Genomic DNA, 281,128 nt, shown 5'->3' with positions numbered 1-281,128 from the left:
CCATGAATTTACCAAGCTGGTTGAACATCAAAATCAATCCTTGCTGCTGAACTCTGCTTTCACTGCTCGCTCTAACAGTCTACAATTTGGGGGCCATTGTAATCACAACTGGGAGCTTTACTCCTATCTTCCTGCCACCACACTTCTCTAAGACCTGTCAAGCATTTTAAATAGCATGCACTTTCCCACACTTCTCAATGAATGCTGACATACCTAACTTAAAAGGATTACTTTCTGCTGAGAGGAATTGTAATCTTCTTTTCCTGCTCTGCAAATCCTCTAGTAAGTGAAAAAGAAAGGCCAAGATCTGTTCTGCTGTGCAGGGCAAATCACCATCGCAGAAGGCATAGAATAAAACAACAACTCTAAGATTTACTTGTGGTCACGCTTGTCCAGGAGCTGTGTCCCTGACTATTAACTCATTGGCATCTTCCATCACTATTTCTGGTGCTTTGATATTTTCTGGGTTAGTTTCTAACAGCTGTATGAATACACACACAATTGCTACCATGAATGGTGTTCATGACAAAACACTCTTCTCAAAGATGTCTACAAAAAGGTAGAGACACAGAATTGCCTTAACTTGAACCCAATTTTTAATATTATGTATTCCATTACCAAAACCCAGAAACATACTTTACCTTATATACAAAAAACTACTGTTCTTTCAACCTGGCTAAGGTAAATTTTCAGAGTATTTTCAAAAGCTGGCATGGAGGACTATGTTGGTGGTGAAGGTTTGTGCTCCAACAGTGGGTTGTGGGTGGTATTTGACAGAACAACAAAAGCACAAATGTTCCTGCTACCTTGATTTCCACCCACTCATCTCAAAACCTTTCCTTACACATGGTGATTGTTGCAACAAATTGGCTTGTGGGTGAGGTTGAGGGCTTGGGTGATCTTACACTGCCAACTGAAAATGAAGCCACAGGTTATTCTTTTGCAGTAGTCACCTGAATGCTGTCTAAGACAGCTTTCCCCATGCTCTCCCATCATTCCCTTAAAATTCCTGCAAAAAGGGGGGGGGGGGGGGGGGGGCGGGGGGGCAGTGTGCCAATAAAGCTTGTATTGCTGAAAATTCATTTTTGACGTTTTATATTGAAAACAGTATTTTGTTGCTAGTCAGTCACAAAGGAGATGAGCCAGGATTAGAGTCCACTTCCCTTTTCCATTCTCTAATTTGGCAGCCAGCTATACTCACAAGGTAGATGAACATCAGCTTCAGGCTTCCTCCCATGCATTTTCCTTTCCATCACTATACTGCTGCAGCAAAAAATTCAGACTCTAAATTTATGAGATCTTCAACATACTTTTCTTGATCTAATCCTGAAAATCATTGGTCCACGTGAACAGACATGTCCTTTGCTAATTCATCCTAAAATTCTTCGTTGATATTTGGAGAAGTCTGTCATGTGTTTTTATTAAATCTTAGTTATATTTCAGCCCACTCTGATGGATGGCTGCTTCCAAACTGCCAGTGAGGGTGCTGTGTCAGTTGTAGCTTATTTCTCCTTGGGTAAATTCTGCAGCGTCAGCAGGGCTGGAACATTTCAGTTGGACATGGGAAATGCCCTGCTCTCCCCTACATTCCCAGCCATTTACATGGGACAAATTAGTCTTATTGTTTCAGAGAAATGAGCTTTAGATTTTTCCTTCAGAGGAAATGGGGTTTTTTGTATCCTGTGAGCTAGGATTATCTGACCTTTCTCCTCTTGCTTTTTATGCTTTAAAAAAAAGGCTAGGAACATATGACAAAGCCCCATTTAATCCACATTCTCTAGTTATTAGCTTCCCAATTTTTTCTCCCTGGTCATCCTTTTAATTTCTTTCTGATGCTTATTTGTCAGTTCCATAACCCTGTTGAAGATCACCATCATTAAGAAATTCCAGTCTCACTGAAGTTTGCCTAGCATAAAATTCCTCAAAAAATTATCCAAATGCCAATTCATTCTGATATCACAGGCTGGGAGAGCAATCTACTCTGACTTCTCACACCCAACAAAGTCTTTGCATCAAAGCTATTCTTTTGCATGAAAGGCCATTCTTTATTGCTTTATTGCTGCTATTTTCATTGCCTCTGCAAAGTTCAGTTTCAATTTCAAATATATTAGTCAGTATTTTAGTACTGACTCAATATATTGAGTCAGTATTAATATTGAATTTTGCAAGTATTGCTATCACCTTATGTGTTGCCCTGATTCTTAAGATTTTCTAAAGCCTTCTGAGTTTACATTCTTGTAGAGAACTTTCTCACACAGCTTTCTGTAAACAATCTATTGTTTTGCATTCCTCCACTGAGGTGGAGAAACTTGATGTACTAGTAGTTTGTCCAATGTCATTGGAGAGATGGCACATTCACCCTCCAATCCACAGTCACCTTTGGAAAAGTATAAATGCTAGAGTCAGAAAATAAACTTCCTCTTTTTCACCTTTGCACTAGCAGCAGCTCGCGTCGTGCCTTCATGTGTCCTATAGCGACACTTACGTAAGAATTTCTTCAAATTATGTACATCCTGACTCAATGGGTTTTTCTCCTGGACTTCTGGATCTCCCTTAGAAGTCACCTGCATGGTTCAAAATGTGAGTTGAAAGCACATAAAAATACAGCTTGGATAATTTAGAAGCATAAAATGCAAATAGTGGGCTATGCATTTCTTTGGTTCAGTCCAGTTTACTCACAATGCACTTAAACACCCTTTTCTGCAATAAAACAGGAAAAAGAGAAACCAGACTATTTGATTCTGTGTGGTTGCTCTTCATACACTCCATCTATTTCTTTATCAGAGTTCACTTTCTTTTAGCTTGCATTCAGGCCATGTGTCCTCACTGCCTCCTGCCTATGAAACCACTCAAGTCCTATGTTTGTGTTCAAATTCCTGGGAAAGCCTTCCCTTTTTTCCTCTAAGATAATTTTTGCACTGGTGTTTCATATGGCAAACACTTTGGCAGGTGGCCTCTATTGTGTTAGCTCATTTAATCCATAAAAGGCTTAATCAATTATTTTGCATAGCATGCCCAGAATCTTGCTAGTGCACCCAGCAGCTTCAACCTGTATTAGACACACTTCTTAGCAGCAAACAGTGTGTTTCAGCATCACATATGGTGTCACTTGCCATGTGACTATGAATACCCCATCTCTACTCTAGTACTGAAAATATAGTGAAAGGAGAAAGGAAGAATTTATTTTCTGTCTATGTAGTTTCAATTTCAGGTGAAGGGAGAGGTGTCTCCATTCTGTAATCTACCCCTTTCTTTCGCTTGAGAGCTCACAGGAAAAATATATAAAGTTTGCAAGGAGTAATATACTATTATTAATGGCACTGCACATTAAATAACATCATGAACAGGTGTATCATTCATGTGTGGAGCCATAACAGTAGAGGATGTGAAATAAAGCATAATGAGGTAAAAGTATCAGGATTTGCCTTTCTGTGACCCAGAGTGTTGTGTCACCTGGGCTCCCCCCATCAAATTCTGTGTCTTCTTTCCACAGCTATTAAACTGAAAGTGGAATTAACTTATGACCAGGACTTGCTAAAAGTACAAAATCTTTACAATGGAATGAGAAGGAGCCAAGACATGCCAGAATGGACTGGATAAAATGCAAACAGAAGCCAGCAACTGAACCAAAGCAAAATGGATCTGAAGGTGGGGAGACCAGGAAGACAAAAACACAGAATCAGAGAAAAAGCTCCTTCTGCTTTTGCCTGTTTTCCTCTCTGGTAGCCAAAACAAAACATCTCTTGGGATAGCTAAATAGGATTCAAGCCTAGTCCTGACCATGCTACCACCATTCTGCCTTGCCTTGCAGAAACTCACATTAGAGGCTGCGCTACCCTGTCCCAGAAAGAGGTTCCCAGGACCCACAGCTCCCCTGCCAGTGGGAGAAAAGTGACCCTACTGACAGCCTGCAAAATGCAGGCTCTACTGTCACAGGTCTCTAGTGCACACTCTACTGTCTCAGGTCTCAGATGATTTAGGTTTTGCATTTGCTCTTGCCCATTTCCCTGTGCTTTATTTTCTGGTAGCTGGGCTATGCCTCGACAAATGCCTCTGTGTGTGTCTCTTAGAGAAATTGTTTTATTTCTGGCTCACCTTCAATTCTAGTATCTGAGAATAAGATGGAAGTATTAAGGACTTCTGTCCCTCACCCCACTTTTCTAAAAGCTCCTGAATTAATTTACACAGAACACAAAGTGGTACTTATGCTGAAGCACCTTCTCCTCGAAGCTCAGTCTTGTGGTAACAGCCTTGTTTCTCCAGTTCTTTTGGACACAGTCTAATATCTTGAGGTGCACTCACAGCCTGCTGGCATTGGTCTAGAAGAAAGCAGTATCACTAACACTTTCCCCTTTTTGCCTTATAGATTGGACAGAATTGCCAAATGATAATCTGCCATCACCCTACAACTGCTGAGGCCCTCATAAAACCTTCAGCCATATGTGGCTTCACTTCCAAACTGAATAGCCAAGGACCTGTAGCAATCAGTCTAGGCATCTTTTATTTCTGTCCCTTTCCAGCTGAGTCTGTTAGAACTGTGTGTGCCAGAACAACCTCCTCACACAGCTCCAGCAGTCCCACATATTTATGCAAAATGTCTAAGGTCATTGCCAGGCATCCTGTGTCTAGCTGAGGGTGCAGGTTTGTGACTATGGTGTGATGGGTTTTCCCATCAATAAGGAGTGTTCCAGTGTTCCCAATGTCTCCAGCTCAGCAAGAAACTGTACACCCTTCCTCAGAAGAGCTATCTGGAGCCACACCCCTGAAAAAGTATTTGCCACCATCTCTTGTGTTTTATCACTGGACAGAATAAGACTTGTGCCACTGTTCAGTGGCTGGTAGACAGGACTGCCTGTGTTGGATCTGTCTATGTTTTGTCACCTGTTGGAGCACAGATTGCAAATACAGACATTGCCCCAGTGGAGTTAGGTTATTTGAATTAATTTTTTCTCCTGGGCTAAAGATCTGTCCTTCATCTTCTAAAGGAGCAGATAACCCTTCTCACAATGGATGGGAGAAGTTATCAAGAAATAGTGTATTTCATTAGAAATGCAGTGTTTGGGAAGTAGGTGTTCTGTTCCCTGTTTTATAGTCAACTGTGTCATACTCCTTCTTGTATTATGCTGAATGAACTCTACCATAAAAGGATTTTCAACATTGTCTTCCTAGAATAGTTTTAAAATCTCATAGCTTTCTTGAGAAGGACTGTCTGCCTCCCAGAAGCATGCTAGAGAATTTTATCCTTTGCACAAGTTAAGTTGTGCAGAAGTTGCACAAATTAAGAGAATTTATATTCTACTACAAAAAACATGGAAAATATTGTCTATTTTGCAAATTAATTTAAATGCAGCTTAAATGCAGTTCACAGGACTGCTGATGGTTCCAGTGATCACTTCAAATCTATTTAAAGTGAAATCAAAATTTCTTTTAAAAACACATCAAAGTTTTTGTGATTCTAACAATGTTTCAGGATTAAGTTTTAAAAGGTACTAACAGCACTGAGTGCAATAAGCTCAAACCCTTGCAAAAACCCACCTGGTGCTGGATTCCAGGGGAATATGTATATGCAATACTCACTAAGTGGGAAACCTAGAAAGAGTCACAGTTTCAAGAGATGTCCTGATTGCATCTGTGCTCCCAACCCACCATGATTTCCTTTTTGGGGCAAGGAGAGGATATGTGACACAAAGGGAATAATTTGACTAGTCCATCATGCTGCATCTGACTTTCAGTCTTGAGCCCTAGGTACCTAACCTGAGACACAGCTGCTGTTCATGCTATTTACTGTCAGCCAGAAACACTGAAAAATTTGTGCATGCATTCTTTGACCAAATCAACAGAGCACAGTAGAACTCTCCACCTGATCTCACAAAGCACAAAACTGAACCCACTGTAATTAGTTCTGTTGTAAAAACATTTTCCTAGTCAGTTGTGTTGCACTGTGGCTCGAGGAAGTCAAGAATGTAAAACTAGAGTCTAGTGTAGGAATAGTCCCTCTTCTTTCCTTCTATTTTTTGGTATTGATAACTAGAGCTATCCTCTTCATTGTATCAGTACAAAGACTCTCCAGATCAGACCCTACCTTTAATAAAGGTAATCTATTACGCCAAAGACTTATGGGCATTTCCATAAGAGAGAGTTAGGTTTATGCTACCATACAATTAGGAAAGTATTCTATATTTAAGGTCCTTCTGTCAATTGTTAAGATAGATCTCCTTTTTTTCTGTTGCTGTTGTTGTTGCAAGAGTGAACTCATTACAAATAAAGCTTGCTTGATGCTTCCAAGGAGGGCAGGGTAGTAATTAAGTAAATTGCACACACCTCTGCCTGCCCTTACCAAAAGTAGAGCTCTAAAGAATTGGTAAGGAAAAGACCATATTTCCCACAAACATACAGAAGCTTCTGCATACTCCTGAGGAACAAAATCTCAGTGCTAGGATTCCCTTTGCATGTTCTAGCCTCCTTCCTTGTAGCTCCTGCTAAGTAGCTGTCACTCAGTTTTCAAAAAGAACACATTCCCTTCTCCAGAACTGATGCAGTAAGAGCTGCAATCTGCAAGATTTGCAGGTTCATGACAGGTCATGACCTCTGTTACACTCCTAAAGTTGCCCCCCATAGGAACAAAGGCTGGTTGGTCAGAACAGGAAAAGCCTTTTGATCCTGCCTATCCTTTTGCAACATTAATAATGCTCAGCTGTCCCCAGTAATCACTCTCCTGTATGCACACACTTTAAACTGACTGTATTTCTGAGCAAATCATAAGGCAGCAGGTACTGGTGGAATCTGGTATAGAGAGGAAGGACTGGAAGTTCAAATGGTCAGTTTGAGAGAGGTTAAAACACAAGAAAAAACCTGAAGAGAACAGTTATGTACCCTTGGTGGATGGTATGTTCTATCATTACATATTTCAGATTAGTTACAGAGCTTTGCCTGATGGTGACAAAACCTCCTACATGTTTAAACAGAGATTCACAAAACAAGGTCTCAGGGCAACTGGCAACACTGTTAAAAGCCATATATCCAGGTTAAATGACAGAACGTGGAGAGATGGATCACTGTGCTTGGATTTCTTTCGGGAAGCTCCTGTTACGAAGTGGCAAGTCAGTCACCAAATCCACTAAATCCCTCAAGACGGCAGAGGAGCCCTTTGTTCACATGCCACAGCAAACAGCAAGGAGAGCCTGAAATTTTTCCATGGGGAAGCATGCCACAGAAAAGGTGGTAATGCCTAGCTTGGCTGATCTCCAGGACAGGCTCTGTACCTACTCTGCTCCAAGAAAGCAAGGACCCAGACTGAGGAATAAACTCTTAACTGCCTCTGCGGTACTCAAACTCTTGGCTGATATTAAATATTTATTCTCAAATACTACTTCCCTTGGAAACAGGCAGGAACATAAAGAAAGACAATTTCCCTGTAGCCACATAGAGAATGCAATTATAGGGACAGGTCTGCACGGGCACTAGCTCTTTGCCTTACCCTTCTTTCCTTAGTTTTGGTCTGATTCCAGATTGGCTTGCTTTCTTTGCACAGCTGGCAGGACACTAACTCTCCCTTGGTAGAATGCGGAGGAAGTGGTGGCTGGCTGTTTTTACCTTCCTCTCTTCACTGATCACCTTCTTTCCTGCAGTAACTCATCAGCCCAGTGCCCCTTTCCCTCCTCCCATGGGTTCTTGGCAGCAATTCTCCTTCCATCATCTGAAATGTAACAGCTGGACTGGAAGGTAGGACTTTGTGAGATGTGTTCTCACATCCCAGCAAAGAAAAGGTGGTGACAGCCATAGCAGAAGTCCTATATCTCCTCAAAATGCATTGGCATCAGCAAAACTGTGATTTGAGGTTGTCAGTGCTCACAGGAGAGCCAGTCAGAAAGGAAGATTTCTTCAAGATAACTCAGGTGCTGGAGCAACATCACTACTGCATACATTTCCCCTCTGGCCTTTGCAGAGCTAAGGTTTACTGCTACTAAACCTGCTAATTTTTTACAGCAAAACTTGTTGAGCAGTGAGGGCACAAGGTGGTCTAAAATGGCAAAGAATATAATGGCTGCCTAAGATGTCTGGCACAGTCCAAAGTAGCATGGGTTCCAGCTCTGCCAGAGCAGAGAAACTGGGCTGTGTCGTGCACCTGGCAAATGAAGAGAATCAAAATATTATTTGTAGCAGGATGTTGAACAGACTAGGAGGAATTAAGATTTGAATTGGCCTAAACAAACCTGTGTTGCCAAAAGTGAAGTTTCACATGTATTTTGACAGAGACCCTTCAAAAGGCTGACTCATTGTCTCTTGAGTTTCTACGTTCTAGCCACTATCTTTCTCCTCCTGCACATTTCTCACTAATTTTCACTAGTTTGTTGAAGAGTACAACTTCATTCCAGGAATCATGATTTTTTATATGGTTCTGAGACCCAGAATCAGGGATGGTGCATTGCAGTCACAGCCACCAGTTGTTTTTTGTCTCAAGAGTTAAACATTTTGTAAGCTGTTTCCCTGACTGGAGGCTAGGTAGGAAGAATACCTTCAGGGCACTTATTAGCATGCTGTATCTCCAGCACTATTAACCACACAAATGTTGTACTGTGAAAAAAACAGACCAGTCCTGTACCTGCACCTTAATGCCTGTACTTTGTACGGAAACAGGCCTTATAGAGAAATATGAATAAAATGTATTTGCTTGTTCAGTCTAGCAGGCAACCTTCAGCCAAGCCAATAAACTACGTTTTTTAAAAAAGCCTTTTGCTTCCTGTAGAATGCTGCTTTGTTTGCCATCATTGTTTGGCAAATAGGAAAGGGCTTATCGCTTCTTCCCAGAAACTAGTGTGGCTATAGAAGAGCTCCAGAAACTTGTCAGTTTTACTACGAAAAAAAAATTGGTTTAACAGCCCTTGTCAGGAAATTATCTGAACCTGTGGAAAGAGAGAAGGTGTAAAAATTAGCTCACTGGGCTATGCCATTCTTTTTTGATTATTAGTTCAATTCCAATTCAAGGCTCTTATCAGGTATAGTTTCAAAGGCAAAGTACAGTAACCTTTAACATTACAGCCTTCCAATATTAGATATTTCATGGTTAGCTGCAAAATTAGCATTTAACCCTCCACTGCAAAATGTACCATATTTTTGTTTTATTAATTTGTAATTAAAATTTAAGCAACCATGCCTGGTTTCTAGGAGATGGAGGCAAAGGCATAGCTTTGACCCTAGTTACAGTTTTGTTTAACCCCCTCCAGAGAAACATAGTTACTGTGCATTAATATACAGCCTTTCACCACCAGACCTGTTAGTGTACATTATGGACTAATAATAATAATTATATTGTCAAACAATTCAAACTGTGTAACAATACAAGCTCCTCTGAAATGTGAAGCGCTATAGGTAACGAAACCTACTTTTCTTTATACAGTCAGCTCAAACCTCTTTTTGAGCAATCTGGTGTTAAATAAATAATGGGCCTCGTTGCCCCCTCCTCCAGGAGGAACCATAGGAGGGAGCAGAGTGGGAGGAAATCTCCAGGAGATTTTGCCTTGTGCATAAGCTTTTGTTGAGGATGGAGTTGCTCATGCCCTCTCCTCCCACGCATTTGAATGGGGGTTTAAAAAGATAACTTCACCTAGAGGAGATTTTGGTGAGCATCTCAGGCTGGCCTGGACCTCACCTCTTTTTGGCATGCCAAGTTTGTGGTTCACTGGGTGTCCAAAAAGGACAGTCCTGTAGCAGAGCATCAGTACCACAGCAATATCTGTTCCTCTTTAGGGGGGCTATGGAGATTGATGGCTGTACAGTACATTCTTTTGAGCCATGGCCAAAGCTCTGCGGTAGGACAAGGACCTATTTTGACTTCACTGTTATTAACTGCCCATTCCTAGAGCATAGTTTTGCAGTTCTGTATGCCACTGATTGACTAAGAGCATCTAGGTGACTTTTCCTGACAAGCACCTTTTGTTTTGTAAACTAGAGCTGTGAGAGCATTTAAAGCTCAAAGTCTCCTGCAATTCCAGTGTGGTAGAAACGGAAGGAATCTGGCAGACGTTTTCCTAAATCCGACCACAAGCTTGTGCAGAGGTAGTGCTAGGAGCAGAAGCCACACGGTGCAGTGCAGCACTGGCATGCAGGTGGGCGCTTTGAGAGGCTTTGTTGGTGGCTCCTCATGTCCCACCTTTGGCCCAGAAGTTGTCTCCCCACAGAGACGCTGCAGTAAGTACAGCTCCTTACAGCTGCTGTGAGTCACCAGAGCCGATGGGACGGGCCTGCCCTGGCCCTGGGCAGAATCACTCAGGCTCTGAGGCAGTGGCAGAGGGATGACAACCCCAGCAGCGAAGCCGCTCCAAGCAGGCAGGGACAGCTCAGCAGCAGCTGCTGCCTCGGCCACCACCACGGGATTCAGGATGCTGCGGAAAGTAGGCACCGGCAGCAGATAGAGCTGGGGAGTATCTGGAAGATATAACAGAGCTGCAGATAATCCTCCTCACACCTTTTCAAGTGACCTATATCAGAGGCAAACCCGCTCTTTCATTTGTGCCACGTGGCACAAATCTCAACTATTTTTTCTTATAAACTCTCCTCTCCGGTATACCCAAATAGTGTCCTCACCCATTTCTTGGCTCCTGCCGCTGGTTTATGCTTCACCGCTTATGTCCTCAGCCTCACCTGGACAAAGCGTCCCGGGAGCAGAGACGAGCCCAGGCGGCTCCGGCCCTCAGCCGCGGCGGCCGGGCCGGGCCGGGGCAATGGCGCCGCCTGATGGAGGCGGCGCGCCGCAGGAGCGCCATGGCCGCGCCCGGCCTGCCGCACCGGCCCGCCAGCGGCCCGGCCGCGGCCCCGCCCGGGGCACGGGGCGAGCGTCGGCCGCGGCGGATCCTCGGGGTGGGAACCCAGCCCGGATCGTCACTGGGATTTCCACGGGGCAGTCCGAGGTGCCCAGGTGAAAGGCACACGGACCGGGACGCCCGTGCAGCGTGCTGGTGCAGCTCCCTGCGCTCTGCTGGAGCGGGTGTGTGAGGCCGAGGGCACAGCGAGCCGCTGGAGCCCGGCTCGTCACCTGGAAACCTGGCCGAACCACCCCGTGGGACCGAGCGCTGGGGCTCCCGGCAGGAGAGGCCCTTGTACCTGGGCTCCGGCCTCTGAACCGCTTCTCCCCCGTCTCCGAGTTACCTGCTGCCATAGCAATGCTGCTCGGAAGGGATGGGAAACCTTCCCGGAGTGCTCAAACTAGGCAAACTTTCACTCTGCTCTTCCTTGCGCTAGCCAGATGGAACAATGATTAACGCCAAGGCAAGAAAATAACCGCGATCGAAAACATTCCTAAAGAAAAAAAAAATAAAAAAAATAAAAAAAAAACAACCTGAAGAGGCCAATTAGTTCATTCTTTTTGCCCCCCAGCAGTCAGAAAAACAACAGTGAAAAACAATTTGTCCTGTAGCACACTGCACTGTACTGTGTGCATCCAGATTCTCCTCCTACTTAGACTGACATAAAACAAGAAGCCGGTGGAGTTACACAGGTATAAAAGTGGCATTATCAGTTCCTGGGTCTCTTTAAATATTACCGAACCCTACTGCTGAGTCTTTTTTGTTTCTCTGTTAGAAATGATTGTTTAAAAGGCACATGCATTTATCCATAGCGCACTGTATCATGCAAAGGGGTTCTTTTATTGGTTCTGATCTTTCTTTTTACTTTTATTATTTCTTTGAAGAAAAGGTGGGATTATTACCTCAATCTAGGCAGCTGGCCTGCTGAGGCTCCCTTTGCTACATCAGGGGTTTCTCATTTTACTAATCCTCTCTTTATGGATAATCTTTCTCTACCTTCTAATGACTCTCAGCTAAGGAATGTATTTTGTTATTACTACCTGTTGTTTAGAAATTCCTTTTATTTGGTGTGGGTGTTGATAATTGTTTGCTAATGAAAACCTTACTGCAATCAATATGGTCAGGATTGTGCTAGTCTTCATGTCAATTAACCCTTTCTTCCTATCTGTTCTGATTTAGATTTTCCTCATGCACTTTTCAGATTTTAAATATCAAGATTGATTTTATTTTTTGAGGTCCAAGTGCACAGCTTTGTGCACTGATAGGTAGCACAGGATACTTTTATTTCCCATGAGAGATTTTTAAAAGCCAGATGTCACTTTGTAATTTGCGAAAAGTTTGTACATGCAAATGCAGGGATGTCTAAGGTGAATGCTGGAAAAAAATGTGTAGTACAGTTCAAGACAAGGAATGGAGATCATCCTGTTTTACATAAATGTGGATAATGTCAAGACTGTACACTCTTAAAGACTCTTCATGTTCCTCTATCATACATGCTATTTAGATATGATATGTATCCCTTTTGCACACAGAGAATGAAAATAAATTCTGCCTATTAAAGAATCTACCATTTAAAAAGATCAACAGCATTAGGAAGACAAAGAGAACAGCTATGTAACACAACAAAAATATAAAGCTTGTTGGTTACCATTCCCTGCTTTCCCTTCATTTTATTCTGTCAGCCTGATCTTTCTTTTATCTCACTACATGCCTTACAGCCATCTTATCAAGAGGAATAATGGATTCAGGGAGGTGATGTCCTAGCCAATACACTGCCAAAACCATAAGGTCTCTGAATCTAAGGTGTATATCAAGACTGGGGCCTTTAGGAAGAAAGTGCAGTGCAGGATTTATCTCCTTGGGCAGAGGTGCCAGAGAAGTTCACACCCACACACACACCCATACACGCTTGGGGAAAAAGATGAAATTTCAGTGGCATAAAGTTAAACCCACCAGTGTCACCATCCTTCTCTTCCCTAGGAAGGGAGAAGTGAGGTAACCAACAGCTAACATGGGTTCAGATGCAAAGCAGTGTCCTGTTTGGGGAAAACAGCAGCTGAAGTTCCAACTCTTCAGCCTGGAAAATCCAGGGGACTCTTTCTGATGAGAGATTCATAAATCTGACTCTTGACTCTGCTGAGGGTAGTTGTAGCTCATCCGAGACTACACATCATTCCACTCCAACAAGCCTTGGAGTGGCTTTTTGAATTAATTTTACCTAAAATGAGAATTTAAAAAAAAAAAAAAATTCAGAATGCTCTGAATGCCTCCAGTTAGAATACCATGGCTCAGAACAGTCCTTAGCTTTGTGCTTTGTGTGTCATATAATGCATTAGATATTGGAATGTGATGAATAATTCAGCACTGTAAGTGACCAAAGGAAAACCATGAACTCTACTCTATTGCTGCAGGTAGCATCTGGGACAAGAAAGAAATATTGAAAAAGGAGAGGGAGAGAAAGAGCCATATCATAAAGGTATAGACAGTTTCTGTTTCCTTGCTTCAGTATATGTGCTTTAATTATTTTTCATCAGAGTCTAGACCTTTCTGAGTTTCTCTGACAGTCAAGGCATTGTGTTATATCACCAGGATGTTATTAAGCTGATCTTTCCTTAATAAAAATATAAATGTCTTTATTATTTTTTCCAGTCACCATTGCCAGTTCTGCAGGGTGCCAGAGAATCATGCTGCTGTGTGTGACTAATGGCACCCAGCCAGTCTTAAGTAATTATATTATACATTTGTTCATTAATGCTCAAAGCAAAAACAGGTTGGCACTAACTTTTCAAACCTGGCTTCAGCAAAGACTCAGTTGTTTGAGCAACCAATGAGCAGAAGGAGGAAAAAGAATAGTAGGGGGACTGGGGCTAATCAGGAGTCAGTCTAAGCATCCCAGAGAGCAGCATGTCAGCTTGCTTGGGTATAGATACTGCTGCCTCTTTGGAAAAGTGTGGCAGCTTGGGTGGTGCCATCCTTTCCTATACAGCTCATGCTTTTTGACTCAGGTAGAGGTACAGCATGAGCTCTCCAGGACCTGCTGAGGTGCATACCTCTGCACTGACCCCAGGCTTAAGGCCCTTCTCAGAAGCAGGACTGAAGAGTGGTGACAAACATGGGGCTTCAGCCCAACTGGTGTTGAGGTTGCATTGAGCTGCCCTGCCAGGCTCAGGCACTGCCAAAGCTTCTTACTGTGGGCTTGATGCCACACAGCTGCAGGTGACTATTGGCTTCAGCAGTAGCACCGTGGCATTTGCACAGCAGTTTCAGACATAAGATGATGGGTCTGGTTGGATCTAGGCTGGATTTCCCTAAAGTTATCATAAACATTTCTGCACCCATGAGTAAGCTATTGTCAACTAAAAGGAATAAAAAGTGTAGATCAGGCCTGCACTAGTTAGCTTGAATAAAAATCATTTGGAGTCAGAAGGGCTTTTCAAGTCAGGGTAGAACTTTTCTTTCATCCTTCTCTCCTCAGCATGGAAAGCATATCTCTCACTTCTCTGCCATTTAGCTCTTCATTACTGGGGACAGTCTTCTACTGCCTTTGGCTCAGCATATCAGCACAGTTTTAGGGTATACTTTGAAAACCAGACAGCAATCAGTACTCCTGGCATGCTCTGAGACCAGACATCCTGTTTCAGTTGAACTGATTCTAAGAGCAGAGGGCTTCAAAGGACTCCTGGTTTTTTTTTTTTTTCGTAAGCTTGGGCCTCTTTACTCTGCTCAGCTGCAGCAGAGCATGTCTGACAGACACCTGGAGCTACGAAAACTCAGTGAAGGGTAATCAGCTCATCTTTCTGATGCATAGTGGTGTTGTGGTACAAGGGAAAGGCAGCTCAGGGTAATGGCAGGAGAAAACAATAGTGTAAAGAGCCAGAGGCAAAAGGCCAGCTAAAGGTTTGGGGTTTGGCTTTGTCCAGCAAAATCATTAGTTCAGTTAGTTCAGGATTGGCTTGCACATACTCATGTATTACCAAAACTGCTCGGATGGGAATTCTGGCATGTAAAACTTTTCTCCTTACACCAGAAAAGCTGTGGACATTTATGGTTACCTCACCTCACCAGCTATAGTTATGTGCATACATCAGTGTTCTTGCATTAGAAATGAGTCGTTAATTTTTACCAAGGCAGGATATTTCTGGCAAAAGCTTACCTAGTTTATAGGTATGGTATATTCTCCTCAAATCACATTATATTATATATATTACAACAAATTGCATAACTTCTCAAACACAGACTCCTCAGATCACATCACATTACCACAAATTTTCTTTTAGCTTAAGACAGTTCTGCTTTAGCAGAAGATGGTTTGATATCCTTCTAGCTCAGAGAATATGACCAAAGTATTTTCTTTGGATGCTCTCACAGTGCAGTCGCCTGGATTTAACTTACATTCTTTTTCTTGACTGATGGTGCAGAGCAGATTGTACCATACTGTACCTTATTTTACCAGGCCTGAATTCTCATCTGAAGTTTCTACAAGTCAACAAATGACCAGAAAGTATAATCCGTTTCTCTAAGCATGAGTTACATGAGACATGATCAGTGAACTTCATGATGCTTTAACCCATGCAAGAGCCCAAAGTCTGTGCTTTGCAGGATACATTTACCCCTTACTCAAGGACATTTCTATGAAGTTTGAAAATTCAGTGTGACAAATGACTGTTATATGCCTTTACTTGTTATTTTTAAACTTCACTCAACAACTTTACAGTCCAACATTTTGTATTGGTCCTTAGGAGGTCTATACATGGTTTTACACCTGTGACTGAGAAAGATTTATCACACTCGCTATTCTGCAAACCTCACCCTTATAGAAAAACTGTCATTTGGCTCTCAAGAGTTGCCAAGGAGAGCCCTGAACTTTGGAGTGACATCAGAGATCCAGCCTTAGAAGTAGGAGGTGTGGTTTAAGCTCCAGTTTTACCTAATGGAAATCAGTCCTGATATTGAAAACAGGGACCATGTTACTACCCCCCTGCCTTGTCTATTAAACCTGAAAACACTATAGGGCAAGTCCTGCTGTACTGGGCATCTCTGTGTCCCAAGGCTAGCTGGAACAGCAAGCACCGTTGTGGAAGTAATAGTCAGCCTAAGCAACCATTTCAGTAAACCTGTTAGAAGATTGATACACACAGCATTAAGCTTTTATATGCATCCACAACAAAAAGGTGACATTAGCTACAGATCTCAGTGTATTTTTCAAGCAGTAACAGAATGAAGGTGGAAATACATCCATAAAATGGGATTTCCAGCAACTTTGGCTACATATATGGAGACAAAAAAGCTGACATTGGAGGTGCAGAAGATAAAATGTATCTAATTTAAAATATCTTTTTAATAGCATTGCTGGCTCTCATACATTAACACAAGGGCATCTGAATGAGAAAATTGTGTTTCCCATAATAGTATTTTTTCTGTCATAAAATGCTGGTTTTATCCTTCTCCACTCCTGGAATAAATGAGTGATGTGGAGACACATGACTGGCTGGTTGAAATCAGCCACTTAGCAATACTAGGACCAGATGCCCATGCAATAGAGTGCCAAAGCAGAGTGCTGGCGTCCTTCACAGCTTGGACAAATGTCCAGGTGTAATAACTCCATGGCAGCCCTGTCTGCAGAGAGTTCAGAGGCACAGTCATAGTAGACAGAGAGTAGACAGAAAGTTGCACCCAGCAGTAAAGTCTCGGGTGGCAAATTTGTGTGGCTGCTCTATATCATGCAACCATTTTTCTGGTAAAAGTGTTGGAAACTTTGTAAGCATCCTGGCAAAAAGCAGAATTTGGGTGTGCTTAACCCTTTCATTAATGGTGAAAATTACCCTGCAAAAGGAAAAAAAATCTAAAGTAGCCGTATGCCTGCAGTTGTAGTGGTGACAGCAAAGAAGTTATAATATGTGACTTGTGCATGTTCCATTAATTTGTATGTTGTCTTTGGGGCATTTCAGTGTTAACTCCATAACAGAAAACTGCTTCATATGGTATCGCAATAGCTTGATGTTACTGCACTGCAAAACACTTATTCAAGCAAAAAAGGAAACCTTCTGCCTTACTTTCTGTGTAGAAAAGATTGAAGCTGTAAATTAAACACACCTTTTTCAATAAGAAAGAAAATACAAAAGCTCAAAAGATACTTTGTTTCTAAATCCATGGCTTTTAAGACAAGTACATTATGTTTGGTAGCTGAGAAGTATTTTTTGAAAATTTGATGACAAAACTTGTATTCTGAGTCAAGAAGAGACAAAGTTTAAAATATGTGTTGATAAGAGGAAAACTGCCAGCAAACCCTCAGCTCTGGACATGAGGAGAGCTGACTTCAGATTGCTCAGGGAATTAGTAAGTTCCCCTGGAGGTGCTGGGGTCCATCAGTGCTGGTCATTTTATAAATATTACCTCCTAAAGGTACAAAAGCAGGCAATTCCAAATGTCAGAAGTCAACCAGGTGAGACAAAGGGCCGGCTGGGCTGAACAGGAATCTTCTCTTGGAAGAAGGTAAGAAAGGAAGGTGTATGCCCAGTGGAAGCAAGGTCAGGTGACATGAAAAGAATAGAGAAATGCTGCTTGCCATTGTATGTAGAAAATTCATATGGCCAAAGTTCAACTGGAGTTGAAGTTGGACAGAATTGTGTGGGACAATAAAATTTATTTTCAAATATATTAATGGCAATAGGCAGTATAAATATAGCAGGACAGGATGAAGATGGTCACCTCACAAACAGGGACAAGGCAGAGATGCTTAACGCATTCTGTGCCTCTGTCTTCAACATTCTTGGTTTCTCAACTCTATGAGAAGATATACCTGGGTGGCTAAACTGTGGAGGACCATAGCGGCTAAGGAAAACAAGGACTCGGTTGCAGCAGGCAGAAAAAAACAGGGAAAGATGTGAAAGCAGCAACTCCATCTTTCTAATGTATTGAAAAGACCTGTATGCTGAAGGTCAGGACTCAGACAGGTAGGAAAGGCTATGAAGATGAACATTGTTGGAAGGCCTCTTTGGCACAAACACTTGTCTGTCACCTATACATTGTGAGAAGAAAGCTAAATTGCAGCTCATATCAGTTACAATGACTGATTATAATACAGAGCAAACTATTTCTAGCAACAAAAGCCCTAGGCATATTAATTCATTCAGCTCATTGCATTGTGTGTAATTCTTGCTTATACTTGCTGTCATGAAATAGAGTTAAAATTTACAATCTTATTGATGTGAGAAGATGTTTTTATATATGCTATTTTGTTAGCCATTTTACTTCCTAATAATTAATCAACTCCCCAAAGAAGTATGATGTTGGGGAGTGTGGATTTATTTGTGTTATTAAGCTATTCTAGCCGAGTATTTCTGTGTGGTAGCAGCTCTGTTATAATATGGCCCACTTGTTTTATGACAAGTTACAATTTTCTTGTAATGTTAGCTGCAATTCATCTCAATAATTATGCCAAATTAAGTACTCATGCACATATAGAAATAAACATTAAATACATTAAAATAAAGTGAGAAACATAATTAAATCTCTCTCAAGTTAGAGTGGGGATTGATTAGCAGTTCTTAACTCAGCCATCTAGACTTGGCTGAAGAGTCCCAGGGCTTTTAGCATTCTGGGATGGGATATGGGAGGGGGTACATTCTGAGGGTCACTGACTTGGTGGTCACTGATTTCTGCCACCTTCTAGCAAACCTGCAGCCCTTCTAGCCTTTTGGTGGGTTCAAGCTCTGCCCTTATCCAGGCCTGGCTGTGCAGCACCACAGCCCCTCCAGGGGCAGCCCTGGAGCATCACTGCTCACATGGCTGAAGGTCTCCTTGATCTTCAAATCCAGAAGTCAGGAGGTGTTATGATCGTGCTTCTGCCTGGGGATGCTGCCTCTCCATTGCTGATGAGGCAGGTCTGGGAAGAGCCTTGTGCTGAAGCCCAGGATTTGCTACAATTCCTGTCCTGCTGAGCTGAGCTGAGCACTTGAACTAGAACTTGTGAAAAATAGTCAGAAAAGTAGTGGCATTGCTAGGGACTGACCTCGGATTCTTTGTGGACTCCACTTTCTCGGCCACAAGTCCATCCTCATCTACTGTTTACTGTAGCAAAAGCTCCTAAGGAAGGCTGCTGGTAGCATGTGGACAGGAGGAAATGTTACAGGGAAATGTTACATTTATTTGCCCCACATATAAGCTACATCACTGCTACAAAAAAATGATTGCAGAGGGAAGACAATGCTCTGCTTACTTAGAGCCAGCAGAGTTTTGGACAGAGTCCTTTTGCCTTCCCTTGATGACAGTGATGCACATGAAAGCTATTTGACTGGGGAAAAGGGTGGTGATTAACCTGGGAAGGAAGCAGGAGGGAAAAATGTTGTCCTATTGCTTTGAAAAGTTGCTCTCCCTTCCAAATAAGAACTAATAAAAAAGTCTGGAGTTAGTTATTGAATCTACTGTCAAAAGCTTTGTAAATGGGGTGCATATGCTATCTGGTTTTCTCACTATTTCATAACTGCTGAAAAGAACTGCATTTAAAAAAAACTTTCAGAGAGAATTATGTTCATGATGTCATCTCTTTAAACATCCATCACAAAGCTTGACTCTGCTGAGGGTTAGATCCTCAAACCATGCACAGTCTTTGGAAAGACTTCCTCTTACCCCCAGGTGGAGGAAGCTGGTAAGGGAAATGCACAGGAGACCCTCACCTTCTGCAGGTATACTGTGAACCTTTCTAATGAGCTGCATGTTTTTCTTCTCTCCTTTGAACAGACATTTCCCTAGAAACCATTTTTCTAGTCATTAAAGTCACTGATCATAGGTAGATTTACCTAGTACTGCTGAAAATGCTTTAATGGCCTCAAAACATAATGACAGGTTGTGTGCCTCTGACTGTTACTGGAACTCTGTTCTGTTACTGGAACGAAAACTGTGACAGAAAGGAAATAAGATAAAGACCACTGGAAAAGCAAACTACTTGGAGATAGAGATTTTCAAAGATGTCTTGCTTTATGCAGGCCTCCATTGTAAGAATTATCTAGCTGGCCAGTGCTGCCACTGTCCCCAGCATTAGCTGGAGTCACAAAGCCAAGTGTACACATGGTCACCAGTCACAGCAAAGCTGCACTGTTCCATAGGTATGACTGGGGCCACACTATTGTCTCAAAAACTGCAGAGCAGAGTGCATGGCACAATGCTCTTTCTATGATACAACAGTTTCTTTCACCTGTAACTACAAACTATCATTCCAAATAAAGTAGGGACTTCAGGATAAAAAGTAATATTTTATAGTCACTCACTTTTCCAGAAAAAAAAAATCCAGCCAAGTGTTTTTCTGCAGTATCTTTTTGTCATTGCCCACCCAGTTAAACAAGTGTTGGCTTCCTCTATTTCCTTGCTTGGAAACCAAACCACCTGCTCAGATACAAAGTAGCCTATACTGCACCATTAATTATATAAAAATATTTGCTTGCTCATGTACTAGGTATTTTCTTTTTTTTTTTTTTTTCCCTGTTGTGGAAGAGCTGAGGCTATAAAACACCTATCCTCTTTTTCTTTTTAAGCAATCATATAATTTGGATATATTTTATCATTTAAGAACACAAACACCATTCAAGATAAAGCCTTGGTTGACTTTAGTGCCATGAACGAGTGTGGCATTTGATATTGCTCTGGTTTGTCAGTCCAAATCTCTACTTGATTTACTTTACTTGATTTGCTTTACTTGATTTATTCATTTTCACCTACCAGGAAGAGATCAGCAGGTATGTTCAATGTCTGTGAATTCTTCTTCACTGCCTGATTTTTTTTCTGTAAATCCATTTTCTGTATGATCTGAAAAATGAGTAGTAGCATCTTTAAGAAATAGCCAATTGCTTGGAGTGACACTTGGTCATAAGACATGGAGAGGTCCATGCACTCACACCTTTGCCTACCCATGCTCTGTTGTCATGACCATTAGTTTAATTAAGCTGAGAGTCAGACTGATTCAACACTATAGCCAGAGGAAACTCCTACTAAATTCAATTATCTATCACTGCCATTCAAAAGTTTTAGATGCACAGAGGAGTTTGACTGATACTAATTGAAGCAATGGCTTCATGTACTTCATTATTTATTCCACCCACCCTTCTCAACTTTTTTGGCTGTTTACTGAGATAAAGGCATAATCTTAATTAAGACTGAATTAGGGGCAGAATTAATTCCTGCGGGCTATTACACAGTGTGTGATATAAAGCAGCAAATAAACAAGCTTTTTGCACACCATGTCTGTAATTACTGTGCTCAGCTGTACAGTGTAGGTGAATTGGCACTGACTTCCCCATGTCTGTTCTTTGCAGCATCCTGACTTCCTCTGCTGCCCTGTAGGATCTGGAAATCCTTCCTGAGATGAGTGACTCATTTCAGGGGACTTTGGTGAACATCACTTCAGCTGAAAGATCTTTCTCCCTCATGACTACAGGGTGAGAGCTGGGCAATGTGTTGGAGCCAACCACCAGCCAGCTGGGAGGACAGCCTGGCCTGGCCAGCAGGGACAGCAGTTGACAGGAGAACTGTGGCACTGGTACATCTCTGAACCCCGTATCAGTGCTCTTAGTGTCTCTTAGGAGTGCAGGTTCACCTGCAGAGGCTACTGGTGTAACTGGTTTTGTTCCTGACAGATGGCAACTGCTTCACTTCTGTAGTTTGTGCATTCATCCAGAAATGCTGTGAGACCAATAACACCCTCCTGGGAGAGAATATTTTTCCATTTCACATTACTGTAGGAAGCAATGCAATTGCTCATTTGGTTTTGACCTGTTTTCGGTGCAGCACGTGCAGCACACATTTCAGTTGTAGAAGTTTCTTGTGTCAAATTTCATATACTGCATAGGTGAAAGGAACTTGGGGATGTGTTGCTATACAAATACTGAAATATGTAATTATAGCATCTTGTTGTCTTTGAGCAAGTAGTCAAGTGGTTTAGGGCCCTGAATTCTATTTTCAAGATTAACCCTATTAACTGCTGTATCTCCAAATTTAAGAATTCCTAACCAAGTTCTCAGATCCCTCATTTTTATTACTGAATTTGATAATTTTGTTTGCCAAACTGAATTTGACTTAAAATTGAACATATCTATATCTTGTAGGTATTCAGTAGAAAGGAGCTCCAAAATGTTTTTAATCAATTGTATTTAGATTTGCAAAAAGATAGATTATTCGCTTTCAAAAATAATTAAATATATTGCAAAAGCTGAGTTAAAGAATCTACTATAGTTTGAATTTTTTCTTTAATGATAGCACTGTCCTGAAATATTCTGTGCTTCTTAAATGCAGTTGGGTATTGGAAAGTACATCTGTACCCAGAAATTCATCTTTCCTCAAGAAATTCAGAATGTGCTTCAAATGCAAACCAAATTAAACAAAACCATTAGGTCACAAGCCTTTGCCATGAGTCAGTTGTGAATTATTCTGGTTGTTGAAGGCCATGTGCAAACTCTCCTTCTCCAAACAATAGATAACAAATCAAGCTGCCCACCAGTAGCTAAAGAGCTATATATTGTTACGCTTCACCAATCAGAATAAATTGATTATTTCCAACATATTTGGAAATTGTGATTGCTCAGTGCTCATGAGATATTGAAGTTTACTGGTTTTGTTGCAATTTTATAATTTTTTCAAGCTTTGCTCAATTATTTCCATGCTTGGTGTTTGTTGATGCCCATCATATTAAAATATCAAAAAATGGGTGTACAAATGCTTTTGCAAATACTGTAATTAACCCTACATTCACATCAAATACAGTTGGCGAGCCATCTGTTACAAGACATAGAGGGTTTGATGTAACAATATCAATTTCAAATTATCACTTGCACTATTATTTCACAGGCATTTTCTTCCTTTGCTGTCCTCAGAAGTTTTAGCAGCTTTACTAATCCTTCTTTCAGTTCAGTACAATTTTCAGGTGTTCCCATCTAGTCAAATGGAAGACAACTCACTTTTTTCAGGGATTTAATTCATCAGTCACGTCTCATTCTTTATGTTTCTGCTGTATTTGTTTTTGAAACCAAAGTCTCTGGGTAAGGACTCTGCACGTTATTTCTTTCATGTAATTATTGTCAGATTTGTTTTTCCATAGTAAGCCACACAGGCTGCCTGTTGACAGCAAGCTGAAACAGCACTGATTTTTGCAGAGCTCCACCAGGTAGTATAGTGGTAGGTATAAAAGTACAGTATAGATAGATAGATGATGATAGATAGATAGATAGATAGATAGATAGATAGATAGATAGATAGATAGATAGATAGATAGACAGACAGACTCACCAACAGATAAAATAATATGGTTATAAGGGATAGATATGTAATTATAACTAAACAAGGAGGTAATTAGTTTTTTTTTTTTTCCACTTTGGCATCTGATGTGAAAGTCAAAAACAGAGAAAATCAGAATTTACACTGAATTTCTCACTAACAAAATTTACATTATCCACCTAATTTCAAATATTTTAGCACCACCTGCATAATATGCTTTCTGAATCAATATCAGTATTGACATTGCACAAGCCAGCTACATGACAGCAGAATAAAAGTTTTTTCTCTGATATTTGGTGACTTTAAAATGATCTTGGTGAGGAAGAGGGAGAAACATTTTCTTTCAATAAAGTCTTAAAGGTGAGAATTTAGACAGCTACAGAAAAAAGTCTTGTTAAATCAAAATAGTTCTGAATTATGAGTGAGAGTTAAGGAGTTTAATGACTGCTTGCCTCCTTGCAAGGCTTGCTTTCCTGCTAGGCTGACTCACAACAGCAATCCACCAGGAAGACTGCTGCCTTGGGGATGACTACAATGAAACCATGGGACTCCTACAAACAATTTACTCGGTTGGAAAATCCCCTCTTGGAACTACTATTCTTTCCTGGAGACTCGCTTGACTTTTCATTGCCACAGCAGGAGCAAGCCTTTTCCTCTCAATTCCTTCCCTGAAAATCTGCCTGTGAAAATGGAGAGGCTGGCTGCAGAAGAGGCTGTGGATGCTCTCACTCCCTAGCACAGAGAGGATTGCCATCCTTACTTTCCTGCCACTATGCCAGTTTAGTTTTCACCATGGTGGATATATAGAGGAATTCCTGGAGACATTGTAGAGAGAAGAAAGGGAAACTAATTCAGCTGAAAAAATGCAGGATTTGTACTGTGAAAATAGATTACGTTTGCTTGGATCAAACATTTTATTTTCCTCTCATTTAAATAAACTAAAAATTCGCCTGACTCTAAACATTCTTTTTAGCTCTTGACAAAATTCCTTGTGTGCTCCTAAAAGAAAAGAAAGACTGAATTCACAAAAGAAATGAGTGAGTGACCTCTACACTGATGTGGTCAAAGGAAAAACATCAATGATGAGTGTTTTATCAGACTCAGAGAGCTTCCTTCAAGTATCTGAAGGAGTATTCCAGTGTCCCAGACAAATCTGGCATTTCTTCCTGTTTTGGTTCCAGCCATATGGAACCATAGCTTCCTGAGATAGTAAGAGACACAATTAATGGCCACTATGGCCTTGTTGACCACCTCAGTCCCCTGGACAGTACCGGATGGACATCTGGGCTCCAAGAGCAGGGTCACTCTGTTGCCTCCCAGCATCTTGATCACAAACAGTTTGTGCCGTGCAAATTCTCTAGTGATCTGCTGACTGCACCATTCTACAGAATCATAGAATTGTTTGGGTTGGGAGAGATCTTAAGGATCATTTGTCCCAATCCCTTGCCCCCTTCCACTAGACCAGGTTGCTCAGAGCCCCATCCAGCCTGGCCTGGTACTCTGCCAGGAATGGGGCCCCCTAAACTTCTCTGGGCAATCTTATGGAGTTGTGGAGGGAATAGCTTTGGTGATGCTTACATTCATCCAGTGTCTGGTGGACTCCCCAAGTTACCCACAATAGGAAATATCCATGTAGCTATAAAATTGTGCTAGGTATAGAAATAATGTCTGTAATGATTTTATATTGTATAGTACTTTCAATGGTCAAGAGGTTTATTAAAATACATTATTTTTTTCAAAATATTTGAATTACAAGAGTACAGAATATGGAATAGCAGCAAAGTACTCTAATGATTTTAGCTGAAGGCAAAAGTGGCTTATAAAAAATCAAAATGTGGCAGGAAGCACTGACAGCCTTGCAATTTGAGCATTATATAGGAATGCCAGCAGCAGCATAATTGCTTTTTTTCTAGTTTTTTTTGGTCCCCATGCTGGCTCATAGTGTTAATCTCCATATGACTTTTCTGTTTCTGAAATCAAGTAAACAAAAGAAAAACAAGGTTCTGAAGGTACATACTGGTTTTACTTGTGTAAATGCAAGAGGGGATGGATTATGGAGTGATATGTAATATACTTAAATTTGGTCTGAAGCTATTTTGCTTCTATTTGGTGTTACAGGGAAGTAATGTCTTTCATAGTTCCTTGGTTAGAAAAATAAGTTAAACAGAAATATTTTGAAATTTGTCGAGAATTTAATACCATTAGACTTGAAAGATGGGGATGGGGCACTGACTTATTTTGAATTAAATTCAGATTTTTTTGTGAATAAAGTTTATAAAAATAGTTTTCTTTGAACTTTTTTTTTCTCCATGCCTTCTTTCTCCCCCACTTTTTTTTTCCCCTAAAGGGTGATTTGCAGGTATCTTTGGTTGATTCCTATATGAATTTTGGTGACCAGAAAAAGGGATGGAGCAAGCCAGACAGATCTCTCATGAGGATTTAAATGATTCTCTGTAAATTCTCTAATGTTTCTTTTGCTTTACTTTTTAAAATAAACTTTTCTTTTTAAAGGAACTCTGATACTAAAGATATTCTCATTTCAATGAGTAAATAAATCAACTATGAACACATTTCTTAAATATGAGTCATTATACACAGGCAGCTGTCAATGTGAGGCTGTTGCCATCAATTAGGATGCAGAGACTACGCTTCACCATCTGAATGCATGGAACTCACAAACTCAATATGAGCCAGCATCTATCAAATATTTTATAACTTCCACAATTTTAACATTTGGGTTAAACAACTGTTCAGTTACCCAGACTTTATTATAGAGTTCACCTTGCAGTACATATGAATGACTGTCTCACAGATAGCCTTTCAGCACTATTGTAAATTCTTCATTAAAATTGGATAGCTGAACTTTTCTTGTCTCAGTGCTGTTCTGGTGAGATGCTGCTCCACTGCCATTTGGAGACCAAACCAATCATGAGCACATGTGAAAGGTTATACAGAAATTCTTAAAGCAACAAGCTGAAATTGTCCAGGCCTCAATTACCCACATCCTTAATGTTCTCCAAATCCAAATGCACAGATGAGAACAAAAGAATCTCCTTTTTCACTAATATTCATGTTTTGAATTCCACAGCAACTACTGCAGAGGAATTCCATGTGCCAGGTGAAAACGTACTCTTACCTTTTATTTGTTTCAAAAGTGCTGTCTGACATTGCTCCTGTATGGTGAGAAATTTAGAGTGATTGGAGTTTATGCTCATATATGACTTTCTTGTTTTCCACCCTGGTGTTGCTTTTCCATTTGGAAATCCTAGTCTCTGGTATTTCTACTGCCCTTCTTTACACCTCCTGTTGCCCAGTTTATAGTGTACCAATTAGAAAGGAAAAGGGTGCCCAAGATATGATCACATCTAAAGTTTAAAGAGGAGCAAAATGATGGTTTCTGTCTTGTTTATATCTCCTTTCCTAATTGCCAACTTTCTGTTTACCTTCTGAGTGCTCAGCTGTTGAGAGATAGGTGATCTCTTTTCAGCTTCAGCAAGTCTTTTGATATTGTCTCTCACAGGATCCTTCTGGACAGAATGTCCAGCACACAGCTGGATAAACACATCAGGAGATGGGTGAGCAACTGGCTCATGGGTAAGGCAGAAAGGACTGGGGTGACATCAGACGGGGGACCTGTCACTAGTGGGGTTCCACAGGGCTCCACCCTCAGCTCTCAGCTTTTCAACATCTTCATAAGTGACTTGGACACAGAACTGGAAGGTGTACTCAGCAAGCTCACAGCTGATACAAAAAATAGAGGAGCTGTTCACTCCCTTGAAGGCAGCGAGGCCCTGCAGAGAGACCTCAAAAAATGAGAGGCCTGGGCAGTCACTAACCACATTAAGTTCAACAAGGGAAGTTCCAGATTCTGCACCTGGGATGAGGCAACCCTGGATGTATGTATAGACTGGAGAATGATAGGCTGGAGAGCAGTGTCATGGAGAGGGACCTGGGAGACTTAGGCAATGGCAAGGGGAACATGACTCAGCAGTGCCCTGGCAGCCAGGAGGGCCAGCCCCGTCCTGGGGAGAGTCAGAATCCTCTCTCTTGCCACCAGCCAGGCAAGGGAGGGGATTGTCCTGCTCTGCTCTGAATTGTGGTTGCCTCACCTCAAGTTCTGTCTGCAGTTTTGAGTACCACAATATAAAAAAGACATGACGCTGTTAGAGAGCATCCAAAGGAGGATCCACAAGGATAGTGAAGGGTCTGGAGGCTTTTGTGAGGTGTAGCTGAGGGCACTTGGTCTGTTCAGTCTGGAGCAGACTGAGAGGAGACCTCACTGCAGTTAAAACTTTCTTGTTGGGTGAAGCAGAGGGGCAAGTACTGATATCTGCACTTTGTGACCAGTGAAGGACTGAAGGAAATTACATGAAGCTGAGTCAGAAGAGGTTTAGGTTGGATATCAGGAAAAGGAGGGAGGGAGGGCAATAGAACAGACTCCACAGGGAAGTGGTCACAGCACCAAGCTCAACAGAGTTCAAGAAGTGTTTGGACAACACTCTCAGGTACATAGTGCGACTCTTGGGGATGTTGCTGTGCAGAGCCAGGAGTTGATCTTGATGATCCTTGTGGGTCCTTTCCAACTCAGCTAATTCCATGATTCTGTGTTTCTGCGAACTAGTGACTGTAGCCATCTTTCACATGAGGTCACTTGGCTTCAGGCTGCAGCACCTTCCCACTGAAGATCAGATTGGTGGATTGCCAGAAAACAGAGCAATTCAGAGCATATAGGCCTAGTGAATTTGAACTGACTAGAACAGAGAAATACTTTAAGTCTTCAAACAGGGGTTATACAATACCCAGTGAAAATTTTTCACTCGGAGTTGATAATGCCATTATCAATTGCTGTGAAATTAACTGTCTCAGATATAAAGGTTTTCACTTTAGGGTGAACAGAGTCCTACTAGAAAAACAGTTCAGCCTCATCTCCTTCCATGTAAGTACAACATAGCAAATCCTGCAGCTCTGGTACTCTGGGGTTAGTGAACTTGGACCATTTCTACCCCAACATCATAAAGAATTCTTCATTTCTGAGAAACCAGAGGATATGCTTAATGAAGTAGAGGACACAAACTGACAAGAATGTTGGAAATGGGTGGAGAGGAATCAGCGGATCGCAAGCAGAGTTGGCAGGCAAGGTGGCTGGCCAATAGCCAGAGGGAAATAGAGTGGAGCTGAATGTTGACTGTGGCCAGCTGGTAAAAACAAAAATGGAGCACAAGGAAGTACTAAAATCACAAGCTCAGGCAAGACAGAATTTGATGTAGAAACTCAAGTTACTCTTGAAGCAATAAACCTTAAAAAAATAATCAACCCTGCCAGCACCATACGTTATGGTAAGTGGGTGAGACATAGAAAATCCCTTGGCCTCTGAGATCTGTAAGCAGCTCCAGAGAAGTGAAAGGTTTTCCAGGAACAAAGACCTGCCATAAAATAGGACAGGAAAAACAAAATGCTTTTACAGAAGGACTCAGGGCCTGAATTTTCCCTGGTTTGCCTTTCATCATCAATTAGAAAAAGTAAATTTTAAGTTCTTCTCAACAAATAGCACTGTACATTGGTATAAACAGCCATGCATTTAAGAAATTATTGCATTTTCTTTTTTAATTCCAAGTTCCAGTCCCTCCCACCCTACAATGTTTTCTCTCAGTAGCCTACTACCAAAATCACTAAAAATGGCATACATAAAAATTTGAGATTTTTCCAGTATTTTTGTGCAATGTGAAGCTCTGCTAATCCTGGCAGAAGCCTTGCCTAGCTAAGAATGAGAATATTTCAGATCCATGAATACTTCCGTAGTTTTCCTTTGGAGATCTTATTCTCCTGACTAGTAGAAATCCATTATTTAACTTTATAAAAACTCGCCTCTTGTTGATTCCTGATATTTCCACATGCTCCAGTCATGCTTTTTTACTGGTTTGCAGAAAGGGGACGGCAGGATGTGTGTATGTGTCTGTGTGTGCATGTGTATATGCATGAAACAAAATGGATTATGAATTTTAAAATTGCCAATTATGTTGCATCACACAGCTCAGAGCACTGGCACAATGATGAACCCAAATCCAGATTTTTCAGCTTAAATGGCTTTACATTCAAGCAAGCAAATTAAGCATAAAATAAAGGGGGGGTTTTACAAAATATCCCAAGAAAGAATAAACTGCAGATAATAAGCACCAATCTGGTGTTGAATGCTGCCCAAGATACCAATTGTTTTAAGTCACGACAAAGACAGCTGAATGCTCATCTTGTGGGTATAGAGCATGGATGATTGCTTGCCATGAGTATCTTCTCTCACAAATAACAGTTTTTTCGCTCTTAATTTTCTGCTAAATTGGAAGCTAACTGCTTCCCACATTGTCGTCAGAGCACCTGCAGCTGTGCTGGATTTCTGCGCACCATTTCTTTTAGGTAAAACAGCACTCCACTTCCTTGAGCTCATCATTATGTTTATGTCTTCCTTTCATTGCACTGCCGCACTAATGATTCAGGCAGGCTGGTCAGTCATTAAGTGACAAGCAAATGATACCATATGCAACGTGTGACTAATCGGTCTGAACAAATGAAATCACAGACTTGCTTTTCCCATCATTCATTTCACAAACAGTAGCAATGTGGTGCACAGCAGGTAGTTCTGTTAAAACCAGCCTTGTAAAACAAATTTCCCGCAGCCGTTTAAGTGCACAGTGATGGATTCAATGCTTTAGCAACCAGATGATGCCCAGGGGAACGAGGGATGGTTTGGGCGAAGGGAAGTAGGGAGGAGGAGAAATGCTCTGTACATACATTACAGTAATTGAAGGTTTAGTTACGTTATTGGTTTGGGTACTTTGTTTGTATGGATCACAGAAATGACTACTGGATTACCAAACCCAAAACATACATAATATACCCAGTGCTTATCAAGACAGAATACACAGCTCTTTAACTAAAAGTTCCCTAAAGACACATATTTTATGCAGATCTAAGCAAAATTATCTCTGTTATATATACTAGGAAGACATACATATGCAAAAGTAGAACTTACATATTTTTCCTCTGTGCCCAAAATGCCTTTCACTAATTTTAATGAGATATTTTTTCCAGCAACATCACCATTAAAATATTTAATATTGAATGTATTTAATACTTACAGTAAAAATAAAATATAAAAATTAACCCCAGTAAGGTCAAAGGTACACAAATAATGCCATCTGCTATCATTAAAATTTTGCTAATATTAAATTAAGGCCCTGAGTAGCTGGTGGTTTTTTTTTTTGTTGGTGGTGGTGGTTTTGTTGTTTTTTTTTTTTTTGTGGTTATATGCTAGTTCAGAGTTACATGCTGTCCATATTGCACTAAGAAGATAACGAAAAATAATTTTGAGCTTAATATATTAACATCTTCCACATGAACATGACGAGCTGTCTGTTCTAAGTATGCTCCTCCCATCCTTTACTCAGAACTACTTTTCAGATCTGAAAAACTCCCAAGAATAAAAATAACTCAAACCAATCTCTTTTTTTAAGGTAAATACACTGAGAAAATCCAAGAACACAATAAAAGGTAGAATATAGATACATTCACTTAACCTAAATCAAGGCTTTGAGAGATGACAATCATAGTTAATGAGAGGACACAAGACTAATTTCTTAAGTTGCTCGTGTACCATTGACAGGAGCCTAGATAAGAAAGAACAGGACTCATTCATCTTCCAGCATATATGTCAGTCCACAGGTATTTCTCAAACCTCATGGAAATATTTGCATAATTAGAATGCAAAGCCAATTCTTAAAGAGGATCGAACAGTCAAAGGGTATCCCCTTTTTGACCTTCTTTGTCAAAACAGTTTTGTGGGTTTCTGAGTCACTGACAGTTCAGAGGCTGAAGAGGAGGAAGGCTCACAGATCCATCCTCCAACAGTAAAAACACACAGTGGGAGCAGGTGGCAGATTTGCACTTCACAGTGGATGACCACCTTCCACAATGTTGTTCTGAGACAAAAAAAGTATGAAGTTGAGCTCATGGAGACAGAGCACTTTGAGTGATTTGCAAAACAGGGACAAGCAAGGAATATAGGCATTGGTATTTATAAATCTGGAAATTAAATATGTTGCCTGTCTTTATGAATAAGGATGTGGTCCAGCAAAACACTAACTTATAGTAAAACCCTGGAGTTCTGGTGGATAGTGAATATGTACATGTCTTTGCAGCACACTACCATTGGCAAAAGGCTAATGTGACCTGTGCATATTCCAAGAAAGAGCTGTCACATAGCTGTAGAGAAGTAAGATTTTTTTTTTCTTACTGACACACTACCTACAACTCTTTTACAATTTAAAATCCGGGTAGATGAAATGATCAAACAAGTGCCCTACAGTCGAATCTGCCAGAGAGCACAATTCATATATTCACAGAGCAGAAAAAACCCAAGGTGTTACTTAATAAACTGTGTACATATCTATAGGAGAACTATAAGAACAGCCAGAACAGATGAAAACAAACATCAGTTCAGAAAAATATCACCTCTCCAAAAGTAACAGACATGAACAAGAGGTTATGAGGACAGAGCAAATTTATACTTCTTTTATACTTCTCTCTATAGTCTCCTACTCCAAACCCATTTTTAGTTCAGGGATTTTTTTAGTGCCTCATGTTTCTGTGCATTTAACAATCAGACATGGATTTCTTTCTCATGAATATATTCAATATCCTGTAGAGTAGTAGCAAAAAAGTAGCAAAGACAATAATAGATCTAAAAACTGGAAATGGAAGCTCAACATATTTAGGGTATGGATTTTGCAGTTGGAATAAATAAAAATTGCAATGTTTTAATGAGCTTTGTGGACCACTAATGAATCTTAAATAAATTTGACAAATACCTGCAAACCTTACTCTACTATAAAGGGCTGTTTTGGCAACCAGCCTTTATAACCTCAGAAATCTACATATAGGCCTTGTTTTTATTTATTGATGTCACTCTAGTTCTACAGTTTTCACATGGTATCTAGTTAGTGCTACAGTTTGTAAAGATGCCTTTCAGGAATCAAACATTTCTGCAATAGTTGTTTATGGGTTTTGTTTGTTTGTTTTCCCAGAGTTTCTGTTCATTGTTTAAGTCATTGCAAGAGGGAGAAATAATACCTATTGCCTCTTTCTAATGCATTTTTTCTTTATCATGCCCAGAAGCTTCTGACACAGTATGTCTCATTCAGATCCTTTTTCTTCGGAGAAAATAAAGGCATGATGAAAATAATTGCATGATGCATGCAATTGGCATCCCAGTTGCAACAAATATGAGATTTCATAAAGGTCCACATGCCATTCAGTATAATTTAGTGCTTATCTGCATATATGTTTATCCACTTATTTATTTTTATCTAGTACAGATAGAAAGTTGTAGGACACAATTATGTACCTTTTACACATCCTGCATCTCTGAAGAACCCTTAAAATCTTTTATAGAATAGAGAATGATGAAGTGGGAAAACACAAGGTAAAAATAATTTTAAAAAACCTTTAAAAACAGCATTGCAAACTACAAATCAATGCTCAGATATTTCCTAGTGACTTTTGTTTCTTTCTCTATTTTCTCTTAAATACCACCATTAAAAATAACAATTACAATGGAAGATGCCCCCCATGGCTTTCTGTCAGATGCTGTCCTATTTGTAAATACTTTTTGTGGTTTAATTATTCCCTTTGTTGTTATTATTTCCCTTGGTTAAAGAACAAGCCTCCAAATTGTTCTGTGATCTTTGTATCTATGCAGATGAGATTTGAAAATTAAGGAAACTTGCATTAACTACGTAATTAAGTGCATAAAGAGGTCTGCCACATTTTTCTGGATGTTTTTATTACTTCAAAACATATATATATGAAACATTTGGGGGGTTTAGGATTTAAAGAAATATATTTAGCAAAAGCCCTACTAACATCAAGTTGTATAAGCAAGTGATAAATTGCTGCTTTAGTAGAAAAGCTTTTAGCTTTTTAGTCCCACTGCTCCTGTCCATTTGCCATTACACCTTCAGCCCTTTCATCTACTTTAATGAAATATACAGCTGTCTTTACTTATGGCTGGTTTTGTACAAGCATCCCTGGAGTGGGCTGTACAGAACTGAGGTTGTGAGCAAGAAGACTGTAAAAGGAACAAATCAGACTGTACACCCAGGACTGGGAATGTCACATTGCTTGTTCCTAACTGTTATGAAACCTTTCAGTCCCCACAGAGGTTTTTAGGAGTGTTTGAATGCAGAGCTGCTATGGTACAGTTTGTCACAGAGTTACTAGTGCACTAATCCTGTAAACAGATAAGAGAGGAAGTAAGAGGTTATTCGATTCTCCTCTCAGGGTGTGCTGTCTACATGTGTCTCAAGGTTCAAGGATGAAAGTTAGCCCATTAACACAGAGGATATCCTCCTCTTAGAGTGTGTCCTCAGAGTGTGAACAGGGCGTGTTCTTCCTCCAGATAGCCAAAAAATCGCTGGATGAAAAGGTGTCTTCCCCAAAATCTTTAGAGACAGGACTTGTAAGCATTGCTAAGAAGGCTTTTACAAAAATGCCCTCAAATTGTCAGTGGAAACAGAGATGAAAACCTAATTTATTTTTACCTGATTGCCCACTTTGATCACAGGCTGCATAGGAAACAGCCTGGGTTCCTACAAAGAAAACTGGTTTCAAGGCAAGTGGCACTTCATGTGTCTGTCAATATCTAACACAGCCCATCTTCATTTATTTACTTTTCCCACCATGAAAGCACCATGAATTCTGCTCTGCTCACACATTTGGGGCTGTATCACCAAAAAAATACAGAAATGATGCAGAAACATTTTTATATCCCAGAACTCAGAAGGGCCAGATGTTCGTTTGAACATAGCTCAGCCAGTCATCATGACCCAAATTCCCAACCAAGGAGTGTCCCCTGAGCTCAAGTACTTCACAGGGGAGAAAACAAAAAGGAAAGTAGAAATGAGACCCTGTCCCTATTTGATGTGCAGCACACACAATTTTTCCACTCTCTTGCTGTGCCAGGTGTCATATTTTCAAACTACTAGCAAAATGTTCAATGCTATCCCCAGAGAAATGCTTTCATCAGGGCTGCCATTTGAGGAGTATAATACAGCTCCCAAAATGCACATGCAGAATCATAGAATTCTATGACTGTTTGGGTTGGAAGAGACCTTATAATGATTGTCTAGTTCCAAACCCCCAGGCTGCTCTAAGTTCCATCCAGCCTGGCCTTGAACATTGCCAGGGATGGGCCATACACAATGTCTCTGAGCAATCTGTGTCAGTGCCCCCACCACCCTCATGGTGAAGAACTTCTTCCTAATATCTAAACCTTCCCTGTTTCACTTTGAAGCCATTACCCCTTGTATGATCATTCCACACCCTTGTAAAAAAATCCCTCTCCGCCTTTCTATGGGTAATGAAAAACTTCTATAAAGTCTCACCAGACCTTCTTTTCTTCAGACTTACTACTCCAACTTCCCTGAAGGTTATGTGGAGTTATATCAATTCAGTTTGCTTGCACAGGACTACATGAAAATTGAAAGGTTCCAAAAGCTTTTAGAAATGTGCAAAAATTAATTTGCAAATACCTGTGTATTTATTAGCTCTCCTAGAAACTGCCTCCTTGTTTGTACTACCATTGGGAAAGTACTAAAACTTAAAGTGTGTGTGGGGTCATTTCAATCTTAAACACAATTTCAAATGCATATAGAAAAGATGTGCATTTCTGGACAGATGAATGTAGACTTTCTCTCCCATTCCTTATGATGCTACTTTACATTCTTCTCTGACTTTTTTTAGGAAACTTGTTTTCCTTAAGTTTTCCTTATTACCAATGTCTTATATTGGCAACCCCTCCCAGCTTACTCATCTATTTTCTTCAGTCATTATGGCACCAGCAGATCTCAAAATGCTCTTCTTGTGCTCAGGTATCTGTGGGGCTCAGGTTTCTGAAGTCATTTTAGCCTAGTTTTCTAAAGAAGGAAGACTGATGCAATTGAAACATTCAGTTACTGCTCAATTCCCCAATTTTATCTCAGGAGTTCTACAGCCAACAGCAATTAAATTTGAAAAATATATACATATATAAAAAAATTATCATACATTTTCTGAAAAGTTGCAGCTGGAGAGAAGGAACAATCCCAGGTTATCATCTCTTTCCCTGAAAATCTGTTGAGTGAAATCTGCCTGTTTTCCTTTGGGCTTTTCCTAGCCAGAGTCAAACCAGACAACCTGGCCAGCCTGTGCCCACCTAGGGATGAGCCATGATGGACACAGCCTGATGATCTGAGGGTGCTGAGCCCTGGGAAAAGCTGGCATGGGGAAAATCAGGGCCAAGGACAGAGGAGAGGGTAGTTAAGAATAAAATGGGACATGGGGGAAAGATGCAGTCTCTGTTGTAGTGGACATGAAAGGATTGAAGATAGAGAAATTAACATGGAAATTGCCAATTTAATTAACTGAAAACCAGCTTTCAGTAATTTCACTGTTCACAGAACAAAATGTTTAACAAAGAAATTAGTATTCAGCAACTCAGTGGCTTTATAATGGTAGTCTGAGGAGAAATGGAAAAAGGGAAATTTACTTTAAAAAATTGAATTTTTCTAATAGAAACCTAACCTTAGCTGTATTGGTATCACTGGCATTTGCAGCCACATTTATTAAGGAAACCATGTCTTTATGCAGAAACTGCAGGCAAAAAAAGGCAAAAAGAAACCTTCTCTCTAGCTGTAACCCCAGCAGTCAGCACTGCAGGCCTTTTGTTAAAATGAACATCTTGGAAGCAGGAACAAGAAACTAATCTGAAAAGTTTTGAAAAGAATGCAGAACTGGTTGTGATCCTGATGCGCTCCCACAGAACATCTTGAAATCACTTTGCAAAAACCTGCTGCTTCAGGGAGGTGTGAGAGGCACAAAGATGGGGAAGGAAAAGAATAACCTCTAAGAGGAAAACAAGCCTTCACTGCTACCCTCCTTCCCCAAATGCAGGGGAAGGGCATCCAGAGGGCTGCCCTTACAGCTTCCTCAGATGAGATGAGCACAGCCCCAATTAAGTAATTTTGTGCAGTGAGTGCTTGTATTTGTCACTGTTCAGAGGGGTCATTAATCCCAGTAGTTTTGACTTTCTGATTTACTAGTAGATAATCTAATTTACAGAATTGACAGTAGTCTTTAGCAAACTTGCTGTGCTGTGCAGTTCCTGGCCTTTCACAAAAAGAAAGCACTTGTTTAGTTTGATTCTTTTTTTTTCTCCTAAATGTGCATATATATAGCACATTTATACAGGTCTCGCATTATAGTATCTAATTAATAAAAATCCATTAATTTTACTGAAAACTGACATAATTTTACCTAAATACTGCAGAATTTCCTTACTGCTGATGTGTGACATTTTTAGAGAGCAGCAGGTTGGATCTGAAAGCACATAGCAGGGTTTGTGCTGCATTAAGTACGGAAAATAAATCAAAAGAAGCAGTTCAATTTCCAGTGTTGTCTGCAAACATTGCCCTGCCAAATTACATGGAAATGAGCAGAAGGTTTGATATGCAATACCAGAAGGAAAATTCCCTCCAAAAATTAGAGATGGCAATAATATATCTCTTTACTTTTGCCTCTTTAAAGAAATTATATTGTTCTTGCTTTCCTCCTCCCCACAAAAATACCCTTTCTTTTTCTTCTCTATTGACACCCTTTAATTAATGCTCTTTTTTAGGTGACATAGTGCTCTGTGGTTTTGTGGCTGAGTGGATGCCTACCCTGGTGAGGGATGAGGCACCCTGTGGAGCAGCAACAAAAAGCCCCAGCACCCACCCACCCACGGAGCTGGGCTCCTCTGAATAGCTCAGCCTTCCTCTGTAAGAGATGTGTGAGTGCCTCTGTGTGTGCCAGATTAGGAGAGGGAGGAGATATTCATGTCTAGATGTAAATGCAGTGCATCTCCAGCAAAATTCAGAATGTTATAGGTGTTGCTAACCTCAAATGGGATGTTAGCCTTGCCAGCAAACCACCATGCAAATATTGTCAAGGTTTCTCAACCACACCAAAACAAAATGAACAAACAGATGTGGGACCTGCTGCCCAGGCCCTTGCCTATCCTTAGGGCTGGCTGGACATCCACCACCCACTGTGGGAGACCAGTAACCTTGGAGGAGGGGATGGGCCAGCATGGTGTGGGCTGTGTAGCCAGGGAGTGGGAAGAGTCTTGAGTTTCGAAAACTAAATTTCAGCAGTGAAAGCATGAAATCCAAAAGGCACTGAAATACAGATGTGTCACTGATGCCAACTCACACAAATTTATACAGATTGGTACTTAAAGCTAACACCATATAAAATTTCAGGGAGCAGCCACAGCAGTAACTTGCTCCTGACACTGCATCTGATACATTAACGTGAAAAATACCGTTCAAACAATGCTTTCTTGTCAGCTTTCTTTCAGCTGAATTCTCATCATACTCAAGAAGGTGCAGGTCACTGAAACAGAGGTAAAACCCAACTAATGCTGCTTGATGTGCAAGGGGACACCTGTTTACCTGGGGCATAATGGTGCAAAGTCTTCAGAATTCTAATACATATGAATAAAATTGTGACATAATCTACATTTTAATTGTGCAGTCTGACACTTGCAGGAGTATTATCTGAAAAATAAACACAAAAAAAGATCTGAACTAACACTGCTGTAGTCAGTCAAATTACACAGGGAAAAAGTATTCCTGAGGATATATTATATGAAGCAGAGCCCAAGTTCTTTGTTTTGTTCTCTTAAAAATAAGGAAGCACTTACTTATTGAGGCAGTGTGACCTCCCAGTGTGGGGAATAACACGCTCTGACTCCATGTTGCAGAAGGCTGAATAAATTGCTTTTATTAAGCTGAATTATATTACACTAATATTATACTATACTAGAACTATATCATACTAAAAAGATACTAAAGAAAAATCTGTGGCTGACTCCAGACAGCTTTGACCCAATTGGCCAATCAATCCAAACAACCTTTGCTGGTGTCCAATTAACAAATCACTCTTTGGTAACCAATCTCCATAACACATTCCACATGTGCCAAACAACAGGTGCAGTGAATAGAGATAAGAATTGTTTACTTCTTTCTCTGAGCTTTCTCACTGCATCTCACAGCTTCCCAGGAAAAATCCTGGGAGGGAGAATCATGTATCTCTCTGTTCAGAGAATGTGAATACCACATTTACTGACTGGCAAGAAGTTTTAGGGGCTCTAATCTAAATCTTTTGACAAGTTTCAGATAGAAGAAATTGTGCTACTAGAGCAGAGCTGCCCTTGATGACAGCTGCCCTTGCACTCTGATGCCTTTGTGCTGAAAGAGCTGCATGATAGGGGTTGTGTTCACTGAATTATACAGGCCATATTCCCATCATACCCTGTACTGTATTCTGGTGGGTGTTCACCCTGTAACAACCTGTATGTAGCTGTTCCAACATTGAAACCTTGGGTTAACCTCATGATATCTGATAATTATTGCACCAAACGTGAAGGAATCTGAATGACTTTCCACTCTTAAACAGAGTTTAAACAGAGCTCCATGCCATTTTCAGTAACCCAGCAAAATGGTAGATAAAGATTTTGCATTATGCCTCTACAGAAAGCAGAAATGCAGAGAATTATTTCAGGATGTATGTGGCAATTGAAGGGCTGATCTGTGCTAAAGACCCTGATCTGAGGTTCAGGGGGCAGAAATTAAGCTCCCAACTCCGCCAGACCCTGCAAGAGTGATTTTCAGCTAAAATCAGAGCCAGCAAAAGTCCCAGATGCTTTAAAGTTAGGGCTTGCTTCCAAAGTCAGTGCTACAGACACTGGGGAGGGCATCTCCCGAGCAGTGGGTGCTGAGCACGCATGCTGACAGAAAGCTGAGGGCTCAGGCTCCTGCCTGCCATGCCCCGCAGCAGCTGCTCTCAGGCAGCCTGCTGAAGAGCGAGTGCTACTGCCCCCACTGCGCCCACTGCCCCCCACTGCCCCCCACTGCCCCCACTGCACCCCACTGCCCCCACTGCCCCCACTGCCCCCACTGCCCCCCACTGCCCCCACTGCCCCCACTGCCCCCACTGCCCCCCACTGCCCCCCACTGCGCCCACTGCCCCCACTGCCCCCCACAGCCCCCACTGCCCCCCACTGCCCCCCACAGCCCCCACTGCCCCCCACTGCCCCCACTGCGCCCACTGCCCCCCACTGCCCCCACTGCCCCCCACTGCCCCCACTGCCCCCCACTGCCCCCCACTGCCCCCCCTGCCCCCCACTGCCCCCCACTGCGCCCACTGTGCCCACTGCCCCCACTGCCCCCACTGCCCCCCACTGCCCCCACTGCCCCCACTGCCCCCCACTGCCCCCCACTGCGCCCACTGCCCCCCACTGCCCCCACTGCCCCCACTGCCCCCCACTGCCCCCACTGCCCCCCACTGCCCCCACTGCCCCCACTGCCCCCACTGCCCCCCACTGCCCCCACTGCCCCCCACTGCCCCCCACTGCCCCCACTGCCCCCACTGCGCCCACTGCCCCCCACTGCCCCCACTGCCCCCCACTGCCCCCCACTGCCCCCACTGCCCCCCACTGCCCCCCACTGCCCCCCCTGCCCCCCACTGCCCCCACTGCGCCCACTGCCCCCACTGCCCACCACTGCCCCCACTGCCCCCCACTGCACCCACTGCCCCCACTGCCCCCACTGCGCCCACTGCCCCCACTGCCCCCACTGCCCCCCACTGCCCCCCACTGCGCCCACTGCCCCCACTGCCCCCCACTGCCCCCACTGCGCCCACTGCACCCACTGCCCCCACTGCCCCCACTGCCCCCACTGCCCCCCACTGCCCCCCACTGCCCCCACTGCCCCCCACTGCCCCCACTGCACCCCACTGCCCCCACTGCCCCCCACTGCCCCCCACTGCGCCCACTGCCCCCCACTGCCCCCCACTGCCCCCACTGCCCCCCACTGCCCCCCACTGCGCCCACTGCCCCCCACTGCCCCCACTGGCCCCCACTGCCCCCCACTGCCCCCCACTGCCCCCACTGCCCCCCACTGCCCCCCACTGCCCCCACTGCCCCCCACTGCCCCCACTGCCCCCACTGGCCCCCACTGCCCCCCACTGCCCCCCACTGCCCCCACTGCTGCTCCAAGCACACCCCACACGCCCCACAGCAGCTGTGCCCCTGTAGAGTCACCAAACCTGCTCCAGCAGTGCCAGTGCTCTTCACCCAGCACCTGCACCATGAGAATGTAGCAGCTGGAGAGATGAAACAGGAGGTTTGTGTTGTGTTTCCGCCTCACTGGAAAGGAAATCAAAACCATATCTTACACCTCTTCACATCCTGCCTGGCCTCAATGGGCTCTTCTACTTCCTTTGATGTCAGAGGGAAAGACATGATTTGACTTTGTGGTCCAAGTCCTTGGACATCACCTGGGGAGTCCTGCAAGTTTGACCTGGTGTCCACAGGACCAAGTACAAGAGCCACTGAACAAATATGGACAGAACTCGGAGCACAGGGACCAAGCTCCAGGCTCCCCTTACTGCTTCCCAACACACAGCCAAAAGCCTTTAGCAGGATGCAGAGTCTGGCTCCCTCTTGTGCTCTCTCCTTTTAACAAATTCATTTAGGAAATACAATGCAGTGGAATATTTTTAATATGTGGCGTAGAGATACTTAAAACCTTGGGCTGGGCTCCCCATTCATGCTGCCATGATCTCAAAGACATTCAGGTGAGGAATATAACTTCTCACTCATTTGGGCAAGCATGCGTTTGGACAGGAAAACAACCCCAAACAAACATGGAATAGGATTGCCAAAATGGTTTTCACAGCTTGAGACATGACAGTCCGGGATGCATGTGCACAGCCTGGTAGGAAAAGGACTTCTCTGTAGAGATGCCAGTTGCAGCCCTCTGCCAGGTGTAGGTTAGGAATTTCCAAGGGAAGAAGCTGAAGCACTAACACATGACATTTCTACAGTTTTACAGAAGGTGTCATTGTTGTGCTGTTCCATTTGACAAATTTCTCTCTAGTGTCCAGGATGCTGCAAGTCACTGCAGAAGATTAATCTTTCTCATTTTCTTTCAGCTACAATCTATCCCATATTAAGCTCAAGGTTAAATATTTCCTGAAAGAGAATTTAACTATACATATAGGCAAATATCACAGGCTAGTCCTCCACTTCTTTTCCTTTTAAGGAAAATGTGTGTGTGTAATCTCACAGAGTCTAACCTTAAATCACTGGCAATAAAGGAAAATCTCTGGTTTAACCAAGTGTCAATAAACAGCAGGTTGGAGAGGGTGTGACAGTGCTTATAGAATGTTACCTGCACTCTTTTGCCACATCCAACATGCCTGTGCTTGGTAATGCTTTGGTTATGACACAGGCACTGGGACCAAACGTGGTCCCAGGAAGGGGCCCAGCAGCCATCAGGAACCTGCTGGTTGCACCCATTCAGCAGTGCCACAGGGGTTATCACTAATTACCCAGGTACTGTGCCTTTCTGAAGGCTGCTTGACAACTTACTGACAGAATTAAAGCAGAGGAAGTCACTACTGGATAAAAATAAAGAAAGTCTAAAATAGCTTCAGCTATGGGTGCTGAGGAATGACCCAGGATGCCAAATGCCTGTGTCTTACTGTGATGCTACTCACTTGTAGCTTAACCACCACAACCCACATCATCCCTGATACTAGTACTGCTGAGGCTGTATTTGATAATTTTGGTCCAGCCCTTTTGCTTCATTTTGCTTCAATTTTCCCAAAGCAAATTCTGCCAAAGATAGTTAGCTTGCTCACAAAGGATTTTTCACTCCACACAGGCTTTCAGCGAAACAAATGTGAAGCCATACCATAGAAAAAAAGAGTAGAATGAGGTCAAGACCACCTTTACTGGAGAGAAATGGGTCACTCAAGACTCTGCTACTGAGTGAAGTAAAAAAAGTCTCATCCAGTCCCCTGCCAGATCTAAAATAAGTCTTTCCTTGTCTGCAGCCAAATTTTTGAAATAGTGAATATTGATCCATGTGGTTTTCAAATGCAGGATTTACCTGACATCTCCCACAGATTGGACATAAGTGCTAAAAACTTATGACAGCATATCTTCATAATACTGTAAGGTTCTCTCCCATATTAGATATCATCTATATTTGGAACTGCTCTTGCCCAGGTAAGAGCAGTTGAAATGCATTGCCAGCTCCCAGCTAGTGGGACTTAAGCAAAAGTTGTCCTCTCTCAAGCAAAGGAGCCCCTAGATGGCATTGTGAGACTCCTCTTCCACTCAGCAACACTGAGCTGGGATATTTCCTGCCCTTTTGTTCCTTTTAATAAAAAAAAAAAAATCCCCTAAACCCCCCCCCCCCCCCCAACACTAAAACACCCAACTAAACAGAACAAAATAATTAACAACAACAAACAAATTAAAAACCCTACAACAAACTCCACTTTATATTACTTAAGCTCACTTGCATGTTATATATTTGAAATCATGACAGGAAACTTGATCTGATGCCTTCCCAGCTTGCTCCAGCTAGAAATATCTCTTTGTAGATTAAAAGACAAGCCAATATGTTTTCATTATAAAGTAAACTTGTACTACTTTCTGCTTTGTGCAGCTGCAGTTCTGCCTCAGGCTGGTGCCATTATGGCATATTCAAATTGTCTTGCTTGGCCAAACAACATCTAGGACCACCACAGCTCCTTTTTCCTAAAGCACTTTGTTACACTCCTTAAGTGAGCTCTAAAAGAGATGCTGTAAGGTAGTCAAAGATTAGTCTTTCCACCACAAAATATTTAGGATAGGAATAGGACTGATACTCAGTTTATGTTGCCCTGAACTACTCTCTTCTCCATACTGGGGCTGAGTACTTAAAAAACATAGGAAAAGAAAGCAAAAATTACTCCTGCTCTCTTTTAAATATATATAAAAAAAATAATAGTGCTGTTTTAGTGGTAGTAATCAGTTAAGAATTGGGTAGCAGGAACATTAGGACATTATTGTTATATACAGAGATCACAAATAGTCACTCCTGCCTGAGACGCTTCACCCTCTTTGCAGGGTGTACAAAAAGGCAGGACTGGAGAAAAAAGCAGGAGGAAAGGACAATGATGTGAACCAAAAGAACATCAGAAGACTTGCCTAGAGTGGTAAAAGCAGGAACTGGATTATGGCCTTGGATCAGTGCTTGCTAGCACCTCCAGACACTAAACTTCCAGGGCTGATAAACAAGGTTCACCAATGGTACCTTGCTCAAATGTACTCACACATTGATTCCTATGACCAGCAAAATTTCCACTGGGCAAGAACTGACATCAATCAGGGAAGAGTTGGCTTCTTGCTGGCCACAGAGCACCACAGGGATGAGGAGCAGTGCTGCCCCTGTTTTACCTCCCCTCATCTCCTTCAGCTGTGTTTCGAGTTCCCTCACAGACATACATTGATTTCTGAGCTTTTCCTGACTCTTCCAGATTTGGTCAAATATGTCCCAAATACCTAGAAATCTGTAAGGGATAAGAAAGGGCAAAAAAAAAAAATCCATAATTTTTCTTTACAAACTAGGTTAAGACCAGTTCTTTCCCCTCAATTGTATCACTTGTAAGTTCTTTCTTCCACAAGTACTCTATGACTCCAGAAGTGACTGCTGGTGTAAAAGAGAACACAGCTCAAAAGCAAAATTTAGTTACATAGTTCCCTAATCTGTCAATCAACTAATGGTGCAGCCTGTGCACAAGACAGGACACAATTTTCTAGGTCAGGTTACCTGATTTTTGGCCATGCATTTGTTGGCATTCAGTCTAAGATTCTACAAACTAGGAATAAAAAGTAGCCCCCTCTTCTTTTAATTAAGTTATTAACAGACAAACTAAACCAACAAACTAAATGCTACTAGAGCCCGAACTATTAAGAGTTGGTTGGTATTTTGGCAAAATAAAAGACAGGGGATAAACCATTGTCAATGGCAAGCCATTTGAGGAAGATGCAAAGGATCAGATTGGAAATGTGCCTGCCTGTGGCCAGTGAGGAGGCCCCACAGTGGGAACAGCCTCCAGGAAGAGGAGGGTCTGTGGCTACTGAAGTAGGTTGCTCCAAGGAGCCTAGGAAAGGTGCAGCACCTTTCTCCAGCTTCTGAAATGCCTCCTCCACACTTGCAGTTGTGGACTGCATTATCTATCTCCAAGCAAGTCACCTTCCCTACCCAAAAAACCACCTCATTTCCCCAGAGTAGGCTTATCCAGCCAGTCAGCCAGCACAGGGAACAGACAAGGCAGCAGAGGAGAAGTAGCTGTAGAAAGTTCACCATCTGGGATGGGGACCCTGCTAAAGAAGAGGAAGATTTTGGAAGTCACACTGATTTCCTCAAAACAAAGTAGTAAATGCCTCAAAGTCCATAGAACAGAGAGGCTGCATAAGCACGGCTGCTCCACCAAGCAGAAAATTGTGCAGTTGTCTGGAGACAGAGAGGCTGTGGGCAGCCATCCAGGAGGAGGCTGTGCCCTGCCACCCTTCAGCTTCTCCATCAGGCCCTTGCCTCTTTCATCTTCACAGGCTCTTTGACAGTGTCCAGCTGGTTTACTGAGCAGCTGCAGGGGAACCACCAGTGGTTTGGAAGTGCCCAAGGAGGGGTGAGGCTCAGTCTGGATGGTGCTCTAGTGCCATTTGACCTTGGCCATGCCTCTCTTGCCTCTCTCTTTGTGAAGTTTCTTCTCCTTAAAAGAGCAACTCCTCTCTGTGTCCTGGTGCCTTAAAATGGTGACCATTTTCTATTTGCCTTCAAAGCCCTCTGAATTATTGTAAATGCAGGTGAACCCAATGGGAAGAAATGATGATATCTGACTCAATTCAGAAGGCTGAATTATTTCTTTATTATAACTATGCTAAAATACATTAATATACTATATAAAATGAGGATACTAAAACTACATCCTACTTTCTCTAACACAACTCGTGACCCTCTCCCAAGAGTCCAGGCACAGGTGGATTGGATTGGCCATCAGGCTCAAACAATCCTCACCCGAATCCAATCAAGCACTCACTCCAGGTAAACAATTCTCCAAACACATTCCACATAGGAAAAACAAGGAGCAGAAATAGAAATTATTTTCTCTTTAATTTCTCTCTGTGCACCTCTGTGAAAAATCCTGAGAGGGAGAGAAATATGCTTACACAGACTGAGTCACACTAAATGAGTAAGTCCTATTAACAGTACTTTTTGCTGCTGTCCAGGAGCACTCTTCTTCCCCAGTCCACAAAAGAACAAGTGTCAGCAATCCCTGTTATGGACCCCAGGCTGTCACTGTGCCATTGCTGCAGTATCACAGCAGGTCTGGGGAAACCCTCAGTGAGCTGCACCAATGGTAGGGTAAAACACAAATACACATGCTGCATGTGTAGCTGAAAACATGAGATTTTCTATGCAAAGGAGGCTTGCCTTGTATATGACAACAAAACGCTCCTGTCTTATCTTTTTACAGCTTCCCTGTGACACCAAGTGGCAGCTGCAGTTGGGCTCCTTGGGGGTACCACTGATACAGAGAAAATAGCCACACTCTATCACCAGCCTGCCAGGAGCACCTGTACAACAGCACCTTCAGAAGAAAACCCACTCTTTGGGCTCACAAAACCCATCCTTTGGCTAAACGCTGAATTCAGCATCACACCATTAACCCAGCCAGATGGGGATTTGCTTGCTTTTGTCAAACACACTCAGACAACTTTGCAGCATGTTTGGAGAAGCTGCCCCAGACCAAATGCTCTCACTACAGCCAACAGCTTTGGATGAGATGCTAACTCCAGGGACTACTGATACATGAGAAGGCAGCAGTCTTTATTCCCATTAGCATCTGTCCTTACTGAATGTGCATGCTCATCATAAAGCCTGACAGTTAAATCCAGGGTAGAACATGCACAAAAAAACCTGAGCAGATAATCCCATCAGTCCACTTAAACGAGAATCTGAGTCAACAAATCTAATAAAATGGGGTCAGAGGACCACAGAGATGACAGAGGAGCCTCTCACTGCTGCATTATGTCCTGCAGTCCCTCAAGGTCATGCCAGCAGTTTTGATGCAATAAACTGACTCTCTGGGCTCAGGATTTCACCACTAGATGTCAATGGTATTCTGAGTTTTTGAAAGGGAAGATCCTGTTCAAAGGAGGTTAACTGCAGGAAAAGTTTGTTCTGGCTGACACCAGCCAACCACAAGTCAACCAAACTCTTTGCATGGTCAGGATGCTGATGTACTCCTTTCAGAGATGCCTCCAATAAGAGCCCTGTCTGTCTTACAGTAACATGTGGCTCCAGTAGTTTCTAGTTTCTTGTCTGGTTACTTCTGGGAAATTATACCAGCCTTCACCACACTACTATCTCTCAATGTCCTCCAAAAATCTTAACATTAAGCTGAAGTCTTTCCTCATATGCATGTGTACAAAGCTGGACCAAGTTCCCTGGAGTCACATAAATTGCTCTGAGGAATCAATCAAGTTTGCAAAATGCACAGAATTAAATTTGATTGACTAAACTACTTTATACTCTTCAGCAGAAACTCCAATTTAAAAGCAAAGTGAATTACATTACTTAAAATGAGGTAAACCTTATCAACTAAGCAGCAAACAAGGGTCTAAATGAATTTCAGACATGTGTGAGTTTTCTTGAGATTTGCATGTTATTTTCCCTTAACAATACTCCCCTCTTCTACCTCTGCTGTGCTGGACTTGTTCAGTTCCTCTACATCCTCTCATGCCCCTCTTCTAGTTCCTACTATTACACCATCACTTATTTGGACTTAAAAAGTGGCCTCCAACCAACAGTGTGCCCTGAAGCTGGAGCATGTAGCTGTAGACTTGAGCCAAATTCAGTGCTGGCAGCTGGTGTCAGCCACAACAATTTTCATCACTGTGAGTGTGACAGGGCACCCAGCAGCCCTGCCTGGTCCTCTTCTGGCACTGCACCATGATGAGGGGGATTGGCCGTGTATGAAGCTCAGCATCAGTAGCAGATAAAGTTGTTCAGGGTTATTTGCTACTTTAAAGTATTTCAGATTGGATAGAGACCATGTTCTATTTTGTAGTGTTGTCAGAGACTCCGTCTGACAGCAGACATTTGGGTATCCTGAGTTTTTAAAAGCCAGTAGAAATGAATAGAAGTTCAACTTGATTTCACACAGTCTTTCTGAATGAGAGGGAGATAGACAGTAGCTAGCTTTGTTTTGATTAAAGTTTTGCCAAGTTGCTTGACATAACTTGAAGACTTTAAACTTTTGAGGGCTTTGTGGCCTCAGCATTGTCACCTGGAGCTGCCGAGCTGACTTTCTCAGCAGACACTTGAGTGTACCACAGTCACCCCCACCAACAGCCACGCTTGGCTGGGGGCAAGCCCAGTGGCCTCAGTAACAGCTTCATTGCTCATGAAGCAACAAAACCTCTGACTAGCGTTCCAGAGAGCTCTCACAAACATTTGACAGGAGTCTCCAGAACTTACCAAAGAGGTGCTTGATTTGGGGCTTGATCCTCATATTCCTTTCTCATTTCTAGGTCTGAAAGATCCCTGTTTACATTTGCTAGTAAATTCCCTTCCAGCAATCTGCAGCCCTTGGCTTTCAAGACATCTGTCACAGCTGGCAGTACCTGTCTCAAGGGACACTTCACCACTTAGGTTAAACAGACAAGTTCTGCCAGTGCCATTTTTCCCTGCTAAGTAGCACTCACGTTATTTCCTACAGAGGTAGCCCCACACTCAGCTGGGACAAAGGCAAGCCTTCTCTTTTCCTTTATTTTTCTTCATAACCTTATCTCAAGCAATAGCAGTCACTCTATCTCTGCTGCAGACAGGAAAGGTCTTGAATTTGTGTTAGCAACAGCAGAAGAACAGAAAAAAAATGCTGCAAGTTTTAGAAGACCTGACAACTTTCTGCAAGAAAATCTATTTGAAAGGCCAAAAAATTTATAGCCCATCTCCTTGCACAAACCATCTTTTAAGACCTATCTACTCAAGACAGGCTGCCCACCCCAGTTACTGTCCTTCAGTGTGGTTTAGCTCGTATGATTCTGCTTAAAGGCACGTCTTGCCTGTGTACATCTATAAACTTATACAACTGAATCACATTTTCAGCTTAAAGGGTAAAGATTGGTTTTCCAATCAAATTTTATTCTCAACTATGTTGATTCACTATTCCTTAGCGCCCCCAGGTCTACTCTGACTCCTCACCACAGTGATGAAAGATGAAACCTTAGGCATAGGAACTAGTGGTACTAGGATGGCAAAGAGCACTAAAGGCAGTCCACACAAGACCTCTTATTAGGAATCAGCTCTGCTTGCAAGCAAACCCAGCACTATCCACCTCTCCCTGCAAAGTAATAACTTCACCAGCCAAAAATCCCAGAGCAATCAATCAGACCCATGCAGAGAATAAAAACAGATTTTTTATTATTATTATTTCCTTCTCATCTGCTGCATCTGGGTGACTTCCCAAATGGCTCTGCTCTTTCCTAACCCTAAAATGAGTTTTTCCCTTGGTTTTGGCTGCCTGTGTTCTCTAGGATGGTTGTGTTTCTCTTAATGGGGAGGGTTGCCTCAACCCTGATATTTCCCCTGGTGAAACTGAACTTGGAAAAGGTCAGCAGCAGTGTTCAGCATAAAGGAAGTTCTCCAAGGTTTTCCAGATCATGCTGAGAGGAGAGGTAATGTCTTTACAAACAATTTGAGGGGTGAAGGTGTGGGTGTTGGCGTCTTTGAAAAGGGTCTTAATGTCTCTACTAACTTAGGGCAGCAGGTCTATGGGAGAGCCCAGAAGGCACAAGGGTCTGCACAAGCCCGAGTTTCTGAACTTAGGGGTAAAATAGATTCAAGGGAGGATATGTGGTAGGTGGTTTGGGAAGGCTGTATCTTCCTGGTAGCCCAGCCAGTGGAGAAAGGAAGAGGGCAACGTGTGGTCAGGCGTTTAGGATAAAAGGAGGCTGTGCCCTCCAAAACCCTGAAAAAAAGCCCCGTAGACATGTGCCTCTCTGGACTCCCTCCCTTTATTTGAATAAAGCTGCAGGACTCCTCTGTCTCCTTTTTGGACATAAACCTCTGGTGTTGTGGATTTTCCTGCCAATGCCACTTTCGCTCCCTGGCATAAGAAACACATGAAAAAGCCATGCTGAAGTCCAGACAGCTCCCTAAATGCATGGATTTGCATCTCTGTGTGTAAGTGGTAGCACAAACCTCCTGGAGAGACCACCAGCTGCAACTGCTTACCACTGCAATGGGCAATGAAAATTAAAATTATGCAGACTGTAATGCTGTCATACTTTTCTGCAGCAGATGCTGCTCAAGGGTGTTAACTGGGGTCTTATGAAATCACAGAATATTCCGAGTTAAAAGGGATCCAGAAGGATGATCAAAGTTTAACTCTTAGGTGAATGGCCCCTACTGGGATCAAACCCACAGCCTCAGCATTGTTAGCACCATGCTCTAACTAACTTAGGTCATCTCAGGGCCATCAGCAGACCTTCTTGCAGACAAGAGGGAATGCAGGAGAACCCTTCTCTTTCAACAATTTTTTGTTTGGCCCATCTTTACAGGCTTCCTCAGTCCTCCAGACTTTAACTACACTGCTCAATTCTTTTAACTCTGATACAACTACAAGCATTTCACAGTATTACTGTACCCATGAGTGTAAGGTGCCATCCCACAAGTCTCCAGTGTGAAATGGTGGACATTGTAGAGCTGGAAGACTTACCTTCTTTGAGTTTTGCTGTTGTATCTCAGTTGCCATCCCACGGCAGAAGACAGCAGGACTCCAGGGCAGAGGCTCTGGTTGGCATGAAAGTCTGCTGGGATGTGAAACAGCAAATATTCCTACAGCTCCTGTAGGAATGGCTCTTCACAGACCCCTCTGATTACTCCAGTTAACATTCACAAAGTCCCTTAAGCAGCTTAAACTGCAGGCTTTCACCAGTCAAGCTCTTTTTGTTGGAGAGGGATAGAAAAGCCCTTATTTGAACAGTTTAGCAAGATGTTCTCAAGAGGCCGTGTCTGCAGCCCAGCAGCCTCTTCTCGCGGCTCTTCCAGCACAACTGGAGCTGTAAGGCAGCTTCCTCAGCTCCACACCCTGCCATTTGCAAATCATCTAAAAGATATCATCACTCTTCTTGTGAAAGTCTCCCAGCAATGGAGTGGAGGGAAGGAAAGCCCTTTCTGCAAAGTCAGCTGCTTGTATGCAGCCAGTGTGGCTTAATTACTGCAACAAGTTTGGAGGTTCTCTGCCAGTCTTCTGGGCTACACCGTGGAGAGCAGTGATAGCCAATGAAGGGACAGTGATAAACCACTGAGACCACAAATTCTTCAAACTGTGCAACTGGATCTGGAAAAGTTTGTCTGTCTGTAATGTATCTTTAAACATTATTATGGCATAGTATCAACAATTCAGGCTTCTTTTAAATATTAAGGTTAGAATTCACCCTATCTGTATACTAACAGTAGCACAAACACTTTCAAGGTCAGGCTTAAGATTACTTAAGGTGCAGACACTCAGAGTCTTACGTATTAATTAATTAAGTATTGCCTATTTGTAAAGCACTCTGAACAGACATCATGTTGTAAGTACCAAGTGTTATTTCTGCCTGAAATAGCCAGGTTTGGCTTGCTGGTTCCCGAGGTTTGCAAGTGGAAAGCCTCAGCTGCTTTACAGGGCACTTGCAGCTCATCCTGAGCTCTGCCTTCCTGCTGCAGACCAGCCCAGAGGAAGGAAACAGCAGCATCAGGGATGATTGATGACAGGGAAAAGCATTTGCTGTCCTCAGTAAGAGGATCAAGTGCCAATAAGTAGACTCCAGAGGATATGAAGATAGATTTACTCCTCCCCTCTCCCACAGGGACTTCTCATGGTGGCTCGAGGCCCCTCTTTGACTGTGCTGTGATGACAGGGCACAGCTGAGACCCCATTAACATCATTCCTGCTTTGAAACATTGCTACCAGCAAGTACCACTGACCAGAAGATGAACAGCTCTGAAAGGGGTCAGGCTCCCAAGCCTCTGTGCGAGTCTGCATCCATGTCATAAATGCAGTGAGGGTTTGTGGAACTGAAGGACTGGAAGTAAAATATTCCACATAGGAACAAGAAGTATGTATGGCAGGCATAAAGGCACAGACTCCAGACTTCATTAAGGTAGTTTTTATATTTTGAAAAGCAATATTAAAAAACACTGGAAAATGCAAGATAAACATAACAGTTGCTTCTACAAGTTTTAACCTTGTATTGCTTGGCCATTTTGACATATAAATTATTGCTTACTAGCGCTCATAAATACACGACACACAAATATGTACAGAGGCAAACAAGCATGAAATATGCAAAGGAAAACATTGGCAACATTGATTCTGGTAAATCAGATTATCTCATACATACCAGGTCTCATGATGGTGGATAACTACTAGCTGTAGTCCCTGAGAAGTTAGGTAAATACCTTGATTTGGGGGTTTCTATTTTATTACTTTTAATGCAAGCTGACACTGTTATGGCACTCAAGAGAGAACAGGCAGGTGTTCTTACCTCAGCTCACTGACTTCATCCCAGTGTTTAACAGCGTATAAGATGACAATAAATAGGCTAGGCAAATAAATATTACTCTGCTAAAATGTTTAGTATTTACATCTTTCTTTGTAATTTTACAGCAGCACAGGTCTTATTTCTGATAATACCCTTTCTATTGCCACTGCTGTGCGAAAGAAATTTATTGCTATTCAAGATGATGTTGGAATCAAAAAGCTGTGTTAGAGAAACATCGAAATTTGTTGCCATAAAATCCCACATCAAAGAGGCTAAAGTGACACAGCTCTTTCCTTTCTTCTATTTTACACCTCTTAGGTACTAAAAAAAGTATGCAGAGTATTTAACCCCAGATGTGATTGTGATAAATGGAATTTACAAAATTTATAGATTTTATACCACATAACCTAATTGCACTATTGAAGGATGTAAAAACTCACACAATATCACCAGTGCTGGCTCTGGGAGAGGCTGTATAGTATTGCCCTTCCCTAATACAGGGTTCACTTCTAGTTTTCTCCTAACTTCCACATCTTCAAACTGCTTGCCAGTCTACAGTAAAGCTCTGCAATTCCTACCTGTGGAATGAAGACATAGAAGGGCCTTTTTAAAATTGGGCATTTTAACTACAGGTTTGGGCTATTTACTTTTCCTTTATAGTAACAGTTCTAAGGCCCAGTTCTCAAGATTAAATTGATGCAGCTGTGTTGGATCCTCACACCTGAAACTTAAATCCAAGTTATACAGGCCACTATAAAAACTAGTTTGCAAAGCTGTGACTAGTTGTCTAATTAGTCACAGCACAGATAACAAGGTTAATACTGGCTGTGTGCCTTCAGACTGCGAGTGGTAGGCAACACCTGATTTAATGTGAAATTACAGAGGTGCAGGAAGCCAACACCTCTGCTGGCTCAAAGCCTATTGGTATGAGTTAACCCATCACTTGACTTCATTTTGAGTTGGCAGAGTGAGGAGCGTTCCAGGTAGGTCTATCAGGCTTTCAAATCAAACCCTGGGCACACAGTAATCTTTCTTGTTTTTCTTTTTTTTTTTTTTCCCCTTTCCATGTCCTTTATTCTTCCCCAACACAGCTGCTGCTTCAACCACGGTAGCCACCAAAACTATCAGAGTTAAATGCAGTGAACTGAGAAACAGCCCCACCTTCTCACCCTGAATACCTCTGAATGCTCCCTCTCCCACAGATTTCCAGAACAACTTTGTGGACTAGAGTGTTACACCACACAAGCTGAAGCATGCAGGCTGATCTACATACAGGTTCCTAAAAATAATGCCACAGTAAAAAAAGAATAATTCACAAGAGGGAGCTCAAAACCCATGAAAGCATCCAGGTAATGCAGCTATGTTGAGAATTCTAAGTGCTGTAGCCCTAGGAAGAACTGCAAAAACACAAGCAACAAATTGCATCTGGTTTTTGTTCTTACACTGCAGAAAGGAGTCCACCACAGCTAGTATATTCATTTGAACAGTTTTGGTCTGTTTGCACAAAAGAGTTATTTACAATATGTGCAGTCACATCTACAGAAGAACATAGGAAATTTTTACTCCATGGCCAGCAAGAGTTTATTTTTTTCTTTTTACTGGGTAAAAAGAATTTTTTTTCATAAAAAAAATCATATAGTATTTAATAATAACAAAGTACAAGCAAATACATTTCCGAAACATCTGTTTCCTTTACAATAGAGCTATACAATATTTCACAGATGGGAAAACTGAATGCATTCTACAGATTCCCCCACAGACTACTTGTTAAAGCTGTGTTTTTTTTTTAATCCCTTTAGACCAGAGATAACACAATTATGAAGAGCATGCTACTTCAGTATTCCCATATTTTAGTAAAGAAGCATTTTCTTGGAAGTCTTCCTCACATGGAAAACATACAACAGAGATGGCCAAGCAATGCAATGTATCCTCCCTGCTCTGTGAAAGGACCATCACTGTGAGTCAGTGCACAAACACATGCCAAGAGCACCCTCTGCACATCACCTGTGGCATTCACTAGATCATCTCAGGGCAACTTAGCACTGGAAACCAGCTGATGGTGGTGCTCAAGATGCAGGTCAGCTGTAGACATTACTTTAGAAATGCTGCCTCAGCACAGGCCTAGATGCAGTACTTTTAACTACATGAGAATCGTCATGGGGAGGGCTGTGAAGGGGACAAAAGCAGTAAAGGGACCCTGATGCCGAGAGCCTGGTGTGTATGCAGGTAATTAATTACACTGGAACCCTGTAAGGGGCACCTTTCTGCTCTTTAAAAACTAGAAGCATGTGCAAGTTAGGTGAAGTTTTACTTCTTGAAATGGTATTTCCAGTGAAGGGAATTAGAAATGTAGATGGATCTAGGCATTTGCCTCTGAATAGATACCAGAGGCAGTTATTCAAGCAGAAAACAAAGTTCCTGCTATAATAATTTATAACACATTAACTGCAGGAGCCAGTGCTAAATCTGAGATAACTGAAAAGGAAGAAAACAACATGTTTTCAGTATATAAACAATTGTGTCCATAAATTGCAGCAGAAGTGGACTGGCTCTTAGAGTGTGTTTTATAAAGCATATTCTTAAAGGAGCCATAACAGAGTGAACTGTTTACTGCTGACCTTCACATCACAACACACTCTTGAGCTTCATCTGGTTGCACTGCCTTGTTATATTCCTCTTCTAGGTTGCTCACACATTTCAAATACTGTGCTCCAGTGGACTCATGGGAGCTGCACAGATTGCACGTTATTTTTGGCAACAATACTTTGGCAGCCTTGAATTAGTGAGGTACATACTGTGGTGAACTGGGAATCAACTCCCTTGCGGCATGTTGCTTGCTGAAATGTTTTGCTGCTGTGACATGATGATTCCTTTCTTTCTAATACTGGCAGAATCTGCATTGAAAGCTACACTGGACCAAACAATATTTTCACAGAAACCAAGCTCCTGAGCTCAAAGGACACTGCTCCACTGCCTCAGGTCTCAGGAGCAGTGGGAACGGTGCCAAGCTTGCCCTGCAGATCTGCGAGCAGCTCCTTTGCTGGCTCTTGCCTGATTTTCCTGCGCATGTTGTGTGAGCTACTGATAAAACTCAGTAAACCGTTCTCATACAGGGAAGCAACATGCTTGGCATAAACATTCACTTAATTCAAAGTGCTGCAGTTACAAGGTGATAGGAAGCTGTGGACGCTCACACTCGCGGCTCTATCCTGTGAGAGAGCTCAAAGAGAGCCTGCTGGTTGTCGATGACATGCAGGTGGTGCACGTATGGCTTCAGCTCATGATGCTCTTTCGAAGGAACTTCATTGCCTGCAAGACAGGAGAAAGGGGATGGATCAGGTAGCTGTGCCTTGCCTGCTGCTTCTCGGTCCTGTGTCACAAAGTCACTGCTGTGCCACCTGCCAGGTGCTAGACAGCCACGGGAAAGACAGCCAGTAATCCAAAGGACTTGCTGTTTGAGTGCAATGAATGAGGTAGCAGCTAGATAGAGAAAAGGGGAGAAGAAAAAAAGAAATAGGCAATTCCGGGCAGCCAGCATGCATAAACAAGGGGGACATGAGGACGGCAAGCAGCTGACTCTTCCCAAGAGGAAGATTTAGTTCTGCTGGCAGTACAGGCAGTCCATCTCCTGTAAGGGTGGCTCAAGGTTTCCTTTGTGCTGCTCTGGCAGCACAATGGGACCTTGAGCAGGGGTGGGCAACCCAGCCTGCAACTTTTTAAAAATTTTAACACAGTCCACAAGACAGCAGGCCCTGGATTATTTTCTTCAGAGCTGGTGAAAGGTGACAGCAGAGCATATGGATACAAAAGCTCTTCAAAGCTGCTCTGACAGACCCCTGTGTTTTGATGTGTTAGGCTTTTGATTTCTGATCTAGTAACAGAGACAAAAGTCATGCTGTCATTTCATGGGAGTTTATGCAGCAAGAGGAATTATATGTGTAACAGGCAAACTGAAGGGTGGCCTGAATAGCAGTTGTTCTCTGTTACAAGCTTTATGCTCAGAATTGGCTTGTGGAACTCCCTGCCCGTGAAACCATCCAGCATGACTGGTACTAGCAGAGACAGAAAAAATAAAGAAGCCAAGCCCAAGATCCATCAAGACAGGCAGAGAAAGCAACATTGCTGACTTCTGAGAGACAAGCAAAGTTGGAAAGCTCCATTCATGTCCATGTCCTTGATATTACCATAAACTGAAAAAAAAAACCCTTCAAAATTCCCTGAACCTATCAGCTTAACTCACACACTTCTTCCTCTCCTTTGTTTCATTATCATCCTTTTCTGCCCACTCTCCAGCTGTATAAGCAAGTTTCCACTAATCACCAATCCCACTTGTTTCTGAAGACATCTCTGTGATGCTGAGTGGGTAACACGGGATGTGAATGCAGCCAGTTCTGCATGGGGCTGCTAATGTGACTCCTGGGCAGCTGTTTCAAAGAGCTCTTGCAGAGCAGCTATCTAACTTGAGCAGCGTTGGAGAGAACAGGATAATGTGATAAATTTGTGTCAGGATACAGAGCTGACCTTTTTGTTCTGAGGGAACAGGATCCCAGCAGCTGTGCTGAGCATAATGAAAAACATTTGTATTTCTCATTAACACCTCAAATGACAAAAGCTTGAATTATGTTGTTTTCTCAGGCTGCTCTTCCTCATTTTGGAAATGCCATTATTTGTTTTCAAGATTTAGGATATAAATGTTATTTCCTTTAAAAACGCACTTCAGTTTTACTTGGAACCTAACCAGTTTCTAATCCAGAAACACTTTGGCTTGCAAGCTTAATATACATTATACAGTTCATAAACAATAATAATATTTCTTGCTTAGTTTTGTTTGAATTTCTTCTTACAGTGAGATGCCTGCTGCTCTTAGGCCAATCTGGGAATTGATGCAGTAGAAAGATTCACATTCCTGAGAGCAAAATAAGCCCACTAGAAAATGAAACTGTCCATAAAGTCTCAATAAATATTCAGTGAATTCATTTCATGCCTAAACGAATTTTAGGGGAAAAAAAAGTGCCTACAGGGATGTCTGTATAAACTGCTTTTTAACTACTACCTTCACAATAAATCAAGTCTGTGCTAAAATGAAATAACAATTGCCTACTTCAAACTACCAGATTATATGTTAAATCTCAGGTATTAACCTTGGATTTATGCTGCAAGACTTACAAAATCACTTGGAAAAATAAAAAGGGCAAAAACGAGATGAAAGATATGCAGGGAAAGTGCAAAAACCCCTCACATCACTGAAAGGAAACAATGTTACTTTTCATAATGCCAAACATTTTAGTTTACAGAGGAGAGGTGTGGTTTGGATTAATCAATATTTCCTTCAGCATCTGAATTAAAAGAAGGCACATCTTGCTCCTTCCCCCCCACCCCTTCTTCTCTTACATATGTTTATATATATATATATATATATATATATATATATTTTTTTTTTTTTAGAAAAATTACTCAAGAGCCATAATACTGAGCAGCCTTTGTTTAAAGGTAATGCTGTGTATATATATATGGTAATCCTATGGAGGAAATGTTTAACAAAACTCTTAAAAGTACCTATTATTCCCCAAGGTAACGTATTTATAATTAAAATTATGATTGTTATTCTTTTTGTTGGAGTCAAGGCTGACAGCTGCTGAAAAGTCAATGGAAAAAAGTTATTATTCAACTCTATTTTCCCCAAGGCTGCAGCACAGGTCTGAACTTCTCTTTGAAAAAGAGGTTTTTGTGGCCTCAATAAATGACATGTTTAGTGGGTTTGGCTTAAAAACTAACTGCTTCCTAAAGTAATTCTTCTATCCCCTTCCTGTATTTAACATCTTTGCAGAGAATAAGAACACTGAGAAGGAGAAAAGCAAGGTTTCTCCTCTGTAAGCAGCAGAACACAGAGAGCTGAAGTTTTCTGGCATTGTCCCTTAGGGTTGGATTCTCTAGTGGCTAATAAGGCGGAAATAACAACAAAAAAATTTTTAAAAAAGCAAGCAAAAACAAGTCCTCTGTGCAGCTGAGGCACTCGCAATCCTTGCCTCCAGCATAGATCCTCCAGTGTCTAAAGCAGGCACAGCTATATTTGCAGCTTCCCCTAGAAGAGGAAACGACCCCCTCATTTCTCCCTACTCAACCATTTTCAGGAAACCCACAGGATCCTCATACCTTCAAGATTTCTACAGTTTTGTGAAATGTCCTTAGGAAGCCCAGATAAACAAACAATTGCTCTTGGTGAAGAGCTGAGTGAAAAGCTGCGGGGATGAGCACCATCTTTTAGCTGCTGGAAGCCAAGGCAGCTGTGAATTCCTTACCAAAACACTCAGACTGGCAGGAGACTGAGCTAACTCATTTATAGCTGGGAAAGGCAGAAACAGCAGCATACACCAGAGGCCTCCATTACTAAGTGTAGCTGGCACAGATCTTACACAAGGTTTTGAAGAAATGGCAATTTTTGCAGGAAAGTAATTTACTACAATTTGGAAGCTGTTCCTAGAAACATTTTGTAAACTAACGCTTCCTTCAACTGTGGTTTTTGCTGTGTTGATCTTTCAAAAATGATGCGTTCTCTTGCCCATTAGTTGAACAGTTTTTGACCACATTCTGTAGTAAATCTGAGCAATTGGAAAGAAAACGGGTGGGAAAAAAACCAAACCAAAAACTCAACAAACCCTCGAAGATGTACAAAGGCAAAATAAGTAGGAAATTTTGTCTACTCACCAAACTGGTTATTTCTGCAATGTCTCAATGACCGAACAGTATCTGCAATCATGTGCTGCAAAGACAAAATAATAATCAGTGCAAAGACCTGGGACAGATTCTGTCATTAGAAAAGCCTGGAAAATCTCCTTGTCCTACACTGAACAACAACAAGCAAATGTACTAAGGTAGAAAATGAAGACAGCAGGAGAAACTTTGCTCTTTATCTTAGTGATACCATTTGATGAAACAGGGTTAGTCTAATGTTGTGGTGCGTTTGGGTAAAATTCAACACCACAGTCTATATGTTTTATTGATATCACACAGATTAAATGAGAACAACTCCCTAAGAACCCATGGAAAGTGAAAAATAACCAAACAATTGCTCATTTTTCTTCCAGTGACTTTAATTAAACTGAAAGCCTATAGCAAGGAAGGCCCTGTGGACTGGGTGAGTGCTTTGGGGTTCAACCCCAGCTTTAGTGCATTATCTAAGGTACTGTGTAGCCTGCAGCCTCTCCTTCTGTCTCCACATTTGCATAATTGGACTGTAAGCCTCTCTGTGGCACAAACTACACCCCTAAGTGCACACTTGTGTAATGCCTCCCACACTCAGGCACCACTATCATGATGCCAGGCAGCTCTCTGCAGCCTAACCAGCACAAAACAAAAGAGCCCATAGCCCAGATGCTGCAGAGCAAGCACCCTGACATCTCCACACGTAGGTACCAAGTAAAGCTCTCCTGTAGGTATCCTTACAGAGATATTGGGTGTTCACTTCCATTAAGCGAAGGAAACAAAAGGTTTAAATTCAGTTTCTCATTCAGGCTCAGGTCATCAATTTATACAACAACTGGGATTATTCACTACAAATCAGTAGAGGGAGCTTATTTTCACTAGATACTACACATAAAGTTCTTAAGCCATTACTTTTAAAAAATTTTACTCTTTCTGAGGCAATTTCTCACCAAATCTAGTAAGTAAAAAAAGCAAACTGCAGCTAGCAGGAATGATCTGAAAGCTCATGAAAACAGCTGATGCTCATTTTATATCTCCCTCAAAAATTATTAGAGGTGGAAAGGATTAGCTGTCTCGAGCAGAGTATGTTTAAGACCAGAATGATACAGAAAAGCTCATCTCTCAACATCCTGGGAGTGGCTTACAAGGCTCCTCCACAGAAAAGCTTATCACGAGAGCACATTTAATGGAAACTTCATATTTCTTTCATCAGTAAATCAAAATAATTTTTCTTGTTACCCGCTGTGCTTCATTTGCCATGAAATTACACAATCTCTTGTGCTGATGTCCTTGCACTGATTAAAATGAAGTTCTAATGAGATGATCTAGATTTCACGACCAATAATGTGAGTACTGGCAGTACTAAAACTTCCACCAGTGCTGCTACTGTGATGTTTCCCAGCCAACACTCTCTGCATTTGGATTTTAGAAGTCAGAGAGCCATACATTATACACTGTAACTCTTTGCTGTCTCTCCTTTGCAGTCAGTCACTGTGAGGGTTCATCCCAAGACTGACTTCCCTAGGTGATGCTCTGGTAAGGTAAGAACCTCTTTGTGCAACATTTAAAGCAGAATTGCAAATCCTCTGGCTTTAGTATCCCAATTACTAATTGCTCTCTGGTTTCAATTCTCTGGGACCCAAAAGCAATGCAAAAAGTCAGCAAATGTATCTGCAAAGCAAATGCTATCTTCCCACTTCTTAAAGGAAGTGCTTGCATACTTGTTAGTCTGATAAGTAACACACATTTCTTGTGGCTTTTCAGCCTACCAACTACCCAGGATCATTAGTACTCCTTTCACTGAGGACAGCAGAGCCTCAGGCTTGGGGTTGTACAGATATTTGGGGATGTAGGTTAACCCACAGCTGCACGTACACAGTCCTCAAAGCTGAAGGCTCTAGGTAAGCAGGTGTTATTGGAAATGGAAATGGCCATTGACCTGTAATAGCGTTTGCTGGAGTGTGGCTAAGACATATCATTGCTAGGACATAGCTGAAGGCTGGAGAGAAAAAACTGAAGTAGCCACATTTTAGTGAAATAGCTAAGAAAATACCACAGAAATTCTTTGAGATGAGACCATGTAAGGCTGTATTTCCATTTATTCCTTCAGATTCAATTGAAAAAGTGGGTATGATACTAAATATTGCTCTAACACTATAATAGACTAGATTTTACCAAAAATGCAGTTAAATAAACCACTGCAACCCCTTCACCTTTGGTAAAGCTAGGTAAAATTCCTGAGACAAAAGATCACTTATTTTACTTCTCTTTGCAAATTTCTTTCTTTACATTTTGAATTAACTTTGTATCCACTGCTATAATTTCATGTCAAATCAAATCCAGTCATGGTAGGATTGCTGAGTTCTAAGAATATAAAAGAATCATGGATTGTATGGAGAAAGATCTTAAATAAAAGAAACTAATATAGTTGGGAAAAATAATGGTTCAGACTGACAAGTCCTCCTTCAGGTGAGATGTTTAATGCAGAAATGAAATATTTCCAAATAGCGATCCAAATGGAGACACAAGAAACCATCTTTGCTTTGAAATTCATAAGTGGAAATCCTAGTCATTTATGACAGTAAGTTCCTTCCCCAAAGCAGTAATCTGCTATGGTAGAATAATTCTTTTCTTCTTTTTCTGCAACAGCAAATTTGCAGGTGAGGTTCAGTGGCTTGATCCAAATCGAGCAGGAGTCAATGTCAATCCTAATTTTCCTCAGCAAAGGCCAGAAAGTGCTCAGCACTTCAGCGTTCAGCTCAGAACACCAAGGAGGACATTGCTATTCAGGACAAAGCCCTTATAATTAGAAAAGAAACAGGGACTGATGAATACGTGATCATGTGTAATGCATCTTGTGAGTTCATGGCCATTGACTAAATCCAACTGAGCCAGGGTAATACCAGTGTGCAGCCTGAGTTTCCACTACAGAGATATTTAAATCTCTCTTAAGCTCCCACTTCCTAAGCTTGCACTATTGCCTGCATTCATATGCACAGGGCTGCATGAGACAGCATGTTTCCGAGAGCTGTGATCTGAATGATAATTTGGAGGAAGTGTCAATCTGAACAACCCTCACCCCACAACCATCACCTCAGCCTCTCCCCCCTTGCCATTTAAAATGCCCATTATCCATTTGAATGGAAAAGGTGAGATCCTGGCTCACTGAAGTCAATTAGTAAAGCTCCCACTGTCTCTGGAGACACAATGGAGACAGAAGAAAGGGATTCTTACCCAGGAAGCCCAGCATGCATTAAGCATTTACACGATTACACAACAAACAAACAAATGAACACAGCCTGCTAAGACTGGACAAGACTTAGATCCTACATATTCACTAAATAAATATATGGGCCAGAGGAGGGATTTTAATAACAATTATGGTGCATCGAGGGCTAGTTTAATTTACATGTTAATTGGATGTACTTCCAAGATGCAATGAAGAAGAACATGCTAATGAGTTTTATGAAAACACCTAAAGGTCAAACAGTTAATGGACTTGGAACAAGAAAACCTTTCATTACATGCAAATCAGTATTCTTGCAAACTCTGCAACAAGAAAAGGTACAGAAATCAAATAGAAAACACAAAAAAAAAGGAGCTCAGGTTCAAAAGTCAGAGTCTACATCTGCTTGCAAGTTAAAAGACAACGTGTATTATGATAGATTGTGAAAATAAGTTCAACATCTGGTTCATTAATAACTCCACGATTGTGCATTCATTTCCAAACAATTGTATACACATGGAGAAAATAGTTGGGCACAATTCACCAACCACAGCCATGTGGAACAAGAGTTCCATGGCACACCTGGACAATGGACAATTGCAAAGAACATTTTGGTTTCTTGGTCAAATACTACAGGCCAACAAAAAACAAATATTCAAGCTTCTCTACTCCACCATAGACTTTGGCTTTTAGTGCCATAGAATCACAGAATAATTGGAAGGAATCCACACGGATCACTGAGTCCAGTTCCTGACCCTGCACAGCACCATCCCCGTGAATCACACCACATGCCTGAGAGCATTGTCCAAACTCTTCTTGAACTCTGTCAGGCTTAGTGCTGTGACCACTTCTGTGTGGGAACCCATCCCAGTGCCCAACCACCCAGTCACCCACTGGGTGAAGAACCTTTCCCTGATATCCAACCTAAACCTCTCCTGACACAACTTCAGGCTGTTCCCTCAAGTCCTGTCACTGGTCACCACAGAGAAGACATCAGAGCCTGCCCCTCCTCTTCCCCTCACAAGGAGGTTTTAGACTGCAATGAGCTCTTCTCTAGGTTGAACAAACCAAGTGACCTCATGAAAATGTTACCAAAGAAAACCCCCCAAACTGAACAAAACCAACCAAAAAGCAACAACAAAAACCAAACAAACCACCAAAAACCAACACAAATTAGGCAACTCAAACCTCTCTCAGTAATACCATGCCAGAGTAGATGTCATATGATGCCTAGAGTGAATGTGACCAAAAACACATCATCAAGTGCCCTTATGCATAAAAGCTACAATAGTGATATTTACAGTCAGTTTAATTCATATTTCAGGCATTATTTTCTTCCTTATTTAACATAGATCAAAAAGTTGACCTTTCATTTAAGATCACTAAAATTACAGTACTATTGCCAGGTGATAAACTAGAGAAATCTTTCCTTAAGTGAAAACCTAAATAAAACTTGAGAAAAAAAAAAAAAAAAAAAAAAAAAAAAAAGGAAACATAATTCAGAGAAGGCTAAAGCAGGAGAACTTTACTCATACAAGCAGCCCATGAGGTGGTGCAAAGCGACTGATCTCACTGAGTATAACTGAAGAGTGGACTGTGTAGCAGTGATGATGGTCGTTATTGGTTTAGCCATTTAACACAGAAGTAGAGGAGGAAGGAATGAGAAAAGAGAGAAGCAGAGGAAAAGGATAAAATTAGCTTACCAGCTTTTCAAAATTAACAAGGTTATCCAGAAACGTTTTATTTCCTTCATGGATGAATGTTACATCTGGAAAAAAAACCCAAAAACAATTATTATTAACAACCTCTTTGTTAATGTAAATAAATAATATTAGTAAACACCAACAAAAACTACATACAAACAAAAAAAACCCAGAAAAACAAGGGAAATATCCCATTACGGATTGACACAATATCTTTTAACAGTGAAATAAAAGCCTGGCCTAATGATGGCATGCAGAGATTATTAGATAACAACATTTACATTTACACATTGTTAAGGAGAGTATTTTTAAGTGGGGACAAGGATTTCTTATTAAACCTGATCTTCTGGGATACACAATATAGAAAAGATGGCTGGGAGCAGAGGAGGGCATCCAGAGGGGTGGCCCTGCATGGCCCAGGCTGGGACAGGTCTGTCCCTGAGCCCAGAGATACCAGATGCTGGAGCTGGCTCTGACACCCCTTCATCTCCCTGTGTGGGACAAAGGACAAAGTCCTCCCCAAAGACAAGGGCTACAGCCCTCTCTGGACAACCAGAGACACCAAAGTACAAAGCCTTGAAATAAGCATCATGTCTAGGGAAAAACATTTTTATGTAGTGCTGTTGAAGGGAATTTGCAAAGGTAACAAAAAGGTCAGAGGAAAAGGAAAAGGTCTATATTTGGCTCCAGGAAGAGAGCTGAACATAGTGTAATGAACTGGAGGGAGGGAATCTCAAGCAAAATAAATGTTGCCAAGTTAAGATTACAATTAAAATTGTAGCTCAAGGCCATTTTCTCTGTTTTTCTAATATGTATTAGGTCAGAAGTGAGACCTATCTTGAACATAAAGTACTAAGAATATGAATAGATTCCCTGTGGGAGTGCACTTCAACAGTGCACCCTCCAGGGTACAGAATGCACTGGCAGGAGCACCACAGCCATGGCCTCTTCAGCTCTCTCCTGCATGTGAGGGGACCCAAGAGATCCACGAGGAGAAAATACTGAAGGAGATGGCACTCTAATACCATTACTGCTGAAAAGTCACAGCTGCGTGTGCCCGTGGGAGAACAGCACACAGTAAATGGGACAAGTGTCCCTCTCAGCAGAGGGGTCAGCCTCCAGCCCAGCAGCCCACCTGTGTCCCTCAGCATTTCTCCTGTCCTCACCTCTAGGACTCCCTCTGATACCCACATGGACCCCATAGTTTTGGGGGATTTTAGGAGTGGAAACCTGCAGAGAAGCTTTGTCACACACCACTCCCCACCCATCTCTACCTTCACCCCCCCTGGAAACAGCCAACCTGATTTATTTCCTTGGGTTTCAATGGCTCACTCTGTGCCTGAGGGGCATTCTGTAATTGCTTGGAATTGAAATGCTAAACGGCTTCAAATGCTGCTGGAAACCCGGGGCTGGGACTCTCGTGGGGGTGATGGAGAGCTCCTGTGCCCCTAGGGTGGCTGGGCTGGGACAGGCAGGATGCCAGCATGGACGTGCAGAAAGCACAGCACATGCTGCCAAAACCTCCAGCACCTCTCCTGCCTCTGGGCTGCATCCTAAAAATCAGAGGGAAAGGAAGGAGCACGACCCTCTGCACCTCCTCTGCTGGGCTGCTTGGGGCGCCCAGGGAAAGGGACTCAGAAAGGACACGACTTCAGGACACAGGCAGTACTTGTGTCTCTATCAATGCAGTTAAAAACTGTCCATCACTTCTAATGAAAAACCTATACTGGAAGCACAAATTTCCACACAGCTTTTTAAGTCATTGACAGCAATGTGTGTATCTCTGAGGGCAGAAGGAACAGAAATTTGCTTTGCAGCCAACAACCAAGAGTCTAGATAAATTCAGTGGAGCAGAAAATTGCATCTGAACTAGGTTATAAGGGTATATCACAGTATTTTATTACACATTTGAAAAATCTGCCTGATTTTCAAAAGCTGTGTCTGTGCGCCGTGAGAGCTCTGCATTTAAATTTAATTAACTTTTAACAGGACACTCTGAAGTTATTTTTCATAATTTAAGATTTTTCATTTTTTTAATTGAAACTACTTTTGTTCCTACTGTGATGAAATACAGCAATTTGCTGAGTTATTAATGATTTCTATGTTACCCATTCCTATTTTTTCCTGTCTTGGAAATGACCTTAATACAAATATGCTTGATATGCAATAAATTCCATTGCACTGTGCAATACTTTGGGAATTACCAACCTTGGCAACATCTCCTTATGGACCACTTTATTGAAGGACGTTACTGCATTAATTTCAAAGTCTTCTTGCTATCTCCAACACAAGTTAAAGATACAAATGCTGTCTAGGTACATGTTCTTATACACCATATTGTAATGCAGTGCAAACAACATTGCTACAAGTGACTTATGTCTGCTGCCTTTGTTTACAGGAAGACATACTCCAGAACACGTTAATTTTGAAGCTTTGATAATTGTATCCATCTGAATTAATGCAAACTCCTTTGATGTGTGCAAAGAGGGGAAATGTGTCTGGTGGCTCCCAAACTATCACCAACTTTTCTGGAGAACTGCTTTCAAACATTTCACAGCAGCAGGTTGGAATAAACAGCCTAAAGAGAACACTTTCAGAATAGAGGAATAAACAAATGAATTTGCCATGTTCAAAGACCAGGCAATGAATAATTAATGACCCCAAGACAATAGAATATTTTAAATACTTGCCACTTTATTAGCTGCCCAGCTCACTGCATTAGCAAGTACATGTACTTTATTTTACGATGCTTTTTTAAAAAATTATTTTAGATAGTAAGATTTTATTTATCTCTTTCAGACCTATAAGAGACTTGGAAATCCCCTCCTCTAAGGACAGACAGACAGGGCAGGTTCTGCTTTCAGGTGGCACCAGGGCAGGCTCATCCCAGCAGAGCAGGGAGGCATCTCCCCCAGGCATCTCAGAGCAGCAGTGTGACCATGACCACTGGTTCAGGGCCCTGCAGGGTCACACTTCTCTGCTGAAGAGGATGTGGCCAAAGCAAAAGCACACAGCTCTATCAACACTTAACAGGACAGTATGCAGTTTTAAGACCTGTGTGAAAATTGGGATCTTCCCACTGTCTTAAAAGAAGTTGTTTATTAACCAGACCAAGTGCTATGTTGTCAATACCACTATATCTGTCAAATACACATCTTAAGAGCATCTGAAGGAAAAATCACCTTACGCTTATTTTAATTAACAGTGAAGAGCAGCCAAGATTTAACATTACCTTTCAGAAGTAAGGGCATGAAGGGGATTTTTGGAGATTTCATTTTCTTGAATGCATCTCTGTAAGCTTTGTGATTCAGAGAAGGATCCTACAAAACCATTTGAGTAATAGACAGAAAAATCAATAGGCTATAAAAAAGAGCAATTCTAAATCCATTACAGGCATATGATCTGAACATGGTTTAGATATAAAAGGTTTCTTTGGGATGCAAGGTAGCTAAAGGTTTTCTAAGCTAGCTGACATGCTAAACTGAACAGGAACATAAACAGTGAAAGGAACAAAAGCAATTATGTTCCTTTAGATGAAGCAGTGCTAAATTGAGAGGAAACTGCAGAATAGATTCACTTGGACTGCTCTATAATTTCCCCACAAATTTCTATTAGCAAAATCTCTTATTATACAGCACAAAACATATCCTGAATGTATTGCTGATCAACTTCTTTAAAAAAATCAAAACAAACATCACCAAACAGCAACAAAAAATCCCAACAAAAACTGCTTTAAGATCCATGGAGCACGCTGGAGACTTTCAAAGAAAATAAAGTAGTATGTTTCAGTGGCATTATGTAGGCAGTTCAAAAAGTCATCTCAATTTCCAAGGTAAACCAGCTCACACAGAATCTTTAAAAAACATCCATTTATAAAGAACCCCAAGTACAGAAGCATGACAGCTGGTAAAGGCTGTATCTCCTGTTCCCTGTGTCAGGCACTGATGTTACCATGCACCCACTTCCATGACAGCAAGAGGAAGCATTTGTTTATTCTGCTTTGATAATGCTGACAAAGATCCTCAAGCCTCAGATTTTGACATTTGTTTTTTTACAATTTGAGCTGGTCTTTTTTAATCCTGATCTGTAGCATATTGCTTCAGATAAAGGTTGATTAGCTACCAGGAAAAAAGAACAGCTCCCAGACTGATGCTGGTGAAACTACATTTGCCTCTCTCTGTCCTTCCTCCCTCTGTAAGGAGCAGAGCCTCTTTCCATTTCATGTTTGCAGACCACCTCAGAGCTCTGGAGAGCCACGTGGCCTTCAGCAAATCATGGATTTGACATGAAACGTCCAACCCCAGACAATAACAGGCCGACTCCAAATAAATAAGGAAGAAGGAATGCAGGTAAAGCTAGCAATGTTCTTCTGCTGTCAACACCATACTTACCGTCAAACTTTCAAGTTCAGTGAAAAGTTTCTTGAACTTCCCAGGAATTTTCTGAAGCGTGGAAAACAGAGAGGGAAAGAAAAAAAAAAAAGAGAATTTGATTTAGGCAGAAAAATGCTGAAGAATTTCTTTCCTCGAGACTGCTCTGGGTGAAGTGCTGAAAGCACCAACACACACACTTAACCCCGGCTCCTCAGCTCCCAGGGCTCTAATTACAGACCACGTTCAGTGCAGTGCCAGCAAGGAACTGGCCCTGCAGCCTCCTCTTGGGGACCTGCATCCTTCTTTTATGGAAACTGCTTGTCAGCAGCTGGTTTTACTTTCTTCCCCAGCTTCTATGACTAAACATCCATATCAAGCTAGACGCAGTAACACAGGCTGAGAATTCAGAAACTGATTATATCCATGTTAAATCATTTGTTGTAATCAATCTGCCCCAGGATAGGGGTTCTAGAAATTAACAGATGTCCCACTCAGTGCTGTTTTATACATGATGCCAGTGCTGATAACGTTAACACTGCCACATACTGGCGCCAAAGTGAGACATTTCCTTAATAAACTGATTCCTCTGTCTCTGGTATCTGCTCCTAGCCACAGAGAGGTGCATAAAACACTTTCTAATGGAGCCCAGGCACAAACTACTGTCTTGCCCCTCCTGTCAACACCCCAAGCATCCACTTTCTTTGTCTCTAAAATGCTTTAATGGATTCACATCACTATACTCAAAGCAATGGTTTGCAATTTAAATTTTCATGCTGGTATTTCAGACTTGAAGAATGCTGTGTGGACCTTAAAGCCTGCCTATTTTTTCCAGCTATAGTGGCTAGTCTAGTAAAAGAGATCCCCTCTTAGCACAAATCCGGTCTTGTCTTTGTCCTTAGAACCTGACAGCCAGTGACATCACCAAGAGAAAAGAGATTTAGAACAATTAGATTAAGTGGATGTGCACTATTAAAATGCTAAAATGATTGAACATGGAACTGCAATTGCATGTTTTTTTCTATCTTAAATCAGGGAAAGTGAGGCTCATTAAAACACGGGATACTGTAGGAAAAAAATGTAGAATATGCTTGAGAGCATACTACTTGTTTAAGAAATCAAGTGCAGAGCCAATATGATTTAGTCTAAAGGGCTGCTTAAATTCAGGTTGTTTCATTTACATGTGTAAGTAATTATAATTAATTTAAAAACATTGCTCTACTTTCTAGAAGTCACATTACTAATGCAAATAACCTTCTGCTTTTGAACCTTCCAGTGCAATAATGTTTTACAAAAAAAAAAAAAAAAAAGAAAGTATGTGACTTGATAAATATTTTACACACAGAAACGTGACATATTTACAGTGGTACATATGCAGATGCACTCTTTGTTCCGACAAGCAACATATTCTGCTCTTCCTGAGAGAAGTCCACCAGCAGCACATGATCTCCAGAGGCCTCAGCACAGAGCAGAGTCCTCTGTGTCTCTGTGCAGGAGAGATCTGTATCATTGCCTTTGAGACCACACTTTGTCTCTTCCACTCTGCTACCAAAGCCCAGAGAAATGGAATGAAAGCAGCTTAGGAAGAGGCCACAGCAAATGTTCCCCAGAGAGGTGTTTTAGAGAGATCAGAGGCAAGGGGTTTCTGTATCATCATCCTCAGGTATGTAGTTTCTCTAAAACTTTATATCTTATTTAAGTCAGCTCTTCCTTGCCTGAGTCCCTGTAAACAGTCACTGTCCTTGTTCCTCTGTGTGTCAAAGCCCCAGACGTACAAGTGATGTTTCCATATGCATGGCTTTCAGCAAAGGGGGGAGACTTTGCTCTGGACAGTGTCAGACAGGTTTGTAAGTCTCTAATGGCCCTTTGGTCCCAGCTGCTGGTGCTCGAGCATATCTCCAAGGCAGGAGATCACAGCCCTTCTCTGTCACTCTGTATTACAGATTGGTATTTCTGGAGTACTGCACACCTGTGGTGTTGATGGCGTGAAGGAGGGAGAAAGCTTCAACCCACCCTACTCAATTACTCCTTCCCCAGTATTTGGTTCATCAGGAGATACAACAGTAAACTTGCAGATACTGTAACTCAATATGGATGAGCTTTGGATGGGAACAAAAAATGCACAACATAAATACAGATCCCAGTGGGACCCTCCTTTAAATGCACTCATGCTCTATGTAGCAACCAGTAGCTTTTTAAGCAAATAAGCTCTGTTCTCCAGTATCTTCCTTATTCATGGCTCATTTCCTATCTTTGTTGTTAAAGATGAGCAGCTGCAAAAAAAAAACCCGATGAAAGACAACTAGAGAAGGTTTATTTCTACTTTGTTGTTTTGGCCTTTTAATTAAATTATTCCATAATAAGGTATTGCTTGTTTGGAGCCACCTTTGTAAGACTTTCCATTTTGACATCTACTTAAAATGCTAGAACAATTTATTTTGTTTTAAGGGGATAAGATCTCCATGCTTTGTTCTTATTTAAAACTCTGGAAGGACACATTAGGGTTTTTTTTTTTAATACCTGCGTATCTAAGGTTTCAGGTAACAAAGAATTTTCTTCACCAGCACTCCCTCCATGTTTGATTTGAGCATGAAAAAATAATAATCAAAAAGAAAAAAGTAATTCACCAGTACACAGCCTTTGTGCAAAACAGTTTTGACAGTGTGTGAAAGATATAAAGATGTGTCTTACCTCCCAGGTCTGAGACAGCCGGCTGACAGATGCAGTGTTGAGACCCATAACAATTGCAAAGAATGAATTCAGATTTCTTTGGGCTTTACAGCTGAGGAATAAAAATATGATTTTTTTGTACTCAGAATCAGTGATAAATGGAATGCACACGTATCCTAGGTTACTGAGTCTCATTTCAACCCTCAGCACTAACATACAATCATCTTCCACATAATGAACTCATTAAATGTCCCCTCATAACCACCTGCAGTCTAGGTGATGGGGTCTCTAAGAAGTTTTTTAGAAAACGTTCTACTGTCTCATCAACCCTGTTGTTGGCAGGTTAATTTTTTCCCTTTGCTGTCAAAAGTAATTTTCCCTTTTCAATGTTCAAGTTACTCCCAGCTGTCCTTTACCACACAGAATAATTCCTTGACCTCTATTCTGTTGTATAATAAATATTTTCATCCTCTTTTTCATCTTTTCTATATATTGTACGACATAGGTTACTTCAATTTCTCTTTGTAGCTGAGGCCTGCAATTTGCTTTTCCATACTGTTATTATTTTTCATTGAATTCTTTGTAATTTATTTTAACTCATATTTAACTCTTATTTCCTTCACTACTTTCTCATGTAGTGAGACAGTGGGGAGGGAAGAAGAAATATAATTACTGTTCTATGTTCTTATGCAAGCATAAAACAAACAGCAAATTATTTATTTGGAACAACATCACATTTTGTCCTTTCTTTTAATTTGTCATCTATTATCACCCAAGGACCTCTGTCACAGTGCTGTTCTTTACAATCATGCATTTATTTCTTCAGCTCAGTATTAGTATTCTGTAGCTGAATTACTTGGCATCTATCTAAATTAAATCTTATCCTACTGTTGTTTGCACATGCCACTAGACTCCTTAGATAATTTTTTTTCCTATCTATCCTCCAATGCATTGGCAATCCCTCATCATTTTTGTTGTCTGTAAATCTGGCTAGTGTTCAATTTACATATGCCTATAAATCAGTTGCAGCTTTCCAGTACAGGTTCCAATGGAATTTGCTCGATACCTCTATTTTTTGACATTTTACTGTATACAATCAGTATATATACAATTTTACTGTATACAATTAGACGATTTCTAATCCATCTTCTAATTCATTAGGAAACTTGAAATCCTGAAATACTGAGTCATTTTAAAACAAAAATATTGCCCTGTCTTTTACAGATTTTTGCAGACCATACAAATACATGGGTGCATTTGTGTGCCAGAGTGTGAATCCTCTTTTAAGGCAATTTAAAGTATGAATGAATCCACTGGGTTCACTGGGATTTATCATCAGGGAAAAGTACATGCCAAGGCCTTAGCCTGGAAAATGGCCAGAACTTGTTACAAGTTTTATAAAGCCTGCCTTTATCACTGTGTACTATCTTGAGACTGGGTATTTCTCATTTCACTTCAGCTGTCTTCAAGTTAATCCTAACTTTGTTGCTTAGATTCTTTTTATCATTAAAGCCAGGCAGCTCCCAAAGGAAGGTGCCCAGTGCAGCCTGCAGAAGTGGTCTGTTGGGTGAGCCCACTCCTCACAGCAAGCTGTGGAGAGAAGGGATGTCTCTCACAGCCAGCCTCTGCTTGCCTGGGGAGCCAAAAGGCTGCTGTTGTAATCTGTTTCTTCTAACCTTACATTGACTTGTCTCTTTAGCTCCCCAGGATGTTTTTTTCTAATAACATACCAATTAATTTTGTTTATTGAACCACTTGTCTTCTCTTTTAGACTACACATCAACAGAAGCTTATGGATTTGTTTTTCAAAAACTCTGTCTCCCTTTTTTGTATTGACACACTTGCATAAAATGTGTTCCTCAACACCAAAGCACACAGATGATGAACATGAAATCTGAGTCCTGGTGGCTTCCTGACCAGACAGATTCCTGGCTGAATCTGTGAGCAGAAAACAGGGAGCAGCAGAGCTGTTCATAGTTCCCTACCTCTCTGCCTAAGTCATAAACAAAACAGGAGGGCTGCTTGGTTTGTCTCATGATGTGTTTAGCACACCACCCTTCCACCCTAATTGTTCTTCTCTCATCAACTCTTCCAGAACCGATGAGATACAGTGGTTGTTCATTTAGAAAGCAGCTTTTATGATGAAAATAAAAATGTCATGAAAGCTACACACTCTCTTATTTAATCACCGACATTCTCCAGTAATGGATGCTTCTGCAATACACGGGGAAAGCCTATCTACTGTTTACTGACAGCTGTATTTAGTCTCCATAACTTTGGCTTTTCACTTAACAGAATGGGATCAATGAAAATAGAGCAAAACTTTAGTCTGGTAACGAATATATTCTTATTCATGTAGGACTGACAGAAAACGTTTCTGGGATGCAAATTAATGCGGCAATGGTGCACAAGGCACATGGAACTAAACATTTTTTGGTCATTGATATGGCAGAAAATGAACATATTACTGGATACCACACAACTTGCAAACTAAATTGGATCACATTTATGAGTTACACTAGATTAGATTAGAAGAATTAATTTCTCTAAAGGCACTGCTTCAGCAAAGAACAGTCCTTTGTATGTAAGTGCCTTGCAAATTAAATCAGCCCAGCCGATGAAGGGAACAATTTATACATTTTCCACAAACATGCATATTCAAATATTGCAGAAGACCAACAAGTGGAGAGAGAGGTGAGGAGCATGACTGCACATATTTAAATTGCTCCATTTCCTTGGTTACTAAGAGAAAGAGTGATTACAGAGAAATCTCTGTGTATAGTATATATTTGTATTCTGTTGCAAGAAATAGAATAAATGCCAGTAATGTTTTGACCAGGCTCTGCTGTTTTTATCTATGGACTGTTTTATTTAGGTACACTTACTACACTATCAAAGCACAGGATAACAAATTCATTTTCTTTCCTTGCTTCTCTACATATTTCTTGCCAAACAAACCATGTGAATTCAAGGATTTCTGTTGTAATGCCAGCAACTTACTGGGCAGCAATCTTGATGAACTTTTTCACTAGCTGCACACGTTTGCAGAGCTGGCTACAGAGGAGTATCTCGGTGGCAACCCAAAGCTGGACCTCATTGCATCTCTGAAGCAGAAGACTGAGATTTTCAGTATTTTCAGCACTTCCCTGTCTGCTGAACGTGAAGTATATCAGCTCTTGCTGGAAGACATTGACAACACCATTACGGATATAAAAACAATTTAAATATAAATGAACTGTAAATTATTTAAAACTATGTTTTTGAAATAAGGTCTGGTCACAAATGGTTATTTTTTCATTATCCATGAGCCAATCACAATTGGTTCAGGTTAAGCTTAGCAAAATCCAGAGACTTATTACAGAAGGCAGGTGGACTGGAAATCCTGCAAGATATGGTCTTCTTATTAGAATTCCCAAGGTTCCATTTCTGGCTATAGCCAGGTATGAGACATAAACAATCTATTTCTGCATTTTATCACTTCTGTTCCAGTATGAAAAATCAATCATATCAAACTACTGCAGAATCTGAAAAATTTCTATTCAAATTTGTTTCTGTATTAGCCAATTTTTAACCAATAGACATATGGGTCTTGATTTCTGTTAAAAAAAATCCCAAATGTGGCCAGTTTCAAATGTAAAGTGTCTAAACTGAATAAAACAACCAAAAATGAAAGAAAATGAAAGTATCTGGTGAAAAGCAAGGTAATTTTGCATTCATTTTCTCAAAAAGCCAAGATACTTTTCAGTAAATGGTATTTTCAAGAGAGCTTTTCTACTGTTATCTGTGTGTTTTACTGAGCAACCCAAACCAGAATCTATCAAAGTCATTGAAACAACCCAATGGGCCCTGAAGTGCACCATTATCTCATTTAATAAAGCCTGACCAGTACTTTTTATCTCACTGAAGCCTAACAAGAACAGTAATGTGACCATCTAAATTGCTGAAGCTGTGAATTTTTTAGTGGCTAAAGTGATATGAAAGACAACTGTTTCTGGAATCCCATATTTACTGGGATGCTATCAAGTGCATAGGACATTTTGCATATGTAATACATTCGCAGAGAGGGTTTTTAGAATACAATCATGGTCTTTTACTCTTTTGAGGCTAATCTCAATAAACACATCAGGTATACAGGGAACATATGAGATGCCTGAACAAAGGAAAGTTACAGACCTCTGACAATTCTTTTCAGTCTCAAAGATTTATCGCAAGATAACTCTTGGACCTGTGACCACTACTGGGGAGCTGCCAAATCATGTTGTTATGCAAGTGAAGCAAGCACCCAGGAATACCAACGCTCCAAAATGCATCACGATGATGCAATGCTGCATGACAGTAATATACCTGGAAGTGGATGTGGTGCTTCTTACCTCGTGAATTGCATTGAAAAGGCTCCAGTCAAAGTTTGTTAGCTCTAAGGCAAGATCCCAGGTGTTAATTCCCAGAATCCTCACAGATCTCTGCTGCAATTCTTCATTTTCAGAAAATGGGCTCTAAATGAATAGACGAGCAAAACAATTCCTCAAGAAATGCCAAAGGTTTTGCAATGAAACAGTTACTGGACTAAGGTACCAAACAGAGCTGAGTGGGTAATCTTCTCTAAGTGCACTCTGAGGGCTTTTTTCCCCACTAATCAAAATGAAGGAGCTATAACCTATTTAATAAATCACTTGAAATGGGAAATGGGTCAATAGGATCAATGATTTGCTTTGGAGAGTAAAGCCTTCTCCCTTTTTCCTTCTCTCTCCCTCTCCCAACCTGGAATATAAAACACTGGCCAAGCAGACAGCATAAGGAAAATAAAATCCCTCAAACTATCAGAAAATAAAATCTAAATTAATACATCAGTAAATTTTCTGATATAAAACAATCATTCTGAAAACACATTGGATTAAGAATAAATACACATAACTTGATCTTCAGTCCACTTTTACAAATAACATAAATCCATATATTTTATGATTAATCTACCCCAAATGTAATCAACGAAGAGTAAAACGCTGTGGGTTCTGATTCATAGAAGTTATTTAGTATATTGCTGCGGAGTGTGGTGGTACTGCTGGTATTCAGAGTCATTTGACATTTCCATTATTAGCTGGGATTTTCAAAGTTTTGCACTTCTTTTGGCTTTTTTAACCTCATCGGTCTGAAACTTGGCGCATGAACCATCTGCCAAGATGAAAGATTATTCTTACCAGTTAAACCATTACTTTGATGCTATATTTCAGACAGTTACAGCAAGTTTTGCAATTTTTATTATGTAACTAATGAAACTAGGTTGGCTGTCACCTGTCTACACTGGAAACCTTCCCTTAATATTCACATTTTTAGAAATGGCTGGAACGCCAGAGATAATGGGGATGACAGATTACAATCATGGCATGTCAGCTCTTCAGGGCACATTGATCCAACAAAATGCAAATAGACGTTTCTCATCCTGAGGATGGATGCACAGATCCTAGAGGTACTGACAACATGTAGAAGTCAGCTGCAATGCAACCCCTACTCTTTCCTGGAAACATCTGCATAATTAGGAGAAAACTACTGGAACACCAAAGTGCCTGAGTGTGCCTGCCTCACTGAGGTTTTGGGAAAGTGTGGAGGGAAGGAGGCTGCAATCCTGGTTTCTGGAGACAGAGGGAAGGATGAGAGAGATCTGCTGCCTCTCGATGCACTGACCTTCCCAGCGCCAGCGAGAGGATGGAGAGACAGACAGGCAGAAGGAAAGGAGGAAGACACACCCCCAGTGGTACACACCAGCTGGCCTCAACACAGGGGTAACACTGATGGGTCTTCTGGACATCTATTTCAACATGGAAATTCCAGGGAATTCATCCATCACTTTGTATGGTTATGCACCAGCCAAAATGCTACCGAGTCACAAGGCAGGGCAGGGAGGAAAGAGTCACAAGAGCCCTGAATAATCCTTATCCCATCCATTCTGGTACAAACACAAGTCAGCTTTTCCAGGCTGAAGTAGATTGCAAGATTTAAACTGCAGAGAAGCTTTGGTTTATTTAAAACTGACGAACAAATTCCATTACTGTTCAGTCAAATAACTGCTGTTAATGAAAGATTTTTTTTCTTTTAAGGAATAGAGCAGCTCAGTAAGCTTTATTAAGGAAGCAAAAAAAAAATCTGCATTGGAAAAGCCCTCTGAGAGGAATACTAAGATTTTGATTTGGAGTCAGACAAACAAAAAATGGGAAATATACAATACCAATCCTTACCAAAGAATCAGTCAGATCTTTTCGGTATACAAACATACGACTGGATGACTCCAAAGATTTTGAGATAGCCAAATCATTTGGTTGTAGCTCATGTTTTTCTGTAAAAACAGAAAAAAACCAGAAGTTTCAGAACAGGAGTATAAGCTGTATATGAGAAATAAAGGCACAATTGTATTTGTGAAGCCACATCAACTTCTTAGAAGGTAACTAAGCATCAAATTCAGTCTCCATGGGGACCAATCATCTCCACCCTGCTCAGGCAAGATAAAGACAAGATATCTCTGATGGACTAGAGCACAAAAGTTTCCTGCTTCTGCTTTCAAACTGCACTTCACATAGAACAGAAAGAAACCCTGAAATATTCTGGTCTAGCCTCCTCTGCCTTACAGAACACTTAATTTCAACCCAGTATATCTAGTATAAATGTAGTGAATTTTGTTAGAGCAGAGTGTCTCAGCCTCCAGAGACTGAGCTGTTGTGTGTCACTGGAGACAAAACCAGGGGTGAAGATTAAATCAGTAGCCACAGCCACTGAACAGGAAAAGAAGTTTAAAGGATCCCATCACCATGAAATTCACCCCACAGAGCAGTAACACAGTATTTATGGTAATTCTTCTAGACTTAGAGCAAACTTAAGAAATATCTGAGTAAATGAGCAGGACACTGGTAGCAAAGGACTGTTTTTCCTTCAGTCCAGAGTACTGGTTCAGCTCTGCAGAATCTTGAATGAACTAGAGAAAGGTGGGGACAAAAATAAAGCAAAACTCCAAACACAGCTTAAAAACTGCCCTGCAAGAACTGTCACTTCTTGTGGGCTCCAAGTAATCCTCTGGAGACCTGATACATAGTAGACCCAAAACTGCCAATAACACTGACAGCTACCCTGTACTCTGCATTGCTCATGAGGAGTAGGACCAGGAGGAGCCTGAGAACCAAACATAATTTCAGACAGTTTTCCCTTTTATCCATGCTCACTTATCTATTGATACACAGATACATTATTTAAAACTGAACTAAAATTATGTTTTTTCAAGGTCATTTTGAATAAAGAGCTTGCTTATCCATTATTGGAATACAATAAAAACAGGTTCTCTAATGCTCATACTGGTGCCCTCCAAGTGGATTAAAGACAAGAGTTTTAAGTCACAAAAATAGCAAAAACACAAAGCAGAAAAAAAAGCATAGCTGTTTGGTGTTTATTACTTGCAGTACAGGATGCATAAGAAAAAAGCTATTGAGATTGTTGTATTTCAAATTAACTCAGGCAATGTAACTAAATAGCATTTTAGGGATTATAAAGGTCATGTACAAAAGGCTTTCCTACTATACCTGCATTTTATTTACTATTTCTCATTGAACAACCGAGTGACAACCACACTTCCATTTTGTGGCTTTATTGGGAACCAATATAGTATATTTCATTATTTATGAATGCTTGGTTTTCTTTAGCTAAACAGGCAGTTAGAACCAGATTTATTGCTATCAGAGCAAAACTTGACCTGCTCTTGAACAGGAGAGAAAGATCTGAAAAACAACAGCAGCAGAGTGATTTTGCAGTGCTGTAAAATGCACTGGAGGTCAGTTTGGGCACACACAGGGGTAAAAAGAGTATGCCTGAAGATGATGTAGCCTGGATGGCCAGGACACCCATGTGTAATTCTCCTAATGGCTGCTCTGTGCCCAGGCTCTCAACAACCAGAGCAGGGCACCATCTCCGTGACACCCACACCAGTGCACTCAAAACCACGTTTATTAAATTGAGCTTAGCGTGGAGGAAAAAAGATGTGACCCTCCAGGTCTGAATCAAAGATATAAACAGAACAAACCACCACTTGTTTGTATTTAATTTAACTAGACTGACAAAGAAGTAGCAATGAGTGCTGTAACTTAAGACTGATCCTTTGTCTTAGGGGGTCAACACCAACTAATGCTATCTGAGAATATTGCCAAGATAGTCCACACTCTTAGTCCTTTTGTAGATACAGCTTCACGGTTCTATGCACCTACTTAAATTGCTTCCAAAAAACACCACAACGATCAAAACAATCTGACCAAGGAGCTTGAGATCTGCCAAAGACCAAAGATCATCTTGGGACTTCGGCTGGTCCCTAGTAACACTCCACGATCACTCTAGTCTTTCTTAAAAAAGAAAAGAAGCCGTTCTATTTAATGACTAACACTAAAACAATAGGAAAAATATGTCAGTTGCTGCTTACAAAATACTGCTGACATTGCTCCTAGTATCTCAATTGTGCAAATACATCTTCCTCCTTTCAGCTCAAGAATATTTGTTACCTATGCCATAAATGAGGAAACAGCTATGCATATTTTATTTGCTATTCCCGTCTCTATTTTCAAGGCAAACCACGCCTCATTGCCTTCAAAATTAATTTAAATTCTAAAATAGGAGATTCATCTGTGAAAAAGAAATAAAACCTTGCAATACTGCTGGAGACTGAGAGTTCTTTACACTCCCTTCCCAGCCAGGAGATGCTACATCCCACAGTACCCAAGAAAGAGCTGTTGCCATGGAAACAAGTCTCTGGGAAGCAGCTCCTCATTGTTCCCCTGGTCATCCAGCTGTGGGCCCACAGAGGAACAGCTGTATCCTTGCATCAGAAAATGCCAGCCCTCCTTTACCTGATGTACTAAAAGTTACTTACCACCAGAGAATGACACTGTCACCAGTGCCAGCTCCTCCTCTGGGTACTGGATCTTTTCAGCCACAATCTTCAGAATCTCCTGAGCTGAAGTCGACACTTGAGCTTTCACACTGACATAGGAGTGCTCCGTTATATACACACGGCAGAAAACTGCACAAAGGAACAAAGATATGCTCAGCTGTGGGCAGAGATACCTGAACAGAGCAAAGAACAAACTTGCAGACCCCACCACAGCAATGCCTCAGCTGCCTGGCTGCTGCAGGAAGGGCAGTCACTGTGCCCTGACACAAAGGACATGAAACTAAGCATAAATATCACCGTTTTTCCCCTCCCCACCTCCTGTCCCTGGGAAATGAGAGAGGCAAGCAAATGGAAACAGACTCCCACAGCAATATCTATTTAAGACTTCCTACCCTGAGGATTTGTCACAGACACCTTCCTTCACAGCCTATCTTTTCTGAAACTCAGCTGTTGCCATCTTTTCTCCCTTCATTTTAGGTTCAGAAAAATCACTGCCCTTTCGGTATACTTAATGTCTGCTGCAGAAGTTATTTTGGACCTCCATTTCTACCTGGAACAGGAAAATTTGCAGGAACAGTGCTCCCAGGTTTTCAGCCACTCCTGATAGCTTACCTATCTAGACATCTAAACTACTTGCATTGCCAGAGTATTTCAGCACCAGCAGAGACTGCCCAAACTGCCACACAATCAGTTCTGACAACTCATTTCCTGAATCACAAGCAGCACATATAAATGGAACTGGTTTGGAGAAACTCCCCAGGCTCACTACTTCCACTGACGTCCATGAGTTGGTTCAGCTCTGGGAATGCTGCGGTCAGCTCAGCGATTACTTTTTTCTGCTACGAAAAGGGATGCACACTCTTTCTGCCTGCCAGAATTTTAGGTTTACATCTTTTGCAGAGTTTGCCCTAGCTAGTTCTTTGAAATATGGCTGCCACACTTAAGCAGAAGAAACTGAGCTGCAGACTTGCATAAATATTTTGAAAATTACATCTGCTAATCACAATTGTCACAGCTCTTAGTTTCACACTCACTTCAGTGCTCAATTAAACTTTCAATTTCCTTCTCCTCTAGCACTTCTTACTCGACAGGCTGCTACCATGCCAACACAGGACAACTCTTCTTCTCCAGAACTGCTGTATTTTTTAATTCTCTTTATTGACAGATGTATGTAGCAATAGCTCTTTGCTTGTCCTACAGATTTCATGGCTTCAGGGCACTTTCATTAGCGAAGACTATGCCAGAAGCAGTTAAGAACTCTATCAAGAAAAGGGATTTTTTCCTGCCGTAGTAAAGAAAAAAAACTGAATATGAGAATGAAGGGGGAACTTAACTGAGTATTGGGGAAAAAAAAGCCATTTTATTTTTAATTCCTTTTTAACCTGTCTCTGCTGACAGAGAGTAAATGAGATGCTCATTCTATGGCAGAATCTTTTATCAGAATTGATACACATCATGAAGATAGAGACATCCAACTGCACTTTAAATTGCAAGGTAGAAAAATAACTTTCAAAAAATCTGACAGGAATATTTGGACTCCATATGCAGATTGACACACCTTGCTTACAGCAGATTTGTTTGAAATGTCCTCTCTGTCATTTACAAATGGACAAGGACAGTGATGTCATTTTATAAATGGGCTATTGATTTATCCTTCTTTTAGCACTAAACTAAATCAACCCACAGGTCAGATGCTCATGCACAACCACCATAGTGATTCTCCCCCTCACACCTTTCCAACGTTCTATCTGTGGTATCTCTTGGGATGGACCACATCATCTCTTCCAGGAGCCTGTGCTGCTCCTCTGTCAGAAGGAGGAAATGCCAGAGGGAGGAAGTGGCCATGGGCTGAAAGCTGCCCTGGTGATGATTGCAACAGAGGAGCTGCCCTGGTGATGATTGCAATAGAGGATAAAACACCTCTGGTCAAGTGGCATAGTGCAGCTTGGACAGACCCAATCTCCACAAGCACCATCAGTCAGACAGCATTCCACCACACAGGGTTAGATGTCCACCCTCTGCATCTGTCTCTCTCCTCCCCAGCTTCACTCTGGCTATTTCGTTACTTCAACCCCATCATAGTCCATGTCTCCTACTCTCAAGGAGTGAGACAAAAGCAATTTAACTCAGTCAGGAGTGGTTTTGCTGGTCCTGTCCTATCACAGTCTGTTCCCACTCTTGCACCAGGACACTGTCCTTTCCAGTCACCCACAATCTGTGTCCAGCTTTGAAAGAATAATGAATGTGGGGGGTCTCATCCACAAATAACATTTTTAGAAGCCTTAGTAACATAAACCCAAAACCCCCTACATTTGAAGCACAAAAAGAGGATTATCTATCAGCAGCACATACTGTGCAAGCCTTTCGGCTTGCTGTAGAACAAGCTCAATTTTTATTCTGTCACAAATGAACACTAAAAATACACTGACTTCCAGTTTTGCTCTCAGTAAGAAATGAAGATCTACTGTCAAAGAGCAAGACTGCCAGGCAGGAGTTCCTTCTTCCGTTTCCTCCTTGTGTACACAGTGTTCTCCTCTCTGCCTCCTTCCTTGCTCAGGCATTGCAGGAGGGTGACAGCCTTACAGTGCTAGCAGTGATGGAGGGAAATTGCCTTTTGAAATGACTGGCATTAAAGTGAAGTGGCACCTCGCACTCCACGCAGAGATGATTTAGAGCAGAGAAGGAACTAAGGCACATTCCCAGAGTTAGCAGATCCTGGCCCATTTCATGTGACAGGCTTATTCATTCACCTTTCACAACTGAGATGTAGGTCAAGAGACCAAGAGCATGAACTGGAGCAGAAGTAAAGCACGGTGGATGGGCTGCCAGCACACCTGGGATGTGACAGGACTGTGAAAAGGGTGTTGGAGGAACTGGACAGGGCAAAAAACCCTTGAGATACCATGGCACTATCGAGCCCTGCAAACCAGGAGCAAGGAAGGTAAACTTGCCAAATTTTCTTCTTTTGCGCCCCTAAGGTCTTGTTCAAAAGTTATATGTCAGTTAAAGAATATTTACATTGAAGTCCTTGAGAAACAATTGTATAGCTTTTAGGTTTTTCCTCTACTCTTTCATTTATACTCACTTTCTTCTGTTTCATTCACAGTTCCTCTGTGTTGCAGCCAGTTCTCCTTTACACTGAACTGCTGGAAAAAGGTTTTGTTCTGTGAAGGAGTGGAAAAGAAACAAAGGGGAAAAAAAACCACTGAGTTTTCATATCCTTGCTGTTTACAAAGCAGTAATTCACAGAATACAGCATTCAACCCATATGTCTGGCCAAAAGGTTTCTGTATAGGAAGTACACCCACCCATTCTTGGAGCAGTAAACTGGGAGTTGCCTTACTAAATAATGGCCAAGGTGGGGATTTTGGAGGAAGCAAGACATGCCAAGGCTAAGCAGACTGCACAATTCAAGGTTTTCAGTATTCATGTTCAGAGCCCATTTCTTACACACTTCTTAGATACATTTCCTATGTACCAATCAGCCTATTTAGTAATTTCACTACAATCTCATGTTCTGCCTTCCACATTTTGCAGGAACATTTTAAGCTTATTACACACTTCAGCTTCAGCCCAGTAAAACTGACAAGCACAGCAATTCACCTCTGAGGAGTTTGTACACCAACTTTCTCTGGCTGCAACTTCTCCCTCCAGTGAAACAGATAGATTCATGATCCTCTCTTTTTGTCTGTCACTGTCACAATAAATCCGCCCTATGCTCTGTTTACTTGCCATCCACATCAATGCCTGTGTTCAGCCCAGTTTGCCCAGCTTGCTACATCCCTCTAGCTCAGTGAGGACACCCTCCCAGGCCTCTCCTGAATTTTGACATCTCAAAGCATATTGTTAACATGCTAATACTGTCATAACCACTGCAGGTTAGCTCATATTGTCAACCTGCAGGATGCACTCAAAGAAAAATAAATTATTCCTTAAGCAGCACTGCAGGTCTAACCTCACTGATGTGTCTTGTCATGTTTTTGGTCACTAGTCATGTTCAGTTAAGAAGCCAAGAAAAGAGAGAGAAGTGGCCAGAGAAGGAAAAAAAAAGTGGTATGTTATCTAGCTGTCAGCAACAATCAGGTTGGCATTACCTTTCGATGAGGTGAATACTCATCTACAGTGCTGAAACAAAAAGGAAAATTACAATTATTCTTTCCAGCCAAAGCTTAGGAAAAGGAAGTTTTAGCTATAACAAACTTTACAACATCAGAAAGTTTTAACAGCAAATGGTCACAGCAGAAAGGCTGCAGAGGTTCTTCAGGAAAAACTAAAGGCATCTGACTCAGCCAGAGAACTTTCCTTGGACTTGCATAATCAAGGTAGTAAAAAGCAATGCTGCCAGCTGTTGGAGTAGGCAAACACAGCATTCAGTGTCACCCTCAAGGGCACAGCTCCTTCCATTTCCCCAGTGGCCAAACCATGGAAACAACCTCCATTTCTTGGAAAAACATGCCAATTAAATATCTTTTATAGATGACATAATTATTAGTAACATAATAACTCTGAGATGACTATGCCAAGTTATTTGCTTTTCAGTACTACAGAGAGAATGAAGGTACCATCTGAAGTCACAGACTGTAGCTTCTGAGGAAATTTTTGCCAGCTTCTCCACAAACCATTGCTTTGTCTGTAAGTAATTCCAAATGAAACTGATGGGAGCCAATGTTGAATCACAAACATATCCCAACAAGCATCAAAAAAACCTGAATAATCTAGCTTTAGTTTTAAGATGAGATGATTTGTAAAACTGAATATGCCACTTGTATCACTTATCACTGTACTGAATTATAGAGAGTTAGCAACAAAAACAAATTACACTCTGAATAAAAGACTTGATCACTAACATAATCAATACTTACTGACGGCGATGCATCCCAAGTATCTTCTGAAATTCTTTCAGGTCCTTCTCAAGAACAGGATACTCATACACATCATCTAACACATTTCTGTATATTGTCTACAAAACAAAGCAGTATCTTAGAACACCTGACAACTCAAACATTAATCTAAGGCATCACATCAGTCTAAGTCAATTCAGGCACTATCCTACTAAAACAGGATATCATTATACTTATGCAAAAACTGTAAGGAGAGAATGTGCCTGTTCAAATTTCCAGACAGGTCAATACTTAATATTCTTTGGAGAAACACTCTTACTTAGTACTGTGTACCAAGTGAAAAGGCAAAATGCTTGTACTATTTTGTCTGTAAACAGGAAAATTTAAAACACCACTTGAAGCTATTGCATGAAACCTGGGTTAGGTCAGCATAACACATTCTGAAGCATAACAGCACATCACACCATCACCACGTATCCAAAATGATAACAGACCATCAGATAAGGACTTTTAAAATTGCAAATATTCTACTTTACCTTTCCTCACATTTGCATGTATTTTAAACTGAGTTGATATCTCCCACAAACTCTCCCTAGCTGCAAACTACTACATAAATAAACCTTACTTTTAATTTTGGAGGAAGACGTTGTCATGACTGAAATTCTAGGAAATATTTTCTCTACACTTTTTCTACATCTGCACGTAGATCCTTCCCTTTCTCTTCTAAGGAAATGAGGATCACATGCATGAGCTGAGTCACCAAGTTTGCTTTAGCCCCCACATTCAAAGATTTCTGCATGAATGTTTTCAGCCTATGACCCTGTATGCTGGTTTTGCACATGTAACTACAACCATCATTAACATTATTATTGTTTAATACTGCACACAAGCTTCCAGAAGAGGAATTGTGAGACAGTGAACAGTCACATGCCTCCATGGCCAGAAAGCCCTGCATCCAGACAGGTGCAACTCAGTGTGACATCACTGATGCCTGAAATGATGTCCCCTTTCCAATACAGCAATACACATCTAGTACCAAAAAGCAAAAATTCTAAGGTTTCTGCTTCCCTATGCAGTGTGTCCTACCTAAAAAACAAAACAGAACAAACAAAAAAAAAAGGAATCTCCAGATTTTCACTCTGTGAGTGTTTTTTCTTTTGAATTATTAAATGTTTTTTTTTTTTTTTCTTTTCCTAATAAATTTCCTAATGTATTTCTGACTTGGAGTATCTCACTGGTTTTGCTTTCTAACCAGAACAGGCATTTAAAGGAAACACATATAAATCATTTTATATTATAGATTTCATGGAGAAAATCTAAGTATTAAAAAATATGTTTTATAGATTTTGCTGTGGGGGCTTTTTAAACACAATATATAATTAAGCAGTGCTGAAACACATCACAGAAATTGTTTCAATACCTTTAAAAATTGTTTTAAATGCTCATCTTCATGTAACCAGTCTTTGTAGAGAGAAGTCCACTGAGACACCAAATGCAAGACTTTTCTTTTCCTACAGGACACATCAGAGTCGTCTTCTTTGCCTTGGTGGTTCTTAGCACAATAGGTGCAGTAGGTTAAGGAACATATAATAAGATCTCAAAGAAACTTTAAAATTAACTGCTGGCAAAGACTTTTCAATATTCTCATTTGCTAATGAAAGGGTTTTTTTCACTGCATTGCTCCGTTTTAAATGTTTTATCCTGTCTGGAGCTTTAGGAGTTTCATAACTTTGGGAATGAAACTCTCAGTAATAGGAATTTCAATTCATCCTCTGTGGCAACAGGATTTTTTTCCTCTTACAGATTAGAGAGATGAGTCTATAAAAATAAAATCAATTCCAAAGAAATTACATAATGTTCAGTCGTATCTTTTCTGCAGAACTGAGAATGAATCTTTGCCCTACACACCGATACCAATGTGAATGTCTATGGGAAGAATGGAAAAGCATAACAATAACACAAAAAATAGGCAAAGGAAGTCAGTTTCTTTTTGTCTGCACAAATTGTACTATCTGCAGAAGTGACTCTATTAAATTTTTTTAAAATTTAAAATTTTTTTTAGAAGTGCATTTTATTTCTACCATTGCTTTCTATTAATGAGGCAGAAGCACCAAATGTCAGATGATACCCACTTTAGACACTTGCTCCAAGGGAAAAAAATTGATGGTTTCACCACAAAATTTAAAGATGGGGAAAAGATTTAAAAAAAATAAGCAAACAAAAAAACCAAAAGGTTCATTTTATAGCCCCAAGTTTATTCAAACATTGATCCATAGCTTCATAGCTTATCCAAGTCATTAGAAATACATGAAAATAATTATTTTATCTCAGAATGAGTTAAGACTTACATCCTGTACCACATGATAAAAGGAGCGGAGACTGTAAAATTGTTTACATTTTCTGCTTGTGTATTCTGTAATATATTATGCACATACAGGTATTCTATGAATTAACATAATCTGGGGAGGTTTTAAATTCTACCTTGTTACAGTTATAGAAGTTTATTTATCTTCAAACAAAGCTGACTAAAATTGCATTGTTGCTATGAGTTAGACACCTGTCTCAAAACCAGGCATGTAGCTTTGATATAAGGCACAACAATAGATAAAAGTATGAATAAATGTGTGACCCCCATGAATACAACCTTCAGTAAAAGGATATTGCCTTAGAAGGGCCTGGCACAAGTCATCAGTCGTCATGAAAACCGTGTATGTGAGAAGGAAATCATCCAGGAGAGTTTCTGCAGAGGAAGACAAAAAGCCCCAGGTACAATACATTAGCAAGAGCAAGAAGAAAGTATCTACTCCTGTTACTGTGCATGGCAGGAACAGGACACTTGCCCTTAAAAAAACAGCCCAAAGAATACAGAATACATAAACTTTTAAGTTTCAAAAAGTTCACAATATGTTGCTGCTGCAGAGATCAGTCCCTTTACTTATCAAGTACATTCTCAGCTCTCAAAGCACCAACAGGCACAAGTATGCACAAAATAATTCATCATAGTTCAGAAACCAGCCAGAAAGAGTCCTTATAACAAACACTGCCATCCTAGTTAGCTCAGCTGCACACAAAGCAGCCTTTCCACACATTCATTTGTTCTGGAAATTCAGAAGAATAGCATTTAGTAATAAAAGAAAAAAACTAGGATTGCCATGAACTGTGATTAACATCTATGCACAGTCACTGAGAACCATGAAATAAATATATTCAAATCTTTAGATGGTTGGTTAGTCTTTTCGGCATCACTGTAAATGCTGAGAAGTTTTCTCTAAGGTTTGTTCAATTGTATTAATGAAGGTTTTTTCTCCTCCTGGTTTCTATCAGTGTTACAAAACCAGGCTGAAGGTACTTGCTAACAGACCATCCCTATGCACAGAAGATGTAGCACCTCAGGTTGTCAGGACAAACCGACAGATTAGGATTTCAGTGTAGCTTTTTCATTCCTCATTCCTCTGTCACACTTATTTTTAGGATTTCCCCAAACCTTTACTGCACAGACCACCGGGGTGAAAGCACTGGATTTTCTCTTGGGTGATAGGGCTCAAGGAAATCTCATGGTGGTCTTCACAAACCCAGTGGCAAAATAGAGGTAAGACCAAGCCAGACTTTTCCTGGAGGTGTGCTACAAAATTATATGGGGCAACCATCAGAGATAGCAACAAAATAAATATTTTCTAGATTAAAGTACTTATTTTTTCCTCCTGTGAGGAGGCCCAACATGACAGGTTACCTGCACAGTGTCCAACATCACTATATTCAGGGCTTGCCTGTGCAAACCTCTGAGCATCCTGGTCTAAGTGAAGCTGCTTCCAGCATGAGTTGGACCCAGTGGTTTCACAGCTCCCTTCCAAATCAAATTATTATAAAATTTTTAAACAAAATGGATTCCAATTTTACTAAACTATTCATGCACGATGCACGATCTAGAGTATTTGGTTCACATTCCATCTTTATTTCAAACAGACAATGTAATTGGTCTTTGTAACCACAAAATAAAAATGTTTCTTTTTCCTTCTCTGGTTTTGGGGTGCTTTTTTTTTCCCAAAAAGTAAGATTCTCCTCAAGGTTTGAAGGATTCCTTTTCACTGTATTTCTTTTAATTTCAGAAAATACGCTGTGTTTCCTTTAACAAGAGAACAGCTCTGGTTTTTTTCAGATAAGAACAGAAACATGGGCAGAGGCTGAACAATAACCTAAGTGATTTCAGTTATATTGTAGAGAAAAAAATATTTTACCAGTGTTACTAGCTGATATTAGTTAGCACCAATTATACTAAGTTGTGATTTAAGTGGTAGATTTACAACTGGATTTAGATTAAGGGCCAAACCACACCTTATGTGAGAAAGACAAGGCTGAGCCTTGATTTCCATATCCTGAATTTCTCCCTAATTTTTTGTGATCTGTTCCAGTCCAAGCTAGTGCTTTTGTACAAGTGTTCAACTGAGAGCATCCCAGCAGCTTTCCACAGCAAGACTACAATTTCACAATAATTTAGACCAATTTCTATTACAGCTGCTTTGGACCTTTTCAGTAAATTATTGATCCCATAGCTGTGGTGCACAACAGCAATGAGAATTCATCCATGTATCTTTCGAAGACAGATGTCACGTGGCTAAACATGGATGGATAGCTAATGACATCCCACCCTATGAGCATGGGACTCAAAATACCTCCAGTGTCTTTAAAAAAAAAATAAATAAGTCTATCTCACTCAATGCATTTAACAGTGCTGGTCCAGAAAGAGTCCTGATCTAAGGAGGCATAGGTTAAACCTCTTGCACTCAGAAGAAAAACAATTAAACTCTTTCTTTTACCCAACATTGTTCAAAATGGTGGAAAGTATTATCTCTGCATAAAAAGAGTATTTTGTCTCAGTAAATGAAAAGACATGGTGAACAGCTTGTTCTCTATCTGAAAGGTCATCTATTCATCCTCTTGCACGTCTTTTGGATGGTACAATGAGGCTATTAAAGTCGGAGGTTTCACAAACATTTGTTTGGAAACAGCTGAGCTTGGAGTCAACAAACACATTTTAGTTCTTTATTGAACTATGTGACTGCAGTGATCTTCACAAAGTCAAAGAGATGTTTACATCAGATTATTTCCCTAATTTCTTACTCTGTGTAGGTAATACCTGAGTTTCAGCAAAACGCAGCCATGTGTTCGGAAAAGAAATTAACTCCTTGTTGAAGCAAAACTGCGATATTATCAGTTAACTTCTCTAATTGTTCAAAGGAGTGTGACTTTATCATAAAAATTGGTGTTTAGCAAATGACTTTTATGTTTATTTTTATTACCTGATAATCTGCTTTCCAGATGTCTATTATTCCAGCATCCCAAAGTGTTGGGATGGAGAGCAAGACTGCTTTGACTATAATGTCAGTTTCTTGCTTTTTTGTTTTATTTTCTCCCAAGAACTATGTTACAGACATTACTCATGCAATTCTCTCTCAAAAAAAAAAACAACAAACAAACAAAAAAAAACCACCAAAAAAAAACCCCAAAAAACTACAACAAACCAAACAGTGATGGAAAGTCTGAAACTACGTTTGCTCAGATAACTTACAATTAGTTTTAAGCCCTCTGTTCATCTCCATCTTCATGTCCTTCAATTCACAGTTTGGTTGCTAACAACCCCATCAAAACAAGGTATATCACTCAGCCCACTCAAAGCTGCATGTATGTATACATAGTGATTTCTTTTATCCTCTAAATGCAGAAGAAATGCTAAGAAGAAAAGTTAATAAATTATGTTTCCTACAGCTTGTGTATAGGCTAAATTTCTTCAAATTGCTTCTGAACATGTTTAGAAATTTAAACCCTAGAGGAATGTCTTGAACAAAAAAAGTCTGGATTATACATGTGGTCCATTAATAGCACCACTCATCCATTAAATTACTTTAACAAGTAAGCAATGAAAGTGCTTTTGCAAGATTAAATATCTATTACCAGACGTCACCTAAAGACTTTACAGTAATATTCATATTTTAAAATGCCTGAACTAGCTTGTAGGTATTTCCCTGAAGTCCTACTGTTCACTGTAACTATCTTCTATATTTTCTTCCTAAATACCCTGTAATTTAAACTCATTCCAGAATATTTTTTCATGTCATAGCAGGAACACAAAACCTGAGGGTGTACTGATACCTCAAAAATAATTTGCTCAAAACAAACAACTGCACATTTGTCAGACACTTTTGGACATTAATATGTGTCCACAAATGATGATTTGCTGGTCTTAATCTACAAATGGAGAGAAAGGGTAACCGTGAGAGGATTTATTCATAGCATATTATTCATTCTGTTACTAATGGCCACTAAGAGCAGTAAATTTGAATGAGCAAGAGCTGTAAATGTACAAGTTGGGCAGACAATTATGAACAAAAGTCTTTCTGAGATTTTTCTGTTTAGTCACATTTGATTTAAGAGTTACAAGAGGCAATTCCAGTCAATTCATTTATAAATTACAGTTCCCCATATCCCCACTCAGAATGGCAGTGAAATGTATATCCCTTTTAAAATTTTACTCCGTGTACCACTTTCTGCCTAAATTTGTGACAATTTTTCCTATCATTCCTATAGAAAAAGTTTTTCTAATGTTTGTAGCAAACAGGAAGAATAAAATTCACACTAATAGCTGGAAGAGAAAAGACACTGGAAAGGAAATCCTGGCGCAAAAGCCTGTGATGCTACGATTTTTTTTTCTCTTCTTCATGAATTTTTTGTTTGAACTTTTTTTCCTAGCCATCAACCTAACTTTTCTTTGTTCCCCACAAATTTCCTTTTTTTGGCTAAGCAACTATTACTAAGTCTGGAGTTATATTGCAGCAATGGAATATTTCATTTCAAAGACAATGTCAAGCATTTTAAAGCTTCATTGAGACATGCAACAGAACCAGCATGAGTCCCTTGGCCTCCTGTTCTTGCAGCTTTTTGGGGGCAGCCTTAGGCAGTAATCTCAGCACACCAATTCTGTGCAAGTTCCATAGGCATAAAAATAATAAAAAAGCAGGTACTGTGCTTGTTTGTTATTAAACAATCAATTTGCACCAGATTCTGCTGGGACAGTTTCTCCCAGGCTATGAGCCCCTCCTCCTCCCAAGTGAAATAAAGCACAGCTTTACCAGGAGCAGTTAGTACTGCTTCTCCCATTCCTCTGCCATGGCCAAGTCCTTCTGCAAGGCACATTCAGGGTGGCTGAGGGGTAGAAAGAGCAGTACAGAGACACTCTCACCCATGTGAAACACACACAGAACATTTGCTTTCAGCTGGTTCCTGAAGGACACAGCAATACATCTTCATGAGAAGTTGCAACTATATTGTATAGATAGGGTGATGGCAGCCAACAACAACCATGGTGAATTTGGTGGGGAAGGGGAACCTAGGATGCCAGTAGCAGAAAATGATAAAATATTTAGATGAAGAACACATCATATATTCCCAGCTACTAAAAAAATAGGCAAGATTCCCTGCTGCTTTCTGTGTGCCTACCTACCTCTCTAACAGGAGAAACCCTTTCTCTCTGAGAAGACAGCTTGACAAATACCAACTCAAGGTGATAGTACAATTAAAAATGACAGGAGGAAAGAATGGGTTCGAACAGCAAATCTGATTTTCCAACGGTTTCTTTTTTCTTTTCTCCACCCTGTTCTCTAGGCAGACTATCAATTACTAAGGCTTATGACAGAAATTAATACAGATCTGGAAAGAAAAATAATCTGTGACACATATTTAACAAATCAGGACAGGCAGTACACTTCTTGGTGTTGCCACATCAAACATCTGTACCTTCTTCTCAAACTGGAGCATTTTCCCAAACTACTACAGTGGCATGAGGCACCAGTGGGGCAGCCTCACTTTAATAACTTGTAACATAAAACATTCAAAGAGACTTAATCTAAACAAAATGCCTTTGTCACACTGAGTAAAAGGTTTTATTAATTTTATTAAAGTTTTTTTTAAATTTTATTAAATTAAATATATTTGAGGACAGCACTAGAAAGCAAATATTAAAAAAGCTATCTCATAGAATGTGCAAAGAAAAAAGTATGGAAACATTCAAGTATTACAGATTGCTACATGTGTCTAACAACCCACCTAGCAATCTATACGTTCACCTATTATTTACTAGCCTGCATATGCATCAACCAGCATCTTTAGACCACCACAGCTAAACCAATAGTGCATATACATCTACATTACAAACATGTCCAATAGCTCAAGCTGCATTTAGAATACACCTATTGCCCTACTGCTAATATAAGACATACTGTCCAGCTAAGCCAGATACAATTATTCCTAATGCCTGAGTCATTAATCCCTTTATACCCACAAGAAGAGATAACTTGATGACAAATTCCAGTTTGTCCTGGTTTTCAGATCACACTACTACATCCTGAATAGATTTTGGTTTGTTACTTCTCAATGGTTACCATAAAAAAAAATCAAAAATGAAAAAACAAACAAAAGCAGAAAAATAAGCCAAATAAGTCCTTCCACTTTCAGTGACAAACTGACTGCTAAGATGACAAAAACCATTCTCGTGTTCATATCAGACTTTACAAAGCAACTTTTCAGATTCTGTTCCTTTTACTCTCTGTAGTATTTCTTTTTCCATGTTCTATCCTTTCCATTATATACTTATTTAAATACTATGAAAAAATAAAGCTATGCAAAACAAGACAACAACAGGATTTAAACTGATTTAAAATCAGTGCATCAAGGTTTTTTTTTTATGACATGGCTTACAGAAGGCAAATTCCTCTATACAGAAGAGTATAAGCATATAGACTTCATACACATTGACTCTATATTCCTTTCTCTGCAGATTGTTTATGCCATGTACTCTTAGTTGGGGGAGGGTACTGACAGTGAAATCTGTTAAACTGCAAAGAAAAACAAGTAATCAGTTATTTTGGGGGGAGTTTTTTTTTTTAAACTTATCACTATTCTGAACTCAACTCTCTTTGACTTTGCACTGTACAAATCCATTGTGAATGGTTGTGCAAGAATTACAGAAAGATTTAAAGGTTTTCAGGCTTGTATTCCACACTAAATCGGATTATAAGAAAATATAGATAAAGCACTGGAATGCAAGTCTTTATGCAAAGCAGTGATTCAGCTTTCTCCAAGGATTTGCTGGTGGAGGTGAAACCTGTATGGAGACTGAAGGAAAAACCAAATACCAACAACAAAAAAGAGAAAAAAAAAAAAAACCAGCCTAAATGAACAAACCACTGGAATTCAGTAACTCATATGTGAAAACTACTCCTGCCACTGTAGTGGCAAGCCTTAGTCATGCTACAGAGCACTTGTGGTTGTCACTATGTGTATGAATTTAACTCTGAGAATGAAAATCATGCACTGAATTTAAAATATAACACTCTAAACTCTCTGCTTGGAAAGCAGAGGAAATCACTGAGTGTCCTTCCTTCCGCTCAACATTTCTTTCAGAAATGTAACAAATAAAAAGAGGTCATAATAACTTCTTCATCCTCATCATGTAAGAACTTTAGTATAATATATTGGTTGTCAGTCTCTAGGAACTCCAGCAGCATGAAATACAAGTGGGGCTACACATGCATTCTTCAATCATCATTGCAAATTCTTAGGGACTTTTGTGTGATAATGAAATCCCTTTGATGCTTGGTTGGGGATGGGGGGAAATCTTTGAGAAAGACAGATGAAGAGAAAAATAAATGTATTTTAGACAACACAGAATTCTAAAACCTTTTAGCTATGCCATTTCCCATTTGTGACTATGGCAAAGATGGTAAGTTGACCATATGGTCAGCTCCTGACACCCCCTTATGTTAATACACTTACCAGTATTAGCCAGAATTACAAATTAAATAATCATCAACAACTCTGCTCTCATTTACATTCAGTGCATAATCCCTGCCTCGCAGGACCAGACACTTTTCTCTAACATTTTGTGAGGCTCATCCCCCAGAATATACTTGGGGAAAACAGGGTCAACTGATAGACCAGCTGAATCCTCTGGAATTTTTATCCTGCTATGCCTGAAAACCTGGGATCAATAAAACTAATGCTCCTTCTGACCTCATAGCTCATATTGGAAATATTTTTTTAGAAAGAAAATATTCACTGATGGGGTTAGCAGCACCATACTGATCAGAAACAGTTACAACATGCATCTCTCACAGTCATCAAGAAAAGCAGCCCTATGAGATGGGGTTACAGCTGGGCAAACAGACAGACGAGCCCTGTGCCTGAGTAAAATGGATGCTGATTACTTACTATACTATAGGGAATAAACAGCTTTTTTCTATATTAAATAATTAGTCACTTAGTTCAAATTAAACAAAATGAGGGCTACAGCAAAGCATTCCCAAGTTTTGCAGCCTCTGAGTGCTGAAAGCTCATAGCCTTGATAAATTCTTGTCACACCTCTTCCTCCCTTCTGCAAAATGAGAAAAATTCTAACACACCTCAAGGCAGGCAATGCTACATGTAGATTTTTTTGTGTGGTTTATAATGCTATGCAATGCTCTGAAACCTTTCAGCAATGCAAACACAGGTCCTGGGTTTGAGAGTTGAGCTGCAATCAGAAAATTGCTTGTTCTGCAGAAACAGAAAAACGGTTTGACAGCAGCAACTCTTTTCAAAGGTAGAAGTTTCTCAGTAATCTATAATTCCACAGCAATTTACTAAAAATGTCAGGTTGTCTCTGAGCACAAACAATAAATGCAAATTGCTATCTGATCTAGCAAGATATTGCTCATGTCTGAGAGGTCCCAGACCTCCCTTGCATTCAGCAGATGGCAACGGTGCTCAGGACCTGGCAGGATTAGCCCTTAATACAAAATCAAATCCTCTAATAGTGCTATGCCACCATGGACACAGCATGAAGCAAAAAAAAAAAAAAAAAAGAAAATGATGTTGAGAAAGAAAGGTCAATGAAAAAAAAGAACATCAATATATAATTTTCTGCTAATGTATTAAAACAATTATAGTAGTTATGTCACCTAACCACTAAGGCACTAAGAAATCAATGCACAAAGGAATAAAGAGCAAGACATTTATTTATGGCATTAGGTTAGAAAACTAAAATACATAAGGGCAAGATACTTAACTTGTACAACCACATTTTTTATTAGAGCACAAAAGTCAGAACTAGGAATCATTTCTAAGGTCATCTCCCAGAAATTTCTGGCGGTATTTTAACATCTGCAGAATGAATCAAACACATTCTGTCTGGTAAGGTCAAAGATGCTCCTAAAGTTGCATTCCAGTTGCTGCTAACACATGTATTGAAGCAGCTTCTAATTTTACTGGAGAGACGAAAAGCCCTGAAACCACAGGCAGAGAGCAAATGTCAAACTTGTCCAGCTTTAATGAGACACTAATTTTTCCACATAGAAATCTGAAGCTCTCTTTTTTCCCCAGGTGGGAGGGAGCCCTGGTGATTCATGTGCAGCTATAATGGTCAGTGTTACTTGAAATTATTGGACAAATCCTCTACGCCTCACACATTTTGAAGCATTAGAAATGTTGCTTATAGCAGCCACTCTAAGCTATTGATATTTTTTGATTAAAAAGTGCCTTTGACTGCTGCAACTAAAACACTAAGCTTTCCATGCAATGAAACTTGACAGTGAAAGGAGGTATTCTAATGCACATGTTAAATGTGAAATCCTCACACAAGCAGAATGCAGATACTCCCTGTTCACATCAGGCATCTCCCAAAGTACTTGAGGAGAAAAATCCATCCTCTCTTTCCATCGATTGATTATAATAAGCCAGCCAGGCCAGGATTGCCTGGAGCAGCAGGACAGAGGATGAAAGATTTAATGGTTCCCTTTCATATTTCCGCCTACAGACCAGCTGCCTGAGCACAGCCTGCTGTGATGTGCCCTCCTGGGTTTGCACCTCCAGCTTGCACATTTCCTGGCAGCCCAGGCACTGGAGTGGCTCACTGGAAGTTGTATGAGCAAGTACAAGGCAAGGTTCTACTTTTCTGTTTCTGTCTTGTGCAGGAATTTCTTTGTGTCAATGCCCATCACCCTCCTCCTCAGGCAGCCAAGGAGGTGCAATGTCTCCTGTTCAGAACCCCCAGTGACACAAGTTCCAGGTGCCACTGAGAGCTGCCACTGCCTCAGTGGTGCCAGCAGGACAGGACTTTTTGTTACCTGGTGGCAGCACAGCACACAGCCATCCTCCAGCAGCTGCCAGCAGTGCACAGAAAGGGCACACAGGGCACCTTCTTTCCCCTCTGCCACTGGAAGCCTGGTCCTACAACTGGGTGCTCTAAGGTGCCTTAAGGCTGCTCAAGCCTTTTGCCTGGTCCATGAGTCCAGCACACATTCCAGTCTAAAGGGAACTTGAAAATCAGACATTCAGCTTTCAGAAGGTTAACACAAAGGAAGATGCATTTAATCTTTATTCTTTTCATCTTTGCTGTCCAACACTTCTGTGGCATTGAAGAAGAACAAAGTTTCAAGTTCAGCATTTCTTTGTCATTGCTGAATTGGAAAATCTACTCCCAAGAAATAGTAATCTTCAAATCTAATATTATATATAAGCATAAAAATCATCACATCTTCAAAAACTGCTTGGGAGTTCCTAATTTCTAGTTCATGAGATGCTTTAAAAAAGTCTGCTTCTCAGTGACATTTCTCAGAACATGAACCCAAATTCTCTGCTTACAACCCAAAAATACATATATATTTGGATAAATATATTTAAAGTCTCTTAATTGGCATTATTTTCAAGTTGAGACTCTTAGCCCCAAAAGGCTTTACTTCCAAATCCACTTGGACAACATCCAGTCCAGCAGATTATGACAACTACAGCATAGTGCCCAGAATACATTCCATGCTGGTACATGACATGGATAAAGAACAGGTCAAATTACTCATGGCAGCACCCCACCTAAAGCTCTGCAGGTCAGGTACAATGCCTAGACTCCAGAGTGCAGTGTTATCCCATCACCTGCTGCTAATACAACTGCTTTCCATACAACCAGAGGGACAGATCCCTTAGGGGAACAGAATTGTACAGATCCGCACTGTGTATTTTTAAAAGTGTTTAGCAAGAAGCTTTGATCTATTATTTTCCCCCCTACAAAGCAGCAAGGGGAAAATTCTTTGTGCTTCAGTCCAAGGAAGGAAGGAGAAGGACTATCTTGTTTGCCCCTGGGAGCCAAATTATCATAAATATGCTAAGCAGTGCAAACTCCCCAACATGTGGTACTGGAGCATGTGCAGAAAACATCACAGCATCTCTTCAGGGAAGCCTAGCACGACAAAGCCTCCACTGGCAAATCGCTCCTGGCTTCTGTAGATTTGACAGAATTGCCTACAAAGGGAATGATGGCATTTTCAGCTGAGCAAGAGCTGTTTAACTTGGTCCAAATCTCTATACAAGATGGGTAGAGCACGCAGTAGACTAATGAGCAGACCACACATTTCTTCCAGCCCAGGAAAGGTCAAGTGGTGGGATATTTTTGGTGTATCGGGTCACGCACACTAGGTTAGGGTCTTGCATACACAGCTGTGGCCCACTGTCATGTAACCTCAAAAGCAGAGACTCACTTAACATCTTCTGACATATGGAGGCAAAAGGACCAGCAAAGGTGCTGGCTGTGATGTGTTACAGGCTCTGCTGGGGAGGGGGCAGAGGGGAGGGAGGAATACATCTTGCAAACCCCACTGGAGACCCAAACAGACACTGGCACACTGGAATGTCACTGCAGTGGTGAAGGATGCCACTTCCAGCATTTTGCCCAGGGTGTACAATACTTCAGGCTGATGGGCAAACAATTCTCAGATAGCTCAGAAATAACTTATTCAATATTTAACAACACACCTATGATGCACAGCAGAGGTGGGTGGCATGAGGGATGTGACATCCAAGAGAACCCAAAAACCAAACAGGGCTATCTTTGAATCTTGCATTTCCACACCTGTCTTCCTCCCCATTCCCCAGGCAGTGAAGCACAGCTTCACAGTATAAAACCAGAACAATGGGCACCAGAGCACTCATAACATAGCTGCATTTTGCTTCCCCATGTGGTGAATGGGTGCCAAAAAAATCTGATGAGTTTCATAATGGTGGTGTTAAAATGCATTGTTACACTAAGTGTAGACTTATTTATAAGATATAGGTCCTTAAATTATGCCCTGAAAATGTACTTGCTGAATTGAGACACCCAAATCATTCCAGTGACATGGTAATGTGTAATTAAAGACAGCTTTTATGCTTATTATCATTACAATTTAATGGAAGATAGCAATAAAAAATGCCTTGCACATAGTCTGCATATGTATTAGGACTATCTAAAAACTTCAAACAAGTGTGTTTGTCAGTACAACCCTGTGCTGACAGCTGAATGAAAGCGATCACAAAGGTTCTTGCTTGCACTGTTTAAAGATCATACAGGGTAAGACATGAGGAACAGATATTATCCAGAGTTCAGCTGCTTGTAAGCATTAAAACACCTGCATGGGCATATTTTTCTGTGGCAGCTGAATTGTGTTTGTGTGCAATTTGGCTGCTTGCAATACAGAGCATCTCAGCACTACACTTTTAAGATACAAGATCCTTATTTTGATACTTTTCAAACTATTTACATTCATTAATGTAAAGCATTCAGCATTAGATCCTTGGTTCAACTGTACAATAATTACTCAGGTTTTTTTACTTGATGGCCTTGCTTATTTCAGTCAAATAAAGGGGAAATACTAAGCAATTATAGATGAAAGCACAGTGGGGTAATTTTCTAAAGGTTTATATTAATTTTTGCCATTATTTCAGATTTTTAGTGCTATTTATTGATTCCTTCACAAAGAAAGAAAGAGATTCAAAACACAGCTTTCAGGCAGAACTTTGGACTGCTAAAGTCCAGCTTTCTTCCTTTGTGTCTTTTTTTTCCAAGTCTTATGAGATGCTGTGTTTTTCATACACCCTGAAAAGCATCTAATGCAGGAGATGCATTCTGTATTCATGGAAAGTGTTCAATTTTTAGCCCTTCATCAAGACACCCAGCTGTCTCCTGGACTTCACAGGGCACAGAGGAATCTCCTTGGCTACCATGTAAACCCCACCTTTCTGCACAAGCATACACAAATCTGATGCAATGTTAAGGACAAAGGTAAAAATCACAACCTGCAATAACAGATAAGCCACTGTATTAAACAGTGCCTCCTGGATCATCTGCTCTATGACCATGGAGCACCTGGCTGTGACTCGTGCTCACTGCCATCCTTCATTTCTATAGCTCTTTTTAGGCTCTAAGTGCCAGCACAGTCTTCATAAAATGTGCTGTATTTTGCCAGTGTATAGAGGAAAGGAGGCAGATATGGGCTCAGGTAAATCCACCATCCCATGCAAACACCAATGCTGCTGGCCTTCAAATGTGAGTCAGATGGTGATCCCACTGCAAAATGCCTTTGCCTATCAGTTTTCCAAACCCTCTTCAAATTAAATAGGCTAACAGCATAATTTCTTGGGATTTTTTTTATTAAACTGATTTGCTTATTCAATTAGTCATTAAAGGCGATTACAAAAAATAATTTTTTCTTACTATGAAGCAGTATGCTTTCTATATCACCACTGCTTAGCCCATGGGAAATCATCAATTATGTGATGACAGTCTCAGACTGCAATCACTTTACCATGGCTGCAGCCTGGTAAACATTTCTGCTAGGTGCAACACTTCCTACAGCCGCTTTCAGGTTACAAAATAGTGAGCATGTATTTATTGTTCCTAAAGAGCCTGTCAAACAAGGTAGCAAAGCATCTTAAAGGAAGACTCTGAGGATTACATACCACCCTTCAGCTAAATGAATACTTCATATATAAGAACTTCATATATAAGAACTTCATATATATTTAAAAGCGATTTTCCACGTCAGTTTTTAGAAACACATCACCGATTACAGTAAGCATACAGGAGCTGAAATTGATTCCATTAGGAGCTGCTGTTCTGAAGAGTAGCCCACATCCCAGAAGGACAATGAAATATAATATGCAGGCTCATTTAATCACTGTATCCAATTACAAGGAGGAATAAATCAGCACACACATGCCTATGTCTGAATTTTAAAAGGTAAATAGATCGTGAATAGTCAAGCCAAATGCAGAGGAAGTGCTGCATTCGCTTCCCATTTGAAATTTTTTGTTCCATTAGGAGCTTGATTGTACAGAGCTGACATTCTCTGCAGTAAGGGGACACAAAACTCTGACATTCACCTCAGTGGAGTTTGTGTATGGTCTAACAAGACTTTCCTGGTCTGTCTGCCCTGATGCATACCCAGGACTCCCCTAAGTCACAGGGGGTCAGAAGAGGAGCTGCCTTTCTTCCAAACACTACAAATAGCAGCACTCTGAGCACTTGCTTCTACCGTTTGCTGTAAACTCCCTCATCCCAGACCTACGCGACCATAAGCTCTAGGAAGATCAGAATCCTCTCCATTTGTCAAGAAAACATAGTACAGCAGTTTCTTGCAAAGCTGATGGCATTTTCTTGTTTTCCAGATGCTTTTAGAAAACTGTTATCAAATATTTATTGTTCTTTGTAATCAAGAACATAGTTGTAACTTCCCAAATTACATCTTACTAACCTTGGCTCCCTGAACAAATTTCCTATCAATTAAACTATGATGTAACATCAAATGTCCCATTTGCATGTCAAAACCCTCACTCCAGAAGGGAGATTAGATTCTCATTAATAATAACATGATCTGTACTCACACATCAAAGAAAAAAAACTGTTCAAAGTATTTACATAAGCTGCACAAGGTCAGGTCATGACATATTTGCCTGGAGAGATGGGCCATCATGCTGGAAACAAAATTTCCGTAAGCCAGTAATACTACATACAGCTCAGGAAAATGCCTTCCTGGCAATGGGAGAAGCCCAGTTTCAGCTGGCAGAGACCTCCCCCAGCCTACAGCTTTAGACTTTGCTTGTCCAACATGCCCAGGTTTCCCAACTGATCACATCCCAAAATCTCCTTGTGTGCTCTGGGGCTTCTGCCCACAGCAAACCTCAGAGGTCCCACGATGGCAATGGCTCCCCAGGTGTCACTGCCCTGGGGAAGGGCTCTGTGCTCATCAGCAGCCCAGCACTGATGGAGCCTCCAAGGCATCCACAAGCTGCTGTGGCCTAGGAGCCCTACCGTGTGCAAGGAGAGCAAGGAGGGAATAGACAGTGTCCCTTTGCTTCCCTGGCTACATGGCCACTGCTGCTTTAAGGGGTTCAATGAAAACCCTTTGACAGTGGGGATCTGACAAATGCTATTTGTTTGTGGTTGTTTTTCACTGTTGTTTGTTTGCTTCCAGCTTGTGGCTGTGCATCTCCCATGATGTTACTAACAGTATCAACAAACAAAATCCCATGGACAAGGCTCCTATGGGGCAGGGAATGAAATCCAACAAGGGTTTCTTTATTGTATTTATGCTGGGGCTCTGAATTCGTGGCTGGGAAAGAACAAAACCAAGATCTGGCTTTCTGGTTTTAACTGCAGTGGTTCCTAGAGAGAGGTCAACTAGCCCTAAATTCCAAGATATGGATTTGAAGAGGGTTAAAGAAAGGCTGCTTGTGGAATTGGCGGAGCATTATGGGCAATGAGAGGAGGAGGAGGGATAATGGCAGGAGGAGGATGCAGTGTGTAGAAAAAGGAAAAAAGGAAAGAAACTGAAAAGCAATAAAACGTGAAGTATAAAAGCCTCCAGCAGTCACAAGTCAGACAGCATGATTTCTCCATGATTATATCTCTCATTCTGACATTTATATCTCCATCAAAACTCAAGTTCAAGCAAAGGAATAAAATTACAATTCATGCCAAATGCCATAGCAAGAAAACCAAAATTTTTTATTATTAGCTTCCATCAAAATTAGACTCATCAATGCTGCCACTTTTTTTTACATTCATCTATTTTCCCCAAAATGTTTTTGCACTCAGTGTCCTAGTAGCCATCACATTTTCATGTCAGAGTATTTCATGTCAGTATGATCTTGATTTTAGAAGGATCTCATAAGTTTTTCTGAACTAAGACAAGGTCATCTCATGATCTCAGCCTGGCTTGGGAGATAGTGGTGTGAGCTGCTGCCACAGCTACAGCTCACATCCATATTTTTCACCTTGCCTACAAGATGGGACAAGTAATGGATTTTATTGCAGTAACTGATGCTATTCTGAAAAGCTCTTTCTGTCAGTGCCAGCTATACTCCATGAGGGTAACTGACATCTCATGAAAAACCTTTGACTGTCAAAGTGCTGTAATTCTGCTCCTATTTCAATCTTTGAAAGCATCAAAATTTACTCTAAAAAAGCAAGCAGGACTGTCTCCAATGCCAACAACATAGACTCTCATAAAAGATGTTATACATCCTAAGTAATACCAAATCTTTCCCTCTAAAAAAAGCAACAGCAATTTAAAACCTGCATTATGAGCTTACCAATTGCAGTTAAAGCACAGAGCTTCTGAATTTATGCTCAATGCATTCTGCTCCATTATCTCCTTTTTAGATAGGCCCCTCCTCTCTCACAAAAGTATTCCTACTACAACCATCTATTTCTACATCCAACAGCCAATCTTCTCCCTTGCCCACTAAAATCAAAACCTAGCAAAACCACAGCAGAACACCCAGCCAATCCCTTCCAGCACACAGCAAATGTGGCCTTTAGCAGCTGCTGTCTCATCTGCTCTTTTTCTCCCTTGCCCTTGAACATGCAAAAAAAGGCAGCAGCCACTGTCAGGGCAGGGCAGAGCCTGGCTCTGCTGCACCTGGTAATCCAGAGTGTGCTGGCAGCAGCTTGCCAAGGCCCCAGACCTTCTCAAGCAATTGTGTTTATTCAGTAACACAGCAAGCAGAGGCACTCTGTGCTGTAATGTAGCCCAGGGTTCCCAGCTATTAAGGGAGGTCTTAAGAGCCCACAAAAAGCCAATTGGGAAATAGGCAGAAATCTATACCAATTAAAGGTTCACAAATAGGTCTTGGGTTGTGGCTTTTTGTTCTTAATCTCCCCGGGTGACCTCTGAGCCTAGGGATTTACAGAAAGCAGTAAAGTGGGAAAGAAAAGGACTGCATCAGTACACTGCACAACCAAGCATCACCTAACAGCAGTAACAGGGAGCATGACAGGGAGCCTAGTAAAGTAACAATCACTGTAGTTTGGCTATAGCCAAAACCAGTCCCACTCTTGCTCACAAAAAGACCAAGGCTGCTACTTCCATAGCACTGTGAAACGGTTTGAACTCAGGGCATGTTAAGAAGGATTGCGGGGGAAGGAGGAATTAACAGCATGAGAGTAAATTTAGTTCACAAGAGGGAAAAAAGCCGCTTTGAAGAACAGATTTCTTTCAGATTCTTAATACACAACCTCAAAGCACAGGTCTGCAGTGAATCCATCCTTCCACCCTGTGGGCGGGCAATGAAGGCGCTCTTTATATTCCTCAGAAAATGCTAATCTCACAAGCAAATCATTGTATTATAGCAACTTGGAGCACTGGAAACACTGGAATTCAAACTCTGAAGACAGCGCGTGAACTGTATTCTTGGACTCAGAGATACAGCAAGCACGTCAAGATACAGTTTTATCTTTTCAGCATTCTTACAAAAAAATTCCCCCATTCCATAAAAGCCTTATTCAAAAAAAGAAAAATACATTTAAAAATCAGAATTTCAGAGCACCATCTCTGAGTTTTATATCATTACAGATCCTGCTTTCAGGAAGGAATGCTTTGCTGTATCCTGAGAACAAGGCTCCAACTCAACAACCATCACAGTAAGTGCTAATGGCAACACGGGAGTCACTAATGTACAAACGCCTACTGAGGTCAGCAGCTGGGGAATCTTGGTGTGACCAAAGAAGAGTACCTGGATGACAGTGCACAGCTTTTCAACAGCTTTCAGACCAGGGTTGGATAGTAAAAGGCCTTAAGGAAGAAAAGGAGTGCAACACTAAGCAGTGAGAACAATAAGTGGGGGACCTGTGGTGAAGGGCCCCATGTTTGGGGTTCCTGAAGGACAAGGTGGTCTCGGGCTCCCGCTGAAGGAACAGAATCTGTGGACACTTTATAAGAAGCAGCAACATTGATATTTCATTTTTACAGTTCCAGTTCCTACTCTCACAGCTAACTGACCTGCCAGCCCACACACCATCTGTTGCTATTCCTCTTATGCTACTCTCTTAAAAATCAGGTCCCACTTTTCATCTACTAGAAACAGCACTTTTTAGATAACTGTACAGTTTTACAGTCAGCTTCAGTGAGCCACATTCTGGGAAAATACGAAGCAGGGCTGTATCTGGAGGCTGAGAAGATCTAGAAAGCTGTGTCACCTCTGCAGCAGAGGTTATCATGTTCTTGGTGGTTTGATCAAATTTCTGCAGGGGAATGGATCTCTAGTAGACAGAAGTCAGCAAGAGCTACCACAGTTTAGATTCATTTCAGAATTTGGCTATGATTTTTTGCTAAGCGGCTGTTGACTTCTTTGGTGTTCTCATGGCTCACTAGAGGCAGTATGACTTTAGTTGCAACAGAAGGTACCTGGCCTGCTTCATCTCCAGACCTGCAGCTGTGGAACTGACCTAACCTCCTGTGTATTATTTGAGCCAGACAGGGAATCAACACAAGTGGTTGGCGTATATCTAAGATGACAGGTCTCTTGATGAGAGACATTTCTTTGGCATGACCCCTGTTCAGTGATTCAGTTTTCCCCTTTGACTTTGTGGACCTCAGTCTAAATCTTCTGACCAGGGAAACACAAGTTATTTCTGCTACATTCGACACTGACCGGTCACACTTGCGTGATCAGAAAATGATCCAGATTAAGACAGAAACTAAGAAGCAACATTTGCTATTCTTTTTACCACTAAAATGAAAGAATTTTTATAAAGTTTTCTAATAATTTTTTATCCCTTCCATTTACTTCTTGGCTTAGTACCACCAGACAACTAGGAATTATCAAAAGCACCATTCTGAAAAATATTCTACAGAAATGCTTTTCAAATATACAAACATGTCTCTCAGCTACTTAATGCATCTGGTTATTTATAAATATACATATGACAATATATATAATTTCACGTATCTGAAATACTTTCTCCATTGATTTGGAAGTTACAGCACCTAGATTGCCAATGTTATGAGAGCAAAAGGGATGTTACAAATAACTGATTAAATGTCTTCAGCGTTACACTTCCAACAACCTTACCAAATTCACAGTGTCATAACACCTTATCTTCCAGGTACCTCATCAAATTGCTTCTATCACCCAAGTTTATTTTGCAGTACAACAAATGAACATTTTCTGCATTTTCTGAATTAGAAGCCTTTCCCACTGTCAAAATAAAATTACTTTTACCCTTAAAAATATTCTCCTGATAGACCTACACTTCCAAAATCTTTTCTGCTTAAACAACTAAGTTCATCAAAGACCCTGATATTGTCTACAATGCACATCTTCATAATAAATGGTTTCACACTAGGCTTTCATGACAGCTCCTTATCACTTTCTCACATAGCAAAAGGTGACAACAGGCAATAATGAATCACTGAATTACAGGGAAAAGACTGAGAAAACTAAGAAAACTAGGACAATTGGCTGTCATATAGAATGGTAGCTTTTTCTTCTGCAAATTTGGCTCAAACACAGAACATTAAACACTTGGGGCTCTAGTAGGTATTCTTGCATTGAGTACCAAAATAATGTATTTAGGTGCCTGCAGTGCACAAAGTGCCTCTTCGCTCCCTGGCACACTGAAACCATGTGTTTTTTGATTGCTACCTCAGTTACTTTCTCTCTCAGAAAGGCTCCAACTTGATAAGTGTACTCACAGCATAAAGTACTTGCCGCGATGAACTGAAAAAATACCATCTGTATCTACAAAGAGTCCTGATCATGCATAAGAGTGTTTATCATTCCCCATGTTGACTCTAGTTTCCCAGTTATTGGCTACAACAGCGGGACAATCAGGAGCAGCATTCCCAGACTCTGCCTTTACAAAAGTTTGCCCAAACAAGTTTTAGTGCCCAAGTGCAAATAAACCCTTTTCAGCTTCCATGTCCTCATTTCTCAGAAAAAACTGTCTGAGCTCCTGACACAAGAGAGCATCTTAGACATATTCCCCTTGTTGGCTGCATTATCTCTGGCACTGCAGCATGTCTGTCTGTCTGTAGTGAGCCCCAGACATGATGCTCCTTCTGCAAGCTGATTCAGCTCACTACTGTGACAGAAAGTAATCCTATCAAAGAGGAAAAAAAAATTCCTATTAAGTTACCTAAATCTACTTGGCACAAGATCAAGCCAAGCATAGAAGAGGAGATGGGCTAGCACGGCAAAGTGCAGTTAGAGAATGCCATACCTTCCCATTTGAGAAGCCAGTGTCACTGCTGGCAGCCTTGGTGCTTATTTCATGCTACCCAGAGCTCCAGCTTCTCTTGTCCCAGCTTCAGGTTCCACCATGCCATTCAGCAGAAAATGCAGCTGCCACTCTGCTGCAAACTGAACCAACAACTTGCTCAGTTATCCCACCTATCTTACTATAATCTTAGATTCTGATTAATTCTTTCCAAACTGCAATATGCTGCATGCAATACTCTGGGTCAGAGCAAAGATCCTCATAAAAAGAACTAGGTCTTTGATAGAGGATGCCCAACAGAAGAAAAATAACTCAAAAAAAAAAAAAAAAAACAAACACCAAACCAAACCAAAACAAAAAAATAAAAAAAAATAAAATAAAAAAAAAACCAAAAAAAAAAAAAAAAAAAAACAAACAAAAAAAAAAAAACAACAAAAAAAAAAAACAGAGTTATCTTCCTCAGACACAACCTCCTATCTTACAGCAACAGGCAGGGTAGATTTTCCAAATGGGAAAACATATTGATACCACTGCAGTGATGGAGTTTTTGCCAGGATTTTGCCTAGTTTGTGTTTAAACCTTTCAAATTTTGGCTTCCACAGAATACTCACAACAAGGAATTCCACAGTTTAGCTGTGCTTTATACTGTAAAACCACTTCTCTTTGTCAGTTATAAACCAAATTCACTGTGTTACAAAACACTTGCCTCATCATAAGAAACAATGAACAATTTTTACGTCTCACCTTCCCCACACAATTAATAGTCTTGTAGGTCACCACGTATCTCTTTTACCAAAAGCTGCCTTCCTACGATGACCAGACCTAGACCATTCTTAGATGTATTTAATCTATAATTCTAATCACCCTTGCTGATCGTTAACTTTATTTTCAACCTGAGCTGGGGGAGAAGAAGAAATCATATTATACATTCCATATTTCACAGTTACACAATGGTATAACTGCAGCTCTTGCTTGGCTTTTTTTCCTGATTAGCCTAAATACTACTTGCCTTTTTAACCAATGCTGATCAAAAATTCCCAAGAACTATCCACACTACCTCCATAGACCTATTTTCTACATGATAATAGTCAAGTCAGCACCCTGCTGAATATGTATAATAAGAATTTCCAATTCTTCATGGTAGAAAAACACATTACTTTGCATTTTTCAAACTTGGCTCCCATCTGCAATTTTAACCTGCAGTCACACAGATTTTTATTCCTTTCATCTTTCAGCAGCCATAGGGCTGGCTTGAGGGCCTGCTCCCAATTTATTTTCCCAGTTCTACACTGCCCCATTCTTACTATTTTCATGAGACTAATTTTGAGTTGGATCAGCTTCCTGATATAGCACAACAGCTCAAACAGGCAGTCAGATATAGGGATAACAGGGCATACAAGAACATCTTACATGGCCACCAAAGGTGAAACTATGGCTTTGTTTATCAGGAGACTCAACCATTTAATAATACAAGCACATGCTGTTACCTCAGATTTCATCACACTCAGCAGCACCCAGTCTTCAATGGAGAATTCCCTCCATTTTAAACACAGACAATTTACTCCTCACTCATTTTCTCTTTTAAGTAATTATCAGTCCTGAAAAGCATATCATTCCTGATGAAAATGATCCTTAAATTTCTTTCAGGATTTTTGGCCAGGGACTTTATCAAAAGCATTTTGAAAATATGAGTATAACATATAGGCACACCAGATCATGTATATCCTCATGCTCTTTCAAACATTTAACAGCCCTACAGGATACACAAGATCTGAAAGGTCTGCAAAAAATAATCCCCACATTTCCTTCTTCTCAGTATGTTTCTGTATACATTTCTTCCTTCTGCATCTACTGTACTGACACCCAATTTCCCAGCACAAATTCATAACTTCATGATGAAATTTTGCATCTAATCATACTCCTGCAATCAAGTCCAGCTGCTGTCCTCACCTGCACTCTTCTCACTCCCTGCCACCCTCCCTGTGTCAGGGGAGCAAATTTTATGTCACTGACAGATCAAGTGGATCTTAAAACCAATAATTTAATATCTCCTAGGTTAGTATCAATAGGACCAGCTTTGGATCTGCTACAGAATCACACGACAGACTGTAGAAGCACAGAAGTACAAGTGGCAAGAGTGGCTGGGAAAGGCTGAGCTGCTTCTTTCAACTCCAGCAACAATTTAGGCTAGAATAATGTATTGATAAAATGACAACCTTATTACTTAGACACTCCTCAAATAGTACCACTTCTTTTAATTGGTATCACATTTTCCACCTTCCTCTGTCACTCAAGCTGCTTTATATGATAGATTACACACTACTGTTAGGAGTTCAGCAATTTCATATCAGAGTTCCTTTAGAAATCTGCACGGAATAACATCTGATCCCGGTGATTTGTTACTATTCATTTTATTGATTTATTCTAAACCTACTTCTACTGACAGCCTAATTTAGAGATAGCTTAGACTCACACTGCATAAAGCAATGGTCCTCTGCAAGAGCCTCCCCAGGTTCTCTCATATTGAACACTGATATATATATTAATATTTTTTATCTTTTCTGTTATTCTTACATTGATGTGCTCAGCTAAATCTTATTCCCCTCCTATAAGCATGGCAGTAATATGCATTTAGCCCACTTATTTTACCAAATCTTCCTAAAACTTCAAGGAAAGGTTTACAAAATCCTTCAAAAATATGACATTTCATTATGAAGGACTGTTAAGAGGAAGGTTAGCAAGCATTTATTCTCTCCATGCTAAAACCTGGAAGGTAAGATCACAATGTGTTGGATAGGCAAGTATTTATTCTTGTTGACATCAGTCCACATGCATCAGATACACATACACTGACTGAGTGGCAGTCACAGGAGTACATTTTTCAACACCTTTTAATCATCAGTGAAAAGACAGTGAGCAAAAAACCTAATAACATCCTTCATAACGAAGAAAAAAATTATCAAAAGCAACCAGACCTTTTTTTCTTGGAATATCAAACAAAAGACAATCTAGAATAGGCAGAGCTTTTTCTCCCTTTTTCACAACTTCATTCAGCAGCTGACTACAGTCAGCTCATGCAGGATAGTACCATTCCCCTCCAAGGTCATGTACAGTTCCACAGAGGGTGCCACTGCCCAACAGCACAGCAGTGTCATTGGTGCAGTGCAGAAACAGAATGTGTTAAACAAAAGTAACTCTTACTACACAGGACTTCTAGGACAAATAGACATGGTCTGAAGGCCACTCCAAGGTGGTATGTTAAAATCCTAAAGGTAAAACTCTTTCTGTATGACAGGGGAGAGTTCCCACTAATCCAAGGATCATGCACATTCCCAGATAAGGTGACATAGCAAGGTACGGAAGTCATTACTCCTTTCTTTTCCTAGTCTAAAGAAATCCTGTCCATACTTATACTTTTCTGCCATTCTTTTAGCTATGTCATGAGGATTTGTCCTCTTTTTCTGTCCCTTTAATCTTTCTCCAGGCCCTCCATCATTTGCCACCCCAACATCTGCAATAGCCTAACAAAACTGTAATGCCTCCCCCTTGTCACAATCCCCTTCACCCAGTCCACTACAAAGATACATCAGTTAATACCGACACCACCATGTTGTTCCAGTGGTACCATTCCATGTTTATTTCCTTTCTCCAGATCACACTTTCCCTCTGCCTCTTGCTCTCAAAGACCTTCACAAATTAATCTCTTCTCTATTCATTCCCTGAAATGAATCCTGTAGTATGGAGGAAAAAAGACACGTGGTATCAGCAGATGCAGTGGGGGAGATTATGTTCTACTTAGCAATGTTCTACTTAAGCTGCCTGAGAGAGAGGGGTGACCCAATGGACTGAAGGAAATGGTCTGAGAGATCCAGGCAGGCCTGGAGCAGCATCAGTGGATGTGATGATCACTACATCTGCAAATGTTGAATGTAAGCGCCACAAAGCAGGACAGCATGTTTGAACAGAGACCAGCTGGAGGAAACTCCAAAGATGACATTGGGATAATATCTAGAGAAGGAAATGCTGCTAACATCCAAAAAATAAAGATTTTACATAAAAGAGCAATGATTCTGAAATAAATGGTGTTGTCAATGGGAAGGGATTAGAGAACCCAAGATGCTAAGATTTGGTCTCTTGAAGATTAGTTGTTCAAATCCCCACTCTTGATGAGGATTAGCCCAGGAGGTGTGTTTTGCATCTTCCACCTAGATACTGATGTATCTGAAGTGTTTCTCTATTCAGTTCTTAAAACCCCAAATTGCACTCTAAAATGCACACTCAGCAGACATTCCCCAGTGATTCCCGCCACCTTAGAGATGACTCAGAAAAGTTGTTTGTTACAGAAATTAAAAATCTCCATCCATGCCATAGCAGGAAACAAGAACAGTCTTCTTGGGGGTTGGTACTTAACATGTTGAAGTACCTCAGTGAAATGAAAACCTCCTCCCTTTGAGATGGAATGCTGGCAGGCCTCTGTTAGTGGCAAGCTCAAATTTAAGGTGATATCCCAAGAACTCACATATACTCCCTGTCACCGTCATCACAAAAATCCCTCAGTCATTAAACAATGACTAAATAAGTTAAGCCTAAAGAGTCTTGCATACCTCAGGCTTTGTAGATGTCCTGCCTCTGGAAGTCACCAGAGCAATAGACTAGTCTAGCTTTGCAGATTGCAGTGTCCTTTTCAGGTGTCCTCAGTTGCTAAAACAGTGCTCTGCTATGTCACTGGCACTGGGATAACTCTTCAGGTTGGGTCCCCACCTCTTTATTATAGCAGAGTTTATTAAACTGAGCGCCTAAAGTGTCTTGTTGCAGGTTTAGCAGCAGCTGAAGGAAGCCTTGCAGACTGTGTTGGACACCAGTAAAATTTTCTCCAGATGAGCCCCAAAACCTGCTTTACACTCTCAGGTGCAAGTGGTGTCTGCTGACTTGGGCTAGAAAATGGAGGCTGGCTAGAGCAATCCATGGCTCAGCCATGTCGGTGTTTGGAAAAGGCAGGTTCCATGACCACGCCAGCCCCAGGAGAGCAGATTTTCTGTGAACAACCTTTGAGGGCTGCAGTTATGATTTGGCATACAAAGGGTGGGAATGAAAACATGCAGAGCATCCCTCCTTGGGAAGGGGTCAAAAAGAACAACAACCCCCTGTGCACCTTCGAATGTAAGAACAGCCCTTTTTCTTGCTCTTTACAGACACAAATAAGGAAACTGCATTGGGGCTTGAGGGAAAGCAACAGGCCATGGAAGTCATCCTGGAACTGGCAAACAGACAGCGGGAGCAGAAGCTGGGTACAACAACATTGTCCTTTCATGTTCTGTGAAGCTATGCCTGCTAAAACACAAGCCTGAGGGGCTCTGCAACTCGATCATTCTCTGAGACGTGCCAGATTGGCACTAGAAAAAAATACAAAACGCAGCAAATCCAAGTACCCAAATGGCAGAAGGATGCCTTCAGGTACACGCAAAAAGCTGTACATATGCACAATCAACATCCCATACTTCCTCATGCTAACGGCAACTGAGTCTGCAAAAGAAGCTGGTAAAAACCATTACAGGGCATCCCTCTCATAAACCACTGGGAAACATTAACTCCTAAAGTCTTTCATTTTGATGAAGTTCTGTATTACCAGATTGATCAAGTCAGAAGAAAATGGTATCTGAGGAACTACCCTCGAGGGAATGGAAAACTGCTGGGCAAGTTTAGCACACATCTTTGTGATGGCAAAAAACCAAAGGCACAGCTACTTTGTTCTGCTCTTGGGATCCAGTTAACCGTGGCTACAGGGCAGAGCCTAATTGTTTCTTTCCAAAGGAGCTAGGATAAGGCAGAGGTGAGGGGAAGCTTATCAACCTTTGAATACTTTACCATCTGCTAAGAACCAAGCAAGTAATGGTTTTAACATTTGGTTTGAGGACAATTTACCGACCTCCGTATACAACAAAAAGACCAGCTTAGGAACAGCCTCTCTGTGATGTGAGGGAGAGAGAGTAAAGAGATAAAAAAAAAAGGTAGTACATGGGAGGATATATACAGCATCTAACACTTTACACAAGGCGTGCTTTGCTTTTACAAACACCAAAATATAACGTATATCACTACTGAAAGTATCATTGTTTTCCAGCAAGATTGTGAGTTTATAAAATAAGATGAAGCAGACTATAAAGACTGGCAGTTGATGTTCCCCAATATATGTGTGATAAACATTAATGAAAAAAAAACTTATTCTATTCCAATATTTGACCTTAAAAGACCAAGGAAGCATCCTCACCACACTGCCTACAAGCTGGTTCAAGTAAATTACACCTATAACTAGCCTGCTTCATCTGTGGAAGGAAAACAACCACAGCCTCTCTCTGCACTAAATATTAATGTCTAGGCAGACAAAAGCAGCACTAGGAACACTGTAATAATATCACTGGCAGACACTATGTGTTTCTTTGGGGCACTCACACATCAGCACTAGGAATATATACGCCTGTTGTCCCACCTTAAACTAATGACTTGTTCTGAGACATTCCTCTGGGAATCACAGTTGTTATTTATATTTTCAGACATTTAAAGGATTAAAGTGTGTTTATTCTCGGTAATCTCATTTGTAGAGAAAGATATATACAGGCATCAGGAGTATGCATTTTCAGCCTATTGGGAATGACCAAATACAGAGTGCCGTTGGCGGCCACCTACCCTCTCTCCTCTTCAGTATTCAGGACCTCCAAAAGTCTCACCAGCCTGGCTGCTTCCATTAAAAGTATCTATGAATTGCAGGTTACAGGCACTTCTAATAAACTACTCCATGAGCTCTTGGTGACAAGAAGATGTGCATATAGCCAAGAGATCCAGCTGGAAATTAAACTTCATGCATGTCAAGTAGCCCCATTCATATAAAATTGCTCTAGGCTGGAATGAAATATCACTGGTTGAAGAAAAATAACTAGAGCACTGGGCGATACGGTGTTCCCCGGGCTATGAGGAAATGTATAAACCGCTTTAATGAAACAGATGTGCCGAAGTACTGGGGTGGTGGCAAAACGAGTGGCTGGTCAGGAGGTGAGGCGCGCTGCAAGCATCCGGATACAGGATGGATACAGGAACAGCTGCAGGCTGCGAGGGATGGCAGCCCTGTCTGCAGAGAGACGGTGCTGTACAAAGCCCGCCGCAGCCGGCGCTGCCCCGGCGGCAGCCAAAGCCGAAGGCAAACCGGTTCAAGTTGCTGCCGAGCGGCTCCGCTACCGCCGGCGCTCCTGCCCCGGGGCCGGTGCCGCTCCGCCACCGCCCGGCTGCCGCGCCACACTCGGGGATTCCTCCCCGCCTCGCCCCCGCTGCACGCCCGGCCGGCAGCGGCTTTCGGCCAGGCGTGCCCGAGCGATCCCCGCGCCGCTCTGCCGGCACCGGGACCGGCGCCTCTCCCCCATCCCCGGCCGCCGCCGCCTCCCCGCCGGGCTCGCTCCTTACCCGTCTCTTTGTCCTGGGCGGCTTCCAGGTGCAGGTCGCTGAGGAGATGCTCCAAAATCTTCTCCGGCGTCCCCGACACCACCACGTATCTGTCGGAAAGCAGAGAGTCCCCGGAGTCATCCTCGGTGGAGGACTGCGAGCGGCTGCTCCACTCATCCTCCTCGTCCTCCTCGTCGATGTACTTGAAGTAAGGCACGTCGAAGGTGGGCAGCGGCCGCTCCCCGCCGCGGCCCGCCAGCGCCTCGGGCACCCGCGCCCTGCCGCTGCCCATGGCGCCCGCTCCCTGCGCGCCGCCGCCCGGCCCTAAGCTCCCCCCGCCGGGGCCATCGCCCTGCCGGGGCCGCGGGCCGCGCCCCGCCCGCCGCCGAGCCCGGCCCGGCCGGCCCAGCGCCGCACGCCCGGAGCCGCGGAAGCCTTACCTCCCGCGCCGCTCGGGGGCCGGGCTGCGTGACCACACCTTCCGCAGCACCAGCGCCGCGCCGGCCGCCTCCCGCGCCCGCTCGCCGCCGCCTCCATCGTCCACCTTCCGTGCACAGAGGGACAGAGAGAGCGCGGTCAGTGCCCAGCGCGCTCGGGGCTGGGGCTGCCATCCCGCCGCCCGCGGGAGCCGCCGCCGGAGGCTTAAACTGGGGAGGGGGCTCTTTGCACCCCGGGACAGGGAGGCGGAACGGGCTCCCTTTGTGAGAGGCGCTGGGCTCCGTGTGCTGGATTTTAATGCACAGAACCCAGTGAGAGGGGGGCTTTCAATATGTGGGTTTCCGGGTCCCCAAGGTGATGGTTTGTTTAATTCCCAGACAGTCAAACAAAGCAGGGGACAGGTAACAATAGTCTGAAAGCGGCAAGTGCTCCCGAGCGTGACAGTAATAGAGAGGCAGAATACACCTTCTCTGAACCTTCTCCCCTGTACTTCAGTAAAGGCAATACAAACAGTGGAGCAGGCATGTAATGTGTACCTCTGAGCATCTCCTAAAATACTCCGTGTACGGATCTCCCTTCTTTTCAACAACTTTTTAACTTGGGAAACAAACACCCCCACAGAAAGTTCAGCCCAGTGACCGCTGCATGTGTGAATCCTGGCTAAGCTGCGCTTTGTACCCCGAGTTTCTCCCTCCCCGCTCCCTGAAACGGAAGGGAGGTGAGCCCCGATCCATTTGTGCACACGCAGCCCGCATCCCCAGCGAGCCGGAGCCAGCTGACTGAGCAGTGCGGAGATGAGGGCTGGCTGCTGACCGAGCAGGGCGCAGTGAAACGCGGCGGCTGCCGGAGAGCGGCGCGCAGCCCCCTGCGAGATCCTCCTGGCACGTTCAGTCACCGCAGAGTGAGCGACACAAAAGAGGCAGCTGTTTCAATGCAAGTACATCCCAGTAGGTGCTGTTCCTCTAATTCTGACCTGGTTTAGTTATATGGTTCAGTATGCCAAACACACATATGAAGGCCATACATGTAGTACTCAAAGAAGAGAAAATAGCATTTATGCATGAAGTGTACAGTATCCAGCAGTGAAAAAGACTTCTAATGGGTTAGAAATTGTTAAGGAGCAGAGCTACCATGGCATAATAAGGGAGAGAAACCACTTTATGATTCCTCTCTCTATTATTTTATTTTTTATTCCGAGACCCAGTGAATCTGACTGCTACTTCTGGTTGTCACTGTGGTGCAGACATGCCCAAAGATGCAGCCCCTGCCCTGAAGAAGTTTTCTTTATCAGTAAAGAACATGTAGAATTGATCTATTAAATTTCTGCAAGGTCAGAAATACAGGTACTGAGCCAATTAATATAAGATATTCATTGTAACACTCCCAGGAGACATTACTGAGCAGCCACGTTACAAGAATACTGATGCATAATTGTAATCTTCCATTTCACTGGCCATGTTTTTTTGTTGCCTACATATTTGAAAAACTGCAATGAAATAAGCAGCAAAAGAGAAGGAGAGGAAGAACAGGCACATCATTAAAGCAATTCAGTAAAAGGGAGGTTTATCCAAACAAATAAATTGCTCCATTTCTCTGTCTCTTCTCTGGCATTTCCATCCTCTAAAATAGTCCTGATCCTCATTTCCCTGTGTTCACTGACATTCCAAACTGCAGCACATGGAGAACGTATGTGATGTATGGTGCTGTATTTGTACAAGCCATCTATTTCCTCATATATGGGAATGGATTTTAAGCACACCCATATACATTACATACATGAGCAGCTGGCAGCAAATCAACAGGGAGCACTGGGAGGGTGAAAGCTCTTTCATACTGAAAGGACATTAACAATGGTTGGTGTAGAAGACAGTGTTTCCCCTTCAGCATCTCACTAGGCAGAAATATTTTCAAAAAACCTTTGGAGTAGGTGTTAGAAAATTTAGAGCATAAAGTGCCCCAAAACTAAGATTTTCATAAGGCTCTTCCTCTTGTTCTTCCCTCTTTTAGTAATTTCAAGGAAGAGAAAAATCAACATATTTTATCAGAAATTGGGCAAAACTAAGGCCAATTGGGTTCAAGTTGGATTTTCATTACCTATAATAAATATTTCCCTGAAAAAAATGAGAGGAATAGAGAATTTCTTTATTTTGCTATCTTATATCAAAAAAAAATTTCACTTTAAGGGAAGAATTACTATTTCATTAAATCTCCACTTATACATTACATATTTTTGTGTTCAGTCAGGCCCTTTAATCATACAACAAGCCACAACAATTAACCTGAACAAAGCAAAGCACATAGGCAAGTCCTACATATTTTCACAAGGTCCGATTTCAATATAGATATTACTCTAAAATGACATCAAGGCACGCTTCATTTACCAGAACCTGGAATGGTCCGTGAAATAATTCTTGCTGGAAGAAAACCACACTGTTCTCAGCGTGCTCCGTCTAAATCCAGTGACGGATGAGGAGGATGCAAGGGGCCCCCAAGTGACAGCGGCGTGTACTGAAGGGCAAGGCAGCACCCTGGCCGAGTCCCTGAAAGTCAGCAGACTGACTCAAGAGACGTTTTCATCACTCTTCCAATTAACAACGAAGCCTTCCAGCAGTTTTCCAGACCTTCACACAGCCCTTGCAACCTTCGCCGGCCGTGCAGGGGAACAGAGGCACAGCATCACCATCTCTCATTTTATGGCTGGGCAGAAGGATCAGGGCAGAGAGACCACCACAGAATCCCAGTTCGCCTGGGTGATGCTCTGCTGGCACCTGGACTTTGAGTCCCCCACGCTGACTATCTGATATTTATTTTGCTCCAGGGCAGCAGGTAGGAAATTACTCCCAGTAGCCTTGATCAGAAGACATTTGGACTTGAGGTGGGACAGAAAGAGGTAGAGCACCAAAATTCTGCAGAGGTAAACTGCCATCTCACTTTACATGTGGCCTTATGAACACTCTCTCTGTCTCATCAAGCACCATTCACATCCTGTAAGGATGTTATAATCAATCCATGGTGCACATTACCCATCACAATGAAATTTAGCTAGCTCTGCATCTGTCAGCCACTATATTTCACATTTATTACAGCTTTTAATTAATCATCTCTTGATAGCTAAACACAGCACTATCAACCTCGATGTCAGTTCCCAGCAGGAGTTTCAAGTAAACAGCAAGGTTCTCTGGACTCAGTGGATCTTCCAACCAATATTATAGCAAATTTTCCACTCCTCTCATCCATCTTTCTAATACTGAGGTAAGCCATTTATCTCCTGGGTAATATATTTTAACAGCAGACAAGTGCTACCTTTATTTTCAGCATGAAAGGAGCCCTGGGGTGGTATAAATATTTATATGCTTATAGGAATGAAACAGCTGGAAGTCATTGCTTAGTGGGCCTCAACTTGTGAGTTACACTTTGCATGAGCAGGAATATGACCCCTGAATTAGCACAGAGGAAGAAGGAAGCAGAAGGAACCCATGGCATTGTTGAAAACAGCCACAGTGGGCTGGCTTCCTTATGGAAGCCATTAGGTTTCTAGGTTATTTGCAATTGGCAGGGAAATACACAATCCGTGGCCAAAGCAACTGATAACTTTGGTATCAGGGATATTTCTGAGTTCCTTGCATTCCTGAGTTTGGCCTTTTAATTAATTAAAAAAGGATCCAACACCCAGAATGCACTGCCTCCTCCCTTCCTGTGAGAAATCTCCACTACTAGAAATAGCTTTTAAAAGCTGCTCTGCTTTCCACCAGCTTTCTAACAGAAAAAAACCATTATGCTCTGCAACAGACAGTATATTCAGAAGCCTGCTTCACTGAAAAGAAAATCCATGCTCACATAATTACTCCAGGACAGGAGTGCAAAGATTAATTTCTGTATCTGTGTAGATTAATTTCTGTATCTGTGTTAGCCATTACCAAAGTGCCTGTTATGCTGGAACATCCTTAACCAGCAATGCAAACTATGCACTTCCCAAAGACAGAACTTTTGTTCAACATCTCTTCACCTGCTTTTTTAAAAAAGGAGTCAGACCCAGAGCTGTCCCAGCCAATACCAGAGCCAGACAGAGTCACACAGTGCCAGTTTCAGTGGGTAAAAAAGTAATACAGGAACTAAGAGTTAACCTATAAGGCACCTATAAACTTAATGAAGCATGGAAAATCCAGTGCACAGACAGATTTTCCTGCTGCCAAACAGCTAAGCAAAGGCAAAGAGAATCTTCTTTGGGCAACACGCAACAAAGCAAACTTTACATAGCCTATCTGCTTCAAAATCACATTAAAGGACAAAGAAATTGCCTCTTCTAAAAGTTATGGAGGGCAGGAACATTTTGTTTTCCTAGCATAATTTGGTAAAACTGACTCAACACAATCAGATAATGTCAATCACTTCTGCCTCTATGTCTTTTGATGCTGGTGCCAGGTCATGCCCTTGAGAGGTACGGGAAAAGATGTACGAAGAGGATTCCCAGGGCTGTTTGTGTTCTGAAGAGGCGACCGCTCCCCTCAAGGAATTTAAGGAGCTTCCCTGTGCACACAGGAACATATCCAAGCAGTGTGAAACACAAGAGCAGACTCAGGAAGTGGGGTCAGAAGAACAAGTGTAGAGAAGCTTTGACTGCCCATGCAGGGAAAGTTCTCAAATTGGTGACAGAGCCTGACAAAAGCCACAAAATAACAAGATCCTCATTTCCAAAGACTAACTGTTTTGCTGGGCAGGTGTCTTTTTGCTTGGATATTATAATGTCTCTTGTATATGCTATCCATGCAAAAGAAGAACATGAAAAAGACAGAAAAGTAAAAAAACTGAGAAATATTGACTGTAATCTTTGTATTATCTAATGTAGTTCCTTTGAATAAAACACTTTTTTTAAATCTGTCCTGCTCCATCCTTACACCTCTTCCGTGTTCAGCGTATGTTGAGACTTACCTTGGAGACTGGGTCCAGGCTAAGACAAAAGGCCTTTGCAGTGTGGCATTGAGGTCCCCAAACCTGCCCACTGAGGACTAGGTTGGACACACCAAAAGTGAGAGAGCTATATCTCCATCCTGGCTCATTGCATCCTACAAGCACGTTCTGGTTTTAACAGCCAGGAGCTGCAGCTGTACAGAAAGCCCTTCAAGCTCTGGCTGAAGCATGCTTGGAGCTTCCAAAGCCTTCAAATATTAACCTCCAGAGCTCTAGAAACGCTTTACAGAGGTGGTAGAAACTGCGTTTTTTGCCCTCTAACTTGGGTCATATTTGGGCAAATATTTATGAAGATGGCAAAAAAACTGCAAAGGAATTTCAGATCCCACCTCAGAATAATAAGGGTATAAGAGCTTTTCAGAGAAGTACTGCCAATTTTTCTTTTTTTTCTTTTTTTTTGATACAAAAAACAGGATTTACCCCTAACTTCACTCAGCTGCTTCTGAACAATGTTGACTGCATTCTTCATATAGAATTACATAGGCTGATGCAGACACCTTTCAGAACAAACAGAAAATATAGAACAACTCCTAGAAGCAATGGAAAATGATATCTTGCAATGTGAGACATTTGCTAGTGCTAATAATCGACAATGAGGTGAGTCCTGGCTATAAAATATAGGCACACTTATACTGCAAACATAAAAGAAAGGGAAAGGAAAAAAAAGAAAACACATTCTATTAACAGATCTAAGATACTTTCAGACAGCTTCTATGAAGGCTAAAGGTGATCGCTTTCTTACTTCTGTGTGTTTCTCCCTCGAACCTGTTATTATGGAAACTGCAAAATTAGATCTAAAGTCAGCAAAACACAAACATGTACAAAATTATTCTTTGCAGACTATTCTCCTTCATTTGACAAAAAAATGGAAGTGAACAGATCACAATTCATACGAGGGTGGATGACAATATCTCTGATCTCTGTGGATAATCCATCTCAGAATATGTTACTGCATTTCAGAGAGTTTCAAGAGAGATCAAAATCTGTATTAAGATGTTTGATTCACTTTCAACTACCACAGAAGGAAAGCTTTCAAAGTCACCAGTACAATTCAACCCCACTATGTAAGGAGGAGACCAGTATTTTTTCTGCAGTGGTTACCCTCTCTTAATTTTAGAAAGATGAAAATTAAAAAAAACAGTTACTACTCTACCTCAACTTAAAATATGAAAACATGAAAGGTTTTCAATGGGACTGCTTGTTTTGAAGTTGCAAGATCACTTTTTCCAAGTATCAAGGGAAAAATTACTTTAGAGGACTGCAGGACCATCAATGTTTGTCATAGATTTTTTTACTGACTCCTTTCTTAAAAGAAGTTTGTCATATGGCAATTCTTAAGCATAAAAAAAAAATTGTTACCTAAGGCTGTGTTGTTTCATTTCACTACAAAATACAGCTCATAGGATATATATATTGCATTTTATTATTTTTTATGATGTCATGATCTTTTCCCCAGTTCTCTGTACTCTTTAATGTTTTTGTTTTCGCCTGCAGTTGTTTATCCCTTAATGAAAGTGGGTTAACGACAGTATACTGGTAGAAATCAACTAATGACATTAACATGCCTCACACAGTGATTTTGTTTTGAGTCTCAGGGACTTCTGACTGGTCTGTAAAACCATAAAACACTCTAAATTTTCGACCACAGGAAAAAACACCCAGGCATTGTACCAAAACTTCCTAGCGGTCTCACACTGAGCTATCAGTCTGACAGATGCACAACAGCAACAACCTCCTCTGAAATTTATCAGCTACACAAATGGCGATAAAATGAGCACAAGCCACAGCACAGGAAAAAAAAATCAAAATCCTTTGTTGCTGAAGCCAGTTTTGAATCCTATGTCTGATAATGCACAGAACAAGCCCTTTTAGAAAAACTGTTGGTGCTGTCATCTGCATACTGAGCATCTACAGCAAAGGCGACGTTCATAACAAGTTATCCTTGAAGAGGGGTCAAAAGGACAGTGCTGGTAAGACAGAGATGACAGACAACAGGCATCAGGGAAAAGATTAATATCCCTACACAGTCATACATCAAGGAACACAATTTTTGCCTGTAATCCCAAAACTGCTGAGAGTAGGATTATTTCTGCTTTCTCTATTACTAAGAAGAAAGAAACTGGAATAGGGCACTGCTAAATGTGAGTCCTTATGTGAGCTGAAGGGTTGCAGTCAGGTCCTAAGCGAAAAAAAAAAACCCAAAAGCTCAGTTGCATGATGTTCCCAAGCAGTGGTCCAGCTACAAGCTGGGCGGGGGGAGGGTTCATTGTGCAAGCCACTTAAAAATATGAAAAAAGTTTGTGTAGTTAAAGAAAGGCAAAAGAAGTGAAAAAAGAGGAACCTCATGAAGTTTTCACAGAATCATAGAATTGTTTATGTTGGAAAAGACCTTTGAGATGAAGTCCAGCCACCAGAAGGTTCACAGTTAAAAAGGAAAAAAAATCTTAATATTCTTTGGAAAATAACAGAAGCATAAAATCCATGACTGAAAGCAGGAATCCTGGTGTACACTTCCTGTGGCACACTTCGATGGTGCTGAGCTGCAGTACAGTTGCAGATACAATTGCACTGTTTGGACAGGCAAGAAGTGTCCTAAATAGAGACCAAATTGTTTGTACCCCTGACTGGCCCCAAATTTCCTCTAAATATATTTAAGATGAGAACACTTTAAGGATTGGGCTTTAATGAAAGGAAGCAATGCCTCTAACACAGGAAAAAGAGCACACTTTCTAAAATAAGATGAAAAAACCATTACTGGTGTCACAACCACCAAAGTAATGTTATCATAACCTTAACACTCCACAACTCTTTGTTGGTTAATGAGAAATGTCTTCTCACAACAACTGAAGGCTATGCATTTCAGTTTTCCCTTTCTTGGAGCACATGCTCTTCATAGCTATTAGTGGGTAAATCTGACAGCCAGACAGAGAGCTACCCCCTTGGCAAGAACAACTGAGAAAGGAGATCTTCTCTCTGCAACTGTACAAAAACAGGGGAAAAAAGAAAGGGGAAGGGAGTGAAGCAAGGCAGAAGATGGGATGATAGTATTAATATTGCTGTCATTCTCTCACAGCTGGCAGGACTGCATTTACTTGAAAAAATGTCAGTATGCAGAAGAATTGCAGGCTTAGAGCATCTGTATTTATAGAAAAACCTGCACCACACCAGGGTAAATTAACATGACTGTAGAACAAAAGGGGCAGATGCCAACCATCCTCTTTAGTGGCCTTGCAAGTAATGTGGTGGGGTATGGAGCTGGTTGGAAATTTCCCAATAAAACCTTTTCTTTTCACTGAAAAAATATGAATTCAGTACAGCTGAAACTGTGCCAGAACGTGTCAGTTTGGACAGAAAGGAGCCAGCCAGGCTTCCCCCACTGCCTGCACATACTGTCCACCCGACACTGGCAGGGCTTCTGCATCCCCTGCCACACAGGAGCTCAACAGGCCTGGAGGTCCAGGTCCCAAGGTAAGTGTCAGGAAAATTCAATTTGTATTTCTGCCCTAAAAGAGTCTTGCAATTGTATCATTTTCACCAGAACCAGAATTGTTTTCCTCCCCAGAATGTAAAGTTTCCTTCAGGACAAAATCTCAAAGACCAGATGCAAATACCTCCTTTTGTGAATAGAATAGAAGAGAATAGAACAGAACAGAATAGAGTAGAATACAGCATAATACAATACAATAGGAGTATGTAGATGAAACAGTTCAATCCACCAGCTCTCTGGAGAAGACTCTGGAAGACACTGGAACAGTATCTTCAATGATGTTAGTGGCAGTGGTTCAAGCCTTAGCTGCAGTGAAGAGCATGAGGGATATGCTCTCAAGGCTGCAGATTTAACCTGGATACCCTAGGACTGATGACACATACTACTATTACCATATGACTCAGGGAAAGAAAAATAGATATATGTAGATAAATGTGTGGATATACAGAAATTATACTTGAGAGAAAAATCCTAACATCAGATGGGCGAAGTTCTAGAAATTACTGGCATATGAGAGGAAATAGATAACAACTGGATTAACATCTAACAGGGCTGGAACTTGACTTCTCTGGCAGCCCCCATATAGCTTTCACTCAAGAATGAGAACTGCAGAACACAGCTCACTAATGTTAGTGGATTTAATTTATTAATGTAGACTAATATTCACCTTGGTAAGGACAAATTTACAAAGGCCTTACAACCTTTATAATGGAAGCAGTGATAAATAAAGTCTCCTGAAAGAATGGAAGAGAGATGGCAGTAAATATATGACACTGTCAGCCTTATATTGCTCTAATTACCAGTTCTGAACATATACAACTTCAAAGTCAAACGGCTAAGACCAATGATGCCTTTGTCTTTCACTCCAATTTATACGAGGTGTGTAGCAAAATATTATTTTTAAAAACTCACTTACCCCCTTACTGTCTCTGAGAGAAAACTTTGTCTCTTGGCTTATGTCTATAATACCTCTTAAGGCTGACAATGCCATCACTCCAAAAAAAATTAAAATCTGTACATTATTCCCATTATAAGCCACAGTTGCAAACTAGGAAGGTTAAAACTTGCCTATTGCTGCTCATTACACTTATAACTGTGAGGCACATATCTTTTTGTTGAACTGTTATGATCAAGGAAGGGTGCAGATAATTTTTCCAAAAAGAGTACTCAGCAAAGGTCAGGAGCTGGATCTGACCTCATAAAAGGCTTAAGGAAAAGGTTCTCTAGAACTGAGTATACTATATAAAGCTCAAGCTCATTCTCAAGAACTCCAAATTCAATCTCTCTCAAATGCACTGACATTTAACTGCAATGCACTGAGTAAAGGAGTAAAAAAAAAATAGAAAAACAATCCAAAGCTAATGTTTAAAATCAAAACAATTTATTTAACTTCTAGAACAATAGAAATCCCACAAAATAGAATTTATATCCTGTGGTTTGGTGGTTTTTTTCAACTAAGTTAGACATAATGATTTCTTTTGAAGAAAGCATGAATCACAATGGCTACAATTTTCTTGGGTTTGGATGACAGTTCTAATTCTCTCCAAAATAGCCTGAAATCACCAGCCCTTTTACTAATGCTTTTTAATGGTTCTTTTCGTGTTAATTAATTCATGAATCTAAATCATTCAAACATATATAAGCCACTAATCACTCACAGACTTGATAACAGATCCTAAGTAGACAGAAATGTGTAGAGCATGTAATAAAACTGCCAAAAAAAAAAAGGAAAAAGGACTTAGAAGGAAAAATAAAATTCACTCCTTCCACCTAATAGCAGGAGATGTGATTCTGCACTTATTATGCAGGATAAAATATTCACTGATGTCAACAGCAGCTATAAAAATAAGAAAAATCAGGCTGCTTCTGTGTAGAAATCTTTTTTCTAATATTACATGCTCAGAAGCAAATTAAAAGTTGCTTTTTTTTTTGTTTTGGCACAATGTTTGTTGTCAACATTTAGCAAAAGGAAAACATAAAAGAATAAGGGAGGTGGGGAAAAGCAGGTTAACAATCAACTCTTGTCAGCAATAATTAATACAGAACTGGAGGTTATAGCCCCCAAGAAATAAAGAAATTTTATTGCAGGATTACAACAAGGAAAAAGAAGAAAAGTGCTTTCTTGCATAATGATATAAAGAAAATTAAATAAAATTATTAAATAAGTTTTCATGTATTGAAGAAAAGCAAAGTGTCACAAGCTATACAAATTACAGAAAAATGTATGATATCACATTATGAAGCAACATTTTGTATTTCTTTATATTTTATGATTTTAAATAATCAGATATTAATTTACTCTTTATTTTTTGCCTGATGTAATTACGTACCTGCTTGTTGAGTGCCTATATGCTCTAAATTTATTTCAGTAGGAATGTTGGGAGAATCCTCTCTGCTTTCCTTAGATAATACAATTGTGCCCAACTTTAGAAGGGAGCTAAGTTAGTTATACCAAGGGCAACCTCAACATTTATTCAAGTTATGGAATGAAAAATGCACTGTTACCATGGCAACTGGTAAATCACATTGTATCTGCAATGAGATGCAAGGAATCTTGAGTAAACACTCATTTGCCTCCTTGTGTGACCTCCTCTGCAGGGAATGGTTCCTCTGTGGGAGAACATGTGCAGAACTGTGGCATAGTCCAGATTTCACTGTCTCTTCTGCAAAAAGTTGACAGAAGTAATCCCAAGTGCTATTTTTATGTGGGGAGATTTAACTAGCTCTATCATTAGAACAGGAAGAAATACTGGGAAAAAAAAGATCAAATAATGAATGTTTTGCTGGGATTTGCCTCAGGCAAGACCACGAAACCTTACAATGACACAGTACCTCAAACTCATGTTGCACCCCCTGCACCAGAAGACCATTCACAAGAGCACTGGAAAGAAAAGCCTTGCTGCCATGGAGGCTGCCAGACATGCAGCAGCAAATCATGCTGGAGCTGGAGCTGTTGCTGCCTACAGCCATCTGCTCCACCCTTCTAAGGGATATTGCCACCTCCAAAACAAGGACATCTGATCTACCCTCAGCCAGGCTGCTGCATGTTTTGCTGGGCTCTGATACTATCAGCACATAACACACCAGCTCTGCCTGACATATCCTTCCCTTCTCCACGTGGTAGGGGACAGCGTCTTCAGAACAACTCGTCAAACCATGTTCCTCTACTGACAGTCCCATCCATAAAGTCTCAGCCCATCCATCAGCTACTGGGCTTTCACTGTACTTCCCTGCTGCCCTTTTCTAGCTCTTCTTCAGCCACTATCATGCCTACATAAGGCTCCTCTCTTCAGTTAAATTCACCATGAGAAGCAGCACTGACACCAGACTCCCAAACAATCTCCCTTGGGTCACTCCCCTTCTCCTTCCTTGAAGCATCTCCTCCTAAGCAAGCTGGTGTTATCTATAGGGAGAGAGTGACACTCCATGATGCCACTTATCAGCTTCTGATATCATACTGTATGCACAGGGATTTCTTCAGCCAACAAAGGCTTCACTGCGGGCTGCAATTTTCCGCTGATGTATCTTCTGATCCCATTCTTCTTCCCTCATCACATCCCATAACTACAGACTACTTAGACACTGCCAACACCTATTATGCCACCCAAGGAATACTGAAACTCTCATGTATCTCTGATCCTGCCTCCCCTTCCCCGTTTCTAGCTTTGGTTCTTTTCTGACCATCATAGCTTCAAACAATTTTTATAGCTTTCTACAGCTACATCCTTTTCATGTATAACTGTGAGATCTCATCCTAGCCAACTTCTTTCTCCCTGCTCAGAATTTTTTTTTATGTCATAAATCTCATAAATTCACCTTCTCTTATAAGTTCTTCCAAAAATTACTTCTTAGACCTGTTTACTTTGTCATTACGGGGTTCTTCCTTCCCACATGGTTGGCCATTAACTATTTGACCTGAACTTTGATAGATGAGGAGATGCTGCAGGTGAAGAAGACACACAGTCTGGAGTTCACCATCTATCACAGAGCATTTGAGTAACAGAAACATAAAATGAGATGTATGGACAGATGTTCAGGTCTTAACTCCCTAACAGAACCCTGTGGAGAGGGTTACAATATCCAAGTACTCCAGGGAAATAACTAATGATCCTTTCTTCAGTGCAGTCATGTTTCAAGAAACAATTGTATGAGTTACTAAGTGCTTGTGACTGCCTCAGTAATTGCAATGATTTATTTTATGCATCATCATAACTACAGCACTAGGTCAGGAGGACATGTGCCTTATGGATACCTTGAATTTTAACACATGCATTGGAGGCAATCAGAAACACAGAGACCACAGTGGTGGGCAGGGGGGTAGGGGAAAGACAAAGTCTAAAATCCAATCTAAAACACTAGGTTTCTGTTAAATTTTTAATAAAATTTACTATATTTTCAGATGATCCTAAGCAGAGGTTGCTTACGCTTTCTTCTGCTCCCCTAAAATGGAAGTGATCACTATCTAATGCTCCTGAAATATGTTAGGATTTTTTCCCAGGTTAAGTAATGAATGTGCAGTTAACAGTGTAACTATCCATTCAGTAAAGACAAAAAATGAAAACACAAGCCTGTTGTCTGTTTTATACCTCTGTTTATTCCAGACAAAACTCTCCCTGTGCAAAGCATCTTTCTTCACCTACCCTTCATCTGTACTGGTGCTCTGGCTGCCTGTTAGCAACCAGCAAACAGGGGGATGAGACTTGTGCTCGTGAGCATTTACTTGACATGGGAAGTATGATCTCGACACATAGCTACTCACCTGACCTACCAAAATGAGGCTACACCAAGGATATTTTGTGAGGACTCACACCCCTGGTGCAGGAAGATATGTTTCTGCAGCTTCAGAAGAGATTTGTTAGCAGCTTCCTGGGCATGCCCATCCTCCTGACATTACTTAAACTCCATTTTGCAGTCACTTTTCCTTTTAGCTGTGTAAAAGCTCAGAAGGACATTTTTAGGATAATGATAAGTTAAAGTGCTGTCATCACCAAAACTTTCATGCTATTTGAAGATCTTGAAGACAATTTCTCTCCACCTCCATAAACTTCAAACCATTCCCCTATGATAACTCAAGAAAAAGCCCTGCTAACCTTCAGCACTGTTTTTCCATTTACTGTGTTCAAGGTCAGAAGTGTAAAAACACTAAACCAACACAGTTCTCAAGGTCAAAATAAAAAATGCAGCAATGATATTCCACAGGAACTTTAATTCATTTGGTATTCAGGACACATTCTTTCTGAATATCAAATCACAAAATCATTGCCAATTCATCAGATTTTCAGCTTTAGCTTATTAAATATTAGACTATGCTAAAAATAAAATGCAGGTTTTAATTTATCTTATTAAAATGCTTCTGTACAGCATGATCTAAGTTTCTAATTATCTAGATCTCTATATTATCTCAATTGTTATTTCAATATAAGCAAATTCCTAACAACACATTTTAATGGAAAATATTCATATACTAAAAAGTTGTAAAGCATTAGAAGTCAAAAAGTTGAATGTCAAGATGCTAAAAATGAAAATGTTTCTCTACATTGTGTCTGCCAGGAGAGCAAGAGCTTACGCGACATTTGGCAGTGATTTCCCATGATGAAGCAACTCTTTGGTGCTTTCATTTCCATAAAAGCTCTAGTCTATTTAGAGGTAGTTCCTAGCACCTTGCCCTTAACAAGTCAATACAGATAAAGTTCATTAAATATATTGTCTAAGGTAGGAAAGTGAAGAAGTTTTGCTGTAACAAGCACTTAACCTTGGGAAAAAAAAAAAAAAAGTAAAATAATTGGAACAAATTATTTCTTATAAAAGCAAAGATGAATATATTGTTATTGCATGTTCTGCTGTGTTCACAAAATTGTCTAAATGAAGACTCTCTGGATGGGGTGTATTATTAGACCTCAATCAATAGGAATTTTTTCAAGCAGGCTGGGCATCCAACTATTTGACGCAGATCTTTTCCACACACAAGAGCACTGGAACACTGGAAACTGCAGCATTAATGAATTACAAGGAAGATTGCAAATGCCTTTGATTTTAGAGCTAATTCAGACAAGATAATGGTCAAGCAACTTTTACAGCTTTTTGATATTTCTGCTGGAATGCTGAATTTTTGTTTCTTCTTATAGCAGGTAAGATGTGAATTTCTACCATACTAAAATGAGTAAATTTATATTTGTTTTACTGGTTTTATTCTTAGAGCATCCTTAATACATATTGAACATCACACAGATTAAAAACTAATAGCATTCTAAAACAATAGTTATTGAATGATTTACTGTATAGCTTTTGTCTAATGCAAATATTTACTATTTACATGTCACTGCAATGAAAACAGTATGTGTCAATTGATTAACCAGTAAAAATATTAGACAGAATTGGAGAGCATTGCTACAGCAGCTGCAAAGGAAAGTGGTGTGGTGAAACTGTAGTCCTTTTGCCTACTGGGTACAGAACTAAGTTTTGCTCTAGGGAAGAGGCAATCATAACTGCACATATACATATGTGTATGTCTGTGTGACAGCTGGGGGTGGGAGAGTGAGAACAGATGAGTTACAGGGAGCATACGGGCACCCAGTCCAAGAGCAGAGCAGCCCTGCTCTACACATGGCTGCGGATCCCACACAAACCAGCACACGTACCCACAGCTCTGCTGGAAAATTGGAACATGTTCCCCCAGTTCCTGCATACATTCCTACAAAGAAGTGTCTAAAATGAAGTAAGGGAGGCACATTTTTAGGCATCCTTGGAAATGAAAGCTATGGCTCACACACTGAAAAAAAAAAAAAAAAGAATTTATAGCGGTCATTTTTAAGTAAGTACCTGATTTGAGTGTCCCACATTAAGAATCTGCCACGAGCAAGTTTCACGTGGTTCAGGTGTTCAGACTTAAAAAAGGTATCTGCTTCAACCTATCTATAGTATCTCTCACCCAGCCAGTGCACCCTAACTACTCAAACACCCCTTCTGATGACCAAGACTCAGGTTTTAATATGAAGAACTGAAAGGGAAATTGCAACTTTTCAGAATATGCTAGACAAAACACCAATGCAATCTGAAAAGAGAAAGAGAATGAGAGGACTGTCAGAACAGATGGGTCACCAGGAGAAAGCATCTTCTTTATGTTAACAACTGAAATGATGTGTTTAAATAACTGGTTCATTCTACAATGTGAAAAGGGGTTCCATAAGTAGTCTTTGTAGGAGATTGTCTTTGCTTTTAGCAAGGTATGCAGTTTGCTTAATGAATAAATATGTACAGCACATGCACATGTAGGCAGGTGTCTCTACAGAAGGAGAACTGGGGGACCATAAACACTGCAAATTCCTTGGTGGAGAAGAATTCTGACCATCCTTGGTAAAATCCTGAGAAAGACCTCAGATGCAGGAGACCATCATCTGCAATATGCAGGATTTGATAGCTTCCCAGTGCAGCACTGGGCACTGCTCAAACTCTGTTGGAAAAGTCTTGCGATGCCAATGATAAAGCAGGTAGGAAAATCCAACCTAGCTTAATTCTCTTCTGTCTCTTTGGGAAATTGGAGTAACGAACTCACTGCAGATGAAGCTCTGCTTAGAAGCCACATGTTCCTTTTTCATGAGTTCATCAAAATCCAAGAATCCAAAAAGAAATCAATATGGCCCAATGATTAGCTCAATACAGGTACTGTGTAGAGACTTAAGAGATTATTTAGACAGACTGAATTAATGTGTGATTACACGAAAAAGATTCCTGTTTCTCACCTGAGGAAACACAGCCAGAGTGTCAGTACATTTCCAGCTATTTGCTGTTCACACAAGGAAGCCCAGGCCTGAATATATGTGTTTTTTAGCCCAAAGCCTGAACAACCAGGCTTTGCGTATGAGAACTGAAATTGTGGCCACTCTAGTCAGCTCTGATTAGCATCTTCTCTGACCATGACCACATCCAGTCTCTATTAACTTGCTAAATATGGCCAAACAGCATATATTGCAAACAGTAAATAGTTTTAACAGTTGTATTTGTATCCACAGATGTGTTTTAAACATTCCTGTGGTAGTGAATAATCCCCTATTTGCAATATAAAAGTATTTTGTAAAAAGGCCTAAACTGATGCTGTATTTATTGAACAAATATTAGTACCTCTAAAAACAGGAGAGACACTGTGATATTGCAACCAAACCAAAAAGGTGATGCACATTTGCCTTCTATGCTTGTCTTCTACTCTGCTAAAAAGAGCAAAGCTTGTCTTTGTTCCTCCCAGGACCAAACTAAGTAGGAATGCTTCTCCTGATACAACACACAGGTCTACTCCCCTCACCTCCCAGGAAAAATGGAGATTAAATGAGGGGTGGTGCTCTCAGTTCAGCCACTCCAAGTGAGAAAGCAGCATCAGTCAGGCTGGCAGGGGACAGAGCTGATGCAGAGCAGCCAACAAAGGCATGTGAGCTGTAGGCCCTTCCCTTGATCAAACAGGGCTGTGTAGCTCAGCATCACCCCCTGTTCAGGGCTTACCCTTTTCAGAGCCTGGAAATCCATCTAAGATTTGATCTTCAGCAAGCTGTTAAAGGAATTACCAGCCACCATTCATGCTATTCCTGAGTTAGGTCATCCTATTATTTTCCCAGTCATCAAAAGAGGCTAAAGTACTTTTTCCTGCAACCCACAACTGCTGCTGCTCCCACACGTCAGAGCCTTCCCCGCTCGGATGCTCGCGTTCCAGGCAGTGACAAAAAGAGCTGGGAACTGCCTGCCACACGGTATCAGAAAATATATTTGAGGAAGTCTGCAAGGTCATTGCTAATTTCAAACCCTGTTTCATGTTTCCACATGAAACACCTAATTAAAACTTTTCACTGGGTAGTTAAAATGAAATGCGTGCATATGCACTTGAGACCTCGTTTTCATGTGCTGTGAATTAGAATACAGGAGGTGCTGCACAGCGGTAGGAACACTAATCGAGGAAGGAGAGGGGAATACCTGCTTTGATTTAGAGGAAGATAGTCAGCAAAAATACCACTAATCGCCTGGGTTTTCATTCCTTTGCTCTTTGAGCTGCCGCACAGAACCAAGAAAAATGGATGCAAGTGGTGTATTAACTGCTACCAAATCAGCACTCTCCACAGGTGGCCATGTGTCAAGCACATCTTGCAAAATGCCACCACCTTCCATGGCTACGATGTGACAAAAGCTTTCGACTCTACAGGCTATATACTGCTCTCACCAAAAAATATCTATTAACATCAGCAGGGGCTGAATTAAACTTTAATATGGAGACACAGTGAGTGATGGAATGGCCATAGCAAAAGGACAGGTTTGGGGGGAGATTTTAGGGAGGTTTCATGATCAAAATAAATAAATACTGGGGCAAAAAATGGAGCCTGCAAAAAATACAAGGTCAGAGTATCCTGACATTCCTGCTGTGTATGTGGTTTCAACAAACAAGGCAGAGAGAGTCACTTTACAGCTGCCACTTTTCCAGAAAGTCCTCAGAGCAGATAGCCTGACTCTGGTCCAGGAGAGGCAGCTGAACATAGGGGAAAGGCTGTCTGTACACTGGCATTCTTCAGGTGGTCTCCAGAGCATGCCTGCAGGAACAGATGCCAACAAATGCTGTCAGCATTTATTCCAGTGAGGTCCTGACACAGGCCTCATTGACTCCAGAGCATCCTGCCACTGGAATCACACTGGCTTTAGCACAGACTCCAGATCTTACTACAGAATTTGCTCCAATGTAGTTTCTATTTGAAAGAAAGCAATGTTTGGCATGCAGAAATGTGTTTACTTGTTTAATGACAATCTACAGGTATCTTCTGTGTTACTGGCCCAAATCTTCACTACAATGAAAGGAAACATCCTTCCTGAAGTTATCCAGGAGGATAAGAGGAACAAGAAAGAGAAAAAAATTGATACCTAAAGCACTGAATCCTTTTTACATGACTGATTTCTGGGCAGACTACAGAATCTCAGACAACTTCTAAAGAGGAAGCTGTGGTAGATAACTGTGGTTTCTAGCTTATCAAAAAGTTTTCCAGTTATCTTGGGTAGTTCTTTTCAGCTGGGTCTAGACTATAAGCCAAAACGAGATTAGTTTCAATTCCAACAAAAACCATTAATTACTTAAAAGTTCTGCACCATTGAAAGGTGAAAGACAAAATTACTATTCCTGAAATTCAGAAACTGATTAAAATTTCTGACCAAAATTTGCATGGTACATATTCAAAGCATTATCAACTTTTCTTTTTTATCTTCTTGAATTTAGGTAACAAACTCCCTAACTTAACAGAGAGATTCAGACACCTTTGTTATTCGGAGTTCCCAGAAAAAGGGTAGTAGCAACTGTACAGAAGTAGATGGCAGGATACATTCACTTTATTATCAGCATAACTGGGAATTTATTGACGTCATAAATCAGGAAAATGGAGAAAAGAACATTCAGAATGTCATCAAATGTATTTATCACATGGATAGAGGGAGAATTTAATGTCAGAAAACCAAAGAGCAGATGCTTTGAACTAATAAACTGATATTTCTATTTCTCCAAAAGGAGAATATGATAAGATTAATTCTTTGTAAGCCTTTAGACAGTCTAGAAACATAAGCAGGCTAGTGGTTCAAAATCTGGAGAGAAACACAGAAGCAGGGGATAGTGACAACCTGCAGATTGCAGATTGCAGCTCTCAGAGAGTTTCTCTACTTCTTCATGTGAGTAAATGGAGCAAAGGCAGGACCAAGGAGCCATGCTTTCAGTCTTGATACCAACAGAATTGTGTAGTCCTGCTGCCCATGAGAAACAACACTCCTGTCCTCTCCTGCTCCTGGATGTTGACCCCCATTTGTCACTCACCCTCTTCTGTGTGCGTGTGTGCCTTGATGAAGCCACTTGGTGAAACACAGGATCTAGATTAAAATACTGCCAACCAAAAAAATTGCCAGGATATTTCATTTGATCCAGTCCAGTTTCTGGATTGGGTAAGTCACAAGCTATGGGGAATTTAGGATGGCTGTGTTTCACCAGGAGCAGCAAAGTAGCTCTTGCCAGCACAGGTCATTCCTGACACCATATCTCATTCTCACCCTGTATTTGTGTCCCCAGAATATGAGGGGAACCAATCCAGTTGGACAATAACCCCACAAGGAAGGTGTATTCTTTGTATTTTTCAGCTTCATTATTCCCTGTGTTGTCTCAAAAAGCAGCACTACGTGGGCCAGCCCAGGGTTGAGGACAAGTGTTTGGGACAGCACAGCCCCTGAAGCGATGCCTGAGGACCGAGAGGCTGTGTAGGGACTGCAAATGTTTGGCCTCACCTCAGCTATGCTCAGGATTTTTTTTAAAAGTTCCCCTTGGCCATCAACATTTCAATCCACTTCCAGCTTCCTTGAGATCCCAGAATCAAGTCTCAAGGATCCCAAAGCAATTCCTCAACATTCATTAACCACTGCAAGGTTTATGGCACCCTTCAAGGTCCCACACGTTTAAGACCTCATTTTATACCTGGGTAAGCAAAGATGCAGAAAAGTGATGAGATTTAAAGAAGGTTATTTACTAAGTAACCAACAGAGTCAAAAATAAAAATTTAAAGTTCTGTCTCCCAGGTTTTAGTCTGCTAAATACCATGTGCCCTTTTTACCCCTTTCAGCACAGGACCTAATTCATTGTCCCGCAAAAGAATGAGTCACCATTCCACTCTAAAGAAAGCCCAGCATGCAAAACGTGTATGCGGAATTTCCTCCTATACAAAGTAGTATAATGTTACAGAATAAATCAAAGAGGAGAAAATTAGGCTTTCTTTTCTTTTAAACACTAGGATGAGCATCTGGAGGAAAGAAAGTATTGTGGGAATATGTAACTTGACTTAAAGGAAAATAGTGAGGTTTCTATTCAATGTGTTCCTATACTATGTTCACAATATGTCATGGGAGCAACAAGCATGACTTGAGTGCTTTTTTTTATTAGGAGAAGGATCACATAATTTCACCACTCTTTTGCACTCCTGACATGAGGATGTTCTCCACCAAAACTTTGGCCACATTAAATAGATGCAAAAAAAGGAACAGGAAGTCCTCTTAAAAGTATGTAGTAAATAAAAATAATTCTATAATAATTTTTAAAGTGCTGCAAAAGACTGAAACACATATGCAGATGATCCCAGTCCTACATCTGAACAGGAGGATCCTTATCTCTAGCAAACTTTTTCCACTTCAAAAAGATGCTTATGCCTGTGCCATACTGGTAAAAAAATAAAGGAAAATAAAAGGAAAAAAGGGTGAAAAAGGAAAAAAAAAAAAAAAAAAAAAAGAGAGAAAAATAATTTTTTAAAAGCCTAGGACCTGCAGAAACCTTTTCTTCTCAGAAGATAAAGAGGTTGGCTTAAGAAAAATAGGTGATCACCTGGGGCTATGCATTCATTCCAGCAGATGAAAAATCGAGCATCTGGAATGGGACATTCTCTCCAGAACATGACAGAACTAGATTCCACTCCCTTTTTCCCCTGATTCAGACCAGAGACTTGAACTTCTAGTTACCTCCACAGCAAACATGTACCTAACTCTTAATTACTTATTCTTACTTAACAAGGAGGTATAACTGACAATCTCATTGATAGATTCATTTTTTCTTGGCTTGGACTAGAAGACTAAATCAAAATTGCAAACTATCATCTTACCCTGGTACAGCTCTCTCTACTAGTGCTGGCAGGTCCAAGAGGTATAAAGAGAAACAGCGAACTCCTGTGCTGACATGCTAAGGCCATTCTGTTTAAATTACTTTAGACATCTATACCCCCTCATAGCTATTCAGGCCATGAAAGGTTTTGCAAAGCTGTGCTATAGTTGTTATGACCACTTGATCCACAGCTCTGCAAGAGATGCACAGCAGCTGCCAAGAGTCAAAAGCAATAAACCTACAAGCTACCCAATAGATCTGTCCCAAACAGAGCAAAAGTGATTATGTTTTTAGAAAGTAACCCATAGATTTCACTCACTGACTGTATTCAGACATCATTTTATGTCAATGTTTTAAAGAATATTTTTCCACTGGAGTCCTGATTACTGACTGTCAATCCAGCAGTACATCAGCCCGATGCCACAGCTTTGTCAAGCTAACCAGAACTACAGCTCTGGACACGTCCTGACATTCATTCTTGTCTCCTTGCAGGTGTCCAGCTGGGCACCCTAAAAATACCCCGGTGTGTCATGGCTGGAATTTCCTTATGAAATTCCTCAGTCATGAGCAATCTATACAACTCAAGGCTCTAAATCATTACTCTTCTGTTATAAGCCTTTTAACAGCTTCAGCTCAACCACTAACCTGCTTCAATGAGCAAATCATCTGTCTTCCTAATGAGACCACTGATTACAAAAGTTAGTACCCAGCAAATTAACAGAACTGTTCTTCAGTATCTGTTGTCCTTCTGAAAACATACCTGCCTCATATAATATATCTATTTCATCTTGAATTAAGTCACAGAATCAATACACTCAAGTGTAGCACTCATTTAAGCAGCAGGGAATTCTAACTAATATATAGATTAATCTGTAAAGGGAGTACAGGGTGGATTTAGGAAATATTCCCGTTCCTCCTGATGCAGCAAAGTACTGAAGAACCTCCTTGGAACATTACTGTCAGTTTGTGAACATCTTATTCAGTTGATCTGACTATGAAAATGATACTATAATCTAAAGAATATTCTCTCCATTTGCTGAGGTGAAAAGCCCTTTTACCATTTTACTTAAACAATGGCACTATAAATAGACATGATTTTCTTAATGAGTGCAACGCTTCACTGAAATAATAACTTGAAATACTGTACAACACATTTTCACATTATTACAAAGGCATTATTCGAGTTATAGTTGGCTAAAAGGAATTTCAAAAACTATGGTTTAGTGCAAATATACCTTGAATGCATCCTAAATGTATGCTGGACGGGAAAAAAAGCCATGATAAATGACTTCAAATGGCTTTACACACACAGCTTGCTTTCTATATTATAATTAATGCTAATAATAAGCAAACCTCTCTAAAAAGCAGGCTTGCTCTATAGCTGAATATTTCAATATATTTTTTTAATCTGTTTTCTGTCAAAGCAATTTTTTTAAGGAAATGAAATATTTAAATTACATAAAAATACAAATATCCAGTTTCATTTTTCCCTAGGTTTATGAGTATGATTTGCATGTCATGATAAAAATAGAACTGCAAGCTTGCATAGTTTTTTTACGCTACCCCACATTTGATATTAAAATAATTTCTGTGTGCTTTAGACAATAATTTCATTTTATTTATTTATCAATACACTGTAGGAATGCAAAAGCACAGAGAAGAAGCTTATCTGCCTATTTAGAAGCTTATTTAGTTCTATTTACTTTCTACTCATTAGCAAAGCTGAAGTTTCAGGGAAACTAATACATACAGTAGGTTCAGTGCCTTTATTAAGCACCTTGTTCTAACACATTAGGAAGAAGGAGTAGGGAAAAAAGTCACCGTTAGTTTTTGTTTTTCTCTACAAGTCTGTGAGCACCCATTATAGTTAGAGCACTTTTCAAACACTGTATTTACCAGAGAAGAAGCTGGCACTGTGTGCTACCATGGAGCACCAGTTCCAATATACCAGTCTAGCCTGGTCACTGTCAGCTTCCAGTGTCAAAATCAATTCAGCAGCTCACATATAACAGAAACTGAACACAGAACTTTTTAAATTATGAGTTATTCAAAGCTCATTTTTCATTCAGACCATAAATGTGAAATGGTAGCATACCAGAAAACTAAAAAAAAAAAGAAGCAGCATGGACTTTCTGATTTTGTACAAATCATCTTACAGATAAAGATATATATACCCCAATTTTACACCCTCCAGAATACAGGCAGACTAAAGGAATCCCTTTTCCCACCCACTAGTTCCAAAACAAGCTTTCTACCAGTGAGCCAGCCAACTGTCATTCATATTCACTCTTCCAGACCATCTGCTTTTTCTGAGAAAAAATAATTATATTTCTTCTCCTGAACTAGCAACCCAAACCAGTCCATGCTTCACCTATTCCTTGTGGACCGCAAACCTCCAACACCACACCTCAAAGAACACCTTTAGGAACTTTATCTGCCAATAAACCTCTTGTGCATCCAAATGTCATTTATCTTCTTTAAGTGAGTCATTAACTTCTGTACTCAAACTCAGATGAAGATGGTGAATATTTATTTGAATGACAGGAGAGTTTACCAGTCCTCATAATCAACAAGTCTAACTTGCTATCACACTCCACACCTCATTCACTGTACAGGAAAGAGTTATTGGGCTACCAAATCAGTATCAAATTCTTCAATTAGGCTGACAACCCTTTCTCCTTTACAGAAAAGCACAGGAATCACTAGAGCTCAATTATAATACATTTATATTTGCTGTTAATTCTGGACACCCATGTGAGTCTGTACTGATCTGAAGAGACCTGCTTTAGAAATGGTGGGTATAACACCAGAGGAATCACAACTCCATTTCCCATCACATGCCTGAAACACAATACATGTAGAGAGGAATTATGCATATGCACAACTCTAACTACATGTTCAAGTTGGGGTTTTGGGGTTTTTTTCATATTCCTAGAAGAGAACAAACTAGAGAACTCTGCTTCAGGCAAAATTTCCCATTGGCTGTCTTGGAAAGAGCAGCTTAACTTCCAGGCAGGTTACAAAGCCCCCAGCTTTTAGCAGTGACACTGGCCCATGCTGACAGAAACACAAAGCCCTGCAAGCCAGCAGCATTTCTGCTTTGAGCTGAGCTGCCAGGAGGCCAGCCCGGATAAGCAGGCTCTCCAAGGGCAGGGAGAACAGCCTGGCAGGGTGTTCAGGCCTCTCATTTACAGACTGCATGCCATTCCTTTGAGGAAGGCAGATAATCCAAGAAAGCCCAGTGTGAGCTCCCCAGGAGAGAAAGCTGGTGAAAGCTTTAATGCAGGGTTACTTGCTGAGAAATGAGGGTGCTGTGGGAAAATGCACAGAGCATCTCCATTTTACTCCTACACTGAGTGCCCATCACCCTGTGTTACAAAGAAAGTAATGTAAAATGAGCTATGCTTTAAAAACTTTTTAAAAAATGAAAGATGGGCACGTCACACATAATAAGGATACCACACCCTGAACATGCTGTTCCTCTAACCTTTACAGTGAGCCCAAGGGACTGGAGAGTAAGCCAATGCCAATGAATCTGCCATCACTTTTGTAGCAGCAGGATGAGATGGGAAGGGCTGAAATCCTGGATCCAAGCAGTATTCTCTACAATTTACTCACTACAATTCAGCTTGCTGCTTTTCTCCTTGGAGAAGAGGGGGGATATCTGCCTGAAGCAGTGAAGCCTGCCCAGCCAGTCAAATCCTGTCACCTGCACGTGCGCTGGATCAGCTCTCAGAGCACACAGGAGGAAGGGAGGGAGAGGAAGGGATGGGAGCTCATGGCTTCCTGAACATATTCAACCCACTGCCCTGCCAAGGCAATGTGTGCATTTTTTCCAGTGAAAGTAGTTACCTGAGTCAGCTAAACTGAGATGCTATGACAAACCTTGCCCATATTCAGGGTGCCTTCTTCTTGACTATTCCTAATGAAGTCGGTAGTCTAACTGGGGGCTTACTAGACACACCCACAATGAGGACTTTAGGTCTCTCTTATATCTGGGCATGGGCTGCCTGGATGCACCCTACAATGACCAGCAATGTGCAGAACAGGGAGAAGAAGCACACCATGATTCATTATTGCCAGCACGAGCTGTAGGACATTCCCCACCCAGAAAAAAAAGGGCACATGAGGAATGACCTGGGCTTCTGCCAGGTCTCTCAGAGGACATTTCTCTTTGCTGTCACCTCTAAAATATGTCCTAAAGGTCTAAAGGCATATCCTTGTCTGAGAGCAGTAATTGCTGTGTTATACTGCTCAGGACGGGTATGAGCAAATTGCTTGAGCTCCTGCTAAACTGAAGTCACTCATCTCCTAAATAGCAGCAACTGCTAAGTACCATACTTTTCAAAAGGAGAAGAAAAGCTGAGTGCTGCTTTCCTTTCCATTTTTGGAACTGTACTGTAATCTGTGCAGCTACAGAGCTCCAGCTGACTCCACAGCACCCTTTGCAATGACCAGAGTAGCAGCAAAAATATCCACTGAATTTTTTGAGTATCGGCCTCAACACTCCCCTCTTGTCTATGCCCACATATCTGTAATCTTGTTTCCAAATCCTGAAACACAATAGAAATCTGCCCCGGTTTAAAATCTTTGCTTGAGCACCTCAACTTTTAATTGTGCTTTGTGGATACAGTTGAAAGATAAACAGAAATTCTCCCAGACATCCATTGCTAGAGGGTCAGCTGAGAAACAACTTAATCTTGGGTAATTAGCCTAGCTAACTGCCCTTCTCCCTTCTGCACTTACTGATTACACATCTAACTACACCAGACCAGACCCTCTATGCTGCCAAACAGAACAGCATAAAGCTCTGAAAAAACATTTCATCATTCTCTTTTCCTTTGTACAGCCTTATTTCAGTAGGAATGAACTTGCAGATGAGCTGAAAAGTACTTCTTTTCTAAAGTAAAAGTCTTTTTTTCTACTGTCCAGTGAGCAGAAAATGGAATAACTTGCATATACATAATGGCAAGAGACATGAACACTAGGTGAGTTTTCTGTTGTTTCTTGCAGTTATTATCCTCTGCACCTTTAGATGAATATGCAATCAGAATAGAAATCTTTACTAGGAGAACAAAATTAGGAGACATTGTGCTATAAGCAAAGCAGTCAAGTTTCTGTGAATTTTCAGTCCAGTTATTAATATCTGAATAAGTGCTTTCAGAAGCATTAAACAGAACGCTGCTCTCTTCAGTGTAACTTTTGATTGAAAACACAATTTAAAAGAAAAAAACACAAACTGCTTAATTCCCTATCTAAACCATTATTTTTAATTCATACTGAAAAGTTTCAGCCAATACTTGCATCCAAATATCTCCCCAGTAAAGTAATTTTAAGATCATTTAGAGTACTTGAAGTATTCATATGCCTTATACATTATTTAAATACACCGTAAAACCCAACAATTTGGTAAAAAGCATCCTGAAATCATCTGCTATATCCTAATATAAGATATTAATAACAGCATCTGACAGCTAATGACAACATAATAATTTAAGTGTGTTGACAATTATTGACCTGAACACACTTTAGAGAAATGTAAATGCCAGAGGAGAGCAGCTACAGCTCCATGACTAATGTGTGCCCTGGATTCTGACCATCAGCTTTGCTATTTCAGTTTTGTGACCTAAATCTCCCTCCCCTACCCGAAAGAAACAAAAAGCCCAAATAAGAAATGTCTTACTTGTTCTGCCTTCTCCAGTGCTTTTCTATCCGCCTGCAAAAACTGGCAGTTGTCTCTCGCCAGCTTTTGGACCAGCTCAATCCGTCCGATGTCATCTCTTCCCTGAAGCTTGCATAAAACTCCTGCCTTAAGGGTGGGAGAAAGAGCAAACAGATACTTAAATCCACAATCCCAGGACATGACACCACCACAAATTTCAACCTTAAAAGAAATGCATTTGTTTTCTCATATTTGCGGTACTTCGGTGCCACTTGCTGAGCACAAACAAGTCACTGCTTCCCGGGAAACAACTGGAGAGGAACAGAAGCACATCTGAATCTCCAAAGCATCTGCTCGGAGGAAAGAAGGCAGGGCTAACTAAATCAACCTCTCCTCTGAGTGCAACTATCAGATATGCTGTGTTTTATTTGTTCCTGTCAGCCTGTTTCCTGTTACATAAGAGAACAAGAGCAAGAGGTTAAAAACTCATGGGAAAGTTAGCCAGGAACAGCCCTGGAAAAAGAATGAAGTGCAACACAAGGCAGTCCTAAAAATAACAGTCTATAACTCCCTCTGCTCCCACTCCAACCATTTTTCACAGATGCAAGACTCAGGAGTTAAAAGACAGTTGTGCCACATTTATTTATTCCGTAAATAACAAATCTGTATCTCTAGGTTTTGTTTAGGGAAGGAAACATTTGCTTTAAAAGCTATGTTAGAACTATTTTTTTTTTTTTTGCTAAATCTGTTATTCAAGCTATGCTGATAGTGTTTTGTCAAAATGGTTGTTTTCTAAAAATGCCAGATAGATACATATAAAAAGCTGGATTCATGTTTGCACACAGGCACAGTAGAGACTCTTTGCAAAGTTAGCTGATATGGGCTAAACTGCTCCTTGCAAAGTCAGTGGCTGATATCACTGTCCATGATTTGGTTATGGATTTAGCCTCTGCACAACTGAGACCTGGGGCAACGATACCACACAGCTTTTATTAGCCCAGATGTTTCCTGATGGGAGCAGCAGATGCCTTGGGAGGGCCCATCATGTGGCATAGCTATGACAAGGCTATATGACTTCAACGGCAATCTGCAAATAAACATTTTTCTGGTGAACTTCCTTCACAGTTTTCTTTCTACTGTTCATCTTGAATTTAAATTAATTACTACCTACTCCAGAATTCACAATACATCTTTTGAGTCAGGCCCAAAAACGAGGGATGCCCTGACTTGCTAATGCTGCAGGGTCCAATCTTTTGGCCTGGAGCAATTACTGTTCCATGATAGATGAAGGTGTGAGAGTGCCCACCCAAATCATCCTACAGCCTGCTGGTTTCTCCAACCAACAAGTAGGGGTTAAGATTTCTTCAGCTGAAGAAAAAAACAAATCCACTTTATGAATAAGTTATTGAATGCTGATGGAAGAAAATGGGCTCCATGACCAAATCGAGAGTCATCTTTACCCAGCTCATTGAAAGAAATTTGTACATGCCTACACTCTTCCAGTCAGGATGAAGACATCACCTCACAAGTCTCCATCAGACACTCTGCTCTGATAAAGTAAAGGATTCCATATACAGCCTGTCCCTTGAATGTCCTGTGCTCCTCCTTAGGAACCCAGCTTCCCTACATGAGCCCTCTCATTGGTTTGAAGGTCAGAAATCCACTGAGAAAATAAGGAATTGCATTGCCTAATCTCAAATTCCTTACATAGTCCATGAGTTCAGTGCCCCTTATCTTTTAAATCAAAACATTGGTTTATAAACCAGTTCTGACACACTCTTATCCCCTGCAGATCAACAGCAAGACTGATTTTATCAAATGTGGAATATAGTAAACTAGTTGTCCAGACTTGTTTAATCAATAGAGAAAAAGGAGTATTTAGGAAGAGATTTTTTTGGTTTTTTTACTCTACACTAAACATTTAAAAGTGGTCAGATTAATTGTTTCCTAATAGTCTCCTTTTTCTCCAGTAATTTGCACAGGGAACCTAAGACTTGGGAGGCCTGGTGTCTGCACTTCCAACATTTGGAGTGCTTGGGGACATCAACTAAATCGAGCCTGCTTATTTCATCAGTGCAAGATGCTTCTAGCAGAGTATTACATCAGTGTCATGTAGGCTAAGGACAGCTTCAAAGTGTTATCACCTACTAGGACTTTGGGATGATGAAGATTTTGACTCTTACTGGATCTGAGATCTTAGTACTGTGGAGGTACCTTTTGCACCTTCCTGTTGTGCTGTCCTGGTTCAGGAATGGCACTCCCCAGTTTAGTGCTCCCACTGAGACTAAATGAGGTGCCACTTGCTCCCTCACCCTTCTCTTCCCCCACCTCCCTTGGGTAGCTAAAGAGGAGAATTGGAGGCACAAAAGGCAAAGATCACAGGTTGACACAAGAACAATTTACTGAAAACAGCAATGAGATAAGAAAACAAACAATAACAGCAACAATAATAATGATATGTAAGGTACAAATAAGGAATGATTCATTCACATGGAAACCCCTCAACAACAGTACCCAACCAATACCTCCTCCACAATATTCCAGCCTGGAAAATAATCCCTTCCCCTGCCCCCACCAATGATGTGAGGTGGTATAGAATAACCTCTGGCTATTGCAAAAACTAACCCTGTCCTGGCTGGAACCAGGACATGTGTCCAGAGAAGGTAATCCATGACCTACAACAACCACCAAGTAAAAATGCTACATTTTAACATGTCCCCTCCTCCTGTCACAATTCCTTAAATTAAAGAGTTGCAGAGAACATGAAAAAAAATTTATTTAATTTGGATTCTAGGGGATAAAAAAAAATCTGGGAGGACTAAGGTATTATTAAATTAATTGCATATGTTTGGCTCTGAGAGTAAAGAATGCGCTTGAAACACAAAAGGCTAAACATGGTTTGTCATAATTAAGAAAAAAAAAAACTTATGACTCCTTTACTTTTAGTTCTGGTTTCCTTACTTATGCTGACTTTCCACTATAAATATTTCTGCTAAATACTTGTAGGAAACATCCAAGTCAATAAAATAATTAATTGATAACAGCTTCTAAAACCTGTTTAGGAAAATGTTGACAGTATCCAATTACTAGCCATTTTCACTTCTCAATACAAATTTAATTTCCAGGCAATACTTTGAAAGCTTTTAAACAAAAGGGTAAAGGCAAATCACCCTACTTACAAAGCACAATTTTGATTTTCATTTTGTGCAGGCACACACCTCCAAAACCCTTGTTGGTGCTTAGACCCATAATTCATGTAGACCAAAACAGATACAATTACTGACATATGTGAAAGTGAAAAATCAAAAAGTTGCATCGTTTGACTGGCTTTATCTTAATGAATGATAAAAGAATATACCTTATAGTAAAGCTTTACTACCATTCATGGTTCAAAATTACTATAATTAAGTGTGGTTATGTAATATTTAAAATTAAATTTTTAAAAGTTTAATGGAAACGAAGGCAAAGTAGTCACTACTGAGGGTGGGAAAAGGAAGATGCTGACAACATACTTTCTGCTTTGGCATATCCATCAGAAAATATTCCCTCTGCCTAGGTCATAAATGAGCATCCTAGTAATGACACAGAGGTGAATTAACACATCCCTAGGAAGACAAGATGGGATCTTATATTTACATAATTTACATTGTTTACAGCATGTTTGCTTTTGAAAATCCCCTTGCCATTTTTTTTCCACACTTCTACCAGTTTTGCTAACTAGTTCAAGTGTAAATCAAGCCTCTCTCCCAGAGCACAGTGTTTAGAGCAGGCACCACATCCTTCAATTCTATTAACAGAAGGTTTCTGGTGGTTTGGTTTTCTTTCACTGTACCTTTCTCTCTTTCTGTAGCTGGTGAAAAAAATGTAATTATTACTGACTTCACCTTTAATCAGCCTGAAAACTTAAAACCATGCACCACTGCCTCAAAAGACAGAATGCCTTGCTTTGCTCCAGTCATATGCACAGTCCCACTAAAGTGAAAAAATCATTCACTCCTTTAAAACAAACTGTATTTGGCCTTCATTGGATGTCATTTTTATGGTGTCAACAAACTGGAGTAACCACTGCTTTGATAACGCTCCTGCTCTCCTCCCAGCAGAGCACATGAACACTTTTGTTAACTGCTCATTTAATAATTGTAGAATTTTAAATGTGCTTCATATTTTTTTCAAATTTTAGAAGCTGGTTTCCAGTCAATTAAAATCTGGGTGAATCAATACCCCAATAATAAATTTTTATGGGCTTTTTAAGTTATTATGGGTAATTTTAATAGCTGGCTACATAGGAGCTTTGCACGTACATTGTCTATGTCAAAAATGGGAACAAACATTTTCAAAAAACTGTAATAACTACACCAACTGAATAGGACTGAGTATACATTAAATCCTTCCCCCTCCTCCTCCCCCCACAAAAATCCAACAAAAAGCCAGAAAGCCAAATTTTTTGTGCAGTGAGGTCAGTGTTTCCCTCTGGGTCCTTCCTATATCTCTGTAATGCACTCTTGGCTACATGGTTTGTACCCTTCCAGCTAGGCTTGCTTACAGACATCAGCATAAATCCTTTCTTGCACACCAATTTTCAGTTTGGCAAGATGTTAGAAAGATAAATCAGAGGCAGGAACTGCAAGCTGCATATAGGGGAAGGAGAAAAGGTGGCAACTGGTGGGGAACATAACATTTGCAAGAGAAATAGAAGGAAAAAAAAGAACAGTCAAGACTGGGAAAAATCAATTTCAAATTAAAAGCAATAATCAGTACCAGTACAATGAGCAATACATTTACACTTGCACAGCTTGAATGCATGAATGGAATGATTGAATGTATTGCAGATTAATCAAAAAAGATTCACAGAATTAAAAAGGGTAAGCAATCCCACAATAAAATACTCTAAAAGGCAGTTTAGTTTCTTCTGAGCAATATCCAGAAATGTGCTTTGGTTGTAAATGAGGGCAGCTAGGGAAAAAAACAAGAAGGTTGTTGCTTGCACTTGAGTGACTAATAAGTATCCCTATTTCATTTCATGTCTACTTACAGTGATTAAAATTCAATCAAAATGTCATATGCCCTTGCGTCCTAAAACACATCTCATTTTACTTTCACATCTGGTATATGCTATGTGTATTATCTAAAAGGAGCAGAAAGATAGCTGAAGAATGCTGTCCAATTGCAACATCATGGGATTAATTCCCAGAATAATCATCAATCTTATTCTAAATAGTCACATAAGATGAGATCCAGCAGACTTTCTCCCTCCTACATGCTCCCTGCACAGAACATCGAGGAAAAAACATTTCCCAGAGCTATTGAAAGCAGGTCTTCAACTTGTAGATCTGGAAACATTCCTAAGACTCCATTAATCTTACACATGTACCTGTGCATCAGAGGTATCCTTGAGATCTTCTAGTCCTCTTCTTTCTTGACTGCTGTTTTCTTCATTTTGATGAATTGCTAAAAATAAGAAAGAGGAATATATTGGAAGCAGGCAGGTTAAAATCACAAAAAGCAGCAAAGTGGTATGGCCTACTTTAGATCAAATAGGATGACTATTCAAGGAATGTTTGAACTTTAGCATTCTAGTTAACTCCTGGAGTGGTTTTGGACAGATTCTATGGAAATCATATTCATTTGGAAAAATGCTAAATACAGTATACTTTATTTATCCCCAGGCAGTAAAATCCAATACAAAATAATTACAGTCATGTTACTGTTAGTTCTGATGAAACAATGACATTTAAGAGAACTCCACTTTCCATACATTGTAACAATATATCATGACTCGTAAGCAATAAAAAAAATACAGTCTCTCTTTTCTTCCATTATATTGCAGAAGGTCAGGTCAGACTAAACAAAAAAAACAGATTTATCCCTCATCCCAGACTTGGAAAATTCTTTGTAAGCAAAGTGATGTCAACCTGAACAAACATCACGGCTAGCCATGAAAGTAATCTCCAGAAATAAAGGGTAGCAGGAGATGTTTTATCAAAAGTTCTTTGCTGCTGGCATAGTGGAAGAAACCAGCACCCTCACCCAATTAACATTACTTAAATCACTTAAAACCAGCAAGTTTTGCTAGACTTTAAAGTTTTGTATCAAACTTGTAATCCCCTGAAGGGTCAAAACCAGAGCTAGGAGTTTACCCAGCTAAAGAAACAAGGAACCTCTTATTTCTGTATTGCAAACAGCTTCATCTATAGGCAGCTTTACTATCTATACCCCAAGCTACCCTTTCAGTCAGCACAGCCACCTGCTGTATTTTGGTGAGACATTGACCCTCAGATGTTCTGAAATGTGACAGGTTGGGAGTGCCAGACCCAATGAAACACACACAAAGTGACTTTACCTTATATTGTACACATCACCTTAGAAGAACCACACTCAAATATCTTTGATCTTGAGTACAAAATGAGTGATTTCCTGGTTTAGCCACAGCATTTGTGACACCAGAAGTGTCCTTGAAGCAGCAGAGCTGTTACATTTAGAAAAACACTGCATGGCTCATGGCTTTGATGGATGGGTGGGAGGGCTGAGCTGGTGCGCTTCCTCCTGCCCACCTCCTCTCCTTCATCCCTGTACCTGAGCTGCTCATCAGGCTGCAGCCCACAGCACAGTGTATTCAGACAAGGATCACCAGTCCTCTGTTGCCTTAAAACTACGTCTGTGAGCTGAGGCAGCCCAGAATTTGATTGATGAGCAAAGGGAGCAGGAGAAGGGCTGGCAGGTAGCAGTACCACCTTCCTCAGGCTTCCCCATGCAATCCTCAGCCTGAATCTCCAGACATAATCAGGTGATCGTGGCCAAGCTCATGCACCTAATGTGAGCCATGAGGTCCAGCTTGGTGTGTCTGCATGGGTGCTCTGGGTCTGCTGCAGACAAAAAGCAGCCTAATATTTAGGCAGCATCTAGCAACTTAAAAGAAAAGTAACTTTGGACTATTCTTGACCTCTAAAATAAATTGTAGGGATTTATTTTTTCTTCTGGCAGGATTGCTGCTGATATTGCTATGCCATATAGGATATAATTTTGTGTCTTCCCTGACAGTTATGCAATCAAAAAAAAAAAAAAAGGTAATAAAAATGTAATTATAAAAGGGAAAATAAGTCATTCTGTCAATACAGTTTATTCCATTACAGGATCTTTTAAAATCCATTATCAGATATCTGACATAAATCTTCACCATTGGGTTTGCAGGCATCACTTTACCAGCAAACCTCTGAAATGCAAGGTGAATACTGAGAGCACAGGGTCAGACTATAGCTGCAACAGACAGCATGTATAATGGGCATTAGATCCCAGCATGTTTAAAGCTAGGCAAAACCAAAACACTCTTGGGATATTGTGGCAGATCTCTGCCCCACCCTGGAAAAGGAATAACATCATGACCCAGTAATGAGAGGGATGGCCTGAGCAGCCATGTGTGACCCCTGCTTTTCTGGTGCAGGGCAGGGTTTCTAAAGGCAACCTTTATCCAGCCAGGATGAGGGGTCTGTATAGAACCTTCCTGTGTAACCCGTCTCACAGCCTTCCTCCCAAGAGCTGTCTCATCCTCTTGCACAGTCCCACACATACATGACCCTGTTCTACCACTGCCACTGTGGGAGACATGGAGCATTCAGGATACTGATTTGTTGGCCCCTACAGTACAACCTGCCTGAGACAGGAATGCTGCAATGCTGGAAGGCATTACAAATGCTAAAAATCAGCTGTTTGAGCAATTTCTCATATTGTTAAGTCTGCGTTAGCAGAACATTTCCCCAACTCTCCTTTCAATTTTCTGATTTCTTCTATAATCAGTTTGCTGTAGGCACTCATGGGCAAAATATCCCCCCAGACTCTGGCTATTAATCATGGCATTTAGAGGAGCGGCACCTTGCTGGTAACACGGCCATGCCTCGAGGTTTAAGTGATTTACATTGATCCAGCCAGCTTTTCCACAATCCTGAGCAGATGGGAGCTCCACAAACAGCTGTGCCAGGGGAAAAGGTTAGTGCCTGCCAACTGGCTTCTTGTCACAGGCCTCAATTACAAGTGTCCCCTTCCCTGCCCAGTGCCAGGGCAAACACCCCAGAGCATCTCCAACCAAAGTGAACAGGCAGACATTCAGGGAGCAGCACCTCTGGCTGACCTGGCTGGGCAGGCAGGTGAGAGGATGGTGTCTGGCCAGGGAGACACTGACAAGCAGCAAACACCCAGAACTGAGGGCAGCAAGATCTCTTACCTGGCACAAAGGGGAAGAGAAAGAGGGTGCATGTCCACAACCCCCAGTGAATACAGCTATCTTTGAGTGTTAAATGATTTTGACATGATTAGATGAGAAGATGATGAGAAAATTGCTTCTGTTTGAGTGCACTTTAAGTGAATGGCTTAAAAAATTTTTAAAAAGGATAAGTTTTTCTATCAGCAATTTCACAACTGAACACTAAAAAAGCCAGAATAAGTTTATCATCCAGACCCAGCTCTCTTTGGCTTCAATGTTGTTTAGACTGTGTAAGGAATGTAGAAAAGAAGCAGCAAATATTTTCTTAAAGGAAAAAAAACCAACAGACCTCAGACTGACGTTCTTGGAGCTCTCTTGGGAGAGAAGGAGCATTTGACCTCTTTTTCATGAAATTTCCATCACAAACTTGATTTTTTCGTCCTTCTTTCCTCTCATCCACATTCGTAAGGACCAGCCACAACTAAACCATTTAACTTCACCCAGGGAGCAGCACTCAAGGAATCACACCATCTCATACCTTTTTCCCATCACAAGAACACAGTCCCTTGAAGGCTGAAGTGGCCACACAGGCAAACAGCAACCCTTAATTATATTTTCTTGGTTTAGGAAAAGGTGACTATGTGTTTTGACTATAAAATGGAGAAAACCCATATATTTCTTAAAATATTCTGGTATCTTTAGAAATTTATGTTACATGGGGCCATCACATACATGTAAGAAATTGATTGCAGTATTTCTGGAGACAGTATGCCTCCTAACTCCATAACAACTCATAGACATTCATTTAATTGGCCCAGGCATTGCTCTCATGGGTTGTTGTGCATGCAATACAAGTTCTGTCACAAAATAGAAGAATTCAAGGATAATTTCCTACTTACTGTTAGCTGGCCATTTAATTTTGATTAAAAAATATTAACATTGCAAATTCAACCACAGGAAAAGCCAGTGGAAGTTTAGGGTGGGATGAGAAAGAATTTCCCAGCAAATGCTGATTCTGGAACTGTACATACAAAAAAAGTTGTGAACTTTGGAGCTGAGCCAAACATTTACTTCTCCACCACCATAAATCCAGCTTTGCTCCCTCATACAGATATCCCAGCATGTTTTACAAAGCAGCAATAACAGGGAAAGGCAAAGGTAGTTTATCCTGATCAATATGTATCTATTTAATGTTATGTTTGGGTTCAGTTGGTTCAAATACAAACAAATGTAGAGTGATCAATTCCCTTTTCTACCTGCAGCATTTCTCCTTTAGAAAAAAGGTCACCATGAAAGAAAAAAAAAAAAACAACGTCAAATGAGCATTAGCTTGCTAATGTGCAGTGCAAATATGTCTGTTTGCAAATTAGTCAAGGGAATTCTGGATTTTGATGTTTTATGGTCACTTAATGATCACAAGGGCCATCATCTGATCTGAGTTCCTTGTGGCCGCACAGAGCAGAGCTGAGATTTTGCTAGTAGACTCTTCTGTAAACTTCTATTAGCACAGAGAACTCCTGTGGGGGAGAGGTTTGTCCTTTAGTAAGTCCATTTCAGATCATTAAATCAGCAGAAAAGAAAAAAGAAGAAATAAGAAACCAAAAGAAATTATTTTGTACCTGCTTCTACAGCAGAATCAGCCATGACACGGGGGTGTAAAAGGAAAGGGAACCTAACCATTGCTCACACTGGAATCAAGCAACTCTGCTCCCTCCTGCTTTTACAGCCGTGCCACAAAATTTAGTGTAGATTCAAGGCATTGGAAGGAATTTGTCTATCCAGCATCAAGGAGCACAACACACAGGCTAAAGGGGCCACCTTAGCTATACAGGCTGGCACCCACTGAGGATAACAACAGACACCAACAGCACTACAAACCTTCTCCTGCCTATGGAAGGATCTGCCAAGGTTACCCACAGAACAGTGCCTCCATGACACACTCTTCTTTATGCCACAAACTTGAAGGTAATTAATTACATTAATTACATTTGATTAGTAAGATTTTTTAAAGTCACATAGTATTACAACGATATTATTTCATTGTGATGCTTTGTCTTGTTATAATATAGCAGAATCATTTGCCCAACTGAAAGTGGGAAGGACAGTTTAAAAAATCCACACAAAGTAACTCCTGGAACCCACAGCGTTGTAATCTTCCCAGAGGCTTTGCTTTATTGTGCTTTCTTCCTTTTCTATAAATGAAATTTCTTCTTTCTACCCCTTCTGGCTGCAAAGATAACCTTCTCAACACAAACCAAGGCACTAGCGTCATTCCGCTGCTGCAGCCAGCCAGCCTGGAACAATAACACCAGGAGAGGTGTGAACTTCCTCCTTTGGCTTAATAGGGTGTTAACTGTGAAAGCTAATTATTTAAATGCTTAAGAAAGGACTGCCATCACAGTTAACCATTTTGCTGCCGAACAACAGGCAAGGACGTGCCCATCTGGAAGCAGCTGGCTCTGGGTGGCACTCACACGGCCATTCCAGTTTAGCTGCCCATCGCTGCTGGCTGTCCCACACCCCTGTACCGACTGCTCCCCTCTACCACAAAGCATCTGGGGTTTGTGGACTGGCAGAGGATTACCACTAACCCGGCTGGGTTTGATGACCTGGCTGAGAACAGAACAGCCAGGCAGCAGGCAGGGGGACAGGACACCCCTCAAGGTAACGCTGCTGCCGGACCTCTTGCGCCACACAGCTCCAGCTGCAGCCCTCGAGCTTGCTACGAAATCCATCTCTGGGGACAGGACCGCCTGATTTTTGGCGACAAGAGCCCCTAAACCACCTCCAGCAGACATGCTTCTGCACTGCCCTAGGCTGCTCCTAAGACCAAACTCGCTTAGCCCTCTGCAAATCCTCGGGCACAGCCTCAGTAGCAGCTGCACAAACACTGCCAGGCTCGCCTGGGACTGCACGGGCTGCATGGGGACTTCCCTGTCCCCACAGCCTCTCCAGAGGTAGCTCTGCTTGCCATACAAAGCTCGATCACCCCTAAGGCTACATCAGAGATGCTCCTTCATTTCAAATGCAGACATTAATTTATTATTTGGCCTGCTAACATCCGAGAACATCAAACTAGACTGACCTTTGTATGATTTCAGTCTTTTCAGAACTGTGTGATCACAATTCATGTATGAATCTCTTTTATCTAGCCAGTAAGTAAAAGGCACCTACGTGCAGATAGGAGGCATGTTCCCATCTTGGAAGAGTTAAAGAGACTACTTCTGAACACAAGGACTTGGTTTATTTGACAAGCCAACAGACCTTCACTGCCTCATCCCTGCTGGATGGTTATAGCCCGTTCTGGGAGTTTTTTTGTCCCTGTCAAACCAACAAGACCTCAGGAATCTGCAAGAATATTCCCTGGGGAGAAGGCTTCAGAACTGCCAGCAGCCTGCACTAGTTGATTTATTGTCAGCTGCTGAGAAGCTCACAGCTTCTAGCATTCTTCTTATATTCCAAATTTTTAAGAGGAATGTTTGTTTCTCTTCTGGTTTTTTTTGTGTTTTTTTTTTTTTTTTTTGTGTGTGTGGTTTTTTTTTGGTTTTTTTTTAGTTTTTTTGTTTTGGTTTGGGTTTTTTTCCAATGGAAGTTGCTGGCATGAAGCTTTTAAGAAAAAAACAACCCTCTATTTTATTTTTTTAATCACATAACTAAGCTAATTTAATTGTTTTTGAAAACTTTACTGTTATTTTGAGCAATGGAACTTGTGATATCCCTTGTTGTTCTTTGTGGAGGGTATACAGCGAGCTCTGGAGAGGTTGGTTACTATGGCAGCTCTGAGCTGTTTGACAGTGTTATAATGTTTGCTGATGCTTATTAATTTATCAGAGTGGAAAAAAAATGAATAGCTCATACTGACACCACTGGGGAAACTAAAAGCCAGATCCTCTAGGCTATGTAAAGCAGTAGTGCTGAGCAATGGAAAAGAAGATGAGAAGCCAGTAAATACTTTGTAAACCTCAGATTTGGGGACCATTTTAGACCAGACCACATCCTCCTGCATGTTCCTGCATTTTCCAAGTTCTGTTTGCAAACTAAAGGGGAAAACTAACAAGCACTGAGTATCTCTGAAATCCTCAAAAGCTGCTTGTAAGAGAGCAATAATCCCAGGAACAAAACCTTCCAACTGAGAATTAGTTCCTTATTTACCATGAAAGAGTAATCTTTTCACAGAAATTACTGAAAAAGAGAAAGCGTTTTAAGCTCATCCTTAACACGTTTCCTTTTATTAGCAATATAAAAATTGCCTTTGAGCTTTCTTATTCCTTCCCACTACTTCTGCATATATACATGGAAATTATCATACAGATTTCCCTTCACTGAGTACATTACATATCTCTGAAACAGTTGGCAGACCCCTGGGGGGGTGTTGCCCAGACAGCTGTGCAATCAGCTGAGTAAATCAGCTAATTAAAGAAACAAAGAAAATGCAAAAAATATTAGAGGCAGACTCTCGCTTACAGCATTGTTCAGCACCTCTGTATGTAAAAAGCACAGCAAGCACAAGATGGAATAAAGGTACTTGTAAACTGGTGAATGAGCTTTTGCACAAGTGACAACGATGCCATTTTCTCTCAAACCTTAATCTGGGATGCTATGATATTTATGCTTTGTAGTTTAAATCAATTTAACATAAATTACTCCATCATTTTATTTCATAATTACAAAAGTGTGAAATGTAATGTTGGTCTCATAACTGACTTCTGTACTTAAAAAATAGTCATTAACTTCTGCTTGATCTTAGGTGTAGAACTAATATTGAATTTGCACAGAGGGTACTCATTATTCTGATTAGTTTCCATACAGAAAAAGAAGTTCCCAAGGGTCCTAGTGCTACAAGCCATTTCTCAAATCTCAAATAGGAAACAGGACTCCAGAAAATGATGCAAGAGCATTTCCTCTCATTTCAGAGTTTATCAAAAGGAACAGATAACAGCAAGGGTAGGTATCTGCAATATAAACAGAGCAAAGCCACTGTGGTAAGAAAGGAGACTGGCAGATGCAGATTTGGTCTCGCTGATCACCATTACGGCGCCATTCCTTCCCACTTCTAAATGACCACAGGAAGGACAAACTTTAGTTTAAATGAGGCTCAGGTCTACCTACATTATATATCCATTATAAATTAAAAAATGAGTGTAGCCACTAATATTTCCCAGCTCAGTTAGATAATGGTCATTTCACATTATTGTACAACTGGTTTTGTTAGGAACTCCTGTTTATTTTATTTATAAGAACTAAAGCCCCGGGTTCTTATATCTGTCTTTGAAAGTCCATATTTCATGCAAGGTAGTGGTGCATTTGAACAACAAAATTGGTAAAACACCTCTGGCTAAATGAGACAAGTATTTTTTAATAGATAAAAAGCTACGGTTGATTCATGTGGTCAGAGGAAATTTGGTTTTCAATGCCTGGCCCTTTGTGAAGAAATGCAAAGATAAAGCCTCATTTTATACTCACCTTGTGAACATATGAGGTCATATTTTTTATCGAGGAGAAAAAAAAAGTGAAAAATTATATGAAAAAGCCGTAGTATTACTACAGGAACAGACAAAATCAAGGGGTTTTGTACCAATTGCAGCTCAAGGGGAACAATTTGTTGCTTGAATACAGAAAGTTTAAATTTTATCAAGTAATTGTAGAGATTTGCTCTCATGTGCATGATATTTAATTTTTTTTTTTTAAATCACGTGGTAGTGGTAGTGAAACCTATAACAGTTTTGTCTGAAATGATATGACAGAAGGATGGAGAAGACCCCATTAAATGATCAGAGAATTGTTGCTGGGAACAGATCAAACAAGGAGGTATGGGCTGTTGCTGAACAGGCTGGTGCAAAGTGAAACAGGGCTCTTATTCCATGGAAACAACCCCCAGGCATGGCCAGGAAGGGAGCAGGAAACAAAGAGGACTCTGAATAAATAAATTCTGTGAACTCATTGTAAATGCCTCTCCCAAAGCCCCAGTAAACAAAACATTCACCTGGGGGTTGTTTTTTTGCACAACTGCTGTCTTTGTGACCTTACTGTGATGCCTCTTTTTGCATATGTGCAAAATATCTCTTCCCTACACAGCTACTCTGCATTGCTGATTTCTTCTATGTGAGTACCTTAGATCACACAGAAAGAACTATGCCCAAGGTTCTACAACAACTGCAAAAACAAAACCATCAACTGCCAAAGTCCCTCTCACCACAATTCCCAGCAGAGAGCTCTTTTCCTTCTTTTTCCAAGTCTGAGTTCATTCTGCTTTGTATCAGCTGTTGAATACACAACAGCTGGTAAGTGTTACTGTGTATTCCCTTCACTGATGCTGTCCAGGGCTTTCCCACCCCCAGCATCACCCAGGGTGGGCATAAATGAGCATCATTCCCCTGGTCTAGAAGGGGTCTGTTCCTGTCCTTTTGAAATGCAGTCATTTTCTGAGTGTGCTTAATCTCAGGAATAATGGAAGAATCCCATGTGATGCAATACATCATTGTAAAGCCATTGGTCCCTAGGGATAGGGATTCCCTTCAATAGGGAACAAAATGTTTTAAAAGGATTGCTTAAAGAAGCAAACACTATTAATATCATAGAATATGATAACACATAAATTATGCTGAGTTGGAAGGGACCCATCAGGATCATCCCTGAACAGGATGCCCCAAGAATTGCACCATGTGCCTGAGAGCATTGTCCCAATGTTTCTTGAATTCAGAAACACCTGGTGCTCTAACCACCTCCCTGGGGAACCTGTTCCAGTGCCCAAACACACTTTTCCTGATATCCAAACTAAATCTCCCCTGACTTAGCTCCATGCCATCTCCTTGAGTCCTGTCACCAGTCACAAGAGTGAAGAGATAAGTGCTGCCCCTCTGCTTCCCCTCGTGAGGGACCACCATGAAGTCCTCTAGGCTGGACAAACCAAGATCACCTCCCCTACTTCAAGACCTAAAATCACAGACCTTAAAGAAAGACCCTAAAGTACAGTGTAACTTTTAAAGTATTGCTGGCTATGTTTTCAGGTGAAGTTTTATTTTGAATCACATTTCAGTGGGCAGGGGAAAAGTAAAGATATAGTCACCATGACTAACAGAAGCACAACAGTCCTGCACCTTCATTTAAGTGGCCATTTCTCCAGGGTGAATCTTGTTAAGTATCATTTGCAGAAAAAATTCCAGAAGAACTCTCATTCCATACAGTTTACTAAATTCAGCCCTTGCTTTAAACAACTGGGTGCTTGGAGGAACTGGGAGTTGTAATGGAATGAGGTACTATTTAAGCAAGCAAACGTATTGAAAAGAGATATGAAGAGAACAGAAAAGCAGTAAAATCCTACTGATTCACCCTTTTCCCACCCTTCAAATTTTCTCAGTTTTTTCACAAGGGAGAATGCACACCTCTCTGACATATGACTGTCACTTTATTCATAAATAGGACCAAGTTTTTTCATACCTCATTATGCTCTTTTTCAATGGCATAAGTGGTAACAAAGCGTGCACATTTTACTTCAAATATATTGAATACCTGGTTGTTTTTGAAACATGTAAATTCAGTAGTCCTTAATATGTTTGAAATTTACACACAATGCTGAACTGGTCCACTCTTGAATGACCTTTGATCATGTATTTTTTATGTCATTTTTCAAGTGTGTATACAAACCTAACTAAAATTTGTAATGATTTTTATTTTCTATATAAAAACACTTCTACAAGTGAATAAGTTGATAGCACCATATGACAAAACTTCTGCTAATTATAGTAGAATAAATTTACCGAGAAGTCTCAGAAGGGTCTGTACTACTTGAGGAAATGGGCTGAAAGATAAAGATTAAGTTTTCTTAGTTAACTAAGCTGATAAAACAACTTAATGGTGCCAAAAGTGTCTTACTGGGCTCCTTCCCAAACACCTCCACCCTGATAAGAAGCTGCCACCCTCACTTTGTGTCAACTCTAGCACAAGTTGCTGCTATACTCTATGCTTCTCTGCCTGCCCCATCTCAAAAGTAATATAATAGATGTAGCAACGATAATCAGATTTAATGGAAGAGATTTTGTATGAGGAATGACTAGTGAAACACCTAGGAAATGAGACAATTCACAGGTGTATGACAGATGTGCAGAAAATCCTGAATAGTATAACAACAAAGAGGGAATGGATTATTCACCTCTCTCTGCCAGCAAAGAGCTATATCACAACAGAGTGAGGGTCATGGGGAAGGCATTTAAAAAATAAAAATTAAAAAAAATATTTTAACATACTACACATGTGAATTGTGAGACTTGCTGCCATAAGAGATGATGAAGGTCAGGAGTATAAGCAGGCTTAAAAGTCAATTTGATAAATTAATGGAGAAAAGGTCCAGCAAGGGTTACCTACCACAGCACTGTGGGTAGACCAAAATCCCTCTATCAGAGGCTGGTAGATGCTGAGCCTGTACAGAAGAACTGTACTTGCTCTGTTTCTCTACTCTAAGCATCCCCTACTCATCACTCACGGTAGGAGCGTAGCTGGATGGACTTTTAACCTGACCCAGCCTGACTGTTCTCATGTGTTTAACTGGGCTGACATTGCCTGCAGTGTGTTTGAGTCGAGTCACGCAATCAGCCCTGACAGCAGAGCTGCAGAGGTGCTGCAGTGCCTGGGAAAAGGAATAGCTGCTCACAGCTTGCTTTTCATTCATGTCAGCAAAGCTCAAGCCCCAGTGACTGCTTCATATTGAATTGTCTGCACTAAAATAAAAATACGAAGCAAATCACATAGGCAGTTAAGTTCTGACAGAAGCAATACAAAAGAAAAGGGAAAGGGTGGCTATGCATACATATATGTAAGAATAGGGTGGAGGCAATCCAGAAGATCTCAAATATGGAGTTAGTACATTGCAAAAGTAATATTATTATAAATTACTATACATTATTATAAATAAAATGTAAATGACGTATTAAAAAAATCAATAGAGCTTTCCAATTCAAGAATGGCATGACTAAAATGTATCTAATTATACAGTGGAAACCTGAATATCATTCATAAGGGGGAGAAAAACCACACACAAGTTCTAGGGAATTTGTGGCTGCCCTGCCTTTCACAGTGGGAGGGAGAAGCACCCACAGACCTGCCGCTGCTCCTGCAGTGCCTGGGGAGAAGCTGAGTCATCATCTTCCTACTCATCCATACCCTGTCAGCTATTATCTTAATTAGCCCTGTGTTCATAAACACAAAGACAAGAGCCATGCTCTTATCAATTGATCCTTTGCACAAATAAAGTTACAGAAATTCCTTTTTCTATAAAGGGATTTGCTGGGTAATGCCATGGGGTGCAGCTCAGTTTGTGCTCAGAAATGCAAGGCATCTTGTTTGTGGATGGGATTAACAGCAGTACAAAACACCTACGTGACAGGTTTTGATCAGTTCACATGTACCCATGTAGCTTTGCCACCAGCTAAAGCCTCCAGCCTTAGGCTATTTGCTGCTTTTTATCCTTGTTTTAGCTACCATCTCTAACACATAAGAAACATGTCATGAGCCATGACAAGTAATTGAGAAAAATGCCAACCCTTGTAAACCTTCAGAGGGGAGGCTGCATTTATGTTACATTTCAGCACATTTGCAGAGGCTATCAGAAGCCAGCAATGTATAAACAAATAAAACAATTTAATACCAAGTGCCTAGAATTAAAGGAAAAGGTCCTTTCTGCTCCAGTTATTTGCTTCCCCAAAACCTTTTACCAAACCACAGAAGACAGCATTTAATCTGTTTATTTCTAAGGTTAGGCAAGAATTATTTCAATGTATTTTTATAAGCCACAGAGAACTGTACAAGCTCATTTCTCCCTCCTAGGTCACCTTTATCACAAGAGCTTTATTCTAATGAAATATAAATGTGATTTCAAGCCAAGAGTGTTGCCGAGGTCCATCAACACTTTGGAATTACAGACACTTATTTTACCCTGGTTTAGTTTTATTTGCAAAGAAACTAAAAGTGCTGAGTACCCTCTGCATGAAGGCTCTCAAGCATGTCTCTGTCAGCATATGCCCTGTTATCAGAGTGGTATACTTGCAGTACACATCTAGAATATGAAAACAGAGCTTTTTTCCCACAGCACAGAAATTTTTAATTTTTCAAGTTTCTCATTTTTCTTTCAGCGTCTGCCAATTTTATGAATTTCTCCTATTCTTCCACACCACAGTAAGAACAGAAAAACAGCTCTTGGGGAAAGGCATTCTACCCCACACCCTACTGGCATTTTATTTTCTGGTAGCAGACATTCTCCATCAAGTCAGATCCTGTACTAGCAAGAATTTGATACTCTGCCCTACCCCACAGCAGGCTCAGGTCTCTACCTCAGTATTTGTCAGCAGATACAGTGTGGAAATCTCTGCCACAGCCAGAACTGTAATAGTTTCAATTACTACCTGTTGCATACATATACTAGGTAGCAAACCCAAGCACAGGGAGCTCTGGTGTTTAGGTGCTTGTATAGTGCTTTCCATGCAACTTAACACAGTGATTAGCACAGCAGTTCTAGACAAATAATCAAGTAATGCAAAAACTTAAATCAGCCAGTTTTTCTAGTACAATTAGATCACTGTGAAGGGTCTCTCTAAGAGCAGAGGTACATCCAGAAATTAAACTAAATCAGGAACACATTATAGAGTCCTTGCATTAGGTAAAAATGCCTTTTTTTCTTTTTTTTTTTCTTTTTTTTTTTTTTTTTTTTAATGGGATAGGGAGCCTGCTCATCTCTAGGAAAGCTTTTGATTAATGAACCAATTACCCTCTACAGCCTGGTTCCAGACAGCAGGTTAGGATAATGCCCATCGCTTGCCCTCCCCACTCATGAATCCCAGGGGGGATGAGCCAGGCTCCCACGTCACTCACACCAACCTGGAAGCTACCCAGGGCAGCTGGCCCAAAAAGCCAATGTTCCACTCTTTTCAAGCCAAAATAAACTCTTTATCTGACTTTTGGTGGCTTATTTCCTGGAATTATGTGGACTCTTGGAGAGACTTTGAAAGAAAAAAAAAAATCTTTGAAAGATACTGTGACTTAAAACTCCAGAAGTACTTTCTCTGAAACGTGCTTCACTTCACCAGGCACAGCACACCATAGCTTGATCACTCACAGCAACTGCTACACTGTGAATTTAACCACCAGCCATAAAATAAAGGAGCATAACCAACCACCTTAATTTACTCTGCACCTACTTTACTAAAGGCATTAACTTAAATTAGACCTTACAGTTATGCCCATGCACCCATTTTTTACAGGCATCCAAGATGGGGCATAAAGAAATACAAATTTCAACAACAAGCACACACTAGTTAAACTGACTAAAGAGTTATCTTTTGTTCAGAGCTGAACAGATATTTTAAGTGTTTACATTAATGTATTAGGAAAGGCTGGACAGCACTGCAAAGCTCTATAAGGAGCTTTGTTTTCGGAAGGCTGTGATTTTTAACTGGAATATTTCTACCTGTTTGTTGAGGATTGCAATTACACCAGTAAAAAGGAGACACCAAGGGATATTATCCTTTTGGATTTTCATCTCTTGTACCTCATTCCTAATCCAACGCCCACCCCATTTTCTCCTCTAACAACCATCCACCAAAAGGAAATAAAAGGCTACTTCAAGCTAAAAACAACTCTTTTGGGGGAAAGACTTCTATTTATAGGTTATATCTGTAGTAATATTTGCTGACAAATCTGCTTAAAAGTAGAGATATTTATTATCCCTCCATATATAAACAGGAAGTAAAAGTACATGTCACGATGCTCAGCCCATTTAGCAGCAAAACAAAAGATTACCTTGAGCACTTCTTTAAAATAACCTGTTTTCCTCTGCACTGAGCCATAGCAGAAGCATTTCCATGTTCAGCCATTACAAGTCAGGTGGGACTGGGGTGATACCAGGTAAGGGCAAGCAGCCCAGGGGTGTTGACATCATAAACTACTACAGCACTTTCAGAAGCAAAGCTTCCACACAGAAGCAATTCAGGTCTGAATCAACACTCACATTTGTGTTCACTTCCTACAGATTTACATTTATAGATGAGTGTGGGTATAACTTATGGGTGCTTCTATTTCCAGGAAAAAACAGCATCAAACTATGTCTAGAGTATTTTTTTAATACTTACATTTTCACAAGAAAATATTTGCAGGTACACCAGCCACATCTTCTTGATGCCTCCAGTTTATGATATCATGCTGTGTGCTGTGCATGTGTGTAGTAAATTTTGTGCTGTACTTGTAAGCCACAGACAGACTGATAGAGATGCAGCACAATGAACAAGTCAGAAAGTAGCCCAAGAAGTACAAGATCTGTGACTTGGATTTCTAGAAAAATCACTGAAAATCACAATAGATATTCAGTAAAAATGCACTCAAAACCTTCAACGGCTTTGGGAACATGCTAATAATTCAAGGCCACTCCACCTCTGTTTTACTTTAGAAATACATTGAACTTGCTGCAGAAGACACTGCATGAAGGCATCAGAGAGTTAACCCTGTAAAGAGTCAGGTCTGGCCAAGTAGGTTTTGTTGGTTCCTGTGCAGTGCCTGGAAAACACAGCTTCCTTGCCTCCTTTCTTGCCTCAGCAATGCAGACTCTACCTTCCAAAGTGCCTGTGATACCAAACCCTGATGGAGCTGAGATGGCCACATATTTCAGTCCCTTTGCACTGTGGCACAGCATGTGCTGGGTATGCTTTTACTGTCAGAGACTTCCAGTTATCCAACTGCTTTTTCCCCTTCTCCTGCCCTGATCAGAGACTTGCCTCTCCAGCCATACAGATGAGCAGGAAGGAAAGAAAGCCTTCATGCATGAAGTTGCCCTTTTGCTTTAGCAGTAAAAAAAAGCATCTGGCTGGCCAGTAAAAGGCAGAAAAGATGATGGTATGAGATACTGGATGATTAAGAAAAAATGAAAATGACCAACTTATTTGTCTTAAATATAAGTCAAATAAAGACATCCGCTTTTTTCATAAAGCACAAGCCTAGAGAAAATAGTGATTTTGGCCAGAAAGAGACCCAAGTTCTACTGTGACACTGATTTTATTTGCTAGGTTGTTAGACACAATGAGCTGGATAGAGAGAAGCTTAACTGTAATTGCATTGTGCTGCATACACAGATCTCCATCACTATCTTTTCTTCTCCATATTAAAAAGACAGCAGTGATAATTCAGATACTTCAAGAAACAACAAAAGGGAACAGCATTACAAAAACCCCTCTGAAGTTCAGCCTGACTCACCTGACTTCCTTGCTTTCAAGGCAATGACAGCAGCCAGTTCTCTCTGTACCTAGAATATCAGGAAAAGAAAAGGATGGTTATAGCTCCCAGCACAGTTAAAGAAAATAAAATGCAACACTGGTAAGATAAGAGTTATCAGTTCTTTGCAACAATCAACTGCATGTGGAATTACGCCTGATTTTGAAACTACAGTCAGTTTTCCTAGCAAATCTATCTCCTTTTCAGCTGGGAATTCTGCAACTTTCATTTCATGTAAATACCCCACATTCCTTAGGGAGTGGGCAGTTCAGTAGCCTGACCTGTAATTTATTTGCACAGCATATCTCTTTCACAAGTACACACTTGAATCTTCTCCCCTCCCTTGTGACATATTTGTTTTGCCTCTGATGAGCACACTGTAATGCTGGATTTATTGTGTGACTCAATAATAAGAAAGTCCTTCATGCTGAGGTTTGACAGAGATTCCTGTATATATTTGACCTTCACTTTTTGGATCTTCGAGGAGGAAACAACCTCTCCTAGTAGCATGGCTGAGAATTTCTGGACCAAAATTTTGCTTGAGATAAAAGTGCAGAAGTCAGGGCTATTTTCAGTTTTACAGGTCCCTCACTAGTCTGTGGTAACACAGCCCTGCCATGCTAACCAGCTCCCTTCCTCGTCCTCTTGCCTCTGCATTCTTCATAGTCTCTGTATAGACTAGCTATTTTCTCTTTAGTCAGCACAACTCAACATCCACTTCTTCCCATAGGTCTGTACCTTTTTATATAATTTCTTTTAATATAATTTTTCTATACATTATTCTTATGCTTCCTGCTTCTTCACTGCCATCATATGTCCCACTGCAGTTGCTTGCACTTGGCCTACAGCACCATAAATGCTCTCTGCTACATACAACCTAAGTTCTTCCCTTCCTCTGCCTCATCTATGCTCTCAGATTCCTTTGAAGATCTTTCAGCTCCTTCCAATTTCCCCAATTTTCCCAAGACAGGTTGTCTTCAGTATTTAAAAAAAAAATAAAATATGGCACATTCCAACTTTTTCTAGGGATTGTCTGACCTCTGTACAAAGTCTCCAGCAGTGCATACTAGTCATCTTGCCTAACAGACCTAGCCAAGGCTCAAGGCTATTCTGCAGTGGGAGGTTTGACATGCAGTTTCCAAGACATGAAGTTTCAAACATCATTCTCAAGATATGTGGTTCAGTCATAAGGCACAAGGCCCACAAAGGATTCCCAAAGAAATAGAATTACTAACAACAGTCGATGTCCCACCCATGAATCCAAAGAGAAATTTGAAAATGTGAAAGAAAATAGTTAGCATTATACTGGTCTGAGCAGAAAGAAAGACAAAATCACCCAGGGCATCTCAATACAATGGTAACTCCAGCATCCCCTGATCAGATCCTCAGGAGCCACGCAGAAGTACACTCTGCAGGTGGAAGAAGCCAGTCATACAGAGGCCACATCCTTCCTCTGCTTGCATCCTTCTTTCCTTTGTGGCAAAGAACCAAAAAGATTTTTTTGCTGTCCTTGCAAGGGAGAAGGATCTTTTCTATTCCTTGATGCTGCCCTACTGAAAGGGACAGAGTTCTCTACCACTCCAAGCAGGAAAATATGAAGGCAGTATCATGGTTTTCTTAAATGTCATCCTGTTTCCAGCACAACTGTGCAAGCTGGCAGTATTACCTTCCCTTCCTTCCTTCCTGTACACTCATTCCCATGTCTGGAGAAAGATTAATCATGGATAATGTAAGCATAAACTTCAAGTAAAATGGGAAAGAACAGAAAAACAACTCCTGTTTCTTTGCAGCAATTGCTATACACAAATATTATAAAAATACATACAAGCTATCTAATAAAGAAGAGGATTTTCAATAAAAGCCTAAGTTGCTTCTGAATAACAACACCATTACTTTTCATGGCTACACTTCTTGGACCCTCTCTCTTCATTAAACTCAGAAGAAGGTACCCATGTGGATTCTGGTCTATTGTCACAGGTTACTGACAGTAAGAAGCATTTCACTGATGTCTCATCTTTCTATCTTAGCATTTAATAAATCTATTATCCTAAGATTATCCTTAAGAGACACTACAACCTGAAACAATTGCAAATATATCTCTTAACCCAATCAAAGATTCAAGAAACGCAAATCTTTCCATGGCTGCAAAGAAAAACCCATCTTGTCAGAAGAAAAGGCAGCATTGTGGTATCCTGCAGTTGTATTTGCTGTATTACTTTTGCTTATAGGGTGGCACCTTTTAGGTTTGGAAGATAGTGCTAAAATCACAGGTAATTAAAAGGCTGTGTTTCTATATTTTGTCTATGTCAAGCTAAATATCTCATAGCTTGCTGCTGGCCAAGAATGCAGCTGGTCTTTTACTTAACTTGAACAAAACCTGTCAGATAAAGTGGGAGGAAAATATGTTTCTCTGGAGTTAACAATAATCAAAAGTTCCTTTATCAAAGGGTTCCATGAGGATAATCTGATCTCCCTCTCACAGGATTCAGTCCAATCACAAAGAATTGGTACTGCTGAGCATCCTTCTGGATTTGATTGGTACCCTAGATTTCATAATCTATATGCTTCTGTCTATTTTAGCATAAATGCACTTGACATCCCTGTTGGACATGCAATTCCTCTGCATCATTACACCAATGGAAATCCATGTATCACACTCACTCCTCACTGCACACATGCTACCCATTATCATGCTTCTTCCTAATAGGATTTTAGTTACTGCCTGTTTGACAAAATCGATAGTTGTACATCACATTGAAAATTATATTGCAGATAAAAAATAAAATATATAAACAAGAACTATGCCTACCATATTGACATATAAAATTTTAAAAAATATTTTATACATACAGCTTGTTGCTTTAAAGCTAACACTATCCAAACAGCATCCCATTTGAGTAGCACTGCAGATGACAAAACTGATTCAGTTTAAAGGCCAATTCACCACACAATATTTACAGAAATATTATGAAAGTCTGAAAGAGAACATTTTGAGTGGGTAGTTGGCATGTGACCACATCTCAATCAGTTTTCTTTCTGCAATATAGAAAGTGATGCCTGTGTGTACTTCTGCTTGATTAAGTACAAATGGCTCATTTATATGGTGACTCTTGTCTTCAAAGAATAGAGAATTTTTAAAAGTAAATGACAACTACTGCTCTTCTCTTATCACAAATCTTATCATTTTGTCATAGTGGACATAACTGTGCATCTAGCAGACAGTGCATACCAACATTTATCCTTTCTCTTTTTACTGCCCATAGTAGTTTTTTTGTGAGACAGTCGTCTAGATACCATTGTGCCAAGCAGGACTTCAAATCTAGACACAAAGTGCCAATCCTTACAGAAACTCAAAATGAAATCCTGCAACAGAAGGCTCTAAACAGCAGGATTTTAAAAAACAGTAGGAGTCTAGTTCACATTTTTGCATCTCAAGTTATGATAGTTTGATGGACTCTAAATAAAAGTAATATTGGCTGATGCCTTAAAGTATTAGAAAACTATTTTCCAGATACACCCCATTAACATCCTGATATCATCTTCTGTTTCATCAAAAGGTTTTGCAGTGGAAACACTCATAGCTATCCCAACGTGTGTTGCTTTCAGCATACAAAACACTGAATATGAAGCTGCTCTTTGAGACACAACATGTGATGCATGACAGCTCTGGAATGCTTTTTTAAAATCCATGCGTAACCATTGCATTTTTTTAAAAATTAATGACAAAAAAAGATTATCTGATGCATATGTATTTCTAATGGCATTTTGCACTGCTTGCAAATATTGCACTGTTTGCATTTAGAATTTAAGTTTGATGGTTTTGTTGGTGCCTCATGTAATGGAACATTTGATATAATCATATATCACATCTATCACATACTTTGATAGATTAAGAGAGGAATTTGTATTTTAGGCACACAGATTCCTCCAATGTTGCTTGGGTTGGATCATCACAATCAGTGTAGGTTTTAAAATTTGGAATGGAATCCCCCCCCAAAAAAAGCTGTCACAGAAACTTTTTTCTGACACCAGAAAAATGTTTTGTTCCATGAAAAGCAAAAAGAAAAGCAGAAGAGACAGCAGGGGATTTGCATCTCTGACTAAAAAGTCAACTCTAACCTTCGACTGCTTTAGTGCTAAGCTGGAAGTAGGGATGATTTTGAGGTTTTTTCATGCTTCTGAAATTCTGGTGTGAACAGTATCATGAGCAGGATTTTCAATTATGTATTCTTCAAGAAGAATGGTTTAATTGTGTACAAAATATAAAAACATCGAGTGAGCCAAAAAGCCAGTGTGAACACATTTCCAGTAATAGCTGATAACTTCACTTTCAGTTTCCAGCTCCGGCTTACATAAAAAAAAAAAAAAAAAAAAAAAAAAAAAAGAGAACCTAGATACTGGACAGTCCAGCTCTCTGTTAAATGGTGTGAGCTGAGGTTTCAAATTCTTCTGGGACTCACAAGGTTGCAATGAGTCTTTTAGGTCCCAATCTACTGGATGAAGGAAAAGAAAAGCTAATATATAGATGAAAGTTCATATACAGATGAAATCTGGAGGGTTCTGCTCTGGTCTTGTGCCTTTTCCCCAGGGGTAGACTAGAAAATCATCATAGAGGCACTACAAAGTTCTGTGGAAAATCAGAAAATGCAGGAGAAAATATCAGATTCTTGACATCACCATAGCAATAGATGGGTCTCAGGCCATCTGGACACGGAACTGCCTAATTTTTCATTAGCTAGTTAGCTACAGTAATAAAATTGTTTATTTAAGAAAACCCTGTCCAGGTGCCTTACTGCTGTTATGACTCAGGATGTAGTTCACAGGTTCTACCTTGCAGATGTGAAACACTCTGAACTCACTGTCAATTAGGTGTTTAAGGATATGTATGTTACTCAAGTGCAAGCAACTGCTAAATCCAGTTCTTAAGTTCAAAAGGTCACTTCGCTTTGTTCACCTTTTTTTTTAACTGACAAAACCCCCATTATTCTATTTTTGTAAGGCAAAGCTTTTGAGGAATACTGGCAATGTTTTATAGAGTTGTTTTTTTGCAAGTGTTTTTAAAAAATATAAGTTCGCAGAAAGTCTTTCACAGTTTTCTATTTTTGCTCTGTATGGTAACAAAACCAGAGGATAATGAGGTTCTGAGTTCACCTTTCATTTTCAGTTAAGAAAAAAAAGTAGAGAAAACAAGGAATTTGAATATTGAGACAATTTTAAAAATATATATTTAAAATACAGAATTTGCTTATGTCATGCATTTTAAAATACTCTCAAATAAAGTTGAATATACAGAATCACAAGCTTTCCAAACACATTATTAAATGTCTTTTGTAAAGACATTTGTCTTTACAAAACACAGAAAAAATTCTCCTTTCCTTCCCTTTTCCAGCAGTTTCAAGGTAGCACTTTACTTATTTTTCTTAAAATATCTCTTATCCTCATGCCTTTTTCATAAAAACTTTATCTAGCTTGCTTCATTTTTATATCTTTACTTTCTCACATGCCAAAAATAGAACTAACACCAATTCCATGTTTTGATGATACCATGACTTAGGTGCAGTGTTCACAGAACTGCACAATCACAGAGTGGTGGAGATAGGAAAGCACCTCTGGAGATCATCTGATCCAAACCTCTGCTGAAAATCATGGCCAGATAGAGTCTGTCCATCAGGTATTTGTAGACATCAAAAAGGTTCTCCTATAGCTTTCTGTTCTCCAAACTGCACTCCCACTTCTGCCAGACTCTCCTTGTAAATCAAGTACCCTATTCCCCAACCATCTCCATGGTCATTCACACACACTCTAGGACATCCATATCTCTTGTACTGAGAGTTTAGAACTAGACCCAAGACTCCACTCCTGTCACACCAGTGCTGAGGAGAGTGGAATAATCACCTGCCTTAGCCTAAGGACAGTGCTTTTACTAATGCAGCTCAAGAAGCATTTGTTTTCTTTGCCACAAGGGCATATTTCTGGTTCAACCTGCTGTCTATCAGAACTCCCACATCCTTTCCGGCAAAGCTGCTTTTCAGTCAACAGGTAGTCTGTATAGAATCATGAATTTATTTCTCCCAGATGCAGGATATTGCATTGCCCTTTATTGACTTTCCTGAGATTCCTGTTGGCCCATCTCTCCAGACTGTCAAAGTCCCTCTAAGTGGCAGCACAACCATAGAATCATATAATTATTCTGGTTGGAAAAGACCTGTAAGATCATCAAGTACGCAGTTAAACCAGCACTGCCAAGTCCTCACTAAACCATGTCCCCAAGTGCCACATCCACACATCTTTGACATACCTCCAGGGATGGTATGGAATGGACCAACCATTCCTCCCAGTGTTGCACTGCTTGCTAATTTTCTGAAGGTGCACTCTGTGCTATCATACAGATTACATCAAATTGAGTCAGTCTAGCTTAACTTTCTGAAGTCCTGTCTTCTTCTTAGAACAGTGATCTACCAGGATAAACAAGATGCACCACACTCTAGCATAGACAGAACAAGGTACTGTTTATTATGGTGAAATTTACTGAGGCTAAACATTGTTGGGAAGCTCAGATTTCCCAGGTGGGCATCCCCAGACGTTTATGATAATCTACACAAGGGCTGTTGAAGAGTTTTCTCTCCCTTTGTCTCCCATTGATGTACACTTGACCAAGAGGGTCTGAGTGTAAAGCACATCACACAAAAGTCACCTTGATCCTCCAAGCTGGTATCTTCTGGGCCACGAATAGCATCTAGTACAAGAGCAGGCTGCTGCAGTCCTTGCTTAGGTTGATTTTAATAGCTTTGGAATTGTTCACTAAGACCTCAGTAAAGCTCTCTCCTTCCAGAGACTAAAAAAACAGTGTTCATATACAAACATCTGTTCAGTTAGACTAAGTCTTTAATTTGAAAGGATCCAAAACATGACAATATTTCAAACATGATCAGTTCAAACTTTGTTGCAATGACCTTACCGCAGAAGTGAGACGAGCAAGAATTTCAGCATTGGTTTCTGCTGTATCTTCTATTTTTTGATCAGGCCTTAAAAAAATAAAAATAAGATTTTATTATTTCTTTCATTCTGTTTCAACATCTTTTGATTCCTGGAAAGTAAGGAGCTGTGTAGCCACAGGCACTAATGTAAAAGGGCCTTTGAGATTCCACATCAAAATGAGGACTACAGCATGACAATAATTAATCATGTCGGTAACGACAGAGTACACCCTTTGTCCCTTGCTGTCAAGAACTCTTTTGATCCGACCAACACGAAGCAGTGAGAGAATTCTTCAGCTATAAAAATATGATGAAGAACTAAAGAATGCAGGACCCTTCAGAGCAGAGTTCCTTATTTGACTGTATCTTTTGCTTTGCTAAAAACATACTCTATGTATGGAGGAAAGAGTTTTCTATCTACTCACCACCCAGCTAAGGTGTGGAGCAGCAGCTATGGAACAATTTAATGTAGATGAAAACAGACAACGTCAAAATAATTTTATGACACATGAAATTGAATGTTCAGGAAAAAAAACTGAAAGTGAAAATAATACATTTAAGCCATAAATAACCAAACTAAAGCAACAGCTGAGAACAATATATGTCTTGATAGTAACTCGCAAGAAAGAAACTAAAAGTGTCTTTTCAAAAGTAAGGCAGTAGAGTCTTCCTAGAAACCATCCCAGAAGCCTGGCCCACATGGAAATAGTCACACAAAAGTGGACAGTAGAGGATAAGACTGTGTTTTTCTTTAAAACAGTCTAATTCTCATCACTAAAACATCTGTAAGCCTTTCAGAAGCTTTATGGACAATCAGAAGCATTATACCAATATGATAGGGTTATAACTACAGGAAGAAGTAAAAGAAAATGCCCTTGAGATCTGTACTTTTCATGGTATTCAAGAAGCATGCCAGCAAGCTGAACAGATACACAAAACTGCAGCTGCTGAAATAAACAAATTCTAGGTATTAGCAGAAGCTTCTGTCTTTGACTAAATTATTTAATTGCTTATATGCCTTGATGTCCTTAGGGAGAGAGCTGGCAAGACATCTGGAATATGCAGCTGGTATATTGAGGTTCTTACATCCCATGTCCAAAAATTTAATTCCCTGATTAAAAAATTAAGGTCAGAAAGCAGAGAATGACACATGGATTCATTCTGGGGCAAGCAAATTCAGATCAAAATGGTAATTCAGATTAAAATCACAGTTATTTTCACAACTGCCTTTCCTATTCAAAGAAAATGTGATTTAACATTTTAAGTGTTATAAACAGCTCAAAAGAAATCAATGAATGCATTTTCATTTACAAAGACTGATTTATTCAGGTTTTCTCTTTATAATTTAGAATGAGATTCAAATAACAGAACTTTTTAAATGTTTCTCTACACATCTGTTCTCTTCTGATCTGTCAGAACCAGACCAGGACTTGATTCTTCTAAATTGGAGGCAGAAGATAGCAGCTCAGTAGACACAGCCACAGATGCAATCAATAAACCCAGAACAGCACATAGCACAGCTAGTTCCTTCTTGGGCCTTTATCTCTTCATTTTCTATTTAAAAATATTCTTAGTATTCATCTGCATATGATAATCAAATACTTCTGAAACAACAAAAACACTAAAAATTGGAATCAGCTCTTCAGAATCAGAGAGGAAAGGTATATTATGACACCCAGGACAATGGACAAAAGTAACAGTTATCACCCTCATTTTTTCAAAAGTGGACAGCTATGACCTAGTGAGTCTGGTACCAAACAGGAGCTACCAAGCCCAGGCAAATAGGTGCTTATACAGTTCACTGACCTGTGGGCTCAGCCTGCTAAGCAGAGTGAGATGCAGGGATGCTTGTCCTAGATCTGCAAGCTGGTAAGTCAGTTTTCACCCAATACCCGAGAGCTGTTTGTGTTCAGCAAAAGCTTTCCAGGAATGCCATAAGGCAGTAACTAAATCAATATCCCTTCCTGGCTGTTTGCATGAAAACCAAATTACTTCTAAGAAGGTTACTTTTCTAATATCAATAAAATGGAAATTGTTTCAGGACAGAAGACAGAGAATATAATGCTCCTGAAAATAAAAAGCAATGTAAGATTAAGAAAAAAAAATCTCTGCTAACATACCTTCCAATAATTTGTAAAAGTATTATGGGATACATTTCAACAGTCCCAGCTACTGACTGCATTTTTGAAATATTCCCCAAATCTACCAGTGGTTCTGGGAATTGTTATAAACACTCACATTTACAAAGAAGGAAATAAAAGCACACAAGGATTAAACACCTGATACAACACCATTGCAGTAACTGGAAAAGAATTCAGGAGGCATTGAATAAGAGCCCAAGTGATTGCTCAAGGTTGTAAGGGAGCCCATGGCACAGCTTTCAGTTGAGATTTTTTGTTCCCAGGCTATTGCAATATTCACTTGTTTTCTACTCAAGTAGAATGACTGTGATTTACACTGGATGTTTAATGACCTAAAGAAGCCTCTTCATTTGTGCCATCCAATTTGACAACATCTGCAGGGTCTGAATCCTGTGGAATATACACAACATTAGCCTTCAGATTAGTGTGAGCTGCTGAAAATCTGCTATGTCCTGACTTGTTTTCCATGGTGAATCCCACCAATGTTATGTTGAACAGGAGCAGTTATTCAGGAATCATAAGCACATCTCAGACTTCAGAACAGTATTTTCATTGTAGAGTTTTCTACATTAATTTGGTAACACCACTAAAACTGTCCAGGAACAAATACAGATGCATCAAAGATCTGTACAGGAAGTCAAATCTGAACTATGTTTATTTAACAGGGTTTCCAGAATAGCTGCTGAAGGAAGTCCCCAGAGCTGCTACTGCCTACTCTGGTCTACAGACTCCTTCTGGGAGAGCAGAACCATGGTGCTCCAGAGACCCACTGATGCAGTCCAGGCAAGCAGAAGCTGCTGCCCACAGCTGCAGAGAAGACAGAGGTCATCTGGCCTCTGGGACCACCAAGAGACATCCAATGTTCCCTTCTTGTGTACAAGCACGCAGCTGCTTCTGTTCTCATCAAAAGCAGGGAATCTAATTAATGAAGTAAGAATTTCTCTACCCCTATGTACATTTAGAGTTAATGCAGTCAATATAGATTGTGAGAAAAGCTAAGATAGAAAAATGAGTACAAAAATATTAAATTATAAAAAAATCCTATGCTTCTAATGGTATGCAGAACCGCTTATATATTCAAGAAATGACAAACCCTGTGAGGAAAGGTTTTTAGAATTGTTCTCTTTCCTCATGAAAAGGAGTATATGGCTTTATTTAACCAAGTCAGACAACTTTAGCAAACATCTCATCACACCTATTCCCTTTCTGACTGTGTTTTAGTAGTTTATTATTTGCATCAAGCATGAAAAATTTTGAACCTGGAAAAGTCTCCTTCTGCTTTAATATTACAATCCCTTGAGTGTATACCATTATTTAAAATCCAATTCCTACAATATGTATTTTTTTAAAAAGCACCCTCACAATCTGACAGGTAAAAGCTCAAGAAAACAATTTTTCAGTGACAATATTCCCAAAAGGAATCCAGCTTCAACTCAAATTTGAATAATGTGAGCAGAAAGGAGCTGGAAATGTACATTAATGAATAATTGTTCAATTCATGTGACAGGGATCATCTTCCACTGGAAATGACAGTTCCACTGAAATGATAAAACTGCAAAGCAGACTGTAAACTTGCATCTAAAAAGCCTTCAATCCCTTTTCCTACCCAGCATCCTTCACGTAACACATCAATATTACCTGTCTGTTCTGTCCTTTTGATTCAAAGCCTTTGAACAAGTAGACACAACCCATGAAAAGTGGTCTGATTTACAGTGATGAGAAAAATCCTAATTCCCATTAAAATCCAGATCAAGATGCCCTGATATTTACGGGACAGACAAACTGTTTAGCACCAGAAGTGTCTGGAAGACAAGAATTTCAATTTGCAAAAATAGTCAAAGGTTTTCTCCCATGTGAGTCAGCTGCTTAGAAGATCATATTCAGTCCTACTGCTCTAGCCAGCTTGGGGTTCTTGTCACTTGCCTACACTCACTCAAGCTGGTCAAATAAATGCATTTTGAAGGGAAGCTCCACTCCAGAATGGCCAATATTTGATTGATGAGGGCAGTCAGCAATAGGGAAGGGAGTCAAGTTTCTGCCCTGAACCATGTAGAGAAATTACTGAGTTTTTTCCCTACCAGCTCAACACATCTGAATTAAAGAATCTGGGCTTGAGACAGCTTACAGGGTCTTTTGACTTTGTGCTCCATTGAAATATTTCTACTCAACATTCATCTTCGAGAATGAGTATTTTTAAAAGCTAATATGTAGAGAAGGAAAGTATCCATAGAAAAAAAGTGTTGTCTTTGGCATCAAAGAGAATAAATTCTAGTACTGCCAGAGCAATAGTTATCCAAAGTATTGGGTTTGAGGATCATTATGCTAGAGACAATGAAAGAATTTAACTCAACTTGTCTGTTCTGGCCCACTCCTGCAGATTTACTAAAGGATAAATGGTCATGAGCCTCCAGAGTTCTCGCTAACACCTTCATCCTCTATTTTGGCCTCTCACTAATAGCAACAATATAATAGAACAAATAGCTATGTTTTCCTTCTAGCCACTCTAAACAGGCAGCATTAGAGTGCAGACATATGAGCACAGAGACTATGGTAATACTCAATAGTCAAGTGAAAGGAGAGATATATAGGAAGCAAAACTCTTAAAAGGCATATTCTGAAAAAGAAACAATAATGTGAGTTTACAGAGCTCTGGCAAACATACAGTAGAAAATTAAAGTCAAATGACTGAAGGTACCACATTTCCACCCATCTTGTCAAATCCATGTGAAAGCTGATCCTGACACATCACAAAGGGCATCTGATCTGCTAGTCAATCACCAGAGCATCCTTGCTGCTAAATTCATGCCAAGCCTCCAAATGTAAGGGGAGACCAAAAAAAAATCACATACCCAGGTAATAGAGCAAGCTAGAGATAGCAAGCTAGTCCCTAAAAACTGTCATATGTCTAAACCCCCTAGTCAGGTGCCTCCATTTTCCTATACATAATGACTTTCTCAGATGAAAAGCATGTCTCTACAAGATTTTCCAACCCCCAAAAGAAAGCTGTCTCATTTGCAAGGTGGTCTGGGGGCAAACTGTCATTATAAGACCAGACAACTGTAAAGCAGAGAGTAGAAGTTGCAAACAGCTGTACATGCACACTTACAGATTGCACATGTCAATCCTGGGAGGAGACAACGGCAGTAGTTGAAGTAGGAGCTTTACTCCATTCTTCCATGCTTCCTCTTTCTCAAATTCACAGAAAAGGTAGGTACATTCATCTGCTGAGAACTGGTAGAAAACATGACTGTCTTGAAAATAGAGTTGTCTGTCCACTGTAAGAAAAAATAATATTAGACACCCTTTAAACTTTCAACATGTAAAAATTCCTCCCACATTCTATATTACACTTGATCTTAATGCTGAGTTATACCATCACACAGGACAAAAGGATTGAATACTCAGCACAGAAACAATCCTGACCTCTCAGTTTAATTCAGTGCATCCAAACAGGAAAACCCCAAAACCTCAATTTAAAAATCTCCAGGATCTTGAAATTCAAGCATTAAGACTGATGAGTGTTTAATCAGTTTTGGAATCAGTTCAGATTTAGGAAATAAAAACCTTCCTCTTTTTCTTAGATTTCTGAGTCTCAGTTTCCATTAGTTTCTAAACTGTTTTCACTAATGGTCAGGCACTAGTAAACAAAATTCAGTAATAGGGATGCAGCCCATCATTATTCCAGCTTCTCCTGAAATTCAGGGCTACTGGATTTGCAGACTAGACCTGGATAGGAAGATGTATCAGTTTTCTTTCCTGAAAAAAAAGGGATTTAATGGGAAAAAAAGGACAGAGTCCAAAGCCAAAAGCACAAGCACCCTGCAACAATTAATTTAGCCCTTGCTCAGACTGCATGACCAGACATGCTGTCAGTTTAGCTGAAGAAAACCTTAAAGTACACTTTCAGTGTACATATGCAGAAATCTTCTTTTCACAAGAAAGAGTTTAAATGTCTAGCACAGACCCCAGGGTGGGGTATGACCTGAGTTGAGCTACCTAAGTAGTCCCAGCCTCTAAGTAAAATCCATCATCTATCCAGAAACTAGTTACCAGTGTAATTATCACCAACCACATTAGCTGGACCAAATCCCTCAGTTTGCTGTGGAAGCTGGAGCCAGCAGGGTAGAACCTGGCCCCACAACCATCTCAAGGAGCTGGAGCCTCTCTCAATCCATTGTAATTAAAAATTATGGAAAACAGAGAGGAAAAGAAAATCATTAATAGCTACAGAAATCATCTGGTAAAGCCATGATCTGCAGCGACTAAAACAGCTGCTGTCTTATGAGAAACCTAAAATAGCTTGAGGGGGAAAAAAAAAAAGTCTGGAAAAGACACGCACCCTGTCTGCAACTTGATAATAGGCAATTACAGGAATGAAAAAGGGAATGAAATTGCCAAAAACAAGGGATTGATCTTTGGCATTTATGAAATGAAAGGTCATAGAAGTGAGCTTCCCAGAAAGATAGTAGGAAAAAGAACTGGCAAGAAAATTGGATCAATCTGTGCTTTCTTCCTTCCCCTCCTCTGATCAAAACCATGCTCTTGTCCTGTGCAGGAGAAAGGGATAGCCTTCCTCACACTGCAAGTACTGGCAGGACTGACCTGACAATATAATGCCCATGTCCAGGAGGAGCTGCCACACTCCAACTGCTGTAGATCTGCACTTGACAAAAGGGCACTGCTCCAAAAGCCAGTCTACGAGTTCTGATCCAACACAACTTCTCCTGAAAACAAGCAAAACATCACTTCTTAAACTACAGTAATGTTAAAACATTCTTTTATAATAAAGACCTATTTTAAAGCTATCAAAACTCAGCCTTTTTGTTCAGCAGAGAAAACTCTTTGTCTCAATTGCTAATTTTTGTAAACCTATTCATTTCAAGGGAAGAAATTACACTGGCAAGCCTCAGGGGATACCTCCAGCTACAGTGAGGGGACTTATGTTAGATGAGCAAGTTCCCTTACATACCTGCTTCATGGAGCATATTTTGCAATACATAGCATTTTTTAATTTGTGCTGCATAAAGGTCATTCAAAGTTGCATAAGAGATAAATAAAATCCAGCTTTTTGCCTCAGCCTTTTATCTCCTTTCCAAGCATTACATAATCAGTACAGCTAAACAATATGTGTAAGACCTTTAAATGCTGCTCTAGGATGTACTTAATCTTTCACGTTATTGGTAAATGTATATATTTAAATAAGAATAGTAGTGGATTTTTCTTAGACACAGGTGTGAACAAATAGTGCTGTAATAGAGAGCTGCACATTTTGGTGTAATTGAAAACAGGAGGAAGCATTTATGCTACAATGCAACACAATGGAATATTTCATTACAGAAATATTCCATAAATTACATGCAGAAATCACTGTGTCACTAAATCTTGGAATCCAATTAAGCTCTTTTATAACTCCAAACCATGGCTGAAATGAATGCTCTATTTTCAACAAAATAACTGACAAACACTATTGTATATGAAAACCATAAGCAATTGAATTAATGTATATACAATCAGGCGACTGCTGCTTTCTGACAACTGACATTGTAATGTAAGAAAAGATATTAAGGTACATGAGACTTTAAAGAATTTTTTTAAAAAAAATTTAATTCTTAGTGACATATACAGAATCTGTCAGAATCTGATTTTGTCAAATCAGAGCACAGATGAATGCATATAAAACTCTTAAAGTTAATTAAAACAAATTATTTTTATTTACCTGCAAATGCCAGTAAGGTACACCCTGTCTTTAATCAGGTCAGAAGCTTGTAGAGTAAAAATATTCCTGAGAGCTCTCCCAGCACAGGAAGAACTTTCTCCATAAATCTGAATGAAAAGAGAAATTGAAAACTGTGACAAACAGGGATTTATTCCTGCTGTAGTAAATTTTCTTGCCACTGTCTGCTCCCTCCCTTTGAGCAATGCCTTCTTCACAGGTAAATGACAAGCAAGCACCCAATCTCATAAGAAATGCATCCCAGCTTCTGCCAGTTGTATCATGGGTTGTAGGTGCCCCACAAGCTGGGCTGATTTTAGATTTGCTGCCCTAGAAAAGGAGAGGTTTAACTATCCATCAGCTTGACCTTCGAACAAAAGACAATTTAAATGAAAATGTGTTATTCTAGCAAAGCAAAGACATATGAACCATTGCAAAATCACACAGATGCAGTTTAAAATAAATATAATTTCCTACGTATTTGAGCTAAATAATGTATTTCAAGCCTAATACACACTTAAAGACTATTTCGTAGTCTTTTCTTTTTGTTCAAAACCTTTAGAGGTTTCCTATGATAGCTGTAGACCAGTTCATTCATGCATTGCCAGGAGGATGTGGTCTTTCAGAATGGACACACCTCTGATTTCCCCACACCTGATTTCTGCCCTGCACCTCAAGACTGCAGATGTGTCTGCCAAAACAGCCCAACTCAGTCTTCCATAAAACCATGTTCCATCCAGACTCTCTGTACCACTCCTTACTGAAGAATTTACCCTGGCCTTCTGTTGTGCTGTTTCCTCAGTGTCTCAGCAAAACACACCAAGTGACACAAAGAGCTAATTTGATTCTGTTTGGTTTCACCTTTTTGTTTGTTTGCTTCCTATGTTTAGGAGTTTTTTAAGGCATATAGAAGAGTCCTGAGGGAACAAAATCTTGTGACATGCAAACTAGAGTTCTCAAAGTACTGTAAAAATAAACGAGACAGTGCAATCATTTAAGTGCTGGGAAGCAAGTGCACATTGGAATTAACAACAATTCAGTTTGCAAACTTAGTAATAGTAGGATGTGATTTGGAACACACACACAAAATGATAACTTCTTGACTGGATTTAACTGCAAGTCACATTCACAGGTACCTTCAAAGATATGAATAAGAGGTTGAACTGAAGGCAAAACATTCCTTGCATTTTGTTTGATGAAATAGAATTAAAAAGAAGGTTCACAAGTACCTTATTTGAAGGAGTTTCCAAATAGGGATTTGAAATTCTTCTGGACAGGGTCTGTAAGATAATTTGGTAGACTATTAGGTTTGTTATGGTTTTTGCATGGAGAAAAAAAAGTAGCTGCAATCTAGTCTTTCAGCTATTGAAATCTGCATAAAAAGAATTTATAGAATCATCTGAATAACATATGTCTCAAAATAATAATTGTTTCATATCAGGAAAAAGGTTTGGTAAACTCAATTCTGTGTTTTCAATTTCATTTATTCTTGATCTGGAAAAGAATATGAATAATGAGATGGCAAAGCCTATAGATAACATGCAATTATTGGGTCAGGAAACATCAAAAATGACAGTGAAGAATCTCAAGATAAACCTAAAAAACATTGGATGAAAAGACAATATCATGATGAACTCAACATTGAAATCAGTGTGTACTAGAAGGAGAAAATGTAATTACACATGTTTTAAAAGCAAACTTCATCAATTCAGTAAAGACACCTCAGGGTCACAGAACCCTTCTCAAAGAAGACCACTCTTCTAAATGAAATTCTTAACTGTAGTTAAAAGAAATTAGGATAAATAGTGAATAAAATGGTGACCAGTGGAGAGATAACTAATGTAGATCAGCGTTACCTCTGCAGCGCCACATGTTGCACTGGTAACAGCGTCTCAAGAAATGAATGCTCCAATGTCAGAGGGGATTCAGACAATAACAGGAGTAGGAATAACAAAGGATTTGGATAAATTTTAATATGAGAAAAGAAAGAAAAGACTGTGACTATTTACCTTACAAAGGAGTGATTACAAGAGACATAATGCAATTACGCAGTATGGCACAAAGAAAAGACTAATTTTCTGTGCTCTATTTTACATGAAAATAATTGATCACTCAATGAACTTAGAGAGGATTCATATTTGAAGAGACAGAAAGTAAAGTCAAAAATAAGTCTTAACAGTAGGGAAATGCAAATGCCAAAATCTTACCACTGATCAATAAAGACTAGGATTTAAAACTATAAAATTCACAGTGAACCAGTGCTCAAGGGACACAGGATAAACATCTCCACAAGAATCAGGTTAACCCACTCTTACTCATCATGATCCTTCCATATGTTGTCACTATTAAAAGACAAGATATCATCTATACTGATGATTACTTGCAACTTCTCTTACTACAAGCCACACAAGCCACAAATAAACACTGCCTAAAATAAGCCTGGAAGTGGAAAAGAAGACTGCAGATTGTAGAGGTGCACTGGCACTACAACAGGAAGATCATGTGGTGCTCCCTCACATTATTCCAACTTCTAAGCAGCATAATTAATTCCTTGCTTTGAGAAGAATCCAATTCTCACTTGGTATATTTCAATCATAAAAATACCCCACCGTTCACACCCTGTAAGAATTACAGAATCCATATTTCAGTAACACCACCTGCTTTTTCCTCCCTGTGTTCTTGTTCCTGAATTTTTAAGAAGGGAAAGGACAAGGAACCACAGAAGCATCTATCTCTGTTTACCCTTCCCCGCTCATCACAAACCTTAGTGTAGTTCCATGCATTACAGCAGCTCCATATGGAAATACTGTAACATATAAGCCTAATTTCCCTCTCCTGTGCCCAACAAAGATGCTGCAAGAGTTCAACACTGCCTTGGATCCCACTTACTCTTCCTAGCCTGCATGTCATTAACACCTCGGTTCTGCAGCAGCCCTACAGAACACCACCTCTCTTGGTTTCTGTCCAAGTCTCTCATTCCACAAGCCTCACTGACTGCTGTCAAAGTTTATACATTGATTTCCCCGCTCCCTGATTCTTTCCCAGGCTGGCACTGACAGAGAACAGGGAGGGTCACCCAGGGAGAATACTGGTACTGCAGTGTGCACTTACATGACAGCATAAGATCAAGCTCAGCAAAAAGGACGAATTTGGTTGCTTTCTACAACAGGGTTGCAGTGGTGATGGATAAGAGAAGAGAGACTGACATAATCTACCTGGACTTGTGCAAAACATTTCATACTATCCCAAGCATATCCTTGTCACTAAAATGGAGAGACATGGATTTGACGGATGGACTACTCAGTGGGAAATGGACACACTCAAAGAGTTGTGGTCAATGGCTTGATGGCTGTGTTTGATCACAAGTGATGAGTGGTGTCCCTCTGGGACCATATTATTTAACATCCTCATGTTAACATGGGAACGTGGACAGTGGGATTGAGCGCACCCTCAGCAAGCCTGGGGATGACAAGTTCAGTGGTGTGACTGACAATCTAGAGGGAAGGGATTCCATCCAGTGAGACCTGGACAGCCTTAAGAGCTGGGCCTGTGCAGTTCTCATGTATTTCAACAAGGCCAAGTGTTAGGTCTTGTGCCTGGGTTGGGGTAATCCCAAACTTGGACACAGGCTGGGAGATAAGTGGATTGAAACCAGCCCTGTGGAGGACTTAGGAGTGTTGGCGGATGAAAAACTGGACATGACCCAACTATATCCTGGGCGTCATCAAAAGAAGGAGGACAGCAGGCTGAGGGCGGTGATTCTGCACCTCTACCACACTTTTGTGAGACCCTCACCTGGAGCACTGCATTCATTTGTCAGCTTTCCAGCAGAATAAAGATGGGGATCTGCTGGAGGAAGTCTAGAGGAGGGCCACTAGATTGATCATGAGAATGGAGCACCTCTCCCATGGAGACAAGCTGAGAGAGTTGGGGTTGTTCAGCCTGGAGAAAAGAAGACTCCAGGGAGATCTTGTAGTATCTTCCAATATCTAAAGGAGGCCAACAGGAAGGACATAGATGGACTTTTTATCAGGGAGTGTAGTGAAAGGACAGCTAATAATTTAAAGGACAGGTAATAATTTTAAACTGAAATAGGGTAAAATTAGACTAAATATTAGGAAGAAATTCTGAGGAGTCTGCAAAAGGTGTCTGATGCTGAAAACCAGTAGAGAAAAAAACCCCAAACTTCTAGTTTATCCCTCAGACCACAAAGTGGTCTGGTGTATGGAAGACAGGAGGAATTCCCTGAAAAGGGACGAGGGAGAACAGGACAATGGCTTTTTGGTGGCAGTCTGGACCTATATCAATGTGGAGCAAAGATGAAGCATAAGAAAATAGAAACTGGAAAGGAGAAAATAGAACAAAACAGAAGTGGCTTTCTGGAATAGAAAAAATGATCTTTAATTTTAATATTAGTGCAGCCCGTATAATTATGAAACACTCACTGCAGTTAGGCTGAAATGATCACAGAAATTTAGGAATTTTATCCTAAATAAAAATTTTAACCTAGCTACCACGATAAATCCTGGGTTTTTTTTTTTTTTCTTTTTTTTTTTTCTTTTTTTTAACCTGCCTCAATAAATATTAGGTACTGAGCACACCTCTATATAGCAGACTGCTTTGGATGTTGGGGACAAACTGGGCAGTTGTCTACAGGAGAGGAAAAGACAGTGGATAAGTGGTCCAGCCTATCTTTAAAGACCCCAGCTTTTGGGTGGCTCTGTTGGAGAAGCACCACTCCTCCCTGAAGATATCTGGTGAACATAGGCTGCTCCCTCAGAATTATTTTGATACACATACAAAATACATTTGCAAATCCCTCTAAGAATGAGCCAAAATTTGCTTTTAAAGCAAATTAATTAGTCATCAAGCAAACAGCTCATCTCTCATGAAAAGTACCTTGGAACAGTTACTGATGCCCACGCCAAGTGCTGCTTTCTAGCTACTGCCACCCTGGCATCCTCACATGCCTCTTCGCCAGCTTGAGGAGAAGCTTTGCCAAGCCCCATGTCAGGGAGAGGACAGACAGCTAAAGCAGCACGTGTGGTGGGACAGAAGACAATATGTGGGCAGGAGATCCAGAGCACTGGGTGCCCTCCATAAGGGCTGTCCCATCATACATGAGTAGGTGTGCATAAGCAGCTTCATCTTTTCCCTGCTGGGGATGCAGGAAGAAATAAGCGGGTCCTGTGGGCTGGACAATTCCAGAGTCTGAACTACGAACATGGCACAGGGATGTGTCCCCAAGCTAGGCAGCATCCTAGCTTGGGGACACAACCTGCATTTGACAGGAGAGGACAGCTGGGACAGGAGAAGGTTTTGGAATAGGACTGCTAGTATCAAATCAGAATACACCACAGAAAATTTAGTCTGAAATTGGAAAACATTATAAAGCAGTAAATACTGTGGTATTTAAAATCATTAAAATCACTAGGAGTAATAACATGAAAAGAATGTGAGGATTAAAATAAAGTGAAGAGCGAGTAATTGAAACAACCAGAAGGAAATATTTATCTATAATCTATATTATCAGCTTACAGAACTATAAACCAAAGAATTAAATATGCCAGGTAGAGTTTTAGAAACAGAGGCTAATTTAATCACTAATCATACTATGCAAAGTCTATACCTAAGTTTAAATTAGTATTGCTTCAACTGTACAGTTATTTTTAAAACAAGTTGAAAATTTCTGACATTACTGAAAGTTAAGCATGCGAAGATACAGATGACAATATTTTAATATATCATCACAAACTGATTTTTTAGAAGTTTGGAAAGAAATTCCCCCACAACAAGTATATTAATGGCTCCACTGGAAAGAACAAGCCGTATCTTTCTGTATGATTCTGACTTAGTTCCTTCCTTGGGAGAGTATAGAACTGGGTCCACTACAGCAACTCCCTGTGCATTTACCACAACCTGGTTAATGTTCTGTTCAAGGGCTAATGGTACTGTAGAGCATGGAATTAGTCATATATTTTGGAGATACATTTGAATTTTGTCCTCATTTTTAGACCTGGGATTTTGCTTTGGCCACATCTCAGCTTGGGAGAATGACTTGCCTACAAGTTGCTTGTGCTTCGCCTCCTGCCCAAGCTGTTCCAACAACTGCTGATATTTCTGCCATTGCCAGCACTGCAGTCACAGTAGCCTCAGCAAGGCTCTGTACATCTGCTAGCAATTTAATCACCAGCATGCTCAGAAAGAAACAAAGTTAAGAGTGCTTCGAGCTCCAGTTCAAGTGCTTTCCTCAGCTGGGATTTAGTGCAGTGGTAGCAGCCAGCAACCTGTCTACACTAGAAGTCATGATGTAACACCTCAAAGAGGCTATAGAAATTGTAGGGAAATAATAAATTCAAATGTGGAACAGAAATGTTTTGCCTTTCTTCTAAGAGCATCTGAAACTCATGCGCAGTTAGCAAGAAAAAAAAAATGGGAAGGAAGAACTTCATTTTTGGTCAGGATTATTCCTTCTACTAAATCTTCTAAACTGGGATTTATTTTGAAACTAAGAGAAATGAGGAAAGGCAAAATCATGGCTTGTCTTCCCCAGTAAATTGTTCAAGCTTCCACTCCAGATTTTTCAAACATATAGGTTTTTCACTGGTTATGTTTCTAAAGTATGAGCATAATTTCTGTGCTTTGGAATTTGTAATGTGCAATCAAACTTTACCTGCTTTCAGTTTACAACACACGCATCAATATTTGTCTGTTTGATCAGAGCTTAATTTGCAAACATGCCCATGATCAACTCCATGTTGCTGGGCAGTTCTAGAAACATTTTTGTTATGTACATATATAACAAAACAATTGTTCATAGTTTCAGGGCACTGTCACTGCGTCCCTAAAGAATTTAGTATAACACTCGTGCATTTCAAACTGTATTACTTAATATACTTAAAAGTAAGCAAATGCTTCAGTGTTGTTATTCCTTAAATATAAATAGCCTGAACAAAAACTCATCTCATTTTGAAATGCACATGGTGTAGCACAGACTACCTGGTAATGAGATCATTTCTATTCCCCAACAGGGGGATCTCTGCAACTACTCAACACCTGAATCCTAAATTGGCTAATGTAATCACAAAGGAAATTATATATTCAGACACACATCCAAAAAGAATTTAAGCATCCAAACCTAAAATACACTTTCACAAGTACTCATGCTGGAAACTTCCTACATTCCAACCATGAGGGCATATGGAAAAGGATCACAAATAAAGCTGAATACAAATTCACTCTCAAAAACAATCATCTGCTTGTCCTTTTCTCTCCAATGATCATTCAGCTCTAAGAATACAGTGGCTCAGGAAAAAATTTAAAAATTCACCAGAGGTATTTATTTAATTTCCCTCAGGCTTCTCTCCCACTCCACGTACAAATCAAAAAGTAATTATTTGTATCTCAACCAGATTTTGTTCTCTTGTTATGAACCATGACAATGATAATACCATAAGAGTAACAGAAACCACTGCAACTGTTACAAATGATAAAACCCCATGGGGGTTTTTTATCAAAAAGATTTCTTTTGCTAGAGTTGCTAAAAGCAAGCAGCTACAATAATGAGAGAGTCTCCACTCTAGGCCTGATCTGAACACAAATCCTGAAACAAAGCTGGGCTGTACCTGCCTGGCACACCCTCCTCAACCTGCAACACAAGAAGGCAGTAATTTCTGCAGGAGTAAATGCCCATTTATTCCCAGTGCTTACTCGTGCCAGGCAAGAAGTGGGGGAAGGGAGCAAAAAATTACACTTATCACTTTTGCACGTTTGAATTTTTTGCATTTGACATCACCTGCTACTGTCTAAATGACAGTTGTTTTAAGCAGAAGTAAGACACGGGTGTTGTGTTTAGTAGAGGAAACACTACCGTTGTTTGAAGGTGGCTGGATATAGGGAGTGTTGTCATGAATCCAAATCTGTTTCCATGTGGCAACAGATTTTTTCCTGTTGCTAAGGCACAGCAAGCAGAGTTGGTTGGGAAGCTAGCTGACTTTCAGCAGATATCATTCATATGAAATCATAGAATATGCCTGACTTTCTGCCAATAATATTTGTAACAAACAACCTTCCCCCACTGCTCCACTTGAAATACACTGTCAGAATTCACGGGTAATGAAGAATAACCAATGTGACAGTTCTCTGCATTAATATTTACTTAAGATTAAATATAAAACCCTTTATAAAGGATCTTTTTTATAAAGGAAAGCTCTTCCCCTGATCATTTTAAACTTCATACACATAAGTGTAGCATAAAAAGGTCAAAAAGCTGTAAAAAGAAAAATCTGTATTCAGAAGAGCTTGCAATTTAGGGTTCCCAGATGAGCCTGAAAAGCTCTCTGGAGAAACCCAAATGAGTCATTAATGAAAGAAAACCAAGGAGGTATTGTCTGTTTTCTGTATAATCTGTTTTCTGTATAAAAAGAACTTACAAAATAAGTTATTTCACAAAGGGGAAACCCATAACCCATGGTTCATTCTCACTTCCTTCAAAACAGAAAGGGATGTGAGAAGAAAATGGATGCTCTTTAAAAAGACAAGCAGCACTCTTTATGTTTAAAGACTTATTTCTGAGTCAATGAAAGTTAGGAAAGCTATGCACTTAGAAGCATTTCTTTATTTTCCAATACCTAGCAAACTAAATATGGCTGAATGGGTTTATGCTTCAAACAAAACTAATTTTTACTTAATCTGGCATAAACCTTCCACTTTCAAAGTCTCTGGAGCCTAGCAAGAAGTGTAATTTAGTGTGCAAGAGCAACATTTATTCTCAATGCCCTTTTCTATGCCTAAAAGAAGCTAATTAAAGAAAAGAATATCATAGAAGACAATATAGTGGGGCTGGCTGGTTTCTCTTCACCCTCTTCCTCTGTCCTACCATAGCAAAAACCCCAGGATAGATCCAGCTTCAGGAAGGCACCAACACAGGCTCTTCCATCTTTATCCTGTGCCTCAAATAAACCTGCAGCATCCTGACACCCACCCAGACTGAGAGAAAGGGAGGAGTGGTGAGCCAGCAGAAGGGGTATCGATACCTTGGTTAGGAACTTTATGTTACTAAAGAAAGGAGACAGCCACCCTCCGGCTAATGATGAGTTCCATGATCAGATTAAATATCCTGAAATACTGCTGCTGACAAGCAGGTCACAACCTCTCTACACCTCCTGCTTCAGCTTCCCGTTCCCGCCCCTCTTCTCCTTTGTGCTTCCACGCGTGTCCATGAAGCCACGTCCTGAACCAAGCCAAAGGGCAATGGCTTTGACTTGGCTCATTAAATAGAGACTCATTGAACAGAGATGGTTTCCCTCGGTGCGGTCACTGGGGAGCCACACAAACATGATCCCCAGCAGGGCGAGCAGCGGGGGCACAGGCGAAGGCTGTGGGACAAGGAGGGAGGCAGGGAGGGGCAGCTGTGCTCAGAGGAAGCATTTGTTTATGCTACATTAAAACTATCCAAGGAATGATGGCATAAAGCACATCTCATAAATCCTTTCTATGTTGACAGAGCAGGGACATTGCTCTGTCAACATAAAAAGGAAGTTAACTATGCTCGCAAAAAATGACAGTACAAAATTCAAGGGTGTCAGCAATGGGGAACTTCACTTCCAACTCCATGTTCACATAAATGCATCAGCTGAAGCAAAACACAATTCCCATATCATCTACAACTGTAGACTGTATGGGCATAGTTGTAATACAGAAACAGTTTACACAAGATTTCTCTTTCTTATAAAGAGAGAATGGACATTTCAACTCATATGCTAATACAAAGTTTGCAGTGAGATTTCATTAAATATGAAAAGAAATTATTAGAATTTTACTGCTTTTTACCTCACATTATATAACATTAAAATATGCAGAGTACACTTAATTGCCTATTCACGTTCCTTCGCTAACTAAACTTTATTGCAGCATTTGTGCTCTCATTTGCCAGTTCGGCCATACATTTCCTAATGTTACCTTTCAAAATTCCCAGTGCATTTCACTCTTCCTGGCTGTCAGCAACATTTCACAGGAAAGCAGTATCCTCCCTTTCTTCCAGTAAAAAAATAGGCACTGCAAAGACTGTCACCATAAACATTTAACAATATTGTCATACTTAATATCTTTTTAAAACTTAGCAGCTAATAAATACAGTAGATGGTCTTTGTCATCTACATTTGTGTCCCTGGCCACCAGCATCTGCTCTGGTTTTGATCTGAGGGGCAGCACATAAAAGAAGATGGGTTTTAGAGGGGGTTTTAGAGATTGCTAAAATTTCTTGTAGCAGCTAATATTTCTAATTATGCAAATTATAATTTGATAGTACACTATCTGGAGCTTTCAAAAGAATGTGGACTGGATATTTCAGACTACAATTAAAACGATGTTCCCAGTGACAGGTCATTGTTTATTTTTCAGCTAAATCAAAATGAAGACACCAACAAAACAGTTAAAAGAGATATCAGGAGTAGGAAAATGCAGATTGTCTACATACTTAAAAGCTTTTCAAAGTACCTCTGCTGACATGTTTCTTGTGTTGTCGACAAAATACCTTCTCATGACACATTTCCAAATGAAAAAAAAAAAAAGAAAGAAAGCAGCACAGCACATCTTCTTAGCAAAGGCATTCTGGAAGCCAGGAAGCCTGACTTACAAGCATGCATTAGTAAAAATAAATTTATGAGGAAATTGTGTGTCAAACACAAGAATAAATACTCAGGTTGTAAAATTTTCTTCCTGGAGCTTTTGTAACTTTACCAACAGCATCCTGCACAACTTCTCTGGATTTGAATTTTGTCCTGCACTGAGCAGGGGTTAGATCAAACAATATCCTGGAGTTCCCTTAACACCCAAATATTTCTGTAATTGTCTCCTGCTCCATCACTCCCAGACAATTTAATTCTGCTATTCCAACTGGCTGTACCAAGCATGGGAGAAAAAGTCTGTGGAGCTTCAGGGCAACCAGAAGTACATTTCTAGGTGCATTCTGCATTTAAAAAGAGGCTCCTAAAATCACAGATTTTCATGTTAGCTTTCCACCAAAATTCTCCCCATCCCATTACTCACTGTGGTAGGTCTCAATTGCTGGGGTACCCCAGATGTCAACATTACTGCAGATAATAGTGGTGCCAGAACCTGACCTTCAGCAAGCCACATTTTTCAGAGGTTAAATATAATAAAATATTTAAAGCAGATAATCAATTAAGTGATTCATCTTGCCTGTCATTACCAACCACCCACCATGTAGGTGTAAGTTCAAATGTTCCCTCTTCGGTGTCAGGCAAAAGCAGCATGGCTGGGTACTTGATTTTTGCCAGCACAGACTCAGGAGCCTTCAGATGAACCACCCCCAAAACCCAGTGGCAAGAATGCTCACCTCCGCCACAAGAATTCTAGCAAACAGCAGAAGGGCAAAAATATCCAAGATTGCTGCAGCTATTTCAGTGAACGCAGATGCAGGAACAAAACCCCAAATATTAGCAAATAGTCAGGAAATCAGCTGTGAACGATGACGACAAATGGCTAAAAATGTCAATACAGAGTGCATATATTATTGAATAAGAAAATCAATTAAAATCTTCATTCATTCAGAAGCAATTTATAATTAAAGAAACAGTTTTATAGTTTTCAATAACTAAAGGATCTTTAATGTTTCAAGTATAAAAAGACAAAATCAAAATTCTGTATTCTGATTATGATTTATGAAAATACTTCCCAGTAAACTGCACTTGCAGTTTACTTTTTGAAAAATGCCTGTCTTTCTAGCAACTTCCTTTAAATTTTCTTTTAATAGGCTGCACACAGATTGTCCATGATTGGGTTTACAAGTGCACAAAGGTATGCTTTTAATATCTCTATAATTTAATGTCTCTGCTCCCAGAGAGCCCTGCTTTTACCACTGCCTGCACAGAAGGTGCATCACCCAGTAATTTCCCAAACCTTTTTCCTACTAGGAGAGCACAGTTACTCCTTTCTGGTACAAGATATTCAAACTATTTCCTCTTTGTTTCTGAGAAACTGATTTTCTGATTTCTCAAGTGGCCAACTGGGAAAAGCACCAGACTGTTCAGTGTACCTCAGTTTTACTCCTGAACGTGGTGTGGTCACAACTTTCAGTGAGGCATTTCCCTTCCCATGCAATGGCAATGACCATGAGCACACTCTGGAAGCACTTTGAGAGCCACAGGTAAAAATCTGCTACCAGCTAAGGGCTAGAAGCTCACAAGCTCTCCTCCATATACCCAGGGAAGCCCCAGTCTAAGTTCAAATATCTACAGGACATTTAAAGCGCAACAAATCTAGAGTAAAACCACCAACTTCTGCTTTTCTTGCTTCTGAGGTTTTCTGAGAGCAGGAGCAGCCTTGAGGGTGGGTGAAGAAGCTCTGCTTAAAGAATTCTGCATTACAGCCTTAACAGTTTGAGGCTCTGCAGTGCTGTGGTTTGTATTGGCAGCACTCCGTTACGTGACCTCTTGGGAACAATAATAATTTCACTGACAGTAGCTCTTGGCACAAACTAATGCCAACCTACTATGAACCAGAGTGTGGGAGTTCCTAACCACTTCCAGAAGAACAGCTGCAATTTACTTTTTTGTAGGGAGAAACTATTAAAGCATAACTACTTTAGTTTCCTGAAGCGGTCAAGGCCTTATGTACAGAGAACTAAACAGCACTCAATACACAAAGAAAGAATAAAGCTTTCCCTTAGATCACACAAGCAATTTTTTGGCAAAATAGATCAGGAACTCCTCAAATGCTCTTGGTAAAGCCTCAGAAATACTTGGAACTCAGCTACTAGCACCTTCAAACCATCTGCAGAGTGAGATCTACTAATTCTGATCACCTTGCAAATCTTTAGTCTGTCCATTAAAGCAGGAAAAAATGAAAACTCAAGTGCAAGCCACTCCAAAGGGATGTTTGTCACCTCTGAGATGGGGAGGGACCTGAGCAACAGGGCAGTTCAAAAATATCTGAATTTTTCAATGTAGCAGAGACCACTGCATGCCTATCGCTCAATCCCAACTGCTTGGCACATAGAGCAATGTGGAAAGGAGTGTGCAATATCCTTTAGATATGGAATATGATTAGACCATGAAGAATCTAGAATATATGAGCAACCACTAAAAGCTGCTTAGGTAAATTTAGCTTTCACCAGACTGAGAGGTTACAGAATCAGACAATATATATGCAAGACACAGATGAGTTTTTTATATTTCTTTTTGCCTCAGTAAAACTGCTCAAGTGTCAAGTAGGTAAGAGATGTAAACATTGCTTAGTATGATAAAATCAAAACCAAATAATACAAATTACATATGTTGTACAAATTAATCCCGTAAGAAAGTAAAAGATGTCCTCAGCACCCCCACAATGTCACAAATACAGTTCAGGCATCTTCAGACAGGAACTTCCTTTGTGAAACAGGTTCAAGAAAGGAACACAGCCTTTCAAATGAGGCAACACTTTCACCCTAATGAGACAGATTTCCTTCATTATATTATTTATCCTTAAATTTAATTACGTGCCTTTCTTCTGATATATATCTTTATTTTCATTCTTTATTCATACAAACTATTCTTTGCACACGCTTGATATTATTAGCACATGGATATGTCACATCAAGTTTATGCTGTATTATTTTGAATTTTCTTGCTGCAGATTTAGTCACTCTAAATTTAATTTAGTCTGTAAGTCCTTCTTCCTACTGCTGTAGTAAGTTTGAGCCCTACAGGGAAGGGTTTCCTTTATCTCTTGAGATTTTCCAGCTCATACTAGGGAATTTTCCCTTTTTGACCACCAGTTTTGAAAGACAGGACCTTGGTCCAACAATAGACTTTTGAAAATATCATTAATAGAATCTGTCGTATTAGGGCTCTCTATGTTTGTTATTTATTTTCAAGACAGCATGGGCCTTCAAAAGTGATCCCTGCACCTCTCCTCAGGCTTAGACTATGTTCTGGTGTACAGCCAAAGTTAGTTAGTCAGTTTAAACAAAATGCCACAAAATTTGACAAGATACTATGGCAAGATTAACATCCTCTGAAATGATAACCCCACTCAAATTCACAGAAAAAGAATATATTAAACTGTGTTGCACTAAACCTTTTGTGGAGAAAGTACCTGTGAAAAAAACTATTTTAGGCAGTCTAACTAAACAAACAAACAGAAAAATCTTGCTTCAATTTGTCCCAAATCAGCCTCTTGTCCCCCATTATGTCAATAACTTCCCTCCAGCAAAACTAGACCTGGCATTTAAAGCAGAAATTTCCTATCCTTTTCTTCCATCTATGTAATGCATTACAAAGACTTTGAATGACTTCTAAGGCACATTTGTCCTACAAAAGAAAGATACTACTCCATAAACAAAAAAAAACAAAAAAAACTCACAATTTGAGAGTCAAAGGATTAGAAGATTTTCCTACTTTCTACAACCGATTAAATTATCTGAATTAATTAACCTTTAATTACATTTGCAACTATTATCTAATTTTCGATCCCAACAGAAGTCCCACCATATGATATCTATATCTTAGTCAATCTTATACTCAAAAGCATGTGCAAAAGAAAAAAACTGCTAGATTATAAATTAGCATGAAAAACATGTGCGCAGTGGGAAAACATCCACAATATTACAGCAGAGCAGGGATCTTAGGTGAATTGTATGTTATTAAACTGAACATGTTTGTTATGAAACTGAACGTGTCTGTGTAAAATGTGTCTCTTGACAAAGAGGCTGACCTCTCTAAGATTTCAAAAGATCTCTGTACATCAGGTGCTGAAAGGAAAATTACTCCTCCAGAGGAACTGTTGTTTTAAAGCAGAAGTCTTTTGGCTTGAAAGCGGTGGATGACTTTTTCAAGGCTGTTTCAAAATATACAGGAGGCAGCCTGCACCTGCAGAATCTGAGATAACCACCCAGGAGAGCACCTCATTCCTCACTGGAGACAGCAGCAGTAGCGCTGTAACTATTTTTAATGAAATACTCATTAGAACACGTAAGAGGGACACAATGTGAACAGAAGCTTACTTATCAGTTGTGTGAATGGGGCATACAAAAGAAAAGCAGAATAGCCTCTGCATTACTCACAGCTAAAATACAGCTGAGTATATCCTGAACAGAGCAAGCTCAAAGAGCCAGCAGAACCGTCTACTGGTGCCATAGTACAATTACAGGAAAGGACTCACACATCCCTGCCTTTCTACAGGGTCACATTTCCACCAGAGGACAGCCAGGCCTGGCAGCCAGCACTAGGAACAGCACACTTGGAGGAGCTTCTGGTCACCAGACTAAGGAGCAGCTCATACATTTCATGTGCTACCTGAAGCTGCACCCTTCTTGCCCTGCCACACACACCCGTGTTCAGGACCCTTCAGGGTCCCCCTCTATGTACCCATGGAAAGCAACAACATAAAACTGAGCCACCTTCTTCTGCCTCACCATGTTAAATCTTTATCCTAAGATCCTTGAGGGAGTGTTTTGTCCCCTGAGACTAAAAGCAGGTAAAGACTGACTACATTTTTTCAGGCCTAGGGGCAAAAGGAGAATTAACTCTCTTATTCTTCAATATTCTTCATCACAGCCAATGCTTGCAACAGTGATCACTTCAATATGCTGCCACCCTCCTTCCACTTACCCACTGTATCCTAGTTACCAGCCTACTCAGTTTTCAAAGTCACTAATAAACATCATTTTAAGTCAGCAAATGTTTCATGACCTACGCAAAGCAGGAGGTGGGAGAGATGGGGAACTGCTGTCTTGAAAAGTTGGTTCAAGCAATATGCACATGGAAAATTATAATTTAGATTGAAATCAGGGAAGAAAAAATATCCAAACGGTTAATAAATGGATTGTTTCCTCCAGAGTGACTGATGTGTCAGAGAGTAGCAGAGATGTTCTATCTGTGCTTCCATGAACACTAACAAAAAGCAAGATGTCAGTGACACCCTAACAAACTGCTGGCACACTTGTTTATTCTCATCGATTCACCAAAGCAGCCTGGGCAAAGTAGGTAATTTCTGCTCAAACTCTTCCAACCTCTTCACCATGACAATCTCCAAAGCCCATCCAGCTCCATTGCTTATTCTGTAGCAAGGACACATGACCCAGGGGTTAAACTCTGGCCCTCAAGCAGGCTAATGGGAAATCACCACTTACTGTAAGTAAGCGAGATTTTGAGATATTAAGTGACATTTTGAGATACTCTGTCTTCAAAAAATAGTTGCTCGCCCCTATCACCATGCTCACTGTTCCATCCTTTCCCACACTGTTTTTTAGAGGTCACTTCAAACCATCCTTATCTCAATGGAACAACCACCACAAACCATAAGGGCTTCATCCATTTTATCCAAACCAGCCTAAGACTATGGGTTAACTACCTATTTGGTAGCTTGTCTAGCACCAGAAATAACTGTACCAAAATTAAAAGGAGCTTACAAAAATGTTTGGTATGTAGATACATACACAGAGACTTCTTCAAAATGCAAAGCTTTCAAAAAAAGATGGACAGAAACTTTTCACCTCTATTTTCTGCTTTTTCTTTATGCAATGCCATAATATCTGTTTTGGAAACTGGACACACCAACAGAAGTTAACTAAAGAGGGCCTCTAGGACATTACTTCTGCTCAGTAAACCCTTGCCTTGGAATTCACCTCCCTGCTCCGTCCATCAGGATATGATCAAAAGATCAGATGGGTTCATGAACAACAAAGTAATGGGAATGGGAACACTCGAGGTTTGGAAGATTACATGGGAGGTTTGTTTGCATGTTTTTAGCATGCCTCATGCTTGTTGACATTTTTAACCTCTTCACTTGTGCCAAGAGATAACAATGACTAACTTAGGAGGGAAAAAGTCATGGTATAAAGAAACAAGCATACAAATACTGAAGCTGGAGTTGGCTCAGGCTGAAAAGAAGATGACTCACAGACCCTCAGCATTTAGCTTTGTTTCTAAATGTCAGATAACACCAAGAACTGCTAAAGTAAGGGATAAAGATGCAATCTTTTTTCTTGCTTAAAATAAACAAAAAGTAAAGTCAGGTTTCCATTTTCAGAAGTTTCATAAAATTTACCATTAGCTTTTCAGTGACCACAGACAGTTTTTAAAAAGAAATTATTGTCTCTGGATAGTCTCTTGGAATTATTTCTATTTACAGAAGGGACAAATGTGATGCTTCCTTATCGACTCCCATAAATCCTGCCATAAATTTTCCTGTAACATGTTTTGCTGTTAACAAACGACAGAAGTAGGTACTTTTCTACAGCCAAAATAAATGTATTCTCAAAGAGCCTAAGTTCATATTGTTTTTAATCAGACCACAACTCTGATTTTATAAAAGTGTTGCTCTGTTAGCTACACTTTTCTGCTTAAATGCAAAAGACCACTCACTACAAGGATATTTTGTGTCTCTGTTTTTACTGAAGTGCTTTACAAGAATAGAGAACAAATGCCTGTAATGTGACATTGTTCAGAAGTCTTTGTTGGTTTACCTGTTAGAGAGGTTTGTTCCTAATTGCAGTTCTGCCATAAAGTTGCCTAAGCAGAAAAATAAAAATAAATTCTTTTTAAAAGAACAGAAAATGACACACTTCCTCACTGATCTTTCTTTTTTGATGCATTGGAGTAGTAGCTACTTCTTAACGACTTATCCTCTGCTCCATCACTAGAGTTTTTGAAGAAAACACTCATAGGAGCAGAGTCAAGAGACACTCTTGCAGAGAGCTCTGCTCAGAGATTACTTGGCAATGTCGTTGGTTACTAGTCTGTGGATAGCCTTCCAAACAGGAGCTTCACTGGTCATGAATATTCTTACACTCCTTAGAAGAACAGCAAAGCCTTTGACAGAGCATATTGCAACAAACTCGGGACTGGTGTGCTATCAGCTGCTTTTCTCATATGTTCTGAGACCACCTACACAGCAACACTCCACAGCTGTACCTCCAACTTCAACAAGGACAGTGTGGACTCACCCTAGCACAGAAAACTCCTCAAAGGAGCTAAAGCAGTCTTCCATGTGTAGACAAAACATTGTAGTTGATCAAAAACACAGAAATAATCGAGGACAAGAACAGGATTAAATGGACTGTTTTCATTGTGAAAAGGAAAGCACAAAGATGCCCCAACATTGTATCCTAGGCTGGATGCTATTTCATGAAATATATTTATGATGTCAGCATTAAGATAAGCAAGTTTTGTTCATACAAATTTGGTTAGTCACAATCAGAAACATATAAACAGCTTCAAATGGACCTAGTCAGGTAAGTAAACAGTGCCAAATTATGTTTATCCACATCGAAAGTAAAGAAAAGTATGCTGACAATTTATACAGCTTCAAATTATTTATATCAGCTAAAAGAAAGCAACTTGAATGGCTGAGAAGACATTTTGTATGAAGAACTAATCAGTGGCCCCAGGAGCTCTGCAGAGATAGCAGATTGTTAGGATGAAAATCCTGCATGATGGGGAGAGGGAGGAAATTGTATGATTTATATAAAACAGAGCTGCAGCCTCACCTAGAATATTACATTCAGCACAAGTCATCACTAGTTCAAAGGGACACTGCAGAAACAGATAGAGTTCAAAACAAGGTAACAAAAATGATTACAGCATGGAAGGAGTCATCTAGAGGGACTGGAATTACTTGCTTGAAAGACAGCTGTAAAAAAGAATAAAAAGTGAAATGTACAGAAGTTGGAAGTTCCCTGCCTCATAGGAACAGAGGAAGGGTCCCTGAAATTAAAGGTAGAATATTCAAAACTGATCAAAACTAAATGTTTTCATCAACAACAGAATAAAACAAAATTCAGTTTTCCTTCCCTTGTAAAGTTATTGTCACCAAACCCCACAGAGAAGCTTTGTAAATTTATGTTCCAAGATGAGTCTGAAAACAAAACACTATCCAAATTCATTAAAAGACTGGCTGTGTAGATGCACAAGATGAAAAGCTGTAACTAAAATGATTAATGATAACAAGCCCCCAGCACCAGAGTATAAACTATCTGACTATTTGATAGGGGGAAAACAAACAAACAAAGGAAAACACAAAACAACAAAAAAAAAGTGTGGGAGACAGGCAATACAACATTTGCTCACAGACTCTCTTAAAATCACAAGAAATATTATATTTATGGCTAAACTGTTACCTGTTAGATTAACCTTAAAACTTATAGGTACAGGACTAGATTAACCATCATCTTGATCCTTACAATGTGTTTTTATCTACTCTAGGTTCCTCTGAAAGAATTGCTTTGGGTTTTTTAAAATAAAACCTCCACCAGTATAGTGTAAATATTTTTTGCCACACTGAATTGCAAATGATCAGTTTATAAATGTAACTCTTTAGGCAGGTCTTCAGGTAAATTCTCAGTTAATGCATACACTGTATGAACTGAGGACAGATATCTGAATGGAAAAATAACAGACATCAATCCTGCTATTCAGCTTGGAAACTCACCAATATTAATGCATGTCCTGGCAACCTAAGAGCCCTATTGATTTGCAACCATTCATTGAAGTGCAGTGAAAGCCATAATTAGATAAATAGCTTTGGTAAAACTAATCTGAAACTCATTTGTTTTGTTTAATGAGATAAAACAAGAAATTAAATATCTGCTTAATGTTCCTCTTATTATCCTTCAGTACAATAGTAAAAATATAAATAAAGACATATTAATTTGACTGCCATTATTATTTTTTGCATTTTATGTATTTTGTTGCAGCAATTGTCGACAAAGACCAAAGACACAAAGGCACTATTTATGAATTACTGTGCTCAAATAGGCTGAGAATCTTTATCAATCTCTTTTATACATGTGGAAAAAAGAACAGGTCTTTTAATCATTTGCAGATGCTCTTTGAGATGACAGAGTATAACTTTAAGATGGTCTGCATCATATAAGTTTTTCTATTATCAAAATTCCAATTTTAACATGATTATGCCATCCTTTGTGAATGGGAATTAAACTCTGTTTAAGTTTTCAAAAGTGTTTATAACAGTTAAATGTAACAGGATTATTAATTTTTGTTTCTTAAATAATTTTTTCCCCAAAAAAATTCAAGAAAGGCTACTTTAGAGTATTCCCACACACAAATCAGTGCTAGCACGGACAGACAATACAGTTTATCCCGCTCAAGTCAATACACATTTAAGCTTAGGACAGGTTGTGTCCTCCTCTTTCTTCTTTGGCAGCTAACTACTAGATTCTGTTCCTTTTAGGGCTTGGATCTCCCACTGCCTTCCTTAACAAACACCACACAACGCAGTTTGTCCTGCAACACAGATTCAGCATCAGACTCATTGCCCACACCCCCAGATTTATTTGTACTGCCAGGAGGTTTCAGGCACTGCAGAAATGGCAGACCACAACAAAGCGCTGGATTGTACATGAGCTGGGATCAGGAGCAGGTCTAAGCAATACTTCTGTCTCATTCCTTCAGCCACCCAAGAAACAACTGCTTCACAACTTTCAGAGCTAACCGTGTATGCGCACATTGGTTTTCTCCCCTCCTTTCCATATTTAAAAAATCAATTGATGTATCACTGAACTGAATTCACCTATGGGATGAAAAGGAGCATCTGCTCAGCAGTGTGCAGCAGCAGTCTATTGCAGCAAAAGATTACCACATCCATCTGAAATTACAAAGTGTTTTAGGTCCACTGGGTCTAGCTCTCTTGGCGAGAACTTGGCCAGAAAACCACAATTAAATGCTTATCATCTTAAAAAATGTATAAACAAACCCCAAACACCTGCTCTCTCTCCCTCCCCCAAGCCACATCATAAATTCTTGATGTTCACAAGTGGTCTGGACCTCAATTTTCTGTTGGGGTTTTTCTGTGGGACTTGAGGTCTGGGGTCTTTTTTTTTTTTTTTGATCGTTTGTTTCAGTTTTTGACCCAAAATGCAGTACATCATCCTCCTCCATATTGACCTACAAACTACTCACCATCTACTTCATCATGAAGGGCATGGTTTGACAGACATTTCTTCCACCAGTGGTATCATTTAAGTGGCCACTGGTGCCACTCATTCCAGTCAGAGTGCTGATACTGACACATGCACAACCTGCAGAGGGGCTCAGAAGGGACAGCTGCTAGAGAAGCTACCACAATAAAACACACACACAGATAAAACACACCTCATAATTAAACAAAAGACTCTCAACTGTTTCTTTCTTTATTGCTCTAACTCATGTATCCCATGTATGCCTCAGTTAAATAAAGGCTTGAGTAGGAGGTTCAGGAAGCAGGGAAAGAAAGGCAGTCTCCTCAACAAGAAAAAAGAAAGTTGCAATCCTGACAATCAGTATTTCAAAAAAAAGGAAATAATCTGGCATTTTAAGATTTAATGGGTTAATTCAGTTCTAAAACTGAAGGCAGAAGATCCTTACTGATGCTATGAATACACATCTACTGTTATTTATAGAGATTGAAGGGCTTTTTTCTCCTTCAATCAGCAGAATATTTTCTTTTAGCAGTATAAAAAAGTATATTGACTTTGAATCAGTTGGACCACTGTGTCTCTCTGCAAGAAAATATCTTACAAAAAAGGAATTAATCAGAGAAAATTGTATACCATAGGATTTAAATCATTAAATTAATGACTGACCCTAGCTTAATACAATGTCTGTAAGAAGATTATTTTACAAGGTCAGACTAACCCAAACCAAACAATAATAAGTTAACTGAGTTAAAAGACATAGTAACAATTATGAATAGCTACTGCATTTTATACCTGCTTCCACGGCTTTTAACTTTAGAGCCCAAATGACTTCTTTTTTTGTCCTTAAAATCATACCAAAAACACAGGTGTAACAAAAAATGTTAAATAAAAAGGTGTCATGGATAAAGTTTATACCCCATATACTGGACATATTCTGCTTTGCTTTTTTTTTTATTTTCCCCTTTTGAAAAGCTATCACTGTCTTTTCAGCATTTTCATCAGTATAAAAATGCACAGCTTGTTTTGCAATTTCTTCACGGCGCAAATGGAATTCAAGCCACTGGGGACATACAATTAACAACAGCTGAATACAAATCTTAACAGAGTTTGTCATAATTGTACAGTTTGGTGTTGTTCATTCATCCTGGCAGCTGGGAAATCTAGTGTGAATTAACCAATAATACAGGTTTGTAATCACGCAAATTAAAGTATAAAATTCCACTAAGTGAATTTTGTTTATTTTCTTCTAAGTATGTAACTAAGGGGACAATCAGCTCACTTTAAATCAAGAATTTCAACAGGATATAACACGAGCAGAAGTTTTGCAAATACACTCATTTTACTTCCAGTGGAGTTCATCTTATTTCCTCCATAGACTTCCTTGATAGGTTTCCAAGCCATACACAGCAGCACCACATTTGAGGATCTGCAAGTTACATCCCTTAGGAAGGGGAGCAAGACCAAAAGTGAAACCAGAGAGATCCTTGTCCAACCAGACAAAAAACATGCAAGGCTGATCAAACTTATTTCTGCAGTCCTTAGCTGAAGATGTATTTTCAACACAATAGGCACTTAAAGTCTGAGCACAGGCAAAACGAGCGCAAGGTATTTTCAGCTGGAGCTCAATTTGCAGCATGGGAAAGAGCTTACAGTCAAGTCTGGTTTATGGTAGGCAGGCCAAAGAGAGGCTTATCGGGATGTGCTCTGGACCAAAGCAGAGAAAGGAAACAGAACCTCTCTCATAGTTTAAAGCACGCTTCTGCATTTTTGACATGTCAAGGAATCTGTGTCAATTTTATGCAGCTTCCATGAACACAAGCCACATGATGGCACCTATTCCCCACACGCTGGCAGTGGCACCAGCTAGTACTGCATCTGCACTTTCCTAGGGATGCTAAAAAGCAGCTGACTGTCAGTCCAAGAATTGCCAGCCTCACTCCCAGCCCCAGCATATGACCACAGGCAGTGGGCATCATCCTGTCAATCAGACTAATCCCCAACCTCAGGGAGAAAAAATAGCTTTGCATTCTGCAAAACTTACTAGTCTACTTCCTAGGGCAGAAGTATGGGTTTACTTTCCATTTCATTCAGCTGTAGTTAATTAAATCCAGGCATAATTTCTCAGATGTCATAACATGGGTTAATTAAGAAGTAGTCTCAATTTAATAATTCACTGAAGACTGACTATGAAACAAATTATTATGCAAATAAACACATGAGACACTGAAATTCTCCACCAGCTACCATGGTCACTGTTGCTAAAGTTATTTTATCCATTGGTCAATATTTCATGTGTCACCAATCACAGAGTTGACAAGTTTAAGGACACTATATGTGATATGTGAAAGATAATTATCTAAATTGAATACATCTAGCAGGCATACATAATCCCAGTTACAATAGGAAAAATTCAAGACTACTTACCACAATTATTTTTAGTCACTTAATAGTTGCTAAAGTGATGGGGGTATTAACTTACTGAGTAAAACCTCTGTGGCAGACTTGAAAGTAATATGTCACCAATATCAATCAATCAACTTCAATAATACTTCTGACAATAAAACTTCCAACCCACTGAGTCAATCCACACTTCTGTGTGCTGATTTCAGCCAGTACAGCATCTACACAAAACATCGCTGCATCTTTTTAATGCAGAAGAAATGTCAAAATTAAAGTCTCTATAGTATATGCAAACATAGATACTAGGGAAATTATTGTGATTTTTTTTTCTTCTCATTAGCAAGACTGGTAAAAAGAGCATAAAGGTGCTAGTGAAATGTGTTGATGGCACAAAATTGGAGGTATTGTCAAAACCCATGTAAACAGAATGGTGTACTGGAATATTAGGAGCCTTTAAGAAGTGTAATATTAAGAAAAGAGTATAATTCAGCAGCATTAAATACAAGATCACTCAAGCACCATGAAGATGAGAAGCTGCCAACAAGGATATGGACTGATAAATGTGGGTCATTTGCGAGAGGATTATCTGGGTACAAAGAAGATCCATATGCTCGGCTCAATCAAAACCTAAATATCAACAACCACCATGATGTAGCCATGGGAGGAAGGACTGTAAATTCTGCGTTTCCAGCAGCCAGTTTCTAATGTGTTGGCAAAACCTCATCAACAACACTACAGTCTTCCCAGCTGCCAAATGAATTGATTATGGAATAGCCACCTGAATAACTCAAACAACTGAAAGCTCCTAACAGGAGATGAAGAAAAGTTTAGCAGAATGTAGGCTGAGAGGATCTGATACTTCATTTAATTAAAACAAATTGCATATAGTTTGATTTTTCTCCTCTGCCAAAGAGGAGTTGTCTCCAACAGCATGACAACTGCTAGAGCCAGAATACATGATAGATATCCCTAATGCACTCCAACCCTCCAGCTATTTTCAGCTTGGAAACCTTCTGTGCCTGATGAGGGTTATGTATCCTCAATACATTTCTCTTCCATTAACTTCTCCAGACTCACCCTGAACTCGTGTACACTTTTAGCAGCTGTATGGCAGTTTCTGTAGTTTATTTTCAACCTGTAACCCTACGGTCAGTTACATCCTGACAGCCATACAGCAAAATAGCTGCTCAAGACAAAGCTAAGGTGTGGACAGTCTGAGAACATCTGTCTGGCCAAAGACCTCTAGGAACCTCACAGAAGTAACTACAAGGTATCAAAAGAGAAAATAGTCATGGTATCTCTTCAATTTTGATCAAACCAAAAGGTTCATCCCATGATGAAGGTTTCTACAGACCAACAGGATCTTTCACAATATCAGAGTAATGGGGTTTGACACCATGACATCCAAAAGGTTTTCCAGATCCACTGTTGTGACAAAGAACAACATTGATGCTCATGTATAACAGTATTTATCTGTGTGTAAATGTGAACCTAGAGAGTAGAAGAGGTGATTAAAAAGGTGTGTGCCTGTGTGTGTACAAGACAATTCCTCCTCCTCCTGAGCACTTCCAGTGTTAGATCCATAAAGAATGAAACTGAGTGTGGTGAAAAATTTTGCCATGATGGAGTGGCCTACAGGGCCTCCCTGCTGGTGCTTCCAGAGGCATGGAACTGTATTTCATCACTAGCCACAAGAGAAAAGAGAAGAAGGTATCTTTAACAGGCAGTAAGAAGATCAGGAAAGACAGTTCATAAGCAAAGTACTCCTGACTACTACATGTACGTTCAACACATAACTCTAGGAGGAAAATTGGGAAACAGAAGGGCCTTTCCAGAGATTTTGAGAAAGGACATGGCAGAGGGGAACAGTTCCCCAGGGCACAATGACCCACTACAACAGATCCCTCCTCCACCTCTGCACAAGCTCTGACAAGCAAAGGTTGCATTTTCTGCTGTTTTATCCGGCAGAGGATGATGAGTAAAACCTACACCTCACAGCTCACTGTGCAAATGCAATCTAATCATCCATGCCATCTTGGATAACTGCTACACCTGCCCTAAGAATGAATTTAAGAAAAAAAAAAATCAAAGACAAGGTCTATGTACAGTTTGAAGTTCAAGAGCTTTAAAAGAAACATTGGGCTCCCCTAGACAAGGAACTGGATGTTTGTTTTATCTAAATGACTGAAGCAGTGGAGTGTATTCATGTTTACTATTCACAGCACAGAACCATCCAAGCAGGATGGTTATGCAGCTTTTTATACAAGGTGCTTTTCCATCTCCAGTTTCTTTACATGTATTAGTACTGGACGTATCCCAAGACAGAAAGCAAAAAATACCTATTTTCTCTACAGTTTTGGAGATTGCTGAATTGAGAGGGAAATCTAATTTTGTTACGCTGTATTTTCAATTATCCCCATCTCTGGTCACAAATTTCAGATAGTCGAGTGTGAAGGGCCAAGAACTGAGGTGTCCAAACAGATTGAAAAAATTTATTTCACCCCATACTGATTTTCAAAATGTAATCAATTCTTTTAATGTATACTACCCTCTACTACACAATGCTTTCCTTTCCCCCAAAGCCCAGGAAGTATTTGAACAGCATGAAGTGAAGCACATCCTTAAAACAATTATGATACCCTTAACACTTCCATTATCTTTTATTATCCATAGTCCCCAGGCATGCACACATGTAGATTATCTGTGCTTTATAGATGTGGAAGCGAATTGCACTGCAGGCAGTCCCTGAGCAAGTCAGCATAAGAAGCAGAACCCCTGTTCAGGGGTCATAATATTTTTCAAGGAAATTAAACAAGCCCAGATTTCAGCTGGTCAGCATTTACTTGAAAACAGCTCACCTAAGTGAGCAACACTCCTGATAAAACCAGCTGGACAAATAAGGCTCTCAGCTTGGTGTTTGAACAAGCAAAAAGGCACAAAGAAAAGTCACTGGAGAGGAAGAATAGACTAAGTTTTTTTCATAAGCAAACAAAACCCTCTGAAAATTAACTTTGGATTAACTTGAAATATTTTGTTGAGGTGGGAAAAAAAGGAATCTTTGTTTCATATGTTTGTGTTACTCCTTTATTTTAGACTTCTAAAATTTTAGGGTCATGTTTAAAAGGGAAAGTATAAAAAATGCTGCATTTTACTATTCTAACATATCCCTTTTCTCTTCCAAACACTCTCATTTTCAGGGTTCAAGTTATTCATCAGATTGAATAGAAGTATGTGAAAAGTATGATGTGCCTACAAGTCCATTTCTGGGAGGAAAAGACACATGCACAGAGCAGACAGGAATCAACACAGAGCACTACTAACAAAAACAATCTGCTCCCTGGATAATCACACATGTAGGGAGATACTCCATGCATTTCAGGTGCCCACTTTGTCTCCAAAGGGAACAAGTGAATTAACAACCCTGCTGGACTCTGTATCACCTGCTCCTTGGAAGACCCCACTAGGCACTTATCCTGCTGAGTAATTCTGCCTCCAGGATAGTCCCTGCAAACCCAGAGATGGCAGAGCACAGCATCCCCACTCCCCACATGGGACCAAGACACTGCTCCGAAGGTTCTGCTGTAGCTATGCAGCATCTCCACACAGCATCTCCCACTGATCCAAGGTCAGAGAATCATAGAATGGACTGGGTTGGAAGGGACCTTAAAGACAATCTAGTTCCAGCCCCCTTGCCATGGGCAGGGACCTTCTGCTAGACCAGGTTGGTCAAAGCCCTGTCCAACCTGCCTTTGAATGTTTCCAGGGATGGGGCATCCACAGCTTTTGTGGGCAATCTGTTGCAGTGCCTCACCACCCTCACAGTAAAAAATTTCTTCCTAGCAGAAGATCTGCTAGGTTGACTCCAGACTACCTTACAGACTCACCATCCTCCCTCCAGTCTTCCTACTAAGACAGATGGTTCAAGAAAAACTTTACAAGATGACCCACAGGGTACCAGGAGGTGAAGCCATAGGTGACACCACCACTAAATCTGTCACACCGTGTTTGCTGGTCCATAACACAGAACATCAGCAAAGGCAGACAAGAGTCTCGCTGGAACTCTGTGAAACAAGAGAGGACCAAGGGTTCATCAAGCACAAGTGAGGAGCTGTGTCACCCAGGAGTTACCCAGGCTTCTCACTGGGGTGGTAACTCACCCACAGTAAATATTTACACAGTAACTGTTTTACCGCTTGCTTGTCAAATGCTTTCAGTAGTGGTGAGGAATAACCACGAGAGTAAACCTGAGGCTGCTCTGCATGGTGTCTCCCTGAAGTGTCATGAATTTGTTTTGTTAAAACAGTGCTTCAGACCTGCCTGCCAGCTAAAGCTGTCACCAGCAGCAGTTCTGCACTGCTTCTCTCCTCCTCACTGCACACTTACTCCATTTCTTTGGCAGTATGCTTCTAATGAGGAACAAACCACACTCAATTCAGAAAAGGACTTTCTTCATTGGAAGAAGGATATCTGTCACAAATATCCTCCTAGGGCAAAGCAAGACCTATCTGTTTAACTGAATCCCCTTAGCTCTGTGTTCATATGGACAACTCAGATTGTAATCAGGTGGATTATTAATTCACCACAAAAATAAAACTCATTAGACATCTCAATACAGGTTAGTCTTTGTGTCTTGAATGTGCTAGAGGAAAACAATTACTGTAAAACTGGAATCTGAATCCACATTACTCAAAAATTTTACTGTGGATTTATAATTCTAATTCAACAGCTATTCTACTGTAGAATTCTAGAATTCTAATTCCACAGCTATTATATTGTGAATTTATATCCTACCTTAATCCTAATTATCTTCCTTGCCTATATATCCTCTTATAACAAAGCATTCACCCAGGAAGTTTGGTTTGAAATTCACACCCTGGTATATTTCACAACTTCCCCATGCAGAGAAATCATTTATTTACACGGGCAAAGTACTGCAAAGTTGATTAGGGTACAAACACATACCATGCTGACTTCCCCCCAACTCTCTGCAAAGGTGTTTATCAGTGCACTGAAACAAAACAGCAGCTCACCTGATTCTCAATACGGACAGACCCAACCCCATGTGGATTAATCCATCCCTTCATTTCGACGCTCAGGAGATGGGTTACAATCCACTGTTGGCCTGCAAGTAGGGTCTGACCAGACTGACTGCCATTGATCTGACGGCAATGCCACCTCCGGTTAGGAGTGTTCAGAGCCATGGGCACCTGCTTGCCACTGCAGTTCCCAGCCACGGCAGCATCAGGCTGCACTTCACCAGAGCACTGACTGCCCTGCGGAGACACACCCCCAGCCTTTCTAATAATGGGTGAAATTAAGTGAAATTTGGACGGGGATCCCGGTCATGCCCAGCTGACCCCACGGCTTCAGTGCCAAGAGAACGCGAGGCTGAGGGCCAGGTGTGCTCATCCCAGCTCCATCCCAGCTTCACCCGCCCCAGGGCACCTGGTGTTCGCTGCTGGACCCGCGCGGGCACCGGTGTCGGGGCACCGGCGCGCTGTACCTGCTGTGCGCGGGGAGCAGGCATCAGCCCCCACGAGGGGAAAAGGACAGAGGGGGAGAGCCACTGGAGGAACCCGGAGATGGGACAGGGACGCTTTCTCACCCTGGTGTCTCATGTTGCACCAGAGCTAGCAGTGGCGGCTGGAGCCCGGGGCCCCCCGCGGACACCTCTCCGGTGGGTGCCGAGACGCCACCCGGCTGCTGCCCGGGCATCCTCCCTTCCTCTCTCCCTCCCTCCTTCCTGCCCTGCCGCCGCCCGGCCCCTCGCGGGGCCAGCGCCGGGAGCCCGCGGCCTCCCGCGCTCCGCGGCCCGGCCGGGGGCGCTGCGGGCGCCGCCCCGCCTGCCCCGGGCACCGCAGCCCGGCGGGCAGGGCAGGGCAGGGCGGGGGCGCTGCCCCGGGCCGCCGGCCGCTCCCTCGCTCTCTCCTTACTCATTCACTCACTCACTCACTCACTCACTCACCCGGCCAGCCGCGGCCGCGCTTTTCCTCCGCAGCGTCAGCCCGCTCCGCAGCAGCGCCGGCAGCTCCCGCAGCTTCTGCCGCAGCTGCACCGGCGGCGGCGGCTCCTGGGCTCCGCCGCCGGGGCTCCAGCTCCGGGCCAGCTCCGCGCCCTCACACGGCGACGGCATCTTCACGGAGCCCACGGCCATGCCGCATCCCGGCCGGGCTGCGGCGCGCAGACCCGCTCGCCCGCCCGCCTTCCCCCGGCCGCAGCCCAGCCGCGCTCCCACCCACGGGCAGGCACAGGGCGGGCGGGCACACGGCACACGGGCGCTCCCCCGCACGCAGCGCGCAGCACTCGCGCACCTTCCCCCGCACGGCGCGGCCCCAGCGCCGCGGGCGGCGCAGGAAGCCCCGCCGGCCCTGCACCGCTCCCGCCCCGCGGCTCCGGCGGTGATAAAGTGCAGGTAATGAGGAGGGTGGAGGAGGCGCGGGCGGGAAAGGCAGAAAAGTCCTGTTAACTCCTTTGCGCTCAGGGATCTGCCGCCCGGGCTGTCCCCACCTGGCGCCCCGCACCGACCCGCACCCACGGCGAGAACACGTGAGGGAGCGGCCAGCCCGCTCAGAGACGGCGGGTCCGAGCCGAGGAGAGAGGGGTTCGGGCTCCTCCAGGGGCTGGCTGGCCTCAGCTTCCTCCTGGAGGCTGTCCAGACGGGGCCGATGGAAGTCCCAGGCAGCCTGGTGTGACCCCCAAGCACTGAGCCTACCTGGGCTGGAGGCCTCCTCACGTTCCCACTTGCCCGAGTTACCCTCTGGTCCAGTGCTTATTTATGGCTGGAAGGGGTGAAGACCTTTTCTGTTCCCTTCCCAGTGGTTTGTGGTTTTTTTGACTCCAGGAGGTGTTTCATCGTCCAGTGCCAGCCAGCATTGTTACTGGGGAAACCAAGCAGTTCATCCCAGGTGAATGACTTGCTTCCAGTCATTCAGGTAATCCCTACAAGAGAACTCTCAATGACAGAAACCAATTCCCTTACTATTTGTAAAAGACTAGTCTAGAATTCAGTTCCGTGAGTTACGAGGACTTTATTTAGTCTCTGGAGCCTGCCTTTTCTAATTCATGGTACAGAAATTGCTTCCTCTCTGCCAGACTCTATTCTCTCTTATTTAGATCACAGAATTGATGGTGATGTAGGTCTCCCTTACATACATCTTCTGCCTCAAAGCTACAAATAAGGCTGACCTGCTCATCCAGGGCGAATTTACCAGTGCCTAAATTCTGAGTAGATAATGACATAGTCAAGCCAATTTCATAGCCATGTTACATATAGCTAATATGTCCCAAGAGGTCCCACTGGTTTCAGGACTCACCCTAGAACTCCTCCAACCCCACAGGGAATTAGCTTAACCATGACACTAACCTTGGGGGAAAAAATGTAAAAAAGTAATAGGTTGTTTTCACCAATTATGTGTTCCCTAAACCAGCTCCTGTGGGATCACAGGGTCACCCACAGTAGAGAGATGGCAGATGTGCCCAGCCTGTGTCCAGATGCAGAGACAGAGAACAGCCTTTCCAGCATCAGTGTGACATTGGATTATCTGTCACCTGAATGCAGCAGCAGCCTGGCTTTTCAGCAGCACTGGCCTGACCACAGGTTGCTGTGAAACAGTGATCCCACCTGCAACCCATGGATGTGTTCCTCCTTTTGCCACCTTTCCGTGGGATCTGGTAACCATCAGACTCCATTCAGCTGATCAGTCTGGTGGAGAAATAGCACCTCAGAAAATAATGGATTTTCCATTGGCCAGACAGCTGAATTGATCCACCTTGTGACCCTGCAGCTGCAGGATCAAGGAAGGCAGAAACCTGGAAGTGAGGTAAAGCAGAACTGCTCATTTCAGTAGAAGTTAAATCAACTTAACTGCATCCTTTGTGCATGATTTGTTGAGCAGTGTGAATCAGGCAGCCTGAGTACTCTTGAAAGGAACAGGGTTTGCTCTAGCCACATTCTGGCATCACCTCCTTTCTGCTGCTACTGCCCTTTACATTAGCCTGTAAGGGATCTGAAAAGTTAAGTGTAAAAAAGTAATCACCTATTTTAGCAGAGTGATACAGCCCATTGCAATGATGCCTATTGCTGACACAAAAGACAGAGAAGAGACAGGATAGTGGCAGCCTTTAGACAAAAAGTGTGCTGCAGTCCTCAAAATGCCGGAGAGATCTGGGAGTCCCAATTGGCAACATTGGCACCAACACTTTTGCAAGGACAAGAGTGATTATAACAATCCCACATGATGTCCCAAATATTTCTCTTATTATATTTGATTTGTGCTTTCCAACTGCCCTGCAATGTAGTTTTGACAGCTGTGTTGCCTGGCAGCCACTTTGTCACAGCTCAGGATGTAATTATGAAGTGTATCTACACCCAAAAGAATAATGGATCCTTAGTCCATAATATGGACTATCAGTTGTCAAAAAAAATTAATAGATAGTAGATAGGCCTCTCTAGTTTTTGTTTGGATCATTCCAGGTTTTGGGAGGATTGTGGTAGAAATTGTATAAAATTTAATTTTGTATTGCTTTTTTTTGTTAAGCTATTGAAGATTTAGCATGGTGAATGAGTCTAGGTTTTTTCCTGCACAGGAATAGGATAGGGATCAGAGAGCAAAACTAGATCTGGTCAGGAGGTATTTGGCAAAACAGCATCATTTAAAAAACCCAGAATAGTGTTTTGCAGCCAGAATGTTTTGTTCAGAGCATCTTGCTTTCAGTGAACTGTCACTGAAGGCACAACAGGCTCTGAGGGACTGTGGTCCCTATTCTCAGCAGGTTTGACCTGCAGGTGACTCGAATTCCTGTCCCTCAAAAACAGCAGCAATAACACTAAAGGAATATATCAGATCCACTGGTCATGTGCAGACATTTGAGATTTCCAATTCTCCAGATTCAACATTTATAATTTGGTCCAATATAAAACAAAACTAAGGACACACTCTATCTGGTATTTTCTAGCAAAAAATCTAAACTTGAATGTACCTTCCAGAGTAGAGTCTGGACTAGGCTTTGTTCCCTTACTTGCAAGAGACTTCACATAAATATAGAAACATCTATGTTTAAATAGATACAGGATGGAGTCTGGAGACCTAAACAACTCTACTGCACTTTGCAGATGTGGAGCCTGGGAGTGTCTGCTTTTTGAATGTGTTTGTTTTTCTTTCATGGTGTAGCACAATCAAAAGAAATGCAGTAAAAACAATGCAAGCTGTTTCATGCCTGTATTTCACATCAGTTTTGAAATAGATCATTGCAAAAAGAAAGAATTACCTGGTATCAGACATTTCCTGACAAAGCATGATAAACTCTTCTTTTGGACTTAAAGTATTAGGAGTTTTTGACTCTGTTGGAATAACTGATAGATGCCACTTCAGTTTTCTCTGCATGAAGTGAAGATAGGCAGTGCAGAAATAGCATTGCAGAGTATTGGTGTGCAGGACCTATATGTCACTGACAGGCAGCAGTCAGGAGGCATTTAGAAGAAAGCAAGTTTTTTTCCAAAACAAGACCACCTGCTACACAACCAGCCAAACACTACTTCCCCTTCCCCAGGCAGTCCTGCTGGAATGGGGGTGGAGGTGCATGCTTTCCTACCCTTTCAGAAACTGAGTTGATGTCCTTCTCTCCATCTCATCAAAAAGCAGGTAAGCACATTTTTCTTCATAACACCTTTTTCCATTCAGAGGAGGTGAGCTCTGTACTGCCCACCTCCTGTACAACATCCAGATGAACATCAAAGGAAGTCCCTTTCTGTGGGATGCTCTCCTGACAATTGTAGCCTACAAATTTTAGTTTCCCAAGTGCTACCCCAATCCCAGTGCACGTGAATTGGAGACTGCCCTGTCATGCTCCGAGATCCTTGCAGCTCTCAGGCTCCTGACATGGAGAAGCCTGGCCTGGCAGATGTTTGTTTCTAGCTTTAAGCTCAATATGTGCCATGACCCTGTAAAACAGAAGGGCTGGGGAAGGCTTTGCTCCATTCGGCCACTTCAATGCCTCACAGCAGTCTCAGGACACATTTCCCAGTCCCAAGAAGGGGTGTGTGCCCCTCAACACTTCACCCACAGCACAAGGGCAGCAGGTGACATTCAGCCACTGTGCTGTGAGCTGGAGATAACACTGCAGAAGTCTGGGCACTTCTCACCGTTTTCTGCTTTGGAGACTCTTCACTGGTTCACTCAGCCTCAGAACAAAACCACCCTATCCACACCTCAGAGCTCCTAGGGATCTTCTTTCTGGCTGAATAACTTCCTTGAGACTTTTTTGAGTCTAGCTGAATAACTTGCTTGAGTATTTATCTCCCTTCCACCTGATAAAAGAGTAGGACCTCAGTTGCATTCTAAATGTTGAATATCACCAATTTGCTATGAATATAAATAGCACAAATTCATTATCAGATTGAGGGCATGTATGTGGGTAGTGTATACTTTAAAAAAATAATTTAATTCGTTTCACAAGTAATTTTTTCGAAAAACAGTTTAGTACTGTGTCATCATATAGACCAAATATACAGTGACCAAAGCTCAGAAGTACTGCTTGTAGTTTTTCCAAAAATGTCAAAGATCTGCAAAATGTAGGGACTGCTCAGCAGAAGAAAGATACCAAAATGGGATGAGGAAGCAGGAAAACAGTGCAGGGTGTGACTTGAAAGAAAGCAGTACAGGAGAATAACTACAAAAGAGAGGGAAGAATTTAAAGATGAAGGAGATGTATGAGTAGGTGAAATATTTCAAGTAGTTTATGATTTGTGTGACTCATAGCTGGAAGATCTGAAGCTGCCTCTCTTAATTCAACCCCCAGTTTTTGCTTGACAGCCTCTTCAAGTTCAGCATCTGACCCTTTCTCCCTGCACCTCACTAAGAGCCACCTGCCCCTCTGCCCCCAGTGCCTCTCCAGCCTTCAAAATTCTCAGAGCATCTTCAAATGGCTGCTCAGCCTGTGTCCTGCCCCTGAATCCTCCACAGAATTGAGACATGATCCCTGCTACTGACTCTTCAGCACTCAAGGAGAAGAGATCTCAGGAGCACCCTGAGCAACCTTTGTTGCTGCTGTGCTTAGAACCCAAATTGTGAGAGGACAGGTGTGCAGGAGGGTGTTTGAAATCTTAAATGGATCTCTTTGCATTTCCTTTAGCAATTTGGCCTTTTTTAAGAATCACTGAGCCGTGATGACAATGGCAAAACTAATGTAAATACAGCATTGTATTTACATTGTTTGGTGTATAGAAAACTTTTGCTTTCATACAAACCCAAGGAAAAATGCATTTGCTGTGCTAACTGTGATTTGCCAGAGCTAATGAACCTGACTCAACTATTCAGTTTGAGTTCTCTTTTTAACATACTTGGTAGCAGGGGACCTCATGACCCCTCAGGGAAATTAAAATTCTTTAAGCTCATCTATCTGGCCTTTTCTGTCAAAACAGTGTTGTCATCGAGCTATTGCTCTTCCTCTTACAGGCCAAAATTCAACTCCAAAGCCAATAAGATCCTCAATGGAGTTTGTTCTGTTTGCTTGGTTCATTGGTTTTTAACTAAACATAGAAATCTCAAAATGGCAAATCAATGTCTTTTAATTAAAAATTTAAAAAGAAAACACAGAAATGAACCCATGGAATTGGGGAGTTTTTTCTGACAGTTACAACTGAAATTCAAGTTTCTTTGAATTTCACAGACACATAGGCATATACATGATTTGTTTAATGTGCAATGTGAGAGGCTTTACATACATTTACAGAGGAGATTGTGTAGGAAATTTTAAGAGACAAATTGCAATTAGGTACTAAATTCTCACAGGCAATGGAGGATTTCCCCTGTGTGATTAATGGTTAATCTGCAAATGTCTTTTCTTCCTTAGCTGTTAAATTCTCTGTTTGTATTTAAATTCATGTTTTCTGTTTTAATTTGTATTTTATGCTTCTTCTCCATATGTGGATGAGGACGCTTTAGCTTCATTTTGTACAAACTATATTTAAGATACTGTGCTGCCTCTTTAAGCATCTAGATCTCTCTGTGAGTCTTCAAATGCTTAAGCTCATCAAGCACATTTGAGAGGCATTGAAATCCAAAAACTATTAAGTTCTTAAAATTATTCTGAAACTCAGCAGACAGTTAAAAGCTATGGTTAATGCTTCACTGAGGTAAAAAGTGCAGCACTTCATATGAGACCTCAAAGTCCAGATAAGGTCTCAACCTCAAGACACAAATCCATACAAAACCAGGCTTCATTGATCCCACTGCTCAGAGAGCCACTGCAAAAATGAGAGAGAGAGGTTTTTATAGCATACATATGCCCACAGTGTCTACTCAGCTTTTGTATAAGTGAGCCACTATAATGACTTTCTCATATGATTATATTATCATTTGCAAAAAGAGCTATTTGCATATATGTGTACACAGATATGAAAGGTCACCTTTTGTTTTATTTACAGTGTCAGTATCTCTTGTGAACAGACCTTAGCCCCACATAATTTCTTTGATGAAGGAAAAATACAAAACCACATGCTAAACATTTGAGTTTTCAGCATAAACCTGGATCTATGTTGACAAGCTTTTCCCAGGGATAGTAACATCAGTAAAATATTTTCAGTCCAAGTTCCTGAGAGGTTGGAAAAATCAACAAAAGAATAGCATGAGATAGATTGCCAGAAATAATATTACCATTTTAGACATGAAACCATCTCACAACATCATGTGAGTATTGAAAGGCTCTAAAAAATTTTCTTTAATTTGATTTGTTTGTATTTGTTCTGGGTTTTGTTTTGCTTTAACTATGGCTGACTTTTCCTGCTGAATTAGAGGACTGCAGCTATTGAACAGAAACAGGGAGAGACATGACTGGAAAAGAAAATCATGTTTGAAGGCAGTCTGCACTGTACAAGGGATGGTGTAGGCTTGCTTAATGACTAGATAGGTATTGTCAAGAATAACATTAAAGATAGTGAAGTACAGCTGTACCAGGACTAGCAGAGGTAATGAGGCTGTGGATAAATTCAGGTGGCTTTATCTTTTCCATTTGGGTAGTGGTAAAGGAGGGAAAGCTCACTCCAACAGCTCTGCTAACATGACCAGAAGTCTGGGGAGAGATGCTGCTTTCCACATCTGCTGGTGCAGGAAGGCAGTGCCCATGTGCCTAGGGTATAGTAAATGGATTTGAATGGATCCACACAAGGGAATTTTCAACTCTGTGTCCAGAGCTACAGCTTGATGAGCCCTCAAATCCCAATCCAACAGCCCTCCTGGGATTCTTGACTATTCACTTGTCCTGTGGGATATCTGTTCAAAGTGACTGTGGGAAAACATGATCAAAGGAATCTTGTCATGCAAGGAAGTAGCAGACAGCAAGGGCAGGGTTGGGGAAGGAGGGGTAGCTGGCACAACAGCTCTCCCCATGCTGAGATATCCAGCACACCCAGAGGAAAGGAGAAATTGTCTTTATCCTACCCATCATAATCTCCTCCCCTTTCAGTCTCCTCTAAGTGTTTACAAACACCTCTGGAGACTTCTGAAAAGCAACAGGAGTCAGGGAGTTAAAGAAATTAGTGTAGCAAACCAGTTTGTCCTTAGACATCAACACAGGTCCAGTTGAGACTACCCATGGAAGATTATGGATGTTGGCTTGTGGAGAGGTGGGTTTAACTGGAACCTCAGCTACAGAGGTTTACTTCTGCATGCAAGCAGTACTAGCTCTGGGCTCTGCATGCATTTATCTGGCTGAAATGTGTTTAAATTACCTGGAGCAGCCAGAATGGTAGTCTCCCAGCAAGCTGCATCAGTAGCCATGTGAAACCTGCTGGAAGAGTCACAGCAAGCACATGGTACTGTGCATGCAAAAGACATGAGATGGATCTTTCTTTCCCACAAGAGAAAGCTGTTCCCTCTCACTGAAGCCCTGGAATAATGTTTTTTTTTTTTTGTACTTGGCCTGCAAGACATTTACAGTATTTTCTGAAAATCGGATACACTATCATTAGTAAACAGTGTTATATCTGTAACGGTAATGACATAAAATGATACATTTATATAAAGATAAACTATTTCTAGCAAAATACCGAACCAAATTAATCTAATTAAGAAGTTGCTACTGAACCTAGTAATTTACAGACAAGCAATTTGTAAACCATCTAACGATGTATTAAGTAAACAACAACATTTATCAAAGGAAATCTGAGACATTTTGCCAACTAGAGGACTTGGCTAAACAAATACATTTGTAGCTGGATCTAATTATTGAATCAGAGCTTAAAAAATGCTGTTGTGGCAGCCTGCCTGGACTGTTGTGGTTAGACAAAAACAATTCTTCCCTTTTCTTTCAGTGTTTTCATTCATTTACAGCACAGTTTTTGAAGAATAGAACTTGGAAGCCAGTCCAGTATCCCACATCACAATTAACAGTCAAATCTATAGGATGATAATTAGGACATACATTATTGTCCCAACCTTATATATGACTACCTCAATAAAGTCAGGTATTTACAGCTAGATACTTATTTCTAAACATTGCCTTCAGCAGCAATTCTAAAACAAAACCCTAACAGACACTACAGAGAAAAATATTGAATTACATATTTGAGTTTCTCTTTCCCAATTCTTGCCAAACTGTATTTGTCTCAGGGAGACAGATCTGCAGTTTGATTAAGACCTAGGTAGCTTTCTGGTAATACTAAGGTAATGGACTGGTAAACTACTTCTACTGATTTGTGGTGACTCAATCTCTAATACTGTTTGACTTGTTAGAAGAGGAAAGAGTAAATACCTGTTGTGAATCTTTCAAAGGTCTCACTTCCCACAGATTTTCAATAAGCTAATAAAAGGCACCTGGGAAAAGAGGAATATAGGTGACTGGAGAAGGCTGATAAAAATAAGATGAAACTTGGTGAACCAACCTGAAGCTTGTATTAGGCTTGTATTACAAGCCAAGAACATCTTCCTATCAGCTTTCACTAAAGCTGAAAGTCAGTAAGAACTGATTATTTATTTAGTAATTCATGAAAAATTCTATTTTGGCAAGTGAGAATGTGGTCTGAGTGGGAAGTTATTAAAACTAATTGGGTCGTGAAACACCAGACAGTTTGTCTGTGAGCCCCACTAACAAAGCTGAGCCAACTTGGGGAATGGCTGAGAACCTACTCTGTTTTAGAACTTTGAAGCACATTGGATCTCATTGACAACCAAATAAATGCATTTCAAAATCGAGAATAATGGAATGGAATCAGCTCCTCACTCTTGATTCTTCACCTTTAGGTTTTGGCCATCTTTAGTCTATCTACACAAGAACCACTAAACTAGGCCCCCTTTCGTGTCAATGGAGAGAAGGAAGACTTTGTAAGCTTGAATTCAGCCACTATGTTTTGAATAAGGCAGGTCTTAAAAACGATAGTTTTAACTCCACTGACTATAAAGCGAATTAAGAAAAGCAGCTCAAACCTATGAAGCTGCACTGCAAACACCTAAATTTTGCACTGGGTTTTCATTCACATTTCTGTAAAATGGGAAAAGATATAACTAAGCAATGGGAGAGCATTTACATTATCCTTCATCCAAAAGCAACAAAGATCTCAGGTAAATGTCTAACATACATGCCCTACATGTTCATTGTCTTGGATATCAACTACATGCCTTAATTAAATAAACAGGGTTTATCTTTGGTTACATCACAAGGAAACTATAAATTGATTTTAACTCTTTGTTAGAATCCCCAAGACAGACTCTGTCTGAAACCTTTGTCCTATCCAAGGCATAGAGAAAACAGTAACTGTAAGGTAAAGCATATACAAACAGACCATTTGTTGTTTAACCTGTTCTCTGGAGGCTGTGTTGCTACAGATGAATACACAGCACTCAGTCTGAGGACACCAATCAGACTCGCTGTGTTTTCCAGTTGGTAGGCACAACAGAAGAGTGGAGCAGTAAAGGAATGGGGAGTAAAATCACATGTTTGCGTTCTGCCAAGACTGTAGCATTCACAGAAGAACACACTGGTATATTGAAGGTAGTGAAATAAATCATGTTCACCTAGTGTCAACAACACTGTGATGAGACTGCCGAACTAAAACTGACAAATTCTTCCCTTTTTCTGCTTTGGAACTGTCACAGTTAATCTCTGGTCAAGTAGCTAGCCAGGTGCTGCTTGCCAGCCCTGATGTCAAGATTATGAAAATCAAAACCATCGTTTCATTAGGACACCAGCCATAAGTCCAGAGCCTCTGGCTTGGCCACAAAGATGGCAACAACTACCAAAGTCTGCTAAAATGCAAATGTCTTCTTCCCCAGAGGAAAACATGAGGGGCTTATGGGGCATTAGCACTGACAGCACTGACAATTAGCACACTGACTACCATATGGCTCTGTCTTTTTACCCTTTGCATATACCTTCCTTGCTTTCTGCCACTGTACACGTTCCCAGAGGCATGAAACCAAAGTACCAAGTGGCAGAAAGTAAAAGCTGAGGTTGTCCCATACTCCCATAAAACCTTCCACTCACATCCCTCCACCGATACTGCCAAATCTCACCCCAAGCCTTCCCATGATTCACAGATGATTTAATCAGTTCTGAACAGATAGATTTTGGGATCAAAAGAGAGTCAGAAATGCAAAACAGCACAAAAGGACACCACTACACCCAGCATTCCACCAAGGCTTCCAGTGCCCATTACCTTCAACCTGCACAGAGTTTCACATACTGAGGAGAGGGCATGAACCAAGAACTTGACTACAACAGTTACTTTTCCTCCATCAGGGCAAACTGGTGCCACTTAACAGAAGTAGCTGACATGAAACCAACAGAAGAAGGCTCTCTTCAAAGACACTATTTGGGCATGTGAAGTGTCCTGGGTGACAGGTAACAATCTGCTATTGAATACAGTTAACTCTTCTCCATTCTTCCTAAAAAATAACCCAGGGTTAAGTGTAGCTTTGCATAAATGAAGCTGAATGGGTATTTTCAGATCCAGGACTTGTATGAGAAACAATCTCAGTGGAAGCAAAATCTCCTCTAGTCAGTGGCTATGCAGTAAACATCCTTTCTCACACTCCTAGAACTACCTAAAGCATTTGATGTTGTCTCAGAGGTACAGTTCCTTTTCCTGAGATAAAAAAGCAAAGGTCCAGGGCAACAATCTGTAATGGTCTGAGCTTTTTCTCCAGCAAGGCACTCAAAAAATAATGAGAGAAATCTGCAGCTTTATCAGAAACTATCACACAGCTCTTTTTCAGTGTCTACAAGCAATCAGTACGTACAGTACTTGGAAAACCAAGACTTATGTTCCAAGTTGTTACTTGGAAAGTCATTTGTATCACCTTTCCAGACACTGCATAGCATAATCTAGCAGTCATCCCTGGCTGGCTAGGAAACTTGTCTCTGGTAGATTATAATCTGTTTTTAGTAAGTCATGCTTTGATCATCCATCAACTGACTATAGCATACAGTGTATGTTCACAGGAAACTGCAATTACTGTAAAACACTGCCAGGCACCTTCTTGGAAAAGCAGGCTCTCACATGCATGCTACACTTTGCTACCAAAAGAACCCATCCTAGTCTACACAGTTCTTCCCTCAGGAGGAATACACAGTAAAACACACCATGGACCTGAGTCAATTTATGCTGCACAGTGCCAGAATGTGCCCTATAAAAATCCCACAGAAGTGGGGGAAATGTATATTTATGAACACTCATGCTCAGCTGAAAGACTGTAAGTGATGACAAATTGAAATTATTTTTGAAATTGATTTCAACATTTAATTATGCTCACAGTTAAAACTCTGCTTTTTAGAAAGATATTTATAACAGGCATTTTAGTCATCTAATTAAAATGTGATTCAGAACTCATGAGCCTGAGAGCCCAAATGTATATCCAAAGGGAAAGACATGGATACTAGCACATGGCTCAGGGCACCTAAATAGTTGTTTAGAATCAGACAGTGTAAAAATCTATCTTTTGCCTTCATTAATTTAAGATAACCTAAAGCCATGTTCCAGTTCAGGTTGGTCACGTGACCATAATTACTTTTGATATAGCAAGGAAGTTGAAGCAGAGCAAAGCTGTTGTGGACATAGCGAGAACCTCTCTACTGCCACATGCAATCAGTAGCACAAATGGAACTTCAGCCCACACTTCTGCTCCTTGCTGGCTTGGGATAGGCTTAAGTATGTACTTATGCCCTGCTCAATGGGGCCTGAAGAAACAGATTTCAGCTGTTACAACAATGCTTTTGTCTCCGGCACACAGCCATGCAAGGGAATCCAGATTCTCTGACTTCCTGAGCACTGCTAGTTTCCTGAAATCTGGAAGCACCACATCATTCTTCCCCATTTCTCTGCCGACCTGTGCTGCAGGGCAAAGGGTTCAAGTGGTTTCATTCACTTTTATTGGAGTTTCTCTTTTATTTCCAAAAAAAGTGTAAAGAAATATCTAGGGATTCTAGATAAAATTTCATTTCTTGTCTACTGTCCCATGGCAAAACTTCGTATTGCAAAAGATTTGCCTCACACTCACACTGACTTCCATGGCTATTTCTTCAGTCAATAAACTCATTCTATGTTCTTAATAGCTGTTTTCCAGATATCCAGTGGAGTATGACTTTGGGACAACTCTAGGGGCTACTCTTCAGAATGCAGTGCTATCCTCATAGCAGTGCAAGACTGGCTTGTGCTGGTGTAGTAAGGGGGCCTGGAGGTGTTCAAAAGCCATTGAGATTTCCACACTGCTGGCAGTGGCTGTGTCCCCTTATCTCCCACCCTCATCCTTCTCCTGTTTTATCCCAGCATAAGGCTCAGGAGAAAACAACTGACTGAACAGAATTATCTCAGGAGGAGAGCGTCCTTCAAGGTCAGCACAGGTAGACAAATTGCTTTTTCTCTGTATCAACAACACAACTGTTTCAGTTTCATATCTCACTGGCAAAATCAGGAGCAGAGCAGCTTGAGGCTGCCTCAGCTTTCTGAATGCTTGAGCATGTGTTGTCCCTCTGCTCCCAGGTGGCTTAAAAGCATAATCACTGCCTTTTGTTGATAATGTTTTGCTTTCTGAAAGATTGAGTTCTACATCCTGGCTTTCAAAAACCCAGTTCACAGTGTTCTGTCTTTGCCTGCTCTCGTGCATATAGAGGCAGTAGCAAAATGCCAGCTGGGTGTCAGTGTAGTGTGACTGCTGCAGTTTTGACACTCAGCCATGCAGAAGGCTTTGGTCCATACAGGAAATAGTTTTCCAACTTCTCCACATACACTTTTCTGTTGGAAATTCTTTGCAGGTTTTTTTTTACCCCTCACCTGAAGCTTTACAAATGAATCACCAACACAAATCGGACTCTCCTTATGAATCTTTTGAACAGCCCAGCTAGAAACCATTTCATATTCAAGAGAAGATGAGGGGAGAAGAGTTAAAACCTAAACCCCCATTGATAGGCTTTTAGAAAAGCATGTCATGCCACAATGTCACCTTACCTTTGCTCTTGAGGATGACACTTCTGAGAAAAACATGTAATGAACACGTGCTAATGCACAGATATATTCATAATACGTATGCACCTTGAGGGTGTGCTAAATTTTACTTATCCTTCCTTTTTTTTAGTTTGCATGCCCCTCTAACTCCCTATGTTTAAAATCTGCACCACATCTTAGGACAGACTTAACTGTGACCTTGGTGTAGCTTGGAAGCTCCCACTATTACCTGCTAGGCAAGAAAGAGCCAGAAGAACTGTTCATTGCTATCAGACTGCAGTACAGAAAAAAAAAAAAAAAAAAAAAAAAACAGGGACCAAGAAGTGCCCAGCAAATGCTTCTTTGAGCAATGAGGCATAAGGTGTTTTCACCACCTTGGGCTGGTCAATATAGTGAAATCTGACCACATCATGAATTGTAAATCTTGGAAGTATATGGTCCACCACAACTCTTAGCAGTTTCAGAAAAAAAGAAAGTTACCGTAAACAGAGAACTGATATTTCAAAAGATCCCATGAGACATTGTTTTGTAAATTTGGGCTTCAGTATGAAATTATTTCATTTTGACTACAAAACCTGATTGTCAAGCAGATACATAACATAAAATGATAAAATAATGCTGCTACTGTTCCTTGTACCCTTTAATAAAATCCAAAACAATGAGTGCTTACTAATATCGTGAAGCAGGTTATTTGATACTAGTGAAAAATCTACCTAATATCAATAAACCAAGCACTGTTAGATTTTTCTTTTCAACCTGCTCAAGTTCTATCAAAATTCAAAAGTTCCTGTGAATTTTTTTTATTTGAAAAAGAGATGCACTGCTGCAGGGGAAATAGCTCCTTCCTTAGTCAATCAATGAAACTATATGGAGTAGCAGAAGTTCTTATAGTGTCTACTAGCTACAAATATTTTTGTGTATATGCAGGTCTTATTCCTGTACAAATCCATAATTTGCTGGTCTTGGCTTCAGTCCCTTCACTTTCAACCTTAGTCTTTCCCACACTCTCCTTTCTCAAAGATTCCTGGAAACCCAAAGGAGATTTTAAAAAGAAAAATAAACTCCTATTAGTCTTTGAGAAACACAGCTACTTTCTCATAAAAACCTCAAAATGGAAAGAAGGCTGAATAATCAGATTCTGTTTTTATTTAGACAACTTCTGCAAGTCCTGTATACTCTGCTCCAAGTTACCTCCATCACAGGAGAGAGAAGCAGTAGCAGAATTTAAGCATGGTTCAAAAATGACCACTACAAGGTGGAGGAGAAGCTAGACTATTGGGATCAAAAGACAACATAGCAGTCAGTACAGTCAGGAGCTGCTGTGAATTATAGCACCGGTGCTGGCACTGTTAAATATGTTCCTCAGCCACCTGGACAAAGGGATGGAGTGCACCCTCAGTAAATACACAGGTCAAACCAACAGAGCCAGCATGTGAAAGGCCACAGCTTTCCTCCATGGTGTTAGTGAAGCCATTGTGTCCAGTTTTACATCTTCCAGGAGAGGAGTGAGATCCAAAATGGTGTGAGCTCAGCAGAGGTCTGCAAAGATGGGTGGGGCTGGAGCCTCTGCCAGCTAGGTGACACTACAAGAATTGAGCCTGTCCAGCCTGGAGAAGAGATGGGTTCACAGCAAACCTCACAGCAACCTAACAGGGCCTTTGGAGGACTACAGCAAAGTTGGGTACTTCCAGAGGTGCACAGTAAAGGGATGACAGGCAACAGACACAAGATTCTGCAAGGGAAATTCTGCTTGGTTGGATGGACAGAAAAGAATTCCACTGCAAACACAATTAAGCAGTGAAAATGAAAAAAAAACCTAGTTTCTATAGAGACATTCAAGTTTAACTAAAGGCTCTGAGCCTTTGCGTGATTTTGAATCTGGCCATGTTCAGAGAAGGGGCTAGAACAAGAAGTCCTTTTCAACCTAATTTGGTTTATGATTCTGTGGCTTCCTTAGTTTGTAAAATAAAATTAATTTCTACTTTTGAATGCTTTATATGAATTTGTAAAGAAAAGAAACTGAATGCCTTAAAATGTAACCTTTTAATTAATACATTCAGGTAAAATGAAATTAACTATGATTTAATGTAGAAGTACTACACAAGACTTTAATCATGCAAATGACAACTATCGCTTCCCTTCTCTACAGGTTCATAAGCTTCACTCATCAGCATAATAGCTGATCAACTTCTCCTAATGCTCTAAGCAGCGTGACTAACATCTGGCATGTAGTTTGTCTCATGGTTACTGGCATTCCCTTCTATCTGTTTAGATCTTGACTTCTTTTGTTAGGGACATTCGCATAAACAGGATGTTTCTCTTTCTGCCTGTGCTGATATCATATTGATGTGAGTTCTCCTGCAATAGCCATTTTTGGCAAGGTAACATTAAAGGCTGTGATTACCAGCAAACAAAATCAAACCTGCATTCAAAACGACAAAATAAAATGGAATCTTGTCCAGATCCCGTTAGAAAAACTGCTCTCTGTCTCCACTTCATCTGATAGCAGCAAATGTAATTTGCACAGCTGTTCTTCAGGGACTTACACAAAGGCTTCAGGCTCTGGGAAGACCTAACCTTTGTTTCTTTCTGGGCTGATTCTATCTCATTTTTATAAGGTCACAAATCAAGGGAAGAGAAAGAGAAAATATATTTGGGTTTTTGAATGCAAAATGAATGGGAAAAAAGCTGTAATTTAAAGCAAAGTCCTCCCCCCTCCCCTTTTTCCTCCCAAGTACAAGCTCCCTGCTGTACAAATCAAAAGTATACACCGAGACAGTGCCTAAATCTTTTATGAAATGGGCCCTTCACTTGCACTTCAATGGAGCTTGCTGTGCATTAAAATTTCTTTAATCGCAGAAGGAAATAATTCTGCAACTAGAGCACAGTGCTTCCTGCTGCACCTGGTATTTGGGCTGGATATGGGTTGGATTAAGAGAATTTATTTTGGTGCCTTTTTGCTGTCTTGCCATGGACCACCAGACCTGAGGGTCACTACAGTCATGAAAGGGTAGAAAACATGTTGATTTTGAGACCCACAGTGTTCCTATACATATAAATAATCCCTACATGCCCACACTATGCTGCCTCACCTGCAATGTCCCCCATGCTGCAGCAGGCGTGTGGTAGCATGGGGATAGTTAAGCAATCCAAACTTCAAGCCAAGGTGGGAATTAAGCCAGCAAGGGTGGCCAAGATCAACATCTCTGGGTTGCCAAGGGACACAGCTGCATGCCAGTATTCTCCCCCAGGCAGCATATGAAATTCCCCATGGGAATTTCTCAGATGTCCCCATGTCTTTTTCTCAGATCAATGCCTCCTGGTGGTCCCTTAGCTATCCAATGTACTCATCTCATGGATTAAGGACACACAGGGATTTTGACATGAGATGGGCATGCACCAATGTGCCCAGCTGTGGAGAACTGGATTCTCTGATGCCAGGCATATTCTTTTCTTACTCAGCTCTCTTCCTTCTCTTCAGTCGCTTTGTTGTCTGCACAAGTTTCCCCCACTAATCACAAGGGGATGTATGATCCCTACCTGGTTTTCCCCAAATCCGCCCTATTGCACAATATCCTCTATAACCTGGGAGGCATCTCTGCAGTTCCTTCACTCTTGTGAAGGCATCTGAGGTTTGAAATAATTTCTTAATTCTTAAGTTTTTGACATTCATAGAGCCCAGGCAAGCCTGACTCAGATCAATGCAGCCTACAAGCATGCACACTCACAAATGGATTAGCACCAGCCTTCAAAGAAACCCCCTCAAGCCCAAAAACAACAAAAAACGGGTCCACCCCCTCCATTACATAAAGTCCCATGTTTGCTGCAAAAAATAGTAACAGAAAAATCTGCCCAAATAAGATTCAGGGAAGACACTGAAGTAGACTCAGCTGAATTCCCTAGGAAGAGAAAATTCCTCCAACATGGAAGGGATATATTTTTTTTCTAAAGGGTAGGTATGTTCAGTAATACAAAAGCTGCACTATCACCATCCAAATACTTGGTTTTATCTCTGTACAGGCAAGTCTGGCTCTGTTCAGTCACATCCTACTTTACTATATACTTCCAGTGTAGAATCCTTCCCTATATGTTTTTGAGTCATGCATGTTACCTCTAATGCACCCTTCCTTGTATTGTTTAGGTATAAACTTCACCTATAGACGAATGGGTAGAGCAGGGAAAAGCCCTAATTTCCTTATACTTTAATCAAGGAGTATATTTTAGTGTCTGTTGTAGTTCTATTTTTACCTGGCATCAGATATGAAATATACCTTGTACTTAGAATAATTTTTAATCATTGAAGGTTTTTATGTATGACTTTTTTACCAGTTCCTTTTGTCTGAACCAGAAGTAACTGAATCTAAACAGCTTTTTAAAGACAAATGTAAGGAAAATATGCACTAGAAGTTGGGCGTGGTGGATTTTTTTGCTGTTGGGGGTTTTTTGTTGTTGTTTTTTGGTTGGTTTTGGTTTTTTTTTTTTTTTTTTTGAGAACTTGATGCTCACTATGATAAAAACATGTCCAACATAATGTTGCCGTATGCCCACATTTCTTCCTGGGCTGTTTTTATACATTCTGCATAATATTTTAATTCATCTCATTTCCCTGTGTTCAGAAGCAACTGGTAGCATGCATCCACACTGAATGTTTTTGTGAAGACTTGTACTGAAGCACAGAGTTAGGATCAAGGATCATTCACACTTTTGAGGTGCCACTGATAATTTTAGGAGAAGTTTGCAATGTGAGAAAAGACGCTTTATCTCTTTTTCTCAGCCTGTGTTTATTTGGAATATTAGAATAAGGCATGAGAAAAGCAGTAAAAAATGGCACTGAATATCTGGAATTGCAGTTTGATCTTGTCTACATAGTTTGTGCCTAGCCATGGCTTCTCTGAGAGTTAACAACAAATATTTGCCACATAGGCTAGGAAGCTACATGCCATAGCTGGTCCCTGTAGTCATCCCTCCATTCTCATCTTCTAATGCTAATTAACCCCAAACTCTGACTGCACAGCTGAATAATGACCACCGTCTATACAGGCAGATAGATGGTAGCCTCCCCATATGTCTTTTGATTTCCATATCTACCTAAGTAAGGACTCACTATCTAGAATGGCCTTTCCTATAGTTTTGTTCTGTGAAGCATCTTTAATTCTGTTCCAGCTTCAAAAGACAGCAAAAATGTATCTTTTTGGTAATGGCAGACAGCCATTACCTGGTATTTTTTTAGAGTAGTTTATCAATTCTGCACCAATACTATTGTCTCTTTAACACTAGCAGTCTTCCATTTGCACTGTGAGCTTTTTTTTTCCAGAAATCATATTCCATTGTCTCTGCAATCATTGTCTATTTTCATTTTCACACAATTGCTGCTTTATTAAGCAAAGTATTTAGAAAGTTCCTCACAAAACCTTTACACTGAGTGCTTTTCAAGAATTAAATGGTAACAGAACAATTTCTTGCCCATCACTAGAATGTTAATTAGCAGGCAGTTTTTCTCATTTTTTTTCAATCTTCTCTCCTCAAATCTGCATGTATTAGTTAAGACACCATACTGATGTGGGCGGCAGAAGAACCAGAATAGAATAAAGAAATATTAAACCAGCACATTGCCTGTCCTAATGAAGGGATGCATGAGAAAATGTTACGGTGGGAAAATCTTGTGAAATAGAAAGCCAAGAAATGAAAGACAATTTTTATAGCTTACTTTGGACTGTCTTACAAATATCTGCTCCTGTGTTTATACTCTGCAGACCCAACTGCATAATTTCACATGGCACAGCATCACATTAGAAGGCAACAACAGCAGAATGAAGCCAATACTGATGCTGTGTCAAGTCAACCATGGGACAAAGTTCACACATTCAAAATTATTGCTTCATTACCCACAGGAAACTGAATACTGCAGTACTGGCATTCACAGACTGATGCTGATGCTCTAATTGGTTGCTCAGCTTTAATTATAGGCAGACATGGCAGGAACATGCATGAAAATGAAGTCTTTGTTTCAGAGGTGCTTGGAGAGCCAGCGTTCAGCAGTAATCACCAGCAAGTGGCAGCCACCACCAGAAAGATCCCAGCTTTCCAAAGACACTGAAGCCAAGAAGCCAGTGGGATACCTGGCAATGAGAAAATGGGCACAGAGGAGCACAATTTTCTCCTCCACACAACTCATGCCTAGTGAACCGTCAAACCTCACTGTGGAAGGTGCTGGAGAGGGAGATGAGGTAGCTGAAACCTGAAGCTCCAGAGCCAAACCTCTACTTTGGTGTCACCACTTGGTACGTGCTGCCATGTACTGGCATGCACAGCAGCCTCCTCACTCCGTATGCATGGCTTTTACCATCTCACTCCTCAGACTAAAAAGCCACCATAGCATTTGGTGCTTATTACATATCCTGACAAACTGAGTCCTGGTGAAATTGAGCACAAGTCCTCTGGAAAAGTAGAACTTTACCAGAGAAAATTTTCTGCCCACCTCTGTGGCATCCTCCAGACTCCAGGAGGGATAAGGAGATCCACAGCATCACAGAGCAGCTTGTCACAGCAGTGTAAGTTCAGGTAATGCCTAAAGGAACTCTATGAAGAATATAATCTGTGAATGTATTTTGTAGAGGTATACTGCAATAGATATGTGCACCACATACAGTAAACAATGTAATGGGATTTCTTGGACAGGTGTACAGCACTTGCATAAAAACCAACTCCTTCCACCATGGGGTGGAGGTTTCAGATAAACATCCTGTCTCACCTCAGGCATGTGACTTACTGTCAATCTTGAGCAGGGATTGTTATCCCCAATGCTGTGTTTCTAAAACAATTTTTCAAGAACACATAGTCATCACACTGCCAAGGCCCACAGTTCATACAGTCCCAGAACCACTAAGGCTGGAGGGGACCCTGGAGCCACCCAAGCAGCCTCCTCTAAGGTTACTTCTTACCTCTTCAAGTTATATAGCTTTCAGATTTTCTTTTATTTTAATTATTAAGAAAAAAAAAAATCATTCTAGGCAAGAGGAAATGCCTTTTCCTCCTGATTTGTTGAGATGGTTTAAATAAATCTGACACGTGTCAACAAGTCAGGAGGAAATTCCAGCAGCAGTTACATAAATTGCTGAAAACAGGCATGTTTAGAGAGAGAATTCTGATGCTGAGCCATGGCTGTGTCAGTACAGGTATTGGTAGACTTAAAAGAGACAGCACTACATTAGTAACCCTCATCTGAATGACCCCAGGTCAGTTCTAGGTGGATGAGATGTACATTTAAATATCTTCACATCAAAGAAAAGGGAGAAATTATTACATCTACATCCTCCACTTTAATTTCTAAACCAATTCATCCATCAAGTTGTCTTGAATCAAAATGCTACTTCCAAAAAAGTCTGCACTAGATGTATTACGGCAGGCAGAGCAATCCCTTCTTCCTGTTGTTCAGCAACAGATCATTCAAGACAGGAGCCTGGGCTGTGCTGAAGGCAGATAAAATTACAGTCACTTCCCAAAATTAATGTCAAGAGCTGGTTCCTCTTTTCTCCACATCATGGAACCAATCCACAATTGTTACACTTGATAGACAGCTCTTTCTCTACCTTCCCAGGCCTAAGAAGGAAACCTTGCCTTCAGAACCCTTTCTTAGTCCTGTCCACACATTTCCTGGTCCCCCAAACAAGCTGCATTTATCTCAAGAATTTAGCCTTTGGGGGAGGAGGCGGGGGGATCCAAAACATGGTATCGTTGGCTTACATAAAAATGTAGGACAAAATTGGTGTATGACTGCTTCTTTTTTTCCAGACACACATGCTGAGGAGAAACTCAGGTCTACATGAGCAACCAGATTTTACACCACCAACATGAGCACAGTAGAGATTCCCACCTTCAGCAGATGGCAGAAAAGCCCCATGCACTTACCCACAATAGTAGTAAACAGAGAAGCTCTGATTCTTCATTGCAACACAGCTTGTGTTGCACACAGAAACCTCACAAAACCATCCCCTCTGCCCACCAGAGCACTGCAGCAGGGCTCCAGCCATGCCTTCCCCTGGGAAATGGGCACTCTGAGACCTCCAGAGGGGTTTGGCAGCACCCAGAGGCTCAGGAGTGCTGAGCATCACAGGGGTGATTGAAACCTGAACCTTCCACTGTGGTCACCTGAGTTGGAATACCATGCCCACAGTCATCCAGCTGGCAAAAAATAGGTTATGGATATGGTTGGCCCAAGAGCAGAACCTGCAAGGGATGTTCCTACTTTGCATGGCCCCCGAGCCTTTCTCTAGCACCACTTGGTCTGAGGACAGAGCTGGGAGCACGTTCTGGACTCCTGGTCTCAAGGACACAGACCCTTCAGATGATGCAAACTCGACTTCAGCAGCAGTTTGTTGCCAGGGGAACTGCCCATTTCCTAATGTGTTGCAAAAACAATCTCTGTCTCTCCCCCTATCCTTTTCAGTGTGTTTAGAGAGTGTCTAGAGGGTGTCAATCCTGAGGCTAGCAGTCCCCAGGCTTCCTCTCCCAGCTCTCTCCAAAGTGCCAGGAACGAAGCAATCAGGACAGTTCAGCAATCAGTGTCCTGATATAATCCTTCCCCTTTGTCAGTCAGTAGGAAATAAATTACTCACTGGAGCCTGCTACAAAGATACCACCCAGGCACAGATAGCATTCCTTAAAAGGGATGTGAAAGACAAAGACTAATCAAGGATTCTGCAGCTGTCAGAGGAAGGTATTTTCTATGGGGAAGAAAATACCTCATTTTCTTGAGTATTTCCCATGTGATTTTACCTTCATGCAAATTGTAAGCATAGAGACTGGAGCCCAAGAGATCTCTAGAGGTTATGTGAATTTTCAACATCATTAAGCCTAAGGTTAAATGAAATTGGAAGCAAAATATGAGCTTTCTGATGTCCAGTATATCTATTCTTACCTAACAGTTACATGAGGTGAAGGAGAGGTATAAGTGGAGAGAAGAAAGGCCATAGAAAATTTCATCTTTTGATACAATCTAAGTGGCAAAGCTGAAAATCAAAAGATGGGAAGCAGCAGTCACAGAACCTCTTCTTGAAAGGCTTAGCTTAGAAAAGGGTTCTTATTCTCCAAATATTTTTATAAGTACTAGGCTGAAGAATGAACACACTGCAATATTACTTTTGACTTCACCACGTGTTAAAAGAGGATGAAGCATCAGCTGATGCTGGATATAACCACTCAGCGTCCAGATCAGTGTTTGGGAAAATACAGATTTTTTTTTTATTGTGATTTTTGATTACAAACTTTACCAGTTTCTTTATTTGGAGATACCTATTTGACATGTTCATATTCTCATATTAATTCTGGGTTGGTAGTTCAAGAAATCAATCAGCAGACTGCTCTGTTCAAAGCAAGTTGCCTATTGCTGAATGTTTCAGTAATATGCATTGATTTCTAGAAGGTAATAAATGTATTTTTGCTCCAATGTTTAGCTGCTTAACTCTGCATTTATCTCATCACTCCTCTAAAAAAGCTGATGAGACTGACAGCTCATTTTTTTTCATCTTCTTCATGATGAAGGAATTAGAATTTATCACCTTGAGAAGACACGGGGATATTCAAGTTGTGGGAACTGTATGTTTAAGGTTATAATTTTCCTTTGAAGCACCATGTCCAAAAACTTCAAAAAGAATTTTCCTCTGAAGTAAGGAAGGGATGAAGGAAGACTAGGAAAAAAAATAGCTGTAACCTTGCAAGACATGTTGGTTGATCTCACAGTATAAAGAACACCTTGGAAGCTGTACCTGAATTTATTTTAGTATTTACCAGAGCCAAACTCTGTTGCAACAAAAGATTTAGTAACTACATTTGCAAATGACTGCTGAGTCTTGCAGTATAGACCGTATTTCTTCATCATACTTTTGCTGTCATACCTTTTTTCATGCCATGTGCTAAAGGAAAGCCAGTTGAGATAATATAAATGTAGTTGATAAATCTTTATGTTCTCCATGGTCTCTGCTCTTATTCCCATCACAGGACTAATGCACAAGCAGGACAGACTAAAACAAGTCTCTAATTAGTTCAAACATAGGACCCAAACCTTTTTCACTATTGTGGGAGAGAAAACAAGGTAGTTTCAGTTCCTACTCTTAGTTTCCTCAGTTAAAACTGAACTCTTCTCCAGGTATTTACACATCTGAGAGCCTGCCAGCATTCACATGCCCTGGGAGGTTAACACGATCGAGGAACCAGGGGTTTCCATGGGTATAAAATAATCAGCAAATATCCAAAGAGATGCAATTCTTCACAACTAAAGCACATACACTTCTCTGTAGCTCACATATTAGTTGTTTCAACTCATTTGGAAGTAGAAAACATAATTCTGATACTATTTTTGTCAAAAAAAGCTTTGTTTTTTTGCCTACATCTAAGGAAATTAGAATTTCCGAAAAGTTGAAATTTATAAGGCTAGCTTTCATTCATTACTAAGTTTAAAAAAAGGCACAGAGCATCTGGATACTTTGGGAGTTGTCTTGTCTCCAGTAATGTCTGTGTGATACAAACTTTTTTATACCAGCCCTTCCCCAAGACAGCATTCACCTTCCAGTGAAACACAGCAGGACAGACTCTTGAGCAAGACTCAGTGACCTGAACACACACTAAAGGGACTCCCAGGAAGGACAAAAGCTTCATCAGTGGAGGATGATTCATTAGTGAATGAAAATTAGGATCTGCTTGCCCAGAGCAAATATGGAGGCAGCCTGGATTCAGAGGTAGGACCCATTGCAATCTATTTAATTTTTGTTTTAATGCATGGCTATGATATAGAGGTGATTGATTTTATGTCCAACAAAGACCACAAAAATGGTGAAGTGTCTAGAGCACACATCTTATGAGGAGCAACTGATGGAGCTAGGATTTTAGCTTGGAGCAAAGGTGGCTCAGGGAGACCCCAGGGAGGCTCTCTATCCTGAAGGAGGTTGTGCTGGGGTTGGAGTTGGACTCTACTTCCAGGCAACAATTAACAGGACAAGAGGATATCATCTCAAGTTTTTAAACCACAGGTGGTTTATATTCAATACCAAGAAAACCTTCTGTCATGGAAATGGTTGTTAAGCATTGGAGCAGCCTGCCCAGGGGAAGTGGTGGAGTCCCCATTCCCTGGAGGTATTTAAGAGAGGTGTAGATGTGGCACGTAGTGATGTGGGTAGACTTAGTGGTAGCTGTATTGAGTTCTTGGTTGGAGCCAATGATCTTAGAGTTTTTTTCCAACATAAACTATTTTTTGATTCTATATCCAAAATTGCTACAAGGAGAGACTCCAAGCAGAACACCAGCAGGTGCAAATTCTGTCACATACAGGCAGCAAAGGTGGCCAGTGCCAGGATATGAAAGAGTGGGGCCAGAGCCTGGGAGGTACACTGCACAGGTCCAGGTGTCCCACTGCCAAGGGAAGCTGCACTGGGAGACTGGGCCAGACAGGGCTGGGGGTGAGCATGGACAGGAAGCATCGAACAGAAGATTGCTTGGTTGGTTGGAAATACTGATGATGCCTTCAGAAAGGCCGGGGAAGGGAATTTCCTAGAGCAGCTGAACTTGTCCCCAATGGTTTCATCCCCTTTGTGCTCTCTGCTGTAGCTGGGTGAGGTCATTCCTCCTTCCTCTTCCTCTTCGCTTTTGTGGTGAAGTGACATCTTTGGCTCCAAACAGGACAAGGGCAGAGCAGACTGGGATTATTTCCTTCCCAGGGCAGGTCAGGTCTTCGTCACCAAGTGTTACAGCAGGGCCAGTTTAAGACTCAACACAGAGTTGATGAAGGACCCACAGCCTCCTGTGGATGAGGGACTGCTGTGTTTCTGCTAAGCAGCTCAGGCCAGTACATACAAGAAGCTAGCTTAGTGTTTCTTCTTATTCCTTGGGTTTCTTTTTAAATATTCATTTGGAAATCCCATATTCCTAAACACAATAAATATGCCTTTACAAGAAGGTCAGTGGCAGCCTGGCTAGCTGGGAGATGTGACTGTCATTCCAAGAGAAAAGGGATTGGTGATTCCAGGCCAGCTTCATCCTCAGCCTGACAAAGCCTGTTCCTTGTATCTAGCATAAACCCAGTATCATTTTGGTGGGATCTGTACATATTTTCTTCAAGCTGTGCTCATACAGAGCAGCCACACAATCCCATGCTCATCTTTGCATTTTGGTGGTGTTTGCAAGGCAATTTGTTGGTCATGGACTAGGCTGTCCTCAGAGGAAACTTAACCAGGTTCTATGATTCAAGTGTGCAAAAAAAAATCCACTTTAAACTTTGCTGGGAATGCAGAAGCCGGAATGAATGACCTGAAGAATCAGACTAACCCTGCTTTGGAGTAAAGGGGCAAATTACTTACCATGGAGGTGCAGGGGCTCCAGCATGAGCATCTTCAGCCCTTGGATTCACTCCTGTCACACACAACCCAAACTGGACATTCAGACAAGAGGGAGACAGATAGAAATCCCTTTTTCTACTTTGAGTTAAAAAAGTAGTCTCTGCTTTGAGTTATAGCCTTGAGAAATAAGAAAGGACTGTTTGGAGAACCTGATAGGAGTGGAAGAATTCAGGGGCAATACATATGACACAGATAAGCAGAAATTTCTGATTTATGTGACTGTTAACCAGCCACCTTTATTCAGTATAAATTCAGCATAAAGCAAGAAAAAGGAGATGAGATTATTGAGAGAAAACAGGAAAAAGTAGTGTTAAGGCATTTGTAACAAACACTAAAAAGCACCATATAAAAATATAACAGTTGAAGCCAAAACAAAACTGTGTGCCTGACAGTACATTTGATATACCAGAAAGATATCTGCTAGAGAATTCATTATATGAGAGTTTAGGAGAAATAAGGACAAACTATTATTAGAAAATATGCAGAGTATGCAATGCCACTTATATCAAGAAATGTATTTTAATCAATCTTCCCCACATTGCACATTTATAAGGCTTTTAAAAAGCTTGGCAGCTCAGTGGCCTTTAGTAACCATGAATCAGGAGGTGTCAGTGGCACTGCAGCCACATAAACCAAACCTCAGCTGTTCAATGAGCAGAATCCCAACCGACCTGATGCACAATTTCACTTTCCGGGTGCAAGCCTCTAATCTGTCATGTTCCCAGGTTATTTGGAGGTAACAGCTGATAACCACAGCCCTGCATGCACAGATAAAACGTGACTCTGAGCAATCTGCAGAAACGGATGAACCGTTCTTCCTGCTGTGTGCAGCACGACTGACCCTCGACCAGCTGTGAAACCAGGGCCTGGAGCAGGATGTGAAGCTGGCCCAGAGGTCAGACAGATGCCAGCGGGCACCACCATGGGCTGCAGCCCTTTCCCCACACACACCCAGCTGCATGCTGCTGACCAGGGGTTGTTGAGACACAGGCAATCAGCGGGGCAATTGCAATTTGCTGAGCCCCAAAACACAGCAAGCAGCCTCGGGGAGATGTTCTCAGTGTCAGACAAGGGCTCTTTGGAACAAACCTTACATGCCTAGGCATAGTGTCCATGAAGGACAAATAATTAACAGGGAGCCAAAGCTCATTTAAATCCAGCTGTATTTCAAATCTCCAAGCCACTCTGGTAAAATATACAACATGCTGTAGCGAAGTGAGCCTAAGACAGGAGACATGATATCTTTGCCTAAGACTGATGGTTTTCTTAGTTACTTCTTTCTCTCATTTTTGTGAAAATTCATGGACTTTTAAACACCATTTAAATGAAATTGCAAGCACTAGGAAACTGCATCATGGCAGCTAACACAATGCAAGATTCTCCATCCCATTGCTACACAAAATCCCTACGGCACTGTAGAAGAAAAACAGAGTAATCAATAAAATACTATTGTGTGTGGCGCTTAAACCAAAAGGTGTGCTCTTCAGAGAGCAGTACTTAGAGAATAGACTTCTGTGAGCATGCTGGTACTCAAACCTCATTAAATAAAAGCACTATCAGGTTAATTAGTTAATGTCTTGTAAGCACATTGAAGAAATATGATATCGGGTGTGAGCTGTCATTTATTTCAGGGGTAGTGGGGTATGTTCTGTATTTGACTGTGCCTGTATAATCTCCTTTGGCTTCAATTGTGGGATCTGAATAAAGATACGATATCAGATCAGTACATGCTCTGGCCTTTAAAAATGCTGCTTTTAGCATCAGCCATCTCCTCTTGACTTTAAATTCTACTTTAAATTCTTATTCCTTCTCTGCAACTCCACTCAAGCCACAGAGCAGTATCATCTACTCAGAGGTAAGCAAGCTCAGGCAACTCTGAGACACATAGAACATGGGAAGTACTACAGAACAGTGGTATGGACAACAGGAGAGTTATTACACTGTGACAGATGCATATCCAGACCACACTGGCTCCCAAGAGCTCTGCATAAAAAATCAGAGCTAGACACATCTGTGCCAATGTCAAAAGGTAAGACAGATAAACACCCTAAAATGCAACTCATGCAGTCCTGTAAGTGTGCTTGAGAGGATTGTGTTGAGGCAGGAAAATACTGGCTAGAAAGCTCTCAATAAAACAACCCTCCTAGGAAAATATCACCTCTAGTCCTCCTTAGTATTTATACCCTCCTCTAAGTTGGCCTTCACACATCCCTTAGACTAAAAGCTGAGTGCAAAGTCCTCCAGTATACCTATAAAGCAAGATGCCTAGAGTCCAGAACAAGTGAGGTATCCCTAAAAGGATGATAGGGTTTGGGTTTGCCCTCCAGAGAGATGATGTGCGGGAGGGAACAGACACACACCTCCTGCCAGAAAACCATTGTATCACCAGCAGTGGCCCCTGGCCACACATACCTCTGTGCTGAGGTGAAAGCAGCACTTCAACCACGAAGAACACCACCTAAGCCATTTAACACCTGCACACAGACAAGATTTTAAAAGCTCAGCTCCCCGATGTTCAGACAATGCATCTTTCTGTGCATGTAGCCAGTACAAATCTCAGTTCTCTGGAGATAACAGAAACAATTATATATACTTACATAAGTATTATCTCATCATAATTATAGAAGATACCTTTATATGCTGAAGTCTGTTTACTGCTAAGAGCTTAACTGTATTTATAGCTAATAATTAATAATAAATTAACTAGTGTATGTGGCTAATTTTGAATCTTATTCTTCAATAAGTCTAAGAAAAGACAATGATATCGAAGAGAGGACAACTTATCTCAAGGTAGACCAGTGTTATTACTATAGAATAAAAGATGGTCTGTGTATGGAACAAAATATGAATATCCCAGAATTAATAACCTTGAAGGATGTGCCCGCATGTAAATACACCTTTCTGCCCATTCAACTGCACAATTACTCTGCAAAACCTCAGAGAAAGCAATTTAAAATTTTTTAACAAATGCAAAGAGTGAAACAAATCAGGTAGTTCCAAAAGGCCAAACTATGAAAAATAGATTTCATTACTGAAGCAAAAGGCAAGACCACTTGGGAAATTGGAAGCATGGATTATTACCTCCAAAAACTCAAAGTCTCTTTTACTACATTGACTTTTCCCATCCATTATTCATCAGAGATGCCAAATTAGACCACCTTCATGTCAAATCACTCCTCAGCAATCCACAGCTGTGCCAGTCAGGGGCCACACCAGCCCCACTTCCACCTTTCTTGGACAACGAGCAGTTATCCCATGTGAGGAGCTCTGGGACACATTAGGTCTTCTGCCTGCAGGAGCAGGGAAGAGTTTTGCTTCTCCTTGAAACATGAGCTGCACAATTTCAGGCCCCAGTACTTCCCTACCATCACAAATAATTCCTTGTAGGATTTTACCCTAGGCTCTTTTATATTCTTGCACCAATAAGAATTTTGCAGGGAGTCAAGGGGGATAGGAGCAAATAAATGTAAAAGAGAGACTAGACGGCACCAAGAATATTCTTCTGTCAGATAAAATTACATTCTGTCACAGCACCTTCTACGTATCCCTTTATCTTTACTCTGCCACTCTGGCATTTGGTATTGCTTGCCTCATATTTCTGTTGGTTCCTGCACACCCTGCTCCCTTCTCTCCCAGCAGCTATCATTCTTTTCCTCCCTGCAAAAGACTCACAATTTCACCTTTTCGTATCAGCCTCTCCTTTTCTTCCAGAGTAATTTTTAAAGGCTGTCCTGGGAGGCCGGGAAGGAACACTGAGGCTGAGAGTGCAACACTTCTCCATCCTCAAGACAAGAAGAAACTTACTGACTTTCTCTGTAGTCAGAGGGCAAAGAGTGGAAGGGAGCACAGCCTTGGGGACATGCAAGGTCCCAATTCTGAGGGGAGTAGCAGTGATCAGGGACTGAAGCCCCTGGTGAATCCACCCCAGCATCCCAACAAATCCCATGATCTGCAGCATCACTTCACAGCCCAGTGCCCTGGATGGTGCCAGCCTGGGAAATAAATATGAGCAGGATGCACATAAACCAGCCCATTTCTTTGCCAGTGCTATTTCAGAACTGGCCTTTCCCAGATAATTTTAGCTTGCTTTACCAGTTGATCCCTAGAGCAAGGGGAAATTCTGTTTTTTCTCTTAATGTTGTTATACAATATTGTGATGAGCTGAATACATACAGCCAGAGGGAAAATGAGGTTGAGCAAGTACTACTTCTTGGCAACCAGTTTTTAAACAGATGTTCAGCTGTCGTAAGAGGCATTGTGGTGGTGGGCTGGGCCCTAGTACAATGTGCAGCCAAGGATGTAGTGACAATTGTACAGGATTAATTAAACTTCCTGAATGACCTCATTTCAAGGCTCTGCAGAGCCCAGATAAGAATCGCACAGCTTTGCCAGGAGCCTTAAAAGGGAAAGGAAAGGGAGGGAAAAGGACTTCCTGTAAACGTGGACTTCTTTCTCTGGGTTGTGCAGCAGCACCTGTGGGTCTGACAAGGAGGGGGGCAGCGGGGCTACTCTCACTCAGTTTGAGCCTAGAGAGATGAATGGGTCAGGTGTGCAAAGCAGACAGCCACAGGGAGCCCTGGAGCCTCTCAGCAGTCTGCAGAGCAAGTTACCTCTCCAGATTCCTTTCAGTCCTGCTGCCCTTATCCCTTTTACTTTTGACATTTACACACCACTTTCCTTCAATTTCAGGATCCCAAGGCATGGAAAGACCCACCAACACAAAGCTGGGGGCACCTATTTTGCAAATAATTTAATATTCTGACTTACTCCCTTGATCATCCACACCTCAAATGCACCAAACTCTGGTGCAGTCTTGTTGACTTCCTGCAGAAAAAGTGTGAAAGGAACCATTACAAATTTGGCTCCTCCCTCCTGTGTCAGTCTTCCAACACTATTCCAGCAGGTTTTACAACATAAAAACACCCTGTGTGTATTGTACACCTGCTTGCCACTTTCCTGCACATACAACCGGTACCTTGTGTTGTACTACTGCTACAGCATCTGCCAGGCTGTGGTGCAGCACTCACACTGAACTGCAAAGGTACTGGAAAATAACAGCATCCTTGGTCATGAATGAAACATGGGCACTATGGACCTAAATGGGGCCAGGACACGAATTTGGGCACAACCCCGACTGTTGAACTTCCAGCAGGCTTCCTGCCCTATTATGTCTTCCAGGGCAATGTTCAGGCTTATTTCAGGGAACACCACAATGTAGTAATTAAGATGACTAAGGCTACCTTTTTCTGGGGAAAAGAACTCACCCATCAGCAGTGCAACATCCCCTTGGAATGACTAGGACATAGCCCATTCTTGCTCTCCAGGGTGATCAAGCAAAGCCCGAAGATGTCCCCTCTTGCTGGTGTCTGGACAAGGGCCGATTTATACACCTTCACCTGTGAATGAGGGATTGTTCATCAGGGCTGCATGGATATAGTCAGGCCTCTAGCAGCATGGATATATTCAAAGGTATTCAAGTGTTTATCTTCCTTTGATTTCAGGCTTAGAACATAGAGTCTGAATTTCACCACAATGCTGGAAGCAGGATTTCATGTCACAGTAAACATCATGCTCCCCTGGGATGATCTTGCTCTCTACCAACCTCACATCAGGTTTGGTGTCTCTCTTCCACAACATCAGCTTCGGGAAGGCTGCCCTTACCCAAACCCTAGCTTATCCTTACCAAGCAAGGGCACAGGAGCAGTGTGGCCTGCAGCCAAAGCTGGTGTGAACAGTCTTTAGGATGCTCCTTTCCACAGCAGGCAAATGGATTGTCTTAGACACAAGAAGTGCAACTGGAGAAATGAAATTTGCAGTTCTTAGGGAATAAAATGGCTGTGGTTTTCTGCACAAGTGGTGCTTGCTGTGTCCTACAATTCCAGCAAAAAGCATGCTGCTATGGAGCTTAGTTGGCACACCTTTCCCATCAGCATCCCTGGGACATGCATCAGGCACCAAATTAAGTTCTTAAGCTCTACTCACTCAACCTTGCTGCTGACCTAAAAAGTGAGCTGGCTTATAGAACTTATGGAAAGCAGTTCAGAAAGTTATGCAAAGAATGAAAAATATTCTTCTACAAAAATTATATTTCTCAAAGTAGGAAATTTCTTTGACTTTTTCTACCCACAATCCTGAACAGGAATTCAGTGTATCAAGAAAGAAATCAGAGGAGTTGATCATCTCAAGGTTTTTAACATTACACTTGCATCTGATATATTTATATGTAGATCTTACTGTGTTACACACAATACATAGGGTTTTGAAAAACTGCTGGAAAAGGTAAAAGAGCAGACAAGTTAAAAACTTGCTCAAGTCCCACAGCAAATCACTGATAAGAATCAAGAAGAGAGCTCATGTGAAACAGTAAAACAGAGCAGAATGCACACTGATTGGCAAAATGCCTATCAATTTCAAAGGGACCACAATTTAATCCCTGGATTCTTGACTTCTAACCTGACCTCCTTGTGGCACAGCAGATTATCAGCTGAGAAACTGCTCTTTTTCAGGCTGATCAGCATGACGGTGCATGTGACATGCATCTTAATAAGCAACTTATGATGAATGCATTTTTAAGTACTGTTTAACAAAATTGGTCTAGTAGATATTAAAACCATCAAAAATGTGATTTTTTTCCCCCTAGATTTATCTGCTTTATGTGATCCAGGCTCCAAGTCCCTGCTATTCATACACATGTCAAAATTCTAGAAAATGTATCATTTGTTTGAGCCAAACAAATAATGGCATTCTTCCCAAATACAGACTCTACCCCATGAAATTTAAAATAGCACATTCAAAATAGGGTTAAACACTTTCATTTAATCTTTGACATGGTTTTAATTACTACACAGCTTGATCTCCTGGTGCCTTCTCTTCACAATTAGGCTCCAAAAGGAGAAAATCAAGAACAAGAAAAAAGAAGAGCTGTAGATGTCACCATGCTCATTATGGTGACATCTGTAAAAGAAAGAAAACAGACAAAACATTGTGCTGCTTCTGTGGCAAAACGTGACAAAGGCAACGGAGATCTGTCTCTGACAACACAGACACAGATGCACTGTAAGAAAGGCAGTGGGCAGCCTGGGTAACCAAACACCCTAAACCTTGAGCATCCCAAAACATGGGAAGAAAACCCAGATGTTCTCTCCCAGACTGGGCCTGCCTGGAGCAAGAGGCAAACATAGAACTGCCCCTGGCAGTACCCAAGGGCCACTTGCTCCTCTGTGCCCTGGGCTAGCTCTGGCCCTGCCTCAGGACCTGAGCTTCCAGCAGGAGACAAGGGTAGCTGAGGATGCCAGCAAACGTTAAGCCTCTACCACAGGATCTGATGAGCAGCACTCATTGTTTTCTCTGCACAGGGAAAAAACAGCATTATTAAATCCTCTGCACACTCTCAGAGGAACCACACTTTTGCTGTCTAAATATGTTGTTATTGGAAAAGTATACTGCAGAGCACACATTTTTACATTGTTTTCTGTACTTGGGGCTCAATTTCACTTTAATTCCTTTAAAAGCACACTCTCAAACACACTTAGTGATCTTGTGCAGAGTCCCAGTTGAATTATTTCTAAACAATACCCAGACTTTACCTGTAATAACATCACAACTGGAAAAGCAACAATATGAAACAGAAATTATTAATATATAAACTATAAATTGGTGGTAAAAATGAGTATGTTAGCCTGCTTACAGTGGAAGAATAGAGCATAATCCTTCCTGAAAATTCAGTCCACCTCCTGGTCAGATATGTCAGCAGCAGAGACAATGCCACTATAAATTTATTGCCTATAGACCTAAGGTTAAAGGCTGATTTATGTCTAGCAGTAGAGCAATGGTCACATAAGCCCTTCTCAGCCTGGAGATTCATATGGAAACAGCCCCCAGGTTCAGAAATTCTTAATTCCAGCTCAAACCTGTGATTAAAAATAAAAGGCATTCACAGTTTAAACAAATGTTGTTTGACCCACAGGACTACAAGCATACAAATATGATCCCTGAATATTTATTCTCACAAGCTCAACAAATGTTATTACTCAGTGATTAAGCAATTGTTCAGTATGGTTTAAAAATTATTTTGATAACAAAACAAGAATGAAAGTTATCTAAATCCTTCCTAAGGTTTTGATGTAAGTTAACATCATTTGCCCTCAAATTGTCTTAGATGAGATGAAAATCAGAAACCCTAAAAAAGGCCCAGAATTCAGCACTCTCAGATTTAAGAGAAAATGGGAAAGACATCGCCGAGTTTCTTCCACTGTTTTTTAATCTCACAAGCTTTATTTGCTTAAAAAAAAAAAAAAAAAAAAAAAAAAAAAAGGAAGATTAATTTGATTTGTACCGTTTAAAAAAAATACCTAAACAATTTTGCTAAGAGGATTCCATCTTCAATTGGAGAAAATAATTTTGATGCTATTTCAGTAAAGCCCTTATGTAAAATGAGTGCTTTTCTGAGTTCTGCCTTTAGGGTTTTTTCATCAGCTTTCTGTCACCCAGATGTCTCTGCCATTACATCAACATCCACCTGCACCTGGCTTAAGCCTTCCCTGTGCTGCAGAGCCCCAGTGCCAGCCTCAGGAACAGGGGATTCCCAGGTACCACCAGCAATCCCTGGCAGCTGCCTATCTGCTGGCACAATGCTCCTCTAGGCTGATGCTCCTCCAAGCAGTCCCAGAGGCCGATGTGCTCGCTCAGGAAAGCAGCTGCATGCCCTCATGATCAACACGAGCACCCGCTGAGCAGCAGCTTTTCCATGGTGTCCCATGGATTTCAGCTGTCGTTAAATAATATTGGGCCCATTCCAGTCAAGAAGTAACACATTCACAGCATCAGCAGTAGCCAAATGAATTATTTCCAAGTTTTCCTGTGACTGAAGTAACTCCCATTCCATTAATGCCAATGCTACAGTTGTAACCCAGAGAGCAATTACTTTAGTATCAAAGCCCAACATCATATGTATAATCTTTAATGGAGAAAGCAAGTCACTACAAATCGGTAGGATGCAGATGGAAGACGGGCTCTGCAGGCAGGAGGGAATGTTGCTCCAAGCAGCTCTATCCCCGCCTTCCCCCAGTAAGTTATATTAACTGCTCCAACACCTCTTCATGACAGATAATAACCCCGCTAACAAGCACCTGACACAGCCTGAGCACCTGCTAAAAGTGTCGCTGTCACTGGAGTGGGAGCTCTGCTTAATGCTCCTCTCCCGATGAGGTGAAGCAGCTCAGCACAAACTGACAGCTCTCTCCTCTGCTGCAGCCTTCTCGCCTCCTACTTTTCTGTGTCCTACAGCAGGCTGGGGCTTTCTCTCCCTGGAGGTGCAGGAAGGATACAGTCCCGTTCCTGGGGGACTGAGAAGTGCTTTCATATTTGCCAATGGAAAAGGGCATTGAAGCTTTTAAGCTGACTAAAATTGGACTAACGTTCTCAAATGCTTTCAATATGTCAGTCAAAGACACGAGAAGAATAGCAGGATACCTCAGATACACTTCTCAAGAAGAGGGAGAAAGAATATTCAGCTGCACCTTTCCCAGGGTCATCTTTCCCTGGAACAGCAGGTTCTGCCCTGAGGGCTTTGGTTAGCAACAGTGCCCAGCTCAGGAGCCGTGAGTGCTGTGAACCTGTGAAAGGCTGTGATAAACAGTACTGGGTGGGCAAAAGAAGATAGGAACCAACTGGGTTTTTAATCTATAGATATTAGTTCTGCCAGCTAACATAAATTTACAGAAGAAAAAAAACAGCAGTCAGAGGGAAACACCTGCAGCTCTTTGACAGCCCCTCAGTTTTGAACTTTTAACTTCTTTGTTTCGCTGGCTTAAATTAAGCAATTAGTAATGTGATGACAATTTCTTTTAACGTGCTTCCCAAGCAAATGTTACCCATGAGCCTGTGATAAGACTACAGCACAGAAAGGGCACTTAAAAGATGACTCTGAAATTTGTTGTTGCCACATTTAAGAGATAAAAAGCTTTTTCTCTGCCACAGGGATGGGGAAAAGCAAAGTATTTTAATCAAGTTAGCCCACTGGGTACCTAAGAAAGATAAGCGCATTTAGAGTGTATTGACCACATACTGTTCTTGCAGGGGGTTGGTAGGGAACATATGTGACGACTTGATGGTACTGGAAAGATCTGAGAACCCCACCAGCAAGGTTTCCTTTGGCTGCACATTTAAACCTGGTTCAGTCCCTCTGCTTTTGTGATCTCTGCCACCACACCTGTGCAACCAGCACTAGATTTCCCTCATGAAAGCAAAAGTTATGCTTAATCTGCCTCCTGGAAATGTTCCTCTCATCAGTCTTTCCCTTCCCTTCCCTTGGGTCTTCCCTGAACCCCGCTGTTCTTTCTCTGTGTTGGTTAATCCCCCCAGACAATTCTGCATGTGCTTAAGAGATGCCTGGGAATAGGAAACTTTCTCTGGCAGGAAGAAGGAGAGAAAAACAGAAGTTATGGCTCACTTTAAAATGTTGAGCTGGCTATTTTTTATGTCTGGGTGGTAAGTCCACTGAGACAGCATCAAGCTGCATATTTTTTAAGCAGTAGCTAGCACCAAAGCCTTAGCTCCATTCCCCTTAGACCTGGGAGCTTTGTGGAACAGAAGACTTCTCCCATGAGACTCCACTTCCCAGGAAGGTTTATTTCCCCATAGCTGAGATCTGAGACCACATGCCTGGAAGCAGAAAAAGCAGCCTTCCCCTTCATCTTAACCCTTTGTACCACACAAGCCACTAACCTACCAACATCCCTGACCTGCTGTGTTTGCCTCAGCTGCACATTGCACTTTCCAGGACAGTAGAAAGGCCCTGGGAATAGTTCATGAACATTTCAAGGGCAATGTGCTGTGATGTATGTTTACAGATTTGAACATCCTCACTATGTCACATAAAGCAAAAGCTAAAACAGGCCCCAGTTGTAGCAAGTGCTGTATCTTGTCATATCACGAACTCCACAGGGCCCATGCAGTCAAGATCACACCCATCCACTGACACCTCCCCACCTTGGATACCTATGCATGAACAAAAGTCACTCAGTCTTCTGCCTGCATTGAGTCTGCTGGTTTATTTTGAATTCCCTTTGAATCAACATGATATATCTGCTACTCTGTTGAAGATTTAAAGAGGGCAAATAGAGCTTAGCTATTATGGGAAAGACAATTCCTAGCAGAAAGGACTTTTTAAATCCACAGATTGATGTCCTTTTTGGAAAGCATGCAAGCATTGATGATAAAGCCAGCACCACATGCATTCGCAAACTAAAACTGGTCCAAAGCCACAAAACAATGGATGTAGAGAAATGCAAAGTTACATCATTGCATGGTTGTTTTTCCTCCTCAGTGTAAAGGAGCCACCACTGCCTCTGCCACCTCTACCCACCAGTGAGAGACAATGAGTGACTGGCTTGTGCTTTCTCTGGACCTTCAGATCTAGGAAAGCTCCACGTGGCTTTGAGTGAAAGTGGCAGACACTTCTCTGCCCCATGCTTCCACCATTTGCTAGACACTGCTTTTCATGTTCCTGCCTTTGGGTTTATGCCTTCCAACCTAGCAGATTTAACCCCAATGCCCTGGAAAGTTTGTGTTGCATCATGCCTGCAGGCCCTGGTCCAGGGAAAATTCATGGGGGGAGCAGATTTTCCAGAGGAAAACCCCTACAAACAGCTTTTTGGGAAGAAAGCCAGGCTCAGATCTACATTTGTGGTCCTAAGTAGAAAACCAAGGGAAACTCCAAGTGCTGTAAAAGCAGCATTTGCAGGGTGAGCATACAATACCTCATGCTTTACGTGGCAAAGGGCTTAACTGCATGAAAACTTGTCATCCTTTTTCCCCTGGCAAAACTCTATTGCCTACAATTAGAAAACTGTCTTTTCCTTCAGCTCTAGACAATATGGCTGTGTTAGTATTACTGGGATTAAGGACTTCCAGCCATGGAATCCACCACTGCAGGCAGCTCTGGGAGGAGAGTTTTCCCCAGGAGAGGAGAAATTTCTCTACTCAGCCTCAGAGCTGTGAACAAGATGGGCTGTCCATGCCATAGATTATTGATTCAGAGTGGGCCGACCTTCTTGGGAAGCTGAGAAAACTCCTCTCCTCTGTATACAAGAAGAGCCTGACACCAGAAATGCAAAAAGGATTTGCCCTGCTTAGAGAAGATGACATTTGTGTCTCACACCTTTAATGCCACTATTCCCAAATTTTAGGCTAATCACAAAAATCTGCACTTTTTTGCAAAACCTTTTTTCTTTTATTGGAATGAATTCTCACCAACACACCTTGAAATCTCCTAGAAATATAAACTTCTGGCAAGAAGAAAAATCAAGCTGCACAGCCTGAATACAGTCCAGTCAGCATTGAGAAAAAAAATTGCTAATTAGGTGAAACAGAAGTACCTCAGACTGGCAGTGCAGAGAGCCACAGCTAATGAAGCACCAATGTTGCATCTCAAGTGATCAATCTCTGTAACTTTTCAAACTCTTTGTTCTACATTTAAATATTTTAATATTAATTTATTCTAATGCCATCTCAAGTGAATAATGAGTTATATCAGAATTGTGGTTTATAAAAAAACCCTCCAACAATTAAAAAAAAATCAGATTCTTGTAGATCAGTCTGTCCTGGTTATTAAAACCCAGAACACCTATTTTAAGCAGGAAATTTGCCTATAATGGACTCCCAAGAGGGTATTCAGCCAGCTACAAGAATTTTATGTTTACCTTGAAAGCAGCCATCAGTATAGGCTTAATGAAGTCTAAAAACATCCCTAAAACCATGGTTATAGGCTCAATAACTTCTATAGTCTAAAATAAATTCAGTCACAAATGCTCTACTAAGAGCAAGAGTGCAATAAATAACATTAACATGCAGACAAAGTGCAGCTAAGGTATAGATAGGGTAGGATATTCCTGAAGGTCCCTGTACAATTTTTTTCTTACTGCAGCAGTTCTTCCAAATTCTGTCCTTCCAAAATAGAATAATAAGTGTTTCCCAGAGTTTCCACAGGAGTCAGTTCCAAAGCTGAAATAAAATATATAAAACAAATAAATCCTGAACTGTTTTTTTTTTTTTGCATTTTCTGAGGCAGTCAGAAAATGCCAACCAAGTCACTTTTGACCCCCGAATGGTCAAAATTATGAATTTTAATTAGATCATCAAAGCATAAGGAAAAAAATCGTACTTTCCTTTTTCAGCCCTTACCTTTTAAACCTGTAAAAAACCAATCTCATATTTAAAGCAATTTCCCCTTCTACATAAGAGGGGGGGAAATAAAACCCATTTGTATGCCTGCCTGAAATCATCTCTCAACTCCACCCACTAGTCTGAGAAAATTATTAGCTCTCCCTTCAAAGTCTTCATCTTTGCCAATGTCAGCAATGTCTCCAGTCTTCACAGCAATATTTGCTTGCTCTTTATTCAGTATTTTGTATGTTACAATTTGTCTTCCCAACAGCAAATGATAAGAAACAGTTTTAAGGAGAAGAAGGGAGTGAGAGGAGGTAAGATGCTCAGAAAAGGGGACATCCACCTTAATTTGCTTGTCCTATTAAGCAGCAAGCTCTGTGGGCTGGCTCCTTGTACAAGAACTTAAGGAACATGCATATAGATGTTTCTTAAAACATCAATTCATTTATGAAATTCCCACTAATTCTTTTTTTTTAGTTTATGAGTTCCAGTCATCGTGGCATAAGTATTTCCAGCCCTGTGGTCAGACTGTCGATGCTGAGTCTACTAATGTCATCCATGAATCCATGACAGCTCCTTCCAACAAGTGTGGCATTTGGCAGAAAAAAGGAAATGCATTCCAGGAAATCATCTTCATTTATGAACTGCTGCCTCCTTAAGAGAAGAGTTATCTCTGTTTTCTCCTTCCATAGTGGCTGTGATGGAAGCCTGCACATAGTTCTGCTATGCCAGCCTGCTTGCATGGCTGCAGTATTGCACAAATCCCACATTTTGGATGAGGCTACAGGAAACGCTGGATTGCCTTGTGGCTGTTGCTGCTGACTGTAGTGTGAGGCTGCCAGGTTTCAACACAGCAACAGCTCAGCTTCTCTAACACCCAAATAACAGAGACAGGTTTCCACATGGTGATTCACCCAAAGCTCCATCCACACATTACTGTTCTGGAAAGTGAGGCAAGGGAATCCAGGAAATGAAACCAAGGTGCAAAGAGTTGAAGTCTGTCCCTCTTTTCCTGGATGCAGCTGAAGCAGCAACACCCCTAAGAAATCAGCATTCAGTAGTGCAACCAGAACTACCCAACAGAACAGAATATCATAAATACCAGTACATACATGGTTGGGGTCTTACTACTGCTACTCTGCTTCTGCAAGGATCAAAGCATTCTGAAATTGATCAAATGAATAATTAATAACCATTGCCTGTACCCCACCAGCATGAAATTGCTCATTTAATTCTAATCAAAGTTAAGTCTTGGTTTTCTAAAACCAGACTTTTTATTAACTTTACTGCAAAGTACTCATGTTCCAAAGATCCAATGCTATTTACAGTTTGGTTTTCATGACATCCTGAAAGGGTTTGTTCTCTTCATTGCTTGCCTCACAGAGATGAATTACACAGCAGTAGCAACTTGCAGGATGCCCAGCCATACATGTGGCAGTCCAAAATCCAACAGCTGCTGAGCAGTTTGGCCCAGCAATACATCCATCCAAGGATGCAAGGTTGGTATGTCAGCAGAAGCTACAGGGGGACACACATGAGACCAGAAAGCAAGATGGGGTTGTAGAGCTCAGACATGGATTCCCTTCACAAGCCATGTTCGTTTCCAACTTTTCAGATGCTGTCCTTCCTTTTCCTTCTTATGCCTTCCTTCTGTAGAGGCAGAATTAACAACTATCTCTCGCAGCTGGACCCCTCTCACCTCCCTGGCTCTCCCCCAGGGTCCTTGGCTGTAACACTCTCCACCATACAACTCTCCAGAACCCATCAAAGAAACAAAAACTCAGCCAGAAGAAAGCAAAACAAGACACAAACCAGGAGGTTATTCCAGAAGAAGTCTCTATGGACATGCCTGGATTATTTTAATAGCTTTGTTGGCTTAAACAGTGTTCACAGTTTGGCAGTTCTGAGTTCTGCCTTCCCAGAGGAAGCCCATAGAGACCTTGTTCTCATGTTTTCATTGCTTTTTCCTTTGATCCAAGGACAAAGGCATCTAGCTGATAAGAAAATTTAAATTCTAATAAATCTGTGAATTTAGTATTTCCTAGCATGGTCCTTGAAATATCTATCCTGGGAATATGGCGATTCCTATTATATCACAGTGACCATCAGTAACACAGCTGACCTAAAAATTAATCTACTCTTAATATTATTATCTCAACATAAAAATTAATTCTAGCACTAATCACACATCCTCAAAGCTTATGACCTTTAAGAATTAAATTATTTGAAAGAACATAGAAAAAATGGAGCAAGCAGAAATATCTGCTTTCCCAGTTGAAACAATCTCCAAGTAATTTGTTATGTGGGGGGCAATTAATTTTCTTAAATAAGAAAAAAATTTGGAAGAATTGAGCACTTTCTTGAAATAGCCCAACATCTAACCTTCAGGGTCTGCTACAGTAAGCAAGTTATGACAGTGGCAAACACAGAGAACAAACATGTTGCCAGGACCTCACCAAGGACCTCATCCCTACCACAAAGCACTGAAGCAGCATTTCTGAGGTTGCAACTTTCCACCTGCATTGCATCCAGCAAATTTGACATCCCAGCTGACAGAACCCAGACGTGGTTCAGGGGTTCCGTGTGGTGATAAAGTCTCTCCTCCAGCCAGTGTTCCCAAAGAAAACTCAGCAGTCTCTTGTTGTTCAGTTTCAAGGCAGTTTATACCTACTACCTATATTAAATAGTGCTTTTCTACTCTAAACCAATCCATAAGTGCCAACATCACCAAAAACATGGAGGTAAGGAAGAAGAAAGAGGAAGGATGGGACAGGCCAAGAATCCCTCCATCTTAAAACCTCTGACCCCCATGTACAAAACTAAAAAACCCCTGTACAGGTGTTAAAACCCCCCTGAGCAACGCTAAAAAATTCTTCCCTCTACTTTATAACTACTTCTACTATAATATCTAAACTTTTGTGACTTCTTGTTCTTCCTGCAAAGTTGGTAAATCATTCCATGACTCAAACTCAAAATCACAGCTGTTTCCAGCTGCCTGCCAGGGTCTCAAATGCTTCTGACCTGGATCCAGAACCTCCAAAAATATCTGAGGGGCATTTTGAGTTCAACACCCAGCAGAGGACTGCAAGTGTGAAACTGCACTGACTGTGAGAACTTAGGGCAATAGTAGTGAAGTTTTAATGACTTGACCAACACTGCTGTTAAGAAGAAGAACTTCTGTATGTGTTTGTATTCCACCAAAGGCACACTGTACATTATGTGGCACATTAGACTTAAAAGCTCCCAGTGTACCTAATGAATTATGCAGCAGTGTTTATTGTACAATTCTACTAATAAGCCATCTTAGATTTAAATAATAATAATTTTGCATACAAGGCCAACAGTAAAAATGAATCATGCATTCCAAGTGCCTGGAGCAAAGCATACCTTCCCTATGAGGAGGCTCACTGGGAGCAGCTGGCTGAAGGCTTCCAGCTATGCAGAAGAATGAGCGTAGGGGAACAACATGCCCCTAGTTCCTCCTGCCATTTCAGCCATCCTAGAGCCAGCTTTGTGCTGGGAGCGCAGGACTGTAAATATTACAACAGAGTTATTATAAGAGTAACTAAGGAGCTGTAGCTGGCAGCTGCTGATCATTCTTTCTTGTACATCTACTGCTAAATGTAGCCAGAGATGAGCAGAAGCTGACAAAACAAGTGAGCACTGTGAGACTGTGAAGTGACAACAAAATGCGCAATTGATTTTGATTCCTTTAATTGGGGGATCAGTCAAATATTCCATCAAACCAATCAGGAAGGAAAGGCAGAATTTTACAGCACTACTCCACGTGTTTTAGGGTCTTAATGACTTCTGTATTAGTATAATGTAAAATTATAATTTGCTACAATTATGTAATTACAGCAATATTACAAAATATTATAATGTATAAAATTAGTATAATAATGTTGCATAATTATAATTTGCAACCTAATACATGAGCCAATTTGTATACTATTTAAAACTACATCCTAATGTTACATTCCGTCTTTTCCCATGCTCCAATTGCAAATTGCCACTTAAAGCATTCACTTAAATAGTTATCCACAGCTCCCTTGTACTTTCCAGCCTACTTTAACTTCTTTTCTATCTTCACCACATAGTTTCTGCCTTATCTGGCTTGCTCCCTGGCTTGTGTTTCACCACAATGTTTTTGCCTTGGCACATGTGGTATTCATGGTCCTGGTAGATTATAACCCATTTTGAATGAATGCAGAATTGTTCAAGAATATAATCACAAAGCTCCATTAAAATAAAGCTTCTCCAACACTTGGGGCCTGGCTTTGTCTTTTTCACTAACTAGAAAATAATTATCTTTTGGAACTATTAGTGGAGCATAGAAACATCCTTTAGTTTGAGTGATACACTGTAAATTAGCATATCTGCATACTGATTGTTGAGCATATCTGGAACCAATGGATCTGACACAGTCTGTAGCAGCTGCCTTATAGCTCTATTAATCATGATAGCAATGGAGCCTTGCCCTGGATCACCCAGGGACCTGCAGCCTCCTTTCCAGCAGCAAATCTTTCAGAAGGAAACACATTTTCTTTTTTTCAATATGCATTTAGTAGTAATAAATAAGTGTATTATTGGTTTGTGCTTAAAAATTTAAATCCAAATACATAATCTGTATTACTAATGATTATATATATTGTTCCTGTTTTAGTTACCTTTAAAAAGATGGTTATTTCATATTCTCCCCTGAATTTGTGTAGGATTATCTATGTAAATAAGGAAGCAAATCCCAGAGGTAGCCTGAAATTTTGTAAGAACTTTTCTCATGGATAGTTGAAGGACTTTACCTTTTTATGAAAAATTTCACTATTTCTGGGAAATTATAATAAAACCCAAAGTGTTCAATACAAAAAAAAACAGAAATTGGAATTTCCTGCCACATGAAACTGGGTTTGTATTTGGGTGGCTCAATCTTCTTTGGATTAGAAGCTGCTACCAGAATATACCTGTCATCAAGCATGACCAAGGACTCCTCTGGTGCTTAAACCAAAGAACTGGACAGAAGTTTTACCATCCAGCCACAAAAAGAACAAGCTACAGGTACACTTCCAATAGCATTCTCAATGTTTTGGAAGTTTTCCATTTTAACACAAAAATATCACTTTACACAGAATTTTTAATTCTGCACATCTCAAATGTCTTTCTTTCCCCCACCTCTCTAGTAATGAAGTTAAAGCTTCTCCAAGCTGAAGATAAAGCAGGGAGCTCAGCACCTCAGAGAGCCAAATAGAGCACCAGTTCTGATCATAAGTGATTCAGCATTTGACCAAAGGACATAGCTGAAAATACTAACTTTCAGCTTATCTCTGTTTAATTTAATTTATTTTCAATGGTTTTCTACTGGTCTCAGTTAATACAGTCTACTTGGCATTTTTGCAAAGTAAATCTTTCCAGGTTTTTCCCTTCCTCCATCAATTATAACCTATTCACTGGTAGAGAAAAGGACCAAAAAACCCTCCTTTTTAATTAATCCAGAAGGTATCTTTCAACCCCCATTAACTCCTCTTCCCTCTATTTGTTCATGTAATGTTCTATCAAATTTGGCCTAGATTTTTGTGACTGGATCGCATCTTTCAAGGGAAGCCTTTCCAAAAACTGTCTGTGTTTCAGTAGAGGAGCAGAGCTGCCTTGTCTGCAGTTCTCCTGGGGAAGCGCTGTGCTTGGCTCATCACTTTGGACAACCAGTGCTGATGAGATGCACCAGTCTGCTTTCTGACCTTACATACTTTAAAGAAGCCAAATTATTAAGCACCACCGAACATCCCTGAGGATATGCTTGGCTGGGTAACTTCATTCATCAGACACTTGGGGGAAAATCTGGCCACTGTGGTATGGTGTTAGTAGTGATTATCAGGTAAATAATATCGGTATTATTTATAAATATTTGACACTCCTCTGTGCGCATTCCCGCTGTTCCCGGCTCCCCGCAGGAGCGGGCGGAGGGCCGGGGTGGCGCGGCCCGCGGGCGCCCCCTGCTGCCGCCGCGCCGGCGCTGCCCGCCCGGCGGCACCGGAGCGGCCCGGCGGAGACAAAAACTCGGCTGCGGAGACATGAAAATTCGGCTGCGGAGACATGAAAACTCGGCTGCGGAGACATTAAAAACTCGGCTACGGAGACATGAAAACTCGGCTACGCGGACATTAAAAACTCGGCTACGGAGACATGAAAACTCGGCTACGGAGACATTAAAAACTCGGCTACGGAGACATGAAAACTCGGCTACGGAGACATTAAAAACTCGGCTGCGGAGACATGAAAATTCGGCTACGGAGACATGGAAACTCGGCTACGGAGACATTAAAAACTCGGCTACGGAGACATGAAAACTCGGCTACGGAGACATGAAAACTCGGCTACGGAGACATGAAAACTCGGCTACGGAGACATTAAAACCCCTTTTTGGCCCGGCCTCGGCTCGCCCATGCACCAGCGGGAACAGTACAGAAGAGCACAAAGGTACGGCTTCACGAACACGGAGCACTGCTCTATAACTGGAAAAGCAAGTCTGCAAACTCGGAGCGAGAACTAAAGTGACTTCAAGGTATTTAAAATGGAAAAAAAACCAAAAAAAAAACAAAAAAAAAAAACAAAAACCTATTTCTAGATTGAGGTATTAGAAGTCCTCAAGCCACTAACTGAAGAACAGCTCCTCTGTCAAATGCTGGGAAGTTTTGGCTACAGCAACACAGAGCAAAAATGTCCAAGTCAGGCAACCTTCAAAGCACAATTAAACAAACATTCAGAAACCCACAAAACAAACCAGTCTTTTAATAAACCCCACAGTTTTGACTAATGAGAAAATGGGATTTCCTCCATACTATGTTGGCTGGTGTTTGAACCTCTCCTATGTCGGGGTCACTGGGCAAGACCCCAACAGTGTGAAAGTCCTTTTTCCCTAGCCTGGCCACTGAAGAAGAGGTCTGGAACGCGTGAAGCCGAGTTTTCAAGGTTGTTTATTTTTCCTTATCTATAATAGTTTCTTTCTGACCTGCTGAGGTCCAGCTAGCACAGAAGCCGTGGCAGTCTCCTTCCTGCCCCAGGCGGCTCCCACATTATATACCCAAAATTACGTGTACCATGTTTACAATTCCCATACCAATACCTAAAATCTATGTTGGACAAGGCATCCCTATCCTAAACCAATAGAAGTGTCACTATCACACCAAGACATGGAGGACAAGAAGGAAGAAGAAGCTAGGGCACGCCCAGATTCCTCCATCTTGTACCCCTGAATTTCATTCTAAAAATCCCAAAATTCTACTTTTCCACCCTGTGTCAATTTCCTTATTACATCATTCAAACCCTTTCTGCTTGTAATTCCTCATATAAGGTCAGCAGCCTCTCCCATGGGCTAAAATTGAATCCACAGGTGTTTTTCATTTGCTGCCAAGGTTCCTGGGCTCTTTGCCAGAGGCTCGAGTCATCCAGGGCAGCCAGAGGGATGCTCTGGACTCCGACACTCCTCTGAATCAGGAGCTGCCAGAATACACCTGTGATCAAGGACTTTTCTGATGTTTGAGACAAACAACCAGACATGGGTGATGCCTTCCAGCCATAAAAGTATTCTAGATTGAGGCACGAGAAATGTACTTCAGGAAACAGCTTCCCAAACAAGTTATTGAAAGAATACTCCTCTGACAGCTGCTGGGCTCTTTGGCTATGGCACCCCGCATCAGGGCTGGGAAAAGACGGAAAAAAGCTGCAACTCCAGGTATGGTGGGACTGGGAAGCAGCTGCCACAGAAAACCAATGCTGACATGGCTTCATTCGCCTCCTGCAGAGGGTTGATGGATGAGTTCTCTTACTTAGATGGCCAGAGTTAAAAGAGAGCCCACAGCCCCATGAGGAGTGGGGCTGGGAGGGCCCTGTCAGGAGAAGCATGAAGGATTTAATATTAAACTTGCTCTTCTCCATCTCCCTAAGGGTGCCTTACTGAGTACCATTTTGGGAAAGCTGCAAATCAGCTTTGGGAATATTTTTCCTGCCATAATTACATGCAGCTGCATTTTTAGCCCCTCCATTAAGTACATATTACCTCCTTAAATCCCCTGAGAGTCTTTTAAACAGATTCTTATAGGAGCTTTTTTTCCCATCCTTTATTTTTTCCTTTAATTAGCTGTTATTCACACAAATGAAAAAATATTTTCATGGAATTCACCAAAGGCAATCTAAAGCATCTTTTCAACATTATTTCTGTGCAACTGAGGCTGTCTTGTGCTTATTCCCAGTTGTTTGGTGGGCACAAATTCAGTCTGATGAAACCATGCAGTATTACCATTTCTACTTTACTGAGACCTGAAACAATGCCCAGCCATCCCTGATAACATCATTGTGGCCCTGAGATCTGCACCATGCCCATAAACTGCTACAAAGCAAAGCTGTGAAATCAGCCATTTTCCCAGTTCCCTTCCCTAAACATAGCAAAGCATATTGTGTACTGCTGTCACTCCCAAACCATGAAAGGGTTTGGGTTTTCTGGAGCCAGTAGTTTTCTCTGATGTCAAAATACTTTGAAATGTTGAAAAGATGCAGCGGTTTATATATGTTCCAGTACAATATGGGTTGTTTGTGGTCAGTTTTCCATAAAGCAAGGACCAGATCACACTCAGCATGTTGAGAACTGAGAGATCTCCTCTGCAACAGGAGATGAGCAGAGGATCAATGTCATCTCATACCATTATAACAATTAAGGATACTCCCATAAGGGCTCATATATTAAATCTCAACTATGGATTAGGATTTGTATAAAGCTGCCCTAAGGATAAGCAAGCCAGATGCTTTACAAGTGAGCAAAATTTAACAAACTTTTGACCAAGCCCTTCCTAACAGCAGACTGACTGCCACAGTGCAAAGGCAGGGCCAGCAGCTGGGGCTGTAACACCAAAGGGTGAGGCACGGGAGCTGCACCAGCTCTGAACCTGGGAGAAGAGGGTGAGAAACCCTTGTACAGCCCCAGCAGGGACTCAGCATGCACTGGAGCCACTGCACAGCTGCATCCTGACCACCCTGTCTAGCCACCTCTGCATGCAGCAGGGACCTGTGCAACATTGCTAAAGCTCCTGCCACCCTTAGCTGTATCCCAGCCCACAGTGTGTGATGGGAACTAGAAAGATGGTTAGCAAATGGCTTTTTGTTAGACAACGAAGGGACTGAAATGACTGAAAACCTACAATAATCCCAGTGCATAACAACATACTTTGCAGCTCTTCTTGCAGACCAAAAGATATAGAATTGGACAAAACTAGCATTTTCATTATGCAATAATACATTCTATGATTTGCTCTCATATTTCTGTCTACCTCTAGCTACCTTGCCACCTCAGAATATATTTCTGTGTAAGATGATGTCTCAATTGTTCCAATTTCTTATCAGAAAGGGACATTAAGTTTATAGAAAAGCTTAGAAACACACTTGGCTTACACTGAAATTACTCAAAATATCCCAATTAACCTTAAAGAGAGCTGGGGAGAGTTCTGAAGTAAAGACTATTCTGCTACCTGGGAACCAAACATGGGAGACGTGGGCAGTGGATAAGTTAGACAATTCCTGACTAAACTCAAATAAAAAATGAAAGCACATAGAAAGTAGAAGCAGACACAGGCTGCCCAGGACAAGTATAGAAACTTGCCAGCATTCACACGAGTAAAGCTATGAAGGCCAAAGTTCAGCAAGGTTAGAATGTGTAACAGGTTACATTGGTCAGCAAGAGGGGCTTCTGTAAGCACACTGGCAGCAGCAAGGAACCTAAGGAAGACACAACTTGCTGTGTAGGGGCCAGGAAACCCAGGGACAAATACAGAGTAGGCTGGCATACACAATATTTTTCTTTCTGGCCTTAGATTGTACCAGAAAGGGCTGCCAGCTGATCTCCCCTTTCCCTGATCCTACTAACCTACTCTGTGGGAGCATGTCAGGAGGGAGCAAGGGGGGCACTCTCTACTGGGGAGGGTGAGACATTGGTAAAAACAGCTCAAGCAGTGAACTTACCATTAGGGCATGGCCCCACAGCCCCTGAGCATGAAGAACAACAGGTCCCATCCCATGGTGTCAGGCAAAGGCAAAGCAAGAACCCAAGATCAAGTCAGGAAATCCAGGAAATTACTCATGAAAAAACAGGATTGGAAGAACACCCTACAGTTGCATCATAGCTCAGGAAAGGGCTCCTACCCTTGAGCCTGCACTTAAGAAATATCTTGGTCCCATGTCATTGGTGTGTGGGTGATGGTCGTCAAAGTAATTGAAGCTCATTAGTGCACTCAGGACCCTGTTAGGAAGTTGTTTTCACAGGTGAGGACTGGAGTATTGGACCCAATTGGAAAAGGTCACAGGACCAGACAGGATGAACCTGAAAGTCATGAGGTTTTGACTGTGTGACCCCTCTGTATCATCTTTTAAAGGTCAATGATACTGAGGGAGATGTATGATGCTCAGAAAAAACCACATCACAGCTATCTCCATCCCAGGGAAATGCAGGCCAAACAGATTTGTCTTAGGTCCAGAGAAAGTTATGGGGAAAATCTTCCTGGAAATCATTCCAGCCACAAGACAGTCATGAAGATGACTTGGATGCAGCCAGCATAGATTGTTCAAAGGAAAGCCATGTCAAAAACCTTTATAAAACACAATGTTTCTTTTGCACAACATAAAACTGTTGAAAGACTCCATCTGTGTTTTATCTAGGCCAGTTTCCTTAGACCATCCCAGACAATTTTAGTAGATATAAACACTAATAATCTGGATTAGTTTATAACATCAAGTAACTGTATCAGTGTCCTTTTAAGGTCTTTTGATGTTTTATTTCTTGTCTAGTGTAGTAAATTACTTCTGCCAGTTTCCTTTTTATTGACTTTACCTGAGAAGCAGAGTAGGAGGGAGGCATTGTTTGCTGGGGTCAAGTGTAAAGCTTGTGAGAAGAGTCAGTGTTGAGATCTTGGGTTTCGTACAGTGTATGTGGCATCAGGATGATCTTTAATACAGGCAAGCTCAAGGAGTCTCTCTTTCAATGAAACATACAAATCAACCTTTTTTGTTAACTGAATTTAGATTGCCACAGGAGTGCATTCAGTGGGACTGCCTTTGGAGTAACAGAGGGAATAGTTCCTTCAGGACCCACTGCCAAGCAAAGGGAATGAGCCCAGCTGGAGCACCCTGCAGTGCAGAATGCCTCTTTGTTGTGCACAGCTTTGTATGAGGCCCTGATGCTTTTCCCTAAATTTCACTGATGCACCCCAGACCCGTAACTGAGGAAGATAACCAAAGCATTGAGTCAGTTAACTTGTTCTTCTGGAGCCAATGCAGTTCCACGTTAGACTTGCAGCAGCTTTAGTGGAGCCACTTGTTAAAAGAGGAGGAAAGAAATGTCTTTGTAAAGTTCATATATGGGTATTGAAATTGTATGGCCTCTTTGATAAAGGAATGGGATCTTCATTGATTAAATGAAATACAATAAATTATGGTAATGTCTATACACTATTTTCCTTATTCATGTACTAGTATTTAATTATTTAAGTGTGATTATATATATATATATATATATATATATATATATATATATATATATATATCCCTTCACAAGTCACATTGTTTTTCAAACTGTAAAGACTATCACTTCTTATGTAAACCATCAATGCCCTCTAACCCACAGCAAACAGGTTCCTCTGTGCTAATTTTCTTTCATATTCAGGTGATACTTCTATTAGATTCAGGTCATAAATGTGAAAGACAAACAATATCAAAGTGACAAATTATTTAAATATCAAAAGGAAAAAAATACAGTGAATTGAAAATAAAGTCTTACATTGGTTTTTAAATTAGGATCTTATCAAGGTGAGTGTTTCCTGTATCTAGTACTCTGCAGAACAAAACTAATCTGGCTATATCTAAAACTGAACTCATATACACCACTTTATGCAAAGTTCAAATGTGACTCAGGTGTGACTTGAGTGTTCAGATGTGACTCAGGTGTTCAAGTGTGACTCGAAGCTTAACACTGTGACTGGACACCTGATTCCTAGACAGACTCTTGTGACTACTCATGTGAGCAATTTTAGCACCAAAATATTTTCCCTCAGAGGCCTGTGGCCTTGTACCCCTCTGAGAACTATGCATGTCCTTAATATCATGGGACCACGGTTAAGGGACATTCCCTTTGGTTTCTGCTGCCTCTGTGCTAGCACCAGCACCAACAAAAACTGGAGGTCTCCAAGACCTGGTAAGCTCTGGCTGGATGTCACTACTCCTGGGGCCACCACTACATCTGCCAGTAAGAAGGAGGCATGATCCTCACAAAGGCCAGAACACACCTTACACTTGAGCCTTTCTCTTGCCACTGTCTGGAGCAACCATCTGCTTCAGTTTCATGAATGTTTAAGACCAGAATGGTTTAAAAGAGGCCCTTGGGGTTTTTTTAATGAGTTGTGAAAAAAAATGAAATTGTGATGATGGATGTGCCACTGGAGTCATGCTTATTGCACTATACCATTCTTTCCTCTACAACTGTATGCTAATTTTTCAGTGGGTTTTACTGGGATCTGATGTAGGTTGTTGTTCTCTGATGTTTAGGGAAATTCCCAAATTAAAATTATTCCAGTACCAGTTTCATAATCCCATGGAAAGTTTCATAAAACACCATTCATGTCCTTCCTTGAAACCATCTTTGCAATTGCAGAATATGTGGTTACAGTAGAAAGAGGAAATGGTTTGTTAAAATACATATTTTTTAAAGATACACAAATTATTGTTACAGCTAATTTACAATAATGCAAATATTGTTAATATTCTTGTTACATTGCATATTTTATATATTGGCATACGTGTGATTAATAAATATTGTATCTGTATAATGTATTGGGTATGCATCTGTTGGCCTGGCCCTCTTCTGAGGGAGGTGTGTTGGTTTCTGGGAGTCTGGGTCAAGAATGTTACAGAGAAGTTGCCAAGCCTGATGAAACCCACAGGTTGTTACCCACTATTAATGCTTCACGTGGAAGCTGATACAGCTGGCAGTGCCCCCCCTTCCAAGACAAGCTGAGAAAGTTGGGGCTGTTCAGCCTGGAGAAAAAAAGTTTGCATGGAGACCTCATAGCAGCTTTCCAGCATCTGAAGAGGGACTACAGGGAAGCTGGAGAGGGGACTCTTGATCAGGAACTGTAGTGATAAGACAAGGAATAATGGGTGTAAATTGAAAGAGGACAAATTCAGATTAAATATTAGGATTAATTTTTCTCATGTAAGGGTGGAGAGGCACTTGGAACAGGTTACCCAGAGAAGTTGTAGATGCCCCAACCCTGGCAGCGTTCAAAATCAAGTTGGATAAGGCCTTGAAAATTCTGGTCAGGTGAGAGGTGTCCCTGCTCATGGATGTGGGGGTTAGGACTAGATGATCTTTAAGGTCCCTTTTAATCATTTAACATTATTTGACTTTATGATATATTAAGGTTATATTAAGATTAGAAAATATCTGGAAAATACCTGGAGTGTTTGAAGTGGTAGTGGCCATTTTGCTTCTCTGCTGGTGTTGCAGTCTTGTAGTAGCAGAACTCAGCCATGATAAGGGCACCAGAAAAAGGCCCTGCAATCAGCTCTGTGCAGACAGGGCAGACAAAGCATACACAGGATGCAGGTCAGGCATTGGAAACAGCACAGGAGCAGGGTCATAACATCATGACTTTGCCACACAGGGAAATGTCCTTAGTACCAGCACACACCAAATCCAGTATCTGCACATGCTTCACATCCACACACTGGGTGCCATTTTTGCATTGATGCAGGCAGAGACTGTTCCTCTAACAAAGGCTGATCTGTCCAAATCATGTCTCAGAAGGGCAATTCAAGAAGTCTTATATTCACCAGACTAGAAAACTTATCTCAATGTATTATGCCACTGTTCAAAACAGGAAAAAGAACTTCTAAACAATTTTTTTTTCATCAAATGTACTCAGATAATTAAAAAGGCACAAAATTTAGGACAGAAAAAGTTCTTTAAAAGAAATCCAATTATGAGTAGGAGAGTCTTAGAGATGGAGTCTGTCAAGTCAGTGTGTAATAGCAGCAATTAGATACGTAACAAGATATTCAGCATTTTTTAAAGTCCTTATAGAATAAAAGACCTTAGCAAAAACAAAACACCAGGTGGAAACTGGGGGTTCTTTTCCTCAGGTTAACTTGTGGTTTTATATCACTATTGCTTTCTTCAACTAACTACAGAATTCATCACCACATAACTTGCTTTCATTTTCTTTTATGAGCATGTTTTTCCTTGCCCCAAGTGAAACAGGATATCCATCTTTCAGCATTTCTGCCCTACCTTTTGCAATACCATTCATTTGTGTGTGGTAAGAGCAAAAGCATTTAGCAAATCCCACTGTGGCTAAAGGAAATTTGCAATTTGCAGATTTACTATTGCAATAGAATAAAGCTTTTGTTGAGATACAAGATTGACTAATGTGGGACAGTTCCTACTCCCCCTTACTTGGATGTCATCTGTTTAAAAGATGAGCAGCAGAAACAATAACTGTATTTTGCTGTTTATTTTTCTACTTTGCCATGACACTGACTTCTAATGGGAAGAGATTTAGAGAGCACACAAACCTGCTGGAGGTGTCCCTTGGAATCCCCTGCCATCAGGCAGACTTACCCCAGTGCCAATCATGCAAAGAAAAGGTTTGTCTTCATCCTGTTATGGTGAATAGTATTTTCCTTTTAAAACAAATTTATGACAATTAAGACAATGTCTGTGCTGTATTGTCATTTGTAAAAAAAAACAGCTAAAAATTATGACAAGAGATTAAAAAATAAACTGATATTGTTAAGATTTTTTAAATTACATGTAACATGCTATAACAAGAAGAGCATACATGATAATTTCTTAATAACTTGCTCTCCAAAACTTTAGTTTTACTTTAAAATGAAAGGAGTCACCAAAAGAGAACTATAGGGCCTCTTTGTTCTAGAAAATACATGATCATGAGACAGTAATCGAGGAAGTAAAGATTGACCCTGCAAAGTGAAATTTGAATAACTATGACTTTTTGAGCTAGATTATTTTTGCTTTTACAGTTTTCTGTTTCCCAGCTTTTCAACTTCACTAGCTGGTTAAATTTTGGCCTCAAAGAAAACATGAAATATCTTGGACAATGGATCAACATCTCTGTCCCTTCAGCATGAGACCTTGCAAAGCCGGGTCTCAGAGTCACCCAAGAGATCTTACACTAAATGGGAAAAATCTGTTCTATAGGGTTAAAGTAGAAAATTAAAAAAAAAAAAAAATGGATGATTTTGAATGGAAATACCAGGTTTTTCCACATACATTAAAAAGGAAAACCAGTATTACTGCTGTTTTTAAAAAAGCACTATCAACAGTTTTGAAAGAATTGTCTTTACTTGAAAAGGCATTTTGTTTCAAGTGAAATCACCTGTGCATGTGCCCTTTAAAAAGTATTTCATAGAGATGCTATCAAGGTTCATCCACATCAAGACCATGTTTACTCTGTGGAGAGTATTACATACCACTTCAAGAAAAGTGGGTTAGAAGTGTGTCAGCAGTGTGTGATGCTGGCTCCTCCTGGGTTTATACATCATGAGATTGCCATTATTTGCAGGATATGAGGATATTTGGAGGATATGAGGATATAAGCTGTTTTCTCTAGTGGATTCTAACTTCCTGCACAGTCCAGGATGAGTGCTGCTAAGGGAAGGGAACAGCCCTCTTGCTGTTTGTTCAACAGCTGATCCCTCTTTCACCTACTGCCATCTGTGTCTTTCCTGAAATTTTCTACACCTGAAATGGTGGAGAGGTGCTAGCCACAACAGTCTTTCTACCACATCCTTCTAAAACCTCAGAAGTATTAATTTATATGAGGGAAATGATGGCATTAATATAATTCCCATGAAAAATTTAAGACAAAGAGGTTTTCCCAGGGCTTTACATATAGTGAACCAAAAAATATGAACATGTTTCATAAAATGTTTAATTCTTTTAATTCAGTAAAATTGCCTTATTTGTGAAATCAAATGTTTTATAGACAGCTTCAGCAACACAAATAAATTAATGGTAGAGAAATCAGGTCTTTCTCCCTTCTGATATGGTCTCCATTCCTTCAGATATCTCAGTTCCTTCATAAAGATACTAAATACTGCAATGACTTCAGCTCTAGGTATCTGGAAAATAAAAACCATAACTGTTGTTTTAGCTTCTAAAGCCTGGCTATTATCAGTGGCCTACAGGAGCTCCATAGATAAGACACTCCCAGTAGTTCACCTTCTTTATTACAGAAGGTAACAAAAGGACCATGCCTAAATCCTTCCTTACTGGTGATAACTTTGAGGAGAATCTTCCAAGGGAAAAAAGCCTTTGAGGAAAAATGGGAATTAATGTGTCTTTGCAAGTTCACCAAATATAGGTCTTTCATTTATTTTTCATTTTGAACTAAACTTGTCTCTTAGTATTAAGTTTAGGGTTCAGTAAGGAGGAGGGTCATTTTGAACATCCTCCTTTAAGCCTTAAACCTTGAAGGACAGCTGATACCCTTAATATGCAGTGTATAAATGGTACCTAAATCATTATAAAATACTTCAGGGAAAATGATGTTTTAAAATGCTCAAAGGACTAAACCTAAGCAAGAAGAAAAGTTAAAAAAAAAAAAAATCACAAGAGATCTTTTCAAGAGTGCTTCATTGTTTCTAAAAGGGTCAAGACCATTCCGCAGAAGCAAATCAACCTCTGGGGATATCTCTTCCTCTAAAGGTGGTTACAGCACCACAAAACTTTACAAAAAAGTCCCTTCAGAGTTCATTCCAAATCTGCTTCTTCCTTTTACATGTGATTTCCAGCAGTGAACAAAGCCCTGGGAATATATAAACTTAATTGTTTTTACGTGCCCCCCTCGTAGCCTCTGACTTGTGTCAAGTGAGAGTCACTCTGCTGACGCACCTCTCACCAGCCAGCTCTACAGTAGAGTGGTGGCTTCCCTGCCCTCATTCTGCTTTTTCCACTTGGCGGAGGTTCGAGTGTGGGATTTCTCAGGCTTGTCTGCCAACTATGTAATGAGAGATGTGTCCAGCTACTATTGGTTACTTACAATTTGTAAGGGCTAAAATAACATTATTTGAAGCTTCAGACACATACCAGGAAGGGAAAAAAACCCTCTGCTGTTGATTTACTGGAACACGCTATCATCAAGACTTGAAGGGAGGGAATTTGAAAGGAACAAATTGCACGGATTGCACAAGCTATTAATTTTACAATTTGGTGAACAAGCTCAATAATTTATGCCCTAATGTGAGGACGTAGGTAGCAAGCACCACAATTCACGGCCGTCACGTCTCTCTTAGACTGGTCTTTGCATAACTTCCCAGACTGACTAGCTACTACACTTTCTCAAAAAGCAGCTGAAGCCACCCCTTCTTCTCTGTCTGTTGCTTTCTAAGTAATTTCCTTAACAGAGTCAGAACACAGCTAGTCTAGTAAGAATGTTAGGGATTAAGCTGAAGAGCATTATAGTATATCTAGATTTGCTATTAATATTACACAAACTCTAAGAAACACACAAAACGTATTTTTGAAATATGAACTGCAAGTTGCATTTCTTATATATATATCATAGTATAACAGCTAGGGTGTCTTATTCAAGATTCCTTATAGGATTTTTGTGGTTGTTGGAGCAGAAAGAAGAATAACAGGTTTATTAAACAGCTGAACTACAAAGCAAGGCTTTGCACAAAGTCTAAGTGTCAGATGTGTACTTCTTGCTTATCAAAATCAGCAACAGAGAATTCCCAAAATGTTAAAGCAAATTTATAGAATAAAGACTCTTTCTAAAAACAATATTTGTAGCAATATTGTGCAAGATACAAAGTAGAAATAATTCATAAACACCTTAAGGTAAGGAAAATGTTTCAACTATTTTGGTCAACCATGAGTTCTGCTATTTAAATAGGACTGAAAATTTTCCTTATTCTTAGTATTTCCTAGTCAGTTATCAATCAGCAGTCAGAGAGGATGTCATGTAAATTCGATAAAAGGAATCCTTCCTGGCAGAAGACTACTGATTAAGTGCTAGAAAAGTAGTAGGAGTTCATGTTGCTATTTTTAAAACATTCCTCTGTTGATCCAAAACCCCCACGCCATCCCTAAGAAATGCAGTGTTCTGAAAAACTGATAAATGTAATTTTTTTTAAGTTTTCCTCCAAATAGTTTTCCTCTGCCAAAAAAAATGAGTAATATTTGAAATTAAGTTACTAATATGTTATATAGCTTGGTTTTGCCTTTTTTCAGAGACCATGTTCCTTGTACTCCAGATGGTCCTAAAGGCTACCCACTATAACCATGGTACAGCTAAAACACTCAGCACCTTGCAGATACTTTGGTGTTTCCCCAGACTGGGAGTATAATCCCAAGTATTTAATCTGCTGCTGCCTTTTACAGCCTCCCCTCCCACCCCAGCCCTTCTGCCACCACCTCCCCCAGCATCTTGTGCCTTTCTCTCGGGCCAGAAGCATTGCAGAGCCCAATTGCAGGAGTAGCTCGTGGCTGTCCTCCAGAAAATTTGCCTGTCTTCCCAGGAGATGTAGCTCCAGCAGGACATTCTGGAGAAAATACACATTTGGTGGAGAAAGGAAACTGAGCTGCTAAAAAAGAACCTTTTGCCCTGCTCTGTAGCAGAGAAATAAGTTAAATCCGTGGAGGCCATACATGAAGATGGCTGCTGGTTTTGGCAGCCTCTCTGCATGGCAGTCTTCCACAGACAGTCTTCAGGGCATTTCCTACCCCTTCATTTTGTTCATGAAAGTCAATACAAAATACTGTTACTACCAAAGCCTAACTGCAAGTCCCAGCAAAGGGGAAGTTGTCATGTGCTCCTCCATTCCCTGCCTGATGGAAAGACCACGCACACTACTGACATTCTGCTCTAGCAGCACTTTTTGAAACATAAAATGTAGGGCAAGGGTAAGACCTTAACTGCAACAAGTTTGATATTTTAGATAGCTGTATACTGCTATACCTAAGCTTTTGAACTAATCATTGCAATACTAAATTTAGAATAAGTGCTCAATTAACTCCACAGACTTCTAGGAAAGTTTTGCACTTTCTACTTAATATCATTCTATCATTAACATATTGCCAGAAGATGCTCAAGAGAGCTACTTCGTGCAATTACCTCACTCATTACATTTACTGCCAAAATCCTGGTGGAACCCTTTTGCTACCATCTTCAATTTCCAGTAACTTCCATTCCGAGAGCCTCCAAGACAGACTGGCAGGTTTTTACCCTTTCTGAGCAGAGGTCAAAGAAATTCAGTCTGCTCCTCTCCTGGCCAGCCCACAGATTAGGATGTGAACATGTAGGTTCTCAGCCTCCTCATTTCCCTGTAAAAAGTGCTGAACTCCTCTTCCAGAACAGGCAGCATGCTTAAAGGTGACTAATATTGTATTCCATGTTGAAAATGTGCTTAATTAGAATGTCATGATTTTTTCCACAGTGAACCCAAGAGTGATCCTTGTACTATTTTATCTCATAATAATGGAATAGTTTGGCAACAATATCACTCACCAGCTGGCAATGGGATTTGGTTTTCTCCTAAAGAGAGGAGACATTTTTCAATTGTCCGTTTTCTAAAAGCTGTGGAGATTGGTGGGCTTTTGCCAAGGAAAGGGATGAGTCAAGCTTCCAAGATAGTACATGCAGATCTGCTGGAAGGGAATTAAGCTGTTCCTGGGAAATAGCTGTGACTTCACAGTCTGACACAGGCAGCATGGTCCGAGCAGAACAGGCGTTAGCACATGAATCATGGTGGAACAACAGGTAGCTCCACACAAAATGTGATGTCACTGTTACATCAATGTTTGGGGCAGTATAAAAGAGAATAAAGGTAGAGTCAGAGTACAACTGGATTATTCAGCCCAGTGACAAGTTAAATCCAGAGTTCATAGAACGGCAACAAAGATGGTGAAGGGTCTGGAGGACAAATCTTACAAGTGACTGAGGGAGCTGAGATTGTTTAGCTTGGAGAAAAGGAAATTCAAGGGAGATTTTATTGCTCTCTACAAGTGCCTTAAAGGAGGCTATAGGCAGGTGAGGTCAGTCTCTTCTCTCAGGTAACCAGTGACAGGAGGAGAGGATACAGTCTTAAGCTGCACTAGGGGAGGCTTAGGTTGGAAATTAGGAAGAATTTCTTGCCAGAAAGAGTGATTGGGCATTGGAATTGGCTGCTCAGAGAGGTGGTGGAGTCAATGTCCCTGGAAGTGTTTAAGGAGAGACTGGATGTGGAACTTAGTGTCATGGTCTAGTTGACATGGTTTGGTCATAGGCTGTACTTGATGACCTCAGAAATCTTTTCCAACCTAATTTATTCTGTGATTCATAGACATATTCCCCTGCTGTATTGCCCTCTATGGCACAGCTCAGAGAAATGAAGTCAGAAACAACTTTCAGAGCATCCACTGTCCCTGTAAACCTTTGGCAAAAAAAGGTTTGCCAAATCTAATTGCTGCAATTTGACTCTGGCTGGAAAAGAAGACTGGAAAAAAGACAGTGCGTAAAGAAATTGAATAAGGTAGCCTCTGAACGTTATTACGGAGTATTTTCTTGTCTCTGTAGCTGAGACTTAGATGTGATGAGGACACCAGAAATGCTTGGTAGCCTTTCCAGGCCCTGTGCTACCTTGGTCTGTGACTTGTTCCACTAAAACTCTGATGGAGAAACTTTTCACTTCCTAGCTGCTCACTACCTATCTGCCTTCTGGGTGTCAAACTAGCCACTTTCCTTCAATGTCTGCTGCAGTAAGTAGAATATCTGAGTTGAATATATTCCAGAGAAACAGCACAACACATTCAGAGGTGGAAAGACCTCCTTGTTCGGGGATCCAGTGACCCAGAAATATAATGCTTCTGTTCCACTATCATTTCCAGAAAAGTATTCAAAGGCACCTTTTCTAGAGGAAAATGTCTTTCTTACAAGGGTAACTCCAGTATAATTCAGGAGGTTATTGAAAACATGGTTTCTGAGGGGTAGGATTCACTGAATGAGGTGCCATGAAATTTTCAAAACTGAAATCCAGATTTCCAGAGTTGTGTTCTTTGATGTAATTAATCTGATACAAAAGCTTGATTCATGAAGGTTGGTTACCATTTAGTTTCCATCTTAAGGGTGCTGAGACACAGCCACCATCACCACCAAAATAAAAAAGTGGTCAAATAGGAAGACAAGGGCATCCAGATTTTGGACCACTCCAGCAAAAGTGCATCCTAATTCAGATGGGGTGTTGGTGCATGAAATTTGTTTTTCCTTTTAACTGATATTAAGTTAAATATTTATAAAAATGTAGTGACTGTGTCCTTTCCTCCAGCTGGGAAGCTGCAGTGGTTAGAGGCTGTGATCTCACTGATTCTAAGGAAATACAGCAATAGCATCAACGGCCAAAGAGATGGCAGTGAGCCAGGCCAGTTTCACTCATAAATTTCTCCTGTTGATGTATGCAGAGCTGTCAAAACCCTTGGTGAGTTTCATTGAAAACTGGGGGAGTTTTACACCACTTTCCAGTGACAGGGTACAAGCATCTTCCCTTATCTCCTTAGAATATGCTTTTGTAAATTAACTTTTCAACTAACATTTGACGAAGGTTTTCTCAGTAAGAATTATCCATTAAGGACAGAAATGTTAATGTTTCAGCAGCAAAGACCAATAGTGTGACACAAGGCAGGTTTCAGCTGGGGTAGAGTTAATTTTCTGCACAGTGGCTGTGGGGCTGTGTGTATGGGGCTGTGACTTGGATGTGTGCTGAACACAGGGTTGATAATATAAAGAAGTTTTTGTTATTGCTGAGCAGAGCTTATACAGAGCCAAGGCCTTTTTTGCCTTTTGTACTGCCATGCTGGTGAGGGGACTGGGGGTGGATGAGAGGCTGTGATGAGCCACAGCCAGGACAGGTGACCCCAGCTGACAAAAGGGATATTCCAGACCGTGGGACATCACATCATGCTCTGTATATAAAGTGGAGAGGAAGGAGGAAGGGGAGACATTTGGGGTGGTGGTGTTTGTGTTCCCAAGTAATTGTTAGATGTGATGGGGCCCGGCTGTCCCAGGGATGGCTGAACACCTGCCTGCCCATGGGCAGCAATGAACTAATTCCTTATTTTGCTTTGCTTGTGTGCACAGCTTTTGCTTTCCCTGTTAAATGTCTTTATCTCAAGCCATGACTTTTCTGGGTTTTACACTTCTGATTCTCTCCCTGATCCAAATGGTAGGGGAATGAGAGAACACCTGCATGGGGCTTGGCTGCTGCCTGGGGTGAAGCCATGACAGTCAGCCAATGCTAAAACTCAGCACTCCTGCATGTGTAAGGGAATTAGGAAAGATTAAAGCTTTGGGGAAAATATGAAGAAATAAAACTTTCCTAGCAGAAAGGCCCAATGCCCCAAAACCAATCTAAAAAGCTGTGGTTACATTGTGTGGTACATGGTAATTAAATAAGAGGGAAGCTGGTTCCAGGATGAAGCAATCACCCACACTCATGGGAAACAGCCATGCTCCATGTTCTTCCAGGCAAACCCAAAACACTTGCAGGGTCTTGTCCAGTTTTGCATGGTGTCTTACCCTGCTACATTGTAGCAAAAATAACCATAATTAAAAACAAAGTAGACAAAAGATTAGACTTCTGAACACACAGCTACAGAGAGGAATGTGATAGTGCTTGTGAACTGCAATATAGGCTAAATATGTTCCAATTTTAATTCATATAAATTCTTTCAGAGAGTGTCATCTACACTTGTGTTCTAGCCTACAAGACCTGGAAGCTTATTACAATCCCACTAGTTTGAGATACAGCCTATGCTACCAGAGAAAATACACTAAGCTCAGGATCTTTTAAAAACTGTAGGGAAAATTATGGCTTGTAGCAAACCCTGAAGCTGGGAGAATGGAACACAATATTTAGTGCTATGACAAAATATCACAGTTCTCACATGTTTAAACTGCAAACACCTGTTATTCAATTATAATAGAGTGAATATTAAGAGTGTTTTTGTAAAGAATCCAGTTTAAATGAGTCCTGCTCTGGGTGATGCTGAGAAAATCCTGCTATGCAATTGCAATGTGATCTGCTGTTTTTCTGATTAGAGTTGTCTGGGCTATTTTTTAGCATGTGCTACCACAGCAAAATCTGCATATTTGCATTTAGCAGATTAATCAAGGGTATGGCTACTTATTTAAGAAACCCTGGTCATTGTAATGTCATCTCTAGAAAATAGGCAGTGAATTACCCTTGGGTTCAGGGTCATTGGTCATTACATTTTGTCATTAGGCATAAGGTTTACTTACCTTCAATTCTAACATCAGACATAGGAATTTAAATTGTCTCATGGTTTGAATTATCAGTAAACACATGAGCCTACAAAACATCAGTCAAATACTTTTGATGATGCATCTAACTGGTAATGTGGGCATTTGAAATTAGCATTTGGCCTCAAGAATTTTCATGTGGGCTTTGATACTAATTCATTTTGCGTCTTTGGACAAAAGAGCTTGCATGTTAAATTCTCTGCCTGTACGATGAAGGAACCAGCTGTAGATCACCTACTGGAGACTGCCAGTTTGATTAATTATTGTAATATCCCTACAGCTAGCAGCCATAGAGTCAGCCAGGCATCACTGTTTCTTCACGCAGGGGAAGTTCATCATGGTTTCCTCCACAGAAAAAGGAAGTGGGAGAGGAGCCTGCACAATCCTGGAAAGCTGTGAGCAATGGCTCTTGCCCTTGGTCTGTGAGCAGTCACTGCTGTATTCTCTTGGCATTTTCTCTTTAGGGGCCCGATGTTACATTCTCTAGCCACAGCTCTCAAGAGGCACTGAACACCTTTGGGTGACTTATTTGGTGAGTCATCTTCAGCCTGTGGAAAATCAGATCATAGAGCTTAGGAAATTAGGAATGGATTTAAGGAGATAACATTCCCTTTTTTTCTCTTCACAGGCTTCCCAGGGAATACAGTGAGAGCCTCCAGCATTTTAGCCAGCTGCAAGCCTTTTTATCTTTTCTGTTTCATTCTCAGCAGGTACTTCTGGTTTCTGGTCAAGAGACAGACATTCCTATTCACTTTTTCCTCTGAAACAGAACAAAGTATATGTAAAGTAATGAGACTGAAACCACGTCAATCACTTTCAGGGAGATTGAGCAAAGTTTCCTGAAATCTAACAGGATGTGAAAGCAGCAGCAGCACTTTCAGCAGAACTGTGCAAGCCTCTGCAGCAGCAGGAGCAGCAGCAGCAGCAGCAGCAGCAGCAGATCTTGCTGAAATACCAGGCTGCCTGGGGACCTTCTGTTCATGTAACACCCCTCTTCCAGTGACACCTTAACACTAGTTCATTGCTTTGTAGTTGCTGCTTCTTAAGGTTTATTGGATGGCTGATCACAAGTGGTTCCCCAGGGTTCAGTGTTGGGACAAGCCCTGCTCCAGACCTTTATCAGTGACCTGGATGAGGGGATTGAGTGCCCCCTCAGCAGGCTCACAGACACCAAGTTGTGCAGGAGTGTTGACCTGCAGGAGGATAAGATGGCTCTGAAGAGGGATCAGGATAGGCTGGATCAATGGGCCAAGACTAAGGGTGTGATATAACAGGGTGAAGTGCTGAGTCCTGCACTTGGGTCACAGCAACCCCAGACAGTGCTACAGGCTGGGGGCAGAGTGGCTGGAAAGCTCCCTGGCAGAAAAGGACCTGGGGATGCTGGTTGACAGTGGCTGAACATGGGCTCTCAGCGTGCCCCTTGGCCAAGAAGGTCAGTGGTATCCTGGCCTGTATCAGCAATTGTGGCCAGCAGGATTAGGGCAGTGATTTTCCCCCTGTACATGGCACTGGTGAGATCACACCTCAAATCCTGTGCTCAGTTTTTGATTCCTTTCTACAAGAAAGACATTGAGGTGCTGGAGAGTGTTCAGAAAAGGGCAACAAAGCTGGGGAAGGATCTGGAGCACAAGTTCTACAAGGAACAATTGAGGGAGCTGGGGCTGTTTAGCCTGGACACTCAGAGACTTATTGCTCTCTACAACTGCCTGAAAAGAGGTTACAGTGAGGTAGGTGTTGGTCTCTCCCCCCAAGTAAAAAGTGACAAGAAAGGAGGATATAGCATCAGGATGCACCAGGGGAGGTTTAGATTGGTCATTAGGAAATATTTCTTCACCAAAAAGGCTGTGAGGCATTGAAGCAGGTTGTGCAGGAAAGTGGCTGAGTCACCACACCTGGAGGTACTTAAAAAACATGTAGATGTGGCACTTGAGGGCATGGTTTAGTGGTGGACTCGGAAGCTGGGTTAATCCTTGGACTTGATGATCTTAAAGGTCTTTTCCAACCTAAATGTGTCTACATTTCTCTGATACTCTGACATCCGATGTTTGGCAAGGTAGTGTAAAGTGGGAAAAAAGAATCCCTTTCTGTTTCTGTTTCTTCATCTGTTCATATTTAACCAAATTCCATTCACATTTCCCCCTCCCTTCCTATCCTGCTAACCTTACTGCAGACCTCAGAAACAGTAGATTCAGCTCACATCCAGATATCCATTCATCTTAACTTACTGTTGGAAGCAGTGTTGTGACAGCTGTTCCTTGTGTCAGGACTGACCCTCTGAGAGAGCATGGGAATATGACAAAAGGGCCATCGTGGCACCAGGTTTGTACAATGGAAATTAAGGAACATGTTTCAAATACAGTTAAATTATGACAGCTCTCCAGCTTGCACAAAAACAGTACTACTAGTAGTGCTCTGTGTTTTTAAATTTTTTAATCAAGCCCTCACTACAAGACTCTAACTGAAAGCAACTTTGCCTTCTCTCTCCAGCCAGAAATGACACCTTCCAAGAACACTGGCCTCCAGTCTGAAATGTTTGGCCAAGCTGTCATGCCTTTGTGTACCTCATAAATATTGATATTCTGTGGCTTTAGCTATGTTATTTTATTACAGGAAAGCTCCAGGTTTATCTTATTACAGGCGAGCTTATTACAGATTTCACTAGATGGGCTTTCCAGAGTCTTATCCAAAAAATATAAAACCCCGACATTTTATTCTCTGAAACATATGATCAATAGAACAATAAATCACAGGCCAATATGAGCACCTGATTTACTAAAAGCAGGATTTGAAGCTCATAGTTTACTTTTGGACCCAACCTGCTTTAGTCCACACTGTTTGCTGTTGCTGAAAACAGGTGCCTCCAGCTCTGTGACTTAGGAGGTTGGTGTGCTCCTCAGTGGCCCAAGTGAGGTCAGCCCAGAGATGTCAAATCCAAAATGTTTCAAAACACTTGAGTGAGAAAACACAGCCCAGGACCCAGATTCCTGTCCTGGCTTAGTCAGGGCTGGGTTGCAGGTTCTGGAAAGCTGATCCACTAATGCCAAGAATGATTTGGCCAGCGACAGTGTGTGGAAACTGGCTGTGCAAGCTGTTGCAACATACAGTAAGAGCTGCAAAGGCAGCAGGAGTATTAGAAGTCCTGTGCTACCACAGTTTGTGCCAAAGAAAATCCCCATAAAGAGCATTTACAGACATTCTCTGGCAGAGGTTGGTTAAGAGGATGGATAGTAAGTGAGATAAGTGGCAATTCCCTAAGAGAGCTGTGGTTATTCCCATACTCCAGAGATAAAGCAAGGTGTGAGCAATATCCAGGAAAAAGGGAGAAGTGACATAAAAAGGAGAAAGATCTGCTTTTGCCATGACCCAAGCACTTTCTCCAGGGCAGGAGAGAGCACAAATCAGAAGCCGGATTGCTCTTAGAGAAGGGATTAATCACGAAGGGAAAGTGCCTTGTCATGCTGTGACTCAGCAGAAAATGTTACTTGCGTGGAAGCAGCTGGAGGACACAGCCGGGACACAGCAGTGAGTCAGGAAAATCTGGGCTTTGGGCTGCTGCTTTCACCCTTCCTTCCTGCCTTCATTTAGCAATCTGAGCATCTAGGTATGCACTGATTGCTTATAAAGAGTTACCTCATATTTCCTTGTGTAGCTGGGTTAGATTTTGATTGCACAGGAGAAATGGAAGTACAGATGACATTGTTGCCCTTTTTGGGAAGTGCTTTTTGGCATTGATCTTTTTACAGCAGCTCCTATTTTATGGTGCTAAGTGAAACAGAATTGTGAAACAGAGATGAGCCCTCTAACATGTACCATAGTTTGAATTCATGGTAACACAGACCTGGATCACCAGCTTTTCCATGGGGAAATGAAGAAAATGGGAGGAAGAAAGTCTGCCACCACAGCCTTATACTATGTAGTGTTTTCAGGGGAATATGTCTCTAGAAAGAGGAGATACCCTTTAATAAATCATGTGTTATCCTTTCAGAGAAAGAGAGCAAGGGCACCGGAGCAATGGAATGTGTTTCCAAGATGATTGGCTAATTTGGCTTTCCACCTCATGGAGTGAAAAAAAAAGATAGTAATAAGATTCACCCCCAAGAAAGGCATTGTGAGGATAGGATGCTATACAAATGCTCTCTCCGTGTGATTCTCTTAAATGGTGCTGCAGAGCAATAAATGGTACCTGAGTACCAACTCATGACATGAGTTAAAGGAGTTTTTCAGAATTTCAACCTGTCCTGCTCACATTTTAGGAAATGTTTATTTTGCCAAACCCATTGGATGAACCTACGGTGTTTTTGTGTTCACTGTTTGATGTTACACAGCAGTTCTGAAGACCCCAACCAGAAGCAAATATCACATCTCTAACTCACTTTGAAGTTACATAACAGAACTTCCACAAGAAGTTCCATAACAGAAGTTCTACACCAGAACTTCCACCCCCTCTACTCCCTACCCCAATTTTATAACCCAAGATGCAGACAATAGGCAGCAGGTAAATAGGAAAGGGAACCTAAGTAAAATAAAGAGCCTAAATATAACTAAATAGCAGAAAAGGGAAATGTGACACACAGTGACATTGAGGCAGTTGTGATTAAATGACCTAGTCACAGCTGGCTAATTGCAAGCTGTTTCTGGATCCTTTGTGTGATAGACAGCATGAAAAGGTAGGATTTGGTGAAGACAAAATGATCTTGTCACCAGTTTGAAATAGTGTAATATGCAAAAGCTGTGAGGTCTCTTATTTACTGGATGCATTCATGGATTTACTGCAAGTCCATGAAACTCAGGCTGAGATCTGCAATGTCATTTTCATCAGTCATGGTGAACCATCGCTTTCCTTGTTGCTGTATTTCTCTTTCAAGCCTCATTGCTCAGCACTCTGATATTTTCTGGAATTAAAATGGGCAGTGCCAGTGGGTTTTTCTCCTGAAAATTCTGCTGACAAACCCTGGCAATGTCTTAGAACACCCTGTTGGTGTTGGGCCACTGACGAACAATGAGCCAAGAAGCTGTTTGTGGGAAGTGTCAGCATTCCCTACAGATGAAATTAGAGGCATGAGTTAAATTCAACTTTGCAAGCACGAGGCATGCATACTCACAGATGCAGCTAAGTCAGGCGCCTGGCTCAGGCCCTGGTTTCTAATCTGCCTGAGCAACACAGTTTCCAAGCGAGACTGCCAGAGGTCATCCAAGGACCACCATGACTTCACTGGTGTCTCTCCTGGGGACGGCTGTGCACGCAAGCTCAAAGCTGCACGTAGCTTCTCTTACGAGTCCGCTCAGAAAAGTAACCCCCTCTTCAGGACTGGTTACAACACAGGTCATAGCTTACCATGTGTTAAGGAAAGATCTGTGCCAAAACAGAAAAGTATGGCAGTAATCCTTCCTATACCACATTGCTTATTCCCTATTCATCTTCCCTCACTCTTTTGCCTCCTCTCCAGCAGCAGCACAGGTGTGAACCAGATCTGGAAACTGTTCTATCTGAAACACATACCTCACCATGTGTTTCTCTTTACTGGGGGCTTACTGTTAGTTGAACATACATCAAAATTCAGTCTAAGAAAAATTTAATAGGCTATTCACCAGTCTACTGCCATTCCTTTGCTTTGATCCAAAGGTATGGCATTGTTCCCCAAAACTTCAAAACAAACTGCAAGAAAATACCAAAGAAATTTAAAAAAAAAACCAAAAACAAAAACAAAAACAAACCTGAAAAACTCTATACAGACTTTTGCCTGATAAGTAGCTTGGAATTCATGTCCCTGTGTGGTTCCTCTCTGTCACATAAGGCTGCTGTATGTCATATATCTCACAGGCTTGCTGATGGAAGTGGCTATTCATAAACCCAGAAAAACACAACAAACGAGAAGACTGACAAGCCAACTCAGAGGCTTCCGGAGGGTGACATGGAGGTGAATGTATATCAGTTGTCCTGAGTAGCTCTAGCCTTTTATTTCACAATTTTATATGAAGGTCAAATCTTTGAGGTCTTTCCTAAGCATGACAGCAGTACCTGTAGAATGAGTTTGTGGTCTGGCTGGGGAAGGACACTGGCAAAAGGGCACAACAGTAAAGCAGCAGGCATAATGCTCAGATGTAAAAAGGACAGTGGTGAGTTTAGGCTCCCAGTCAGCTCCTAGTCTTGTCCTGAGGGCAGATCCCCCAGAGTCCTAGGCAAGAATCTCACCTTTTCATCTGTGAGGTTTGTGAGACTGTGCCAAGGACAGTGCTCTAAGGAGATCATGGTTCTTACTACCAGAGCTACCACATCAGCCAGAGCATCAGCACGGAGAAGAGCAAAGGAAGCACCTTGTCTTCAGAAATCCAATCAAGATGAGTTGTAAAAACCATGGCAGAAGGCCACATGGCTATAATTTGTGCTTTTGAAAATATCTCCCTACTAGTTTATTAATTCTCAAACACACAAATTCAGGAACATTAGGGAATGGAGAATCCCAGATTCCCTTGGACAACCAAAGACTCTGAATGCAGCCAAGAATAATTATATTTTCTTGAGATATTTTCAGTTCTTGAATCTTATGTAACTTCAATTTATCCTTACCAGGTATTAGTACTGTGAATGGCAGAAAGAGAAGAGAAACATTTGACATTTTACTGAGCAAAACCCAGCTATACTAGATAAATAATAGCAAAGATTTTTCCTCAGTTGAAATGGGACCTGAGGTCCTTACACATGCTTGACAGGATGTTTAATTTTGCTTTGACAGTAATGTTCCCTGTAATTTTACTTTGAAATAAACCAGCAGTTTTAAAGGTCGTATGTTTTCTTCCTTAGGCAATTTATCTTCAGGAAAATGACTCCAAACACAAGGAGGGCAAGCATTTATGTGCAGTCTCACTCATTTTAGAGCCTCATGAGGTCCCACAACTTTATTGAGGGCTCCAACATGTGTTATTAAAGCTTTGGAGTCCTTAAAATGAACTGGACTTTCACTAATAGTAATACTACTTATAATTATAATAAAGAAGCAATTGTCAAGCCTTGTGTCCATAGATAGGAGTTTAAACAACAGCTAAATATGCCCCAGTAAAGCAAAATATATACTCCGTAAAGCAAATATAGGGAATGAAAACCATATTATATATTTAGTGTCCTTGCTCCTTGGGATGTTTGTTTAATGCATTGTGTGAGGTGGCAATACTGCTATTGTATCCTCCTGATAGGGCTCATGCTGTGAAACCACCTGCAAGACACAACACAAGTGGACAAATGGGATTAGCTGACTGAGTTCCCTTCTTTCAGAGGCTGGGAAATAAAGCAGAAAGGTGGCGAGTTTGCCTGAGGAGGCTCCAGTGGAGAGGGAAGAACAGAGGTGAGGATTCTCTGGCTCTCCCCATCTCTAGGCAGACTCACCCCCGACAGCCCCTTCGGTAGCTGCGCATCTTGGAGCAGTAGCAAAAAGAGCATTTATTTATTTAACTTGCACGGTAGCTCCTGAATGTTATTTGCATCTTCAAGTCCAAAGGAGAAGGCAATGAAATTCTTTTTCAAGGTAAGATCAGTTCAGTGCAGGGCCTGAAGTGGGTCTTTTTTGCAGAGTGAGGGTCAGAAGGATGTGTTTTTGCAACTCAAAGAAATCCCAGAAAATGGTTCCAGTAAACTTGCCTGAAATGACTGAAAATGGATGAAAGATAAAGCAGTTTAAAATGGGAAAGCTTTAGCTTCTCCACATGCCAAGATCTTTTCAAAATTATGTAAGCAGCCAGGACAAAATGAGACTAGGGTTTGACTGAATTGCTTGACAGAGTTTAATCTTGTCTTTAAATTTCATTTTTTAAAATAGGCATTAACTTACATTTTATGTTTATATATATATATATATATATATATAGATAGATAGATATAGATATATATATCTATATAAATAAGCAAAACTTGTTCTCTAAAACCATTCATGCAAAAAACCTAGTAAGTCTCTTTCAGTTTTTTGCTTTTTTTAGGATTTATGCCTGGAAACTGTGTTTTCTTTTGTCAGAAGACTTAGAAAGCAATTCACATTCCAAAAGCAGTTACAAATTACAGCTTATCCTGTTTTTTTTTTTTTTAACAAAATATGAAGACTACATTTTTAAATGGCAAAAATAAGTTGCCAGCACAAACCATTAGTTGTCAGACAACAGCCATAGGCTGGTAACATTATTGTAGAGACTGTATAAAGGATGCCATGAAAAATGCAGTATTATGTGGCTCATTTAGCTTACAGCTGTTCTGCATTCTTATCAAGCAGTATCTTGTGTCAAAGAATAGCAGTTTTAATTTCCTTTGCCGGTTGCTCCATTTAGATCACTTTGACACAGGTTACCACTTTTACAAGAACATAGTCCAGCTGGAGGGCAAACATATCTCCTAATAATTTTTCTTTCTTTCTTTCTTTTTTTTCCTGCTGTTGCTTCACTCTGTGTGCAGCAGCAGTGCAAAGACAAGTTATTTAACTTGGGTTTATAATAGCTAATTTGATATTTTTAGACATTCAGGTGTGAAGTTCAGACCTCAAATTACAGGGCTGTGATTCTAGCTCAATCCAGAGAAAAGGATTTAATGAGGTAATAAATGAAATGGTGACTGGATTAAGCAGTCTCAAGGACACATTTAAAGCATAGATACAATTTCAATGAATTTTAGGCATATATTTCACCTACTGTGTGTATTTAATTGCTGCCTTGAAGCTGAAGTTTCCCTGACCTTGGAAGGCCTATGCTTCCAACCCAGGTAATTACATTGAAGAAACTGGTGCTACTATTATAACACCTGTCAACCAGAAATCAAGGCAGCAAAGCTGACCAAGCAGCTGTAACACATTCAAACTTCCACATCTGGCAATAGTGTGTTCAATTGGCCCCCTTTTACAAGGAGATTTTGGTAAAGAACTTCTTCACTCTGTGCTACCTCAGACCTGACAGTCCTGGTAAGGCCCTGTGCAACCAAGTTCCAAGATCTACACTGTCCCTTGCCTTCTCGTGCAGGAAGAGTGTCCTGCATCCTTCATGGATTACAGTGCCTCCCCTGAGAAGTATTTCTCTTTCTGAGGCAAAAGAAAGGACCAACCTGCCAGAGACCATTGGTGTTTTTCCAACAGTGCTAATAATAACAGTGCTAAAAGACTTTAATTTCTCCAATGTAAGCATAAGGCAACACAACAGAAGCACGAGATGACACAATGGAGGATTTATCTGCCACTTGAGGTGATGTAACCGTATCTCTGCTGGGGTGCATAAGAAGGGCAGGTCCCAGCACTGTGTTCCAAACACAGGCTGTGTATTACACTGGTGTGCCTGGGCTATGGGTCCTTGCTACACTGTGCCCTTGGAGCACTGTGAGTCCCAGCTGTATTTGGCACAACTGGACAGAAGAACAAAGAAAGGCTGTGGTAGTGCATGGCAAAGTAGGTAAATAGAGACCTGGCTTTGGGTAATTACAAGGTAGGATCCAAAGAAGTCATCACTTGGTGCAGTAAATTGGCTCAATGGAATTAGAGAATTACAGAAGCAATTTAGCTGGAAAAGACCTTGACATCATCAAGTACAGCCAATGACCAAACACCACCATGTCAACTAGACCATGACACTAAGTGCCACATCCAGTCTCTCCTTAAACACCTCCAGGGACATTGACTCCACCACCTCTCTGAGCAGCCAATTCCAATGCCCAATCACTCTTTCTGGCAAGAAATTCTTCCTAATTTCCAACCTAAACCTCCCCTAGTGCAGCTTAAGACTGTATCCTCTCCTCCTGTCACTGGTTGCCTGAGAGAAGAGGCCAACCCTCATCTGTCTACAATCACCTTTCAGGCACTTGTAGAGAGTGATAAGGTCTCCCCTGAGTTTCCTTTTCTCCAGGCTAAACAATCCCAGCTCCCTTAGCTGCTCCTCACAGGACTCGTTTTCCAGATGCCTCACCAGCTTCGTTGACCTTTTCTGGATAAGCTCCAGCCCCACAATGTCCTTCCTGAGTTGAAGGGCTCAGAACTGAATACAGGATTCAAGGTGTGGCCTCACCAGTGCTGAGTACAGAGGGACAATCACTGCCCTGGTCCTGCTGGCCACTCTGTTGCTGACACACATCAGGATGCCATTGGCCTTCTTGGTACCTGGGCACACACTGGCTCTTGTTCAGCTTCTGTCAACCAGCACCCCAAGGTCCTTTTCTGCTGGGACACTTTCCAACCACTCTGCCCCAGCTTATAAGAACTTCATGCCCAGGATTTCCTATTTCTTAGGCAGTTTGGCCAGGATTTTCTTGCTCTACTTTATGTGCCAGAAACTTTACTAAATAGCTAATGCTTCAGCATTGCTAGTGAATTGTGACTAAAATCATTCTCAGGCACTGAAGCTCATATTCACGTTATTAAAGTCTCTCACCTTCCAAACTAGATCGGGTGCTCACAAACTACCTCTTAGGAGTGGCCATGGATTGGTCTTAACCCCAAACCATGCCCAAAATCTGTTTTGGAGAGTGATGTTTGTCTTAGCCTGAAGTAGGGACACATATATTCTGGTAACACAGAAGTCTGAGTGTCCTTGTCCAGAGACACTCTCTGGCAGCCTCCAGGACCTTCACCAATAGAGATGCAGCCCATCATTGATTCATTTCATTAATTTTCTTTCCCTCAGTATTTAAATCTCTCCTTTTCCTGAGAAATATTGGCCTCTCCCTATAGTGACTGAACATCAGGAATACAACTGCCATCTGTAGAAATTTTCCTTTCTTGTCAGATGTGCCTGAGGTCCCTGAGATCCATCCACCATACAGTCCACAAGAGGCTGGTGGTGCTGCCAATGACTGATTCTTCATAGAGTTCTTGAACAAAACCTCTCCCTGTCCCTGTGACCTCTCTTCCAAACAGCTCCACAGTCACTTCTCACCCTTTGCTGCCTCCATACACACTAAGTTCAAACCAAACACCTCCCTCTCTCTTCTTCTCTGCAGTGCACCAGCCATGACCCTTACCTCCTGAGGTGGCACTGGTCTTTGTAGGCATTGGTAGTCAGGTTCAGCACTGGATTCAAGTTCCTGCAGAGGAGTCCTTGGCATCCTGGAGATAGTACAGCTTTTTTTTCCACTGTTTTTTGGGTGTACTGCAGTACCACTGCCTTCAAGTAACATTGCATCCTACACTGAGACAGTCAAGCCACAGCCAGACTGTCCACCAGAAAAGGTGGATCAGATAAGGGAAAGTCTTTGGGATCCAAAACAGGAGGTAGGCACAGAAACCACGCTGCAAGAGATAGATCCAAACAACTGAGTGACTGAGTGCTCCTAAAGCTGAAAGGAGATATTAGAAGGCATAGTAGCAAGGATGTATTCAAGAGGTGATTTTCAAAGACCAGAGTTTAAAAGAGGCAGCAGAGCAAATTCTCAGCTACTCAGAGTGTCAATTCTACTCACTATAGCTGTGGTGAGAAAGATGGTGTATCCTGACAGGAAATATGCAATATAAAGACATTGTAAGAGGCATATATTTGCAGCTGATTGAAGTAATTGCTTTTGAGATAGTTACTCCTTTTTGACTATAATGGAAAAGGGAAACTTGAGTATAAGAGAAGTGAAAGAAAATATGTGAGAATCGCTCTTCCATTCAAGCACAGACATGTTTCAGTTTTCATTTGGCCTCTCTTACCAAGCTATCACATTTTTCTGTTGCATCCTCGGGTGCCAGGCATTCAAAAGTGGCTGTTGATGTTTCCCCCAGAATGACGTGATGCTTTCCCCAGCATGACACATCTTCCTTCAGCAAATGAGCCACGGAAGTCCTTGAGTCACTGGGGAGAATCCTGTCCATCCACTGTTGTCTGCCTCTGGGCATTGAATACAGAGCACTTCCAAACAATTAGAATGTTCTTTTTTTTCCCTGGGGAGGTTTTTGTTTCAATTCTCCAAACTGTGTCCCTGCCCATGGCCGTGTTGGGAGAGCAGGGCATCTGCCACCTCATGCTCACATACAGGTGATGTGTGCAGAGCTCCCAACGCAGGCTGAGAGCAGCAGTGTGTGCTGCCAGCAACCTGCTGAGCCACTCAGCCCCCAGGATGGGACTGAGAGGCAGCACACTGCAGGGCACCAGGAGATAGAAAGCAGTGCAAGGCTGAAACAATGCAAAATCAGAGAAAAGCTGCAGGGAGAGGATGTAGAACCATGCATATCTTGCATGTACAGCTGTTCTGCACTTCACAGAGGCCAAGACTTGCTTGCCTGTACAAGGAGAATTGCATCATGAGTCAATG

At 40.9% G+C, this 281,128-nt stretch overlaps 1 protein-coding gene across 1 annotated transcript; it reads right to left on the bottom strand.

The window, feature by feature from the left end:
- Window positions 1-51,177: 51,177 nt before the first annotated feature.
- RAPGEF5 (Rap guanine nucleotide exchange factor 5) lies at window positions 51,178-206,743 on the bottom strand. Its single transcript, XM_021538260.2, has 26 exons — window positions 206,511-206,743; window positions 178,455-178,505; window positions 177,229-177,335; window positions 176,115-176,236; window positions 174,619-174,787; window positions 169,353-169,419; window positions 162,377-162,425; window positions 146,324-146,400; window positions 140,974-141,099; window positions 114,198-114,301; window positions 113,779-113,867; window positions 86,655-86,733; window positions 85,414-85,558; window positions 84,015-84,112; window positions 83,247-83,277; window positions 82,238-82,316; window positions 79,132-79,281; window positions 76,469-76,566; window positions 74,609-74,731; window positions 73,239-73,417; window positions 70,260-70,350; window positions 67,590-67,640; window positions 66,431-66,518; window positions 63,199-63,263; window positions 58,273-58,327; window positions 51,178-54,876 (listed from the first exon to the last, which is right to left on the bottom strand). The coding sequence occupies exons 1-26, from the start codon at window positions 206,697-206,699 to the stop codon at window positions 54,758-54,760; spliced, it is 2,601 nt and encodes an 866-aa protein (XP_021393935.2). The 5' UTR covers window positions 206,700-206,743; the 3' UTR covers window positions 51,178-54,757.
- Between the last annotated feature and the right edge of the window lie 74,385 nt (window positions 206,744-281,128).

This window comes from Lonchura striata, chromosome 1 (assembly GCF_046129695.1).
Source record: "Lonchura striata isolate bLonStr1 chromosome 1, bLonStr1.mat, whole genome shotgun sequence".
NCBI lineage: Eukaryota > Metazoa > Chordata > Aves > Passeriformes > Estrildidae > Lonchura > Lonchura striata.
Note: the sequence above shows the minus strand (reverse complement) of the source record. Positions and strands in the feature narration are given on the sequence as shown.

Coding starts and splice junctions, on each gene's coding strand:
- RAPGEF5 (XM_021538260.2), bottom strand. CDS start 206,699: ATGGCCGTGGGCTCCGTGAAGATGCCGTCGCCGTGTGAGGGCGCGGAG. Junction 86,734..113,778: donor CGCCCAGGACAAAGAGACGG/GTAAGGAGCGAG, acceptor CTTCCTCTGCAG/AAACTCTCCTGGATGATTTC. Junction 76,567..79,131: donor GACAGTGTCATTCTCTGGTG/GTAAGTAACTTT, acceptor CTGTTTTTACAG/AAAAACATGAGCTACAACCA.